Below are 272,629 nucleotides of genomic sequence, written 5' to 3'. Positions count from 1 at the left end.
CAGCAGACAAATGATTATTTATCTTTTTCCTATTAAAATATGAACCAACACAGCCTGACATAATAACACTAAACTACAGAATTCACACTGACTGTTCAGCTGCAAATATACATTGTGTTTGTGTAGATGTTATATAGCACACATATTATAAGGATTTCTGTGTACATGTGAATAAAAAGATGGCGCTCTGATGCAGCTGAGGCCAAACAAGGACGAGCTGTGAGATCAGACGAGGGCCACGTGGTTTCTAACAGGTCCTCAAAGCTCCCATCAGCCCCTGCAGCCCACAGATAAGACTGCTGTCTGACTAAAGGCCTTTTCTTCACAGCACAGTGTTTGAAATGAAGAAGCAAAGAGAAAGAGCGCCATCCTGTGGTGAGTCACAGGAAGTCCAAAGAGATCCAGATGGCTGGTTGGAGATGGATTTGACTTCACCTGGAAAGTGGAGGAGAGCAGGAGGCTGCATGTGGAAGTGACAAAAAGCTGCAGTCGACTGTTTACAGCTGAATCTCTGCTGGCTTGGTTTTTACAAAGTCATCATTCAAAGCAGAACTTTATTTAAAATGTGAGAACAGATCCCAAAGTTTCAAAGATACAAACATGTCCGTGTGAATTTGGGGGAAGTGTGTATAAACTGATGCAGCAGAACATTTGATGAAGTCTGTGCTTTGAATATTTAACTCAGTGGAAACATGATGAAGAACAACATGACAAACAAAATCCATGATGTTATAAGACAGAGTGGGAAAAGAATGAAAGTCAATAGAAATTCAGTTCCATTATTGAATGAAGTGAAACACATTGAAGAGTTGAATCAGAGCTGAGGAGCTGTGTGGTTTTGTAGTTTAGTGTTTTCATCACAGCTGTTAAACAACAGATAACAGTGTGTGTTACTAAATTCACAGCAACCTGAATGTGTTTGAGTGTTTCTGCATCATGTGACCCAGATTTTTGGATCTGCTGTCAGATTGAAATGAAGACGATGAAACCACACAGCAGCTTCAGCTGAGCTGTCAATCAGCAGCAGCAGTCTTATCTGTGGGCCGCAGGGGCTGATGGGAGCTTTGAGGACCTGTTAGAAACCACGTGGCCCTCGTCTGATCTCACAGCTCATCCTTGTTTGGCCTCAGCTGCATCAGAGCGCCACTTCTCCCCAGGTTCACCAGAGGAAACACCACTGCACAAAATGCTTTTCCTCCCAGCTGCTGCTCTGTGCTGTCTGTGTTCAGGTGAGTGTTTCCAGCCAATCAGGAGCCAACAAAGTCAACCTGTAACAAACACTGTCACACTAACCTTCATCTATCTGTCTGTGTCTCTACAGCACTGGTTACCATGGCAGCACAGCTGTTTCAGGAGGATTCGGAACTGATCAAGAGAGTTGGAGACGATGTCTCCATCAGCTGTGATGGGACTCACCAGTGTTATGGATCAGTAAGCTGGTACCAGAAGAAAGAAACAGGAACATTCAAACATTTTCAGACTGCGTCTGTGCTCAATATAAAGAACTTCGGACTTCATCATTCAGCCATCTACTACTGCTACTGTTGGGTTTCTGCCCCCACAGTGAGAAATGATCCCTGCAGCCTGAACAAAAACCAACAGATGAACAGATGTCAAACAGTGTTTGTGACAGGAAGAGAGCAGTAAACCACAGCCCAGGTTCACAGATTTCACCTCCATCTCAGAGTCACAAACATACTGAGCTCAGGGAGATTTTTACGTACCAGTGAATAATAACTTAACACAATAATTTTTAATCAATATTTCTACAGGAGCTCTTGGCTTTTCTTAAGCTGGATTCTATTTCTTTATGGTTTTCTTTCAATAGTTTACAATTTTACATGAAACAAATGAAAATTTCAAAAGCCAAAGAGTTTTATCTTTAGTAACATGAAAAAAAACATGGATTTATTACAATGATCATTAAGTTTGTTCATTGTAATAAGACTAAGAATGAATTTATTTAGTCATTAATATGATTTGTCATATCTGCAGGTGCAGGTTTGTAGCAAGGAATGTTGTGGATCAGAGAACACAGGACTCAGCAACACACAACTGAACTAAAAGATTCACAGCTTTAAGGCTTGAAAATGGGTAACAAAAACAAAAGGCAAAAAAGACCCTAATAAACAGTCACAAAACATCACTCAAGGGAAGGAAAACAGACACACAGAACCACTCCCTACAATAAGGAAGAACACGACAGAGGACAGAGAGAAATACAGATAGTGGAGATATCATCTGAATTTCAGGAGCAGGACCACTCCTCCTTCATGCCCCCTCTGGCCTCAGGCTATAAAAGCCCCCCTTCTCCAATACCCGCTGTTCTCATTTTCATGCCCCACCCTGTCCCCCCTTTTTTCTTTCCTCTCTTCTCCTGTCCTCTCCTCTCTTCCTTTCCTCCCTTTATTTCTCGTTAGTACATGGGGATCTGCCCGGCCCGAGAGCCGTCGCCAGTCCCCTTCAAGGCCTTCCCCAAACCGCAGCACTAATCACACTCCCTCATCCCTCATTGCTCATCGTTACCAAGGGAGTGGTCCCTGCTAGTGAAATATATACACAATGAGGATAACGAGGGAACAGGCCACAGGTAGAAATCTGACTGACTGGGAAGGCTGAAAGACACAGATTTGAAACTAAGGAACACTAAGCTCAATACACCAGTATTGAACTAGAACATAAGCTATAAACACAAAAACAGAGTCGAAGACCCAGGACAATGACAATGATTATTGTTTATTAGTAATGCATTTTTTATACAGTTTCTTCTGGAATAAATTCCATCATTCATTCACAGTGTTAATGTTCTCTTAATGAGCTGGGACTCTAGAACAATTGCTCTTAGAACTGAAGAAGCTTCTTGGATGAGAGGTGAAACGTCTTCAAGAAACTCAAAGAAGTCCAGTCGCTTTTCTTTCCGAGCTCGTTAGAGCACCATGACCTGAGAACCTACACAGACATATTCAATTCAATTCAATTTTATTTATATAGCGCCAAATCACAACAACAGTCACCTCAAGGCATTTTATATTGTACAGCAGATCATACAATAATATGTTCTCTTAACATATTACTGGAGAAATGTAGTCAGATGATAACAAAGAGAGGGAAGGTAGTCAGAACTGAGGGGCTCGAACTACCAGAAGGCAACATTGCAGACATGGAGGACAGTCGGGCAATCGTCGCTCAAGAGTTGGCAGTTTGTCTTGTAATCGGAAGGTTGCTGGTTCGAGCCCCGGCTTGGACAGTCTCGGCCGTTGTGTCTTTGGGCAAGACACTTCACCTACTGGTGATGGCCAGAGGGGCTATTGATGCGATATAGCAGCCTCGCTTCTGTCAGTCTGCCCCAGAGCAGCTGTGGCTACAACTGTAGCTGCCTCCTGTGAATGAATAGTGGAATTGTCAAGTGCTTTGAGGGTCCTAAAAAAAAGCTATATAAATGTGATTCATTATTAGTTAGAAGTACCTGGGGATCCCACAGGCAAATGGGAACTATGAAGAGGCTGCTAGGAAGGCCGCAACCACCAAGTACCTGCAGAGGGTCAGGCAAGTCCTGAGGAGTCAGATGAAAGGTAAGAACAAGATCCGGGCTATCAACACCTACGCCCTACCCATGATCTCTGTCCAGAAAAGTGCAGTCCTAGGAACAGCTGAGATACTGTGCAGGACCCTCAGGCTCCCAGGCTTCTGGTAGAGGACCTGAGCTTGAAGGATAGACCGCCCGCAAGAAGAGACAGTAATGTTGATATAAACATTAGAGAAACGCATCATGGAGCTGAAATATGATCCTGCTTCCTCATTTGTACTCATTTACCCAGAGATAACCCACGCAAACACGGGGAGAACATGCAAACGCCACTTTGGCAATTTAGACACTTTTTGGGGATGCTCAGGCACACCTATATTTCCTCTATATTTCATCACAGAACCCCTAAAAATAACTGTATTAACAGCAGTAATAATAGTATTTTAGAATTATTTTCTGGAATTAACTTAAAATGTTATATTTTCCAAATTTGTCTATTGTTGACAGAACAGAATAGAATGAAAACAGGTTTTATGTCCACTGTTGTTGATGTCATTTTGTTATAGTGCTGACACACAGAAGTGTAGCTGCTTCAGCAGCCTGGCATTTCATTAGTAGCCTCAAGAAGTTTGGGACAGAAAGAAGATGCAGAGATTTCATGACACAAATGAGTGATGCAGATTTAAAACAGACTTTATCTGAAATACAGCAAAAGTTAAAACTGTTTTGATAATGCATGAGTGTTACTCTGACTTATAAACTGTCTGGTCATTTTAATGTGTTTGTTTTCTAAATAGTGTCAAAAAAAGTTAGCTAATGAAGCTTAAATCAATAAAGATTATTAGCTAATTTCCATCCATTAGTCTGCTGGTATATCACGAGTTGAAGAAGCTGATGTATTTTATTATTTTACTTTGTTGAAAGTTTATATTCCTTTCATTGAATTGGCTTCAGTATTTGTTTCCAGTACAGCTCCAGATCCAGGTGACAGCAAGTCAAAGTGATATTACCTGTTTATGTCAATCAGGAGTGTGAATAATAATACAAATTGATATGGATCAGTTTATTAACATTTAACTTTTGGGTGATGACACAAAGACTGAGAGAGGAGGATAGAGAGGGAGAGAAAGGGAGAGAGCAGGATGAAGACAGCAGGGAGAGAGAAAGTAAAAAGAAACAGGTGAGAGAGGACATGTGGTCAAAAATCATAAAGCTGTAGCTTCTGTTTTACCCACATTCGCTGATGATGATTTCACATAACTAAGCAGTGTGTTGTACTGTTATCAATTATAGATCCTCAACTTGCTCTGATAATAATAATTCTTATTATAATTTTTGTTATTTTTTCGTTTCTAGTTGACTGATGAGGACAGAGAGGTTGTACAGGAGAGGAAGAATGAGGAAACATGGAGTGATGTTAGCTGAAAAAAACAGTTATTTTTCACAAACTGGTTTTTCATGTATTTCGTGGAATCTTTGCTTGTTTACCGGTATCACACTTAAAAAATGCGAGTGGACAGTGACAACTGATCATAGTAACATGAATAATATCATTTTACTGGATTTGCTCTAAACATGGCTGCCACTACATTGATATGATGGACTTCAAACCTCTTCTGGGGAATGATGACCCTCTGTGCTGAGTCTGTATAATAAAGAGAGGCTTTGTATGAGTTCCAAAACTTACTTTGGTGGACTGCAGCAATGAGACTGAAATCATGTTGTGTTTGTCATCTTATCTCCTTTGCCACAAATAGTTCTTTAACTTCTTTAACGCCTCACCCTTTACCTCGAGTTCGACAACTAAAGACTCTGATTATTCACTCTGAATTATTCTTATACACATCAACATGTCGTCCAACTAATTAGATTGCTTTTAAAGGTAACATCGTAATATTTATCCATTGAGGTTTGCAAATGTGAAAATGGTTGATTACATTTGTAAACAGCATATTCCATTAATATTAATAACATAAGATAAGATAACTTTTATTAGTCCCACAAAACAGTGCAAAGTTGCATAGAAAAATTAGAGAAAAACACTGGAAATATAAAATATCAATAAGATACTGTACACAATAGAATAAAATAAAATATAATACTATATACAATTGAATAAAATAGAATACAAATGCTATATACAATATGAGTATAATACAACGATGCCAGAAAGAGTATTGCACTTAGTGTTATTGCACATGTGTGGATGTGTGTGTTTGATCAGTTGAAGTCTTTGTTGTGGAGTCTGACAGCAGTGGGGAGGAAAGACCTGCAAAATCTCTCCGTCCCACATCGTGGGTGTCGCAGCCACTGAAGGAGCTGCTCAGTGCTGTCAGAGTCTCCTGCATGGGGTGGGAGATGTTGTCCAACAGTGATGACAGCTTAGCCACCATTCTCCTGTCACTCACCACCTCCACTGGGTCCAGAGGGCATCCTAGAACAGAGCTGGCCCTGCGGATCATCCTGTTCAGTCTCTTCCTGTCCCCGGCTGAGATGTTGCCACCCCAGCAGACCACACCGTAAAAGATAGCTGAGGCCACCACAGAGTCATAGAAGGTCTTCACGAGTGGGCCCTCCACTCCAAAAGAGTCTCTGCAGCAGGTACAGCCTGCTCTGACCTTTCCTGTAGAGGGCATCTGAATTATGAGTCCGGTCCAGTTTATTGTTCAGATGAACACCAAGGTACCTGTAGCTGTCCACAGTCTCAATGTCCATACCTTGGATGTTCAGTGGTTGCAGTGGAGGATGTTTGTGCCTGCGGAAGTCTACCACCAGCTCCTTGGTTTTAATAGTGTTGATCTGGAGGTAGTTCTGCTGGCACCAGTCCACAAAGCCTTGTGTCAGTTCTCTGTACTCTGTACTCCTTGTCGTCCCCCATCAGTGAAGTGGATTCAGTGATGAGTTCACCAGGCGCCGAAGCTGAGCCAGGACCAGCCGCTCCAGGGTCTTCATCAGGTGGGATGTCAGAGCCACTGGCCTGTAGCTGTTGAGGTCCTTGGGGCGTGAAGTCTTTGGCATTGGTACAACACAGGAGGTTTTCCAGAGCTGTGGGACTCTCCCCAGCCTCAGGCCCAGGTTGAAGAGGTGCTCCATCACCCCACACAGTTGGTCTGCGCAGGAACTGACGACTCTTGAGCTGATGCCATCTGGACCCGCAGCTTTCCTGACTTTAATCCTCCTCAGTTCCCTTCTAACCTGGGTGGTTGAGAGAGACAGGTTGGAGCCTTGTGTTCAGTGAGTATTGGATGCTGTTGTTGGGGGTGGGGAGGAGTGAGCAGGGTGAGTAGAGGAGGTGTGAAACGTCTGAGGTGTCAGAAGTGGAACAGCAGCAGTGGGGGTGGGTGAGTCTGCAGCCGATGTTGGAGACTGCCTCATGGATGAATCAAATCTGTTGAAGAAATGATTCAGTTCATTTGCCCACCTCACATCCCCCCCAGGCAGAGAGTTCTGACGTTTGTGGCCCGAGATGGTTCTCAGGCCTCTCCAGACTTCACCAACGTTGTTTCATTGAAGCTGGTTCTCCATCTTCTGCCTGTAGCTGTCCTTCCCTTTCCTTATCAGTCCCCTCAGCTCTCTCTGCACCCTTTTCAGCTCCTCCGTGTCTCTAGATTTGGAGGCCCTCCTCTTCTGCTTGAGGACAACTTTAATTTCTGTGGTAATCCAAGGTTTATTGTTGGAGATACACCACACAGTCCTGGTGGGTGCGGTGTTATCTACACAGAAGTTTATACAGTCCGTAATGCGTGTCACCAGCCTGTCGATGTCCTATCCGTGGTCATCACAGATCACTTCCCACACAGTATGTCTGTGAAGGTTCTCAGTCATCCAGGTCATCGTAGTCAAAGGAGTTTGCAAAGAAAAGCGTCTGGACTTCTTTAAGTTGCTTGAAGGCGTTTCACCTCTCATCCGAGAAGCTTCTTCAGTTCTAAGGTCAAATGGCCAAGAGTCCCAGATTTAAACCCAGTGGGAGTGTCCCCACAAAGAGGGACAAAGGACCCCCTGGTGATCCTCTAATCACATGAGCCAAGGTGTGAAAGCGTGTGTGGGACCTAATCAGCCAGGGTTTCAGGTGAGCTCATTGTGAAACCTGGCCCCACCCTATCATGTGAATTCCTGAGGTCAGATGGCCCAGGATGTGAGTGGGCGTTAAGGCGTCTGGGGAGGGAACTCAAAACTGGATTATAGATGGCAGACAGTTGGTGTCATACACCACTGCCTCTGTTCAAAGATGGTCGCTCACAGTGGACATAGATGGCCTCTTTCACTCCTCTTTCAAACCATCTGTCCTCTCTGTCCAAAATGTGAACATTGGCATCCTCGAAAGAGTGACCTTTGACCTTAAGATGCAGATGGACTGCTGAGTCTTGTCCCGTGGAGGTGGCTCTTCTATGTTGTGCCATGCGCTTGTGAAGTGGCTGTTTGGTCTCTCCGATGTAGAGGTCTGGGCATTCCTCGCTGCACTGTACAGCATACACCACATTGTTCAGTTTGTGTTTTGGAGTTTTGTCTTTCGGGTGAACCAGTTTCTGTCTGAGTGTGTTGCTGGGTCTGAAGTACACTGGGATGTCATGCTTGGAGAAAACTCTCCTGAGTTTCTCTGATACACCGGCTACATAGGGGATGACAATGTTGTTGCGTCTGTCTTTCTTATCATCCCTCGCTGGTGTCTGATCTTCTTTTCTGTGCATCATTGCTGACTTTATAAACGCCCAATTAGGATAATTGCATGTTTTAAGTGCTTCCTTTACATGTGTGTGTGTTCCTTCTTTTTCCCTTCAGGCTTAGAGGGAACATGTTCTGTCTGGTGGTGTAGGGTCCTGATTACTCCAAGTTTGTGTTCCAGAGGGTGACGGGAGTCAAAGAGGAGGTACTGGTCTGTGTGTGTGGGCTTCCGGTACACTTCATTGTTGAGGTTGCCATTCTCTTCAATGTGCACAGCGCAGTCCGGGAAAGGCAACACACTCAGACAGAAACTGGTTCATCCCAAAGACAAAACTCCAAAACACAAACTTAACAATGTGGTGTATGCTGTACAGTGCAGCGAGGAATGCCCAGACCTCTACATAGGAGAGACCAAACAGCCACTTCACAAGCGCATGACACAACATAGAAGAGCCACCTCCACGGGACAAGACTCAGCAGTTCATCTGCATCTAAAGGTCAAAGGTCACTCTTTCGAGGATGCCAATGTTCACATTTTGGACAGAGAGGACAGATGGTTTGAAAGAGGAGTGAAAGAAGCCATTTACGTCCACTGTGAGCGACCATCTTTGAACCGAGGCGGTGGTTTACGACACCAACTGTCTGCCATCTATAATCCAGTTTTGAGTTCAGAAAATAAAAAAAACTTTTTAAATTTAAATCTGATGTTGCCAACTAAAGTGTTTCTATCCTTATTGATAGTTTAAGTTTATTTACATTATATTCAAAATAATAAAATACATTTAGGAAAAATATTATGAGTTAACTGTCAGTTCTCAATAACAATGTTAGGAACGGCGAACATTTCAATATAATTTAATGAATATTATCAAGTCTGTTATGTCAAGTTATATTTGCTTCACACTTTACAAATTTGAAAAAAATATAATTATAAACATGTTTCATTTCATATCTAAAAAAGTAAGAAAATATTTATGAAAATAAAATATTGAGATACTATTTCTGTGGTAATTTTATAAAGTTAAAGTCTTGCCAAAGAACACAACGATCGAGACTGTCCAAGCAGGGGCTCGAACCAGCAACCTTCCGATTACAAGATGAACTGCCAACTCTTGAGCCACAATGGCCCTTACTGAGCCATCAGCAGGAAAACAGCACATATAAATGTAACTGCTACCTGAAGCACGAGGGGGACACAGTGAAGGCCCAAACACAACAAGGTAATGAAGGCTTGTGGAGTTCTTCTGCCCCCAAGTGGACACAAAAAAGTACATCAATTTATCAACTTACAGAAGAAGCTGTGACTGTTTCTATTTGGACTTTTTCTCCTTTAATTGTGTGATAAACAACAACCCGTGTGAGTGAAGCACAAACTGACTGTATCCAAACTTGCTCTCCTGCAGCAGACGGGCTGTGTGGGTTTCTGCTCTGCAGCCTCCACACCGTTAGCTGTGGCTTTTCACTTTAATAACACAATGACAGTTACAAGCATGAACTCTGCTTAAAGAATGATTCCAGGAAGGATCTGTGTTCTTCACCTGTGAGAGAAACAGCTCAAATCCTCAACTCAGAGCTGACAAATGAACTTTAATGGAATCAAAGGAGAGACCATGAACCCCTGCAGTCTGCTCAGCTCCCATTTTATTACAGACTTTGAAACTAAACGCAACTATCCTTTGAAGCACTGTCCTCTCTAAAACAGCAATAAGGATAAATATTAGGCCATATGTAAATAACAAAATAAGTTTATAACTTAAAGCAAAATTGAGAAACGTAAAGCCCAAAACAAGTCTTTATATTAATGGCCATCATTGTGTGACGTCTTCTTTTGCGCATGCGGGCCGCTTTAAGGGTTCACACTAGAGTGCATTTGCTGTCACATTTTATTTGTAGTGTCAACAAGCAGACCAAAAAATCGGATTTGATCAAAAAACCGGAATTGAGCATTAAGATCTGCAGTGTGAACGTAGAGACAGAAAAAGCTGTTGTTTTTACACCAACACATCATTATTTTAGTAGTTCAGACAAAAACTTCTCAGACATGTCAGAGGAGTCTGTGCATACTGGTCAGTTTGATTCAAACTGTGGCCAATAAGTTCAAACACAAGTATACTATGAACAAGATGGCCCCAGTGTGTACGACAGGCCATCCTGGTCCCTCTTGTCGATCTCTTTTCCTTGATATTTGTTTATTATTTGCTATCTTTCTGGCACTGTGCCCCCCCAGATGGTTATGCATTAATCACCTAAACCCGGGATCTGTTAAACCTTCATTTCCCCCCCTATGCTGGGTTGGATCAAGGCTGGAATTTGGGAGACGCTACCTTTCCACGTATTATCTTTTCCACTGGCTCATACGGTTTCCCTCTCTCCTCCCCACCTAAGAAGCGTTATAGGAAGCGGGGCAAACAGAGTGGGTTTCGGGTTCGCTTCAAGGCTTACCTTAAAACATTTGCTGCAGCTAATTCCCTCACCACCGCGGGCATTATACAACTTCCATCCCCTCGGGATCCATTATCCTTCAGGTTGCTTAGCTATCGCTGGATCTGTCCAGTCCGGTAAACAAGCCTGTTCGGCTTCTCCGGTAATCTCTCTGCCTGTTCGTTTTTGGATTGGGTCCCCCAGAGATGGTGTACAGCACAGGTATTTAAGCCAACTAAGACGTGCTTCCAGCAGAGATAAGATGCCTATCTCTCGGATGCCTTTATTAAATGCAAGATCGCCTTCATCTTAAATGACCTCTTTCTCACCTTTCGGCTTGATGCTCTGTTCCTGACTTAAACTTGGATTCGTCCTGGTGAGTCCTCTTCCTTTTCAGAGCTACTTCCCCTGGATTGAGTGTTCTTCAGTTCACCGAGACCCTCAGGAAGAGGTGGAGACATAGCCTCGGTTTTTAAAAACAAACTTAAAATTCGGCAGCTGCCCTCTCCTACCTATTCTAGTTTTGAGGTTCAATTATTGGTGCTTGCTGGACCCCCAATGATTCTACGTGCTGTGATTTATCAACCACCTAAATATAATAGGTCTTGTATTTGTAAATTTGCTGACTTCTTAGGTTCATTTTTATTAAGTTATCACCAAGATCTTATTACTGGAGATTTTAACATACATATTTGTTGTGCTGATGACCCACTAGCCAAGGATTTCGTTCCCCTAATTGACTCTTTTAACCTTACACAGTGGGTCAGGGAACCAACTCATCTTAAAGGCCATACCTTGGATTTGGTCCTCTCATATGCGCTGGATATTTCTACTATGGACATCGATAATGCTGGTATTTCTGACCATTTTTTGGTCATGTTTGATGTTGAGCTATGTGCAGTTGATTTAAATTCTAAAGGCTGTCATCGCCCTGTTCGTATCATTAACTCTGAGACTGTGGCTAACTTCATTACAGCCTTTTTAAACTAGGCCTTTTTAAACTAGGCCTTTTTTGATCCAGATTGTACGGATACGAACTGTTATACACCCTCCTTGGTTGACGATTTTGCCAACGCTATGCTATCCACCTGTTGTTCCATCTTAGATACTGTGGCCCCTATAAAGATGAAACGTCCCAGAACTTCTCATCAATCATGGGTAAATGACATTATACGAGCCTTACGTCGTGTCTGCCGTTAATCTGAAAGGAGGTGGAAAAAATACAGGCTTCATATATCCTATGACATTCTTTGTAGAAGATGCTTTCTATACCAGAACTCTGTTAAGGCAGCTAAAGCAGCTTTCCTATCAGATATTATTGAGACTAATAGCCACAACCCCAGAATGTTATTCAATATTTTTAATTCAGTGATAAATCCCTGCCCTGGATCTTCAAGCTCGGCCTCCCAGGCTCTCTGTGAGCAATTTCTTAATCATTTTATTGGAAAAGTTTTATTACTGAAGGCTTCACACTCTCACTCTCTTGTGTATCCTGTTCCGGTTTTAGGATGCATGTCGACCTTTTCTAACTTTGAGCTGTTATCTCTCCCCACCCTTAAGGGTTTAATTAAACGATTGAGAAGCTCAAATTCTATGCATGATATCCTTCCATCCCGTATTAACAAGGAAGGTTAGTGGGTTGTTAGTGTTAGTGGACTGTGTCCCGACTGCTTTTAAACATGCGGTAGTTCACCCTGTTCTTAAAAAAAGTAATCTCGAGCAGAAAGACCCTGCAAATTATAGGCCAATCTCGAAACTTCAGTTTTTATCAAAGATTTTAGAGAAAGCTGTCTTTCTCCAAATACAGGCCTACTTAGTTGCAAATAATATTACTGACAAATACCAGTCGGGCTTTAAGCCACACCATAGTACTGAAATGGCCCTGCTAAGAGTCTATAATGATCTTCTTGTATTTGCTGACTCCGGTCGCCCTGCCGTTTTAGTTTTATTGGATCTGTCTTCAGCCTTTGACATGTTTGATCATAATATTCTCTTTAGGAGGCTAGAGCATGTTGTAGGCATCAAGGGTTCTGCCCTTAACTGGTTTAATTCTTACCTCACAGATAGATCCTTCCTGTTGCCCCTCTATGTTGTGGTGTGCCCCAGGGGTCTGTATTGGGCCCTTTATTAATCCCTTTGTATATGCTACTCTTGGGTTTCATATTTGAAAAATACAATATTTCTTATCACTTTTACGATGACATTTTGATGATGACATGATGACATTCAAATCTATTGTCAACTGACTGATGATCTGTCAGCATCACTGCACTCCCTGTTCGATTGCCTCAGAGAGGTTAAAGATTGGCTGTCAGATAATTCCCTCATTCTAAATGAGAAAAAAACTGAAGTTATAGTGTTCGATAGCCATATTCCTTGAGACCAGCTTGTTGCCCTGCTGGGGCCCCTAGCTAACTCTCTCTCTGATTCTATACGTAACCTGGTTGTTTATTTGGACAGCTCCTTTAAGCTCGATAAGCAAGTGTCATCTGTAGTTAAATCTGTTTGTTTTTTTTTTAATTGCGCCAGATCTCTAAAGCTAAGCATTATATACCACACAGGGACCTGGAAAAACTTATCCACGCTTTTGTGACCTCCAGGTTAGACTATTGCAATTCTCTCTACTGTGGTCTCCAAGCCTTCTCTCTTCGAAGGCTCCAGCTCGTTCAGAATGCTGCGGCTCGCCTTCTTAGTGGAGCTAGAAAATTTGATTCTATTACTCCGGCTCTTGTTGATCTACACTGGTTACCTAGCAAATATCGCATTGAGCTTAACATCTTGCTACTCACTTTTAAAATCCTGAATAATATTGTGCCCAGTTACATCACAGACCTCCTCAATCTGTACACTCCTTGTCGTGCATTAAGATCATCAGGTCAATTACTCCTGGCCCAACTTAAGTTTAGACTGAAGACCAGAGGCGATCGTGCCTTTGCTTCAGCTGCACACAACCTTTGGAATAACCTCCCTGCTTCTATTCGTGCCTTGGACTCTATCCAATCCTTTAAATCAAGATCGAAAGCATACCTATTTGACTTGGCTTTCCTGACCAGTTATTACCCTTTTAAACTTTTTATTAAATTTGTTATTTTATTATTAATTTTACTACTGTTTTTGTCTTCTTAGTGGATATTTTGTATTCGAGATCTGACCTTCCCTCTTTGAGGTTTGATAACTATTTTATTTAACTCTTCTGGTCTATTAGTGCCTATTAGTGCCTCCATTCTGTCTGTGCTAGTGCCCGACCTGTACCCTTTTATTGACTTATGTTGTTTCTCCGTATTGCTGTGAAGGACTTTGGTGTGCCTTCGGGTTTTTAAATGTGCTATATAAATAAAACTGTATTGTATTGTAACAATCAAATATCTATGAGACTGAATGATGCAGCTACATTTATTGAATATTTCCAAGCTTCAAAATAATACTCAAAAACAGAAAACTAAAAAGGATATATGTGCATTTATATGTTTAGAACAACTGCTTCTAATGTGCAGAAAGAGAACATTTACAAGCAAACACAACATGTTATAACTAACATTTCTACAAACTGATCATTGTAGGCGTCACCATGCATGAGTATTTTCTACAAAGCCAAATGGAAATCAGTGAAAAAGCTTTTTTGCTTTATTGAGGGTTTTACACTTAAAGAATTTTCAAAGCTGCCACACGACACATAAAGTATGAAAAATAACACAAGAGCAAAAAATGTGTTAACAATGAAATATATTGTACGCTGGATGAGCGAATGATTCAGCAGTAACAGTGTGTGTTAGTAAATTCACAGCAACCTGAATGTGTTTGTGGGAACATGAATGTTTTTGAGTGTTTGTGCATCATGTGACCCAGATTTTTGTAACTGCTGTCAGATTGAAATGAAGACGATGAAACCACACAGCAGCTTCAGCTGAGCTGTCAATTAGCACGTTTGAAAGGGTTAAAAAAAAGAAAAAGAGAAGTGACTCTCTTACTGAGTATAACAAATATGTCCATATGAGGGCAGACTGTACGAAGTTCAACTGTAGAAGCAGGCAAACTCACAAAGACGCAATAGCTTCCTTTAAATGTGTCTATTGTGCCCACAGCAGGGGCTGATGGGAGCTTTGAGGACCTGTTAGAAACCACGTGGCCCTCGTCTGATCTCACAGCTCGTCCTTGTTTGGCCTCAGCTGCATCAGAGCGCCACTTCTCCCCAGGTTCACCAGAGGAAACACCACTGCACAAAATGCTTTTCCTCCCAGCTGCTGCTCTGTGCTGTCTGTGTTCAGGTGAGTGTTTCCAGCCAATCAGGAGCCAACAAACTCAACCTGTAACAAACACTGTCACACTAACCTTCATCTATCTGTCTATATCTCTACAGCGCTGGTTACCATGGCAGCACAGCTGTTTCAGGATGATCCAGAACTGACCAAGAGAGTTGGAGAAAGTGTCTCCATCGACTGTGATGGGACTAACCAGTGTACCAGTCTGAGTCGGGTAAATTGGTACCAGAAGAAAGAAACAGGAACATTCAAAGATTTTCAAACTGCATCTACACTCAACATAAAGAACGTCGGACTTGAGCATTCAGCCACCTACTACTGCTACTGTTGGGTTTCTCATGCCCACAGTGAGAAATGATCCCTGCAGCCTGAACAAAAACCAACAGATGAACAGATGTCAAACAGTGTTTGTGACAGGAAGAGAGCAGTAAACCACAGCCCAGGTTCACAGATTTCATCTCCATCTCAGAGTCACAAACATACTGAGCTCAGGGAGATTTTTATTTACCAGTGAATAATTACTCTTGACTGGTCTTTTTTTGGATTCTATGTGTTTATTTATTTATTTTTTTAATTAGTTTGCAATTTTTACCTGAAACAAATGAAAATTGTACAAATCCAACGACAGATTTATGCTTGGTAACACAAGGGTGACCATACTTTGATTTCCAAAAAAGAGGACACTTGGCAGTAAGTATCCAAAACATACAAGTTTCTATGAGGGGCCTTACAAGCCAAAATTCATTCTTTCACTCTCACATACATATATTATTCTGTCAGACACACGTATTGTCACTCTCACATACATATATTTTTCTTTCACATACATATACTTTCACTCTCATATAGTTTTATTTTATTTTTTATATTTAGATATTTTTATTCTCATGTTTACACATATTTAACACACACATTGCAATATTGTGCTCTCTTATACATGTATTTTAATGTACATATTTACAAATTTTCACTCGAGGACAAGGACGAGGACAACGATGTGACCGTTTCAGGAGATGATAAAATATTTCTTAACACCCCGATTATTTGCTGAAGAACTCGAGTTTCTTGTCCCCCCTCCATGCTGTCAGACACTTGAAAGTGACCCGCGCGTGCTTCTCAGCCAATCACAGCGGTACAGACACCCAGCCTTCCGTTTCCATTAATCTCCTTCCGTTTCCACTATACTCTTTCATTCACATACATTATTCTCTTGCATACATACAGTATATTTTCTTCTGACATGTATGCATTCTCTTCTTACATACATATATTATTTGTGAGATTAAATGCATATTGAATGCATGTAAATGAGAGCAAAATGTAGGAATGCATAAATGAAAATGCATGTATGTAAGAGTGAAAATTTGTAAATATGTACATTAAAATACATGTATAAGAGAGCACAATATTGCAATGTGTGTGTTAAATATGTGTAAACATGAGGATAAAAATATATAAATATAAAAATTAAAATAAAACTATATGATAGTGAAAGTATATGTATGTGAAAGAAAAATATATGTATGTGAGAGTGACAATACGTGTGTCTGACAGAATAATATATGTATGTGAGAGTGAAAGTATATGTGTGTGAAAGAAGAATGTATGTGTGTGAGAGTGAAAGAATGAATTTTGGCTTGTACAGCCCCTCATAAGTTTCATTTAGATAATTTTTCAAGGGATCTTATATCTGTTTTCACTTTAGTATGCTTTTCATACAAGTTTCACACAAGACAGATACAAACTTTATAAGATTTATATATATCTTTTCCATATGGGTGACATCACACACAATGGTCCTCTGTCAGAATATAAGAAAACCTGGACATTTTTATCAATCTTGAAAATCCCCCCGGACGTCCCAGACAGAACGTGAAAAGTTTACGGCTGGTCACCCTAGGTAACACCTAAATGTGATTTTAGTACAATGAACATAACATTTCTTCTGCGTATAATAAATAATTCAATTAAGTAACTAATTAATATGATTTGTCCTATCTGCTGGTACAGGTGTGTGGCAGGCATAGTTGTGTATTCAAAAACACAGGACCCAGCAACGCAGAATTGAACTAAACAAAAAAAAAATCACAACTTTAAGGCTATAGAAATGGGCAGCAAAATACCCAACTAAACAGTCACAAAACACTCAAGGGAAGAAGAACAGACACACAGATCCATCCCCTACTCCCTAAGGCTTCATCCACACACACACGGATATTTTTGAAAACTGAGATTTTCCGCTTTCTTGTTTTTTGTTTTTAAATCCTGTCCACATGTAAAAGCCAAAAATGAAGGAAAACGCTGCTAGGAACATGCCAAAGCAACAGGTGGCAAAATATTCCTAACCGTGTAGAAATGCTGGCCAATCAGAAGTCTAGAAGCCTGGGTGGTGTTACGGGTCCGAAATTGAGGATGAGAGTAAAACAATGATGGTCCAGAAAAGGTCGTTCAAACAATTGATTTTAATGAATGCACGCCGCGTGGAGAGGTGCAAACTGCAAAACAGTTGTACATCTCTGCCCAAAATACACTCTAGATTGCTTTTATAACATCAGGGTATTGTAACGCCCCTTCTTGCGTTTACAAGCACATAATTTGCATGTACAGAACATTCATGTATTTTAAGAATTAAATGCAAACACAGAGGTTCCTCTTTCTGGCATCCTCTTAAGAATATGGTGATGATCTAAGGCCTTTGAGGTCACCATGGACTGGACATCCTTACGTCACCTGTAACTAAGCAAACTCAAATGCAACAAGAAGCTGAATACATTCAGGCCTTCACTCAGCCACTATTTTTTACTGTAACAATATACTCAGCATATGAGTTATGATATATATATATATATGTTTAACTCAATCATTTTAAAGTAGTTATAACTGCACCTGTAATAAACATGTTAATATTTGATTATGATAACCCCTATAATATAAATTATAACATAATGCCAGCAACTTCAATAAACACTTTGATGAAATGATAATTAATGCAATGATAAGATGATGGTTATGTAAAATAATCCCTGTAATTCCACAATTCCCTCTCTTGACGTCTTCCAAAGACGTCACTACACCATTCCCAGGTCCACTACCTTCGCTCTGACCCTTTCTAGCCGCCCCCTGACTCAGCAAATCAGACAACCTCATGTCCTCTAGATGGTCCAGCAATAAAACACCAGCTCCCACTTGAAAACACTTCATGCTTAAGTGGTCTCTGCTCCTTTTCTGGGTCCCTCTCTAGTGGAAATCTTCTCCTGTAAGGGATAAAAACAAACAACCTCTCTCTGCAACACCTTACTAACCTACTGTGTTCATCTCAGGTTCCTGTCATTATTCAAAGTTGGTTCCCAATATCATATCAGGCAAAATCACAAACCCTACTGCCACGTCTGCTTTGTTAAGCTCTTCAGTTAGACTCTGTACCGGTTTGCCAATCTGTGTGTACATGCCTCTACCCTTTTAATGTCTAAATGCACATCTGGATGTATGTGCACTTGTATGTCTATCTGCATCTATGAGTCAGTGGTTTTTCAGAATGTTTCCTGACTATTAACTCCTGATATTGGCGGGACTTTCAGGGTTGGCCAACCTCTTAGGTTTGGCCTTTTACACTTTTACTAAAGAAATTTTAACAGAGCCCAAAGAGATTTTTATTTTGCTCCTGTGCTTGACAGGTTAAGCGAAGTTGTTTTTTGTTTTGTTTTGAAATTTTCCCTTCTGTGTGTGTGTGTGTGTACATAAGTAAGAATATAATAATCAACATAAGATCCCTGGTTTGCAAATGATTTTCTGCCCCCGCTGCAGGGCAACATCATGTGGTGGTGAGTCTATGCTAGCTAGTTTAATGCAAATATGTAACAGTTGCTTCATTGCATGGGCCACTCAGAGTTGCACCGTTTCAAAGTATGTGGAGATTTCAATATACATTTCTTGGCTAATTATTTATTTATTTATTTATTTTTTTAAATTCTTTATTTTTCTATATTTTGAAGCTATTGAGGTGCCATTTAGAATAACTATGAAAACCCCCATATGTACATATATATATCAATATCAAGGGCATATCTACACTTAAACACACACTCAACCATTTCTCCTTCACTTGTTTAAAATACTCGTCCAGTCTCAGCACACACCAACAGCAGATCTCTTCATGAGACGATCTTCAGGTGCATTTTCTAACTTGGTCCTCCTGACTTCAGTTCTTGTTTTTCTACATTTTTTCTATGGAAATCAACCCACTTTTTCACAGTTTAAACATAGTTTACTCACATTTCTAGCCTGATTGTTTCCCAATAAAAGTGAAATCAAACATTGCATTTGATTTTACTTATGTATTATCATATTCTGGGCTCTATCCAGTATATTAATTTTCTTCAATCTCAATACTCTCTATGTGTGTGAGCAACGCTTTTAGTCTTATTAAACACAACCCAAGTAAAATGCACACCATCCCCATGTCAGCCTAAATCTCCGCTAAAAAGCACACTTCAAAGTTTTCTATCTGGATTTATGCCTCCTTTGGCTTCAAGCATATACATAACATGCAAAGGTTACTGTTAATGCCAGTTAAACAAGTTTCCATTATCTACGACATTTTATTTCACCCGGCTCACCTTCACACATTTCCTATTCACTTATTGCATATTTATCTTTAACACCTTTTACCTCAGGAGTTGCTAAGCAGAAACAAAGCAACCTGTGGTCCACCTTTACCCTGTAAAATAAACCCCTGTCATGTTTGTGTCTGTAAGCATGTTTTGCATTCATTCATTACACTCCACGCCATTCCTGCCAGTTAGGAGCTGTAAAGTTGAAAGCTACATCAAGTCCAGGCCTTTGGCCTGGCCTATATTTAAATCATGTGTGTTTGTAAGCGTGCATGCAATTCACCTGCTATGTTCTCATCTTCCCTCAACATGTATCACCTGGACACTCTCACCAGTGAAGCTTAAAACCTGTTTGGACGGAACATCAACTCTAAACAAGCACAGTTATGCATTGTGTATAAAATGAACTCAACCTGTAAATAGAGACATCACTGTTATGACAAACATAAAATAATACTGTACAACACGTTATTAATACAGTCATCCTAAGGCAGATTATATGATAGCAATAAAAAATCTCTAAATCCCCAATCCCTACAAGTCCTGCTTTTAAATCTTTCCTGACTTTCGCCTCAAGTTCTGCTGTCTTAATACAATAATTAGGTCCTCCTCATCCCATTAAATCTGCCATATTGATTCCTTCATGTGTAAATGTCAGGTTTCGAGCATTTAAAACTTTACTCAGTCTCTGTTGTGCTAATGATGTCATAGTGAACGCCTGCAAGTTCACATAAGCCACCACACTATGTTAGTTAAAACTTTTAGTGAGTGTTCTCTCCCTACATGTGCTGTTTCCTATATTATTTTGGCAGCCCCTACTGCATGCTGTGCGCATTTAGGGTGCCTTGCTTCTGTTGGACTCAACCTTATGCTAACCTACGTAAGTACCTGTCTTAAGAGAGACCTCTGCACAGCTCCGACGCCAGTTGCAAGAGCTCTCTAACATTAGAATCATCAGCTGTGTCTTATATAGTGTTATTTCGGTACTTTATACTTCACACATTTTTTGAACGTTGTTTATATGGGGAGTTCCTCTTTTTGTGTCTATATTTATTAATATGCCTTGTGCACTAAAGCTTCCTGTTTTTCAGTCTGGCTAAGCACTCGTTTGTGAGTATAAACCGGCCTCTACAAGCCTTCATTAGCAGATACACATTACAAATACTTCATATATACAGAGAAAAACCCAATAATCCACATTTCACTATTTTGTTCTTTGGTTCAGATTTGGATTCTGTATTGTTCTTTATTTATTATTATTTATCTTCAGATTGTTTTTTGCTAGTCTTGGTTTGTTGTTGTCTGTTTGGGAGCTGACCTAGTCTCTATAAATAAACTTCTTTTGGTGGAGTAGCATCAGGAGAGAAGCTCCAGAGAGGCATCTTCCATGTTAAACACTAAAATATAACAAAAGAGATCTTCTCAACGTGTTGTATATTTTAATATTTCCTTATTATTTTGTCATAAAATAAATCAACCAAATAACTTAAGCTGTGACAGCACCTTGCGTTTACGCCAGGCTGTGAGCTGCCCTGAATCACTTACTACACCCCCTTTCACCCAATTTAATTTCTCAATCTTAGTTTAAACTATTCCTGACCTTCTCCTTCTCTCGTCTGATCGTCTCAAGCACATCCTGTACCAAATTTACTTCCTCTTTTCAAGTCCCACATTTAATTACAAGCTCAAACATATTTGCCCTATATTGCTGTCTCGACGTATTTCCTGTCAACTTAACAGAGTTATTCTCAAACTCAGAGCTGAGGTTCCCCTTTTCTAAGTCTGTCTGTTCTACAAGAGAGCAAGTCGGTAAACAAGTTTATCATCACAAAGGTTATTAGGCAAAGGTCACGTAGACATTTGCTTAGTAACCCTAAAACAGCACATTTCATGTAGCTAATCGCATATGTTAACACCCCCCTTTTTGTGACACATCTCATGTGTTACAAACTCAAAATCCTTCACTCAGGTTAGGGAATTAAAAGAAAAGTTTAGTCCTATCATATTATGTATAAATGCTCCGGAGCTTCAAACCTGTATTTAAGGAATGAAATCAAATTAATCATCATGTCAAATCTTTTCTTGGCTCCATCCACAGCCTGCATCCTTGAAACGTCCTAGAAACAAAAACCTGTGTGTTAACCAGAACATCACCTTTTATACTCAGTTTCTCCACTTCATCCAACCTGTAATATAAAAAAGTTAAAACAGAACAATTATCAGTCATATGTCCAACCTTAGTCCAGTCTTTTGTCAGTGTTCAGTCGGTCCAACCTATGGTCTGCCTCGTCCGTCCATTCACCTGTCCATTCCCACACATTCACTCACACGCATTACCATCAGGTATTGCTGACAGTGGAGACTATCTCGCAAATATTCAGTCTTCACGCTCAGCAACATCAACTCATTTATTTGTTTTACTTTGTTTTTAAGAAAATAGTTCTTTCTGCTTTTAGACTGGATTGGCTCGCGGCAATCCTTTTACTTTGTCAGCGCTGTTATCCACTCTTTTGCAGGCCTGCTTACAACAAAATGAGAAAAAGAGAGCTGAGTATTAGCTCATCAAAGTACAAAACAAAATCACCTGACAGGTTTTTCTTTATAAGTGCACTGTTACAAAACCCCTTAAACATGTCCATGTTTATTAACACTCCCTCTTTAAAAATAAAACAACAACCTCAAAAATCTTCAACAATCTTAAATTTCACCCATTCAACGCACTGAAAACCTTGTCCAAACTGCACCGTTTTACACACAACCATGTCCCCTTAGACACTTCACCATACTCAGATTCAGCCTAACACCTTTCAACAATGTGTCAACACTAATTTATACACCTCCTAATCAAATTTGCACCTCTGAACAATCTACCCCTCCTTTAAGGCCTCAATCACACACACACAGCAAGCTCCTCTGTCCACATTCACACAAGCTCTCAAACCTTTTCCATACTCAGCCATATCTCAACAATTTAACTTGGCAAAAGAAATACATGTTTAAACTTTATCACATTATTAAATTATTTTCATTTTCTTTCTATACTAATCACTTACTTTGATCAATCAGTGCAAGAGCACTCCTGAGTCACTCTTATAAACACTTTTCTTTTTTTCCATCTATTTTAAATCTTTCCATCAATTGTATTAACCATTCACACCATTCTCTCACTCATACAAGTAGCAAGCAGATCTTCATTGCATGTGCTTATGTTCTTAGCCAGGTTTTTAATCAATATCTGTTCATTAAGCTTCAGGAGCTTGTCTTTATAAGGTTAATGCATTTTCTGTTTGTGTGTGTATGGGTATATGTTATTTTGCATATATGGCTTCACAGTCTGTCAGACACCTTTCCAATTCTCCAGTTAAGCAGTCAGTTTTCTTTTTCCCCGAATTACTAACCCTCTGTTTTGATTTCCCACCTTAAATAAAGCACTCCTAGTCTTCAGCCAGGAGCTAGGGCCTGTTTTCCAGGTTCATGGACACATGATTCTGTGAACAATTCAACCAGAAACTTGCCTTAACTTATCCAGTGATGTTAACTTCTACCTTTCTTCCGACTGCTGCTGTGGAGAGTTGGTACGGTTCTGCTTTACCCCTGAAAATAACAAAACTAAGACATTTTCATTATTACCACAAGTACTTAAATGACCCATTTCTCTGTCTCTAGTCAGAAATACCAATTATGCCATGCATGTAAGCGTGTTCTTCCTTGCATTTTACATTAATTGAGTGTAAGCTGCTTCTTCATTAAATTAATTCATTGAGTTTCTCATTGCATTTCTATGTATTCATGTTAATGTACACTACGTGTAAGCTGTTTCTTCATTGCATCCTATATATTCATATTTAATTTATGCATTTCACCACTGAGCTTTAGATTCAAACTATCTCACTACTGATTCATTTCAAAAATAATCTCACATGTAACAATTTGTATGTGTTTTCTATTCATTAAGGTAATGACAATTATTTTCTTTCATTATTCTTACCTTTTCTAATGTTTACCTCTTTGTTATGCTGTAGTGGACATCCCTAAACAATTCATGAGTTCAGGTTTCAATTTTCAATCCAATTATATCCTATATTCTCACAGTCAAACTCGTCCAGCTTCATCTCTCACTGGTCCCTCTCTGCACAATGTCCTGTTCGGGCTCCAAAGCTCCAGCAAACACAGTCTCAACTCAGCTGCTGTCTTCTTCTCTGTTCCTTTACAGTCTTTCTTTCAGATTAAGTCCCAGCATGGCAAAATATCACTCAATGTCCAGTGCTCTTCCACAATTCTTTATCCCACTGTTCAACTGCCCAGCCTGTATTTTCACAGTACATCTTGCATTACTCTTACATGCTGCTGCTGGTCGTCAGTCGTCATCAGTGTTAATGGATCAGTGGCACTGTCGTTTGCCTGCTGTATTCAAGTCCACGATGTTCTATCGGTCTTCATCAGGCGATTAACTGTCCTTTGAACTTCTTCTCCGCTTCAGGGACAAAGTGAGAGATCCAGCCGCACAATTTCGAGCCAAAAACTGGCTTATTCTCCCAATTCTTTTAATCTACTTTTCTGCTGCTGAACTCAAGGTTGCAAAGTTGAAAGACGCCCACCTGTATTGACACACTAAACCATACAATTAGTATTATATTCATTTTTTTATCTTAAAACCTCGATTTGCTTCATCTTTTTAGAATTTAACTCTGTCCATTTCTCTGGGTGCTCCCCTGACATCATCAGTCACACACACACCTTCCTCTCACACACACAGCAACACAGTATTTCCTATTTCTCTTTCCTGTTTCTACAAATTAATCAAACACTTGTTTTTTCATATTTACAGTCTACAAACCCTCTTTTAGTTTTACTAAGTCTTGGTCTAAAAACAATACACCCTCTTCTCACACACACACTTTTAAATATACTAAGTTTTTTCATTTGTCAGTTTTTTGTGACATCATTCACACAATACTTTCATAATCATCTCACACACACTGCCTTTTCTCTCAAACTTTTACTTTTTCACTCATTCTACTATGAACCTCCCTAGTGTTATTATGACTTATTTACTATTTAGTACAAATCACACAGAGTCACTCAAATCAAATACTGACAGCATTCACACAGTTAAAATCACTCAAAATACGCTTTCCTACGAGTATTTTGGACATGCCTTCCATGATCAGAAAGAGCAAGTCAAAAGAAAAAAGAAAAGGAAAACTGAAACCTCTCATAACATCACTGAAGGTCAAATATCTTCATAGACCCAAAAGTAAGCATATTATTTCCCTAGTCAAAAGTCAAACCGTTACTCACAGTAATTTTTAATGTCACAGCCTTTGTGTTTTGAGTCATGGTCAGTGGCCCCTATTTCACAGCAAACACGCACCTCTGTTTCAGCCAGCCCTGTCTGACCATCCGTTATTGGAGTCAACACAAGACTAAACGTAAAGCCAGTCATATCTCTACTATCTTCTTCCGAAACTCCATGGTCTGTTTCCTCCATGGAGTGTACAGGTTACATTACAAAACTACATTTGAAAGCCAATCACACACATGCAAAATGAGACAGCAATTTATCCCGTCCACTGGAACTGAATTTCAAAATCCCTGAATGCACTTGCACAGAAGTCCGGAAAGTCCCGTTCAGCGTCAGTGGGATTTCTATCCTGCCTACAGTATAATTCCAGGGCCCGAAATATAACAATACTACTACATGCAAAATCTAATAATGATAAAATGTTAGTCAAAAAACACGGTGTCAGTACAAAGAGTCAATAAAACACAAGTCCTATTACTTTCAGCAAGTATTACATCGTTCAAGGACGTGTAAGCAAAACCCATACTCCAATTCTACATGTATCATAAAGTAGTCATCGTATTTAACAACCGTAATATCAACAAAGTAGAAATAAAAGCAATTCTTCCCTTAAAACACCAATACAAGTCGTCCTTAACCCAGGCTCTGCAGTCAGTCATTAGCCACTCATTAGTAAACAGGAAATGTCACTCTAAATAAGTCACAGGCATCTCATTTACATAGACACAGACACACAATCTCAAAATAACCAGCCTGCTGCAGTGCCCGTGGCAGACAGAGCCTATATACAAACATAGAAATTATAACACAGAGACGTCTGATAAATTAATTAATATTTACAAGGCCTTAAATTGCATAACCTACCGAATTTAGACGAAATTTTAACTTAACCCTCCAAGGGACAAACTCCCTGAGTTTTTTGTGATCAATTTAACCAGTCTCGGCCCCGGGCCGTGGTCACATATCTAATGCCCTAACACAATTTAAAAGCGTCAACCAACTCAACCCCTGCCAAGAAGCCCTGTTTTGGGGACACTTCACATCCCAGGCTTCCCCGAAGTTTTAAGTTAAAAGGTAGACGCCCGAAACCCGGTTTCTACTAACCAAAAAAGTGCACACCACCGCCCCGGACGGTAAACTGACCCAGTCAGTGGCTATTTTGGAGTGTCGTAGTTCTCCACACTTGCCAAGTGAACTATCTCTCCCCGAGGAAGATGTCGATCGTCACCGACAACTTGGAAGCGTCACCTTCCGACAAAAATGCACTTGTTAGACTCCCAGAGTCCCGCTCTATAGAATTTAATTATTTTGAAGACACCCCAAAACTCACAAACCCACCATATCGGTGTCCAAGCCCGGCTTTATATTCAATTATAACTGTATGACCATATACAGATTTCAAATGACCTATATCCTAAATTCAGTAGTCCAACTACTTTAACTTGTCCTTTTCCTATTTCCGTTACTTTTACCTATTCCTATTCAGTAGTCCAACTACTTTAAATTCTCTTTCCTTAGCAGTCCAACTGCATTTCCTTTAATCAGTACTGTCACTTAACCTTACGTTATCATTACTTCAACTTCAATTCTCATGAGATTTTCACCAAAATCAAAACAGACGTTTACCAGTAATTTTCAGCGAGTAGACTTTTAATTTTGTCAGAACCAATTCAGCACTGTTTGGAAATAATTCAACAGGTAGTGCCTTACCTTTGAATAAGCCGGCTTATGTCCACTCACTTCGACCACTGACTCGTGTCTGCTTGTTCGAGCGCCTCGGACCCTCTCAGTCTCATTCTCCAACTGTTCTCCCTCAACCCTCGGCCAAATGCACCAAATGTTACGGGTCCGAAATTGAGGATGAGAGTAAAACAATGATGGTCCAGAAAAGGTCGTTCAAACAATTGATTTTAATGAATGCACGCCGCGTGGAGAGGTGCAAACTGCAAAACAGTTGTACATCTCTGCCCAAAATACACTCTAGATTGCTTTTATAACATCAGGGTATTGTAACGCCCCTTCTTGCGTTTACAAGCACATAATTTGCATGTACAGAACATTCATGTATTTTAAGAATTAAATGCAAACACAGAGGTTCCTCTTTCTGGCATCCTCTTAAGAATATGGTGATGATCTAAGGCCTTTGAGGTCACCATGGACTGGACATCCTTACGTCACCTGTAACTAAGCAAACTCAAATGCAACAAGAAGCTGAATACATTCAGGCCTTCACTCAGCCACTATTTTTTACTGTAACAATATACTCAGCATATGAGTTATGATATATATATATATATGTTTAACTCAATCATTTTAAAGTAGTTATAACTGCACCTGTAATAAACATGTTAATATTTGATTATGATAACCCCTATAATATAAATTATAACATAATGCCAGCAACTTCAATAAACACTTTGATGAAATGATAATTAATGCAATGATAAGATGATGGTTATGTAAAATAATCCCTGTAATTCCACAGTGGGAAAGAGTAAACAAAAATGACACATAGAAGCAGAACTGAGTCCTATGTGTGGAGGGACAGCAACTGTGTGTGTATATGTAAGTATTTAACCTCCTAAGACCCGAACTCTTCCATGGCATGCATTTTTAATTTCTTTTTGATATTTGGGCATATTGGGACCTGATGAATGTAAAAACAAAGAATTACAAGATTTTTTTTTTACCTGATTTTTGTTTCTAAGAAAAATGAGAGCCACATATGAGGATATTCGTTTAAAATTTTGATAGAAGAGTAGCAGTATAATGTCCTCGTAAGTGGATATCAGGCCCTTGTAGAGCAAAATTGAGTATTTTAGTCTAAATAACCCAAAATGTGATGTCCACATATGTGGACGCCAGGTCCTAGGAGGTTAAACACTGCAGAGAGTAAAATTACACAGTAACAGTATTTTGTCTAAGTTCGCCATTGTAGAAATTTATTTCACCGAAACAATAACGTGGCACACACCTTTGACGCTGTGTTTTCTCCGTTTTCCTCGTCCACACATAAATGTAAAAAACTGAGTTTTCAAAAATCTCCACCCTGGCAGGTGTTTTTAAAAATCTCAGTTTTCAAAAAATACCTGTGTACATGTGGACGTAGCCTAAGAGACTGAGAGGAAATACACATAATATATCTAATTAGGATAAAGAGGGAACAGGCCACAGGTGGGAACACAGCTGACACCAACTTGGCTGACAAACTACAATATGTATGGTGCTGCGGCTGCAGTGATGCAGACGCTGTACCGGCCTGTTGTGATGCACAGAGAGCTGAGTGTAAAAGCGAAGCTCCCAATTTACCAATCAGTCTACGTCCCTACCCTCACCTATGGTCACAAGCTGTGGATAGTGACCCAAAGAACAAGATCGCGGATACAAGGGGAGGAAATGAGCTTCCTCCAAAGGGTGGCTGGCCTCTCCCTTAGAGATAGAGTGAGAAGTGCAGCCATCCAGGAGGGGCTCAGAGTAGAGCTGCTGCTTCTCCATATCAAAGGGAGCCAGCTGAAGTGGTTCGGGCATCTGACAAGGATGCCTCCTGGGTGAGGTGTTCTGGGCATGTCCCACCGGGAGGAGGCCCCAGGGTAGACCCAGGACACGCTGGAGGAGGTGGCTGGGGAGAGGGAGGTCTGGGCTTTTCTGCTTCGGCTGTTGCCCCCACGACCTGGCCCCGGATAAGCGAACGATGGCTGGATACTAAAATACAAAATAAAACCGTAAGTGTCAGGGCCTTGGGGCACAATGACCTAGGGTTTAGGTTTTGGACGGTGTTTTGAGGTTTAAATGATATTCTAAATTTGATTAAATTCTCTGGATTGTCTTTTGTTGGTTGTTCTCTGCTCCCAGTCCCTCGTTTCCCCCTGTACACAAAGGTGTGTGTTTGTGTGTGGTGTTCATATTTTTGCTGCTACACCAGGCCTGGAGAGTTGTCCTGCCTTGCAGCCAGCCACACCTGGAGTTATCACACTCACCTGTTGCTGATCAGCATCATTAAGTGAGCAATAATTAGCCGAGTAGCTGGGGGCAGTCAGTGTGGTAAGATGAATAAGCAACCTTTTGTTGACAATAGGTAATGTTAAAATGTGGTAACTATAGGTGGGAAAGGTAAATACTCAAATCTGAATTGCAGAGTTCAATTAAGGATAAAAGAAACATTGCAAAGGAATACAGGTGATGTATATAGTCATATATAGTCAATATAGGTGTAAAGGTGGTTCTGATCCAAACTACAGTACAGAAGGTGGTGGTCATACACCTGAAGTTGTTTGCCAACTGCCAAAAACAGATGGACATAGTCAGTTCTCCAAGTATCTCCAAAAGTTGAATCTGTTCATCTGGACGTAGCGTTTTGTGGGAGAAACGTTTCGTCACTCATCCAAGTGACTTCTTCAGTCTCAGCTGACTGCAGGTTTCCCCAACCCTTATCAGTGTTCTTTGATCAGTGGGTTTTGGTCGGTGATTGTTGATCAATGGTCATGGGAATTTGCATAATTATGATTAAGGAACTGACCTCACAGCCCATTGTTCCTTCAGTGGGCTGGTTTCAGTCATTATGCAAATGTACTGTTTATAAGGGTTGGGGAAACCTGCAGTCAGCTGAGACTGAAGAAGTCACTTGGATGAGTGACGAAACGTTTCTCCCACAAAACACTACGTCCAGATGAACAGAATCAACTTTTGGAGATTTACTTTCCTGGATGATTGAGAATGCATCAAGAAGTTCTCCAAGTAATTATGCGACAGTTTTTCTGTCGGTCAGTGGTGTTCTAATGTACTTACTGCAGCATCTCTTGATTCCAGGAGAATTACAGACACAGGTGGAGGGCATTGTGCACTAGTGTACATTTCCACCGAAGAGGGTGGAACATTCACCACAACCACAGACAGAAGTGACTGCACAGGAGCTGGGAACTGACACACGAACAAAACACGCACTGGGGATTATTGGCACCTTTTTTATTTTGCTCAAAATAAACGTAATGTCTTCCATACAGAAAGGCTTGTATTTGGATCCTACTTGTGCCAAACCTGACAGTAAATACAAACACTGAGACCAAGACTAAAACACGGGCTTGACACAGGGACTGGGGAGAAAACACTCAAACATGGGTAGATGACTGGGAACGCTGAAAGACAGAGATGGGACTAGGGAAGACTGAGCTCAAGAGATACTAATATAGATCTAGAGCGTTGGCCATAGCAAACACAAAAGGGGGCAAAGACAGTGAGATAGATAGATATAGATAGATAGATATAATGATGATAATCTAATATAAGAGTATTAAAAAAACTTTTTTTTATGGTCTCCTATTTAAGGTTTACGTTTAGCCTTATTCCTATTTGTTACGTCCCCACGTAGAGGTCTAGGGGTGTGAGTGTGGGGACCAATAATAAATGGGTCCGGAAATGGAATGGACCGGACCCAGCCTTCAAATTTGGGGAAATGAACTGTGCATTTGTTGACTGCATTTGGAGTACACTTCGAATATTGGCTATTGACTTAGCCTGATATATTTTTGTACTTTGTCTGTGGAGTCAGCACATACACGGCAAACTAGTTTCGCAATTATGAATCTGTGGAGGCGCACATCCAATTCACCAAGGACTGGGTACAAGATTTGGCTATTTTTAAGCCTCCACATTGTGAATATGCCGTCATTCAAACAAAAGTAAGTCAGCTCGAGTACTGCGAGGAAAATGCGTTTGATTTCCCTCCGAACATTCAGATTGCATAAATTCATTCATGAGGGGGAAATTACAGTGAGAACATATGGAGGCTCTGTAAGAGGGATAACATAGTGAGTTCAGTGCATTGATGTGACATTGCCCTGAAGGATTTAGTCATTCTCTATGGTTAAAGAAATTGCACTAATTTATTCATATTTATTATAAATAATCCTAATTATACACCTTGCTTCCGTGTTTATGTCCTGTGTCACTAAAAATACATTTGTTGGGATAAAATTTTGGTTTTATACATTGATTAATGACCTGCAGAATCTTATCATATTACTAGGGGTGCAACAATACATGTATCGGTACTGAACTGTTCGATACAGTGCTTTCGGTTCGGTACGCATATGTATCAAACAATACAAAATGTTTCTAAGGAGCTTGGAAAGAAAAGCGTCTGGACTTGTTTAAGTTGCTTGAAGACGTTTCACCTCTCATCCGAGAAGCTTCTTCAGTTCTAAAAGGTCAAATGGTGGAGAGTCCCAGATTTAAACCCAGTGGGAGTTACCCCCCAAAGAGGGACAAAGGACCCCCTGATGATCCTCTATCTAATCACATGAGCCGAGGTGTGAAAATGGGTGTGGGTCACAATCAGCCAGGGTTTCGGGTGAGCTCATTGTGAAACCTGGCCCCACCCTATCATGTGATTTCCTGAGGTCAGATGGCCCAGGATGTGAGTGGGCGTTAAGGCGTCTGGGAAGGGATCTCAAAACTGGATTATAGATGGCAGACAGTTGGTGTCGTAAACCACCGCCTCTGTTCAAAGATGGTCGCTCACAGTGGACGTAAATGGCTTCTTTCACTCCTCTTTCAAACCATCTGTCCTCTCTGTCCAAAATGTGAACATTGGCATCCTCGAAAGATTGACCTTTGTCCTTTAGATGCAGGTGGACTGCAGAGTCTTGTCCCGTGGAGGTGGCTCTTCTATGTTGTGCCATGCGCTTGTGAAGTGGCTGTTTGGTTTCTCCGATGTAGAGGTCTGGGCATTCCTCGCTGCACTGTACAGCATACACCACATTGTTAAGTTTGTGTTTAGGAGTTTTGTCTTTCGGGTGAACCAGTTTCTGTCTGAGTGTGTTGCTGGGTCTGAAGTACACTGGGATGTCATGCTTGGAGAAAACTCTCGTGAGTTTCTCTGATACACCGGCTACATAGGGGATGACAATGTTGTTGCGTCTGTCTTTCTTATCATCCCTCGCTGGTGTCTGATCTTCTTTTCTGTGCCTCTTTGCTGACTTTATAAACGCCCAATTAGGATAACCGCATGTTTTAAGTGCTTCCTTTACATGTGTGTGTTCCTTCTTTTTCCCTTCAGGCTTAGAGGGAACATGTTCTGTCCGGTGGTGTAGGGTCCTAATTACTCCAAGTTTGTGTTCCAGAGGGTGACGGGAGTCAAAGAGGAGGTACTGGTCTGTGTGTGTGGGCTTCCGGTAAACTTCAATGTTGAGGTTGCCATTCTCTTCAATGTGCACAGCGCAGTCCAGGAAAGGCAACACACTCAGACAGAAACTGGTTCATCCCGAAAGACAAAACTCCAAAACACAAACTTAACAACGTGGTGTATGCTGTACAGTGCAGCGAGGAATGCCCAGACCTCTATATTGGAAAGACCAAACAGCCACTTCACAAGCGCATGACACAACATAGAAGAGCCACCTCCACGGGACAAGACTCAGCAGTTCATCTGCATCTAAAGGACAAAGGTCAATCTTTCGAGGATGCCAGTGTTCACATTTTGGACAGAGAGGACAGATGGTTTGAAAGAGGAGTGAAAGAAGCCATTTACGTCCACTGTGAGTGACCATCTTTGAACAGAGGCGGTGGTTTACGACACCAACTGTCTGCCATCTATAATCCAGTTTTGAGAACCCTTCCCAGACGCCTTAACGCCCACTCACATCCTGGGCCATCTGACCTCAGGAAATCACATGATAGGGTGGGGCCAGGTTTCACAATGAGCTCACACGAAACCCTGGCTGATTGTGACCCACACCCGGCTCATGTGATTAGATAGAGGATCATCAGAGGGTCCTTTGTCGCTCTTTGGGGGGTAACTCCCACTGGGTTTCAATCTGGGACTCTCCACCATTTGACCCTTTAGAACTGAAGAAGCTTCTCGGATGAGAGGTGAAACGTCTTCAAGCAACTTAAACAAGTCCAGACGCTTTTCTTTCCAAGCTCCTTAGACTACGATGACCTGCATGACTGAGAACCTTCACAGACACAATACAAAATGTTTAATTTATTTTATCAACTTTTCTTCTGATGATGTTGTCATGGATCTGCGTTCGACTACTCCGCCTAGGCTGTACTGTTTAGCGCAGATCCAGTGAGCGCAGCGCAAGCTAGCGAGACAGAAGCTAAGCTCGTTGCAACATGGCAACTGCCTCAATTCTACCCGAAATTGAACCTCCCCCACCCTCATTCAGATCTGGCGTTTGGAACTATTTTGGTTTCCGTGTGAAGTATGACCCTGATGGACAAAAGTAAAACAGTATGTCGGATGTGCCACGCAAAGCTCAATTACATTGGTGGGAACTAATTCGTTAGCGCAGTTAGCTCGTTAACTTGTTGATGCCATCCAGCCCCACGCACGGGGCGATCCGCAGTAACTCGTCAACGGAGATTTGCCGCGTTATGGTGTTAAAGTCATTTTAACGAGATTAACGCTGACAGCACTAGTGGGAACAAAACAAATACGACTGCACATTGTGTGTGAATGTGTGTGTGAATGGGTGGATGACTGAATGTGTGAAGCGCTTTCGGGTCCTTAGGGACTAGTAAAGTGCTATACAAATACAGGTCATTTACCATTTACCATTTACGTCGACATCAGTGCAAAGACAAGTGGAAGCAGACAAAACAACAAGCACGCATGCTACAAACTTTACCATAGACAGCCAGGTGCTAACGCACATGACTCTCCTTATGGGGACCTGATATGTTTAATATGCTGCTGAGAACATAACCCAGAAGAAGGGTATTGTATAGCTTTTATTTTGGAAAGAGCTATTTCTCTGTAATGTAATGTAACTCTCTTTTCCAAAGATGAGTGATTTCTCGATCAGATAGATTTATTTTTTTCATTATTTTGTTGTTTCAGCAACATTAAATTTAAAAACTGTACTTTTGAGTTAAAATATATTTTATGTCGAAAAAATAGCGAACCGTTTTGTGTATCGTTGCATTACGTGATTCATAATTGTCACTCGAACTTTATGCTTTCTCCATCTTGAAAGTGATTACATCCTTGCATTACAAACTTTAGGTTCATTTTTTGCTGGCAGATTTTAAGAAAATAGTCAGATTTAGAATATAACATGCAGCGTTCTATAGATGAATTCATAACAAGATAAAAAAAAATTACATGTGGGGCGTAACACTTGGTTTCAACATAACTTTATTCTTTCCTGAGTTATTTACAAGTTTCTGACCACTCATAACATGTGTTCAATGTGCTGCCCATTGTGGTGGATTGTCAATGCAACCCTATTCTCCCACTCTTCACACACTGATAGCAACACCGCAGAAGAAATGCCAGCACAGGCATCCAGTATCCGTAGTTTCAGGTGCTGCACATCTCGTATCTTCACACCATAGACGATTGCCTTCAGATGACCCCAAAGATAAAAGTCTAAGGGGGTCAGATCGGGAGACCTTGGGGGCCATTCAACTGGCCCACGACGACCAATCCGCTTTCCAGGAAACTGTTCATCTAGGAATGCTCGGACCTGGCACCCATAATGTGGTGGTGCACCATCTTGCTGGAAAAACTCAGGGAACGTGCCAGCTTCAGTGCATAAAGAGGGAAACACATCATCATGTAGCAATTTCAAATATCCAGTGGCCTTGAGGTTCCCATTGATGATGAATGGACCCACTATCGTTGTACCCCATATAAAACACCAGACCATCACTTTTGCTGTTCCAACAGTCTTGGAGGGATCCATCCAGTGTGGGTTAGTGTCAGACCAATAGTGGTGGTTTTGTTTGTTAACTTCACCATTCACATAAAAGTTTGCCTCATCACTGAACAAAATCTTCTGCGTGAACTGAGGGTCCTGTTCCAATTTTTGTTTTGCCAATTCTCCAAATTCTGTGCGCCGATCTGGGTCATCCTCGTTGAGATGCTGCAGTAGCTGAAGTTTGTAAGGGTGCCATTTGTGAGTAGCTAATATCCACCAAAGGGATGTTCATTAGTGACAGTTTTCTTGCGTCCACATTTTGGCAAATCCAACACTGAACCAGTTTCATGAAACTTAGCAAGCAGTTTGCTGACTGTAGCATGGGAGATCCGCTCCTCACATGTTAACCTCTTCGACAATGTCAATGGCTGTGAACAAAGAGAAACTTGTAAATAACTCATGAAAGAATAAAGTTACGTTGAAACCAAGCACACCATTGTTTTTCTTGTGACATTACCAATAAGTTTGATGTGTCACATGGCCCTCTTCTCATTGAGAAAACAAAAGTTGTATCCAAGATGGCCGACTTCTAAATGGCCACCATGGTCACCACCCATCTTGAGGAGTTTGCCCCCTCACATATACTAATGTGCCACAAACAGGACTTTAATATCACCAACCATTCCCATGTTATTACGGTGTATCCATATAAATGGCCCACCCTGTAGAAGCAACAGTGTTGATCCGTAACAAGGACTGTTACAGATGAACCTGCACACCGGGTTTTGCTGATAGTCAGTGGTTGGCCATAAGATAGACAGATGCCCAAAAAGAGGCTTTCAATCAAAACAAACAGACCATCCGTAGTGACAGGTAAAAAAAAAGCCGTCCTCAAAAACGAAAAATTGCACCTGCTACTGTGGAGGAGTTGTCTCAACTGATGGCAAAATATTTCTCCAAGCATAGTTCTGTTCTGAATAACCCATAATGTTTTATTTAGCGGGCCATGCAAATAATTTGCATTCACTGAATATGTACTTACTAAATACCACTGTTCAAAAAGTTGAATAAAGAAACAAACTAATTTTTGCCTTTTAATTAAAACCACTTTGTAGAACATCACATAAGTTACAATGTAGACTCAATGTCATGTATAGTTTACAAATGACAAAATGTTCACATAAAATCATGACAGCATTTAAATAATATCACCTACTGCTAGCATTCTGTAATTTACTGTCTCTTTTGAAAACTTCTCACTACATATACAGCACAAGACTTTTAAGAGTATTTAACAAGGCAAACTCCTCAAGTCTTAGTTCAAACTGTGTGATCAAAGACATTCCTTTGTTTCTGACCCCCTCCCCAGCCTGTTGAATGGTGGGGGAGGCTGTAGTGTTTTATTAAAGGCACATCCTATGTGAAGGTTCTGTTTTCTTGTTTAGTAACTTTCTTGCCATTTATGACCTCACCTGTGTTTGTGTATAGTAGACCGTTACAGGAATTAAGCCATATACAGGGTGGGGGATTCAATTCAATTCAATTTTATTTATATAGCGCCAAATCACAACAAAAGTTGCCCTCAATGCGCTTTATATTGTACTTTATATTGACTCACACTTAAACATGGATGGTTTTCATCTGATCCGGGCCGACAGAACAACGGAGAGTGGTAAGAAGAGAGGAGGGGGTCTGGCTGTGTTTGTGAACGATAGATGGTGTAACTCTGGGCATTTATCTATCAAAGAGACGCTATGCTGTAAGGACATTGAGCTGCTAGCGGTTAGCATGAGACCGTACTATCTACCACGAGAGTTTACACACGTGATTATGATAGCTGTGTATGTCCCGCCCTCTGCTAACGCTGCAGCAGCCTGTGAGATCCTGCACACTGTAACCAGCAGACTCCAAACACAGCACCCTCAGACCCTTTTCCTGATCTCTGGGGACTTTAATCACATCTCCCTGTCGTCCACTCTCCCCACCTTCACCCAGTATGTCACCTGCTACATCAGAGACAATAAAACATTGGACTTATTGTATGCCAACACCAAGGAGGCATACAGCTCATCACCTGTCCCTCCCCTGGGGGGCTCAGATCACAACCTGGTTCATCTCCAGCCTGTGTATAAACCTCTAGTACACAGATAACCAGTTGTGAAACGCACAGTAAGGAAATGGTCGGCAGAGACTGAAGAGGCCCTGAGGGACTGTTTCCGTTCTACTGTGTGGGACAACCTCTGCAGCCCCCTGGAGGATGACCTCAACAGCATCACAGACTGCATTACGGATTACATGAACTTCTGTGTGGACAACACCATACCCATCATAAAAGTACAGTGTTTTTCTAACAACAAGCCATGGATAAATCCTGAAATTAAGGCTCTCCTCAAGGAGAAGAAGAGAGTCTTTAGATGTGGAGACAAACAGTAGCTGAGAGTTGTCCAGAATATATTTTAAAAGTAACCTTCCCAACACTGTGTACAGTAGATACAGAGAAAAAAACAACAATCATATGACCCCCTATGAGCAAGCACTTTGGCGACAGTGGGAAGGAAAAACTCCCTTTTAACAGAACCAGGCTCAGGGAGGGACGGGGACATTTGCTGCGACAGGTTGGGGTGAGAGAAGGAAAACAGGATAAAGACATGCTCTGGAAGAGAGACAGAGATTAATAACAGATATGATTCAATGCAGAGAGGTCTATTAACACATACTGAGTGAGAAAGGTGACTGGAAAGGAAAAACTCAGTGGATCATGGGAATCCCCCAGCAGCCTACGTCTATTGCAGCATAACTAAGGGAGGATTCAGGGTCACCTGGTCCAGCCCTAACTATAGCAAAAAGGAAAGTTTTAAGCCTAATCTTGAAAGTAGAGATAGTGTCTGTCTCCTGAATCCAAACTGGAAGCTGGTTCCACAGAAGAGGGGCCTGAAAACTGAAGGCTCTGCCTCCCATTCTACTTTTAAATACTCTAGGAACAACAAGTAGGCCTGCAGTGTGAGAGCGAAGTGCTCTAATAGGGTGATATGGTACTACAAGGTCATTAAGATAATATGGGGCCTGATTATTTAAGACCTTGTATGTGAGGAGCAGGATTTTGAATTCAATTCTGGATTTAACAGGAAGCCAATGAAGGGAAGCCAAAACAGGAGAAATCTGCTCTCTCTTTCTAGTCCCTGTCAGGACTCTTGCTGCAGCATTTTGGATTAACTGAAGGCTTTTCAGCGAGTTTTTTGGACATCCTGATAATAATGAATTACAGTAGTCCAGCCTGGAAGTAATAAATGCATGAACTAGTTTTTCAGCATCACTCTGAGACAGGATATTTCTAATTTTAGAGATGTTGCACAAATGGAAGAAAGCAGTCCTACATATTTGTTTAATATGTGCGTTGAAGGACATGTCCTGGTCAAAAATGACTCCAAGGTTCCTCACAGCATTACTGGAGGCCAAGGTAATGCCATCCAGAGTAAGAATCTGCTTAGATACCATATTTCTAAGATTTTCAGGGCCGAGTACAATAACCTCAGTTTGATCTGAATTAAGAAGCAGAACGTTAGCGGCCATCCAGGTCTTTATGCTCTAAGACAGTGCTTCCCAAACTTTTTCCAGCCACGTACCCCTTGAGACATGTCAGCCTCAGCCGCATACCCCCTGCTACGAATGAACTCCTAATTAGTGTCTAAAAATACATCGCAATACCACATGCATACAAATAAGTACTGCACGATTATTTTTCACCACCAAATGAATTTATTAATATATTTTAGTAATGACAGAATTTTAATAACGAACTTTACTACTTAAAATCAGCAGTGTATCAAAAGATTTATTAGAATTCACCGTTTTATCGAGAGCATAAAGGCCAGATATGAACTTTCATTAAACAGAACTTTATTTAATGTGATGGATGTGCTTGAGCAGAGGCACACAGCTCTTCAATGTTTGGCTCAATTTGGGAAAGGCTGAGTCTTAAATCGTTTTCCACACAAAGTCTTACTCTGTATTTTGTTTTCATGTTTGTTAAAGCAGAAAATCCCCTTTCGCATAAGTATGTGGTGGCGAAAGGCATCAGAGTCTTGACAGCGCGCTTAGCCAGCGCGGGCTGTTCAGTGCGCAGTCCTATCCAGAAATCCGCCAGGGTCTTTTGAGCATGTTCAACTTTTAGAGCTCCATCTGTGGCGATTTCAATTAGGCTCTCCTGGTCAGACGGTGATAACAAAGTAGGCACGGCGGTGAACGGGTGACGTATCCAATCATTTGAGCCGTCAGTCTCTGGGAAGTATCGGTGTAACTGCGCCGCCAGCTCCTCAAGGTGCACGTTACATTCGCGCTTTACACTTTTTGATAGTGTGAGATCATTTGAGCACAGAAAATCATGCAGCACGGGAAAGACTTCAGTGTTGTTTGCATTCATGCAGTTCTTCCAAAGGTTTAACTTCTTTATCATGGCCTCAACTTTATCTTGAACATTGAATATAGTTGCAGAAACGCCTTGTAATCCGAGATTGAGCTCGTTCAGACGAGAAAATATATCACACAGATAAGCCAGGCACGTGAGGTACTCTTCATCATGCAAATGTTTAGACAGCTCAAAGGGATGGTTACTGAAGAAAACTTTAAGTTCATCCCTCAGCTCAAAGAAACGGGTCAGCACTTTCCCTCTAGATAGCCAGCGAACCTCTGTGTGGAGTAATAAAGTCTCATGCTCGCTGCCCATCTCATTGCACAACGCAGCAAATAAGTGGGAGTTCAGCGGCCTGGCTTTCACAAAGTTAACCATTTTTACACTTGTGTCCAAAACATGTTTCAAACGGACAGGTATTCCCTTTGCTGCAAGAGCCTCTCGGTGGATGCTGCAGTGTACCCAAGAGGAATCTGGCGCGACTGCTTGCACACGCGAAACCACACCTCCGTGTCTCCCAGTCATGGCCCGTGCGCCATCGGTACAGATGCCAACACATCTGTCCCACATGAGTCCATGTGTGTTCATGAATGTGTCCAGCTTTTGAAAAATATCTGCGGCAGTTGTCCTTTGTTCCAGCGGTTTACAGAACAGCATGTCCTCCTTGATGGTTCCTTCATGAATGTAGCGCACATATACGAGGAGATGCGCCAGGCCAGCCACATCCGTGGACTCATCTAGCTGTATTGCATAAAATTCACTGTGGCGTATGCGCAGAAGTAGCTGCTGTAAAACATTTTCAGACATTGCACTGATGCGCCGTGAGACAGTATTGTTTGATGATGGAATGGACTGTATCGTCTTTTTTGCCTTTTCACCCAACATTGTCCCCACCATATCTAAAGCAGCAGGGAGAAGGAGGTCCTCCACAATAGTGTGGGGTTTGTTGGTTTTAGCCACTCTGTAACTGACCATGTAAGATGCTTGTAGTCTGTTTTTATTCATAAGATCTGGCACTTGAATGCAGGTTTTACTTGTTGAAAGTGATTTTAGCTGTCGCTCAAAATATTCTCTTGGTTTATTTTTCAAATGGGGATGATTTGTCTCTAAATGTCTGCGCAAAAGTGAAGGTTTCATTGAGTTCTGAGACAATACTTTTGCACAAATAACACATTGTGGCCAGGAAAATCCACCAATATTTATACACGTGAACCCCAGCGAAACATAATTGTCATCATATTTGCGCTTCTTTGAGGAGGTTGTGTTACAGTCCAAGCTGTCATGTTTTCTCCCACTTTGACGCTCCGCATCAGACACTTCATCACTGGCTCCAGCTATGCTAGCCGCTTGGCTAGCAACAACAGATAGATCCGTGCTAGCATCCAAATCTGAGGAACACATTGTTGTTGAACAATCACCTGTGCGGTCACTGGAAAATGCATCTTCAGATATGAGCTGATCGGTTGTTGTGGCCGGTGTCTCTGTGGTAGGGCCTTTTTTTCTTGTTAACCACTTGTCCATTTTCGTGCAGCACTGAATGCTTGGAGGCAACTTTAACTGTTCGGTGTCAGTCATTTGGGCAAGTCACGCCCATGTATTTTGTTAGAGCTATTTTTTGCTGAATACCAGAGGGTGGTATATAGTCATGTATTTGAGAGCCACATAAAACTGCATTAGCGCAAATTTGGGCTTTTAAAATTTGTGATCCCCATTCAAACCCCGACCCTCGCGTACCCCCTACAGCCAGTTGCGTACCCCCGGGGGTACGCGTACGCTAGTTTGGGAACTACTGCTCTAAGACATTCCTGCAGTTTAACTAATTGGTGTGTGTTATCTGGCTTCATGGATAGATAGAGCTGGGTGTCATCTGCATAGCAGTGAAAATGTATGCTATGTTTTCTAATGATGCTGCCTAGGGGAAGCATGTATAATGTAAACAGAATTGGTCCTAGCACTGAACCCTGTGGAACACCATAATTGACCTTAGTGTGTGAAGAGATGACCCTTTTGTGTGTCACAAAGACACACACACATTCTAGCACATGCATACACACACATGGTTCCGGCCAGCCTTCCCTTGCTTGCAAGTTTATGTTGTTGTCTTGCTTTCTTCATGGGTGATGAGTCTCTGAACCAATGACTGTAGAAAACATGGATGACGCGACATCTCCCCAAAAATGACGCCAAAACGTCTCTATCGCCCCCTGCTGTCTGGCTGCAGTATAGGTCATAAACCCCGCCTCCTCCCTGTTAGCGGATGGGACTGGGGTCAGACTAAAATAAATTAATTCTCCTTGGATAAATTTTTTCCAAAGTGTCTTTCTTTTGTTATCAATAGTTCTCAATATGCTGATTTATTTCCCATAAGTTTGATTCTAATTCCTACCGCGGTGATGTTAAATTGGGATGAAACGTCATCATAACAGCTCTGACTGGCAGCCGCAGTTACGGAGAAACTTGCGTATCTCTGTTCAGGAATAGCAGATAGAGCGGAGGCTCTGAGAGTTACGAAAACACGACCGACTGTTTTAACCTGACAGACTGAGGTGTTCTTCAGTAAACTGGACTACCCGACAGAAGGACCCGAGGCCCCGCTGCACTTTTTCGGTAAGTTAAACGTGTTTGTAAGCTAATCCGTAACTACCGTCCTTAGCTCGGTCCTGAGACCTAGCTAGCTAAGATGAGCACTCGGCTGCCAGGGTTCGTTTAGCTAATCTGTGCAGGTGAATACCCTGACTAAAGAAATCATGAGAAACGCCCCGGGCTACTCAGACACTAATTATCATTACTGTACTTTTATTACAAGTATTATACTGTAAAAGTAACAGGCTGCACTCTGCTTCAGCTACTTTGCAGCCTTTATTTCAATTTTTAGGGATAAACTTTATATTTGAGTTTGGGATGGTTCTGTTCTCTTTGTGAATACAGGAGCTGCCCTCATATTCAGACCTCAGCACGATCCAGTGACAGCAGACAGATCATCCAACATGTTCACATGTTAACTGCAAAATGAACTGATGAAAACAGTACAAAGGTTAAAGTACCACATGTGCTGTCAGTGAAAGCTGCAGTTGTTTTATTGATAAAGTTAAAGACAAAAAGTCAAAAGGATTAATCACCCCTGTAACTGTGTCACTATATATCAGCATTAACAGGAGCTTTTTGGTGTTTCACAAAGCTGCTGATCTCAGAAATGCACAGCTTCTGTTTTAAACACTTGATGGACTCAGCTCCATGAAGAGCACATGAGATTTTCTCTAACACAATCAAATAAAACCTAATGAAGATCAAAGGTCATCACTTGTATGTTGAACTTCAAACTTGTGATCTGGAATTCTTTCACAGTTTTTTGCAGATAATGTGTTATTTACCATAAATTAATTCCATTACATTACATACAAGATCCATTACACTCACAGTCTTAAATGTTAAAATCTCCAAGGACAGCATTACATTAACAGTAACTCTGGGCCTCTGTGGAGTGAGCAGCTGATCTCATCGCTGTCTAAAAAAGGAAACAGATCCTAAGGAGTGCTGAATCATTCAATAATACAGACTATTAGAGTAACAGGTGTGTAGCATCGCTAACTAGCTAGCAACAAGCCCCCAACACATTGCATATGCTAGCGGCTAATCTAGCAAGCGAATTGACAACAGAGTGATTTTAGATGTTGTAGAACTATAAGCTAATAAGCTGTGTGTCTTTTTCATAACAGTCACATTGTTGTATTTACCTTGATTGAACGAGTCGTCAGTCGCGCTAAACCAGCACAAAAACTGGAGCAGCCGGGCTACATAAAAAGTGTAGGGGGGCGTGTTTGCGGTCACGTCTAGCGGGTTGTGGGCGGGAGCGTTACACAGTCACTCCACCTCAAATCACTACTGCGCAGACTCTGGCTCCAAAAATGCAAGATGGCAGCCTCCACAAGGGGTGTATTTTGGCTTCATTTTTGCACAATGGGAGGAGGCGTAGTCGCGTCATCCATGTTTTCTACAGTCATTGATCTGAACTAGCGAACCTAACATTTTTTTTTTTTTTACATTTTGTTATTTTGTCTTTTTGTTTTGTTTTGGGTTTTCTTTGTTTTATTTTTTTACTGGGAACTTAAGAACATCATAAATAGTGTGCTGACTGTAATATCTGTCTCTGGCTGCGATACGTGCTCCCAACACATGGGAAACAGATTATTTAAAGGGAAGTGAATGATCTTGTCAGGCCCACAGTGCCGATTGCTCTTACCGTGATTACTGTGGCCCTCTGTTTTTAATCTGTGTTAATGTTAGTTTGCCAGAGTGTCTTTCTGTAATAGCTAGAATCTACACATTTATTTTTTTAAAAGGAAATTATTGTTATTTGGCTGTGGTTCTAAAGATCTATGTTCACTGATTCCTGATTTGTGCATGCACAGTTATTTTAATTAGATTAATTTTGTCTTGGATTTGTCTGAATTTTGTGCCTGCTCCTTTCTCAGCTGGGTGTGGGATTAAGTCTCAGATCTTGTGCTGGACTATATCCACACCTCTCTAGGGGTAATTGCAAGCTTATTGATCTTTGGTTTAAAGGTCCCTGAAAATGCAGACAGTCTATGAAAATTCCACTGTGATTACATCATTCATGGTTTGTGTCAGGCAATATTTGCCCAAAAGTTTTGCAAGGAACCAAGGTCTTCCCTTGAAATTAGCATGTGGAAAGCAACTGAATTGAGACCATTTTTGCTTAACACAGGCCCAGTTGTTCTATTTAATAAAATACCAAGCTACATGTATGGACACTTTATACTTTTATCTCTATCTATAAGAATTCTTCGAAGTCTGTTCAGGTTACATCATTTTTGGGAAAGGTTTTGGTGTTACTTATTGTCTTGAATTTGTTGGCTCTAATTTACATTTTTTAATACGTCTTGCTCAAGATGCACGACAGTTTGGCCCTTTGGATGGTATTTCCTGCTTCCCATTTGAAACCTTCCTGTGAAAACTGAAAAACATTGTCCAGTGGCCTCTGAAACCTGGGGAAAAAATTCTCAAGTGCGTCTATGAGAGGCAAAGAATTTGGGAGGAAAAAAGAAAAGAGAATATGCCTGTAGTGAGAAAACGTCTTATTGTGAAAAAACATTTTACAGGATTGCAAAATTGTCAAAGCACTGTGTCAGGTCTTTAAAAACTGTAATGCCTTTTTCAGCTATCCATTGGATCAACTTACTTTATTTCAAATCTGTCTAAACATATGTTGTATTAGTTGAATAATTAAAGTAGAAAATGGTGCTTTTGCCACTGAAGTTAGCCCTGTTCTGTCTTTAATGATAGAATATGACAGTATAACCAGAATTTCCGCTGTAATTATCCCTGACAACAATTTGTCCATGTGTGTATATCAAGTATTTACAGGAAACTATGAAAATACCAGGAACAAACTGCAGAGGTCCGAAGCAACCTCTAATCTGCAGACTGAGTCGGATTCTGGAAGCAGATTCGGAAAATAGAAGCAGAAAATGAGGTAAAAACAATTTATTGTGGATATTATTAGAAACAAAAATTAATTGACAGTATCTTTAGCAGACCATTTTTGGTCACCTGTCAGGTTTCCTGGGTCGTTGAGTCAGTGTTTTCTGTTTTGTCAGGTTCAGTTTATTTCCCACATTCATGTTTCTCACTTCCTGTTTTCTGTTCCAGCATATTGCCTGTGTTTTGTGTTACAGTTATTTCCATGTATCATTAGTCAGATTAAGTTCAGCTGTGTACTTTCTAATCACTCATCATCCAGCGTGTATTTAAGTCCTCAGTTTCCATCAGTTCATCATCGTGTCATTGATGTTGATGTTATGTTGTTGTTCCGCCTTTTTTCAGTTCAGCCAGCTTTTCAGTTCTGTCAGTCCTCCATTTCATGTCCTGTTCATCCGCTCATCACAATAAATCACCAGTCTTCACCTACCTGCGAGTCCTGCGTTTGGGTTCTTTTCCTCCTCGCCTCCACATGACACAAATCCTGACATCACCAGGTTCTGATATGATCTTAAAATAGCAATATTTAACTTTCTGACTTTTAAAAATCTGTTTTTTGACTCTTTTTGATGCAGGGCTGTACATTTAATGTTTTAGCTTGCAGCACTAAGCTGTAGCTAAATAATGTGTTTGGGTTTTCTTTTGTTTTTTTAAAGGCATTTTTTCATTCGTTTTAAGTCGCGCTCCAAAGAGGATTGGCACAATGCTGCAGAACAGCCAGAGACCTCACCCCCATCAGCAATGTACAACAAACATTCAAGTGAAACTCCCGACTTGAGCATCACTCATCCATTTGTTCAGCCGCCACCACACTAAACTCCTTCACCTGTGGTTTCACAACCAATTCCAAGATAACTTGTACAAGTCACCATACCAGCATCTAATCCTCCTGGAAGACATTAAGGAGGCTCAGAGGCTCACCGTCAATGCTACAGTCTCTCCTCAAACAACTTGATGGACCACTTGCTGGAGTATTACCTGAGGATGCTTTTTTCCCCTCCTGACAGTCACAGACGTGGAAGCGCTGGAGCAAAAATTGGCGGACCCTGTCTAACTAAATGAAGGAATAAATAATAATGATGTAATAACACTATTCATTCATTTAGGCATCAATCAATCTGTGTTTATACTATTGGTTATGATCAAGGAAAGTTGCTTGCTGTTTGTTCAAACATGGTCAGTGAAATGAAGGAGTGAAATGAGAGCTGCATAAAAGTTGCTATTTTTGAAAATAAAATAAGTTCTGCAAACATTACCTAGTTATAAGTTGTGCCATGCCAAACCCAAACTGTAAAAACTTGCCTTTGGTGAAGTAATCATTTAACTCTTTGCATTTGCATGAGGTAACCTACTATCCATTGGTGGTTCGATCCCAGTCTGCTCCAGTCTGCATGCCAAATATCCTTGGGCAGGATACTAACCCCGTGTTGCTCTCCAATGCATCCTTCAGAGTATGAATGTGTGAATTTTAAACAGAAAGCACAGAAAAAAGTGTTGGTGTGAATGCGTGAATGAAGCAAGTTGTGTAATGCGCTTTGAGTGCTCAGAGTAGAAAAGCGCTATATAAGAATCATTTACCATTATGTTCAGAGACTGTAATCTGAGGATTATGTGAAGTGCTGCTTTGCACACAAAGTGAAGGTCATTATCACTGTTCATAAAATGCTGGTTTGTTCACCTTCTTGAACAGGTGGAGGTCCCTCCCGCTGAGGGAGCTGCTGGTGAGTCCTGCTTGATCCATGTGATGAACTTTGGTCCTCCAGATGTTTCTGACTATGGGTCAGAACATCTGCAGAACATCTCACCTCGGACAACTGTGATGAAAGTAAGGACGTTTCTACAAACTACTGGACACAGGAATCAAGATCCAGCCTGGCCCTGATGGTCACCGTCACTCATTTTTCCCCACAGTGACTGTATCTGTTGACAATAACACAGATTTTGGGTTGAAAAGAACAAATTACATTCTTGAAATATTTTGTATATTTTTTGATATATATATATATATATATATATATATAACATTTTATTAGTTTCATCAAAGTTTAATTTATATAGAAATATAAAAGTATATAAAGCTGTTTAATTTTCATTTTGTTAATTAAAATGTAAAAAGGAAAAAAAGTAAGTATTTGTACTACTGTAACCCTGGAGCTGTGGTGTACAGTTGATGTCTTGGATGACAAAACCTAATCAGTGACTGTCCATTAGAAAAATATTGGCTTAGAGCAACACAGGTTTGTAAAATTGCTATCTACCATAATATGTGTGCTAACTGTTAATCTAGCTAACACATGAACAATAGGAGCCACAGAAAAATGTTTGATGTTGAGAGAATTATGGGATGTTAGGATCTATGCATTTGTAAATATAGTGATATGGGTGCATTTACCTAAATTTAACAAGCCATCAGTCACAGTGAAAGCACCAACATGTTAAAACTGGAGCAGCTGGGCTGTATAGTGGGCGTGTAGAGGGACGTGTCCATGGTGTCATCCATGGGTGCCTAGGCAAAAGTTTAGAATCTGATTCCAAAAATGGGAGCGCATATGGAGGGAAAATTTTGGCTTCACTTTTGTACAATGGGAGGAAGTGGAGCCACGCTATCCATCTTTTATACATTTATTGTTCAATACCTTAAATGCTTTCTAAATGCTTTCTATAATGCATGAGTCTTTGGAACTTCGTATTTCCCCTAAGGACATTTTGGCTTATGGACTGAAAAAGCTGGGACTCAAACCATCAAGTTTTAGAGTAGTAAATGACCCAATCTACCTCTTCTTTAATCACAGCCACCTAACTTTTAGCCAATATTTCCTCGGTCTTACTGAGATAGTAAGACATCCAAATAAAATCAATTACCCTTTCACTCAGCACTTATTAGTTAGCATTGGCCTTAACAACATGACCGTAACCCATCCTTGGCTAATTTCAACAGTTTCAAAAAAGGATCAGGTAAATCCAGAGGTGTTGTTAGACTCTTGAAACATCGGGGGTTTACCCTATTGAATACTAGCTGCAGGTCAATATTAATGCAGCTGTATCAGTCATCATTCTGTTGTTGTTTATTCCAACTGGATTCTGTGAACTCTCCACAAATATTTGTCTTCAGAGTTATATGACTTTATAGTCAGGGCTGCACATAAGTGGTCCACAGGTGCGGATTAGCTGTCAAAATAAAAGACGTGCACCAGATAAGAAATTGCAACGAGCTTTTGTATACATACGATGTTCTGGAGAGGACAGACATTTGTTCAGAATTCTTAAAGATGTCGAAGAAGCAACCTCCGTAAGCAATTACTACGCTTCTTTTGCTTACTGTGACTTTATGTCCTGTTCCATTATCACGAGTTGTGAGCCAAAGAGCTCGTGTATTTTTTTCATGTAGTTGTTTTTTGTTTTAGACGATTATGGCTAACGAGGATAGCTGCCACTGTATTGATGTGACAGACTACAAATGTATTCTGGTGTACATGATGCTCTGTGCTGAGTCTGCATAATAAAGGGAGACTTTGGGTGAATTCAAAACCTTTGATATAAAACAACTCTATTACCAGTTTGCTTTTTGTACAGGTTTATGAAGTGACACAGGGATTTTCCAGTGTCTGCACTGAATAGTTCTACTTTAAGTGCTGGATGATCAGACTGCATCTATGTGGCTAAGAGACTAAAACAATGTTGTGAATGTTTCACATTTTATGCCACAAATACTTCCTTAAATACTTTAATGACTGAGCCTTTGCTTTGGGTTAGATAACTAAAGTATTTGATTATTCACTCTGAATTATTCTTATAAATTCTTATACTTGCTTATGGTTGCTTTTGAAGGTAATGTTGTGATGCCCACCTAATTGAATTGAGTATTGCAAATGTGAAAACGGTTGTTTACATTTGTAAACAATATTATTCCCTTTATTAATTACCAGGTTTCAGATGCATGACATTATGAATGGGAGCTGAGCCCCCCTAAAAGTTTGAGCCTAGAATCACCCCTGACACATTCAGCAGCAGACAGGTTTTTGTATTAGTCTTTCTCACTGTGGGAGGAAACACATGGAGCCACCTGATCTTTGGCTCTGGAACTAAACTGTCTGTAACAGGTAAGAACAAACATTTATTTTTCTTCAGTTGTTTTATTGTAGAAGCTGAAAATGAGTTTAAAGTCAGTTTCTGCTGCTTCAGGCTTTACATGTTAGTTTTTTCATCATTAGTAGAGAATTCATCTGCAGCCATTGTTACATAAGAAAAGCTCAATAATCTCTGAAAACATGTTGAAATCTCACTGAACAACTAAAGTTATTCTTTATTTCTGCAAATATTAGTGATGTTACAAATATTTAGGATTTGATCATCTCAGTAATTCTGCATCATCTGCTGGTTTTTGAACAAAAAGATCCTATTTGACATTAAAAATAATCATTTTTGTATAAAATGTACAAGGAAATCAGAGCGTTGTGTATGTTTAAATAATAACATTGAGAAATATGTTAATTCAGAAAGTATTAAGAATACATGAATATGTCCGTTAAAAGTCATACTTTTAAATAATTATTGTAAAAATAATTCATGTACATAATGTTAAGTTAGCAAGTAATGAATTAATACCGATATATGTGTGGTTTATGAAAATAATAAATATTTAATGGTTAAGTTAATATATTATTTAAGAATATTTTTAATAAAATTAAAAAAAAATGTCAATTTAACAGGTAATGAAAAATATTTTAACTTTACATATAGAATAGAAAAGAATAGAATAGAATCTTTATTGTCACTGTTACAAGATTAACAAAACACACTTTGGCATCTCTCCATTGGCAGCATGTAGATTTACATTTAGATTCTTTACAATAACTTAAATATCTACTAAGTAAAACAGGCATCTACACACCAAAGAGATATGCACAAGTTATATACATACACACATATATATGCATATGGAGAGCACCGGGCCGCTGCGACTGCTCGCATCAAAATCTTATGAACATGAATTAATTAATATAATGGTGCCAACTAAAGTGTTTCTATTCTGATGGACAGTTTACATTTACTTTAATCATATTTGACCAAATTAAATATATTTGGAAAAATATTATTGGGTAAATGTTGGATCTCAATAATGGTGTCAGACACTGCAAGCATTTCAATCTAATTTAAAGAATGTTATCAAGTCTGTTACATCAAGTTATATTTGCTTTAAACTTTACATATTTGAAAAAAATATCATAAACATGTTTCAGTACATACGTAAAAAAGTAAGAAACTAATAAGACTGTATTTCTGTGTTAATCTTATGTATGTATGTAATATTGAATGTTTAAGATGTCATCTCCACGCTCTCAGTATTTAAACTGAAGTTTTAAATATTTTATAAAGTTATATGATATTAAATGTCGTTGTTATAATTATTACATTAACTAAAAGAGTTTGTTCAAGCTGGTAGTGCACAAAAGAGGGAACATCACTAACACACTATGAGTCCATCACAGGACAGAACAGAGAACCAGTGATACTCACAGTCACACCTACAGAATATTCACAATCACCAGTTAACTGAACAAACTTGTCTTTGGATTGTAGATGGAAACCAGAAAAGAACGACACAGGCACCGAGAGTTCATGCAAACACACAGCAGAGCCCCACCCGACCAGCAGGTCTGAACACACAACCTTCTTGCGTTGAGGCTACAGCGCTAACCACAACACCACCATTTATGTTTTCAGTTATTTCTTTTAAAACTAATAAAAGGAAACAACAGAACATAATCTTTGTGTTGTTCAACCAGCAGGACCCAGAGTCCACGTGGATGTGAACAGCTCCCTGCTGTGTGTGCCCCCAGCCATGTTTCCTCCTCTGGTCCAGCTGTCATGTAAAAGACAGAAGAAGAACGGCCGGCTGGAGGAGCTGGAGCTCAGAGAGTCAGGACGCAACGCCTCCATCGTACTGATCCATCAGAACAGCACATATAAATGTAACTGCTACGTGAAGCACGAGGGGGGCACAGTGGAGGCCCAAACACAACAAGGTAATGAAGGCTTGGTGACTGTGTTCAGCAGTGATTCAGCTTCATGTGGAGATGCTGTCAAAGAGAGCAGAGGAGCAGAGGACTGACATTTCTCACTGCAGCTCCAAACATTTGACTCCTTTTCTGTTTCAGAGGTTCCAGCTCCAGCAGCCTCCTGTCCTCCAGAGAGAGAGCCAGCAGACCTGCCAGCTCTGCAGCCAGCTGACTGTAAGATCACCTGCTGCCTCTCTGCATGGACAGCTCCAATGTCCAATGAGGGAGCTGGAACAAGTTTAGGGACTCAGTCTTAAAGTGTCACTAATTGATCAAATCTTCATCCAACAAGCTCTGATAAAGCCACTGTACACTAGCTGCTCAGCACCAAACAGCAGACAGACCATAATATGTCAGAGATCAGTTTGTTAGCTGCTTGTGGAGTTCTTCTGCCCCCAAGTGGACACAAACACTACATCAATTCATCCACTTGAAGAAGAAGCTGTGACTGTTTCTATTTGGACTTTTTCTCCTTGATCTGAGAGGAATAACCCGACTGTCTGTCTGTCTCTTTGTGTCTGTCTGTCCTTCAGTGTCCTTCCAGTCTCAGTGCAGGGTGAAGCTGCTCTGCCTGCTGTACACAGTGCTGATAGTGAAGAGTCTGGTGTACTGCTGTGGACTCTCTCTGCTGATGATCCTCACAAACAAGGGAGCGTCCACCAACTGCACACATGCTGACTGACTGTTTTCTGCTCGCCTTTTCTCACCATCAAATCTCATCAATTCATCTCATTCATCACTTTGATCAGTATCACAAATGTTAGTTATGATGTGTTGTGCTTATTTTGGCTTTTTATTCAATAGTTAGAAGATCATCTGAAATAAATACATCTTTACATGTATTGTTACTCTGAGTTAGAATTCTTTTTGTACTTATTGTGACTTTTATTGTAGTAACAAAAATCATCAGGTATATTTTTATCACAAGTTTTCTGTTTCATTTCTTTTACTTTGGTTGATTTTCAAATGTCAAACAGTGTAGTTGTGTTTGTAAGTGTGAATAATAAAGATTTCAAGATGAAGACTTTGATTCTACTTTCATTGTGTGATAAACAACAACCCGTGTGAGTGAAGCACAAACTGACTGTATCCAAACTTGCTGTCCTGCAGCAGACGGGCTGTGTGGGTTTCTGCTCTGCAGCCTCCACACCGTTAGCTGTGACTTTTCACTTTAATAACACAATGACAGTTACAAGCATGAACTCTGCTTAAAGAATGATTCCAGGAAGGATCTGTGTTCTTCACCTGTGAGAGAAACAGCTCAAATCCTCAACTCAGAGCTGACAAATGAACTTTAATGGAATCAAAGCAGAGACCATGAAGCCCCTGCAGTCTGCTCAGCTCCCATTTTATTAGCTGAGCTGAGTTTTTCATTCTGGATATCACACACGTAAGAACAGATCAAGTCTGAACAGCAAATGTTGGAGAATCATTTTGAAGTGTTGCTAAATGTCATTATTATTACAAAACTACTGAATGATTCAGAAAATCGTTTCCAAAAAGCAGAAATATGCAAACAAAGTAGAAACAAGGCAACATGAGTCATTCAGATGCAGATAACATATTCTCCTTATTTTGAAGAACACAGTCATGAAATCTTTCTGTGTGTCATTCATTGAGTTGAAGTGCCTAATAGAAGAGGAAAAGCAGAAATAATCAATGATAGCTGAGACATTGAGAACATGGCTGTATGCCTGCTATCATAACAGGAAACAAAGCACACAAACAGCAAACACACACAATAATGTGGTCGCAGCTTGTTGTGTGTTGTTAGGTGTCTTTTTGACTTTGACATTTAATGAAGTCCCAAAAATGTGTGCGACTCATTAAAGGAGTCTGTACGTGTCAGTCAGTGCTCTGTATTCATGTGTTCACCTCATTAAACTCACTGAGACACTTTTCTCCTCCAAACTTCCAGCACAGCTTCATATTTCACTGACTGATTCTTTGATTACATCCATTAAGGCTCACACAGTGAAATTAGTGCAAACTTACAAATGTGTTGGAACAATTTTGGCCTCCAAACTGAACTTTGAGACAAACAGTGAAGCTGTGAGCAAAAAGAGGCTCCAGTGTGTGTCATGGTGGAGGAAACTGTTGTATTCCCACATTCAAAACATGCTGATCTTATTGGATTTTTCCCTCAAAGTCTTTTTCCTCCTTTTTCTCTTCATCCAAATGTTCTAGCAGGCTGACTGTGAGTCCCTGTTTAACCTGTACAGCAGAAAGTAACAGCAGTCAGCGGCCTCCACTTGACTTCATGACTTCAACCCCTCGCACAGTCACTTTCACTTTCTTCCTTCTGTCTTTTAGTCCTAAAATGTAGAACAACACCAGATCCAAATATTTGTGTCCTTCACTCACATCTTCAAATGATACCTTCTATATCAGAGATGATACAAAGGCAACATTTGTCTTATTTCTCTTTCATGAATCAAAAAGTACTTTTGTACTGTTGTGTAAATGTGTATGTAAAGGTGGATGACTGCCTACTGCCAATGAAATCTAACCATGGGTACAAATAAATGAAGCTGAAGCTGACGTAAAACACAGCCCTGTTTTTATTACTGTTTATAGATATTATCATTGATGATCATCATTTTGAATGATTCTTAAAAAGGGTTTAATGAATCCTTCAGTCTGAAACCAACTTGGAACAAAACACATTAGAAGATGTGGGAAAGAACCACAGTGTGCACATATTTTAAACACACAACCGAACCACATGTGTTTGTTTTAAAATACATTTATATGTAAATGTTGTTACACATGATTTCATTTACAATATATATAAACTGTTGAATTTCATTTTTACAGCATTATTTTTATTTCTGTCACATAAATATGAATAAATATCAGTTTTGTTAAACTTGTCACTAAGAGTTCAAATGTATTTAGGTTAAATAAAAACATTCATCATTGTGAAAAATCAAATCTGTGTCTGATCATTTTTCTATCAGCTGTAGCTTCAAAGTAGCTTCTTCTGCTCTTTGTTTGTATAAAGATGATGAACACACAAATGAAATGATCAGAGGACACAGATGTGAACCTGCAGCAGACCTACACCTGCCTGTTTCTACATATTCATGTTTCCTTATGTTGCTTTCATTGTGTTTCCTTTTTACCTGTATGAAAATGTTTGAAGTATATTATGATCTTACAACTAAATCAAAAATTTGTAAGTGATGAACATCTGTGGCCGATATTGTGTTTGTGTATTTCCTGTGAATCCAAACTGTTGTCAATAAAACAGAACAATTAAAAATGAGATGCTGTGAATATTATTTATTGATTTTGTTTCACAAAAACAAAGAAAAGCTGAACATATTCAACAGTTTATATAAAGAAAAAAAAAAGGTCAGAAAAGTCCTATTAGCATTAAAATACTGAGTCCAGCAGACAAATGATTATTTATCATTTTCCTATTAAAATATGAACCAACACAGCCTGACATAATAACACTAAACTACAGAATTCACACTGACTGTTCAGCTGCAAATATACATTGTGTCTGTGTAGGTGTTACACAGTACACATATTATAAGGATTACTGTGTACATGTGAATAAAAGATCGCGCTCTGATGATTTGTAGTTTAGTGTTTTCATCACAGCTGTTAAACAACAGATAACAGTGTGTGTTACTAAATTCACAGCAACCTGAATGTGTTTGAGTGTTTCTGCATCATGTGACCCAGATTTTTGGATCTGCTGTCAGATTGAAATGAAGACGATGAAACCACACAGCAGCTTCAGCTGAGCTGTCAATCAGCAGCAGCAGTCTTATCTGTGGGCCGCAGGGGCTGATGGGAGCTTTGAGGACCTGTTAGAAACCACGTGGCCCTCGTCTGATCTCACAGCTCGTCCTTGTTTGGCCTCAGCTGCATCAGAGCGCCACTTCTCCCCAGGTTCACCAGAGGAAACACCACTGCACAAAATGCTTTTCCTCCCAGCTGCTGCTCTGTGCTGTCTGTGTTCAGGTGAGTGTTTCCAGCCAATCAGGAGCCAACAAAGTCAACCTGTAACAAACACTGTCACACTAACCTTCATCTATCTGTCTGTGTCTCTACAGCACTGGTTACCATGGCAGCAGAACAGGTGATTCAGGACGATTTAACATTGACCAGGAGAGTTGGAGGAAAAGTCTTCTTCAGGAAGATGCACATATTAAACAAATATGTAAGACTGCTTTCTTCCATTTGCGCAACATCTCTAAAATTAGAAATATCCTGTCTCAGAGTGACACTGAAAAACTAGTTCATGCATTTATTACTTCCAGGCTGGACTACTGTAATTCATTATTATCAGGAAGTCCTAAAAACTCGCTGAAAAGCCTTCAGTTAATCCAAAATGCTGCAGCAAGAGTCCTGACAGGGACTAGAAAGAGAGAGCAGATTTCTCCTGTTTTGGCTTCCCTTCATTGGCTTCCTGTTAAATCCAGAATTGAATTCAAAATCCTGCTCCTCACATACAAGGACTTAAATAATCAGGCCCCATCTTATCTTAATGACCTTGTAGTACCATATCACCCTATTAGAGCACTTCGCTCTCGCTCTGCAGGCCTACTTGTTGTTCCTAGAGTATTTAAAAGTAGAATGGGAGGCAGAGCCTTCAGTTTTCAGGCCCCTCTTCTGTGGAACCAGCTTCCAGTTTGGATTCAGGAGACAGACACTATCTCTATTTTCAAGATTAGGCTTAAAACTTTCCTTTTTGCTAAAGCATATAGTTAGGGCTGGACCAGGTGACCCTGAATCCTCCCTTAGTTATGCTGCAATAGACGTAGGCTGCCAGAGATTCCCATGATGCATTGAGTTTTTCCTTTCCAGTCACCTTTCTCACTCACTATGTGTTAACAGACCTCTCTGCATCGAATCATATCTGTTATTAACCTCTGTCTCTCTTCCACAGCATGTCTTTATCCTGTCTTCCTTCTCTCACCCCAACCAATCACAGCAGATGGTCCCGCCCCTCCCTGAGCCTGGTTTTGCCGGAGGTTTCTTCCTGTTAAAAGGGAGTTTTTCCTTCCCACTGTCGCCAAAGTGCTTGCTCATAGGGGGTCATATGATTGTTGGGTTTTTCTCTGTATCTACTGTACAATATAAAGCGCCTTGAGGTGACTTTTGTTGTGATTTGGCGCTATATAAATAAAATTGAATTGAATTGAATAGAACATTGTGAATGGTGTTGTTACTGTGACAGATTATCCACTACCTGCTCACCTTTTGTTTTTTCATTTACTGAAAAAAAGGAAGAAAAGTATTATGACGATGTAGGGAAATTGAAAGTGATAAGACAATAAGGGGCTGGAGGGAAAAAAAAATTAAGAAAACAAATCAGATACTTCAAAATTAAAGTTGTAAATTTCAGAGAAAAAAGTTGCAAATTTTAAAGTAAAAAATTTTGAAGTAGTGTGATGCCATTAGGATGAGCTGTGGACTGTGGAATCAGCTGTGTCTAATCACACAGTGGATGACTGGAATTGATTAACAGGCATTTGGAAAGAGAAGGAGCTGTAGTGGTGGGCTTGCATCCATTCCAAATGATCTGTCCATCATAAGTCAGAGGACATTTGTCTTTGACTGCAGTGAGGATCCTCATCCTCACCTCTCCCTTTCCCACCTGGATAAGAAAGACGCCTCTGTTAGAATGCTGTTCATAGACTTTAGCTCAGCATTCAACATCATTATCCCCCAAAAACTGTTTGACAGACTCAGCAAGTTGGGACTGAGGACCTCTCTCTGCAACTGGACACTAGATTTCCTGTCAGAGAGGCCTCAGTCCGTCAGAAAGAGAGAAACATCTCCAGCACCATCAGGCTGCTTGGTGATCATCATCAACAGAGAAAATAAGTGCAGGCCTTCTTCAGGCCTGGTTGTGCTCATCCTTTCACCGACCTTTCTTCGCCAAAGATAAGAACAGTAGCTCAGAGTGGGTTAGTTATATAAATATAGTTATTTTTGATCATTGTGTTTTTGATTTTCACTATTTGATCTTGCTTGAATACATTTTCCTGCAATTATGGCTAAATTGTGGACATTCACTTTTTGACATTTTGTAAAAAAGCAGAAATGTAACCGGTGTGTTTCTGCGTTGTGTCTGATCCTGACAAAGAAAGGTAAAAGGAAGAAACGCCTCCAAGTAAATAATTTGCCCGCTCCAGCTCCTCTCCCACAGGGGAATTGTAGAAAAGGGCTGGCATTTATTTTTACATTAAACATAAAGTACGAACTTACATGGAACATATTTGACATAAGATAAAAAAAAAACACCAACACAAAATCCAACATACCAACTGTTAATGAATATAACTACAGGCTTGTAGGTCCTAACAGTCAGGTATAAAGAACACATTTTGTGTAATTATAACAATATGTAATCTATGACCAGGTTACAGAAATCCAAGTATTATTCTTTATTTGTGCAAAATGCTCTAACAGGTTACCCTAGTCATAATAAAATAATCTTTCCTTGGAGCCTGGCCTGCTGCCCGGGCTACTAAAACATACCAAAAACAACAAGTGCAACAATCAATCAATAGAGGAGCTACTGTTAACAGGTGCAACTAATAGGATTTGACCTTCAAGCCTACTCAGGTTTCTTCTTATCAGGGTTAATAGAGAAGACAGCATTAGCTGGATAATTTTGAGGTAGTTAGTACTAGGCAAATCCTATCACACACATCAGCTCCAGAACTGCATTATATACTGCATGAGACTCATATGACATTAGGACCTTTTTTTTTTTTTTTTATCACAGAACCAAAATAAACTTTCTGTATACGGGTTTGTGGGCCTACTGATTGACAATGTATTTAACTGTTCATTAATGTAAATGTCTAATCAGCCAATCCCATGGCAGCAATCCAATGTATTAAGACATATAAGCATGGTCAAGGCAACTTACTGAAGTTTAAACAAAGCATCAGAATATTGAAAAAGGTAATACAGTCAATACAGACCAGAATCTTTAAGGTTTCTAGGACTTTGTTAATTCTATGCCACAAAAAGTACAGGCAAAAGGGTGCCCAACCTAGTACTAACAAAATGTAACTAATGAAACAATTGCTGAGTATATATTTAAATTGCCTAAATATACTCCAATATAGACAGCTACATAGGTGCCTTTCTAGGTCCCAGAAAGGCAGATTTGTCTCAAAATATTAGATGACTTATATATTAGATCATGGTTATTGACTATTGTTATGTGCATCACTTTAATGTTGCAGCTGTGGGGTGATTTTGTTTTTGGATGGCTTGATATTTTGCAAAATTAGAAGTATATAAATCTTTGAAACAACTTGCATCCAAATTATAGAAGTGCAGAAGCAACAAATAGCATAACACAAGCATAATTAAATAAATTGCATTAAAACTGTACTTCAGCCAATGCACTACATTCCTACTGGTCTAATTCATGCTCTCATCCAATGGTGCGTAATTCAGTCCAGGCCAGCCTTTTGGGTAAGTGCCACCACATGCCTCACTTCTTGACACGCCCCAGTATGCTGCCGTTTACTTGAGGAACGCCCATTTCAAATAAAAAAAAGAACCTGAAAAAAATCACCTGACAGCCACATAAAGAGCAGGTAAAGGCGATTTTTTTTATTCCTGCTTGACAATGTGAACAGAAAAGCTGAATAAACTGGTTAATGTCGCTGCGATTGGTTAGTTGTGAAGATCAAGTGCTTTTCCAAACGCATGCAGGGACAAAGTTTCCATTTCAACTTCTTTTCGAGCGTTTGTATTCAATTCAGTTCGGCCCCACGTACTAGCAGTTTCACAGTCGATTTGCTCGTTTCAGCTGAGCTGCTGTTGTTTGAAAATTTCGTTTGAAGTAGTTTCAGTTTCGGTCCTATTAATTTGATATGGAGAGTGTTTTAATTTGATAGTATTTTATTTAAAAGAAGTTTTGCATTGTAAACACAACATCAGGTGCTTATTATTCACAACTAACAATTAGGTCATATATGATGTCATTATTGTTACCGATGAATTCGTTTGTAAGCAGCATTTTGTTGCTGTAACTGTTTGTGACTTCGGGGAATAGGTTTCGGCAAGAGTTACAGGAAATCAACCGCACCCACTCTCTCTCTCACACACACATACGCACAAAGTGAGAGCGTCCTGTCAGGGCTGGTGTTAATGTAGTGCTTAAAATAGCCTCTTATTTATGTCAAAGCACATTCACTTTGCTTCTTGTTTAGTTGAACTTTTCAGCTAATTTAGACAAAGGTAATTTTACATAAATGTCGAAAAATGTAGAAGTCTGGGCATTTCAGTAGTTTCCTTTCATTCTTCTTCCACCCTACCGCAAGCGTGACGCATATTCCTTTGCTGCCCCTTGCATGATTTTTGCTGTTCAGCCAGATGCTTGCTAAACTCCTGTGATTTAATTTTTCACATTTAAAAAGACGAGCTGATTGAAGGCATTTTTTTAGTGCAAGCTGATAGTATTTGTGTGTGTGTGTGTGTGTGTGTGTGTGTGTGTGTGTGTGTGTGTGTGTGTGTGTGTGTGTGTGTGTGTGTGTGTGATATTTGGACTCAGATATGTGTGACAATTTTAAATGTTTAGACTTCTCTGTATTATATTCATATGTGGTAATTATTACTTTATGGAGAAAGTAAAATGTATTGTATTCTAAATGTTGACAGCTTTGCAAAGGATCATTTTATCTCTGTAAATTTATAGGTATGGAAGCTATTAAAGAGACTGAAGATTCTCCCAGTGGGACAGAGCTGGATGACTCATCCTGCATATCCATGTGTAGCGACAGATCCATGAAGAATCGTACAGATTTTACAAAAGAAAAAACGGACAGGTGTATGTCATTCTTTAAATCGTGCTTGCATTTATTGCATAAGTTATATTTATTTGTATACTATGTGATGTGTTGGTACAGCATTGGTGCAACCAATCTGTTGCTGTGAAGAGAGAGCAGAACATAAATGCTAAGTTTTACTGGTTAATCTGTATTCTGGCCCTTAGATTTGGTCAAGAGTAGGGCTGCAACTAACGATTATTTTGGTAATCGACTAATCTTCAAATTTTTCCTCAATTAGTCGTTTAGTCAATGATTATTTCAATACCTCTCACCTCCGCTTCTTGTGGTCAAACCGCATGTTCCAGGCTCCAGCACCTCACCTGTTCAATTCTGCCCACCTGTGAATATCACCCTCTTGTTTCGTCCCGCAGCAAATTAGAATAATTACCCAGGAAACATATGAATTTGAAAATAATCAAATGTATTTTTAACATTGCTCAATAGGACCATAAAAATAAAAATGAAATAAATACGATTATTAAATAATGTAAATTAATGTGCTAGTAGTATTTAAACAAAACAATGTGCGAAAAGAGCTTGTTCATTAGGTTAAAAAAAAAAAAGCTTCAAATGAAATCCAAAAAGTTTTATTTTTCATTCCAAAATAAAAGTTTACAGATAATTCAGTTTATGAATTCACAGTTGGAGTGGACATGCTCTGAGTGAGGCTTGCTCTTATCTTTGAGATGAAGTTCCCAGCTGCTGATAATTATGCTGAAGGTGCTCTCTGTCATGACTTCACCCATTTGAGAGGTTCATAAGCATCTTTTCAGGACAAACTCATCTATACACCTGTGCTTAATACAAGTAAAACAGAAAAGACCATTACTAATCACAAATGTGGTTGAATGCAGGACACAGATGGAGCACAGGGAACGTTTAAGTCACAAAGTTTATTTACAAAACAAGTGTATGCAACAAAGCTATTGAACTGTGAACTGAGCAGTGAGTTTAAACTTGTGCCGTGAACAAAGCCAAAACTATGGAGCACTTATGCAACCTGAGCTTTGTGAACAACAAGTGACATCTCAACTGTGGAAACTGCAGTTCTGTGAGTTTGGGGGCTAAAGGGAGAGACAGACTAGATGGCAAGGTCCCAGAGAAGGGTCAGTCATTGCTGCAGATGGATCAGCAGTGTGTAGGGGAGAGTGGTCCGGGTGAGGGGTAAGAAATCTAAAACTCCTGACGTTGAGGCAGGCAGGTGAGTGGAGTGAGCAAAAACTGTGACTATGAAGACTGTCGAGAAGTCCAGTGACCAGATAACACTGGTGCGGAGGTGTCTGGTAAATTGATAGTGTGATTAGCTGAGAATCTGGCAAAGAGAAGTTGAGAGCTCTGGCCTTATAAGTCAACAGCTTAATTACCCACAGGTGAGAGCAATGAGCAGGAACACAGTGGCTCCTCCCAGAATTGCCGGCTCTGTGGAAAAACACTGGCATTCACCCAGACCATGACAGAACGACAGAATTTGTTTCCCCTGCATCAGAAGCATGCACTGGGCTGTCCAAATGACAGACAAACAGTATCCCACATTTTTAGTTCACAAACACTTCTTACAATCACTTATTACTCCTGAAATTTTGGAGGTTTTATCCTTTTTATACAGTAAAGTTACAGGACGATACAAATGATTATCAGGCAAAATGTTTTGAAGTAAACTCGTCCAGTAACACATGAAGACAACAAGTGTATTTTCTGTTAATGTCACTACACTGATCTTAAAAACCGTATGTTTTTTGATCGTAAAACATCACTTCTTCCAAATACAGTTGATTGGAATGGAGGCAGCATCAACTGGATCCACTCTCCTCCCAGCGCGTGCTCCCAATACAGGAGAAACAAATTCTTTAGGATTTAACTACCTTGGCACAACACCAGCGTTTTAAATGCTGCTGCAGTAGTGCTGTCATGGAAGCTCCACTTTGAACAGTCTGCATTCAACTTTGTTTTCTGTGAAATGCTTTCACATTTTTTGAAATCTCCATTTCCATTCTCTTTTGTCCTTGTGTTTATGGTGCGTTCTTCTTTGTTAGCATTGAGTGCAGTCTTGGCACACGATATAGGCGATACTCCCCCCATTGCTTCCTGTAGTGTATTGCAGTACCAAAAACACATTTATGTAGTATTAGTATATGACTGATTGAAAATAAAATTCTTCGTTGACAAATTTTAATAGATGACATCATTGATTATGTTGACAAATCGTTGCAGCCCTAGTCACAAGCTCCATGTAGTGACTGAAACAGTGAGGTTGTGAATACAAGCAGCAGAAATTAGTTTCCTTCCAAGGGTGCAGGGCTCTTCCTTAGAGATGGTGTTTGTAGCTTGGCCTTTTGAAAGGGACTCAGAGTATAGATGCTGCTTCTCCACATCGAAAGGAGCCAGTTGAGGTCATTCAGGCATTTGACTAGTATTCCTCCTGGACACCTCCCAGGTGCTCTCAGCTGGTTTGGGAACAATTCAGTGTCTCCCAAGATGAGCTGGAGGAGAAGGCTGGAGTGAGGGAAGTCTGGAATCTATGATTTGAATCTGTGACAGTCTTGTAACTGTAAAAGATATTCAATAGAACTTTAATGGAGATTTTCCCCCCATTCATGTCATGGTAATTATTCAGTTATAGATAATAACCAATGTATTTGTGCAAAATGTTGGTTCCATGTGAAATACACTAGTGGTACAGGAGAGTCTTAAAGTTTTACCACTAGGAAGTCAAACTTTCCACTTAATGATACCTCATAACTGAAAAACTCTCAAGATGACAGAGCAGTTTATAGTTGGTGTCTATTTTCTGTGCTAATAACTGAAAATTCAACATCACAACAACAATTACTTGGTTTTATTGAGCTGAAATTGTTTTATAACTTTATCAATATTTATTTTAAGGGACGGGCATGATTTTCCAGAGACAAAGGAGCTGGATGGAGATGTCATATTTAAGGTCTGCTGAAAAAAAATCTATCTTCCCTTAATAACAGCTTTTGAAAAAAAAAAAAAAAAAGTATTTTTAAGATCACGCCTCTCATAGATATGCTGGGATATGCTTTTGTGTAAAAAACGATGATAATAATAATAATTATAATAATAATATATATAACAAAAAAAGTGGATTAAAAAAAAAGTTTTTCTATTGCAGCTGGTGGAAAAACACAGCATGGAGATTTTTATGAGTGAAATTAGAAGGTATAAAAAGATGCTCTTTCCACACCTGTCACTCTATTCTACTGAGAGGGAAAAGCCAGATGGAGACAATCTGTCTACTGAAAATACAAAGCAAGACATGAGTGCCAGTGAAGGGGTTTTGAGGATTACATTACATGTCTTAAATAAAATCGGCCAAAAGGAGCTTGCTAACAAACTGGAGAAACGTAAGTACTAAATGTGCAAATAGTACAGAATTAGTTTTATAGTTTGTTTTTGTGATCTCTTATTGAAAAAAATATATGTTTTATGTTTTTTAATAAGCTGATTGCGTTCTTCTTTTTTTTCGCTTTACAACCAGATATTTATGGTGAGCTTGATGTCTGCCAGCGCAAACTCAGACAAAAACTGAAAAGGTTTGAATACATTTATGAGGGAACAGTACGGCACGGGGACCAGACTCTTCTCAACAAGGTGTACACTGAGCTCTACATCACAGAAGGACTCAGTGAAAATGTTAACAATGAACATGAGGTCAGGCAGATTGAGGCTGCATCAAGGAGATCAATGACAAAAGATAAGCAAATCAAATGCGAAGACATATTTAATTCTCTTTGTGGATCCGATAGATTCATCAGAACTGTGCTCACTACAGGCATTGCTGGTATTGGAAAAACTATCTCTGTGCAGAAGTTTAATCTTGAATGGGCAGAAGGAAGAGTGAACCAGGATATTCAGCTCCTTATTAATTTACCATTTCGGGAGCTGAATCTGATGAAGGAGAGAAGATACACTCTGACAGAACTTCTTCATATTTTTCTCACAGAGGCAAAAGAGTCAGGAATTTCAGATTTTAGCAAATATAAGCTTGTGCTGATATTTGATGGGCTGGATGAGTGCCGGCTTCCTCTTGATTTCAACAACAATGAGCCCTGTTCTTGTGTCTCAGAGCAAGTTCCAGTAGATGTGCTTCTGACAAATCTGTTCAAGGGGAACCTGCTGCCCTCTGCGCACATCTGGATTACCACCAGACCCGCAGCTGCACGTCGCATTCCAGTTAACTGTGTTGATCGCGTGACAGAGATACGAGGGTTTAATGATCCACAAAAGGAAGAATACTTCAGGAAAAAAATCTCAGATCAAAACATGGCCAGTAGAGTCATTTCACATGTTCAGTCAACCAGGAGCCTTCATATCATGTGCCATATTCCAGTCTTCAGCTGGATATCTGCCACTGTCCTGCAGAAGATTTTAGAAGAAAAAAGCCATGAGAGTAGAGCAGAAATGCCCAACACACTGACAAAAATGTACACACATTTTCTTGTGCACAACTCATTGATCAAATGTCAGAAGTATTCACTCAGGGAAGAGGTTTGTGAAACCCAATCACAGGTCAAAATGAACGAAGAGATGATCTTGAAGCTTGGAAAACTAGCCTTTGAGCAGCTACTGAAGGGAAACATAATCTTCTATGAGAATGAAATCAGCGAGTACGAAATAAATGTCAGCGACACTGCAGTATATTCAGGAGTATTCACAGAGATCTCAAAGAATGATTTTGGAATTCATCTAAAGAGATCATATTGCTTTGTGCACCTCAGCATTCAGGAGTATTTTGCTGCAGTGTATGTTTTCCACACCTTCATTTGCTCTAACCTAAACTTGTTGGAACCAGAAGGATCCCTCACTGTCCAAGAAGCTTCTAGTGAAGTAACTGGCCTTCTCCAAAGTGCAGTGGATAAGGCCTTACAAAGTGAGAATGGTCAGCTTGATCTTTTTCTCCGCTTCCTTCTTGGCCTCTCACAGGAATCAGATCAGTTGAAGAGTATTCTTGCCACCATGAGGAGTACTTTACCAAATAACGAGGAAGTTATTGAGTACATCAAGGAGAAAATCAGTCAAAATCTTTCCCCAGAAAGATGCATCAATCTCTTCCACTGCCTCAGTGAGCTTAATGACCAGTCTCTTGTAGAGGAGATCCAAAAGTGTCTGAGTTCTGGTAGTTTGTCAGAAATCACACTTTCACCTTCACTTTGGTCTGCTCTGGTTTTTGTGTTGCTGACATCCAAGGATGAGTTGAATGAGTTTGATCTGAGAAAATATTCCAGATCTGAGGAGGGTCTCCAGCGGCTGTTACCGGTGATTAAGGAATCCAAAGTAGCCTTGTGAGTAAATTACAGCAATACTCTGTAATGTTCATATGACACACAATATTCTTTTTAAATGCGACAATTATTATGATGCTTAAAACACAGCAGAAACAAACTTACCAGATCAGAGTCACTCTCTTCTTCATAGGTAAATAAATAAAAAATAACACTGTATGTTACTTACTGTAAATTAAACTTCATATGCTTTACTCCGATTGACAATATGTGGAATCACAGACATTGGCCCTGGCTTAATATTTATTTAAGTAATTTTTAATACAGTGCTTTAACTTGATTCATCCACTAATTTATATTGTACAGCAGCCTCTTAACCCTGCAAAATATACTAGTATATAGTTATTTTTTCTGTTTTTTAAGGCTTAAAGAATGCAACCTTACTGAGAAATGCTGTGAGATGCTTTCCACAGTTCTATTTAGCTCATGTCTAAAAGAGCTGGACTTGAGTGATAATGACCTGCAAGACAAAGGAGTAAAACTTCTCCTTGATGGACTGGGAAATACTGCATGCCAGCTGGAAAAACTTAGGTTTGTGAACATATCCTGGTGCAGGATATTTATGCCACACAAATAGCTAAAAGAAACTAACTCTATATGCTTTAAATTTAAATTTCAGTTTGGCATTCTGTGGAATCACTGACTCGGGCTGTGACTCTTTGGCTAAAGCTCTGACTTCTAGCCTCAAACACTTGAAGGAGCTGGACTTGAGGTACAATCATCCTGGGGAGTTGGGAAAGAAGCACCTCTCCTCCATAGAGAAGGACCCTGATCACCTCAGTATCAGGTATAGTTGAGTTACATTACACTTACAGTTAAACAAAAGTTCTTTTTTTCATGTACTCTAGATTAGCAGAAAATAACATCTTTGATTTTACCTAGGATAAGTGACAGTGGGGAGTGTTACTTAAAATCAGCTCTGAAGAAATGTGAGACTTTTTGTTATTATTTTTAAACAAACATACCAGTGACATTTCAAGTTTTAATACTGGATGGGGGCACAAAAAACAAAACTGAAATCTTTTTTTTCAGATGCACAAGAGCTGACTGTGAACATGAACACAGCACATTCAGAACTATCTTTTTCTGAAGACAAGAAAAAAATGAAACGAATGGAAGAAAGTCAGCAATACCCTGACAACCCAGAGAGATTTGAAGACTGGGGACAAGTGCTTTGTAATGAGGGTCTCCGTGATCGGTGCTACTGGGAAATAGAGTGGTCTGGGGAATGGATGGGTATAGGAGTTGCATATAAAGGAATCAGCAGGAAAGGTAAAGGGAATGAACCAGTCCTTGGCTACAATGATCAGTCCTGGAGTCTACGCTACTGCAAAGGCAAATACACCGTCTGGCACAATAAGAATGATGATGCACCCATATCTGTTCCCTATTTCAACTCCAAGAGGGTTGGAGTGTTCTTAGACTGCCCAGCTGGCACGCTGTCTTTCTATGCAGTGTCTTCACAGACCATGATTCACCTGCACACTTTCCACACTGAATTCACTGAGCCATTGTTTCCAGGCTTCAGACTGGGAGAGCCACATGCTACATTAATTTTACACCAGCCAGAATATCTTTAAATGGTGATAGCCCCTGCAGACAACAGTTTTTAGAGTACAGTTTTACAGTATTGACAATTATGTGAACGCTGTAAAACAAATGAAGGGATTTCAGAAGACCTTGTATGTAAGTGATTTCAACAAAAGTTTTTTTTTTGTTGTTTTTTTTAAATCGAGTTCTAGTTTTGTAGCAAGTGGATATCAAAGCTGTGAAAAGCTGTTTGTCTTTAACCCTGAATTGAATCAGCAGAAGAGAAAGGAAGGATGTATATTTTTTTTTTTTTTTTTTTTTTGTATTACATATTTTAAATCTTAATATCTATTTTCTGTAATGACTTTGTTATATATGTTAAAGTGTTTGTATTATGTTTTTTATGCTTTTGGGATGAGGGATGGGATATGGATCATTGGTGACAGTATTGAGAAAATATACTAGAAGCTTGTGAAATCAAGCTGTAATAAATAATTGTCAGAACGATCCCATTGCAAACCAAAAATGTGGGCACTGGATTTATTTTCACATTTTAAAAATACAGATAAACGTAGATGTCGAAAGCAAGAAGGTACTGGGCTCACATCCACCATCTGCCTGGGCTCTTTGAGTTTGCATGCTATGAGAATGTTTCCATGTCCAGTCCAAAGACATGCAGTTAGTGGGCTTGGCTTAATTGGTTATCTGAATGGGCATGATTGCAAGTGGATATCAGCGTGGGGAAAAAAAACCCCACACAGCAACTCACTCACATATTAACAATGATTAACTGGAAAAATATATTTTGTCCTCAGTCATAAAATGTTTTGTGGCACTGGTTCTTCCTATGGGTCAAATGTAATGTTAGTAGTTTTAGCTTCAGTCATGTTATTGATCAGCCACAACAGTAAAACCACTGACAGATTTTAAATGTGTCCCCTGCACTCAAAGAACTGTTCAGGAACAATTAAACGATTACAGCAAAGAACCAAAAGCACTGACTCAGCCTCCTTCCTATTCCAATCTGAGTATCAGTGGGATGAACTTGAACATGCCTGATCCATGGAAGTCCCACTCAGCAACCCACAGGACCAAAGGATCCAGTACCCCAGTGCCTAATGCTACACAGTGATAGGCAGGCGATTTTCATGCTGTGGCTGATCAATGTATATACTGTACATCTCAAACATTTAAACTACAGTTACGGTTCTTATGGGGAACAAACACATATTCCAAGATTTAAGAAACAGCATATCTGATATTTTTTTTTCCTTTTTTATTTCACGAGGACAGAAAAAATGTCCCGTGTGATGTTTATGGATATGTGGAGGAGCCTTCAAAGTTAAAAGCAAACAAAAAGTATGATTGGCTAAAACTGGTTGATACATGTCAAACAGTTCAAATGAAAAAAAAATATATATTTTTGTGCAAAGCTAGGTTATTATTGACATAATGATAAAATAATATTAAAATATGGAAACACAAACTCTATTTTTTTAATCGAATTATACTAAAATCTGAAAAAAAAAGAAGGAAAATAAAAATATATCTATTTCCTGTTGCCTACATTGCAGAGGGTGACTTTGCTTCTAAACAGGAAAATGATCGGGAAAGGCTACAGTGTGTGTAACCCCAAAGGACCAGACAGGACGCGTTTTGCTTTTGTTTATTTGTTCGTAATGTCATTGTTTGCTTTAGCACTTTTCAGTGCTCACTGCTCCAGATCCGCACCGACTCTCTGCTCCAGCAGCTCTCTTCCTCTCCAGCCTGGCTGCTACTGAAAGAGAAGGGATGATTATATGATGCCTTCCATGCTCCAAAAACAAGCCTTCCCTGGCACCACACCCTGAACCCTCTGTTTGACTCCTCCCTTGCAACCGAGCCACCAACCACACCCCGCCACTCACCCCTAGCAGGAAATCAGCCACGGCCATCTGAACCCCCATCCTATGGACCACTATGAACTTAAAAGCCTGGAGATCACATGGTGGTATCTGGCCATTAGCAAACACACAGCAAATTAAACTGAAATGAATTTATTTTTAATTTTAAAATCATGCTGAGTGTTCCACATGTGAGCCATGATGACATGAGGTGATGACTGTGTTTGATATGAAGCTGAATCCAGTGTATGTAGTGAACTTTGTGCTGTATTGATGAGTAGTTTAGTGATCAGAGTCCATGTAGTTTCCAGGATCAGACTGAATGCAGTGCAGTGCTGGAAGCTGCTGCTGACTGTGTGAATGTGTGTCTGTGCTGCTTGTTGCTGCTGTCAAACTTCAGATGAGCAGGTAGGAAAACAAGACATGTTTTAACAGACACAAAAAGCTGTTTGTTTTACACCAACACATCATTATTTTAGTCGTTCAGTCAAAAAGTTCTCAGACATGTCAGAGGAGTCTGTGCAGACTAGTAAGTTTGATTCTTTCAAACTGTGCCCAATAAGTTCAAACACAAGTAAACTATGAACAATCAAATATCTATGAGACAGTGAATGATGCAGCTACATTTATTGAATATTTCCAAGCTTCAAAATAACACTCAAAAACAGAAATGACACTAAGTAAGATATATGTGCATTTATATGTTTAGAACAACTGCTTCTAATGTGCAGAAAGAGAACATTTACAAGCAAACACAACATGTCATAACTCACATTTCTACAGACTGATCATTGTAGGCGTCACCATGCATGAGTATTTTCTACAAAGCTAAATGGAAATCAGTGAAAAAGCTTTTTTGCTTTATTGAGGGTTTTACACTTAAATAATTTCAAAGCTGCCACACGACACAAAGTATGAAAAATAACACAAAAGCAAAAAATGTGTTAACAATGAAATATATTGTACGCTGGATGAGCGAATGATTCAGCAGTAACAGTGTGTGTTAGTCTTATCTGTGGGCCGCAGGGGCTGATGGGAGCTTTGAGGACCTGTTAGAAACCACGTGGCCCTCGTCTGATCTCACAGCTCGTCCTTGTTTGGCCTCAGCTGCATCAGAGCGCCACTTCTCCCCAGGTTCACCAGAGGAAACACCACTGCACAAAATGCTTTTCCTCCCAGCTGCTGCTCTGTGCTGTCTGTGTTCAGGTGAGTGTTTCCAGCCAATCAGGAGCCAACAAAGTCAACCTGTAACAAACACTGTCACACTAACCTTCATCTATCTGTCTGTGTCTCTACAGCACTGGTTACCATGGCAGCAGAACAGCTGATTCAGGAAGATTTAACATTGACCAGGAGAGTTGGAGAAAGTGTCTCCTTCAGCTGTGGAGGGACTGAACAGTGTGATCCAAGTGAAGTATTCTGGTACCAGAAAAAAGAAAATGAAAAATTCAGAATATTTGGGTATACAGTTAAGCGTAGTGGTAGTTGCATATTTTCCAAAGGATATGGTCATCCTCAGGAAAATGATTTCTCAGTTGAGGATGAACAGAACGGCTGTGAGTTGAAGATAGAGAAAGTTAAACTCGATCATTCAGCCACCTACTACTGCTCCTGTTGGAAGTATGATCCCCACAGTGAGAAATGATCCCTGCAGCCTGAACAAAAACCAACAGATGAACAGATGTCAAACAGTGTTTGTGACAGGAAGAGAGCAGTAAACCACAGCCCAGGTTCACAGATTTCACCTCCATCTCAGAGTCACAAACATACTGAGCTCAGGGAGATTTTTATTTACTGCTGTCAGAAATTCAATTCTATTTATTTCTGTTTCGAACAGATTTTTCATGTTTTAAGACAGAAACAAGAGGAACAGATGACATCAAACTTCCAAATGTAAACAAATGTATCCTCAGCAGAGATGGGCAGTAACGCGTTACTTGTAACGCGTTACTGTAATCTGATTACTTTTTTCAAGTAACGAGTAATGTAAGGGATTACTATTGCAAAAACGGTAATTAGATTACCGTTACTTTCACGTGAGGAACGCTGCGTTACTGCGTTACTAAAACCGTGATTTTTTTGCGAGCGTCTCATGACAGTGGCGTGGCGAGTGCGACGTTCGTGACAACAGCTGTCTGCAGATCATAATATATCGAGTGCGGGACAGAGTGTAGCATGCAGCGTTTAAAGCGTGGAAGTACTGACCTTATTTTGAGTTTGATTCCATAAAAGTGACAAAACATTAGTGTCCGTTGTGCGTGGGAAGAAAACTTCTTTTACAGCGAAAAAACCCTAAACTTCCAAGCAAGCACCGAGTGTACTACGACGTAATGTGAAATTCACAGAGAAACTCATGGATTCTTCCACTGACCGCTGCGGCACACCTGCACCAGGGTAAACCTCCTCCGCCTACCCCAGTCCTGCTTTACAGGTGAAAATAGAGCAACAGGACCGCTAGTCTTTGATTTTATTTATTTTCTGCTGTGTTTTACTTGCATCTATTTGAAAGAGTGAGTGTAAACACAAAAAATATTTTATTTTATGTGCTGGAATGTGCAGAAAATAGGTTTAAATGTTAAACAAATTTCTTCCAGTCAGAGAATGTTGCATATAATTTAATTTTTGCTTGATGCATAAAGTTAAAAGATTAAAACTAATAAAACAAGTTTTAAAAAGAGACTTTTCCATTTGATTACATTTTGTATGATGAATTATGCAGAAAAAGTAGAATTGGGCTGAAAGATCTATCGCTTTATCACCTATTCAGGTTGTAAATCGTGTTTTTAAAAAGTAACTAAGTAACTAAGTAACTAAGTAATCGATTACTTTTGAAAATAAGTAATCAGTAAAGTAACGGGATTACTTTTTGGGGGAAGTAATCAGTAATTAGTAACTGATTACTTTTTTCAAGTAACTTGACCAACACTGATCCTCAGTCCCACAAAAACATTTATTCAAAGTGAAAGAAAAACAGATTGTGTCAAACTGAATCAAAGTCCATCCCTCATTCACAGTGTTAATGTTCTCTTCATGAAAACTCTTCCAGCAGCACTTGTTGTTTAACACCTTTCAGTACATTTAACCAGACACTTTCACTTTAGGACATTTTAAAGACAAATCTTGGACTGATGTCAGGTCAGGATTTTGTCCTTCTAGCAGCGGCTCATTAGGACGCTGATTTTGTTTCCTGTGGATGTTTACAGTTCCCAGAGGATGAATCCTTGCATAGTGACCTTCGAGGCTTTCTACTTTCACCACCATCATAACAAAATTTTCTTTACAAGAACACTTCAGAATCTCCTTCAGCTTTTTTAAATTCAGATTTTGGAATGTGGAATCTTTTGTTAGATCGAAGGTGTAAACAATAACTGTGAAAAACCTTTTGTATCGCAACGGTGTTTAAAATAGGACATGGACTGTTCATTGTTAGAGACAACTCTCAGTGCCCCCGACTGACGTCTCTCCTCATGCATGGGATAGGAGAAATAAACGTGCTGTTACAACTCATCGTGTCTGGAGGCTTTGCTAAGTCAATTTCCATGACAGTTCAGTGGTGTCACGAACAGGATGATTCAGTGTTCTCGCTGAAGGACGACCCCGGGACAGCTGATCACCCAGAGGTAGCAAAATGCTTTGGTCCTACCGGCTGTTAAAGCAAGACAAAGTCGCAGAGCCCGTGTTTTAGTGACCACTCCAGTTATCTTGATGAATCAAGCTGTATCTATAAGTCACGTGAGTTTTGTGCCTGGCTGGGGGGCAGTGTCTGCCGACTCCAGAGAAAATTCTGTAGTTTGAGTCCCCAGCCCTGTGTTTGGTTTTAATCTATCACAGTGGATGGTGGTTCAAGTCTACTGTCGATAATCATTTCTGTGTACTACAGTGCTTGGAGTGACCATATTTTTGCACTTTTCTGCAGGGAAGGGAAGAAGGCTGTTGCAGAGGACGCTCTGAATGCAAACATGGGATCTAGATCCAGTAAAGCGGCAGACCAGGTTCCACCGGGCGGCCAGGGACAAAACTCAATATTTGACTGTATGGTTAAGAAATGGGGGATTGGGTGTATGAAATATGTTGTCAAGTGGCAGAAAGAAAATGTGTTTCCTGAAAAAGGATCACTGAGTGTTAACCAGTTAAAGAAAGTAGAGGAACAGTTGCAGGAAGAGGAATGAAAATTGTTAAAGAAAGGGAAAGTTGAGACAGTGGATTTGCGTAAGGTAAGCAATGAGAAGGAATGTTTGAAAATGTGGATGATGGAAGCAGAAATGAGGGAAAAGAAAGTTGCTCTGGAAGAGTTGCCTAGAGAAGTGCCTGTTAATGGAAGAGAGAAAGAAAGGGAGCCTGACGCAGTGTCTGCTCAGCGCCTCTTCCGTCTCTGTATAATACATAGAACAATACGTGAACAGGGAAATTATGCTTTATTTGTCATGCTTCTTGTGCGCCAGTACAGGCTGCTTTGCAGGGCTTGAAAGTCGATCCCGACCTGGACTCCTTTCCTCCCAAATTCCACTCTCCACCACACAACCCACTGCCACCAGACGCCGGCGTCAGTTCACTGGCTGAGGAGCAGCAGTCCCGCCGGGAGGAAGCAGGAGAAGTTACACCCAAACTTGGTAGAAGGTCAGGAGATGCCCTCCAAGCATATAACTCTTCGTGGGCTGAAGAGACGAAAGACAAAAGACGGGAACGGAGAAATGAGAGGGGAAAGTGGAGAAATTAGGACAGACGTCGTGCATATTACGTCCTGCCCGTTGCCACAGATCAGCCTGAATATTGTCCTACTGATGACAAGCGGGACGATAAGGAGGATGAAGATTGCAGCAAGAAAGATGAACAAATTGTGCGGGGAACTCAAAGACAGCGACAGGCGAGAGGAGAAGACCTGCGGCTCCCGATGGTAGAAGTGACGGGGCCTGAGGGGCCCATTTTGGTCCACAGACCATGGACACGGTAAGAGATCGCTGACCCCCTCATGTCGGGTACAAAGTTCATTGAGCAGCTCCTACATTTTTGCCAAGAATATCGTCCCACAGGTCAAGAAATTAGACGCGTAGTGGCAGGCAAGCTGAAACCATGCGACCAAAGGAAAATATTACCGCACTTCCCTGATCCTACGCTGAGGATAAGACACCTGAGCTATAAGCATGGAGAAAGGCATGAATGTTATACTGCAGTGGCCCACCTGATAGATAAGCTAAAGGAGGTTTTCCCTGATAAGGTGGACATGTCAAAGATTCAATCTTGCAAGGAAAGGAAAGATGAATCTGTGGATGATTTTGTGGTTCGTATGATAACTGTATTTGATGCTAATGGCGGAATACAGAAGGACGACATAGCGGGCGTCACTGCCTCCACATACGAGCATCATCTCTGTGGCCATATTTTCCGGGGATTAAGGCCTGATGTGGCAGCCGAGGTGAGGCATTCGTATGTGGGGGGAGAAGATGAGCCTCGGCTGATGGAGCTACAATGACATGCCCACCATGCCCAGAACCACCTGGATGAAAGGAAAGGTAAGAAAGAGGAAAACCAATACGCTCCACAATAAGGTCGTACCAAACCCACAGGGAGGTTTCCATGACAAAGCCAGAGGACAGGGAAGAAGATGTGATCCAGGACAGGATCAACAACGGCAACAGTTGGGACGGGATCCAGACCCCTGTTTTTTCTATGGCGAGCATGGACATGGAATGATGTAGAAAATGTTCCACACACAGACGTGCACACACTTTAATACATTACGCTTTTGAGCATGTAGGGCAGTTTTCTGTGCCACCAGCTGGTACATATGTACATTTAAACAGTGGACCTTACAAATCACTTCCCTTTTAAAATGTTAGTTTGTGGTCAGGAAGTGGAATTTCTTGTAGATTCCAGGGCCACTGTTATGCTCAAATTCTCTCTCACCCTGATGACAGATATGAGGAAGAGTGGTACAGAATCAAGAATGATAAGCTAACTGTGACATATTTGTTTTGGAGCTCCACATTTGCTGAGCTTGCGACTTCCCGCACTGATAAGCAAAGAAAAATGTTTGTTATGGATGTATCCATCCCACACATTTCCCTGGCAAAAGCTTATAACTGTCAGTGGGAAGACACGGGAGTATTTGTGCACCGGTGCTACAGCGCTTGCGATTGGGAGACTACAGAGGATCAGTACAGTATTGTTTTCTCCGGAAGTAAAAGCTTATAAGAAGACCATGACGTGTACAGTCCATTGTGTCAGCTCAGTAGAGCTGGAGGACATAAATGTTCCATTTCACCCAGATAGCCAGTTCTGATTTGCCTTTGAGTTTTAAGGGAAGGCTTACACCTTCGCCTGTGTCAAGGTTACTGTGAGTCTCCCACAATTTATAATGCTGCCCTTAGAGACTTGTTACTGTGTGCACCCACACAAAAGCAGTGCGGTGCAGATTCTCTTGCTTTACTGACACATTTGTATCACAAGGGTCACAAGGCTAACAAGTCAAAGCTACAATTCTGTAAAGACTAAGTCACATTGTTAGGGCATGTGATTTCTTACAACACTCACCAGATTTTCTCCAAAAGGGTGGAAGCTGTGATAAATATTCCAAAGCCTCTCACTAAAAAACAGATGATGTCATTTCTGGGAACCACAGCATATTGTCGCAATTTCATTCCACAGTACTCCTCTGTAGAAGCTCCACTTGCTCTGCTCATACATGGTACAAACCTGATCACATTTCTTGGACACTGGAGGCTGAGACAGCCTTCGTCGCCCTGTTAAAGCTGCTGCAAACAGCAGCTGTTTTAGTGCTTCTAGACCCATCCAAACCGTACACTCAAATGGTGGATGAGAAGAATGGTTTTATGTCTTCTGTTCTTTTACAGCAGCATGGTGATTCACTTGGCCGGTTGTTTATTACTCATCTAATCCCAGCCCGGTGGCTGCAGGCCTGCCTGGATGCCTGCGAGATCGATCAACTGGAGACCAGACAACAAACGACGGAGGCACCAGACGAATGCAATCAAACGATGAGTTTATTAACACAGGAGAGGCAACATCTGCATATGTCGTTCTCTGACAAAAATTCATCAAAAACTGGTTTTATACCATGGAACATTAACGCCCACACATATACGTCAATACAAGTCAAAAATACATAGTTGACAGACATGAGCGCATCTTATACATTTTAATAACTATAAACAGTCATATAACTTCTCTTTTCTATAACACCTGCCTTTTAAGGTAATAAACTTCAAGCTTCGGGATCGTTAAAAGCTAATAATTGACCCTCGTCACCAATCACTAAGTAAACTGAATTGGCGCAGGTCTCAAAAAGAGAGCAGAAGACACTTGGGCCTTCGCTCAGGCCTGCCACTAAATTAATAAGTGTATTGTAAGCATGCATGCAATTAACCTGCTATGTTCTCATCTTCCCCCAACATGTATCACCTGGACACTCTCACCAGTGAAGCTTAAAACCCTCTTGGATGGAACATCAACTCTCAACAAGCACAGTTATGCATTGTGTATAAAATAAACTCAACCTGTGAATAAAAAGGTCACTGTAATGACAAACATATTCAATGCATTATGAACCCCATAAGAAATATTACTGATAAAATAATACTGTAGAACATGTTATTAATGCATTTATCATAAGGCAGATTATATGGTTACAGTAAAAGAATCTCTGAATCCTAACAGTAGCCGCATGTGAGAAGGCTGTGGATGCCTCACACGACATTGTAGGGTACTCCCCTCTGACAGTACAGGTACTCCATGCAGTTTCTGTCATTTTGCTGGAGCAGAAAACTTCACACCTCACAGCTTGCTGGTTCAGGCCTCTAGTGCCCCAGTCCTGGGTTTTGGCACCACTGTATATGATGCATGACAGACCCTACCACATGTTCACACTTTTCAGTACATTTCTTTATTGTTGTCAACTTACACATGCAGCTGCAGCTTTTCGATGCCGTGGATGCGCAAAACGGTGGCTGGGCCCAAGGTTGGAAACCACCCAAGTCACTCTAAGCTGTTTGCAATACAGCTGGCTACGGAAGAAGGACAACCTAATAAGAAACACGGGGCGGAATAATCCACGCACCTCATCCATGTAGTAGGCAGTCTGGCCTCTACCCTGTGACAAACCAGGAAGCAGCTCATCACCGGGGTAGCCCTGGTGCTTTTCAGTAGGCTGATGGTTGCCCTGTGGTGGAGCCTCTGGGGAGATCAATAGCTGAGCACCACCAAGGTCCAAGGATGCCCATGCAGCAGGAAGAGCAGCACATGAGTCAAGAGAAAAATGCCTCACTGAGTATGACGGACACATTGAACTATACTATGTGTATTCGACCACCCAGACTTTCAGTTTTCATCTGTGCAATGTGATAGATTGTAAAGGTCACAAGGGAAAGTGAGTCCCCCAAATGTGTCCCCTAACCCCTGTTACAGGCTGAGGAATATATTGAGGATAGTGAGAGTGAGGATGATTGTGATGAGTGAAATTGTTCTCCTGACACTGTAAGAAAGAGGTTGCAAAACCTCTTTGAGCGTACAATCTACACCTTATTCATGCCGTAAAACAGATGGTGGAAATCAGGGAGTGAATTTTAGGAAAGGGGGAGGCATTCACACAGGAAGAACCCAGAGTGGGGGAGAATCCCACAGATAGTGGGCAACAACTGTGAAAGGGGTCGGCAACCCACAGCTCCGGAGCCGCATGCGGCTCTTTTTCTTTATAGTACAGCTATGCATGGCTTGGGAAAATAAATTATTTGGTATTTAACTGAAGTGCATCTTCTTGTGTTAGTTCTTTTTTTTATGTAGTTCTAAATTGGAAGATTGTTGTGATCTTGAAATATAAAAATAATATTTATTTTATTTTACTTTTTACGTGTCACACTCGCGGAAGCCGGTATACCTGCCAAAATGCCGTGCATTTATCAAAACTTTCAACTCCAGCTAGGCCAAGTATGGAGAAATGTAAGAAAAGAAAAATATCTGAAGAAAATAGAACATTTAATGATGCCTGGGCAGATTAATTTGCATTTACTTCTGACGAGAGTGGCCTACCACTATGCCCAATTTGTGGATTGTCGATCTTCAAATCCACATACGTATGTGAACGTCTATTCTCCATCATGAACTATGTTAAAAACACCGCTCACGCCCCAGCACAGCTTACAGTCCTGCGTAAAGATAAAAGTTACTTCGTACAGCCCGAGAAGTCCCATTGTAAACATACCACGACAGACCCGATGAGGTTTGGCATGAACATGCTTTTCAGCATCGCTATATTGACCAATTTTCATACACTGTTGCTGTACACACACACAGCCAGCTGTAGCTTTCCAGCGACACATACCAACAGCAACAACAACTCAACAGCGGAGAAAGCACAGACTTTAAGCCGGTGAGGTGTCATTGCAGATGCTGCTCAGGTGCTTCTGCCTACCCTGCAGTGGCACCACAAGACCACACCTCTCCACACATATTAACCAGATAAAATAAATATTTATGCAGATATTTTGCAAACATTTATTTTTCATTTCTTAGTAACATAGTGCTTTTTTCCAATTTATTTTTTAAATTCAGGTCAAGGGTGACGTGTCACGACATTTTTTTTTTTTGCTACTTTGATAATTCAAGTAAAGGTTTTTAATTCTTTTAAAAGAGACCAAGGGCGTAGATTTGGTTTTGGCATTGGTGGGGACGGATGATTCAACCACCGAACCCTGCCCTGTTTCTTTTTTTTCCCCCTTTTTGTCTTTGCTTCTTGATAAAAAAAGGAGAAATATACTTGCCTACATATGCTATTCTACATGCTTTTAAACCATTTAAAATTACAATTCTTTATATCTGAATTATATAATGTTAAATTACTATTAAACAAATGACTGACTAAGTATTTTAGACTTTAGTTTACTTCAGCCATATTCCATATAAATCAGGTATCATACAAAAATAAAAATAGAGTTGTGACAATAAAAGAATATGACTTTAAGGACTTCACAACATTACTTCAGTTACACCAACATCTCTGACACATTAGTACTAAGGGAACATTGAATGACCTGCTGGTTTTTGTCCATAAAACTACTCATCTAAGATTACCACAAAGTAAAAGATCTCTCAGCAAAATTATGCAACATTTTAGGCACTATTGCTCCGATCAAATCAGTGAGCTGGGACTTTTTATTCTAAACATGAACCACTGTTACAGCAACACACATGGACTACTGGTGCCCCACACAACAACTCAATGTCCACTATGTGAGGAGCCAAACACATGCCTTCTCCTCTCATTAACTGAGATAAACTGCTGGCATATTGGTTTTACACCTATACTGTCCAGTCTCTCCTGGTGGACATACAGCAGCATTGTTTAATCTCATTTGAGTCATTGTTGACCTTAGCCATCTTTTTAGTCTTCTGAGAGCACTGAAGCCTCTTTCAGCCTCAGTACATGCGTTTTATTCTCAGATTAAAATTATTATTATGTGCTTGATGTGCCTCACCTTTGGCCCTGGCTCTTCCCCTCTGACTGCACTAGGACATATTGCCACCTGATAAAATAACACATTGATTCGTGCCACATAAAAAGTGAGACATGTCAATTCAGATTCTTTGTCAAATATACACTAATGAATCAATTTACATCAGCAGCCTAACAATTGTCATGATAATAAATACTAGTTAATCTACAGCACCAAATCACCAGTCAGTCACCTGTGACCTCGCCTCTTCACCTCTGAGCTACAACATGGCAGAGCTGCCTCTGTCACCTGATAAATAACAGTGAGACACTCCAAATACATGCAGTCACACATGTGCTTCAAATACAGTCATGAACCACCAAGTCATCATCCAGTTTCACCTGTGTCACCATTACTCTCTGAGCTTTGCGTTGGTTCTTCTGTCACCTGACAAATAGGACATACATCACAATAAGAATAAAATGTGTAGCTGCTTCAGCGTTTCTGTCAGTTTGTGCAGATCTTGACTCATCAGTAAGGTTTGTAGGGTGAGTGCAATTTTAAAACAATTTGTGCAAACTGCACTACAAGGTGGAATATTTGCAAAATCATGACTACCTCATGATATTTTGTCTCAAAAATTAACCCTACGAATATGTCAGTACCATTAGGATAAAATGATTGTGTCACCAACATTTTAACGTTAGACATATAATTTTAACAGCCTCTGTAAACTAATATCCTGGCTTGCTCGAGGCTGCCATTTTCTCTGACAGTTTCAATCAAAATTAGAAATGCTACTCTGGGAGACTGAGATAGCTAATAGTGTTGCATGTTGTGCTGATGTGGGCCAAAGCCTAGCATAACCTGTAACGTTATTATGACGGATCTCCAAAAGTTGATTCTGTTCATCTGGACGTAGCGTTTTGTGGGAGAAACGTTTCGTCACTCATCCAAGTGACTTCTTCAGTCTCAGCTGACTGCAGGTTTCCCCAATCTTATAAACAGTACATTTGCATAATGACTGAAACCACTGAAGGAACAATGGGCTGTGAGGTTAGTTCCTTAATCATAATTATGCAAATTCTCATGACCACTGATCAACAACCACTGATCAATGGCCTTGAGTACCATTCACAGAGAGTTGGGGAATGGCTGCAATCACAGCATTGTAAGATGGCGAAAGATGTACCCTTAGGCCCCCTCCTCGATTCAGAGATGGTCTTTCCCTTTTCACGTAAATGGCCTCCTTGACGCCGCCCTCAAACCAGCGTTCCTCCCTGTCCAGGATGTGTACATCCTCATCATTGAAAGAGTATCCACTGGCCTGTAGGTGTAAATAAACTGCAGAGTCCTGGCCTGACGAGGTAGCTCTTCTGTGTTGTGCCATCCACTTCACCAGAGGTTGTTTGGTTTCCCCGATGTATAAATCCTGGCAATCCTCCTGCACTTAACAGCGTACACTATGTTACTCTGTTTGTGTCGGGGGACCCGATCCTTGGGGTGGACCAGTTTTTGGCGCAGCGTGTTTTGGGGTTTAAAAGCCACAGAGACCCGGTGTTTAGAAAAAATGCATCTCAGCTGTTCCGATACCCCTGACACATACGGGATCACTACAGGTTTTCGCTTGGGCAGCGGTTGTCCTTCTCTCCTGGATCGGCTGGAGCTTCCTTTAGGAGCCTTTCCAGCTTTCACAAAAGTCCAGCTGGGATAACCACATTTACTCAGGGCCTTCTTGATGTTCTTCTACTTCCCTGGCCACTGTGTCAGTAGAGATGGTGTTGGCTCTGTGTTGTAGCGTCCTGATGACACCCAGTTTGTGCTCCAGTGGATGATGAGAGTCAAACCTTAGATACTGATCTGTATACGTAGGTTTACGGTACACGTCAGCTTTTAGCTGTCCCCCATTACTGATGGAAATCTCACAGTCTAAGAAGGCTAACCTGCCACTTTTCATATCCTCCCTGGTGAATTTGATGTGTCGGTCCACTGAGTTAATGTGATCCATGAAATGTAGTACGTCCTGAGATTTGATTTTCACCCAGGTGTCATCCACATATCTGAACCAATGGCTTGGTGGTGTTCCAGGGTAGGATAGCAACGCCCTCTTTTCCACTTCTTCCGTGTACAAATTGGCCTCGATGGGTGAAACCGGGGAGCCCATGGCACACCCATGTTTCTGCCTGTAGAACTGACTCTTGTATGTGAAATTAGTGGAATGAAGACACAGTTCCAAAAGCAAACACACTTGGTCGATGCTGAGAGTGGTCCTGTTGTTGAGGTTGGTGTCATCCTGTAATCTCTTACGGACTACCTCCAACGCTTCCGTGACTGGGATGCAAGTGAAGAGAGATGTAACGTCATACGAGACCATGGTTTCATCTGCCTCTGTAATGACATCTCTCACCTTCTCAACAGAATCCAGGGTGTTCTGGATGTGGTGTTCAGAGCTGCCCACCAGCGGGTTGAGGATCGAAGCCAGAAACTTGGAGATGTTATAGGTGACAGAGTTGATCATGCAGACAATCGGTCTTAAAGGTGCACCCTGTTTATGTATCTTCGGTAAACCATATAGACGTGATGTAGACTCCCCTGGGTGCAGCCTGTGGTATGAGGTCCGGTCAATAGCCTTGTCTTGTTCTAACTGCTTCAGACAGTCTATCACCCTCTTCCTGTAACCACTTCCTGGGTCTCGCTTCAGGGGCTCATAAGTATTTTCATCACTGAGTAGTGACAAAATCTTCTCATGATAGTCTTTCTGGTTATGACGGACACATTTTATGAGTGAACTTGACTTTAAGTGACTTACAGATTTCTTTGAGCTGCCATCCTCCTCTCCTCCTTGCAGGTCTTCGCAGTGCAGGCTTGCCGCTGCTAAAACTAAACAGAGCTCCCTGAAAGGCACAGCCAATCACATTGGCCATATTTGTCACATGAGGTAGGACTCCAGCAGAGAACATAATTTAACTCTTTCTGCACCGCTAGGTGAATGAGACGTTGACAGATAGTTTTTTTCTTTCTATCGGGTTTGTTTTTCTTTACTTGAAGAGATCAAATTATTGGTGGGGACAATTCAATAATCGCTGGATATTGGTGGGGACATGTCCCTTCAGTCCATGTGAAATCTGCGCCCTTGAAAGAGACCTTCAACTCGGCATGTTTCTTTTTTTTATAATTTTTTTAAGAGTTCAACAAGTGTTCAATATTTAAATAAAATTTAATTTTATCTGTAGCACATTGTGGATTTCATAATCAACACACTATAGTTGTTTATACAAAGCATAAAGAATTTCCCGGAGGAATACAGAATTTCCCAGAGGAACCCACTCGAGGGATTAATAAAGTTTTATCTTATCTAATCTAATCTAATCGAAAGGTTAAAAAAAATAAGACATAGAGTCTTATCTTCATTTTAGATGTCAAAAAGTATTTGCGGCCCCCAGGGTTTTCTTTTCCATGGAAACCAGGTCCAAATGGCTCCTCTTTGGGTGTTCAAGGTTGCTGACCCGTCGGATAGGACAAATAAAGGTGCTGTTACAACTCATCGTGTCTGCAGGCTTTGCCAAGTAAATTTCCATGACAGCCCCAAGAGAGGAACTGAGGAAGTCAGGAGTAGCAGAGAAGTACGTGAGGGTGGTGCAGGACATGTATGAGTAGAGAGACAGTGGTGGGGTAGGAATGACAGATGGGTTCAGGTGACAGCACAGGTGGAGGTGGGATTACATCATGGATCTGCTCTGATACAAAAAAAAAAAAAGGCAGTTCCCCTTGTTCAGGACATCATTTGGTTTTGAACTTTTCTTCCTAAAAAACCATGTAGAAATTAATCTGTATTAGAAGAAGTTCCTGACCTAAATTCTGTTCTAGATCCAGAAGCAACAAAAAGAAAAGCTTCAATATGTGTGTGACCAAGATGGACAGAAAGACACGGCACACATTCATCAAGTACAAGAAATAAATAATCAACACTTAAAAAAACTGTCCCTCATGTGTTTCATAGATCACGATAAATAAGCTGTTGTTCAATGAGGCTGAGTTACAGAGACGTGAATCTGTTCAATTTCTAGTTCAGTTCAAATAGGCAAACATTGATGGTGATAAGAGACTGTGCTTCATTTATATATATATTTATATATATATCCTCTGTTCAAAAGGCGTGTAGTCTAACCACTCGCTATCCAGCTGCTATATATATAGCAGCTGGATAGCGAGTGGTTAGACTACACGCCTTTGGAACAGTCCCCACTGCTGTTCTGCATAGGCCTGAACCCCCTCAGTGAGATCATTAACAAGACTGGCTACGGATACCGACTACGAAACGGAGCGGTTGTCAGCCACCTCCTGTACATGGATGACATCAAGCTGTATGCCAAGAGTGAACGAGACATCGATTCACTGATCCACACTACCAGGCTATACAGCAATGACATCGGGATGTCATTCGGGCTGGAGAAGTGTAGTCGGATGGTAACAAAGAGAGGGAAGGTAGTCAGAACTGAGGGGATCGGACTACCAGAAGGCAACATTGCAGACATAGAGGACAGTTACAAGTACCTGGGGATCCCGCAGGTGAATGGGAACCATGAAGAGGCCGCTAGAAAAGCTGCAACCACCAAGTACCTGCAGAGGGTCAGGCAAGTCCTGAGGAGTCAGCTGAACGGTAAGAACAAGATCCGGGCTATCAACACCTCGCCCTGCCCGTGATCAGGTACCCTGCTGGGGTAATAGGCTGGCCAAAGGAGGAGATAGAAGCCACTGACATAAAGACAAGAAAGCTCCTTACCATGCATGGAGGGTTTCACCCCAAGTCCAGCACCCTGAGGCTGTACGCTAAGCGGAAGGAAGGGGGCCGGGGACTGGTGAGTGTCAGCACCACAGTCCAGGATGAGACAACGAACATCCAAGAATACATTGGGAAGATGGCCCCAACTGACCGAGTGCTCAGTGAATACCTCAGGCAGCAGAAACCCAAGAAAGAGGAGGGAGACGAGGAACCATCATGGAAGGACAGGCCCCTGCACGGTATGTACCACCGGGGAGATAGAGGAGGTGGCTGATATCCAGAAATCCTACCAGTGGCTGGACAAAGCTGGACTGAAAGACAGCACAGAGGCACTAATCATGGCAGCACAAGAACAAGCTCTGAGTACAAGATCCATAGAGGCTGGGGTCTATCACACCAGGCAAGACCCCAGGTGCAGGCTGTGTAAAGATGCCCGGAGACAATCCAGCACATAACAGCAGGGTGCAAGATGCTAGCAGGCAAGGCATACATGGAACGCCATAACCAAGTGGCCGGCATAGTGTACAGGAACATCTGTGCCGAGTATAACCTGGAAGTCCCGAGGTCAAAATGGGAGATGCCCCAAGGGTGATGGAGAATGACCGAGCTAAGATCCTGTGGGACTTCCAGATACAGACGGACAAAATGGTGGTGGCTAACCAACCGGACATAGTGGTGGTAGACAAACAGAAGAAGACGGCTGTAGTGATCGATGTAGCGGTTCCGAATGACAGCAATATCAGGAAGAAGGAACACGAGAAGCTGGAGAAATACCAAGGGCTCAGAGAAGAGCTCGAGAGGATGTGGAGGGTGAAGGTAACGGTGGTCCCCGTGGTAATCGGAGCACTAGGTGCGGTGACTCCCAAGCTAGGCGAGTGGCTCCAGCAGATCCCGGGAACAACATCGGAGATCTCTGTCCAGAAGAGCGCAGTCCTGGGAACAGCTAAGATACTGCGCAGGACCCTCAAGCTCCCAGGCCTGTGGTAGAGGACCCGAGCTTGAAGGATAAAACCGCCCGTAGGGGCGTGCTGGGTGTTTTTTTTTTTTTATATATATATATATATATATATATATAGTGACCTTATATATATATATAACATATTAGCAGTGTAAAAACAAAAGCGAATAACCGTTTGTCAATATACAAAAATTTAATATAGACATTACAATCATTTACTCTTTTTGATTTAATGGCAATTTACCGTTGCCATTTTACAGTTATTTAGGGTAATTTTTACGTACATTTCTTACAGTGTGGAAGCTGAGAATGGCTGATTCCTGATATGGACACACACCTCAGGAATGGTCACTCACTTGTACGTCCTTAACACAGACATTAGTTATGTCTAAGCCAAGAGAAAACACAAGGTCCAATGTGTGGCCTTTAACATGGGTGGGTCCCGAGACATGCTGAATAAAATTAAAAGAGTCTGTAATGGATAGAAAGTCAGAGGCCATGCTACAGCTAAGATCATCCACGTGCAGGTTGAAATCCCCAATCATTAAGACCTTCTCCAGTTTAATAATGGAAGATGAAAAGTCTGTAAAATCTTGAATAAAAACACCAGGAGGCCGGGAGGGTGGTAAATTAAAACACAATAAAACATATCTGATGAACCAACCTTAAGAAGTTGTGACTCAAAGGAAGGGAAAGCCCTGCAAGCGAAATTGTCTCGGTGAACAGTGACCAGACCACCACCATGACGGTCCAAACACAGACTCTCGATGAAGCGACAGTCGACCGGGCAGAGCTCATTAAGGTGGATAAATTCATTCTCCCGCTGCCAAGATTCCATGAGAAGCATGAAGTCCAGACTATTACTACTAAAAAAGTCATTTAGTACAAACGATTTGTTGGCTACGGAGCGAGCGTTTAGGAGAGCGAAAAGCCTTCAGTTAATCCAAAATGCTGCAGCAAGAGTCCTGACAGGGACTAGAAAGAGAGAGCATATTTCTCCTGTTTTGGCTTCCCTTCATTGGCTTCCTGTTAAATCCAGAATTCAAAATCCTGCTCCTCACATACAAGGTCTTAAATAATCACGCCCCATCTTATCTTAATGACCTTGTAGTACCATATCACCCTATTAGAGCACTTCGCTCTCACACTGCAGGCTTACTTGTTGTTCCTAGAGTATTTAAAAGTAGAATGGGAGGCAGAGCCTTCAGTTTTCAGGCCCCTCTTCTGTGGAACCAGCTTCCAGTTTGGATTCGGGAGACAGACACTATCTCTACTTTCAAGATTAGGCTTAAAACTTTCCTTTTTGCTAAAGCATATAGTTAGGGCTGGACCAGGTGACCCTGAATCCTCCCTTAGTTATGCTGCAATAGACGTAGGCTGATGGCCCCGCCCCTCCCTGAGCCTGGGTCTGCCGGAGGTTTCTTCCTGTTAAAAGGGAGTTTTTCCTTCCCACTGTCGCCAAAGTGCTTGCTAATAGGGGGTCATATGATTTTTGGGCTTTTCTCTGTATCTACTGTACAATATAAAGCGCCTTGAGGTGACTTTTGTCGAGATTTGGCGCTATATAAATACAATTGAATTGAATTGAATTGAATTGAATCGATCTGAAGCAGAGGTGACAGGCTGATGTCATCAACAGTTGATTGACAGAGAATTGACAGCAGACACCTGGAATGAAGACGTAGTCTCCCAGTACCCCTAGCTGTGGAACTGTGGTCTTGTAGAATGACAGGCCAAGAAACCCGCATCTCCAGACATGACGCCGATCCAGGTAATCGTTCTGTTCGCCCATGATGAAAAGCCTGGTAGGCGGTAACCAATCAGCCTTACACGCATCCTGGAGGGGAACCAGTACCAAATACCGGACACGTTCTCTACCATGGAGCGGAAGAAATCCCCTCTGTTGGGCACGTTTCCTTTTAGCCTGGACACCAGACCTACAGCCCCTTCTAGACGATCTCCTTAACCTTGTTTTTGCTCCTGGGTTTTTGTTTAGAGCTAAGAACAGGTACCGGTAGTCGGGAGAGAGAGGAGGGCAGACAAACGGCAGAGGGAAAGCCTGGTGGTAGCTCTGCCAGCTGTTTTCCATACATATACAAAGTTTTTTTCCATACATATTTTGATACCCAACAAATGTATGTGAACTGTAGATCTGAGTAGCAAATAGACCTTCATGATATATCACAGATGAGATGACAAGATAAAAAACAATATACTGAAGCAGTCGACAAACACACGGAGCAGCAACAGCGGCCAAGCCGAACACAGGTGCCATGTTGCACCTATTGTATTGTACTATGTACTATTGCTGTGTGACTTTTATTACTTTTAATGAAGAGCTAACATTGTTCACTGGCGTTAGCTGAGGGTAGTTCATTGACTGCAGACTGTTAGGCTGTTTCTCAATACTCAAGAATGCCCCTCCATCCGTACTCGCGTTTTCGCTAGTCCGGACTTCATAAGTTCACACGGGAGTCCAGTGTCGAGAACACAGTGTGTGATGACATCACAGCTCAGCAGTTTTTACTGCTATCCCCTCTTAATTTAACTGTGAATAATATTTGCTATGGAAATTACACATGACATAAAAAATTATACATGATGTAGTAGATTTCTTTAAGAAAAAAACATAACTGATTACTGATCATTTTTGGAGCAGCCTTCAGGATCTCCATGTATTAACATGCTGTTTTTAGACTTGATGGATTGCATTAACAACTTGCTAGCTGCAAATAATCATGTGCAGTTTCACGTGATTATTAACAAAAAAAAGAAAACATATTACTGATACAGAAATAGTTTTCTACATGAGATAGCTGCAAAAAGTGCAGCCTTACCTAATGTCCACCCTGTTACTCATTTTATATTAAGATTTAAAAATCTAGTTGGTATTGGTATGGCGAGTGACCTTCAGTAATAGTAATAAATCACACAGCAATAGTACATTCATGTAGTTGTAAAAAGCATGAAAATATATTAAGTAATCCAAAGTATTCAGAATACGTTACTCTCATTGAGTAACTTATCAGAATACGTTACAAAATACATTTTGGGGCATGTATTCTGTAATCTGTAGTGGAATACATTTTAAAAGTAACCTTCCCAACCCTGGTCATCACATGAGGATATTACATTTTGACTTAATTTTGATCAATTAAGTGTTTTGATAATTGATCAAATATGGCAGCTTTGTGTTGTTCTGCAAGTTAAAACCCATTGTCGTCATGAGCACAGCATCTAACAGCTTTCCTTAAAAAGTTGATTGAATTTAACTGGACACTGTTAAGATGAGATTACCTGAAGTGCCTCAATGCTATGCTTTATTTTAATAAGTGTCATATAATTATCTAGTGTAGTATTGAATGGACGAGGCCCTGATAATAAAGGCATTAGAATATGTGTCTTTTACTGGTAGAATGTAGGAGACTCTCACCCATGTTTCATCTGCCAGTGGAAATCTACTAGAAGGGAGTAGGGCAAAGTCACAGCCTCGCCGGAGCTGAGAAAAGATGTTTTGCAGCTAATAGACAATAACCACTGAGTACGCTAAGCAACGTGACTACTGAATGCTTGTGTAACACTGTTGTTTAGACTAGAGTGGGACAGCCTGTAATAAAATTGTTTGGCATACACCGCCATTTCGAGATCCGTGGCAGAGTGTCATGCAGGACGCATCCCCCTTCTAGAAGTGATTTGGTAAGAGAATAAAAGTGTTAAATGGTCTACTGAGCAGTGTGTTGTCTTCCATCAGATGCCTATGAGGAATTAAAAGAACTCGGTGAAGTGTTGACATTTAATTCAATTAAATTCAATTCAATTTTATTTATATAGCGCCAAATCACAACAAAAGTCGCCTCAGAAAAACACACTGGTTTTCTGTGCGAGATACAGTCATCACTCATCCATGACACTGGAGAAGTCACTTGGATGAGTGATGAAACAATTTTCCATGGAAACATCAAGAGGAATTAAACTTTGTTGTTTCTCTTGGCTCAATTTCTGCCTTAGCAGCATCTCTCAGAAGAAAACCACTGTAAACTTTTTGCCAAGACAAAAAGATTGAGACAGGTGGTATTCTCGTGAGTTTAAGATCAAAACTGAACTCAAACAGTGAATTCACATTAGACTGGAATTCATAAGATGAATAGAAATACTGCTGAAGCTGAATGATTGTGTTCTGTGGAAGAGATAGATAAATGTGTACAAGTTACAGACTTCTTCAGTAGGTTTAGACTCTTTTGGAGTGATTTTAAATGTGTGTTAAATATTACTAACACATTTCCCCAAGGGATATCTGCCTCTAAAAAATGGTTTACATGCATTTGTTGACCAAGTGATTGATCAGGGACTTCGTTTACTTATTGAATACATAAATAGCCCCTTGATAATGAAACTCTATCTATGAAACCAACAGGCCAAACTTTTAACTTAGAATGAATCCATCTTGAAACGCTTGCATTCCAATCCTTTTGAAATTACTGACAACATTAAATACCACAACTCTATTGGTTCTTGGTGATGACATGACCTTTTCCCTAGTGCTATGATCAGGTCAAACCTTCAATTTTATGTTTAGTGTATCTTCAAAATCTTTCATCCAATTTTTGTCATGATCCTGGGTCTCTGACCCAGTGTTTTCAATTTACGTTTGGTCTAGTTGTGTTTCAGTTAGGTTTTCTGTGTTAGTCTGTCATGTTTCTTGTCTTCTTGTTCATGCTGTCAAGCTTGTGTTATCATGTCTACGTCATTCCATGCTTTTTGAAAGTCTGTGTCCTATGTCAGTGTAGTAAGCGTTGTTTCCTTTGTCTTGTTATGTCAGATTATCCTCAGCTGTTTCCCCATGTTTCCATTTCCCCTGATCCCTCCTGTGTGTATTTAGTCTGTATCTTTTCTTTCATTCTTCCTCAGGTCATGTGTTATTTCTCACCATGTTTCCAAGTTACGTGTCCAGGTTTGTTCAGGTTCATGTCAAGGCTCTTCGTGTTGTTCTTTAGTTCTCACAGTTTAGGTTAAAGTTTAGTTTTGCATCAGTTTGTCTTGCCTTTTGTTTGCACTTTTGTTTTCAAAATCAGCCTTATTAAACAGCTCGCCTTTTGTTAATATCAAATTTTGTTCCACATTCACAATTCATACAGTCTGATTTGGCACACTGTGACAGAACGACCTGACCATGTTGGACCCAGCAGACATTCATTTCACTGACTTTTTTGATTTAATGTTTGTGTTATGCAACTTTGTGGACTCTGGATTATTTCCTGCGCAGGGAAGCAGGAGGATGAGGAGTCTATTCGGGCTCAGCTTGCTCAGATAGCCAAGCCAACCCAAGGTTTTTGGACTGTTTATCTGAGGATTCAAAGAACTTTGTCTCCTCCACCTCACCATCATCGGCACAGCAGCAGCTCCCCAGGGTGTGGGTTAAATCATCCCAGCCCTGCTGTGACCCAGCTCTCCCTTTGGAGTAAGAGTCGGCTTGCTGAGGTTCGCGGTGGCACCATACCCAGATTTTGTGAACACCTATGCTGTGGCATTTTTTGCCATGGACAATTCATTTCTGGATTCAAAGCCAAGTTATGAACTAACAGATAATGTTTATAGGAACAATCGGGTGGAAAATGTTTTAGGTTTTGAAACTTCAGAACAAACTGTGTTAAAAGAATTGGCGCCTCTGTCACTCACTTCTGGGGCCCTAAAGACTGTTTGCACTGGAAGTGCTTGCCGTGAAGCTCACCTTAGACCCTGTGGGACTGAGACCCAGGCCAGGTTGGATCCAGAGGCTGAGTTGGAGGACTCGGCTTGCTCTGGTCCCCCCCCAAAGAGCCTGTTGCAGTTCCCATGGGAGTCGCTGGGCAGTCTGTGCAGTCTTTTCTCGTGTCCACTGGGGGTTCAGGTGAACCCAGCCAGTAATTTCATGTTTCAGCTGGTGGACTGCTCCAGCAGAATGCCACTTCTACACCGCCATCAGACTCTGCTGAGCGCTCTGGAGAGCCCACCCAGCCATCTGCTTTGCCTGTGCCAGAGGTCTCTGCACCTACTGGCCCTGCTCCTGTTTCTGCCTGTGACTCAGGACAGTCTGTCCAGCATCCTGCCACATTGCCAGAGGTTCCACCGCCAACTGCACCTGTCACATCTGACCCCACACCTGCTGGTCCTGCTACGCCTGGCCTCGTCTTGACCCAGCCAGAGGTCAATGCCACACGTCCAGCGAGCCAGGCACCTGCCATGCCACGTCCACGGACTGCACCTCCCGCTAGACCAGTATGTCCAGCACAGCTGCTCCCAGCGCCTGCCAAGACAGCCCATCCACAGAAACCCACCAAGCTACCCAAGGGTCCTCGTTCACGCCACCATCGACCGCCAGCCAAGCTGCCTGAGGGTTATCAACCATGCCCGCTTTGCCACCGCCACTTTCCACATGGTCGGCCTCCTGATCTGCTCCGTCGCCACTGTTGGACCACATCACATGTTTTCATTTACATGAAACGCAACCAAGCACTCGTCAACAGTCAGACGGGGGCCTGGAATGTACAGCAGGGGTAAAGGCTGTACCCACTTGTGCCACACATCCCTTTTTGCCACAAGTTTGTCATGTTCTCATCAGTCCTGCCTTGTTTCCCTGTCATAGAAGCATATGATACAGGACAAAACCTGGAAGGTCTTGAGAGACATGGTGGCTGTGTGTTCTCCTGTGCTCGTCGTTGGTCCATCTGTGCTCATCGTGCCCTGTGTTCCTCTGCTTATCATCCCGTGTTTCTATGGTTTCAGGTTTTTTACTAGTTTTCCCAGTTTAGGTTATTTCTTGGTTATGTCCTCCCCACCTCACTTTTGCTTGTTATCACGCACTGTAAATAAAGCTCACTCGCATCACAGCCTGTGCCTGCATTTTAAGTCCACACATCTGCTGCTGCTGCAGCCGTGACATTTTGACTTATAAACTCCTGCCAAAATGAGCAAGCCAATGTACGCTTTCAGGTCAGTTACATCCAAGTCTTTCCAACTCTCCCCATACATGCAAGCCCCTCTAAATTTGTCATCCAAAGTGCAAAATTGTCAATCAATGGTGTCATGAAGAGCTCAAGTGATGACTTGATATCCTCACCATGTCACGGCTGCGCAGCAGTCGTGTGGTGAATTGAGAAAAGGATCCAAAATGCAGGCACTGGCTGGGGTGCGAGTGAATGTTTACTTACAGAGGTGATAAGGTGACAAAAACAGGAGGAGCAGAGCGGGGAGTAAACAAGCCTAAACTGGGGAAAACTAAAGAACTCAACTTAAACCAAACACGCACGGAAGGAGGAACAAAAGGCACAAAGAAAGATGGCGGAGAGACGCAGACTGAACACCGGGTTACACAGGATTCTGCAGACGGACATGGAGTAAAACAGACGACGCGACAGTGAACACAGGAAAACACAGGGCTTAAATACACAGAGGGAGTAATTAGGGATGAGCAACAGGAGGAAACACAGCTGGGGAAATTAGGCTAACGAGACAGGGGAGAGGTGAAACTGAACACACTGACATGAGACAAGAACTTTCAGAATAAAACAGGAACTAACAGACACAGAGAACCAGACAGGACACTGAACCTGACAAGCAGACTCATGAGCAGACACAGTAACACCATGGACAGACAGACACAGACGCAGACTCAAAGGCAGGCCAAATATAACACATAGAACTCAAACAATAATAATCATCATCATCATCATTATCATCAACGGATAGCTAAAGAAACAGAATATAATTATAATCAAAACAGTATCACCAGAGAAGAACTAAAGCAAGAATAAACCAAGACATAAGAAACTCAAAATGCTGGGCCGAACCGACCCAGGACCGTGACACACCATGGCTGAATGCATATCTGGTGGGGCCTGGATACATTTTCATAATATTAGCAGCACTAACTCTGGGGCAGTATTATCTTTCAATTTTTGGAAGGGTCTATGTCTGCTGGTGGGTGAGAGACAACTGGAGGCTCAACGCTCTCATTTTCATCATATTACAATTCCTCAAAATTAGGGTCCTCCTGAACACAATCCTCTGGCTCTGACACATTCTCCTCTATTTCACTTTCACTGTCAAAGAGTTGTGCCAAAACCTCATTGACAGTGAAGCTTTACCCAGAGGATTTTTTTTGAGAGCATACAGATTCCATAGTACACAATTCACCAAGAGTAATGTTTTAGATAGAAGGCTGTCATGGAAGCTTTTATATGTTTACTCCTCCTTTATTTTGCATGAGCTGTCAATGACAATTCCTGCCCACGATTGCAGGAGAAATATCAGTTCTAATTTGGCAGGTGTGAGTATAGTAAGTCTCTCTCACACCCACACACACACCCCTTCAATACTTGGATGTGAACAACTCGCAAGCCACACCGTGAGAATAATAAAAAGAATAATAGTTATCATCCTTGGTCAAATTCACCCCAAGGATGATGGGAGGATTAAGTCCAAAGTCTTCCTCTGTTCCCTGTCACATTGCCGTCATTTCTTCGCTGGGTGTGTGTGTGCTCTCTGTATCTAGTGTTCCCTAGTGTATCCAGGTTTCACGTTTCTTACTTCATGCCAAAGTTTTCTTTTTCCCTGAGTTTGGAAGTCTCTCCAATAAAGCTGTGGTTTAAGTTTATTTTTTTTTCTCCGAGTCCTGTTTTTGGGTCCAGCGCTTCCCTGTCGCTCAGAGAACCCTGACATAAATATTGTGCCTGTAGCCAATCTCCTGATTTCAAAGTACATATACGGGAAATTTACTAACATCCATAAATCTTTCAGTAAAACTGTAATGCTGATGCTGGAAAATTGTTACCACTAGCTAGCTAGCACGGACATTTAGGAATTTAAGGATTTGTAATCTAATTAAATTTACAGACTGAATGGAGAAGAAGGATGCTGTTTCTGGTTTATGTATATGTGCTTGAATCCCTCCAAAACTCTTTTGCTCCCTGAGTGGAGGATGAAGAGTTTTGAGTTGTGGATTTTTTTTCCCCGCATTTCCTGTTTTTTTTCCTTATATTTATATTCCCAGGTTTTAATTTAATATCTTGTTCTGTTCATGGTTTAGCTTATAATGTATTTTCTGAGTTTCTGTGTATTCTTGCCCCCGTTATGTTCATGTGTCAGCTTTAGTCTCCATCTCTGTGTTTGGTCTTTTATCCTTGTGTGTTACTGTAAGTTAGTTGTAATGTCTCATTGTTTAGTCTCTGGTTCTCGATAACTTGTTTGTTTTTGTTTACTATTATTTATGTTATTTATGTTTACTAATTATGCTGTCAGGCCTTCATGGTTTTACTTATCTGGGTTGTGTTCTTGGTTACAGTCATTATTCTATCACTTGTCATGCTGCCTCTGTGTTCCTTGGGCCTTTTTCAAGTTTTGTCTGTTAGTGATTCTTTGTTTAGTTACTTCCCAGAGGAAGGTAGGAACAGAGAGAGGATGGTTCAGGTTGCTAAGTATCTAAGACCCCCCGCTGCGGAGGGGGCTTGATGATGAAGATGAATGAGGGACAGTGTGGCAGAGCAGATGAGCTCAAGGTGCCAGTGATCTCTCCTACAGCACGAATCTGAAAAATCCAAAACCTAATTTCAGTGTAACTTGCATAATGCTGAACCAGAAATGTTGTCTTTCCTCTTGTGGACATTTGCATTAAGCATTAGGGAGCGCTTTAAGTTGATGGAGTCATGGGACTGTTTGGATTTATTTGTGGAAGACAGGAAATGAAAGCTCCATTGAAATTCCCACAGTGAAAGACAGCTGTGGAAACATGAAGAGAACACTTGGTGATCTGGATACTGAGGACAGTTTACCCTCGTTGGCTGTGTTCAGTTCTGTGTCTGTGCAAGAAATCACTGGCCTGCAGATTCTGACCTGCATTTGCAGCAACAATTTAGCTTCGCATCTAAAACTAGCTCAGCATTGCTGTACGACTCATGGTGTCAGTACCAATGATTGTAGCAAGTGGAGAGAGAAGTTTATCATGCCAACAGCTGATCACAATGATCTCTGAGCACTCAAGCATGATAGCATGAAGCTCTACACAGGGCAACCTCATGTGACTGAATAAATGGTTAGTCGTTTAGCATAAATATCATGATAGTTGATAATATTAATAATAATAAAAAAATGACTGATTTTACTCAGTGTGTATTTTTAAGTACCAGTGTCTGACTTGGCTTCCTCCCTGTCTGTCTCTGTGCTTTCTGTCTCTTTAGGCTTTCAGTGAGCTGTCCATGGTGCTGAATGTTGCAACACTGAAGAAGCACAATTTACTGTTTATAGGAAACTACTTGTGATTTTCCTTTAGATTTCAGCTGTGCTCATTCAGTCACTTCTAATTCCCAACCACAAGTGCTAATATTGATAGCTTGAGGGAGTCATTTATGATGCTTTAATTTCCTTTGGTGCACTGTGGTAGTTGTTGAGAACGCTGATGTTTCTCCTCATTCTGTTGATACAATGGCATTATTTCACATTAGAATTGTGCAAGATCCTCAAATTATTTCTGTCTTCTCTGTTGTGCAAAAATCTGAAAAAACACATTTAAATTAAAATCCAAAAAGATAACATTATTAACTTGATTCTATTTCGGTCCCTTCCTTTTTCTTTAATGTGATAAGCAGGAACCCTTACAAGATCGTAAGCAGATGTTTAAGGGCCTCCACTGCAACAGCATTAATGTTAAAATATTTGATCCCGGGTCAAAAGTTGGTTTTTAGCCTTCCACACACTTCCCTCTCACTGGGATCTGGATCAGGTTTTTAGGACTCCTCCCTAACACATGCTTTTTAAAGTTATAAACACATTTTTATTGAACTGAGATCAGATTTGTGATGGCCACTCTACTAACTTGGAGTTGTTGTCCTTAAACCATTTTGCTACAGTTTCTGAAGTACAACTGTGTGTTTAAAATGTCAAGTTCATCTCTTGAAGGTCTTCAGCTGCTCATGTTGCAGATCCACTGTGAGCTGAAATTCTAATGAAGCTGTTAGAAAAATCAAAGTGATGTTTCAGATTAGTCAATGAGCTCATTAGTTAATAACTGTGTAAGATGGTGTTATGGTCCCCTGATCCTCTGCTGCCTACCCACCATCTATCTTTCCTCCCTCTATTTTCTATCTTTGTCACTCTGTGAGTGTGGCAGCTGCAGTAACTGATCATCAGTCCAGCACATCAGTTTGGAAGAATTTCTGACACAGAGCAAATGTGCAGGACAGAAGAAACAGCAAAGGAAATCCTGTCAGTGTTGAAAATAGAAGAGTCTGTGCAGACCAACATGTTTCACTTCTAAAATACACCAGGTGTGGTTTGAAGGACGCAACAAAACCACATCAGAAAGACATCAGAGACTCATCACATCACTCGCTGGATTCACTGCATTATTTTTCTTTCACCATTATTTGGAACAAAGAAAAAAAAACTTGACTGGTTTGTGTCATTGTGGTGCTGCATGGCCCACTTTCTCCTGAGATTCAGTTCACAGACAGATGTTCTGATAGTTTTCTTTAGAATTTGCTGCCATAATTCAAAATTGATTGTGTGATTAATGATGGTGAGCCAGATGGGCCAAACCATGATACTATCAGCAGCATGTTTCATTGTAGTGGTGGTATCATTGATGGGATAAATGGACTGGTGCTTATATAGTGATTTTCTATTTTCATGTGGACTAAAGTAGTGGACTGACCAACAGACTGACATTAACATCAGAGCCGTGCTGCTAGTGTGGCTAAAAGAAAAGAGAAGAAGAGACAGTCATGTTGATATGAACATTAGAGAAACACATCATGGAGCTGAAATATGATCCTGCTTCCTCATTTGGACTCATTCACCTCAGCTGACACATTCAACAGCAGACAGGTTTTTGTAGCAGTCTGTCTCACTGTGAGAGGAGGATGGTACATCATCTTTGGCTCTGGAACTAAACTGTCTGTAACAGGTAAGAACAAACATTTATTTTCCTTCAGTTGTTTTATTGTAGAAGCTGAAAATGTGTTTAAAGTCAGTTTCTGCTGCTTCAGGCTTTACATGTTAGTTTTTTCATCATTAGTAGAGAATTCATCTGCAGCCATTGTTACATAAGAAAAGCTCAATAATCTCTGAAAACATGTTTAAATCTCACTGAACAACTAAAGTTTTTCTTTATTTCTGCAAATATTAGTGATGTTACAAATATTTAGGATTTGATCATCTCAGTAATTCTGCACCATCTGCTGGTTTTTGAATACAAGATTATCTTTAATGTTAAAATTAAAGGAATATGGATTAACAAACGTGGTGTCACAAAATTGTTTTCTTAAAGTTGACAAAAAGATTTAATTTTTAATGGTTAAATATTTGTTTAATGGGTAAATATGGTTAAATAAAGCTACTTCAAAAAGTGTATTTTAGTAAATAAAATGATTAAAACAGATACTGATTTTAAAAAAAAAAATCAGAGTTCAGAAGTTATATGATGTTAGAAAAAATAACTATAAAGTATGACATTGTTAAAGTCAGATATGTAATTATCACATGTTTGTCACCAGACTCTAAAATTGTATATATCACAATCAAACGTTAATATTGCTTACATTTACCAAATAATTTTAAATATATGAAAATATGAGATTTCATGGCCCATACCCTGAGACAGGTGTCGAGCAGTATTAGTAGTTTCTTTGTCATATACTTGGTTGTACAATTGAAATTATCATAAATTAATTAAAATTTTATCAAACTTTTAGTCACAATTCCAGGTGATACACTTTTTATGTTTAAAAAAAGAAACATAAAACAAAATAATCAATATAGTGCTTTTTTTTATTTTACACTAAAACATTTCAGATTAAAAAACGTTTTAGACACAAGTATGGTTTTGTGATAGAATATTTAAACCTCACCAGAATATAAGTGTTATCGGTTGAATTGAATATATAATTATAATATTATAATTAGAATTATAGGTTATTTCATTATAAGAGCAGTATATTATGAAAAAACACAATTACAATGTTGGAAAGAAGAGTCTCTCTGTTAGAAATCATGTCTAAAAAGTAATATGGAAAATACATTTTCACTTATAAAAAGACAAATTTATATTTTTTAAAATTGGAATGAATTAATTTTTTAATCCAGTGTATGTAGTGAACTTTGTGCTGTATTGATGAGTAGTTTAGTGATCAGAGTCCATGTAGTTTCCAGGATCAGACTGAATGCAGTGCAGTGCTGGAAGCTGCTGCTGACTGTGTGAATGTGTGTCTGTGCTGCTTGTTGCTGCTGTCAAACTTCAGATGAGCAGGTAGTGAAGCCCGTGGTGAGCGTGTACCCAGCAGCATCCAGAGCCCACCTGGAGGGGAACAGCTCCCTGCTGTGTGTGGCCTCAGCCATGTTTCCTCCTCTGGTCCAGTTCTCCTGGAAAAGACAGAAGAAGAACGGCGGAGAAGCGGAGGAGCTGCCCCTGCTGAGGGAGAGCAGCTGGAGCTCAGAGAGTCGGGACGCACCATTGCCATCAGGATGGTTGATGGGAGTGATTCTGACACATATAAATACAGCTGCTGGGTGAAGCACGAGGGGGGGCACAGTGGAGGCCCAAACACAACAAGGTAATGAAGGCTTGGTGACTGTGTTCAGCAGTGATTCAGCTTCATGTGGAGATGCTGTCAAAGAGAGCAGAGGAGCAGAGGACTGACATTTCTCACTGCAGCTCCAAACATTTGACTCCTTTTCTGTTTCAGAGGTTCCAGCTCCAGCAGCCTCCTGTCCTCCAGAGAGAGAGCCAGCAGACCTGCCAGCTCTGCAGCCAGCTGACTGTAAGATCACCTGCTGCCTCTCTGCATGGACAGCTCCAATGTCCAATGAGGGAACAAGTTTAGGGACTTAAAGTGTCACTAATTGATCAAATCTTCATCCAACAAGCTCTGATAAAGCCACTGTACACTAGCTGCTCAGCACCAAACAGCAGACAGACCATAATATGTCAGAGATCAGTTTGTTAGCTGCTTGTGGAGTTCTTCTGCCCCCAAGTGGACACAAACACTACATCAATTCATCCACTTGAAGAAGAAGCTGTGACTGTTTCTATTTGGACTTTTTCTCCTTGATCTGAGAGGAATAACCCGACTGTCTGTCTGTCTCTTTGTGTCTGTCTGTCCTTCAGTGTCCTTCCAGTCTCAGTGCAGGGTGAAGCTGCTCTGCCTGCTGTACACAGTGCTGATAGTGAAGAGTCTGGTGTACTGCTGTGGACTCTCTCTGCTGATGATCCTCACAAACAAGGGAGCGTCCACCAACTGCACACATGCTGACTGACTGTTTTCTGCTCGCCTTTTCTCAACATCAAATCTCATCAATTCATCTCATTCATCACTTTGATCAGTATCACAAATGTTAGTTATGATGTGTTGTGCTTATTTTGCCTTTTTATTCAATAGTTAGAAGATCATCTGAAATAAATGCATCTTTACATGTATTGTTACTCTGAGTTAGAATTCTTTTTGTACTTATTGTGACTTTTATTGTAGTAACAAAAATCATCAGGTATATTTTTATCACAAGTTTTCTGTTTTATTTGTTTTTATTTTGGTTGATTTTCAAATGTCAAACAGTGTAGTTGTGTTTGTAAGTGTGAATAATAAAGATTTCAAGATGAAGAATTTGATTCTACTTTCATTGTGTGATAAACAACAACCCGTGTGAGTGAAGCACAAACTGACTGTATCCAAACTTGCTGTCCTGCAGCAGACGGGCTGTGTGGGTTTCTGCTCTGCAGCCTCCACACCGTTAGCTGTGACTTTTCACTTTAATAACACAATGACAGTTACAAGCATGAACTCTGCTTAAAGAATGATTCCAGGAAGGATCTGTGTTCTTCACCTGTGAGAGAAACAGCTCAAATCCTCAACTCAGAGCTGACAAATGAACTTTAATGGAATCAAAGGAGAGACCATGAAGCCCCTGCAGTCTGCTCAGCTCCCATTTTATTACACAGTTTGAAACTAAACAGAAGATGAAGAGGAAATATGACATTATGGAGAATAAAAACAAATATTATTTAATATTTAATCTTTTTCATTTTAATTAGTGTTTAAAGTGACACAAAGAGAGCAACACTAAGTCACTGAATGTCTGTTAATAAGGCCAAAAGAGCACAAACCACACAGCGACAGAAACACAAACAGACAAACAAGACATATTTTTAACAGACACAAAATAGCTGTTTTTTGGGGGGGTTTTTTTACACCAAAACATCATTATTTTCGTAGATCAGTCAAAAAGTTCTCAGACATGTCAGAGGAGTCTGTGCATATTAGTAAGTTTGATTCTTTCAAACTGTGGCCAATAAGTTCAAACACAAGTATACTTTTTAATTCAATTCAATTTTATTTATATAGCGCCAAATCACAACAACAGTCACCTCAAGGTGCTTTATATTGTAAGGTAGACCCTACATTAATACATATAGAGAAAAACCCAACAATCATATGACCCCCTATGAGCAAGCACTTTGGCGACAGTGGGAAGGAAAAACTCCCTTTTAACAGGAAGAAACCTCCGGCAGAACCAGGCTCAGGGAGGGGCGGGGCCATCTGCTGCGACCGGTTGGGGTGAGAGAAGGAAGACAGGATAAAGACATGCTGTGCAAGAGAGACAGAGGTTAATAACAGATATGATTCGATGCAGAGAGGTCTATTAACACATAGTGAGTGAAAAAGGTGAAGGAAAAACTCAATGCATCATGGGAATCCCCGGCAGCCTACGTCTATTGCAGCATAACTAAGGGAGGATTCAGGGTCACCTGGTCCAGCCCTAACTATATGCTTTACCAAAGAGGAAAGTTTTAAGCCTAATCTTGAAAGTAGAGATAGTGTCTGTCTCCTGAATCCAAACTGGAAGCTGGTTCCACAGAAGAGGGGCCTGAAAACTGAAGGCTCTGCCTCCCATTCTACTTTTAAATACTCTAGGAACAACAAGTAGGCCTGCAGTGTGAGAGCGAAGTGCTCTAATAGGGTGATATGGTACTACAAGGTCATTAAGATAAGATGGGGCCTGATTATTTAAGACCTTGTATGTGAGGAGCAGGATTTTGAATTCAATTCTGGATTTAACAGGAAGCCAATGAAGGGAAGCCAAAACAGGAGAAATCTGCTCTCTTTTCTAGTCCCTGTCAGGACTCTTGCTGCAGCATTTTGGATTAGCTGAAGGCTTTTCAGGAGTTTTAGGACATCCTGATAATAATGAATTACAGTAGTCCAGCCTGGAAGTAATGAAGGCATGAACTAGTTTTTCAGCGTCACTCTGAGACAGGATATTTCTGACTTTAGAGATGTTGCGCAAATGGAAGAAAGCAGTCTTACATATTTGTTTAATATGTGCGTTGAAGGACATGTCCTGGTCAAAAATGACTCCAAGGTTCCTCACAGTGTTACTGGAGGCCAAGGTAATGCCATCCAGAGTAAGAATCTGGTTAGATACCATATTTCTAAGATTTTCAGGGCTGAGTACAATAACCTCAGTTTGATCTGAATTAAGAAGCAGAAAGTTAGCGGCCATCCAGGTCTTTATGTCTTTAAGACATTCCTGCAGTTTAACTAATCGGTGTGTGTTACCTGGCTTCATGGATAGATAGAGCTGCGTGTCATCAGCATAGCAGTGAAAATTTATGCTATGTCTTCTAATGATACTGCCTAAGGGAAGCATGTACAATGTAAACAGAATTGGTCCTAGCACTGAACCCTGTGGAACACCATAATTGACCTTAGTGTGTGAAGAGGACTCTCCATTTACATGTACAAATTGGAGTCTATTAGATAGATATGATACAAACCACCATAAGCCATTCCTCTGCAGATGATCTGTTAGCTGTTTGACAACTACTCTTTCAAGGATTTTTGATATGAAAGGAAGGTTGGAGATTGGCCTATAATTAGCTAAGACTGCTGGGTCTAGAGATGCTTTTTAAGTAAAGGTTTAACTACAGCCACCTTGAAGGCCTGTGGTACATAGCTGATTATTAGAGATAGGTTGATCATATTTAAGATTGATGAATTAATTAATGGCAGGACTTCTTTGAGCAGTTTTGTAGGAATGGGGTCTAAAAGACACGTTGATGGTTTGGAGGAATTAATTATTGAAGTTAACTCAGAAAGATCAATTGGAGAAAAAAAGTCTAACTTAACATCAATGGTACTAAAAGTAGCTGTAGATGATGTCACATCTGTGGGATGATTATTGGTAATTTTTTCTCTAATGATTAAAATTTTATTTGTGAAGAAGTTCATGAAGTCATTACTAGTTAACGTTAAAGGGATGGTTGGCTCAGTAGAGCTCTGACTGTTTGTCAGCCTGGCTACAGTGCTGAAGAGAAACCTGGGCTTGTTCTTATTTTCTTCAATCAGTGACGAATAGTAAGATGTGCTGGCTTTGTGGAGGACTTTCTTATAAAGCAACAAACTATTTCTCCAGGCTAAATGATGATCCTCTAAATTTGTGACACGCCATTTCCTCTCCAGCTTACGAGTTATCTGCTTTAGGCTACGTGTTTGAGAATTATAGCACGGAGTCAGGTACTTCTGATTTGAGGCCTTAGTTTTCACAGGAGCTACAGTATCCAGAGTCGCATGCGTAGTGAGGAGGTAAAATTATTAACAAGATAATCGACCTCTGTTGGAGTAGCGTTCAGATAGCTGCTCTGCTCTGTGTTGGTACAGGGCATTGAAGATGATAACAGTGGGTGGATTATATTCTTAAACTTAGTTACAGCACTTTCAGAAAGACATCAACCATCAACAAGAACAAATTAAGTTGCTGAATTTCATGCAGATGTTACATGATTTAATTATGTTCACCATAGAAACATGAAATTATTTAGTTCAAATTACAAGTTCGAATCTTGTACATGTAACAACCACCCAATTTCATTTTTTTGAGTGTGTGTTGAGGCTGTCATTTTTAGCATCTACATGGATGTTAAAATCACCCACAATAATTATTTTATCTGAGCTGAGCACTAAATCAGATAAAAAGTCTGAGAAATCAGAGAGAAACTCTGTGTAAGGCCCAGGTGGACGATAGATGATAACAAGTAAGACTGGTTTCTGAGTTTTACAGCTGGGTTGGACAAGGCTAAGCATCAGGCTTTCAAATGAATTAAAAGTCTGTCTTGGTCTTTGGTTGATTAATAGGCTGGTGTGAAAAATTGCTGCCACACCGCCCCCTCGGCCTGTGCTTCGAGGTTTCTGGTAGTTAGAATGACTCGGGGGTGTTGATTCATTTAAACTAACATAATCATCCTGCTGCAACCAGGTTTCTGTAAGGCAGAGTACATCGATTTGTTGATCAATTATTAAGTCATGTACTAACAGAGACTTGAAGAAGAGAGAGACCTAATATTTAATAATCCACATTTTAGCTAACATTTGCACTCCAATGGATGCATCGGAGAGCAACTTGGGGTTAGTGTCTTGCCTAAGGATGTGAGAGATGTGCAAAATGAGGACATTTCAAAATAATAATACAATTAACAGGTCAAAAGACAAAAGGAAATACAATAATAAAAACGAACAAATCTATAGCTTTAACACTTTAAAGCCCAGCGTATCGTATTTCATACATGTGTTTTTGTGAGTTTCTGAGACTTCTACATCAGTGTGGGGGGGGGGTTTACCCTCAAAACATTATATAAATTGCATGACACATTTTTAAGGACTAAACTGCAAAAATATGGCTTATGTAGCAAATTTGATACAAATTAAAACTCATATATATGCAGATCAGAATTGTATATATTCTTATATATTTTGTCTAAAGGTTCAACAAACACTCCATTAAAGATTTCAGGCAGTTATTTCATGGTTCAGGTTTCAAAGGGTTGAAAAAAAAAGAAAAGTGAGTCTCTTACTGAGACAAAACATGTCCATATTAGGGCAGACTGCATGTAGTTCAACTGTAGAGGCAGGCAAAGACACAAAGGCGCAATAGCTTCCTTTCAACGTGTCTAATGTGCCCACTGCAGGGGCTGATGGGAGCTTTGAGGACCTGTTAGAAACCACGTGGCCCTCGTCTGATCTCACAGCTCGTCCTTGTTTGGCCTCAGCTGCATCAGAGCGCCACTTCTCCCCAGGTTCACCAGAGGAAACACCACTGCACAAAATGCTTTTCCTCCCAGCTGCTGCTCTGTGCTGTCTGTGTTCAGGTGAGTGTTTCCAGCCAATCAGGAGCCAACAAACTCAACCTGCAACAAACACTGTCACACTAACCTTCATCTATCTGTCTGTGTCTCTACAGCACTGGTTACCATGGCAGCAGAACAGCTGATTCAGGAGGGTTTAACACTGACCAGGAGAGCTGAAGAAAATGTTTTCTTCAGCTGTGGAGGGACAGAACAGTGTAGTAGCTATGTGTTCTGGTACCAGAAGAAAGAAAATGAAACATTCAAAGCAATTCTGCGTATTAATAGGAGAGATGGTGCAGTTTCTTCAGATTTCGGTCATCCTCAGAAAGATGATTTCTCAGCAGTGAATAAACAGAATGGCTATGTACGCTTAAAGATAGACAATGTTAAACTCGATCATTCAGGCACCTACTACTGTTCCTGTTACAAAGCAGGTTCCCACAGTGAGAAATGATCCCTGCAGCCTGAACAAAAACCAACAGATGAACAGATGTCAAACAGTGTTTGTGACAGGAAGAGAGCAGTAAACCACAGCCCAGGTTCACATATTTTATCTCCATCTCAGAGTCACTTTTTTCTTTTTTATATTTAAAAGTTTAAAAGAAATCAGAGAGAAAATTCTAGATATCACCAAAGTTTAGAAATTAATGCATTTATGTCTGTAAGTTTTTGGACACTGCAGGATTGATTCTGTTTGGCTTATATCCCATTGAAATCCATGGCATGTTTTCATTTAAAGGGAAACAAGTGGGAATGTTAATATGCAAGGAGTCGAGATAGTGACTCTAGATAAGTTTAAATGTCTGAGTTCAACAATCCAAAGCAATGGACAATGCGCAAGAGAGGGCACAGGGAGGTTGGAGTGGGTGGAGATGGGTGTCAGGGGTGATCTGTGACAGCAGGATAGCAGCAAGAATGAAAGAGAAGGTTTACAAGAAGGTAGTGAGACCTGTTATGTTGCATGCTATGGTTTGGAAATGGTGGCACTGACAGAGAAAAAGAAATTGGCAGAGTAGAAGATGTTAAGGTTTCCATTGGGAGCTGTTTAGAAAGAAAGTTAAAGAAGCAATGTGGAGATCACTCGGGCATGTGCAGAGGAGGGATAGTGGATATGTTGGACAAGCGATGTTGTGAGAAGCTGGAAGCATCGTGGGAGTCGTGTGCAGTGTTTGTCTGTCAAGGCTCAAGATTGTGGCTAATGGGAGATGGAACATCACCTGTCTGTTGGGGAAGGAGGTTGTGAGATTGAGAGATACCAGATAAATATATACTCTGTCAAGCTGGCAGGCAGCGGCAGTCGTGGCTGGGGGGGGGGGGGGCAGTTTATACTCCACAAAGTAATTAAGCAGTAAACAATTAACCAATGCCCCTGGTACCAGAGGTAAAAGGGAGAACATCTGGGTTAACAGGATGTAATGCAAGATCTCTTATTTAAATATAGACCCATGTTGTTCCACTTTCTCCTTCTCCCCTCTCCCTTATCTTTCCTGCTTGGCTTCTCATGTCTTTTGTATAGTCTCGCTTATTCTCTAACCCTAAGAGAGTCTCCCAGACTTGTTCTCTAAAAGCCTATAGAATCATGGATTTGATTAACTGGTCCCTGAATGCAATTGACACCCTCGACGAGAAGCCTGGGTTCAGGAGAGCCCGTGACAAGACATTGAAGACACCTTTTCGGAACCATGATAACAGGGTTCTCGCCGATCGGCGCTGGCTTGGCCCTGGCTTATTGAAGGATAAAGAAAGCGGAACGGCTGTACAAATCCTCACAAAGTGGACCGCTATGTTGATTGGAACGATGGAGCGAGCTGTGGCTTCTCAGAATGGGCTCATCGGGTGCTCATCGGGTTCGACATCTGACAACATCTGACAACATCTCGAAGAGGCTCACGGCTGTCGTGAACACTCATGCCCTATGAGCAGACTGGATAACATCTCAGCATAGATGGATAACATCGTGGAGAGGCTCACAGCTCTCCAACGAGAGACTTGTGTCCAGTGACGGACATTAGACAACTCAAAATTGGAAGCAGTTTGTTCGCACTAACCAAAACAGCTACCATCTTCATTTCATGTGGCCCCCCTGGCGCCAGCTGGATGCTCAAGGCAAAAGCTGACGGGAATAACAAAATTCTCCCTTAGATAACAAGACTGTGTTGTGACTTTCTCCCTCCTCATTCAAGGCCACCCGCGTCGACCGAAGACTGTTGACTTTCGCCTAATCGGGTGAAGGGACTCTTTCTCTCGGTTGAACACGGAACACACACACACTCACACGCACACATACGCATGTACACTGACACAGACCTACACACAGTGTTAATGGGTGATCCAGGAGGGAATCACAAAGACAGTTGACCACCCACATAAGGGCTAGGCACTCTTTTTCTACAGATCTCACACTCTGATAGCTTTCGGCTGCTGTACATGACTGGATGGTCAATCCCTCTTACCAGCTGAGACAAAATGCTCCCCAGCCCTTCAAAGTTCAGAATGAACCTACAGTAATAACCAGCCAGCCCCAAGAACTACCTCATCTCTTTTTTGCTCTTGGGACAATGGACAGGATGCAACTGCTGCTGTCTTCTCCATTTGAGGGCCCACCTGCCCACCTCCCAAGCGGTGCCCCAGATGTTGTACCTTCCTCCGTCCGACCACAAACTTCTTTGGCTGGGCCATGAGCACCGCCTGCTTCAGAGATTCCAGCACTTAAGCCTCTGCACATGGTCTGTCTAGGTGTCACTGTGAATGATGACATCAACCAGGTAGGTAGCAGCATATGCATTGTGTGGATGCAGCACCAGGTGCATGAGGTGCTGGGTAGTGGCAGGGATACATCCTCTGTTGTACACCTGCTGGTGATGTCACTGGACCTGGAGAAAATTCTCCCATTCGTAGTGTGTGTAGTTTCGCTGTCAGGTCCAGAACGTATGGAATCAAATTTTTACTCAGGCTTAGACATTTTTTTCAGTTTTTCTTTAAGTAGGCCCAACACGTACCGCAGTTTCCCGCTAAACAGCAGCTAAAAGGGAGAGACTTTGGGCACCTCTCACATTGCAAACCAGCAATCTGGGTCTAACCAAAGATCCCAATTAGGTTTATCCTCGTGAAAGAACTTAAAAATTGAACAACAACCTGCTGCTGTCCTTCTACTGCTCTTCCATTGAGAGCCTGCTGACATACTGCATCACAGTATGGTACGGCAGCTGCACAAGGAGCAGCAGTGAGAGGCTTCAGAGTGAAGTCAAGACAGCACAGAAGATCATCGGCTGCCCTCTCCCCTCTCTGATGGACATTTATTCTTCCCACTGCCTCAACAGAGCAACAAAGATCATGAAAAACAGTTTCCACCCTGCTTGTAACTTATTCAACCTGCTTCCCTCAGGGAAGTGCTACAGGTACATCAGCACAAAGACCGACAGACTAAAGAACAGTTTCTTCCCAAAAGCCACAACCACTCTTACACATGCACTGATAAACACAGTTAGACCCCCACCCCCATTTCCCTCTATATATCACCACTGTGCAATACTACTAAATTCTTTGTGCACTGAGTAGAAGGTGTTCTGTATCTCATTGTACATCTGTATAGTGACAATGAAAGCATTCTATTCTGTTCTATTCTATTCTGTTCTGTTCAAAAGATGTTTTATTCATTGTTTTATTGACAGATGATTATTTTTTGTCTTCTTGTTGTAACACCTCCACTCTACCACCAACTCGAACTCCTCTTTTCACACACTGTCCCACTATCCCTACTGAATAAAATATAGGACCTAATTTGATCATCACTGCAAGCCACCCTCCCCTGACACTGCCCCACTGTACCACCACTTCCCTGTAGCTGAGCCACAAACCACAACCTGCCATCCCAATTACATTTTAAATACTTATACAATTGTGCTATGCTAATTTCACTCTTTAGGAATGGTAGCACAAGCATATTTTATTTAGAAAGAAGAAGAAGAAGACTGAGATCATTTTGCCCCGAAAAATGTTGATGATGGATATTCATAACCAACAAATCATATATTTCTAGCAATATAAAATACTGACATGTCAACATCAATAACACCTTAACCTGGTATTCCAAAAGTTTAATTTTGTTCATCTGGACGTAATGTATTCAGTGGTACAAACATTTCATCACTCATCCAAGTGATTTCTTCAGTCCGCGCTGAAACCAGCGTTCCTCCCTGTCCAGGATGTGTACATCCTCATCATTGAAAGAGTGTCCACTGGCCTGTAGGTTTAAATAGACTGCAGAGTCCTGGCCTGACGAGGTTTAGCGTCCTGATGACACCCATTTTATGCTCCAGTGGATGATGAGAGTCAAACCTTAAATACTGATCCGTATCCGTAGGTTTACAGTGCACATCAGCTTTTAGATGTGCCCCATTATTGATGGAAATCTCACATTCTCTTTTCATATCCACCCTGGGGAATTTGATGTGTTCGTCCACCGAGTTAATGTTATCAGTGAATAATAGTACGCCCTGAGATTTGATATTCACCCAGGTGTCATCCACATACCTGAACCAATGACTTGGTGGTGTTCCAGTATAGCATAACAAAGTACATCGTATGAGACCATTGTTTCATCTGCCTCACTTCATCTCTCACCTTCTCAACAAAATCCAGGGTGTTCTGGATGTGGTGTTCAGAGCTGTCTACCAACAGCTTGAGGATCGAAGCCAGAAACTTAGAGATGTTATAGATGACCGAGTTGATCATACAGACAATCGGACTTAAAAGTACACCCTGTTTATGTATCTTCGGTAAACCATACAGACTTGGTGTAGATTCCTCTCGGTATAGCCTGTGGTATGAGGTCCGGTCAGTAGCATTGTCTTGTTCTAACTACTTCAGACAATCTATCACCCTCTTCCTGTAGCCACTTCCTGGGTCTCGTTTCAGGGGCTCATAAGTATATTTGTCACTGAGCAGTGACAAAATTTTCTCATGATAGTCTTTCTGGTTTAACAAAACCGTGCACCTACCCTTGTCTGCCGGAAGGATGATAATGTTGTTGTCAAGTGATGTGAGCTGTCAGCTGAGAGAGACTTTACTTGGATGAGTGACGAAATGTTTCTCCCACTGAAAACGGTACGTCCAGCTCAAAAGAATCAACCTTTTGGGATCTACTGACCTGGATGATTGAGCATGCATCAAAACTTAACCTGGTATAGTCATGTTGTCTGATGTTCTTGACTAAATCTCTGGCAATGACTGCATCTGTTTGGAACTGAGGACAACCTGTGCTTTTGTTTCACCAGGCTGAGTTTGAGAGAGCAGTCTAATATAGGATAACTGCATAGTTCCAGAAACATCCTGTGCCATTAAAGTCAAAGTCACCATGCTCAGTTCAGATGGCAATGAAAAGTCAATGATTTGCAAAACTAATAAATGCATATTTTATTCATAATAGAACATCAAAAAAATATTTAAGATGTTTTTTTCAGTTGTGTTATTGACCTTTTTCCAGTTAATTTCATTAATTGCAAAATATTCCTTTACATTTTTTCAACCACTTTCTTTTCCTTCTTTTGTGCCTTTTCCCAGTTTTGTTAACACATGTTGCTGCCATCAAATTCAAAGTAGGTCAGTATTTTTCATGAAATGGTACATTTTCTCAATTTAAACTCTATGTTCTGTGGTGAATAAAATATCTTCATTTTATCAGATTTGGAAATCATTGCACCCTGTTTTCATTTATGTTTTACACAGCTTCACAACTTTGTTGGAATCGGGGTTATACATTAAATAACTCCTGTTGGGTTTTGGCTAATTGCTATTAAAAAAACATTCAATTTAGCAGGAGCAAAGCAAAATCCACACCAAGTAATAATAAGTAATAAAAAATGTAATAATCACATAATCACTTTTTGTAATCTAACAAAACAAAGATGAGAGAAAAACTGAAAAAAATTATCTAAATCCAGTTTCTGGGTCCATGATGTTCGGGTGGTGGTTATTCCTCTGGCAGTTCTTGCTATAGTTTTCAACTGCAAATTCCCAGGACCAAATCCTCGGATGATGTTTTTTTACTCATCACAAGGAACTAAAGGAAGAACCCTGACTGTTCCTTGGAGTCCTCTTTTATACACATTTTTATTTTCTAACATGATTTCTTTTTCACTCAATTACATAGGAATGCTTTTTCTCTTCATGACGCTGTGTTTCAGTCAAAGTATACTAAATATTTTCTTTCTTTCTTTTCAATCATACATGTTAAAATCAGGGATTCTCACATCTCTCTGTCTTTTTCAGTCTCTGGTACACACATAGCAAACTTTGTTTCAGAGCTTTTGATTAGCATTAATAATAATAATAATAATAATAATAATAATAATACATTTTATTTTTAAAAAAGTGCTTTTCAAAACACTCAAGGACAAAAATTAGAAAGATAAAACGTAGAGCAAATTTAAAATAGCAGAATGAAAAGCTTATGTGGAATAGGCTACTGTGAACATGTGAGTTTTGAGTCTAGACTTAAAGAGAGAGAGGGAAGTGATATTTCTTATATCAGGAGGAAGGGAATTCCAGAGTCAAGAAGCAGAGCAACAGAAAGCCCTGTGCCTCATGGTGGCTAGCTGAGGGGAAGGGATGGAAAGAGAAAGAGAGTAAGAGGATCTGAGACACCGAGAAGGAATGGTGATCTGGACCAGATCAGAGAGGTATGAAGGGGAGAGATGATGAATAGCCTTAAATGTGTACAAAAGTATCTTGAAATTGATGCGGTATGTGACCGTGAGCCAATGAAGCTGCTGCAGGACGGGGATGATGTGGTGAATAGAAGGGGTCCTGGTGATAATACGGGCAGCAGAGTTCTGGATACGTTGAAGCTTATGCATAGATTTTTGACTAAGGCCAAAAAGAAGAGAGTTGCAGTAATTGATCCGGGAAGTGACCAGGCTATGAACAAGAATGGCAGAATCAGGTTTAGTATACAGACAATGCTGGGTGTCATCAGCATAGCAGTTAAACTGAATATTGTACTTGCAAAAAATGTGTCCAAGCGGAAGAAGGTAGATAATGAAAAGAAGGGGCCCCAGGACAGATCCCTGGGGCACACCAGCGACCAGAGCAAAGGGCTGAAAGGTAAAGGATTTAAGTTGAATAAACTGAGTGCGATCAGACAAGTATGATTTAAACCAGGCTAGTGGAATGTGGGAGAGACCGATGGAGGCTAGTCTACTGAGGAGAATTGAGTGTGAAATAGTATCAAAAGCAGCAGTCAGATCAAGAAGAATAAGAATGGAGAGTAAACCAGAGTCAGCAGCCATGAGAAGATCATTGGTTATTTTTATAAGCGCTGTTTCAGTGCTATGGAAGGGGTGAAAACCAGACTGGAAGTGTTCATACATATTATTATTGGTTAAGTATGAGTGGAGTTGTGTGGCGACTATCTTTTCGAGAATTTTTGATAGAAATGGTAAATTGGAGATACGGTGAAAATTATCAAAATTATTGGGATCTAAACCTGTTTTGGGTTTTTTTAGTATTGGGGTGATGACAGCAACTTTGAAGGAAACAGGAACAGTTCCAGTGGTAAGTGAAAAATATATGATAGCAGATATGAGGGGAAGCAGAGAGGGTAGACAGGCCTTGACTAAAACTGTAGAAATGGGGTCTAGCTGACAAGTTGAAGATTTTGATTTACCGATGAAGATCTGAAATATCAGTGACAGAGGGAAAGCAGAAAAACAGTGTGCTGGGAGAGGAAGTACAAAGGGAGAACTACAAGCAACATTAGAGGCCAGGATTTGGTGTATTTTGTGGATTTTCTCTGGAAAAAATAACATTAGAGAGTCGCAAAAGGAAGATGAGTAAAGGTAAGCAGGGAGAGGATCTGGTGCTGTAAAAGAAGAGTTAAACAGTGAAAACAGTATCTTAGGGGAATCTTCGTTTGGACAAATAATGGTAGAGTAATATGCAGATTTGGTTGATTAAGCATGGATGACTAACAGTAAAAGTGCATATAAATTATGCCTTTGTGTTTATCAATCATAACCTACTTATTATCATTTCTCTCTTTTTAAAATTGTGCACGGTGATGGGCCGGAGACTTCCACACTCTTATTTTCCACATTCCTGCAGCCAGTCTCACACACAGAGACTAATCTCCCAAGGTCAAAGATGAATCATACCAACACACACAAATCCAGACGTTACAATCATTTTCGTTACTCAAACTACCTATATCATTGATATTACCTATTCGAATTTTCATTAGAATTATACTATATTTTTTCATTTTTACATATTTTGATATTTGGACAAAACCAAACACAGCACATCAGCACAAACACATCATACCAATTTGAAAGTATGGTGGTGGATGGGTGATGATTTGAGGTTGTTTTGCAGCCATAGGACCTGAGCACCTTGCTGTCCCTGAGTTGACAATGAACTCCTCAGTATAAAAGTATCCCAGAGACAGATGTGAAACCATCTGTCCAACGGCTAAAGCTTGGCCCAAACTGGGTCATGCAACGTTACAATCTTCCCAAGCACTGCAGCAAATCTCCAACACAATGGCTGAAACTAAAAAGAACCAGCATGCTGCAATGTCCCAGTCAAAGTCCAGACTTTAGCCCAGTTTAGATGCTGTAATGGGATCTTAAGAGTTATCTATAAATTGATACCCACAAATCTAATTGCACTGAAGCAGTTTTGTAAAGAAGAGTGGCCCAAGATTTCGCCACAGTGATGACAGGACTAATAAAGTCATACAGAAAATGATTATATCAAGTTAATCTGCTGAGGGTGGTGCAACAAGCTATTGAATAATGGGGTATATTTAGTGTTTTTTGTTTTATTGTTGTTTGTTTGTTTTGGTTTTTTGACATGACTGCATAGGGTCCTGTGAAGACTTCCTTTTTCTCATGATTGTATCTTTGGGGAATCCCTGGACGTGTAGTTCAGTCAGGGGTGTCGAACTCCGGGCCTCGAGGGCCAGTGTCCTGCAGGTTTTAGATCTCACCCTGGGTCAACACACCTGAATCAAATGATTAATTCATTAACAGGCTTCCTCAGAACTTCAAGACATTTTGAGGAAGCAACTTAGCCATTTAAATCAGCTGTGTTTGATCAAGGACACATCTAAAACCTGCAGGACACCGGCCCTCGAGGCCTGGAGTTCGACACCTGTGAGTTACATTATGTTAGCTCAGTACATCATCCTTTGTTGAGTATTTGTGCATCCTGTCTCTTCCTGTGGGTCAGTCCTCCTGCTCCTGTACTAGCTGAGTTTGATATAAGGTTTTTATTTAATAGAGCAGTAAATTTCAATTTAAGATTTTAAAGCATAAAGGCTCCAACAGCAATGCAGATATGTTAGTATAACTGAAATTTTTATGTAGTTATTTGCTTTTATTATTATTTTGCTGCTAGTGGTGCTTAAAAGATAGGAGGAGATAGTCATGTTTTGTTTTTTTATATTTCAGTCATGTAGATATGAATGTTAAACAGCTGAAATCATGGAGCTGAGATATGATCCTGTTTAATCTTTTGGACTCATTCACCTCAGCTGACACATTCAGCAGCAGACAGGTTTTTGTATTAGTCTGTCTCACTGTGAGAAACAGCTACTACATCTTTGGCTCTGGAACTAAACTGTCTGTAACAGGTAAGAACAAACATTTATTTTCCTTCAGTTGTTTTATTGTAGAAGCTGAAAATGTATTTAAAGTCAGTTTCTGCTGCTTCAGGCTTTACATGTTAGTTTTTTCATCATTAGTAGAGAATTCATCTGCAGCCATTGTTACATAAGAAAAGCTCAATAATCTCTGAAAACATGTTTAAATCTCACTGAACAACTAAAGTTATTCTTTATTTCTGCAAATATTAGTGATGTTACAAATATTTAGGATTTGATCATCTCAGTAATTCTGCACCATCTGCTGGTTTTTGAACACAAGATCATACTTGATGTTAAAAGTAATTTAATATTGATTTGTAATTGAAGAAATCTTAACAGTGACCATTTGAAAATAATTTGGAAATGATCAAATTTGATCATATTTTAATAATTTAATGCATGACTTAAAACAGATAGTGATTATGAAATTGCAATGAAAGAAAAGTGATATGTACAATGTTGAATTTTGAAGAATATTTAAGAATTTATTGAAGCAATTTTAATGAATATGAAAACTAAATCTAAAATTATATTAAACACAACTGTTATATACATTTTTTAACTTAAGACATAACATAACAAATTCTAAGACACAGATCTTAATGCCCATTTTGCATTCATTGTAATCATATATGGCATAGGTGTTTCTTAGAATAACTGTTACTTACAAGTTTTAAAAAATGTAAAACAAAATCCAAACACAAAATGTAAGATGTTTATTTTCACTGCTAAGTTTTTTATTTTTTGTTTGTTTGTGTTTTTACAATCATCTGTTCTCTTAACAACACGACTTAATAAAGTATTAAAGTATATTGTATATATTAAAAGGATGAAGCTCCAGGCTGGTAATGGACAAGGAGAAGTGTGGTGTATGTTATGAGAAGGCTGTAAGTCCACACCTACAGCCAGTTTAGAAGTCAGTCTAACATACTTGTGTTTTGAATGTAGAAGGAAACCTGAGTGGACAGAAAAGGACGACACAAGCACCAAGTATACATGTGACCACACAGCGACCACCATCAGGTTTGAACCCAGAACTTTCTTACTTCGTGTGCTAACCACCACACCAAAATATCACCATTCATCTTTTCAGTTATTTTATTAAAAATTAATAACAGGAAAAAATGGTCCAAACTGACATGTAATTTTATTTAACATTTCAAAAGAATTTTGTTTTCCACATGTGAGCCATGATGACATGAGGTGATGACTGTGTTTGATATGAAGCTGAATCCAGTGTATGTAGTGAACTTTGTGCTGTATTGATGAGTAGTTTAGTGATCAGAGTCCATGTAGTTTCCAGGATCAGACTGAATGCAGTGCAGTGCTGGAAGCTGCTGCTGACTGTGTGAATGTGTGTCTGTGCTGCTTGTTGCTGCTGTCAAACTTCTATTTTTACCCAACAGGACCCAGAGTCCACGTGGACGGAAACAGCTCCCTGCTGTGTGTGCCCCCAGACATGTTTCCTTTTCTGGTCCAGCTGTCATGTAGAAACCAGACAAGGAACGGCCGACTGAAGGAGCTGCCCCCTGCTGACGGAGAGCAGCCAGAGCTCAGAGAGTCGGGGTCCTACTCTCCCATCTTAATGACCCAGGAGGGCAGCACCTATGAATGTGACTGCTACATAAAGCACAGGGGGAAGCTCCAAACACAACAAGGTAATGAAGGCTTGGTGACTGTGTTCAGCAGTGATTCAGCTTCATGTGGAGATGCTGTCAAAGAGAGCAGAGGAGCAGAGGACTGACATTTCTCACTGCAGCTCCAAACATTTATTTTTTTGTTCTTTTCATTGCAGATTATGTGCCATCTACGTTTGAGGTGAGGTCAATCTACATGCTGTACACAGTGCTGATAGTGAAGAGTCTGGTGTACTGCTGTGGACTCTCTCTGCTGATGATCCTCACAAACAAGGGAGCGTCCACCAACTGCACACATGCTGACTGACTGTTTTCTGCTCGCCTTTTCTCACCATCAAATCTCATCACTTCATCTCATTCATCACTTTCATCAGTAATGTGTTTATGATGTAGTTCATTCCTCTTGTATTCTGTTTCTATATTGCATTTTTTATGCACACTCTATTCTAAAGTACTATACATATGGACAGTTATGGATCAAATGGAAATTCATATAATTAACTGATCACTGTTCAAAATAAATGTGATTTTTATTGTCTAGTTTAGTTTGATTTTTAATTTGGTCATGTATTATAATGCAAAAAATAAAGCTTCATATTTTATAATTTTTATAGTTACTTTATTGTTCAGAGTGAGTTTTTTCATGCATTCCCAAAATTTAATTAGCAGACTAATAAAACAGCATTTTTTGTGTAATTTTGACTTCATAACAAAAAATAAGTAATTTATGAAACTATGCTAACACTTGTTTGTACTAAAACATTTAAAATTGTTAAACACATGACCTAACTTTTAACCTAAATCATCTGAACTGTGACTGAATAGTTTTTTACTTTCTGTGGATGAAAAGTTAGTCAACAGCGACATCTGGAGTTGTTTTGTATGTCAGAGAACACCAGACCTATACTTCACTAATACTTGGTAATACTTCATTTATCTTTTATTTGCAATTTTCAAAACATTTTAAAACAGTGATGAAATAATTATAATCACAACAGCTCACTCTCTGGGCAACATTTACCTCTGATGGAATACTATTGTATTCAGCAGATATTTATTTTGTTTTATTTGCTGTTTTTAAGTGTACTTTAAGATATTTGTAGTGCTGTAAAAACATCTACACTTGGTATATATTAATATGCTTGACATAACTGGCAATTGTGAAATGTAAAAGTGAGGTCAGAGGTTAAATGTGACATGACATTTGGATGCAGGCAACAATGTGAGGTCCAGAATCCTCCTATTACTTCCTAAATGTTGTCAATACACACAAAGGCAGCAGCATTTTAAGCATTAATTCTAGAGCTGAAAGACATTTTATGAAAGTCTGACATTATTTGACCTTGAAGAAGAGCTCAGAGGAACAAAGTAATGTGAAATTCAGGATCTCCATATATCATTCTCTATATGTTGTCAGTGCAAACAATGGCATTAAGAAACATAGTTTTAAATAACTTTATATAATTTTATTATAACTTTGACCTTCAGATCAATCTATTGAGTTTGAAGGTCAGAAGTCAAATATGACATGATATTTTAAACCTTTATACTTCACTGTCTCTAAGTTGACATGGCACTTGTATTCCTTGTAGGTTATGAGGCTTTATGTAAATGTTTTTATTTATTTATTTATTTTATAAATCATTAAGCTGACCTTGAACATGACTTCACTCTACAAAGCTGAAAAATGAGTTTCATCAGAGTTTATTCAAAAAATTTTAATTTTTTTGTTTAGGGACAGAATGACACACACACACACACACACACACACACACACACACACACACACACACACACACACACACACAAATACAAGCACAACCAAAGACATAATGTCTTTAGCGAAGGTAACACTAATAATAATAATAATAATAATAATAATATAAAAGATGTCCTGTATCTGTCTGCATGTGTCATATTAATGACACTTCATGTTAGAAGAAGTAAATATGTTTCAGTAAATAAAGTACAAAAGATGTTTTTAAATATTGATGAACTGAAACAGACTGTAGGTGAATAAGCACAAAGGTTTTCTTCAGCTTTAAGTCTTTGTTTTTCTAAGAATGAGGCAACAACGGGACTTTTGTGCTTCTGTATCGGTGGTTTCATGTTCTGTTGATCTGATAACAGGAACAGATGTACAGGAGGCATTTTTATAAACCCTCTCATATGAATATAATAATACAAAAATGTATAAAAGAAATAAATTAAATAAATAAATAAACAAGAACACAAACAATTGGACAAATGTGATATCTTGCATACCTTGTGACGTGTTGATTGTTATACGTAGCTGTATATGTGCACAATGGTTATTATTGTACAAGATTTTTTTTTTAATGTGTCACATTTTATCTATTTTTTTTTTATTGTAAATGGTCACCAACGAACTCTTGAGTGGGTTTTTCACCTCTTCTTTTATTTCATCACAGTTGTTTTGAACTCATCTGTGAGTTGTTTCTCTCACAGATTAAAAACACTGATCGTTGCAGACGCAGCTGAAATCAGACTGAGTTCCTGGAATCGTTCTTTAACCAGCGCGTGTAACTGTCAACATATCATTAAAGTGAAAAACCGCAGCTAACGGTGTGGCGGCTGCAGCGCCGAAACCCACACAGCCCATCTGCTGCACGAGGAAGGAAGTGCTGATGCACTGAGAACAGATTCACATGTAAGAGCTCTTTTTTCCACTGAGCCCCCTCCACCCACTCAGAGTTACACTCAAACAAACAATATTAATGACCCACTTTCAGCTGTTTTTGACCAAGTGATACGAAACCAACAAACCCACCGTACATATGATCTGAATATAGTCTAATACTGAGAATATGAATCAGCTGGAAGTTAAATTATAATTAATTTATGATGAAATAAATGTAGATATCTGTCATATTTATGGTTTGTTGACTCAGGATGTGTTGTGCTCTGTCATGACTTCTCCCTCCAGCAGCCTTTTGTCTCGAGATCACTGCTGTGAAACGGCGTTGCATAAATAAACTTGAATTATTTGAACAGTTCAGATTAAGTCTGTAAAATCTGTTTATAAATTCATGCTTGTATCGACCCGAATAACGATTTATTATTTAAACCAGATTACAGATTTGGACTGTATATTTTCTGTATAATATTTTCACTACTTGAAAGTTTGTTTATTTCTGAACTTAAAATTGTAAATTTAAATTTTAAAGAAGAAATGAAAAATGTTTTTCTGGTTAGTCCAAATAAGTCCAATTCTGGCCCCCGGGCCTCATGTTTGACCCCCTTGATCTAAAGGTTAATCTAATTGAAAAGACTCAAAAAGTTTCTTTAAAAAACTTAGGTGAGTTCTCAATTTCTTTTCATTTTACAGTAAATAAAATTGTACTTAAAGAACTGTTTTTGTCAGAAGTGGTTTTGTAATTTTCTGTACAGTGTTACTGATATTTTAAATGTTTTGTAATGTTTCTGCCATATTAGAGCAAACTCAGAGAAACTGTATATGAAAAACTTTAACAAGTATTTCAGACTCAAATTTTTTTAGCTTTCGGCCATTTTATTTCTCTATGAATCAGTTATTATATTCGGTCAAGTCAGAAGTATAAAAATCATATTTTTCATAGGGAATTACTCCACAACAATTATTTTTGTAAGTTTAATTTGCTACAGAAGACGTAAAAAAAATGAAATACAGTATTTCAAATAATTTCTTCTTGAAGAAAGTCTGATGCAAAACTGTATTTATTAAAATTTGACACTCTATAAAAGAATAAGTCGAACGGACACTCACAGAAGTAAATCTGTAACAGCTAAAAACTGAAAAGAATGAAGAAGAATACAGTAACAAAAAAGTATTATTAATAAAAACAATATTTAAAATATGAATTACATAAAATTACTAAAAGCTGCTTTTGTGAGAACTGTTCTCCTGCGTGTTTTTGATAAATTATATACATTTAAAGCTTTAAAAATGTTTCTTAAAAGATGGTGACTCATGGGGTTCTCTTTTGACATTATGATTTTGTGTTGTTTTCCAAACACTTCATGTGTATAATCATTACGTATTAATGTGTTTTCCTTGGCACAGTTTGTTGCTGTCTATAAAACACAACAAAGTGTTGAACTGCGAACATACGCAAAGTTTTTTTATTTTTACAAATGAACAACAGCTTCTGTTTTATGTGTTTGATAGATGACAGTGAGTTTTCTAATGAGGACAACTGTATACAAAACTCTAATTATGTACAATAAATCACATTCATTTTGAAGGAATATGTCACTCGAATGCAAGTGTAGACAGTGAACATTTCAAGTTTGTCAGTAGCATAAATTCATCATGTATATATAGCGGAAGTTTAATTTTAACAGATGTGATTGAGACATAAAAGCTGTTTAAAGACAGTCAGTTAGCAGGTGTGCTGTTGGTTGAACGTCCCGTCTTTCTCATGATCCCGAGCAGAGAGAGTCCACAGAAGTACGCCAGACTCTTCGCTATCAGCACTGTGTACATCAGACACAGCAGCCTCTCTTTAAACCAGCGTGGGGGAGGCAGTGGGGGAGGAGAAGGTCCTCTAATCTCTGTAAAAGAAAAGGAAAAAATTCACAAAGTCACGTCAATGACCTTCTCCTCTGCTCTCTGAATATTCTCTGAATGTTGAATCACTTCTGAAAACAGTCATGAAGTATTAATTACCTATTTTGTTTTGGCCTGTCACTTTGCCTTTCTCATGGTTGACTTCGCAGTGGTATTTATATGAGTAGATATTACCCTGATCGAGCACCGTGATGGCAGTGACGCGTCCTGGCTCTTTGATTTCCAGCTGCTCTGCCTCAGCAGGGGGCAGATCCTCCAGCCGGCCGTTCTTCTCTCTTTTCCAGGAGAATCGGACCAGAGGAGGAAACATTCCTGAGGCCTGACACACCAGAGCGCTCTTTCCCCCGAGGCTGGTGCTGTTTGCTGCTGTGTAAGCGGTCACCTCCGGCTTCACTGTTGGCTTATCTAAAGTTTAACAGCAACAGGCAGCACAGACACACATTCATACCGTCAGCAGCAGCTTCCAGCACGGCTTTCAGTCCAATCCTGGGAACTACATGGACCTTAACCATTAACTACTCATATACACATACACAGTATGTTCATCCATTGTATTTTCACTGCACATATGTACCATGATTTATCACAAACTTTCTGCAGTTTTATATGTGCATCTTAATAACAGAAATTATTTTTTTTATCTATGTATACAGAAAATACAAATTATGTCATTGATAATCATTATTATCCAAAATTCCCTGTAAATAAATGGAAATATTCTGTTTGTATAATATGTACAGTGAAATATTACAATGAATTATGGCTAAAGAATCTACAATACTAATCGTTAGTATATGATACAAATGCATTACTAATCCACAATGTCATAAAGACACATATTAGTTTATATGTGTATCTTGGGAAATCACTGGCTTGTTTTTTCCAGATTAGACTAGTTGGGGGGTTTTACCTGAATCCCCTACAGGTGAGGTTATGAAGTCTTGTCGTTATTGAGATAAAGGAAACATCTCTCTTAAATCCACAAGACAATGTTTGACTTGCTCTGCAGCACCTTTTACAGTGCAAAGTATTTTCTGCTCATGCGCATGTTTCTCTGCTCACCAGCTCACTATTTATTATTTTTACTTCTTTATCTACTTTTTTTTAAAACAACTGGGTTTTTCAGCAAACCAGCTGTCTCTGCTATCTTTGAAAGAGATTTGCTTCATGTTTGTCATAGTTGCACAATCACTTATCAAATATATTCAAAGATAACTTCCTCTAATTCTAAATAGCAAATTTCACATTTGTACTCTGTTTTGAGGAAAAATCATTTACACAATACACAAAAACTACCAAGCACTTAACTCACTTTAACTGTTAAGTCTAATATTTAGTAATAAATCATTTAAACCTTCTCTAATGAAGGCTGAGGTATGGTACCGGCAGCAGGTCTCTTCCTAATTGTCGCATACTTCATACAGTTATTTTATTTGGTCATGTTAAACATATAAAATTAAAGAAATACCATGAACCAAAATTTTGCAATATGTACGTGTGGAATATTTTTGTGCCACATCATTTTACAAATTTTCCTACACCACCTAATCACAGGATTCTTCAAAGTTTGATTTTTTTAAAACAAGCTGCTTAAATTTCTCAACATTAAATCATCAAAACCTTTAAATGCAAAATAACACAAAAAAAATCGAAACATTTTTAAAGCCCATTTATATTTTGCAGTGCACTGCATAACTTTCAAGTTTAGATGTAACAATTAAACTACTCAATAATGTATAGATATATAGATACACAGCACAGAGCCAAATAACAATTAAGAAACACCCAGTGACACAGATTTGTGATCAGATATGCTTCTAATCTGTCCTAATTTCCAAAATTTATATCATATCTTAAATTTGACTTAATTAACATTAGATATTGTGCAAAACTAAGCTAAAGAAAAAAGAAAGAATATCTCCCACAGTCCTTATGAATGCAATTTTGTCAGGAGAAAGACAGAGAAAAAGCCGAGTCTTAAGTCTCATTAGAGCCGAGCTGTTTGAGACCAGAGAACAAGTTACTAAATTATTTCTTACACTTCTTTAAATGTCTGTAGGATTTTAAGATGGAAAGCACACCACATTAAAAAAAAGCTTAAATACATTTCTGACACCTTTTAGATTGTAGTTTTAAAGTCGGACTAAGTGCACCGCTTTTTTAAAACAATTTTACAAACATTTAAAACATTTAAAGACACAGAATAGAAACTTTTAAGTAAAAAAAAACAAAAACAATAAAATCAGGTAGGCGAAATACATTTTAAGCCTTACCTGTTACATAGAGCTTTGTTCCAGAGCCAAAGATGAGATAGCTGTTGGACTCGGTACCGGATCCTCCCACACTGAAACACACTGATACAAAAACCTTTCTGCCGTTGAGTATGTCAGCTGAGGTGAATGAGCGTAAAGTATCATATTTCACTTCCAGGATTTGCATCTCAAAAGGTCACATGGAGTTTATAATTTTGGCTGCTGACTGCCTTGAAACTGTGCTTCTCTTGGATAAACTACAAGTAACTTTTTATATTTTGTTTCTTTACCTTTTTATCTGAGTCTTAAAATTTAGAAAAAATTACAGATTAGTGGGTTATTATTATTTATCATCACCAATTTCTTCAAACCCTAAAAAATATTAATATGGATGATCTCTGGAATTTCATTTATTGGAGAAACACTAAATATGTGTGTGTGTGTGTGTGTGTGTGTGTGTGTGTGTGTGTGTGTGTGTGTGTGTTGTTCCTGTCTAGCTATCTTTGTGAGGACCGAAATCTGCATTCTACTATACTTGTGAGGACCAGTAGTCACTTGTGAGGATCCACACACCGGTTGTTGGACTGGCTTGGACTGGGAGGATTGTAAGGTGCTAGTTCAGATTTGCAGCTACCACTCCCCGGAGTGTCGGCCAGAACACTGCCCAAGGCCTGGATGGATGTACAGAAGGGAGACAATGAAGACACCCAGGATAGTGCAGACTCTTGTATTGACTTCACACAGTTGAAGGCAACAGGGATATTGTCAGAGAAGCAGGTATTGCATACAGGTTTAGGTGTGTGGGTGTGTGTGTGGGTGTGGTCTCTGAAAGGAACAGGAAGAAAATACTAAATTACTAAAGAGTTCACATCAATATCTCAAGAGTACATCAACATAAACACAAGTGGGAAATAAACAAACATCCCCTTTAATACTATAGGCCATATATTACCCGCGACTAACGGATAGACTCACTGAGAGAGCTAACACGGTACACAATTATACCCAACCACATGACAGGAGAGTTAACTTAGCCTAGCTTAGCACCCATTAGCGGCACAGACAGAAACATAGTCATTTCCCCGCTAACCTCAGGTACAGTCCTAAACACATCTTATCATCACATACACATCACAAACTTACTTCGATCATTAACGCACACTTTTCAAGGAATGACCAATTCTCTGCCGGAATTCTTGAGCAGAAAAGCTCAGGTGCCTTGCCCACGTTTCTCCCCTCCCATAGTCTCTTTCATACAGTGGTGGGGTGACCTCTAGTGGCCACTGTACAACACTACCAGTGAAACTAACCGCTGAACAGAATAAAACCGTAACTACGGGGCCTTTTATACACCGGTCGTCACAAATTTGAAAGCATTTTAAGGAATTTTTGAGGCTCACAATGGTTTTACTGTCAGCGTTACAATTAGGTTATGGTTAGGTTTAGGGTTAGGGTTAGGTGTCTTGATGCATTCTCAATCATCCAGGAAACTAAATCTCCAAAAGTTGATTCTGTTCATCCGGACGTAGCGTTTTGTTCATCTGGACGCTATGTCCAGATGAACAGAATCAACTTTTGGAGAGTTAGGGTTAGGCGTTCATTTTTAATGGGTAAGGGGCTAGAGAAAGCATTATGTCAATGAAGGCCCTCACTAGATAGCTGAACGAGCATGTGTGTGTGTGTGTGAGCGTGTTTATCTCCCATGTTAGATGTCTTCATAAATGACTTTGTTGATCTCCTGACTCACATAGCTACTGTTTCCCCTAATATAATACTCCTGGGAGACTTTAATATTCATATGGATAACAGTGATCATCCTCTCACCAAAGACTTCTCATCCTGCCTCGATAGTTTTGGCTTTAAACAACACATAAACTTTCCTACTCATACTAAGGGCCATACTTTGGACCTAGTTTGTTGCTCTGGACTCACTCCTTTTAACTGCAAAGCTGATGAACTGCTAATTTCTGACCACTTGCTTCTTTCTTTCAATGTCAAAATGACCTTTTCTATAACCAAGAACCTTTGTACCATTTCTTTTCGAAATATTAAGAAAATCAATCCTGATACTCTTTCTTTTGCTTTCTCTAGTCATTTGCATTTTCATAACCCGTTCACCCAAGAGGACTTAGTTTCCTATTATAACTCTAGTCTCAATAGTATCCTAAACTCTGTTGCCCCACTCAAAACCAAATCTGTATCATTCTCTCAGTCAGCACCCTGGTTCACAGCTGAATTCAGGCTCCTGAAAGCAAAAGGACGACGACTTGAACGCCTTTATAAGAAAACTGGTCTGAATATCCACAAGGAAATGTTTAATAATCATATTATGTATTATAAGGAGTGTATTAATCAAACAAAATCTGCTTACTACTCCACCATTATCTGTTCAAAAGATGACTCAACCAAGATATTGTTTTCACTGTTCAACTCTTCTTTCAGGTCACCAGATTTTTTACCTACTCACCTTTACTCGTCTTCTTTCTGTGATTCTTTAATGTTATTTTTCATCGAGAAAATTCACAAAATACACCAAGACCTGGTTTCCGATGTTCCATCTAGCTCCTCCTGTGTAATTCCTCTCCCATCACACTGTTTTTCTGCTTTCCATCTCCCCTCGGTTACTGATATTTCAGATCTCATCTGTAAGTCAAAACCTTCTACTTGTCAGTTAGACCCCATTCCCACAGTTTTGGTTAAGGCATGTCTACCTTCTTTGCTTCCCCTCATATCTTCTATCATCTGCTCTTCACTTACCACTGGAACTGTTCCTGCTTCCCTCAAAATTGCCGCCATCACCCCAATATTAAAAAAAACTGGTCTAGATCCCAATAATTTTGAGAACTTTCGGCCTATCTCCAATCTACCATTCCTTTCAAAAATTCTTGAGAAAATAGTTGCCACACAACTCCACTCACATTTAACTAATAATAATCTGTATGAACAGTTCCAGTCTGGTTTTCGCCCCTCCCATAGCACTGAAACAGCACTTATAAAAATAACCAATGATCTTCTTATGGCAGCTGACTCCGGTTTACTTTCCATTCTTATCCTCCTCGATCTGAGCGCTGCCTTCGACACTATTTCTCACTCCATTCTTCTCAGTAGGCTAGCCTCCATCGGTCTCTCCCATACTCCACTAGCCTGGTTTAAATCATACCTGTCTGATCGCACTCAGTTCATTCAACTCAAATCCTTTACTTCTCAGCCCTTTCCTCTGACCACTGGCGTGCCCCAGGGATCTGGGGCCCCTTCTTTTTATTATCTACCTTTTACCGCTTGGACATATTTTCCGTAAATACAATATCCATTTTCACTGTTATGCTGATGACACCCAGCTTTATCTGTCCACTAAACCTGATTCTGCTCTTCCCCATCCTCCTCACCCTCTGCTTAGCTGAACTAAATTCATGGTTCTCTTCTAATCTTCTTAAACTCAATAGTAATAAATCCGAACTCCTCTTAGTAGGCACTAAATCAACATTATCCAGAACCAACAGTTTCTCTATTACTATCAATAACTCGCCGGTCTCCATTTCCTCCTCTGTGAAAAGTTTGGGTGTCATCCTCGACAGTACTCTATCTTTCAATTCACACATTAATAATGTCACTCGGTCTGCATATTTTCAATTGCGCAACATTAATCGTCTCCGTCCTTTTCTCACCTCACATGCCACTGCCATTCTTGTCCACAGCCTTGTTACTTCCCGGATTGATTATTGTAATTCACTTCTTTTTGGTCTTACTCAAAAATCCATCCATAAGCTTCAACGCATCCAGAATTCTGCTGCCCGTATCATCACCAGGACCCCTTCTGTCCACCACATCACTCCTGTTCTGCAGCAGCTTCATTGGCTCCCGGTCAAGCATCGTATCAATTTCAAAATACTCTTGCACGCATTTAAAGCTATTCATCATCTCTCTCCTCCTTATCTCTTTGATCTGGTTAACATCACCGCCCCATCTCGTTGTCTCAGATCTTCTTCTTCCCTTTCACTCTCCGTCCCCTCCCCCAGTCTTGTCACCATGGGGAGCAGGGCTTTCAGCTGCTCTGCTCCTCGACTCTGGAATTCCCTACCTCCTGATTTAAGAAATATCTCTACCTTCTCTCTCTTTAAGTCCCAACTCAAAACCCACTTGTTCAAAATAGCTTATCCCACGTAACCTCTCCACTCTGGTATTTTAAATTTGTTTATGTTTTATGATTGTGTAAACTCTTTGCTTTTATGTTGCTTTTTACTCTACTGTGTACAGCGACCTTGAGTGTTTTGAAAGGCGCTTTCAAATAAAATGTATTATTATTATGTTATTACATATAACTGGTCAGCTGCTTGTTAACAAAGATATGTAATCGGTCAGTCAGTCACTTGGCAACAGCTCAGAGTATGGTCAAGACAAGATGAACTCTGTTCTGGGAGGCCCTCTGGACCCAGTGGAGGTGGTGAGTGACAGGAGAATGGTGGCTAAGCTGTCATTCCTGATGGACAACATCTCCCACCCCATGCATGAGACTGTGAAGGCACTGAGCAGCTCCTTCAGTGGGAGACTGCGGCACCCACGGTGTGGGACGGAGAGATTTCGCAGGTCTTTCCTCCCCACTGCTGTCAGACTCTACAATAAAGACTTTTGCAGCTGATCAAACACACAAACCCACACATGTGCAATAAGACTGCTATATGTGCAATTCTTCTTCTGACGAAGTTGTGTTTTTGTATTTTCCTACTCAGTTGTATATAGTATTTGTATTTCTATTTTATTCTATTGTATATATTATTCTATTCTATTTTATTCTATTGTACATAGTATTTTATTTTATTTTATTTTATTTTATTGCATTCCAGTGTTTTCTAATTTCTGCTACATAACTTTGCACTTTTGCTGTAACAAAACAAATTTCCCACCTGTGGGACTAATAAAGGTCATCTTATCTTATCTTATCTTAACTTGAGCATCGGAACAGGAAAGATTCAGAGTGTCAGCAACATGTGCACTGGAACCTGAACATCTGGAGGAATGTTATGTTATGTTTGGGGCGACCATGGTTCTGGGGGTTGGGAAGCTCATCTGTAACCGGAAGGTTGCCAGTTCAATCCTCCAGCTCTCCCTGTCCTGGTTGTTGTGTCCTTGGGCAAGACACTTTACCCTACCGCCTACTGGTGTTGGCCAGAGGGGCTGATGGCGCGATATGGCAGCCTTGCTTCTGTCAGTCTGCCCCAGGGCAGCTGTGGCTACAACTGTGGTTTGCCTGCACCAGTGTGTGAATGTGAGAGTGAATGAATAGTGGAACTGTAAAGCACTTTGGGTGCCTAGAAAAGCGCTATATAAATGCAATCCATTATTATGTTCAGTGCTGAGTCCAGATCTTACCTATGGCAGTTGGATTGAAAGGTCAAAGTGTAGAGAAGATGTGGGGAGCACTATTCTGATTGCACTGATAGGGTAGCACCTTTAGGTGGAGGTACTGTGATGGTTTAGGATGGCATGTCCCTCACAGAAAAAGATAGCATAACTCATCATTGGAGCCAGTCTCAATACAGACATGAAGTTCTGCAACAAGTGGCAGTCCCATATCTCCACAATGTGGGACCGAACTCTATTCTCCAAGATGATGACACTTGCCTCCACAGAGTGAGGTTTATCACAGACTACCTCCAGAATTTAGGAGTGGAGAAGTGGCCTGTCTGATTTTAAACACTTGTGGCATCAGCATGCTGTTTGTGCCAGAGTGACCAACACAACCACATTTTCGGCAGATGGGGGTATGTGGCGAGGCATGGCAGGGGAGGCGGACACACCTGAGCAGCATCCGCAATCACGCCTCACCGCATAAAATGGGAACTGGGTCCTGTCATTATGTTGCTGTTGTTAGAGTGTGAAATAAAGAGATGCTGAAAAGCATAAAAATGTTGTCAGGTCTGCCGTGGTTCTTACATCCTTCTGATGATACTGCCTAGCATGTTTAGTGTAAACAGAACTGGTCCTAGTACTGAACCCTGTGGAACTCCATAATTAACCTTAGTGTGTGAAGGACTTTCCATTTATATGAACAAAGTGGGGTCTACTATTACATATAAATGAGTGAAAACACTGCAGCACAGTACCTGTAATACCTACAGCATGCTCTAATCGCTCTAATAGTGTCATGGTCCTGAGTCTGACGACTCAGTGTTTTGTTTCCTTATATTATTCTATGTTCTTGTTTATTCTGTTATGTCTTTTGTTAAGGTTTGCTATATGTTAGCTTTCTATTCTGTGCTTGCCTGCTCCCACTTCTCTGTGTTTCCTCTGTCTGTCCATGGTGTCACAGTGTCTGCTTGTGAAGTTCAATGTCTCATCTGGTTCTCTGTGTCTGTGAGTTTCCTGTTTTATTCTGAAGGTCTCTGTCTCATGTGAGTGTGTTCAGTTTACGTTTCCCCTGTCTCGTCAGCTCTGATTTCTCCCAGGTGTGTTCCCCTCCTGTCTCCTGCTGTTGCTGGTTCGTCTGCATCATTTCCCGCTGTCATCCTGTGTGGTTCCCCTGCATCTGTCTACATCTCCGTTTGTGTCTCTAGGTTTCAGGTTTGTTTTATTCTTAGTTTTCCCAGTTAGGTTTTGCCAGTTCTGTTCTCGCCATCCTTTGCCTTTTGTTGTACGTCATCCTCCTCAATAAAAGCCCACTCACATCAGTAGTACCTACATCTTGGGTCCTTTAATAATTTACACACGGCTCGCCCCGCCGGCCGTGACAAATAGAACATGATGGTCAACAGTATCGAACACAGCACTGAGGTCTAGCAGGACAAGCACAGAGATGAGTCCACTGTCAGAGGCCATAAGAAGATCATTTGTAACCTTCACTAAAGCTGTTTCTGTGCTGTGATGAGCTCTGAAACCTGACTGAAACTCTTCAAATAAGCCATTCCTCTGCAGATGATCTGTTAGCTGTTTGACAACTACTCTTTCAAGGATTTTTGATATGAAAGGAAGGTTGGAGATTGGCCTATAATTAGGTAAGACAGCTGGGTCTAGGGATGGCTTTTTAAGTAAAGGCTTAACTACAGCCAACTTGAAGATCTGTGGTACATTATTAGAGATAGACTGACCATATTTAAGATTGAAGCAGTAAGTAATGGTGGGACCTTGAGCAGCCTTTTAGGAATGGGATCCAAAAGAAACACTGATAGATTGGAGGAGTAGAAAAGAAGATCAGACACCAGCTAGAGAGGATCAGAAAGACAAACGCAACAAAATTGCCATCCCCTATGTAACCATTGTATCGGAAAAACTCAGGAGAGTCTTCTCCAATCACGATATCCCAGTTTACTTAAGACCCAGCAACACACTCAGACAAAAACTGGTTTATCCCAAAGACAAAACTCCTAAACACAAACTTAACAATGTGGTGTATGCTGTACAGTGTAGCGAGGAATGCTCAGACCTCTACATTGGAGAGACACTTCACAAGCGCATGGCACAACATAGAAGACCATCTCCACGTGACAAGACTCGGCTGTCCATCTGCATCTAAAGGGCAAAGGTCACTCTTTCAAGGATGCCAATGTTCACATTTTGTACAGAGAAGACAGATGGTTTGAAAGAAGAGTGAAAGAGGCCATCTATGTCCACTGAGAGCGACCATCTTTGAACAGAGGTGGGGGTTTACGACACCAACTATCTATAATCCAGTTTTGAGATCCCTTCCCAGACGCCCTAACGACCACTCACATCCTGGGCCATCTGACCTCAGGAAATCACATTCAAGGTTCTTAACGGTACTGCACCTCCTTACCTGGCAGAGCTTCTTAGCATTTACTGCCCCAGGGGATCTTTGAGGTCAGCAGACTTGATGCTTTTAGATGTTCCCAGGTACAGATTAAAGACTAGGGGAGAGAGGCCTTTTGCTGTGGCTGCACCCAGACTGTGGAACAGCTTACCCCCTCACATCAGATTCTCCACAAGCCTAGGAACTTTTAAAACTGCTCTTAAAACTCACCTCTTTTCACTGGCTTTTAGCAAGGTTTAACCTATTGTTTTAATTTATTGTTTTATCAGTGAGGTATTTTATGTACCTGTGTTTTATAGTATTTTATATTTGTATTTTATTGTACAGCACTTTGGTCAGCCTTGGTTGTTTTTAAATGTGCTTTATAAATAAACTTGACTTGACTTGACTTGACTTGACATGATAGGGTTGTCATGATCCAGGGTCTTTGGCCTCACCCTCAGCCATCCTCAGGTGAGGGTGGCTGAGGCCCAGCTGGTCCTCGCTTTGGTTCCCAGGCTAGTTGAGGCTCCATTTCTCCCTGCACCGTACCTGCTCCTCGGGTGGGGATGGCAGACGCCCAGTCATTTCCTGTACCTGCTCCTGTTCCCCGGAGGAGAGCAGCCAAGGTTCAGTCACCAGCTCAGTTCCCAGTTCAGTCACCTGCTCAACAGTCTGCTCATCTGCGGCTCCCATGCCCCTCCAGCAACCTTCCTCGTCAGCTGGGGGTTCTGGAGCGCCCATCCAGCATCTCTCCGTGTCGGCTGAAGGTTCTGGTGAGTTCGTTCAGTCACCACCTGCTCCAGCACCTGCAACTTCCATGCCGTCGCCTGCAGAGCCACCTTCTGCTTCACCACCTGTGGCTTCCACGCCATTACCTGCAGCGCCACCTTTTGCTTCACCACCTGCGGCTTCCACGCTGTCGCCTGCAGCACCACCACCTGGTCCTGCCTCTCCTGGTCCTGCCTCTCCTGGTCCTGCCTCGCCTGGTCCTGTGGTTGCCACGCCACCGCCTCGTCCACGTCCGGCTCAGCCAGCTCTACCTCGTCCACGTCTGGTTTGGCGTCGGCAGCCACCTTCTAGGCCGCTGACTGGACTTCTTTGCTGGCGCAGATGGCCTCCAGACCTGCTTCGTCCCCATCGCTGGCTCCGCGGCTGGCCTCCTGAGCCATTCAGCCATGAACTACTGAGACATCGGCCTCCTGAACTGTTTAGACTCTTGTGCTGCTGTCCTCCAGGTCGGCCCCCCTGAACTAATGAACTATAGAGCCATTGGCCCCATGCCAGCCCCTTACCTGAGTTTTGGACTGTTCCCTGTGCCCTCGTGCCTTTGCTGGACGTTTTGTTTTAGACTTAGTTTTGAAGAAAGAAAATTGCTGCTACACCAGACCCTCGACCTTCGGGGATTGTGACAGTTACTATAACTTAGGGGTATGGATTCATTTAAACTAACATAATCATCCTGCTGTAACCAGGTTTCTGTGAGGCTGAGTAAATAAATTTTTGATTTTTGTTTTTTTTTGTTTTTTTGGTGGTCTGGAAGAATAGAGTCTCTAAGGGCATGGGGTTTGGGGGAGCCGAAGGAAACAAGCTGCAGAGAGCCGTGTAAGACTGCAAGTCTGCTTCCTGGTCCTGACTCTGGATAGTCACGTTTGGGGTGCTTTAATAAATTTGGTCAGATTTCTAGAAATGAGAGCTGCTCCATCTAAAGTTGATGATAACAAGTCCTAACAAGACCAGGTTTTCGCTAAAAGGTTTCTACATATGAAGCCCACAGACTTACACTACTCTAGTAGTGTCCAGACAATAGTAATTATGATGATCTCTCTCTCTGATGACTCTGCAATAGTCAGCCTCATCACTGATGGGGACAACAGAGAGTACAGAGAACTGACCCATGACTTTGTGGACTGGAACATTCTAACTAATCACACGAGCCAAGGTGTGAAAACGGGTGTAGGTCACAATCAGCCAAGGTTTCTGGTACCTCCAGATCAACACTAACAAAACCAAGGAGCTTCCATTGCAACCACTAAACATTTAAGGCATGGACACTGAGGCTGTGCACAGCTACAGGTACCTTGGTGTTCATCTGAACAACAAACTGGACTGGACTCATAACTCAGACGCCCTCTACAGGAAAGGGCAGAGCAGGCTGTACCTGCTGCGGAGACTCAGGTTGTTTGGAGTGGAGGGCCCACTCCTGAAGACCTTCTATGACTCTGTGGTGGCCTCAGCCATCTTTTATGGTGTGGTCTGCTGGGGCAGCAGCATCTCTGCTGGGGACAGGAAGAGACTGAACAGGCTGATCCGAAGGGCCAGCTCTGTTCTAGGATGCCCTCTGGACCCAGTGGAGGTGGTGAGTGACAGGAGAATGGTGGCTAAGCTGTCATCCCTGATGGACAACATCTCCCACCCCATGCAGGAGACTCTGACAGCACTGAGCAGCTCCTTCAGTGGCTGCGGCACCTACGATGTGGGACAGAGAGATTTTGCAGGTCTTTCCTCCCCACTGCTGTCAGACTTCAGCTGATTAAACATACACATCCACGCATGTGCAATAGCAATAACACTAAGTGCAATACTCTTTCCTGACACCATTGTATTTTACTCAGTTGTATATAGCATTTGTATTCTATTTTATTCTATTGTGTACAGTTGTGTACAGAATCTTATTCTTATCCTATTCCAGTGTTTTTCTAATTTTTGCTATATAACTGCACTGTCCACTTTCTGCTGTAACAAAACAAATTTCCCACATGTGGGACTAATAAAGATTATCTTATCTTATCTTATCTTATTATGATTCTTATATCATTCTTGAATTGCTAAATAATTTATCCCACACAGTCTTTCATGGTGGGACACTCTTTTTTGAAAGGCAGCTTCATGTTGGTAACATGAGATAGATCGTGTTTGTTTGTTTGTTTTTGTTTCCTGTCTGTTTGTTTGTTTGTTGGATTTCAACCCAGGACCTTACCGATGTGAGGTGAGAGTGCTCACTACTGTGAACTAAGAACTATTTGCTCTGACATACTGTATTGTATAAAATAATAATTTTAAAATTAATTTCAAATCCCATTTTTATGGCACTTGAACACTGTCTAACTTATCTGCCTTCATGTGCCATAAAAAGTGTGTTTTTTATTCATAAATAGAGTAATTACATGCAGAATGTGATTACATTTAAATAAAGTTTTTAATAATAAGATAGGAATACTAATAAATGATTTTTGTTGGAAAATGTTAATTATATAAAGTTTGGTTTGGGTTGCAATATCAGCCAAAATGCAAAAATATTTATATTATTCAGTTAAATTATGTCTCTACACTTCTGAATCACTACAACATTCACCTCAAGTCACTTTATGCGGTAAGGGAAAGACCACATGGTAATAGAGAGCAAAATGTATATACAGCAAATATACACGTATACAATATTAATTAATGACATAATAAAAAAAGATATGTTTAAATAAAAAATTATAATACTGTGAAAGAGAAAAAAATGGGCATAAGGATTAAGCTGGCACAAACTTATACTTGTTTACAGTGAAAAGATGAAAGTATTTCTAAAACCTTAAAGGAAAAAGAAATGAGGAAAGTGCTCAGGTGTCTGATTTCTGCTAGTCTGTTGGTTTTTGTTCAGACTGCAGAGATCATTATTCACTGTGGGTACCCGACTTCAAACAGGAGCAATAATAGGTGGCTGAATGAGCAGAGCTGATTCTTGCAACTACCAACTCACAGCCATTCTGTTTTCTTACAGCTGAGAAATCATTTTTCTGTGGATGGTTGAAATCTGAATAAACATAACCATTATTCCTGTTAACAGTCAGAATCACTGTGAGTACTTCTCTCTCTTTCTTCTGGTACCAGTACACAGTATTTTTGCTACACAACTCAGTTCCTGCACAGCTGATGGAGACTGATTCACCAGGTCTCCCAGTCTGTGATAACTGCTCCTGAATCAGCATTTCTGCTGCCATGGTAACCAGTGCTGTAGAGACACAGACAGATAGATGAAGGTTAGTGTGACAGTGTTTGTTACAGGTTGACTTTGTTGGCTCCTGATTGGCTGGAAACACTCACCTGAACACAGACAGCACAGAGCAGCAGCTGGGAGGAAAAGCATTTTGTGCAGTGGTGTTTCCTCTGGTGAACCTGGGGAGAAGTGGCGCTCTGATGCAGCTGAGGCCAAACAAGGACGAGCTGTGAGATCAGACGAGGGCCACGTGGTTTCTAACAGGTCCTCAAAGCTCCCATCAGCCCCTGCGGTGCATAGATTAGTAATATTTTTACATTTTACAGTTTTAAATAGGGTGTGTGGACATTGTTGAACATCTTAAAAAAAACAAAGTATGATCATAAAAGAAATATTTCTTCACAGTGGGACAGCTTTAAAATTAAATTTTAGCAACAGTTTTTTATGTAGTAACACAAATGAATTTCTGTTAAATATGAAAACGTGTCAGCACCACAGGAAAAAGTTTCTACATCGTTCAGCTAAAGCAGCTCTACTTCTGTTAAATCACAGAGAGTGGAGAATCATCCAGGTCACCAGTCAGGGTATAAAGATTGACAGCATAGCCAGAAGGTAAGAGACTTACAACACACTGCTGCTTTGACAAAATAAAACTCTGATATTATATTTTAATTTACTAACATAAGCTACAACAACTGCTATAGCATCAATAAACACGCTCTGAAAACATGCATTTTGTAAGCAAACATCTAAAGAGCTATAGTTGCAGAAGTTCCTATCTCAAGTGAATACAGCATAAAAACAGCAACTGTACAAGAAGCAGCGATATACACAAAGCATCAGTTGGAGTTTGTTTTCAATGAGACGTAAAATTTGAACCTGTGTTGTTACTGCAGATCTAGAAATATTCATTCCACTGAGGTCATTTTAATATTTTAATTATTTTTTTTTTTTACTTTTTCGTGTGTGATAAATATTACATCTCTGTGCTTGAAGACATGTCTTGTGCTGATATCCTTCATGAGTTGTTTGTTGCCTACAGAAAATAATTGCATGACAGAGCGTTTCTCTTAATAAAGCCCAAACAGCCTCCAGACCCATTTAAAAGTACAGAAAAATTGTTTTTGAATGTATAAGAAAAACATTTTAAATCTGATTTTACAAAAACTTGTCATGTCTGGTTATAAATTGCTTAAAACAATTACAAAGATTCTGTGTTTTAAATCCTCCATAAAATATTGAGAATCTTCTCTTTTCTTTCTTTTAGACTCATATTTCAGACGAGCTCAGAGAAACTTGACATGATTAGGAGAAGATTTTTAGTGTTGTATAAATTAATATATAAATAAGCATATTTTCACATACAGTGTAAGAGATGTCAAAAAAGTAGTAAAAATCCAATCAGATCTTTTGAGATGACAGGCAGAAATTTCTGCTCTTACATATTTCATGTCTGATTCATAATTTATTTGTAAATTTGCACTGATATCAGGCTCATCAGGGAATGACTATGTTGTGATGCAAAAGATGACGAAAATCAATACCGTAAATGTCTTTGATTAGAAAAACAACTGTCTGTTAAAGAAGGAAGTGTATTTTGCAATAATTTAGAACACAATGAAGAAATAAGCGTATAACAGAGATAAAATATGCAGCACGTATGAATGGTTTGGGACGTTTCTGTGGTTTGCTGCTTTCTTCCTGTCACAGACTCTTTGACATCTGTTCATCTGTTGGTTTTTGTTCAGGCTGCAGGGATCATTTCTCACTGTGGGGAACTTCTTTGTGACAGACACAGTAGTAGGTGGCTGAATGTTCAAGACTGCATTTGTTGATCAAGAGTACAATATCATCTTTGTCACTCATAGCTGAAAATGACTCTTTTAGAGGATGAGTGAACTTTGAAATTTTTTTTTCAATGCGGTCAAAACGCACAATCACTGTAAATGTTCCTGGATCTTTTTTCATGTACCAGTACATGTAATTATTGTCACACAGGTCGAACCCTGTGCACTTTAGGGATGCTGCTTCACCAGCTTTCTTTGTAGATGTTAAATCGTCCTGAATCAGCTGTGCTGCCATGGTAACCAGTGCTGTAGAGACACAGACAGATAGATGAAGGTTAGTGTGACAGTGTTTGTTACAGGTTGACTTTGTTGGCTCCTGATTGGCTGGAAACACTCACCTGAACACAGACAGCACAGAGCAGCAGCTGGGAGGAAAAGCATTTTGTGCAGTGGTGTTTCCTCTGGTGAACCTGGGGAGAAGTGGCGCTCTGATGCAGCTGAGGCCAAACAAGGACGAGCTGTGAGATCAGACGAGGGCCACGTGGTTTCTAACAGGTCCTCAAAGCTCCCATCAGCCCCTGCAGTGGGCACATTAGACACATTTAAAGAAAGCTATAGCGCCTTTGTGTCTTTGCCTGCCTCTACAGTTGAACTTCATACAGTCTCCACTAATATGGACACTTTTTGTTAAAACGTGGTTTTAAACTCAGTAAGAGAGTCACTTTTTTAAAAGCTATAGATTTGTTGTTTTTATTATTGTATTTCCTTTTGGTCCTTTGAGCTTTTTTTAAAAAAAAATTTATTCTTAAATGACCTTATTTTTCCCATCAGTGGATGTACAAAAACTTAGTCCGTGGCTGATAACTGGAAAATGTGAAATTGCGAAAAGATACCAAAGTTACTATCAGCCCTGAACCAGTTTTGTTCCAAACCTTCACCTGCCAACGCAGGAGATACTTTTAAAAGTATAATATACAACATGTCCAGTTAACAAATCTAAACACAGCTTATTTATTGTCATATATCTATTGGCTTGTGTACTTACATGGTTCCCAATGTTTTAATGCTCAGTGTAACAGTCACGTTTAATTTATTGAACTTGTAATGGCATCATTTGATGTTTGCTCCAGCCAAAAAAAAACTTACACATATCATTCAAACTTTAGAACAATCTTCAGTCATTCATGATCATTTCTGGTTAGATTCCAAATAACAGAGCTGAGCTTCCATGTGATTAAATTTGCCACATAACATTTGCTACAGTAGCTGTAGCTAAGTGAACAAAATGTAAGTTTGCAGCCAATAATCTGTTTTTCACAACAATAAAATGAAATAATGTGAAAACAAACATGTAAAAAATAAAATTAATGAAACCTTATTACAGAATCTTGTCTTTAAACAGGATTTCAAACAGCTTTTTTATGTAATTTGCTTTAGGTTTGACATGACCTGCTGATTTTTATATGTATATTAAAAATTGTAACCAGCGTAGAATATCACATTTATGCAGCAGCAATCTTACAAATTATTAATATTATAAGTTATGTGATAATATTAGTCTGACTTGCTCTGTGAATAACCAGGACTTTCACTTTATGAAGAGGGAAATTTTTGTCTTTGACTGGATCAGATTTCTAGTTAAATTTAAAATGTAACAACTCAGTGGGCTTTTTAGTCCAACTGTAGATTTATTTTATAAGCCAAGAACATGGATACTGAGAGAAACAAAGAACTAAACTGAGGATTGTGAATATGTTTTTGTCCTTTTTTTAATATTATTTGTGTAAAAGACTGAAAAAAGAAAACATTGCAGTAAGTGACAAAATGTGTATCTAACCTTACCTTAGCAAAACTGTGAGTCCTTGCTTTATAACTGAGATGTGGATCAGAGTGTCTGAAGAGTTTATGGAGTTCCTTTGAATACTTTTATTTTAACTGATGAAGTCAAAAATGATAAATGTTTAGTTTGAAACTCAGCTGATTGCAGCTTCAATTATAAGGAAGAAAAATGTTCCGTGGATAACTTTTAGTGTCAGAGGTTGTTGATGTTTGACTGCTTTTAGGTGCAGGATCCAATCTTGCCTTGCTGCATGAAAACCATGCAAACCAGGTTACTACTCAGGGACAGGAAGTTTCTGGAAAGCTTTTCCAGAAACTTCTAGGTCAAAGCAGGATTTATTTATTTTTTTGCACTTATTTCTTGATCTTTATTACTCCGTCTGAGATGGAGGTGAAGCCTGGGCTGTGGTTTACTGCTGTCTTCCCGCTATGAACACTGTTTGACATCTGTTCTTCTGATGGTTTTTGTTCAGGCTGCAGGGATCATTTCTCACTGTGGGCACCTCCTTTATAACAGGCACAGTAGTAGGTGGCTGAATGATCAAACGTACATCTGCTAATCACCAGCTCACCACTATTTTCTTTCCTCATAGCTGAAAATGTGTCTTTTAGAGGATGACTGAAAGCTGTGGGCTTTTTTTCACCACTACGATCAAAACGTAGAATCGCTATTAATGTTCCCTCATCTTTTCTCATGTACCAGTACACAAAATTGGTGTCACACTGGTTAATGCCTGTACACGCTAAGGACACTGTTTCATCAGCTCTCCTAGTCTTTGATTTCTGGTCCTGAATCAGCATTTCTGCTGCCATGGTAACCAGTGCTGTAGAGACACAGACAGATAGATGAAGGTTAGTGTGACAGTGTTTGTTACAGGTTGACTTTGTTGGCTCCTGATTGGCTGGAAACACTCACCTGAACACAGACAGCACAGAGCAGCAGCTGGGAGGAAAAGCATTTTGTGCAGTGGTGTTTCCTCTGGTGAACCTGGGGAGAAGTGGCGCTCTGATGCAGCTGAGGCCAAACAAGGACGAGCTGTGAGATCAGACGAGGGCCACGTGGTTTCTAACAGGTCCTCAAAGCTCCCATCAGCCCCTGCAGTGGACAGATTTCACACATTTAAAGGAAGCTATTGCACTTTTGTTTCTTTGCCTGCCTCTACAGTTGAACTTCATACAGTCTGCACTAATACTGGCACTTTTTATACAGTACGAGAGTTTCTTTTAATTTTTTTAATGCAATGCTTTTCATTTATTTATTTTTTATGTTTCTTTCTTTTTAGTCTTTTGAGCTGTTCTTTGTGTTTTTATTGATTTATGGCTTTTGACACCCATATGCTCTATGCTTTGTATGTCATTGCATGTGTCTAGAAAACAACGTCATCAACTAAGACTTGTACAGTGCTAAGCTGTAAATCTGCTATAAAACAGAAACTAAAGCTTTGCCACAGCTACATTAGTTATTTGAGTGGTTGAGTCAACTAATGGTCATTTTGCACCCAACACTGTGATATCCATCATTTTCTCTGTAATTTAAATAAAATAAAATGAAATAATAAAGGTAATGTTTGTAAATGTAACATGTAGAAAATTAATTTGCATTTCTTTGTCTGTTAATATGACCTCCTCCCGACTCACTTCAAACAAGTTTTCATCAGCACTTAGTTTTAGGTTTTCAAGTACGCTGTCCTGCTGTCTGTCCATGTATATATAAAACAGTCATCAGCACAGATCAGCACATGGATTCAGGAGCAATGCTGCAGAATATTTTTAGTATTATAAACCTAAGATCACTTTAACCTCCTCCATCAATAAAATTTTTTTTAAAAAAGTTTATATTACATTTTCAACAAAACAGGACGTTCTCACATGAACATATAAACTATTTAGTTTAGTTTAAAATGTAGCAACAACTCAACGTCCTTTCTACTCCATCTTTAGATTTATTTACAAGCTAGTGATACAGATACTAAGACCAAACTATCTTATGGTCTTTGTATATATATGTTGGTATGTGTTTTACTCTTCATTTAACTTGATTTTGGTGGGAAAAAAACTAAACAAAAAAATACCACATAGAAAATCTATTTAACCACAACTTTGTACTGTTTGTAAGAGAAGGAGAACAGAGTACCTGAAAAGAATTTTCTTTGAAACTTTTAATTTCTTCTTTTTTATTGATCAAATAGAGGCATTGAAGTCAGATTCTGGCTGTGGTTTACTGCTCTCTGCCTGTCACAAACACTGTTTGACATCTGTTCATCTGTTGGTTTTTGTTCAGACTGCAGGGATCATTTCTCACTGTGGGAACCTTTCCAACAAACACAGTAGTAAGTGGCTGTATGGTGGGGTTTAATATCTTTGATGACCAGTTCACAGCCGCCTGGTTTTCTTAAAGCATTGAAATCTTGTTTCTGGGGATGATTGTAGCGTGAATTAACTGCCCCATCAGCCAGATCAATGCGCAGAATCACTTTAAGAGGATCTTTTTCTGTGTTCTGGTACCAGTAAATCTGTTTTTTGTCACACTGGTCGGTGCTTTTACAGCTTATGGCAACTGTTTCACCAGCTCTCCCAGTCTGTGATAACTGCTCCTGAATCAGCTGTTCTGCTGCCATGGTAACCAGTGCTGTAGAGACACAGACAGATAGATGAAGGTTAGCGTGACAGTGTTTGTTACAGGTTGAGTTTGTTGGCTCCTGATTGGCTGGAAACACTCACCTGAACACAGACAGCACAGAGCAGCAGCTGGGAGGAAAAGCATTTTGTGCAGTGGTGTTTCCTCTGGTGAACCTGGGGAGAAGTGGCGCTCTGATGCAGCTGAGGCCAAACAAGGACGAGCTGTGAGATCAGACGAGGGCCACGTGGTTTCTAACAGGTCCTCAAAGCTCCCATCAGCCCCTGCAGTGGGCACATTAGACACATTTAAAAAGCCTTTCGTACAATTTCATTTATTATGTTGTTTTATTATTTTTGCTGCAATATTTTGATCAGTTGTTTGTTTTTTGTTTTTTCAAACCCAGCTAGCGGATAAAGTACTTTGAAACACTTCAGTCTTTCTGTTAAATGTTTGACCTGAAAGTTCTTCTGTTAACACGTTTAAAGGTACCATGTGCAACCCATGAAAATCCTAAAAATGACTGGACAGTGTTGTATATTTTGAGGGCCACGTGATTTCTAACATATCCTTAAAGTTCCCATCAGCCCTTACAGTCCAAATACAATTTGATTTATTACTTTTAATTTGAAGCCAAAGCAGCCGATCTTTTGGAAATCCACACTGTGGTTCCAAAATAAAATAAAAGTTATAAAGAGGCCCATCAGTGATGTTGTTGCAAAGCCGGAGAGGTAATTGTGCACTTGAGCACACTTTAGTGTATTTGCTAATTATAAGCACCATTTCAAATGGGCTTTCACAGAAGAGGCCTCTGTGTGACTACAGGTGAGGAGACGGAGTGTTTTTAAACTCGCAACACTCACACAGTGTGTACTTATGAGAAAAAATAGTCAGTCTGCGTACAAATATTTACCTGTGAGTGGAAATACTGTGTATGCATCTTTTATTAATCCTGACTGCTGGTACAAATAAAATTACCAAAGGCTCTGTTCTGTGTGTTCAAGTAAACAGTGAAAACAGTGAATAATGTTTTTATAAAGGCCTTTAATAATCGTGTATTGCCCGTTTTTCATTATAATTCAGTGTATCTTATGTTTATATGTAAATTTACTCTTAAACAGATCTAACTATTTTATTTTTAATAAAAAAACTTAAAATCTTGTTGTGCAGTCTGAATGTTTGGGCTGAAGTTTATATTCATTTCTTTTGGTAAAAGCTTTTATCATCTAAAAGAATATTTTTATTGGTCCCTTTTAGTTTTGTTAATTCAAAACATAAACAAATACAGCAGGTTATGGGCTCATTTAAAGCTTACTGATAACTTTGTTCATATTTTAATGTTTTAATTAATAGTTTGGTCAATTTCAGAATTATGTTACATTTGCAAACAGTGTCTTCATGACTTTGTACCCTGTGAAAATATTAACAACTAAAGATTTTAAAACCTCAGTGTCTCCTTTTTTGCTTTAAACTTAAGTAACGTCTCTGAAGGTGTTGCTGTATTTCCACATTTGTCTGGCAGTTTGTTTCCCTTCTTTCTTACCACAGTAAATAAAAGTTTGAATAAGGTCTCTGTGGTTTGTTTGAAACAAACATATGATCACAAGTTTTGTGGATTTGAGTTTGCTGCTCGTGCTGAGATTAAAAACGAAAAGGATAAGACCGCCATCATGTGGTTATTCAAAAGAACTAAGTAAAAAATCAAAGGGCTTTCCTATGAACAACAAAGATGAATTATATAATTATATAATGGTGCTCTGTGTTGGTCTTTTTTTCTTTCTTTTCTTTTTTTTTTTTTTTGAGTAGTTACAGTAATTAGTAAGGTGACATTTCTTTGCCAAAGCTGGATTTATAGCATTTTAAAAAGATTCAGTCATCTGTGATCAGAACTGTTGAAACCAAAGAAAAAAGATTTGGTCTTGTTCTGGTTTTTGTACGTAGAGGACTTATTTGTCTTTACTCATATATAAAATTTATTGTCATGTACAAATGTTTTACATAAATAGGAACACTTCTCATTTGACAAAGTTATTTGGCATGTAGAGGATCTCACAGAATTTCAAACATATCTTTGTGTTTTTGTTTGTTTTTTACTGAATGAGATTAATAAATACATACTGACACTTGTCAGTGTCCTGTTTCTCAGAAAAATACATTTAGCAGTCTTAAATCCACATCCAATGCCAGGCTGGACAGCAGCAACACAGAAAATGGTGTCAGGTTTCTGTTACGTCTGACAGTAAAAGCAAAACAACAAAACCGTATTCAATCATGCCGCGCAATAAAAAAAAAAGGAGCTACTCTCAGCCCTTGCCACAAGGGGTCACCACAGAGTTGGGCGCTCATCCTCATACAGTCCCAGGGGGAGTGCCTCTGCTAATTCACAAAAATAAAACTGTTTCTGCAGCATTTTTAAAGCAAAGAATAATTTACTGCCAAAAGATGGTGTGAAAATTTTATTTCAGAGGTTTTTTGGTGTGCAGATGATCACAAAGAGACGCCTTCGCTTTAGTACCAAAATCACACTTTATACAATTAGCATAAGTCAAAATGACCTTTCTCTCACTTTTTGTTGCAGAAGCTACTCAAGCTCTTACATGGCCCACAATCTACTGTGACCTGAAAACAGATGAACCCGTTCAAGGCAAGTTTCACACTGGATATTTTCTCCTGATGTCACACAAAAGCATTCAAACTGGCCCACTTCTTTGAATGTGTGCATGGTACCCCACTCAAGAGATCTTTCAACATACTCTGTGCTAAAGAAGAAGGAAAAAATAAGACTGTACAAGATTGTGGGAGAGAGTAGTAATACGAATATAGTACAATGTAATACTACAAATAGTATTGCAGGCACTACAACAACTTGCAAAGCTTCTGTTTTATTTGCTTTACAAAGGGTGGACGAGTGTTTACACTGGTTCGGGTTGTTTATTTAACAAGAATGGTACCTACTGGACCTCAATATAAAAAATATTAAGTAAACTGCTATTTACATTAGAAGCCCCTGGGCAGGTCACATTGATAGATGCAGCACAATTCAATTCAATTCAGCTTTATTGATATAGCACCAACTGACACCAACAGTCACCTCAAGGTGCTTTGTGTTGTGAGGAAAAGACCAGAAGGCAGCACAACAAAATGCACACAGGAAAGACAAATAAAAATATGTCACACTGGCTTAAACAGGATCACAGATCTGGTTTTTCATAAGCCACCTTAAGATGTGCCTTCAAATTGGACATATAGAATTTTTTTTATTATTAGCACGCTATATTAGTATTTGCTTCCCCTCAGTAACAGCAATTTGTCCAACTGTGGTTCACCTGCAAAGCTCTCCCAGTCCCTTCTAGCCGCGTCCCTGGGTCCAATCTCACAGTCACTCTGGTTTAATAGATTCATTTACAGGAGTGCAGCAAGTTCATGCAACCTTATTTAGAAATCAGGCATCTCAGAGCTCCAAAGCTCAACATTATGTTTTTTGTTTGGGGGGTTGAGCTAGACTCTGATATACTTGAGTTAAACATACTTTACAACTCATTTACAATGCAAAGCTCCTTACCTTCCAGAGCTACACTGTAATGCATCATCTCTACTGGTGATTTTGTGAACATCTACGGGCATTTTAATCATTTGTGCTTAACGTGACACTGAGACATCTTATTTAAGTCTTATTAAACATTACAGTTAGCATTCAGAAGATGGACTGTGTTTCTGTCCTTTCAGTGTTCAGAGGGTCCTGTTTTGCTTGGTCACTGCTCCAAAACCATTATGTCATTGTTCCCTGAGTCACCTGCCAGAGAGTCACAGCAGGCGGCAGCATCAAGCCTGTGTTCGTTCCCCCTAAAATAGTCCCAAAATAAAGTGCATTTTGATGCATCGCATTTAAGACGCATTGATCACAACTAGCTTAAAATGTGTACAAAGCATTTAATATAGCTCTGTGAATTCAGTGTATTGACCGGCGCACAAGGAAACTTAAATCCACATATTTCTAAATGGAGTTCGGCGACGGCCGGTTTCTCTAAACGTCCCAGATCCAGTTACCGCTGGTTACAGCAACGACATTTAAATGGAATGATAAATATTCAATGCGAGCCCTGCTCGGCACCCTGCTAATTATCCCAGATGGCTAACGGCTAAGCTAACCGGTAAACTCGTGTTGTCAGTGTCTTTAATCCAAACTCTGTTGGCTTTGTACCCCAGATCGTGCAAACCACTGGGCACAATAAAAGTCTATAAACAACGTAAGTGAAAACTGTATTTCACTGGATTTGGGGGGACCAAAACTATACGTTACAAGAAGAAAAGCAAAGCCAGTCAGTCCAAATTGACATGATTCTTCCGAATTGACTTCCTTACACAACACACGTCACTGTGACGCGTTGCATTCTGGTAAATGCAGTTAACCCAGGTTTAAGGTTGTAAATGTACATGACTTAACCAGACATACGCGTTTTACTGTTTGAGTTTCTCGCGTTTCCAGCTAATGTTCGAACAGGGAAAAGATAAAAATGCAGTCATTTTGATACTGGTGCGTAATTGTTTAAACATAGTTAAAGAGAAAAAAACTACAAATCCCAGTATCTGACGTCATTACGTATGTACGTCTAGCAACGGCGAACAGCTAAAGGAAAAAACAGCCGCTTCCGTGTTGTTCTTGTGTTATTTTGTCAAATAACTGTCGTTAGCGGAGTCAAAGCTCGCCTGACAGCCTCGCCGGAGTGTGAATATCATGGTTTTGTGAAGCTGACACACAGCGTCAGCCTTTTTTCAGCCAAAATGTCGCTGCTGCAGAGCTCAAAGAAAAAAGACAAGCGTATTTTGTCTGGTACCTGCCCAGACCCGAAATGTCAGGCGAGGCTTTTCTTTCCTGCTTACGGCTCCGTTAGCATCGAGTGTACCGAGTGTGGTCAGCGCCACGAGCAGAAGAACCTGCTGAACGTTGAGGAAGTCACCGACCCCGATGTCGTGCTTCACAATCTGCTCAGAAACGCCCTGCTCGGCGTCACCGGGGCCCCGAAGAAGGGGACCGAGTTGGTGAAAGTGATGGGGCTTTCCAATTACCACTGCAAGCTGTTGTCGCCCGTGCTCACCAGGTATGGCATGGACAAACAAACCGGCAAAGCCAAGCTTCTGAGGGAGATGAACCAAGGGGAGATGTTTGACTGTTCCATCCTGGGAGACAGAGCTTTTCTCATTGAGCCGGACCATGTTTCCACCATAGGCTATGGCAAAGATAGGTCAGGGAGCCTTATATACCTCCACGACACTCTGGAGGAGGTGAAGAAAGCCAACGGCAACAGAGAGTGTCTCATCCCGGTGCATGTGGACGGAGACGGGCACTGCCTGGTCCACGCCGTGTCCAGAGCTCTGGTGGGGAGAGAACTGTTCTGGCATGCCCTCAGAGAAAACCTCAAACAGAACTTCAAGCAGAATCTGGAACGCTACAAGGCGCTTTTTCAGGACTTTATAGATGCTGCAGAGTGGGAGGACATCATCAACGAGTGTGACCCCCTTTTCATCCCACCAGAAGGCGTACCCCTTGGACTACGCAACATCCACATATTTGGCTTAGCCAACGTCCTCCACCGACCCATAATTCTCCTGGACTCCCTGAGTGGGATGAGGAGCTCCGGGGACTATTCTGCCACCTTCCTGCCTGGACTGGTGCCGGAGGAGCAGTGCAAGGGGAAAGATGGGAAGCTGAACAAACCCATCTGTATTGCCTGGAGCAGCTCCAGCAGGAACCACTACATCCCTCTGGTGGGAATCAAGAACACGGTACTGCCAAAGCTGCCACCCCGTCTGCTGCCAAAGGCCTGGGGCGTCCCTCAGGAGCTCATCAAGAAGTACATCAAGTTAGAACCGGATGGGAGCTGCGTGATTGGCGGAGATCGTAGCCTGCAAGATAAATATCTGATGAGGCTGGTTAACGCCATGGAGGAGGTATTCATGGAGAAGCACAGCATCCACCCGTCGCTGGTGGCTGACGTGCACCAGTATGTCTACAGGAGGACTGGCGTGATTGGCATCCAGCCAGAGGAGGTCACAGAGGCAGCAAAGAAGTCAGTGATGGAAAATCGGTTGCATCGCTGCCTGATCTGTGGCGCCCTTTCTGAGCTCCACATCCCACCGGAGTGGCTGATTCCCGGCGGTAAGCTCTACAACTTAGCCAAATCCACACACGGCCAGCTGCGGCCGGATAAGAACTACAGTTTCCCCCTCAACAACGTGGTCTGCTCTTACGACCCCCAGAGGGACGTCCTCCTCCCAGACTACAAACTGAGCTCCCTCAATACCTGCAACTGGTGTCACGGCACGTCAGTCCGCCACATCCATGGAAACGGCTCGGTGGTTTATTTGGATGGGGACAGAACCAACACCCGCTCCCAAGGAGGGAAGTGTGGGTGTGGCTTCAAACACTACTGGGAGGGGAAGGAGTATGACAACCTCCCCGAGGCCTTCCCCATCACGCTGGAGTGGGGGGGTCGGGTGGTGCGAGAGACAGTGTACTGGTTCCAGTATGAGACTGACCCGTCGTTGAACAGCAACGTGTACGATGTGGCCATGAAGCTCGTCACAAAGCACTTCCCGGGTGAGTTCGGCAGCGAGATCCTGGTGCAGAAAGTGGTCAACACTATCCTCCATCACACGGCCAAGAAGAACCCAGACGAATACAACCCCGTGTCCATCGACGGGGCTCATGTCCAGCGCCTCACTGATGCCACCGAGGCTCAGCAGCCGGCGGACCCCCAGCCGCCCACGAAGATCATCCTGACGGGACAGAAAGCAAAGACGCTGCACAAGGAGGAGCTAACAATGAGCCGAGCAGAGCGCAGCATCCAACAGAGCATCAGTGAGCAGGCCTTCGTCACCCAGAAGCGTCGGACTGACAAACTGAAGCAGGAGCAGAAAGGCCAGGGCCGGACTTCTTCACCTGGAGGCTCTCCGGAAACCTCCTCCTCTTCAGCTCCAGCCACACCCACCAAGTCCTCCTCCCCATCTTCATCCAATAAGGAGAAAAAGATTCGTGTGACTACGAGTGACGGCAGACAGGCCATGCTGACTCTGCAGGCCCACACGACTTTCTCTGAGCTGCAGAGGAGCATCAGCAACCAGTTCAGTGTGTCGCCGGCGCAGCAATGCATCCGCTACGGTTTCCCACCTAAAGAGTTGGTCCCACCAAAAGATGGTGAGGAAAACGAGCCAGTGGCGCTGCAGCATGGTGACAGGGTGACTGTGGAGATCCTGAAAGGCCCAGAGGACAAGAGCCCTGCAGCCTCCATCCCCCGAGCCTCCAGCTCGCACTCCGCCCTGCATTCAGTGAAGAGCGAGGACGCCGTGACGCCCGGAAGAATGAGCAACCGGGAACTCCAGGACAGCATCGACCTTGAGATGTCCTCCCTCTGTCTCCTAGCAACGTTAATGGGTAAGGTCACATGTAAGGTACCAAGTAAATTAGTGAGTGAAGCAAAGTAATGTATTATCACAACAACCTGTGCCACAAGACTGAGTAGTGTAAGTTTAGGATATTTCAGAGAATCAGATCCATCCTGATATAAAGCAGAGTACAAGATCTTTGATCGCACAGCTTACCTGTACCGTACGGCCTTCTGAAGTGAAACTGGCTGCACTTGAAAACAAGCTGTGTCACTTTGAGATGTCACTAGAGGAAAGTTATCGTTCTGTAGCTGCAGCTTCTTTTCAGGTTAAAGATGCTCTGTATCCTCCATTCTTTGCTGGTGTGTGGATTCAAATATCACAGCCGAGACACCAATTATGTTCTTTGAAATCAGTGATTGTCTCCGTTTTCTGCAGATAGTGGGCCTGTCTTGAAATCGTCTGCTTTATCAAGTGAAATCCGTGCTGGATTAAATTTTGCAAAGGGCCAGATTTGGTCCTCAGGCTTTGATTTTGTCACATGTGATCTAAGATATAAAAGCTTGTTGATCTGATTGAAGGCTGCCAAGAGAAAACTATTTTTCTCCTGTGTTGTTCTGCACTTGAGGAGCTAAAACCCTTTGTCCTGAAGAAACTGAAACTCACTGTGCAAACGCTGCACCGCTCGTCAGGTTTAGCCGAGCCAAGTGACTGCTGCTGCTTTCTTATGTTAATAATTAACTTCTTAGTTTGATTTTAGAAACATTATTATCTACAATAAAGCTGAAGGAAAACACCCTCTTGTATTTCGGGTATAATAACCTGAATCAGTCATTTGGCTTTCTCTTGGGTCTGCTGTTACTTTTTACTGTACAGGGTTAATCTGTGACTCACCAGTGAGTTTCTGTTATTTACAGGTAAATATACAAAGCAGCACAAAGTTTCAACTAGACTTAATAAAAGCAGGATAAAATATAACCATTATGGTTTTATTTATGGACAGGATATGTCCTGGCTTCTGGGGGTGAAAATATCCATGACTGTAGTTGAGGCAAAGAATGTGTCGATTGACTTTAAGTCTTTATTTTTGGCCATTTTATTAGAAAAAATGTCTTCAACCTTGAGTAAAATTAAACCTGACGTATGTTTTAATATCTTCTTTCTTGGTGATTTTCCTTGGGTTAGAAGGCCATCTTCGATTGGTGCCATATTTTATTTTTTTTTAGTATATGCAGAAAAAGCCTGGTATGGAAAAAATAACATTTCCTCAAATGTGACAGATGTGCTGGTGCTTCAGTTTGCTTGAAAGCTCAACTTTTGATCATTAATCATTCAAAGATAATGATTGAACTCATTCTACTGTCTGCCCTTTCATTAATTTCACCTCTCGTTTATATTTTCATTAAAATCAGCATCTATATATTCGATGTTTGTTCACAGGTTGAGCTCCTGACGATACAAAACAAAATCATTAACGACCTGATCTCACTGTGCTGGAGCTGACGGTGTGTTTATAGAGAGTACTGTCATGTTAATATCACACAGCAGTTTATTTTATTGATTAATAATCGATCAGGATGATCATGATTTCTACAGTAAACATCTAAAGTCTCCTGTTCCAGTTTCTCCAGCATGGGGACGTCTTTGTTTTCTGTGTTTACTCATGTTATTGAATGTGATGTGATGATGGTGGATCATCATGGGTTCTTACACTGATGCTGCTGCTTGCTTAAGACTGCACAGTAAGCTGAAGTGTGTTTGTGTCTGTGTGTGTGAATATAGAGAACAACTCCAGGTGTGCAGCGCACATGCCTGCTGGTTTCTGATTGGCTGGAGCAGGCAGGTGATCAAAAAACTGCCATTTACTCTCAGCAGCTGATTGAGCTCCCAGGTTTCTGATCAGCTGCCATGAGCAAACAAAAGACTTGTTTTTGTGTGTGAGTTTGAGAATCTGCTGACTCGGGCATCTCGAGCTCTCCCCGTCTCACCTGCCAATCAGGTCAAAGGTCACAACTGCATTAGGATAAACAGATCGGGCCGTGTGACACACACACAGCATCTGTCGATATTCAGGAAGGTTTCGGCTGCGCTCCGAGTGCTCCGCAGGCCTGACGCTGCACTTCCTGTCAGCTCTGAGCTCGTGTTCAATAATCCCCCCGCCCGGCCCCGGCCAGGATAAAACAAAGCATCCGCTCACCAGACAGTGTCTCCAACCCAGAGCTCAGAGTTCACACAGCCGAATGTGTGTGCTCATCACTGAGTGTAGCAGACCTGTAGCTGAATATGTGCGACGTGTTGTACATGTAAACACACAAACAAAAGGAAATGCACCGTCACGCACTTTAAAATGGACTCAGTGCATCAGGGAGCGCCGTGTGGAAGTCCCTGTTTTACTGACAGGATATTTGAGGCTAAATAAACACCTGAATATGTTTTTATCACCTTTATTTATTGACAGTGGTGTGTTTTATAGACCAACTAAAAATTGACCTTAAACCAGATTTTATTTCATTTTACGCTTAAGTTTTCTTTTTAGTTTAGTCCCCAGAAATGAGTTTGCTCGTTTCACTTTCAGTTTTTATTGGTTGGAAATGATGACTTTCAGTTTAGTTTTCTTGAGTTTTGGTGGTAGTTTTAGTTGTGTTCTTATATATTTGGAGGCTTTGTCAGGTGCAAAATTTTAAAAGTTAACACACTTCATACACATTCATGTCCCAGACTCATTAAACAGATGTAGCAAATGTTCCTCAGGCTGGTTGTGTTGAAAAATAAAGTAAAAAAATATTGTTTGCAGTAGCTTTAATGCAAAGTCTAGTTTTTATTTTTACTTTAGCCAATTTATTCTTGGTTCACTTTAAAAAATTTGCCTGAAACTAATCAAGTCATTAATTAACCATTTTAGGTTTTCTCAGCAGAAAAACCCACATAGACACATTCCACTAGACTGGATTTAGGAATTAATGGAGACAATGATCGGTGACAGACTAGACATTTAATAATTGGCTTATCTGACTTTTATTGTAATTTAAAAAAGGGCTTATGTCTCAGATGAGATAGATACTTTTAATCAAAACAGGAGAGTAAAAGTAGTTTGATATTTTCTGTCCAAGCTGTTCAGACTGAATATGAAGCAGCTAAAGGACAATGAAATTTATTAGTAAATGTAGATAAAATGTAGAATATAAAAATGTGAACGTTCCTACAAAGTAGCAGCAGCATGAGTAGCAGTGCAAGGTTAAAACGAGGGGGAATCGCTAGCCTGGCTTTATTCAGGTGCCATCAGCATTAAAGCTGTAGTTGTTGTAAAGTTGTATCTGGTGTGAGCTTCACCAAGTGTAAAACCAAACATACTGGAACCACAGAGGTTTCGTATCTATAAATGACTGACGATAGCTGCTGCATGTAGCTTCATATTTATCATGTAGAAATAAATGTGATGTCACACCTTTATCAAGAAACTTTTCGTAGGTTTGTCCACCACTGCTTTCGGTTTTAAATATATTTTTTACATATCAGCGGCTTCACTGTAAGCCAAACAATGGAGAGGTCAAAGAAGAACAAACTGTATTTCCACTCTTGTGTCTTACATTCAAATTTGTGGTTTCGGTCTCTGTGTTTATTTTTGTGCTGCTCTGACCGCTCACGTTCCTGCCAAAGCTGGGACCTCTGCACTTAACACTGACACTGAGGACTTCTGTGGTCCTACATTGTGCTGCTACGGCCTGTAGGACCTGCCCTGTGTAGCGTCCTGGTCACGCAGACACATATCAACCTTGTGTTGTGTTTAGAACCTCGTCTCATTCGTTGGATCCTTTTTAAAATGTTTGTCTTTGTTCAGGTGAGGATGTTTGGTCGTACGCAAAGAAGCTGCCACACTTATTCCAGCAGGGCGGCGTCTTCTACAACATCGTTAAGAAAGACATGGGTAAGTTTGCTTCACTCGTGCAGCGTGCACTTACGCTGAGACTGATCTGAGTCCTGCCTTTAATCCCTGTAGGCTCTGTGTCACAGAGCAGATGCTGCTGTTTGCATTTATACCTGTGCATTTGTGTGTCTGCATCACTGTGAACCGGAGCTTATCATATGTGAGCTACTTTTTTAAAGGCTTTTTTGCTAACTGTTAGACAGATTTTAAACATGTGCAGAAGTGTAGCACGTGACTGATCAGGTGACACCTGAGAGCATCATTGCTCCATAAACCGAAGCAGAAAAGTTCAGTGAATAAAATTCACCAGGCTGCAGGAAATGAAATGCACAATGCTCAAAGTTTCTTCCCAGACCTGATGATTAATGCGCTCTCCCAGTGGTCCACATTTTCGGCCATATTCCGGGTTCCCAGCACACGCCTTACAGGAACTCCCTCCCAGAGAAGAAAACGGGGTCTGTTGTAAACATGTGGAGAGGATTTTGATTAGATGATAGTGCCCAGAGTTTTGGTAAATAAAGGAACGTGGAGTGGCTCGCTGATGTGTGCTGAGCTCTGGTGCTCTGCAGCACAGAGGAATACATGTCAGATTTTACAGTCAGATTAAGTTTGATTACATTTAAATTTAGATTCAGTTAGTTTTGTCTTTTCATGGGATTGAAGTATATCGATTTTTGTCGCATGCACATGACTCTTCAGACATCTCTGAAAGCAGATTGGTGTGATTAAAGGATCAGTTTGTTTATATCTATCATATTCTTTATTGTAAGTTATTGCAAACCCAAAAACTAATAACACAGGATCCTTTATGGTGACTTCTTATTTCCTGTTATCAGATTGTCAGACTGTTGCTGTGTTTCTATCTGATGCTCTGGAGCAAACTGGAGCATAAATGAAAGCAAACCCAAGAGCCTTTGTCGCTATATTTGGTACATCCCACCTGAGGGAGGGAGAACAGCTGTGTTATTAAAGTTGACCTATCGTGCTTCTGTTTGTTTACCTGTCATAGGTATATTGTTACAATGGTGGATGGTCGAGTCAGCCACAAACTCACTGTGAGCCAAACGCTCCGACTGCAGAGTTCTCCAAACACTGTTTTTCTGCTCTTGGATCTGCGTGATGGCGCTAATATGGTCATTTGAATCTTTGCAAGTGTTTCAGAGCCCGTAACCAAAAACATGAGCTAAGTTTGATAATAGGACAGCTTAAAGAAAAACAAAATTACAAATTAAATCTAAAACAATACTTCCAATGTTTGACAACCCTCACATGCTCTACTCCGACTGCACTTACACACAGTTTCACAACATTACAGCTGCTGAAATGTTTGTGAACTTTGGCTATACACATGCATCAATGCAACAACACTATTCACAGATATGTTTCCTGTTTCCACTTGATTGGCTCTTTGGGGGAAGGGAGGAGGACACTGGTCATCTGTAGTATTTGAGAAGTCTCCCATAAATTGCTGGTCAGGTTTTTTTTCTATATAAATTGTGTCTGACTGTGAGAACAGAAGTTTCTTACCTATTGATTAAAACCTTTTCTTGTGAGGGGCAGCCAATCAGAGTTGGCAGAGCTGAAGGCTTGTTTCAGACCAAGGCCCAGGATGAGATTAATAAGGATTATTTTAGACTGGGAATCATGTCAAGCTACTCCAGTAAAGCTGGGAATGATGTCTCTCTCTCTCTCTTTCAGGCCTGATGGACGGGAAGCACTGCACGCTGCCTCACCTCACAGGGAAAACCTTTGTTTATAACGCAGCAGAGGAGCGTTTAGAGCTCTGCGTGGACGCTGCCGGTCACTTCCCTGTTGGGCCTGATGTGGAAGAACTGGTGAAGGAGGCGCTGGTGCAGCTACGCTCTGAGGCGTCCAGTAGGGGCAGCAGAGAGGGCAGTCCCTCCCATGGCGTGCTGCGGCTGGGCAGCGGCGGTGTTGTTCGTAAAAAGGAGCAGCTGCAGAGTGTCACAGCCTTTCAGGGTAAAGGCCACTCTCTGGGCAGTGCCGGAGGCTCCTCACCACCAGAACACCGCCCTATCACACGACAGCACAGCAGCGGCGTGGACCTGAGTGCCAGCGTGTCCCGTGGACCCCCAGACCTGTCGGACATCCCTGAAGACACCACCAGGGAGCTGGTCCGCATGGCTCCGGGCTTCGTCACCATGAAGGACGGCCGTGGACTCGACCCCAGCCTGATGGAGCAGCAGCGAAGGAAGCTGCAGGAAATGGTGTCCTCCATCCAGGCCTCCATGGAGCGGCACCTGAAAGAGCAGCAGAGCACCGCCTCCGCCTCCGGAGGTAGGGCTGCCCAGGAGCCAACGACCGGGAGCCAGGCAGGAGAGGACCGGTCGGTGTCTACAGCTGACCACAAACCGCCAGCTGCAGCAGGGACGACGGCAGCCAGCAAACCTGACCAGAAGGTGGAGGAACCGGAGGAGATGGACAGCCAGGACGCCGGGCAGAGTAACGCCACCGAACCCATGGATCACTCCTGATCATGCCTGAGCCCCAGCACCGCCCCACCCCCGCACCCGCCTGACCGGCATCTGTGGGTCATAACACCTCAGGTCGGATCCTCAAGCTTTGGTCTTCATCGTGTTGCGTTGTCTTTACTGCATGACTAAGAGCGGGCCGACCGTCCTCGCCGCTGCGAACTGCAGGTGGGACAGCCGTCGATGAAGCGATATATTGTGACACGCTGTCGGCGATATATCATCGATTCACCCATTTCACAGATCTGTTGCAGAAGCCGTTGCCGTGTGTGTGTACACTGTATCCACTTTAGCTCATCTGTCAGCACCACTCTATGAAAATTTAACATATTAATTAATTAATAAATACAACAATGTGATCCCCACATTAATCCAGAATAAGTTTTTCTCTTCAGTTGATGATGTATCGTGAACAACTGTCTCACAGTATATCGCAGAGTCGTCCATAAGGTGACGGGATTCTGTCGTTAGGCCTGTGGTTCCCACCTGCAGACGTCTAATCCTCTCGATGTGAACATGGAGGAAAATCCGGTGAGACGCATTCCTGTAGATAGAAGAAGAAGAAGTCTTAATCTGCCGCCAGGAAGGAGAGTTGCTGGCCGCCACCAGTGTCGTGTCCTGCAAACATGCTTCGGTCAAAGTGCACGCTCTGAAAAGTGCACCGGCCTCCGTACGCATCAACACAGAATCTGCTTTCCACCATCCGTTTGTCTGTCTGAGATCCGCAGGGAGAACTCTGATCTGTGATTGTTTGATTCCTCCTTGATGACATTTTATTTTTATTTTACCTTTTTGCCCCTCTAACCATCACCAGTTTAATGGTTTATATTCTAGAAAAATCAGAATGAAGGTCCTCACAACCTCCAGGCAGAAAACTAACTGCAGTTTCTATTTGTTGTATCTGAAAATTTACAGCGCGCTCTCATCTCCACGTGTGACATATTGCAGTTTTGTGTGATGCCACCTGCGCCTCAACATCAGTAATAAGGCGTCTGTTGATATCTGTGCCTTGATGGCTGTAGCAGTATTGAACATGTACTGTGAGAGACCTACAAAGTCCACATAAGCAGGTTTGTTGGTAGAATTTGTTCAGTGGTCCAAATCCCGTTTGGACCGTTGTGTTTTGCACTTTCAGTTTTTTGTTCTGTTTTGCTTGTTTTTTACTTGACATTTCATTTGCTTTTTAGGTTAATTATATGGAAAAGATGGCCTTGTTGTATTTGTGCTCTTGTTATGGCTTTTTTTAGCATGAAATGACTGTAACCATATTTAAATGAGAAGCTGAATTGCTCAGTTACCACCTAACAGTAGTTAGGTTGAGCAGAAAGCTGCATCCATAAGCTGCACACGGGCACAGATGTCTGGTAATTACTGCCAATCAACAGACGAATAAAATACTGGAACGGTCTCTTAGATGGTTTGGGCAGCTCGGCACAATTTTAAACATCATTAAAAAATTCCCCAAAATGCTCCAACAGCACAAACACAGTCCAGAGGTCCAGTTCAGTGACTGTGATTAGCTGAGGTAAAGCCTAACAGCTAACAGCTACACCTGCCTGTGTCACCACCCACCTGTCAGGGGCCACGCCCCCAATAATGCAAACTTTAAGCTTTATCAGGATCCAAATGAATAAGTTACATACAATTAACATTGTTTACAGTTCATCAAATTTTTAATATTTTAACTTGGGAGTCTGTAAAGGCTAAGCTCGAGTGGCCATTAGCTTCATTATCTTTAGGCCTGGATGTTTCTGGTTGGTTGAGCTTCTTAAAAGATCTTAGTTTGGGTTCCTGTGTATCCCACTTCACCGTCAGTGGACACCTCGTGTGTAAATGTGGGTTTGACAAAAAGTGTTACGTGTTAAAAACAAGAACTACTTTATTTATCACATATTTGTTCCAGCTGTATTTTTTTTCACCTTATGTATCCCGGGTTAAATATTTTACATTTTTAACCCCTAAATAGAAGTTTCATCTAATCTCCAAACACTGGTGCAGATTCATGAGGATCTGTGTAAATGTAGCAATAAAATGCCAAAGATGTGTTGGAGATGCACATTTAGTCAACAACAAGCACTTATGATTTTTAACTATAAAATTCCCAAGACCGCCTCGACGTGATGTGTTTGAACATAAATGTTACAATCCACTCTGCTCTGGATGTCGACTATTTTGTGTTTGTTATTAAAACTCTTAAAATCAGTACCTGAAAAAACTTTTGTGTGAGGTTTAGAGGGACGTAAATATCATGAAGCAAAAGATGAAATGCCTTGAGATGTGAGCATGAATATGAACTTGAGCGCACTGCAACAAAGAGAAATTGTATTTTTTGCCTGCAGGTGGTGCCATGTTGAATGTGCAGCAGTTATTAACTTCCTGGAGGTCGATGCTTCTCCTCGGTTCACCTGAAAACACTGTAAAATAACTCTGCACTGGACTGTTATCTTATGCTCAACAACTACCTTTCCCATGAGTCTTAGCCACAGGAGCACGGTTAAAGTATTATGGGAGTCGATGTCAGCGAAATCAAAAAACCTTTAGCCTCTAGAATTTTTAGAAAATCCAAAATGAGCTTAGTGAGCTGCGAAGCTTTGTGCAGGTTAAAGCAAACGGCTCCTCCTTGTGGAGATATTCTCAAAATAAATTTGTGAACAAGTTGATCTTCACATCCCAATAGTAAAACGTGTGCTCATCAGCTGATCAGGTTACTTCATAAAAGGCCCAAATATCAAAGTAAAAAACCTAAAGCTCCATTCAGGTGGGATTCATGTCTCAGTGGTGCTTTGGTGTGGCCTCAGGAGGCTTCTCCTCCTCCTTCGCTCTGAAGATGAACCTTCTGCTCCTTCCTAACTTTCTGTTACTTCAAGGTTAGGTTCTCGCTTCATTTTTTTCTCTTTTCAAAAGCGGAACGCAGCCAAAGAGTTTAAATTCTTGTGATTGATCTAATTTTTGGTAGGAGGAAGTCCTCAGTGGGCCTCTGTGCTTCTGTCCCTATGCAAACATCTTAACTGAACTTCCAGGTCTAAACACTACCAACACATTTCAGCTGAACCTTCCAGAGTCACCACCAGGTGGCCCTGCTGTCAGTGAAGGCGTCTCATAGAGATGCACTGATTGTGGAAATCATTTAAAAAGTAAAATGTCATTGTTTTTAAAAAATTATTCCAGCTTTTGGGAATCATATATTACAGTTTTTCACTCTCTGAATGAGAAAGAATTCACTTGTACAAATTAAGGAGGATCGATAGGAAACAAAGTGACCGTCAGCGAGCCGATCATCAGCTAGTTTTTATGTTCACAGTAAATCAGTGCATCTCTCATCTGTAAGACCGAATCACAAACTGGAACTGAGAGATTTAATTAAATCTTCCCTCAGTTTGGCGACAGCAGATTAGAGAACAAGAGTTTATTATTTTCACTTCCCCGAGGCTTTAACTGCTCCTTTATTCCTGTAACGCTGCAGGGAGAAAAGGCATCTTTAGAAGCGTCAAATCAGTTTTTATGCATTTTATTTGCTACGTCTGGAACATCAGGCAGGTTAGAGTCGCAGCATGTTCCCTCAGCATGTGACTATTCTCATTTTAAATGTTACTTTCACACTGTTGCCCACATGTTTGCTCGTTCTATATGAATCATCAAGAAGCTGCTGTTTTTGTCAGAATTACCTGAAAGACAAATCCTCAGAGACGTTCAGCCCGACACTAAATGTCCAAAAGTATCATCATCGCTGACCTGTTCCTTGTTTTCTGGCCACGCCCACTTCAGAAGCCAATTTTTATCAGTTAGTGTCAAAAAGAATAAAGCTGGATTTCTATTAAAGCATAATCTCATTGAGCTTATTTTCTTTCTGTTCTTCCCCTGGACCTCCACGCTCCGCCTGCAGTGACTCCATTAATGAGGCCCAGCGCTCCTCACAGTTTGAAAACCACTAAATGAAATCATTATTACATAAAGCTCTTTATGCAGCTGCTGCTTGGATTTAATGTTGAATAAGCTCAGAGAAGCAGGATCACAGGTTCCTGATGAAGATCATTTTGGACATTTTTAAATGTTTTCATTGTTCACACAGAGCGCTTGGTTTTACTGAAAATGGACGTCTTAGTTGTGAATCACTAGCTGCTATTGTCAACTATACATGCAGATCTTAGTTTTAGTTAATGAGGAACGCGTTCAGAGCTGTTCACACACTGCAGAAAGAGTTTTACAACTCTAAGTTGGCCTCCAGACTTCTGGTTTTTACTTTCAGTTAGTGTCTGCTCTTCCTGCTGCAAAGGAAACTTTTCCCTCTTTCAGCATGAAACAGTGAAACAGATCCAGATGTTAGAGCTCACTCTTCAGCATCTGGCAGGCAGGCTGAAGCCAGAGGAGCACGTTAATGCAAATGCTGCCACTGTCACACATGGACAGGCTTTATAAGGGAGGCATCACATGTATGTTTCTTCAGTGTTTGATGTTCAGAGGTGGGTTTTGCCTTTTTGTTGTTGTTTTTTGCTGGCGTCGTTATAGTAACAAACCTAGTCACTCAGCTAACTGACAGAGCTAACTAACAAGGTTAGCTGTGGCAAGGTTTGTGCAGCTCAGCACCAAAACAAGAAGTTCAAGATCATCTGTGGGCTCTTAGGTATGAACAAACATCTGCCACACACTCAAGGTGTTTTCATAACCTGTGTACAGCTTTGATCTTCATCAGAGGTTCAGTCTTTTCTTGGTTCGTAGTAGTACTGAATTATTTGTAAAATCACGATGTGATTGGCTGGAGATTTGTTTAAAAATTAGGACTTTTATTCAGAGGCGCTGCTGCCTGAAATCCTGATGTCAGTTTTCAGGTTCATCTTCACTGTTTGACGGGAAGACCACGTTCAGTATGAACTCTAAACTGTTGCATCTGCAGCACAGAGCTAGTGTTTGGCTCTTTTCTTTTAAATATTGTGTTTTCTAACAGGAACATTGGTGTGTATAGTGTACAGTATTTTGGTGTTTGTGTACTTTTAATTTGCATGTTGATTTTTGGGGGACTTTTTGAGAAAAACAGCAGCTTCTTTTCATGATTCATCAAATCAGAGTTTCAAACATCGATCTGACTTTTACAGAAACAAACTGGGTCATTTATGCTCACAGTCTGATTCGATGCTTTTGTAGAAATATGCAGATGTTTTTCGTTGTGTTCTGGAGGCAAACTTTGTGTTTTTGCTGAACTGTTCAGATTGATATCCCTGTCACGCCTGAGCGGCTGGTTAGCTTAGCATTAGCAAACTAGATGGCTCTGAACTCTAAATCTCACTGACGCGTTTGTTAAATCCGTGTGAAGTGTAAAACACGACACCTGCGAGTGGCACCGATCTCTGCTCCATCACAAACATGGGAGGCAGTTTCCGCTCATGCGTTTTTGCCAACACAGATGTTTCTCCACCTCTCCATGTTGCTTTTGTAATGAATCATCAGGCCTTAAACTGTGCATAAAATGTTTTACACTTAGGTTCTTTTGCTTTAACCTGCGTCTCTTTTATCTCGACTGTTTCTAATTTGAACTCGAGTCTTTATATTTTCACTTTTTTGGCCTTTTTGTTTTCTGGTTTGGCAAAAAAAAAAAAGAAAAAAAGTATGTTTCAGAATTACGGTCCTTCTGTTTTTGCCGTTAAGATGAACAAATGTAAGGCTTAGCACTTCGAGGAAAACAGGAATGTTAGCATAGCATGCCCGTATTAGCCGAATCATCATCATCATCATCAGTCAGAGAGGAAGCAGGTCGGCAGCACGAATCAGGAGCAGGAGAGTTTGCTCAGATCAGACGACACTGCTGTAACAGACTTGAAGTTTTTCTTTGTGACTGCTGTACTAATGACATGAATTGTAACCCACCTGTATAATAGTATATATTGTAGTATATTTGGATCTGTACAGAAACACAGATTGTTCAGTTCCTGCAGTAATGATTTCTTTTGTTAACTTCTCTCTGGTTTGCTAATAAAATATTGATGATACACGGCTTCGACATCGCTGTTTGCATGCGTGATAAATTTCCAACCCCGACAATAAAATCACTTCCTTCACATGTTTCCGTATTTTGTCGTCACTCACAGATTTTTCTGTTTGTCTGTTTAATAAAAGGTGTTTGTTTATGGTACAGATATCATTTTTATCTGTTGTCCAGTCAACATAAAACAGTTTGTAGAAAAAAGTAAGAGGAGAGCAGGCAAAACTGTTTTAGAGCCTCAAAGATGTCAAACAGCATCTCTTTTATCTTATGTCTTTTTGTTAATTAAACTTTTATGATTATGATGAAAACACCTTTAACATTTCTTTCAGTCACTCAAAGACGGTTCACTGTCAGGGGTGTCAAACACATGGCCAGAAACAACAAATGAAACGATCCAGTCACACCTCTGGAAAAATTTGGAAAGTGTTAACAGTGACATCATCTCCAGTCCACTGCTGAGGAGACACTAACAGGAAGGAAAATGTACAAAGAGTGAAAGTATTTCTAGATCTGAATAAATTAAAGTTGTTTAGTTCCAAAAGCTCCACATGTGAAGGCTTTTATAGAACATCTGTAATCTATAATGTGCATGTAATAATGCAACTGTCATTAAATCGTGGAAATTAAAGAGGGATAAGAAGGCGTCCTCCTCAGTGCATCACTGTACATGCAGTGAAAGCTGTTGGTTTAATTATAGAGAGGAAAAATACATTTTTAGTTCAGAAACATAAATTCCCCTCATGTAGTTCTCAGTGGTTTGGTCCACAGGACAAACACAACTTCATAAACCACCCACAGGATGTGTGACTGCTGCTTTCTTCTACCTCTCAGTAAAATAAAACTCTAACCAGACAGTTAAGCTTCAGTGCCTGCACCACATACTGTAGGCCTGTGGTCATTAAAGTCACTATAGAGAAATTATTTTCAAGCACTTTTTTGTTTTCTTTTTTAAGTTTCCTGATTTCACAAGACAGAAGTGATCTGTTCACTTGATAGAAAAGAATTGTGTCCCCCCCCCAAATTAATAACATATCTTAAAATTCCAAAGAGCCTCTGGGGATTTTAATAAGCAATAATGAGCCCTCACTAAGGTGAATACAACTTTATTTTGATTTAGGACCGAAATATTGGCAGATAATGGTGTCCTTGTCTCTTGAGTGATTGGTTTATATCCTGATCCTTGAGAAACATTGTGTTATTTTAAAGATCCGAGGAGCAGAGGCAGTGAAGGAGTTTAAATACCTGGTGTCAGGAATTAATATATCAGAGGGGTGGAGCTCAGGTGGAGCAATTTGGAGATGAAGTTAGGAGGTGGAGCTGACAGGCAGGAGGAAAGGAGGACCTCACAGGAGGATGCCAAGGATAGGGTGAGAAGGAGCGAGGATCCACTGCTGTGAAAAAGAAGATGAAGACAAAAGCACTTTCATAAAAAGATTGTTATAAATGTTTATAATTTTAATTTGTATTTCTTCACCATTGAATGCATTAAGCCTTCGTAGAAAGCGTTTTATTTTTTTAGAGGAAAAGCAGCTTCCGGCGGAAGTGGACTGAGAGTAGCTTAACTTCACCGCTGTGTGGACGTCTAAAGCTGGGAGCTGGAGGGTGACGGTGTTTCGTATCGCTGAGGCTCGGTCGAGCTGCTGGGGGAACCATGTCCGCTCTTCAGCATCTGAGGCTGTTCGTGAAGGAGCGTCTGAGCGCCGCAGCGGAGGAAATCTTCAGGGAGTTTGAGAAAACCGTCCTGCAGTACGAAGAGCAGCTCCACCAACAGCACGGGGCCCTGAGCTGGACTGCAGACTCTGCAGGTACGTGGGGCAGCAGGCCTGGGAGGAGAGGGACCAGTGGTGCGCTCTCAGGCCGGGCGGACGCTGTTAGCTTAGCCGCCGCAGAGTGAGTCCAGCCCGGGGCGGAGAGCGCGGAGGAGCCGCTGACAAAGGAACCGCTGAAGCGGGAATGTGGTGACTTTGACTAGTTTCTTCAAATTAAAATGAAAATATATTTTAAATCTGACATTTCTGGTTCCGTGCACACGTAAAAACCAGCCAGCAGCCGCAGGAAAATACCAGAGACCGTGCTGAATCATTCCAGTATGAGTTCACTCTGGTTTTATTGGAAATACCAAAAACCAGTAACTGCTCATGTGTAACTAACCAGACAGTTTCAAAGATCTGCTGCTCGGTTCTGGACAAACAGATTTGACTGAAAGTGGAGAGATTACTGTCACCTAATCTGACACTCAGTCAGTACTACAGAGTACTCACCAGAACACGATTATTACTGATATCATTGGATATGTAAAAATTTGATTACAATGTTTTTCTTTCAGACACATGAAACCAAAATATTCCCTTAACATGTTTAAGAGCAGTTATTGACAAGTCCTTCATTTTATGATACAAGTAACACAAATTTCAATTTATTATTTTAGAGGAAGTAAAGTACAGAAAAAATAAAAGTACTGCTGGGTAACAGTTTCTGTTCTAACATAAAAAGGCCCTTTATGGCTGATGCTGTCACTGCACTCCCACACACACAGTTTTCAAACATTTAAAACACTACAAGAGGTAATCCTTGGTAATTAATTAACACTGGACAAAACTTACAGGCTTTCCAACAGATTCAACAATGAACAGCCTGCTTTAAACCACCTCACAAAGTGTCACGACCCTGCTCTCTCTGAGATGCATCTATTACACGAGTGTAAGGCTTTAAAACCCTGCGTGGATGAAGGAAGATCAGCACAGAGACTTGTGACTCCCAGTCACTAAACTACAATAACACAAACCTCTCATTTGTTCTCGAAACAAAAGAAAACTTTAGTTTGTGGAGACATCTGGGATAAAATGAGTGAATGAAGAAAATGCTCGGTTGTTTTTTTTATGCCTGTTTTTCATCACCGTGCAAACTCATCTGTGGAGAATTAACCTTACGGCGCATCAGCTGCATACTTGCTGCAGGCAGGGACATCCACAGGAAGTTCTTCTTCAAAGACGTGTAACAGGAATGAGCACTTGGCCATTGACTCTGCAGCTGTCTGTCTGTGTTTCTGCAACTGTAGAACTCAGTGACATCAGGGACCAGAACCTCGATGTGAGTGGCCACAATCAGACGGGTAGATTTTCAGATTTTAGGTTTTTCAGAGTTAAAGAGGTAAGTAAATGTGGTCACATGATGCTCAGAAAGAAAACAACAACAAAAAAAGGTCCAGCTGTCAAAAATATCTTCCTGTTATCTCTCATTTGATGATGATGGATCGTCACCTGCCACTCCACACACAACTTAACTTGAGCAGAGGTCTGGGTGTGAACTTGTCCCCAAACATGCTCAGACATGGTTACATGTGGAGGAGCGACATGAAGCCAAGGCAGATTTAATTTATTATGAATATCAGAATAAACATGATATTTTCGTAATGAGCAGTTGCATAAAAATCTTGCTAGTTGTTGAGGTATCATCAATCACTTTGACCCTCATCAGTCCCAGACGTCATCGTCCATCAGCACAAACCTAGTCGTATCACTGTATGAACTAATTCTTTCTCCCTCTTTGTCTCTGCAGACCTTTCACAGCAAGATGACTGCAAAGAGGAGGAGAAGGTTTCCATCGCCCAGGAGCTCTGTAAGCAGAAAGAGGCCACCAGTGTGGACCAGGAGAAACCAGAACCAGTACAGATTAAAGAGGAACAGGAGGAGTTCTACACCGGTCAGGAGGGAGAGCAGCTTATCCTGAAGGAGGAGAGCGAGACAATTATGGTGACTCTTACTTATGATGAAAGTGACCTCGGTGAACCTCAGCACAAGTACGTGGACTCTGGATCTACGACAAATGCAGAGCCACAGCCAGCGGAGCTACATCAGCGAACCAGAAGCACCACGAAAGCTGTCACATCACAGAGTCAGCATAAACCTGATGCGGGGAAAAAGTCTGTAAAATGTGATGTTTGTGGAAAAACCTTCAAGTATAATTTCCAAATGAAGAAACATTACAGAATCCACACAGGCGAGAAGCCGTACGCCTGCAGCACTTGTGGAAAAAGATTCTATCAGATTTATTTCATGAAATATCACGAAAGAAATCATACAGGTGAGAAATCACACCTGTGCATCACCTGTGGGAAAAGATTCACTGACCTATCGGCACTTAAAAGGCATACATCCATCCACACAGGCGAGAAGCCGTATTCCTGCGAAACGTGCGGGAAATGTTTCAGGCACAGTGCGACTCTGTTGGTTCACATGAGAACCCACACAGGTGAGAAGCCGTACGCTTGCAACACCTGTGGGAAAAGATTCACCAACTTATCTGCATTTAAAAAACATGCCGCAATCCACACAGGTGAGAAACCCTATTCCTGTAAAATCTGCGGGAAAAGTTTCACTCAGAGCGGGAATCTGACGGTTCACATGAGAACGCACACAGGTGAAAAATGGTACTCCTGTGAAACGTGTGGCAAAAGTTTCAGTCGAAGTAGCAATTTAACTGTTCACATGAGAACGCACACAGGTGAGAAGCCTTACCACTGCAACACCTGTGGGGAACGATTTAAATACGCCGCAACGCTAAAGAACCACATGGGAACGCACGCAGCGGAGACGTCGCACGCTTGCAAAAAATGTGGGAAAGGCACCAAGGGGGAGTGATAACAATCTGGTCGCTACGGGAACCCATACAGGTGAGACGTCAGGGTCCTGAAACAACTTTGTGGAAAAAAATCTTATGAATATGCTCATGGTAATTTAAAGTGCATAAAAACTGCTGTGACTTTGTGTTCACAACATCTGTGTGTTGTGTTGAAGAGATATCAACTAGAGCACAATAAGGCTGGGATGTACTTTCATGCAATACCACTTTCTACCACAAGATGGTGCAACAAGTCTGTGTAACCTTTATTTAAGCAGGCAGTAGTGACTCCTTATAAACACTTTATTATTTCAGTCATGGCATCAGTTCCATCTGTTTTACTGCAGAATGTCAAAGACTAGCTTAGTTTCTATATTTTTGACTTTCAGGAAGTCGAATGAACAACTTTAACATGCCAGACTTTTGTTGGCTCATGTTTTTAATATTTTAATACCAGATAATTAATCTGATTATGTCAGAAGGATGAAAAATATAAAGTATTTCAATATCCTCATAGAAGAGAAAATGCAAAAACAAAACACTTGGAATAACTTGTCCTTATGCTCCGCTATCATGTGTTCGGCACAGGGATGCAGAATCAGTCCTAAACGAGCTGCTTGTTATGTTTTGGTTAGCTGTGATGTCATGTCTCCATGCTGCTTTTTTTAATCACTCAACATCTGGCTCATTTGTGTTAATGAAGTGCAGCTGTGAGACAAACTCCTCTCAGACTTTTACTTTTGTGGTACAATGTTTTGTGTCTCCAGGTAAAAACACACGTTAGCCTTGAATAATCAATGCTCTCGTGTGTGGGCGGAGCTTCAGACAGCCCTCAGTGAGGGTCCAACAGCTGCTCTCTGGGAGCACATCTGCACTTTATTCATTATCCTCCTCCTTCTTCTGCATTTCCTGCTTCTGGAAGCAGCACATTATGCAGCATGTGATGTGACTTTATGTCACATTTGCCGTGTTGAAGTCAGCCAGTTGTGGCTTGATTAATTGTATTCTTGCATCATGTCGACTGAACGGTTACTATCAGCCCCTCCTCAGCACACTGTTCAGTGTTTTATAGTGGATAGTAATATCAGAGATTAAAGCTGCTCGACAGTATTTGAAACATTAACATCCAGTATTGAAATTAGACCTTGTGTATGTCCCGGTAATAATATAAACAGTTAATAACATTTATAATTTTGCTGTTTTTACCCCCATGAAGGCCTTTTGTTACACTCAGCTCTTCTGTGTTGTGCTGTGCTTCTTGTCTTTGAGACAAGAAGAAATGAGACTGTTTATGATGGTTTGAACCCAAAACCTTCTCTCTGTGAGGTGACCAGGCTAACCACTGTACCACTGTGCTGCCCAGCTATCTAATCTGTTTATCTGACTAATGCAGCTACACTTTGTACTCAGTCGGTCAGTATTTGGATTTCAAGCAGAAGCCTTTCCCACACAGACTTCTCTCCAGTAACTGAGCAGTTAATGACAGACTTGCGATGTCCTGGCTGTTCCTGAGCGGTTTGCACTGCACCTCATTTTTATTTATTTTAATCAGCTTCACACAGAGGTGTCTGAGTTAGTCGTCTGTGGCTTTGTCTGTCTCTCCTGGTTTTACAGCAGCATCTCATCTCACAGCTCCACACATACTTTACCGGTCTGACACCTGGGACCTGGTGGCAGCTGGGTCTGCTGTTGATCAGCAAACAGCAGTCTGCCAGTAACAGTGTATTACATCCTATCAGGTGCGTAGTTTAAGACTAAAAATAGCCACATAAACACTTCAGTTCTTTAAAATTTAATGACTTTGGATCTTAAAAAAATCACGACCATCCTGTTAGTACGGTTAGCCAACACTAAACCGCGGGCCGAGTTTCTCAGCGGGGTCGATAATCTTCTGGAATAACTTGTGAGTCATTCCGTCGGGTCAGAGCAGTTACGTCTCTTTAGTTACGTTTTCAAAAAAATCCCTTTCATCAAATATTTCTGAGTGTGCAGGATTCACAGCAGAGCTTCCAGACTCCAAGTGCCTTCAGACTTTAACAGTGATGATGATTGTTGTCACACTGTGTGAGACACAACAAACACAGTGTAAATCTGTGTCAGGCCGAACAAAGTGAGTGAATTCAAATAGTGAACTTCCTTGATGACTGACAGAATGGCAAACGAATGAAGACGTCTGCTAACTATGAGGTTTAACTTCTGTGCTTGAGTTTTGCTTGGGTTAATCTGACAAATATAACCTTGAATATCAATGTAATCCTTTTTTTTTCTCAGAACTATTTTGAAAAATGTCATTAATTTGAAGTTCTATGTAATCCTGTCCATCTTGTAAAAATCCATTATGCATTGTGGTGATTTATTTTTATCTAAGTTTAAAATAAAGGTTTATTGTACAGTAACATCAGAGAGATCCGAGCCGAGGAACAGGCTGTGTTTTAGGTGTTTGTTTGTTTTTCCAAAGCATCATAAAAAATAAATTCATGTGTTGCATCATATTTGATATAACAGCAAACTTTTATATTTAAAAAATAAACATGCAGAAACTTTATTTGGCTGCTGGTGGACTGTTTCTTGCCAGATGGGAAAGTGTACCCAGGTGATCAATCTGGATGTTTCAATAAAGTCTGAGAGTGGAAAACTTTTAAGATGACAGAGTGAAGAGTTCCAGGAGATGACTCACCATCATTAGTGTTGACATGAGGCTGAAATCACTACAACAGAATGGCATTGTTGTAATTCTATTACTGTTATCATTTATCCTTTTCAGGGTTGCGGAGAGACAGACAACCATTAGCACTCAAATTCACACCTATGGGCAATTTAAAATCAGTTAACCTAAATTAACCTAACCCCACGTCTTTGGAGTGTGGGAGGAAGCTGGGGAGAAACCACACAAACACAGGAAGAACCTGGCCAGGTGCAGGAGTGTGGTGGTTAGTTTGTGAGGCACCAGTGCTAACCACCACAACAATATGCTCGCATATTATGTTATTCTATACAAACAAAATATAGTGCAACTCTGTCACTGGTACAAAAGGTAACATTATAAACTTAAAAAGGTAGAAGATTAAAGATGAGATTAAGTAGCACATTTAGGTTATCTAGGAACAGTGTAGAAATAAATGAATATTGCACAGTCAGTGCATCTTCAATACTGAAACAAACTTTGCATAGTATCACACAGGAGTCTTGTTAGACCTGCAGGCTCTTAAATCTAATTTTCTATAAACTAGGAACATCAGCACAATAATGTGCAGTGTATTATGGGACGAGTAGTTCACTGTTGAACGATCACAGATGTTTCTCCTTTCCTTTATGTATTTATTATTTTTAATTAAATGTTTTCTTATGGTCGCAGCTGGTTGGCTCTTTCTAAATCTTAAACTTCTCTGATTTTCTGCAATATGAAATGTACTTCCACGGCCGAATCCTTTTAAAAAGTGGGCGGTCAGCGTGGCGCTCCAATAGAACACGCGCACGGGCGGAACTACAGTTCACTCCCTTGTCTTCTGCCGGAACTCGACAGTGTGACACTCGGGTCGTAAACAGCAGCGGCGCAGGCGCTAGCAGCGTTAGCTGATGGAGGCAGGATGTCCTCAGCTCAGCGTTTCCCTCCGGCTCACGAACTCTGTCAGACGGATGTGGAGCGCACCTTCGTCCGCTGTCAGGAGGAGCTGCTGGACATCAGCTGGAAGCCTGAGATAAAGTTACACAGAATCGGTAAGAAACGATGACATGTTGCAGGGTTTTAGAGCTAGCAGAGAGCTGCAGGTATTTCACAAAGAGAGAAAAACGCCAAATTACATACAACCCAAATCCCAAACAGCTGGCCGCTGTGAAAAATGTAAATAAAACCAGAATGCAATAGTCTACAAATCCCATAAACCCATAATTTATTCACAGAGAACACATCAAATCTTTAAACTGAGAAATGGACAATTTTAAGACAAAATAATTTTTTAATTTGTTGGCAGCTCAAAGAAAAGTTGGGAAGGGAGAAACATAAGGCTGGAAAATGGAGGTGGTACTAAGAAGAAACAGATGGAGGAACATTTTGTATCTAATTATCTTAATTGGCAGCAGGTCAGAAATGATGCTGTCATGGAAATCACAGCATGGTCTCAGGAACACGTCCAAAAATCACGTCTGTGAACAGTTTGCTGTACCGTGATCCAGAAATGCTGCCAAAGCTCATTTAAAATGGGCTGCAGGAGCATGAAAAATGTATTGGACGAATCGTAATTTGATTTGGACACAATCGTCCTCTAGACTAAAGATGAGAATGACCATCAGTGTCCAGTTCAAAAGCCTGCCTCTCTGATGGTATGGAGGTGCATCAGTGCCTGTTAAACTGTCAGAATCCACATCTGGAAAGAGTCCATCAGTGCTGAAAGGTATATACAGATGAGCAGCAGAGAATGGATGAGTGAATTTGCTCTCATCCAGATGGCGTCTGTTTTTGGGAAGGTCATGTGAATTTCAGTAAGCTGATTCTAAACCTTGCTGCAGTTATTCCAACAGCATGACGGGGTAAAGGATGGAACAGGACAACTCATGAAACATCTGCTTACAGATTGTTAAATTCAGTTGTGTAAATCCACAAAACCTAGTAAACCTCAGATCAGCTGATCACAGCCTGTATACAAAGAAATTCTACTGGAGCTCTCAACAGCGGTGGTGACTTTTTCCCTGCGCTGAGCCACTACAACCGATTTTAGGGTTTCACCACCTGCTGAATCCACTTTAACCTCCAACTGGACTCATTTTCCTGGCAAAGTCATCCTCTACTATGTAGGCAATAGAAAGTTATCCTTCTTTTTCTCTGCTCATTTTCTACTTGAGTGATTTAAGCAGAGCACATTTATTACAGTTAACTTTAGTTCAAATTTGATTATATTCTCATTTATTGATATTATTTTATTATTACATTAATATAGCACAAGGTTTAGTTAGTGTTGCAAAAAAAGAGCCCCTCCAAAGAGCTACTTTATACTTACGTACTTTACTATTATCATTAGATGCTGCATTAATTTATTTTTTATTACACTCTGATTTAATGCAGTGCAGACTCTTTGCTTTAGTCGTGTGTTGTGCAAACTCTGTTTCTGCCTTATTTACTTTATTTCCACATATGTTTGCACATCTTTCTACTAATCACAGTACCCAGCTTCTATTTCCTACCTAAACATAAAGAAATGGGTTTGAAGCTCTGCAGTTACTGAGTCAATAGTATCGGTGACTTATGTGTTTTGTAATCTGATTGTTGATTGTTGAATAACCAGGAAGTTTGAAACTTCACAAACTGACGTGTTGCAATGATGGCATCCTCTTACAACACCACGCTCAAATTCAGTGAGCTCTTTCAAACCAAACATTCTGTAATAAATGTTTGGTTTGAGGGCTGCTTGGCTAGGTGCTTGATATTTCCACACCTGTGGTAGCGGGACTGTAAACTCCTGAGTTTAAAGATTAGCAGGTGTGGTCCCACTTGGTGCATGTTTGGCCTGAAGTCTGTCGACACAAATCATTTGTTTAAACTAAAAGCACATCATGATTTCTTGTAAATTTCTGTGTTTAAAACTTGTTTAAAACCAAAACAAGACAGGATGTGAATAAAATAACCGCTATGACTTCACATCCTAAACATCTGTTTTGTATAGAAGAGAGACCAACTGAACTTAAAATGGGGACATGAAGTACTTTCATGTAATGCCAATTTATACTAAAAGTTGTTGCAGTGAGTCAGGGTAACCCTTATTCAACCAGGTAAGTTATTAACAACAATCTTACTCGTACTGCAGGCTGTGCAAAGGGCAAATCCTTGTGAGGAAGCAAGTAGGACCAAAAAGAAATATTCAAATTAAGTAGGGCTGCCACAAACGATTATTTTGATAGTCGACTAGTCACCGATTATTTTTGCGATTAGTCGACTAATCAGATCATGCATCGATTGGACGTAAAACTTACAGCTTGAAAATATGTTAAACGTTTATTTTGTGACCCAGAAAGAATAATAAGAGTAATATTAAAACTAACTAGCTGCCGCCATTGTTGACAACTGCGCTGGGCCGCACTATGAATTCTGGGACACAGCTTCTTCTTCTTCGGGGTTTAACGGCAGCTGGCATCCTTTACATGCACTGCTGCCATCTTCTGTTTCAGTCCGTTATTACACTTTTAAATCCTACTACTTATTCCTGCGTCTTTTGTGATCTTACAAAGCTTCAAACGACGCGTCGACTATTAAATCAGTCGTCGACGATTTTGATAGTCGACGTAATCGTGACTAGTCGACTAATCGTGGCAGCTCTAAAATTAAGAGCAGCAACACATTTCAAAGCTCTCAAAGGTAAAAACACTGTCCCTGCTGGTTTAAAAAAAAAAAAAAAAAAAAAAAGTGGTTACATTCCCCAGAACGTAATCGTCACACTAGTAACTTTTCATGTCCCCCTTTGTCCCCTCAGATCTTCCGCATGTCAGTCAGAATGAGGAAGAGGAGTTCTGTGACCAGGAGAGTAACTCCAGTCTGGACCAGGAGGATCCAGAACCTCCACAAATCAAAGAGGAAGAGGAAGAACTCTTCATCAGTCAGGAGGGAGAGCAGCTCCTACTAAAGGAGGAGATCGATACTTTTATGGTGACTCCTGCTTATGAGGGCAGTGACCTCAGCGAGTCAGAATCAAACTGTGACCAGCTCCTCTCACCCAGCTCTCCTGAAACTGAGAGCTTGAACAAAGAAAGCTTTGATGTAGCCTCAGGATCAACTAGAAATGCAGAGCTGAAACCAAAGCAGAGCCATCACAGAAACAGTGACAGCAGTTTAGACTCTGTCAGTAAATGTGACGTTTGTGGGAAAGACTTTCAGGATGACGGGAACCACCACAGAACCTCAGAGAAGCCGTACGCTTGCAGCACCTGCGAGAAAGAGTTCTATCAGCTTTATTTAATGAAGTATCACCAAAATGGCGTTGCAGAGGAGAAGCCGTTTTCTTGTGAAACATGCGGGAGAGGTTTCCGAGCTCGAGATAAAATGTTGATTCACACGAGAATCCACACAGGCGAGAAGCCCTACCTTTGTAACGCCTGTGGGAAAAGCTTTTCTCAGTCATCGGCTCTCAAACGGCATGCGTTAATTCACTCGGGGGAGAAGCCGTATTCCTGCAAAGTATGTGGGAAAACCTTCTGTCAGAGTAGTGATTTGACCGTCCACAGCAGAATCCACACGGGTGACAAACCGCACATCTGTAAGAGCTGTGGGAGAAGGTTCTCTGACGCTTCAGCGTTCAAACGGCACACGGCGATCCACACGGGAGAGAAACCGTATTCCTGTAAACTGTGTGGAAACAGCTTCAGGCAGAGTGGCCATTTGCTGCGACACATGAAGATCCACACAGGCCAGAAGGACTACTCTTGTACAATATGTGGCAAATGTTTCACTCAAAGCGGCGGTTTGAACGTCCACATGAGGATTCACAATAGATAGAGACCGTACTCTTACAAAGTGTGGGAAAAGCTTCATCGATCGTCGTAACGTGTCTGCACACATGAGAATATAAACATGCAAGAGAAGGAGAAGTCCTGCCAGACGTGTGGGAAGAGTTTCACTCAGAGTGGTAGTTTAACAGCCCACAGACTCTCAGGAGGAAAGTCAGGCCTGTAATGTCTGAGTGGAAAATGCGTCTGGGAAGCAGAAGTCGTTAAGTAGAGCTTTGAGCCTTTAAGTGGTTTTTCAGAAATGCATAGCAGGCTGTGTTCGATGAAGCTGCCTGGGCCTGGATCAGTGTGTCGGAGTGCACAATCAATCTTTGTCAGATTGTCCAGTAGACGTGGTGAATCTGTAATAAGTGCATTTCAGTTTTTATTGAATGGGTCTTATTGAAACATGTGGATGTTTGTAAGGGAGTATGATGATGTCATGGATTCAGTGAGTTGTACTCTGAGGCCTGAACAACATTTGAAATGTTGTCAGTTTGTTTTCTGCAGGCAAATACGAAGTTTGAATGATTTTCACTCCACAGTATTCTGTGTTACATCGCTCCTGTTTGAAGTTGTTTTGTGTCTGTACAGAGCACGTTGTCTCAGCTTGTTCCTGTGTGCAGTCTTTGTGATTGGGACATGCTGCCGAGGCAATATTAGATGTAGACGTTGGATAACAATCATTCTTTTAGCACCAGTTACTCAGGTTCATTCACCTAACAGTAATTTATACTTAAGTATCACCTGGTATCATAATAGTTGTAATTGTATAACTTTGTTGCAAAGGTAACTGAAGCTACACAACAGTCGTGAAGGAAATCAAAACGAAGAAGAGCTTGTTAAATGTGTGAGGTGTTAATGTTTCATCTGAAATTAAGGACTTTCGCTTAAAGTCTTGAAGTTTTCAGGAAAAACCTCTGTTAATGTTTCTCTCTCCTGAACCTGCTGGAAGAACACGGTGAACTGATAAGGACCACGTTTCACCCCACCTCTGTGTACTTAGAGGGCCTGTAACTCTGAAAATATTCAAAGTACGAGTGTGGCATGATTTATTTAAATGTACTAAAGCTATTGTACAGAAAAAGCATCTGATTATGAGTCAAGTGTGAAATTTTCCAGATTTTTATATGAAATATAAATGATGTTGGTTGGTTTTACATTGTTTCCATCTGAAGCACCTGATTAAAGTTTGCACATTCTAGTCAGCCTGTTTCCGTTTTATCAGGGTCTAGTCTAGTTCCCCCTGCTGGTCAAAGCCCAAAATTACATTTGAAAGTAATAAAAAGAATGAAAGATACTGTGTATTATTAGCATCAGCCTGCATTTTAAACCAGCATTAAACAAATATGAAAACATCCTTACAGCTCTTTTATTACCCTGACATGACTGTAAATGTTTTTAATGACAGAAACATGAAGTCTGACTGGTGCGAAGGTTTTCTGCTGCCAGAAGAAGTGGATCAAAAAGAGTCAATGTAAGTGAAAATCATGAGTCATAAAACTAAAACCAATTCCTAAAAGTTGGGATGGGCTGTAAAATATAAAAAACAAGTCAAATGTCCATCCATCCAAATATGAAAGGTCTCTGTGACCAAAAAGACATTTAATAGTGAGCATAAATATAATTATAACAGCCAACTGTTGTGGGTTGAGTCACACACACACACACACACACACACACACACACACACCTTATTTCATGAATCTTATGTATTGTAAGGCAGCAAAGATGTCACCAGTTCCTTATCTTTATCAAACAGGTTGCATGAATCTACAAAAAGGTGCCGATTTCTTTTTCAATAAGCGACCGTCTCAGTTCCTGGTTCATTTTGTTGTCACGTCTCATTTTTATACCAAGAATTTGAGCTGCTGACATTTTAAATAGTAGAAAAGTTAACAGGATGATGTTTAAATGTATTTTAGATATTTTGTAAAACATGAAGACTAAACTTTTTTTCCAGTATTGACATCAGCACCTATGAAATGATTTATTCGTCACTGTGAGGAAGAAAGTGAATCATTCTTTTATGTTTAAGGTAAGTAAAACAATAAATGAAAACAGGACTTTATTTCTTTGCACTCGCCATGTGAAACACTGAACAGCTCAGAGCTGAAAAAACTAGATCAGCCCACAAACTGAGCTGTTGTCAGGACACTTGACCCAGTTTCTGTCATCAGACTAATATCCAGTCCAAACACTGGGATGGTGCATTCATAACTCCTCTAACAGCGCTCTGACTCTGGGTGATGGACACTTCAATCACAGATGATTTCTCCATCATCTGTGATTTGATGTTTCAGCTCTGTGGCGTCCTGCCTGTGTTGCTGCTCATGTGGTCCAAACTTCCACGGCTTCACACCGGGAAGCTTCCCCGTTCCCCCGTGGATAGACATGTGAACTGTTAAATCACTATTCTGACTGAAACCCTTCCCACAGCATTCACAGGAGCACAGTTTCACACCTGTGTGGGTTCTTTGGTGATGTTTCATTAAGTAAATTCGATAGAATCGTGCCCCACAGGTGGCGCAGGCATACGTCTAATGGTGTCTATTTATCTGTTCACTCACAGTAATGACTTTACATATGAACAGTTATTTTATTGAGGGTAATACAGAATAACTTATAGACTCAACACATCACAATCCAAGAAGTTCAACCATGACGTAATTAAGAAGGTTGAAAAGTGACTCTTAAAAATGTGATGCAAAATTTCCAAAGGAAGAAACTCCAGCACCTCCAGGAGGACTCACCACAGATTTGTTAGATTTCACTGTGATATTGTTACGTCCTTTTTATGAGCAGAGCAGGAGAGAGGAGACCTACAGGACACCTGAGGCAGGCGAGTAGAGGAGCGGAGCAGACAGGCAGATAACAGCTAACCCAGTGTGTCACCATGTAAGATGAGCTCCACACAGTCAGAACTGTAAATGAAAGATTTACAGGAATCCCCTGACAGCTCAAATGGACCTCATCCACAGCTTTATGAAACAAACCCACTGTGAACACCTGTGTGTGTGTAAGCTGAAACTACTAAGTGACAAACTCATCAGGAAATTATTTACTGAGGTCAGAGGTCGAGAGAAGAGCAGGTTCATTTTCTTGCTTCCTTTTGCATGTGAGGAGGCGCCCCCTGCTGTCTATTAGTAGAAACAACACATCCACCTGAGCTTCACAAGAATAAAGCTGCTGAGCGCCCAACGAACGATGAGCTGTTTCTCACATGGAGGGCACAGCAAAACCTCTAAACGTGTAGGTTTAGTGCTGAAACAGCAGGAGACGTCATGATGTAAGAACTCACGAGTGCGATGAAGGATCCCAGAGAGCCGACTGTTAGTTTGTGAATCATTTATTAAAGAAAACGTCCAGAACTCGAGCGTCACTTTAAAAAACCTGAACAGTGAAAAGATGATGAAGCGTCTTCAAAACATCAGCAGCATCAATCTATATACAACGAATGCATTTTTACATGATTAATAAAATAAACAAAAACAGCTCAAAGGACATGCACGGTTACTCAATAACAAACTCATTATTTAGAATTTAGAACTTCTGTCTTTAATTCACCTCATTTATTAAAACAAAACAAAAAGAATGGAATATTTACAATCTGTTTCTAATTTTGACATCAGGAACTCCACACGTGGTGCAAACGTGTAAGCTTTTCCTCCAGGACCTCAAAGAAACTCAAAGACGACCTCACAGCACGCTCTGTTAATCTGCATTTACAGACCTTTCAAAAGTTTTTTGTACTGGCACAAATTTGCTGTTTTATGCGATTTTATGATGCAGTTGAGAACCACAAGTTTAAAAGAGTTTTATTGCCAAATAAATCAAATGTATGCAAAGACTGTTTACAGTGCTGATGCTAAAATCCTGTGAGTTTCCTGACCACAGATCCAAAATGTTCATTTGATTCTCCTTCGAGCGACTTGGTTATCAGTTACATCTTGTATAACGATATGCTGAAAAACGTTCAGATTGTCATCGTACTGACAGTTAGTTTGGTCAAACCTTAAAAAGCAGGTGGGAGAGCAGAAGCTGACAAACTGATCCTGGAGCTGTGATCAAGCCGGAGTGGATCAGCAACAATCAGGATTGACCCAGAAGCTGAGATCCAGCCCGCGTCGACACCGTAAACATCAACTTGTTCAGCAGTTTATTTGCAAATAAAAATCTTTGAAACTTATGAAATGCTTGTGACTGACCTCAAAACATATTTTGCCCCAGAGATATTTTGTGCCTTTTTTATTCCATGTAATGATAAATCCTTCCCCACAGGTGTGACGGGGTAAAGGCAGCTCACGTTCATGTGTTTAAATCGTTTCTCGCAGGCCTGAGAAAGCACAGCCTCTGTGGCTTCTAATGTGGACGCTCTGAGGCTTTCCCAGCATGCAGCTAAGCCCACTCTGTGGGTTTCCAAACGCTTGTTTCACGCTGTCAGGTCGCCATGTTTTCCAGCAGGTTTTGTATTTGTGCACAACTTCTCGTGTGGAGTGACAATTTACAACCTACAACTATGTGTCACAGGTCTGCAGCTTCACGTGTGCGGATCCTGTGGAGCTTCAGCATTTGGGACTTTTTCATAAAGTTTTTTTTTTTTTTCCCACTTCACATTTTACAGACTTTTTTATGCTGACTCTTGGATGTGTGAGAGTTTTCTACACAGTTTCTGTCACTTTTCTTTCTTCTGCGCTTCTTTCTTTGTTTCACGTCCATGTTTGCGGCCGATCCTGACCTCACATGCTTCCTTCCTACCGGACTCCAGTTTGGGGAGTTGTGAAAGAGGATCTGGCTGTCGTTTGGTTCCTGTTCCCTACATTCCTCATAAACAGGAGTCACCATAAAGCTCTCGGTGTGATGCTTCAGTGCCGACTGCACTCCCTCTCTCCTGAGTTTGTGCTGTTCTTTAATCTGTGGACGCTTTGGTTCTTCCTGACTGGACAACAGTTTCTTATGTTTCTGTTTAACATGAGGAGGCCCTGGTTCCTCCGGGTTCAGGCTGCAGTTCCTCTCCTGGTTACAGAGACGCTTTTTAGGAGGAACCTTCTCTGCTGCAGTGATGTGGAGCTGTGGGTGGTCTGCAGGGACAAGATTAATGTAAGTAACAGTGCATAAATAACCACAGAGTACAATCCTGACCTAACAGGTGATTTAAACTTCTGTGTTGATGTTTGAGACCTTGTGGTCGCGTCTCAGGTGTTTCATATAAGCTGTGCCAGCCAACAGAAGCAAATAAAATGCCAGGTCATTTTTCCACCCCCCTTCAGAGAGATGTGGTTATAACGTACCTACAGAGTAGATTTAATACAGTACACAGAGTACAAGTACAGATCAGCTGTAAGCTGCTTCGCAGCTGAGCGCAGGTACTAGTTTCCTTCTGATCCAATTTCACAAGCCAAACACACAAAAAAATACAAAAGTGCTAATGGCACTTTTCTACTCTACAACATGTCTCATTCACCCATTCTCTCTCTCTCTCTCTCACACACACACACACACACACGGACTGTGCCTATCCAACAGTCACACTCGGGAGCAGCTCGGGTTCGGTATCCGTCACTCGGAGGGAACCCCCAACCTTCTGATTAGCAGGTGAGCTGCTGAGCGACATCACTCAGCTGTGCTGTATCATAACTACAAGTCTGGCATTAGAAGCTGTGGCAGGCTCTGAGTTACGGGGATTTCTAACCGTGTACAGAACACGAGGAGCCCGCTACCTCTAACCAGCCGCAGCCACGTTACCTCCCTGTGGGCATGCTGAGCCGTCGGTGTCTCTGCTGCTCCGACCTCAGTCTGATCTTTCTAAAAGCTTGAGGTTTCTGCTTTTAACTCCACACTTCTCATATTATTATTATTATTGTTGTTGTTACTTTGGTCTGCGAGGCTTACATAAAGAGCTCAGAGCTCCCGCAGGCTCACTCTCATTCATCCCGGTTAGCCTACCGATCCTGTGGAGCTTGATCTCCGGCTTCCAGAAGCTCTCCAGCAACCTGCGCTGCCGCTCGATGTCCTGCTCGTATTTGACGATCGTGTTTTCAAACACCGTGAAAATTTCATCCACGGCGGCAGACAGCCGCTCGTTGACAAAGTTTATCAGAAACTCCACTGTGGACATTTTTACTTTCGATTAAACGATCAGCATCAGTCCTTCTACTGTTCCGGATTCTTCTGGAATCTGCTTCCGCTGGTGCTGCACCATTAAAGTTCCTGAATGAAGCTGAGACGTTTTTTCAAGTTCCGCTCTCGGTGAATTACCGCCAAACTATCTTTGTTACATAATAATAATAATAATAATAATAATAATAATAATAATAATAATTGTTTTGTATTTTTTTATATTAGTACAGTTATTTAAAGTAAGTAATCGTAGGCTGCCATCATTTCAATTTTCACTGTACAATATTGGAATGGTCTTATACCATAATCTGACAGCGTGTTCACAGTGTTTGATGTCGCTGTCACAGTGTCATGATATCACTTGTCTTTTAAAGAATTACTAAAAATCATCCCTGTAACATTTATAAGATTTACAGCTTATCATGTATGTGTCACGTGTCTTGTCACCTGAGCAGCCATCACAGCAGCTCTCACTACCATCGTGTAAACCTTCTCCTTCAGTCTTGATGCATTCCTTCAGTCACAAATCATCCACCCACTCCACTCTGCCGGCTCTCTTCTTAGAATAGAATAGAATAGAATAGAATAATCCTTTAATTGTCCCACAAGGGGAAATTTGGTTGTAACAGCAGCCAAAAAGACACATATACAAACAAACAGTACACAGGACACAGAACAGAAACATACACAATTTTTCTTAAATATTTACATTAAGGACAATGGTTACTATATACAGAGTACTGTACAGTTATTAAACTAAATAAAAATAACTACAAGTAAGAGGCAAACCAGGTTGTAGTGCGAATCGGTTGATTAACTTATTGCAGTTACAGCGCTGATGTAAACATCTATGATTGTTGGGAGCAGTTCTGATTGTACAGTCTGACAGCTGCAGGAGGAAGGACCTCATGGAAACGCCTCCTTCATGCATCTAGGATGCAGCAGTCTCTCACTGAAGGAGCTCTGCAGTTCAGCAACATTTCTATGCATGGGGTGGGAGACTCTGTCCATCAGAGATGTTATTTTGGCCAGAGTCCTTCTGTCTCCCACCACCTGCACTGGGTCCAGGGTGCATCCCAGAACAGAGCTGGCCTTCCTGATGAGTTTATCCAACCTCTTCCTCTCAGCTGCTGATAAACTGCTGCTCCAACATACAACACTGTAAAAAATGACAGATGCCACCACAGAGTCATAGAAGGTCTTTAAAAGCGCTCCCTGTACTCTAAATGACCTCAGCCGCCTCAGCAGGTAGAGTCTGCTCTGACCCTTCCTGTAAAGAGTATCAGTGTTGTGGCTCCAGTCCAGTTTATTATTCAGGTGAACACCCAGGTACCTATAAGAGTCCTATAAGTCCTTAAAGTGTATATACAACAATAACAGTTTAATCATTAATTTCTTTAATTACATAGTTAATTTTCAAACACAAAAACAACAAACAAACAAAAAAATAAGAACAATGACGATGACTTTACCTGCTCGCATCACGTAATGTATTTATTTTGGTTACAGACTCTTTTCATGCACATAATATGTTTGTGGGATCATTTTCTGAAAAGGGCATCAAAAACAAACAATAAAGAAAAAATAACTAAAATAAACAGATGAAATTGACTGAATATTATTTATTTTTATTTTTTTGTTGGCATTGTAGTATATTAAGATGCTAAAAAATAATTAAAACTATGATGAGATGAAGTCATTGTTTCATTCATTTTAAGTTTTTTTTTTTTAATTAATTAAACTCAAAGTACTAGTGCATGAAGGCTGATAGAAATTTATATAAATTTAAAAGTACAAATTCAAACAAAAAATAATTACAGAAGAAGAATTTCATTACACATTTATTTATGGCATTAACGCGTGTAATATTTATACAATACAGATGTTTATCTTTTATATGTAATTTATCTGTAATTATAATTGAATTGAAGTTATCGTTTCAATTTTTATACACACAAACCCAGTCCCAAAAACAATTAAAAACAATAATAATAATAAAATGAAATGAAAATCAAATATTTATGTATTTTTTCTCAGAGTACAGTCATGGATATGAGCAGCTTTAAGACCCAGAGCAGAGCAGCTGTCAGAAGCGGTAAATATAGCAGTGTTGTGGTGTGCGCGCTGTTCTGTGTGTTGTGTCGGTGTGCGGGTCAGAACAGCTCCGGGTCATCATGAGGAGGCCTGAACACACCGGATCCGTCTGAGCTCTCCTGTCAGTACGAAGCGAACATGGCGCGTCTTTAAAGCGCAAACTGAGCGTGAAGATCAGCCGCACGTGAGTCACGGTGTCCTTGTGTTCAGCGAGTGTGAGGCATTCACTGACTGCTGTTTCTGTAGGTTAACTGAAGATCTTAAATCTCTGTCACTCAGCGCCACAGAGAATATTTAATGTCTGTACCTTTATTATTATATCATTACTTATTAATTATTACAGAACAGGAGCCGAAAACAAAACATGAAAAAACCGCTTATTTGTGTTTCTTATTTTAATAATTTTAATGATCCTGTATGATTGAGATGACATATGCCAAGTAAAATGCTTTAACTAAGAATTATTTTCTTTGTGAATCATCATTAGGTTAAATGATTACATTTATTTTATTTGAACAAAGTGATTAAAATTTATTGTGTGTTAGGTAAAACAGCCATACTGACATCCTGTAGTGCGAGCTGATATCCTGACGTGTACTTTATCCAGCTTTTATTTACAGAAATGTCAGACAAGGAAAAGCAAAAAAAATCTCATATCTGAGCCAGTGAATAAGGTCATGATTTATCTTGCAAATATATTTTTGATCAATAGATTAAATTTGTTATTATTTATGCCACTACTTGACAACAGCAGTCATCTCAAAGCGCTTTATATGGTAACACCAGACGGTGTACAATATAAGATTAGAGGTAATCAAACAATCCTCTGTGAGAAACACATGGAGAAGAATAAGAAAAAAGAAACTGTAGGAGAGGGAAGACAAACGTTAACTGATGGAATAACATGATAGAGTTTTAAGATATGACAGGACCAGATTATTCAAGACTTGTAAAGAGAACTTGTTGTTTTTTTCTTTTTAAAAAAAATCTGTAAAACGTTCAGCTCAGTATGTAGCAAGTGAAACACTGTACAGTTAAAAAAAAAAAAAGAAGAAGCTGACAAATGCTCATCAGAAGTTACCCGAGGCTCCTTCACACTTCTACTTCAGCAAGCAGAAAAGATATTCATTTAAATAACAACTAAAAGTAAAGAATGAAAATGTCACTCCTTTCAGTTTTACTTTTAGGAGGAAGTCAGGGTGGATGTGGGTGTAGCCTTGAACTCTGTGACAGAGTCAGAGACTAACTAATCATTTTCTCAGGGTTAAACAGACTGTCAGACACAATACCGCTCTCTCTCCAGGCACCAGTTACCTGTGAGCCTCAGTGACAGTGTAAGGAAGCCCACGAGGGTCAGTTCTTCCACAGCCTAACCAGGATGTTGCAGCTGTGTAAAGTCACCAACGCCCTGTTCATCAGTAACGCCCGCTCAGCCTGCAGCGACGAGCTCATCCAGCAGGAGGCGGTGACGCTCTGCATCAACGTGTCCAAGCAGCAGCCGTTTCCCTCCAGCAGCATCAACAAGCTGCAGATACCCGTCTATGATGACCCCAACGAGGACCTGTACAGCCACTTTGACCGCTGTGCCGACGCCATCCAGAAGGAGGCGAACCGCGGCGGACGCAGCGTCGTCTACTGTAAGAACGGACGCAGCCGCTCGGCCACGATCTGCATCGCCTACCTGATGAAGCACCGCAAACTGTCCCTGACAGACGCCTTACAGGTGAGGATCTATCCCACCCTGCTCTACTTTACTTTTTGTACAGGTTACAGCTTTGGCATCTGGTGTTAGTGTCGCACTTTATCCACCCTCCACAGACCCCGAACTCCTCCTGCTGACTGTGAGGCAGATTATAAATGTGACACTTTGTTCATTGAAAAATAAACTGGACTTTCATTAAACAAACTGCTGAGTTTGTTCACTCTTAGAGGAGCTATTAGGTTCCATAAATAATGATCAAGTCTTCTAATGAAGGTCTGAGGAATGAAAGAGTAATAAAGTGAACACATTGCACAGAAAAAGTGCTGGATTTTTGGTCCCTTCAGAGTTATCCACAATACAATTTTTGTTTATCACTTAATAAGCATCATATTGCAGAGGCCTCTGCTTTTAAAAATACCAATCATCCTATTTTTGAGTCTCACTGTTGACTCAGCCCAATCCAAGCCCAAGGTCAAAAATGTGGAGGACTGAGCTCAACTTGACACTGAAGCTTTTATTATCCAAAGTGTCCTTGAACACAACACTGAAAGATGAGCTGCACACTGAGCGTGGCTATATTCATGCTCAGAAGGGACAAATACAACAAATCATCCCATTCTCTGAAGGCTGACACTCCTGATGCTGTTTTGTGCTGCAGATTTGGCTCAAATTAAAAAGAAAAAATGTTTATTTATTTATTTACTTTTATTTAATTATTCCAAATAAATATATTTACCTACCTATATTCATAACATTAACTATCTGTTTAACTCCAACGAACAGAAACACATCTTTGTGTAATGTCTTTTTTGTTTTTTTTTTTACAGAAAAATAAAAAACAAATTTGGAAAAAAAAATAGAAAAACTGTAGAAAAACAGCATAAAATCTTTAGTTGTGTTGAGAAGAAACTGAATTTATGCATTATCTATTTATTAATCATAATGTCTTTTTTATTATTAATTTGGATTTAGAGTTTAAGTCAGATGTTATAGACAAAACAAGTATTGTTCACTAAAATATTTTTCCAGTTTCTCAAACATTAAATCAGTTTTATGATTTGACAGAAGTGAAGGACTGAAGTTTTGCAAACGTTATGACAGGTAATGTAAAAACAATATGTGCGTAAAACAAAGAGCAGAAAACAACGAAAAAATTTATGAAGTGCAAAAATATTTAGAAAATATTAAAATAAATCGTAAAGTACAGAAATACAAATCATGCAGAGCAACCATACAGCCTTAGAAACACCCAGAGCTCGCCACTGTTCATTTTCCTTTTCCCAGAAAGTGAAGACGGCTCGTCACGTGATCGACCCGAACCCCGGCTTCATGTCTCAGCTGCAGAGATACGAAGAGGAGCTGAAGCGGAGACGAGGAAAGTCCTGATCCTTCTTACAAACCTCAGAGTCCTGATGTGAAAACTGAAGCAGCGGAAAAGCTTCTTCACCTCCGTCCTCCTCGTCTGCAGGATTTTACTCTGCCGTCTCTTCATTTAAGGCTTAGATGAATGAATTAACCTCTAGATTATGACCTGTTTTTAAAAAGAAGCACCAACAAATATGTATTGAACTTATTTTAATGTTAGGATACTGAAGATATCTGAGTGTCTAAAATGTGACCTGATAAAAAAAATCTTTAAGGAAAGTTTTTATTACAAAACTGAACAAGTGGAGCTGATGAGAAAAAGTATAGAAATAAAAAAGAAAGAAATTTGAAATTAGGTCAAATAACACAAGAATGCAGATTAACTATAAAACTTGAACTAAGCTGAAGTGAAGGTGGAACTGTATTACCTCTAAGATAAACTGAATATACACTCTACATGATGTTCATCTATAGAATAAGAGGCTCATTTATTGTACGTAATCACAATAACTTTATTTTTATAGACTTTTACTTTGTTACAAAGAACAAGGAGACCGGACAATATTTTGTGGAAAATAGAAGAAGAAGAGATCAAAAAGAGCGGAGGGTCCAAGTTATCCAGTTATCAGTTATGAGGGCTGATCTATCAGGTTGCAACTGACCACTGGTTTCACTATCGATTACTTTGTGGCCAATCCTTCTTTTTTAAATGAAAATAAAATACTTTAAACCACAATTGACAACAAAATAGTATGAAAAAGGATTATTTCTATGCTCGTCCTCCCATTGGTTCACTAATCATGAGAAAATTATAAAAGAATGGTCTGTATTTCTGTCTAAACACTGAGCTTTCTTTTCTTGTCCAGCTCAGGTCTGAGCACACGTGGCTGCAGTTCCACATTTTACCTCCAGGGGGAAGCATTTACAACGAAAATAATGCAGACCTGTGAACGCATGATGAGTCAGGCTCCTCTTTAATTTGATCCGAAACATTTAAAAAAATCCACAAAGAAGCTGAGGGATGATAATAAATTGTGACGTGAGATTTCGATCTTCATCAGCGTCTCTCTTGTGAACCTGATTAAATGAGAACTCACCTGGATTTTACTCTGACAGGATGTAACCTTAGGAGGCTATCTCACTGATCCCAGGTCAGTTTCACTGTAGAGCATGGATGATGTTACCCTATGAGTTTCAGTTAAGCTGCGGTAATATGGTGACATTTCCAGTTACTTAAGCCTCTCCTGTTAAAACCTGTGAAAGAAATTCTCACCAAACCTTTACATTTATTATTTGTCAAAGAATTATTTCCCAGGAGGCTCCAATCTAACTTTACCCGAGATTAATTGTCTTAAAATCTCCAACTATTTGGATTCAAACTAACGGATCTTTCCTTGAAAGTTTTGAAAATTTAAAAAATGGTTTATAAAAGGTTTGCAGTATTGTTTAAACATTCAGTTTATTTTAAGATCAAAAATCATTACAGTGTGAAAATGTTAAAATATTGATCTGATTGTGGAATTGTTCATTTAAATATGTGAAAAGTTTTAATTTTCCAGAACAGAAATCTTCAAATGTTTTGTGTTGTCATACTAAAGTCAAAGGTTGTTATAAGCGAGAAGTTTGAAAGATTTTTTGGGTAAATCACTATATAAAACTGACAATACTGTTAAGATCAAGTAACAGTTCATAGAACTAAAATATTCTATGAATCAGCCTCTGAATGATACTCGAGAAAACTTTCTTCCTGGACACAAACAGAAAAGCAACATGTTCCTGATATTTTATCTTTCAATAAACAAACAAAAACAAAAAAACAGTTGTGCACAGATTTGGATACATATCCAAAGATCAAATTGGAGACAGACCTCGCTGTGTGTGGTGGACTTTTGTCCCTAATAGAAGAAACAAAGAAAGAAGATTAATTATTACTGTAAAATAGCACAAAATCTTAAAACTGTGCATAAAAACAAAAGAACACAAACAAACAAAAATGTTTTGCCTTAAAGAGCCACTGAATTATTAATAGTCTGTTTTTTAATGCTCCATCAAATGTCTTAAAGTTTTGTAAATATACAACATATAAAATACTCAGGTTAAAGTAGTAGAAAAGAAACAAACAAACTCAAGTACATATGTGGGAAACGGTCTGAATTTTTAACATTTTGGCAGCTTATTAAGCCTGAAAGATAAAATGTCTCGTGATGTAAAAGATGTGAGGAAATATCCTGTTAGGATCATTTTTCAGCCCAATTTCACAAAGTCTGTGAAATTCAGCAGTTTTAGATGTTAAATGTGTTCTGTGAGTTTTAATGCTGGTTAATAATTATCTTTTAATAAACAAAACAAAAAAACCTTGTGAAAATCTTTGGTGTCTGCAGAGTCTTACTGTTGATCTCAGGTGTGTCCTCCTTGTTGTGGTGCTGCCATTTGGATCTAAAAGCAATGATTTTAATTGCACAGATATTATTTAAACCACCTGTGACCTCAGTTTTTATTGCTTTTATAATCTATGATTATAAAATTTCTGTGTTAATTAAAAGGTTTTACTGTAAGAGGAGCTTGAAGAAATAACCCTGTTCTGTCTCTTTAAGACCAGTTTGCTGTAAACAATTAAAAATAAAGTTAAATGTTGATCATTCAAAAATCAGCTGTGTGGTCATTGTTTACAATATGAAATGTTGGCTTAAGAGGTTTCACTGTGTTTTATTCCTGTCCTGAGGTGTGTTTGTTTCAACACTGCAAACCTCATTATTTGATTAAAAATACTCCAAAGACACTAATGCTCACAAGTGTTAGTCTAGATAAATTATTGTGTTAAAAATTAAATAAATATAAAAATAAATGAATATGAAAAGTCAGGACAACAACATTATCATAATATCTGTAGCTGCTTATGTTCGAAATCATTGTACAAATTAATCTTGTATAACTGAGTTTATTATGCTTTATGTTTTCTGTAAATTTGAAACAAAACAAAATCAAAATAATTACATGAATGTGGTGAGAGAGTTTACAAGAAGTGTAGAAAAGCATGTAAAAGGCACAAATGAAGCAGACTCCAAAACTCATCCCTGTCCATCTCCTTGTTAAAATGTCGAGCTTTACGAGAAATAAACATACAGAGATGAAAAAACAGATTGGTTTTCTCACTCTGCGCTCTCGTTACCACAACAGATCAGCACAGCTTCACTTCGCTACGCCAACCCAGCTGTCAGTCTTGTGTTCCACTCGGCCCTCATCGTGAGCATGATGCTAAAATACTTGAACTCCTCCATCTGGGGTAGTAACTCGTCCCTGACCCAGAACGAGCCCTCAACCCTGTTCTGGTTGAGAACAGTCGTTCAAGGATAATATGATATCTTACCAAACTATGGCTGTGAACTGTGTGGTGAGACGCTTTAAACACTGAGAGCGGCTGAGCTGTAATGTTTGCTAGCTGGTTGTTTTTCTCTGTTTGATGGATGTAATTTAATACAAAGAAAATAAGTCCTACATTTTTCTTCAAAGATTCTTTTTTTGAGTAATTCATCAGTATTTTCTGGAATGAGTCACTGCCCATCCAAATGTATTTTTTGCCACTTAGAGCATCTAAAGGCAAACACCATTTGGTTTCATTATAGGCAGACATTTTTCCAGTGGATAAACTGAGTATCTCACATTATTCTAAACAGATACGCAGCACTACAGGTCAGAGGGAAGATAAATACATTTAAATTGTCTGAAACTAGTGGAAATTTTTAAAAAAGCAAACAGCTGCGTCTTGATGGTAAATCATTTTATTTAACAAAGTGTGTTACATTTTTATGTGGGTTGAACAGAACAGAGCCTGAAACAGCTGTTGTGGGTAAATTCGTTCAGAAACCTGGACGTCTTTCTGGGCGATGGCCTCTGTCCCATTCTTCACGTACACTATTGATCCAATCATTGTAGTTGGACACTTTTGTGTAGATTCCCAGTTTGTCCAGCTGTCCGCAGCCCTCACCCCAGGAAACCAGGCCAACCAGGAACCAGGTGTCCCGGTACAGAGTGACCATCGGGCCCCCACTGTCACCCTCACAGGCATCCTTCCTCTTTCCAAGAATACCGGCACAGAGGACGTTGTTGGAGATCGCGTGGGGGAACATCTGCTGAGTACAGATGCTGTGGCTGACCAATGGGATTTCAATAACGTTGAGTGCTGAGCTGTACTTAGTGCTGTTGATGTCCTCTTTGCCCCAGCCAGACACAACAGTCATGGTGCCGTTCAGGTGGAGCACCCGCTCGGCCATCTCGCGTCCTGGCAGACAAACGGGTATGATGTACTCACTGACGGGAGCAGGTGTCTGTAGGCGCAGCAGGGCAATATCATTGTCCACGGTCTTGCTGTTGTAGTTCGGGTGTTTGAAACCTTGGACGACATCCAGGGTGACCTCAGTGCCTTCGCGTCTAAGACGCTCATAGTCACCTAAAGACACAGGTTGTGGACTCATGGTTAATGAAAGCTGATGTGTGTTTTCACTCTGACTACAACCGGGGTCTCGAACTCCAGGCCTCGAGGGCCGGTGTCCTGGAGGTTTTAGATGTGTCCGTGATTCATCACAGCTGATTTAAATGGCTAAATGACCTCCTCAACATGTCTTGCAGTTCTCCAGAGGCCTGGTAATGAACTAATCATTTCATTCAGCTGTGTTGACCCAGGGTGAGATCTAAAACCTGCAGGACACCGGCCCTCGAGGCCTGGAGTTCAAGACCCCTGGACTACAATGTGACCTATCAACAACCTTGGTTTTGTAAAGTTTTAGTGTTTTAGAATGGCAAAATAGCAAATTACTACATATAATTTTATATATAGTTAAATAAAAAATAAAAACTGGAAAATCTAGTTCAAGTACATTGAGTTTGTGTATTCCAGCTTTATTTGTCACTGTTGAGTTGTTCATGTATGGAGTCTTTAGGATTGTCTCCACAATGGGCTCTGGCAAACTTCTGACCTACCAGCTGCCTCTGCAATGGAGTCTCACTCTCACTACTTGTTTAGGTTTACAGATCAGTACCATGGCGTCTTCCTGCCATCTAATACAAATTAATACTGGTGATCACTTCACAGCTATGCTGTTCTCTTCACCCAAATATCAAACATAGACTTACATAGACTCCACCACTTATGCATGCCTAGCAGTTTGTAAACCTTTTAGCCTGTGTTTCTCTTTTAATAACTACACTTATGAGCATGAACATGATGTTTGTCTAGGCCAGGAGTCGGCAACCCTGGGCAGGGTTAACTGGTGGCACGACCATAGCTGGACTGGCCATTGGGCATATCGGGCATTTGCTTATGCCCGATGGTGATTTTTCGTTTTTATGGGCCGATGAATTTTGGGGGTTTTTTTTGTAACGGTATAAACAATGAAAGGTGGTGGATTGGCCATAACTCAGTCGTTTGGTGGTGGCTGTGGCGGAGCTTCCACAGAGGCCAGCAGGTGGATGAGGGAAAGGGGGAGGCAGGAGGAGGAGAGACCCGAGGCGGCCGCTGGTCCGAGTGTCAGGTGAGCTGAACATCAGCTAAAAAGTTATGACCTGCAGTCTATCTGGGTCAGATATAAACCAAGTTTAGGTGGAGTTTATTTTCGGTATGCTGACTTTTTACAGTCAGTTACAATAACTCGTACTGCGTACTAGCTAGCATGACAGAGTTTCTATACAGCTGGGTGGGTGCTATGATGTTACTGATAGTGAACTTTATTTTATTCATAAGGTTAGTTAGTAGAGTTGCCAACCGTCCCGTAAAAAACAGAATCGTCGATTCTGAAAAAATATTACGCGTTTCGTGTTGAGCTGGAAAGGAACACAGTTTGTCCCGGACTTCAGCTACAATGAAAAAAAGACACAAAGCTGGAGTTATTCTGCGTCTTTACGCTGTCAGCTGCCTCTTCTTCTCTCCCCTTCCCTCTCCTGTTGCTACTTCAATCTTGAAACTGATCAATGATCAGCTGATCGGCTTTTCTCTCTTGTTTGTTTATCGCCCACTTTGGGCCAGTAAAAGGAAACCAGCGGATGTCGCGCTAAACAACAGCAGCACGTTTAATCTTGATCAGCAGTTGATAGAATTTATTTAATATTAATTTCTAGTATCAGCTGATGTTTGCTGGAGCCACAGCTGTAAAGCTGCTGGTCATGATATCGGTTTGGTTATCTGGTGAGAGGGAAACATGCAGATGAAACCAGGAGATGTTGTGCTGCCCCTTTAAGGCAGGCATGATAATTTGGGTGTGTGTTTTTTGTACCAGCAGACTTGCCGTAGTACCTCACCAGTGAAAAACAGTCCTATAGCCAAACTGTTGTCTGTTCCACTTTTTGTTCACTTTTTCTTGCTGAGCCTGAGCGAGCACATGCCTGTAAGTAGTTGCGATCTGTTGTGTAAGCTTTCCTGCGATAGTTTTGTGTAGCAGTTTAGAGTTTTGTGTGAGAAACTTTCTTTTGTGAGGAAAAACGGCTGCGATGCTAACACGTTAGCCCGTCTATGGGATTTCCAGTGTAACGTTAGCATTAAGCTAATCGCTAAATCCGTGGGCCTAATAACCAGTGAAAGGGTTTGGATAAGCTTGTGTTTATGTGTTATATACATTGTAGTGCATGGCTTAATGTTTGATGTTGTAAAGAAAATGCAATTACAGCAGAAATGTAATATTTTATTTTTGTTTCTGTACCAGTTTTACAGTGCTTCAACAGTAAACATCTAAAACGTATCCGCTGACTCCTGGATGTTTATTGTGGACCTGTTAGCTATCTGCCAAGCTAGAAACCAGCTTCACACCCTAGTGAGGGCAGAATAGTAAAAAGGCATCGTCCCAACACGGCTACCTACAGAAAAGTGGATCTGCGTGGAAACACAGTTTCTTCTGTTTCTTCTAAGCTACAATGGATAGTAACGACGACACGCTTGAGACGCGGTCAATATGCTCCAACACCTCACGTGCCAGTCAGCGCTCTTCAGCCAGTGCCATTGCAGCCAGGGCACGGGCAAAAGCAGAGGCTGCACGTGCTCAAGCACTATTTGCACAAAAAGAGGCAGATATGTTAAAAGCACAAGCATATATTGAGGAGGAACAACAAAAGCAGCAGCTGAGGCTGCCAGGAAGAAAGCAGAGCTGCAAGCCAGTTTGCATACCTTGAGACTTGAGAGCGCAGCTGCAGCTGCCATTGCTGAAGCGAATGTTCTTGAAGCAGCTGTTGAGAACGAATTTGGGGAGTTAGATCGAGTTAGCCTGAAAAATGAATACGTTGAGCATAATCCAAGTCCTGAACCTCACCAAGACTCAGAGCTACCAGAACTCATGCCAACTCTGATGCACCAACTACCAGTCGACAGTGATGAGATCAGCAAATATGACTTGCCTGTTCAGAGAACATCCAAATTGAGTCAAGATGCCACTCCCTATTACCCTCGTACTCAAAGCCCCTGCAGGACAGGCCCATTCAAGCAAGAACATTCACACAGCTTAAATCCATCCAAGGATACGTACAGACACCAGACACAGTCACATGATATGAGACAATACAGCAGTAGCTATCAACCGCCTCAGTCTCATACAGGTGCTGCCAGAACTGACGAGCCCACTTCATCATCGACCACAGACCTGGCCAAGTATCTAATACGGCGAGAGATGATAAGCTCTGGGCTGTTAAAGTTCGACGATCAGCCAGAAAACTATTGGGCCTGGAAGCAATCCTTCCACAGTTCTACAGAGGACTTAAAACTGACGTCAAGAGAGGAGCTTGATCTGCTATGTAAATGGCTGGGACCAAAGTCATCAGAGCATGCTAAGAGGATACGAGCGTCCACATACACCATGCAGCTGCAGGTGTAAGAATGGTATGGCAAAGGTTGGAAGACTGCTATGGATCGCCAGAAGCAATTGAAGAAGCTCTCCTAAAGAAACTGGATGATTTTCCAAGAATCTCAAATCGAGAAAATCAAAAGCTGAGAGAGCTGGGAGACATTCTCTTGGAGCTTGAAGCCGCCAGAGCCGATGGGTTCCTACCAGGCCTCAGTTACCTGGACACATCTCGGGGCATCACTCCAATCGTCCAAAAGTTGCCATACTCCCTGCATGACAAGTGGGTCTCTTTAGCATCTCGTTGCAAAGAAAATCATCAAGCGTCTTACCCACCGTTCTCCTTCTTCGCAAAGTTTGTTTGTGATCAAGCCAAAACACTCAATGATCCAAGCTTTGCCCCTCTTACAGGTGGTTGGAGGACAGGGAAGCCAGAACACCCCTTCAAATCAAACATGAAAATACCCATTTCTGTCAAAAAGACAGAAGTCTCCTCAAACTTTAAAAGCATGCAAGCCAGCCCCTCAGGGAAGAGGAGGGCCGAACCAGATGAACAATGCCCACTCCATATCAAACCACACCCCCTCAGAAACTGTCGTGGGTTTAGGAGTAAATCTTTAGAAGAAAGGAAAGCTTATCTTAAAGAGAATAATATTTGCTTTAAGTGCTGCGCTCGTCACTCATCTAGCGAAAAGACTGCCACAAAAACGTTCAGTGCAGAGAGTGTAAGAGTGAGAACCACCCTACTGCGCTACACCCAGGGCCGGCCCCCTGGATATCAGAGACTCCTGTAACCACAAGAGAGCAAGGCGGGGAGCAAGGAGAAGAAGCTCCTCAAGCTGTCACAGCAAAATGCACAGACATTTGTGGGACTACCGTCAGAGCAAAGTCGTGCTCCAAAATCTGTCTTGTCAGAGTTTATCCAGCTGGCCAGAGGGAGAAAGCTGTTAAGGCGTACGTTGTTCTCGACGAGCAAAGCAACAAGTCTTTGGCAAGAACAGAGTTTTTTGAGCTCTTTGGAGTTACAGAGGGCACGGCAGCATACACCTTGAAGACCTGCTCAGGAGTTATGGAAACAACAGGGCGCCGAGCTAACAATTTCATCATGGAGTCATTAGATGGTAAGACTCACATTCCACTCCCCACCTTAATCGAATGTGACATGCTCCCTGATGATAAGTCTGAAATCCCACACGAAATCGCCAGACATTATCCACATTTCAAGCGGGTTGTGGATAAAATTCCGGCTATAGATCCATCAGCAAGCATCCTGATCTTGCTCGGTCGAGATGTACCACAGGCACACAAGGTTCGAGAGCGATGCAATGGCCCCCACGATGCCCCCTACGCCCAGCGTCTCGACTTGGGATGGGTGATTGTGGGAGAGGTTTGTCTCGGAAGAGCTCACAAACCAGAGTTTGTAAACGTCTATCGGTGCAACGTGCTGAGTAACGGTCGTACATCTCTGTTTGACCCTTGCACTAACAGTCTCCACATCAAAGAGAAGCTTGACACTCCAGAGCAGCATCGTCAGTTTCTAGGAGCTAACGCATCCGAAATCCTGTTTGATGGGAAAGATGGCCTTGGGGAAGGGGTCTTCCAGCAAACGCCACATGACAACAAGCCTGCTATGTCTGTGGAAGACAAACTTTTTCTGGAAATAATGGACAATGAGGTCTTCATAGACGACTCGAATAGTTGGGTGGCACCACTACCGTTCAGGCAACCAAGGCGCAAACTCCCTAACAACCGAGCCCAAGCAGTCAAGCGTCTTTTGACACTACGGCACATGCTGGAGAAGAAGCTAGACATGAAAGAACACATGATTGCCTTCATGCAGAAGATCTTTGAGGCAGGTCATGCTGAACCAGTACCACCAACCACTGGGGAACAGGAGTGCTGGTATTTACCAATCTTCGGAGTGTATCATCCGCGAAAGCCAGGTCAGGTACGGGCAGTGTTCGACTCCAGCGCTAAGCATGATGGTGTCTCACTGAATGACATCCTGCTGAGTGGCCCTGACTTGAATAATTCACTTTTAGGAGTCCTCATCCGCTTCCGCAAGGAACCTGTAGCGGTGGCAGCAGACATAGAACAGATGTTCTATTGCTTCAAAGTCCGCCATGATCACCGGGACTTTCTACGTTTCCTCTGGTTCGAGGACAATGACCCCACCAAGCGCATCACAGAGTATAGGATGACTGTGCACGTATTCGGCAACAGCCCCTCTCCCGCTGTTGCCATATACGGCTTGAGAAGAGCAGCTCTGCAAGGACAGGAAGACCACAGTGCAGAGGCAAAACAGTTTGTTCTAAAGAACTTCTACGTGGATTTATGGTCTTGCTTCCTTCCCCACCGATGACAACGCCATCCGAGTCCTGAAGGAAACCAAGGAGATGTTGGCTGATTCCAACATACGGCTACATAAGATAGCCTCCAACCACGACGTAGTAGTGGAGGCGTTTCCACCTGAGGAACGGGCTAAAGAGCTGAAAGACCTAGAGCTTGGTGTGGATCCGTTGCCTATGCAGAGAAGCTTAGGTCTCAACTGGCACCTTCAAACCGACAGCTTTACCTTTCTTGTCTCCCAGGAGGAGAAGCCCTTTACCCGTAGAGGTATTCTCTCCACAGTTAACAGCATATTCGACCCGTTGGGGTTTGCAGCTCCTATTGTAGTCCAGGGCAAGGCGATAGTCAGAGAGCTATGCGCTGAGCATTGCGATTGGGACACCCCAATACCTGCTGAAAAAGTGGCACAGTGGAAGTCTTGGAGAGACTCGCTGAAGGCACTCGAGCAACTTCACATACCAAGGCCATACCTACCTGTTTCCTTGCTTTCCACACAGCACAGGGAGTTATGTGTCTTTTGTGACGCGTCCACCATGGCCATCTCTGCAGTTGCCTACCTCAGGGCAGTTGATGATGAAGGACACTGTCTTGTAGGATTCTGCATTGGGAAATCTAAATTAGCACCCCGGCATTCCCATACTGTGCCCCGTCTAGAGCTTTGTGCGGCCGTACTACTCAGAGGGACATAGTGGTATAGTCCTCTATACCAGGCGGGGAGTGTGCTGCCCCTTTAAGGCAGGCATGATAATTTGGGTGTGTGTTTTTTGTACCAGCAGACTTGCCGTAGTACCTCACCAGTGAAAAACAGTCCTATAGCCAAACTGTTGTCTGTTCCACTTTTTGTTCACTTTTTCTTGCTGAGCCTGAGCGAGCACATGCCTGTAAGTAGTTGCTATCTGTTGTGTAAGCTTTCCTGCGATAGTTTTGTGTAGCAGTTTAGAGTTTTGTGTGAGAAACTTTCTTTGTGAGGAAAACGGCATGATGCTAACACGTTAGCCCGTCTATGGGATTTCCAGTGTAACGTTAGCATTAAGCTAATCGCTAAATCCGTGGGCCTAATAACCAGTGAAAGGGTTTGGATAAGCTTGTGTTTATGTGTTATATACATTGTAGTGCATGGCTTAATGTTTGATGTTGTAAAGAAAATGCAATTACAGCAGAAATGTAATATTTTATTTTTGTTTCTGTACCAGTTTTACAGTGCTTCAACAGTAAACATCTAAAACGTATCCGCTGACTCCTGGATGTTTATTGTGGACCTGTTAGCTATCTGCCAAGCTAGAAACCAGCTTCACACCCTAGTGAGGGCAGAATAGATGTCCTTACTGAATCATCAGAGCTGAACAGGTGATGTAGAAACAGGTTTACCCTTTAGGTGACATGAATGAGTTGAAGGGAAGTTATGAACTGTTTCTGAGAGACAAATAACACCAGGATCCTTTTTTAGGTAGCTGACAGCTGGTAACTGTTAGGTTAAGGCTGTGTGCAGGCAGGAAAAGGACCCAAAGTGCAGACTCCGGAGACAAACGTGAACTCAAACAGCTTTAATGCTGAACTCAAAGTAACCAACTCCCAAAATACAAACAATAAACACAGGTATGCAGCCAGAACACACAGCAAAATAAGGGTAGATCGCGACAGAGAGCACAGGAAAACACAGGGCTTAAATACACAGAGGGAGCAATCAGGGAATGGGCAACAGGAGGGAAACACAGCTGGGGCAAATCAGGACTAACGAGACAAGGAGAGCAAAACCAGATACACTAACATGAGACATGGACTTTCAAAGTAAAACAGGAAACATAACACAGACTCACAGGCAGGCATTATAACAAAGGGAACAAAGACGTGGGACCAGGGCAGACACAGACACTGACTGGACGTGGGGATACAGCAAACAGGGGAGACAGCAACTCAGAATCACAGACAGAAAACCAGAACACTAAAACTCTAACAGAACCCACCCAGAGAACCTAAACTAAGAATAATCCAAAAACCCAAAAAGCAAAACTAGAATATAATGAAATAACAAACTTAAAGAACCAAAACACAAACCACTGGGTCGATGACCCAGGGATCCTAACAGTAACTGTGCAGGGGTGGGTCTAGCAAAGTTATGCCAGGGGGCCAGGTAGGGCATTAACAGGGAAAGGGGGGCACAAGGAAATACTTTTCTTTCTTATTCTCATTTAAAATGTCTCGCTTTTAAAAAAAATAATTATCTGAATCTTACAACCAAAGTTTTCATCTGATGTAAAATGTATAGAAATCATACATATACCAACACGACTGTACATCACTGTCACAACAGCGTTTGTTTTCATTCAAAGGCTTTATGATTTTTCCTATAATACCTGGTGGGCCGGTCTCTAGTCAAAATGCCCAGGTCCATTTTTTGTCCCAGTCCAGCCCTGGGCACGACACACAGTGAATTAATCTGAGAAGGTGCATTAAAAAATAAATGGCCTGGCCAGCGGTGCACATCACAAATTACCTCGGATAGACACATTAGTTGTGCCGCTTCTTAATGACGGTATCTTAGCTAACAACCCCAACTACCAGATTCAACTTGTAATTGGCTAAAAATAACTTTGCCTACCGGTGAGAGGGACATTGCTAGCTGGCAAGCGATGTTGAAATTTCCACATTTCAACACTTCAAATGCTTCAGGAGCATCAGCACCACAGAAATACACAGATACATACTCGAGACAGAATTCACAATGGGTTTTCAGGACTTTCAGGTGTATGGACCAATGTTTTCTTTTCTGATCAAACCAGAAGCTTTAAAGAGCAGCTGGATTTGTCTCGCATTAACTGGCTGGACACAGAGGACATCGAATTGAAGCTTATTGAACTGAAAAGCTCGACTCTGTGGGGGTCAAAGTTTGCAGAACTACGAATGCAGCTGGAATCCACAGCTGTGCATGTTCATGGAGCTTGCATATTCACCTGCTGGACATCACTACCTGACAAGTTTAACTGTCTTCAGAACATTGCTGAGGCCTTATTGACAGTATTTGGCTCTACATATCTGTGTGAGCAGATTTTCTCTCACATGAGTGTCCTCAGGTAGCTGTCTGAATGTTGGACACTCGGAGACCTGTGTCTCTGAGTGGGAGACCAGAGATCACATTAACATGTGTGTCTCTGTATTAACAAACATGCCATATTGGCCCAGTTTATTTTTCTTATCACTGTTGTGAGGAAACCATAAATAGCATTTGTATTTTCTGTTGTACAGTTCTGTTATGGAGTTCTTGTTATGGATAAAAAGTGTCTTTTTATTTTTGTTTCAAAATAGCTGATAACTATTAGCTGATAGCTGCCGACATCGGCGAACAAATATAATTGTATAAAGTTGTTCTATATAGTGTGTAACTGTTAATATAGAGCGTTATTACATTTATTGCTAATGCAATCATATGGCACACTGACTTCTGAGGGAATTTTAGATGCACTCATCATCAGAAAGGTTGCCGACCCCTGGTCTAGGCTAATCTATGTCTATTCATCAAAAACAAAACTCTGGGCAGTTTATCACCTGGTCCAGGGTTCTTTACAACTGCCCACATGAGTAAAGACTCCTGAGAGTTCACAAGTGGAACCCCTTCAATAATTTTATGTAGAGACCCAAGAAGGCCAGGTATTCTAAAGTACTGAGCATAAAAGCACACTCAGCAGTCAGAACCATATCCTCCATGACCTGTAGTTGCATAAAGTTTCCCCCTTATACTCTGGAAAAACTCCAAAGGCCAGGGACACGAGTATCCTTTCAGCCACCTGGCATATCTCTCCCTTGGGCAAGTCCAGAAAAGACAGAGTCCAGTCCCAAACCAGGTTTTGGGTTTTAGAGCCCATGGCTATGGGCGGAGGTGAGACCCACTATATCTAGTTTATTTGTTAAGAACCAGAGACCTGATGGTATGAGATCCAGTCTGCTATGCTGCTCCAACTCAGGTCCCCATCTATGTCTGTTAAAGAGTATCTAAGCCCAGTGCCCGTCTCTGTGGGTGATGGGTTTACAGAATGGCCGATAGTTTCTTTACGCTGTGCCCAGTCAAGCCCCACAGATCAATGCCCAGCAAGGTTTTCCAGCTCCTCTTTATTCATTCAATTCATTGAGTTTGTTTAAATCACTTTTAGTCTGGTCCTTATTGCTCTCCCAATATCACATGCAAATAAAAAAACTCCTTCCCGGTGGAGATTTTTATAACTTTATATATTGCTTCTAGTTTATTTTTGTGTCATACAAACTCTAAATTTAAGGTAAACTGAAGTGTTTTCTCTCTGTGGATGAACAAACAAGACCCTATCAGCCTTTCAGGCAAAAACTACAGGCAGTCTCTCCGATCATTTTTACTTCAGTTTAATCAGTTTGTTAATCAGTTAGTTACCGTGTTAATCTTTCTAATCATCTCAATGTCATTCATTTATAATTATTTTTCATTTAATTATAATTAGTGTCTGTCATCTGCAATGGAAACTCACCGAGTCGTACACTGAACGTTAGGCTGTTTTCAAGACAGTGAGCAGCTGTCAGAACCCAGCTCTCATCGATGAGGACACCCCCACAGTGAAATCGACTCCTGTAATCCATTACCAGGACCTACACATAAATACACTATCAGGTATTAATGCTCCAACTTGGATTCTACTGACAAGATAACATCTTGTCATTGGGAAACAGCTTTAATTCACATAGTAGATCAATCTTTAAAAAATAAACTGAAAAAATGTTTTAATGAAAAAGATTTAAACACAAATTAGCAGATTTCTTACCAAATTAAAATGTACATAAAATAAAAAGAGGGGGTTGCCAACATCTGATGTTGGAATCTTAAGATCTTAATGACCTTATAGTACCATATCACCATCAATGTTTTCAGACTGCAGGCTGCTGTAAGGATCTAACAAGGTGAAGTTGAAAGCATGACACACCCAGTGTGTCTTGTAGGTGAGTTTTTTTTTTCCAGTACCTGCCATGGACTCTCCCCTTTCTTGCCCACCTGCCCCCCCACCATCCAGGGACGGAGGCCTTCTATTGGTTTGCTGTATGATGTGCTGGCTAACAGCTGTCCACAGGACGATCGACCTGTAAGAACAATATATTAAAGCTACAATGGAAAAAATCTTTTCATCTCGTTCAAGCTGAGAGACCAGCAGCTTGTTTCTGTGGTTTGTGCCTGTTGTCAGTCAGCAGTGTGTGACGCAAACTGCCGCTAGTCTGCTTTCATTGTTCTGCGATCAGTTACTAACCGTGGTTCATATGGAAACACAGCTAGCATTAGCAAGTAAACCAGCATTACTGATTTAGCATCATAACAGAGGAGTTTCACTTGATGACTTGACTTGTGCAATTGGCTTGAAGTGTCTAGTGTTGTCACCACATCCCCATTAAGTTGATGAAGGCTCTTAGGGTCCTGTTGATGTTGTACAGTTCTAGCATCCATGTGTGGGGCATTGAGTCATAGGCTTTCATGTAGTCAATCCAGGCAACAGGTTAGTCCGTCTGATCTTACAGTCTCGAGCGACTCCTCTGTCTACTAGTAGGTCTGTATCCTGCATCTGTAGTGTTTCTGCCAATTTCTTTCTGGGCTCCATTCATGTACCGAGTCATGTGCCTGTTCATCCTGTTCATGATGCCTGACAAGAGCTTCCATGTGGTGATGAGACATATTATTGGCTGGTAGTTGGATGGGATTGATCCTTGAGTATCATTTGGTGGTTCATTTGTGGTTCCAGGTACTCAAGGAGTGCAGTTAGCTTCTTTAGCCAGTAGGTGTGCATCATGTCAGGGCCTGGTGTGGTCCAACTCTTTGGCTCCTCATAATTGAAAGAATTATCCAAAAAAACTTAATACATAAAGATTTATTGAATAACATGTCTATATAAAGTGAAAATTTAATTTGAACTCGCAAAAAAATATTGTGCATTTTAACAAACATATATTTTTTAGAAATCTCTACAGCCAGCAAGTGAAGTCAGACCAGAACTGCTCTTACTTTTGGGAACACATTTCCTGGAGTCATTAGCCAGTTTGTATCCAGTGACACAGCTGCAAATCCTCGACAGGCCATCATTGTTCTTCGTACAATCATGGTCACACCCGCCATTATCCACGGAGCAGTTAGTGGCTGTTATAGCTAGATGGAGATGGGAAACAGGAACACGGGAACTTTTCAGCTTTCACAGTAAGTTTTAGTAAATGTTACACTGATGTAACTCAGCCTGTAAAAGTAGCAGCTACATCCAGCTGCCAGTCAAAGTCTTAATAACAAGTTTTAGCAAAAAAATAACCCCCATGAATACTTTGTGACTTGGGTTCATTTCTCAGCATCGGTTTGTTGCTGCTTGTGTGTGCAGTGGGTAATTTGTACTATTTTTGTTGACTCTCAAGTTTTAATTAAAGATGTAGTTTGTTACTTGATGTGGTTTCATTATACTGAACACATTGTGTTTAACTTTTGTACATTTTTTTATTATAACTTTAGAAATGATAACTCTCTGACTCACGATATTCGCAGTATTTGCCCTCATATCCAGAGTGACAGCGGCAAGCGTACTCTTGGAACATATCCACACAGTCTCCATGACGGCACATGTTGGACTCACATTGGTTCCCATCTGAAATGCAGTCAGATAACATGAGTATATTTCCCGTGATCCTCTACAAGCACTGCAAATAAAACAAGATGTCCACACAGTGAGCAGACCCTGAAGCTGGATGAAGCTCATTAAATGCTGTATTGTTGTACATGTATTGTAAGTTCCGCTTTTGAGAAATCAGCCAAGCTTATTACTCCTCATCCCAAACAATAAAAGATGCAGCCTGTGGAGAACCTTGTCCTGACTTCTTCTCAGTCTACACGTCATTCACATTCCAATCATCAGAAATTTTAAATAATATTTAATAATTTATACATGGTATTATTTTTAAAGCCTATCCTCATATTTAGTATGTTTTCAGGGTCTTATTCCTCAAACGTGGTCAAACTGAACAAACTTGTCTTACCTGAGTAAACTGTCCAAAACTCCAGCTGTAAAGACACAGAAACAAACATCACCAATCGCACTCATCTGATCATTGCTGCAGAACAACACAACCTCAGAGAGTTTGTGTTTCCTGTGGGAATTTGTGAGGTGTCCACTGTGTAATGTTCTTGTCAGCCATAAAGCAACTAGCCAGATATTTTAGCTTATTTTTAACTACAGCGTGTTAAAGAGACATCTTACCGTAGCTTCTCTGGCCTGGAAAATCTCTCTGGCCTCCTCAAAGTTACATTTCTCCTCAACACATTCTCGCTCCAGGTTTGCTGGTTTCAGCTCCTCCAGGAAGGAGTTTGCCCGACGAGAGCGAAGCAGCATGTGAGCCCGTCGCGGGTCTGAGAACACTGAATACACAGAAAGGGTGAAACAGTGATGCAGATCAATAGCAAGACAATGTCTTCTTTAACTGTTTTTTCCCCAAACATCACATTTTTGGAAAGCACTTTGTATTCGTTTGGAATTAAATCTTTGGGATTCTGTGTATTCACTCTCATTCATTCCACTTACATACTGCTCAGAATTTTAAAGGAACACTTTAAAAACCATCTGATCTTAATGGGAAAAAGTTATTCTGATATGTACTGGCTAATGTGCTAGGAATGAAAGGATGCTACATTTAAGGAAATCATCAATCTAGAGAGGGCTGAATTTAAAGACATATGGAGAGATCTGGACCAGGACATCACTGAGCTTCTGGACAGTCTGAGGTGTTCGATGGACTGAAGCATCATCTCCCACAGGTGTTTTATTGGGTTTTGTTCAGACGAGCGTGGGAGCCAGTCAAACCTGCTCTCATCTCATTTATTGTAGGGTCTCCATCGTGCAACACAAAGTGCCTTGATGTAACTGCTGTTATGATTTGTTGCGAAAGAAATACATTGAACTGAACTGAAATCTGTGTAAGCGCAGGGCGCCAGCAGTGGACCTGCCAATTCTGCTATTCTATGGCAAATGCCAATCGAGGGCCACGACTATGAGCAGAGTACAGGACCCACAGGATCAAGAAGTCTGTTTCTCATTGTTTGGTCAAACCATACTCTTTTTAAATTATATGTGTATTATATATTACAATTTATATATGTCTGCAAACTGTAAGATCTAAGCAGGCATTTATTCTGAAACTGAAAACAAATCAAAATGAGTGATTTTGCTCATTTCCTGTTAGATTTTCTTAATTCTTGGACTTTTCCACACCAGTTTGTGTGATTTATATTTCAAAACTACATTTTTGTCTTATACTGTCTGTGGGTCCCCTCTTCCTGTTTTGTCTGAAGCTGTTTTGACTCATCCCCCTTTAAGGTCACCCTCCACTGGAGCCAGCTTTCTTCTGATTGGCTGCCCCTTGTTAACAGGAGAGGATCAGGTAGGTATGTTTATGACCTCATTACTTGAAACTTTGTCCATGTTTAATATGAGCGCCCAGCAGAGGAACAGGTAAAAGCAAAATAGGTTCATTTTCTTGACAGACGAATGGTTTGTTTTTAAAACGTATTCCACGGCTGACCTGCTCATATTATTTTTTAAGTTTGGCAGGTGTATGTAATTCAGTGAGACTCTAAGACAACCATGTAACCTAAAATCTGTGGCTACCTAACCTTCATGTCTCTTCTTTCTTTTACAGACGTATTGATGTTTACTTGTCCCGTTCCTCTTTGATCACACCCACCTGACAGACTGATGACTGACGCCGACCACAGAGCAACGATGACACACAGACAGAGGGCGAGGCGGGACATGACCTCGATCAATCCTGCAGGAAATCAGACAGCGTAGTTATGTCTTTACTGCTTGTGTTTATCCTATTAGCATTAATATCCAGAGATAATGAGACTCACAGATGTAAGGGGATGAAAAGTTGAGCTCTGGAGGAGCTGCAGACGAGACAAAATCACGTCCTCACTGTCAGTTAAAACAAAAATCCCTCAGTGGAATATTTCTACAATATTGATCAGCAGGTAACACAGAGGCTTCCAGTCAGAGACGCACAGCAGGACACGATCACTGTGTGAACCTCTATGACCTTTGACCTCGTGAGCTAACAACAGGGCCACAGAGACAACATCCTAAAACATTTACAGGACATGAAACAGAGTCACGGAGAAACGAGAGGCTTTCAGGAGAGTTTTGGTACTTACATGTGAAGAATGGCAGCCGCGGACAGAGACGATGCTTCGCTGTTTCTGCTGCGTTAATAACTAACTACCAGTGTTTACTGAGAGTCCACAGTCTGCAGCTGATTGCTGTCCACCAACACTGTCAACACAAACCTCCCCTTTAACCTCCACCCACTCTGCTCTGCTACACATCAGAGCCCATTTTCACAAAATGTTACAAAGCTTCAGACACTAATAGGACCACAATAGTGAGATAAGTGCGGGACTTTTAACTGTGTTCCCACCACACAATAGATCTGTGTTTATTCACCACAAACATGGACATGGATGAAATCTTCACGTCTCTATCATTTAAACCACTGTCTTTGGAAGCATGAACATCTATGAACCTACAAGATATGGACTGTAGAGATACTGAACAAAGCCCAAAGCCTGTGAACCAGCCTAGACTTTGGTATGACTAAAAGCAAAAGATAATGTTGGCTGTTTGGAGTGCTAAGTTATCATGTAACGCTAGCAAGCTCAGTTAGTGAGATGCATTGAGAGACAGACACGCAGTCATGTTGGTTATTTTCTTCATTATACTCGGTTGTGGGCACAAACAGCTGAACACACCACAGTCAGGTATGTCTAGATGCATGCTCAATCATCCAGGTAAGGAAATCCCAAAAAGTTGATTCTGATGGGCGTAAAGTTTTCAGTCTGGTATCCTTTCCTTTAAAGTTCACCATCTGGTTTTCAATTCAATTCAGTTTTATATATACAAGGCCAAATCACAACAACAGTCCCCTCAAGGTGCTTTATAAGGTACAGGTAAGGTAGAGACCAGAAAAACAAACAAACAAGAAAAAAGATCAGAATCCCCCCTATGAGATAGCCCTAGGTGAAAGTGGCAAGAAAAAACTCCCCCTTTAACAGGAAGAAACCATGTATATGGCTAATGTAAAGTCCCTGCAGAGGAACCAGGCTGGAGCCTTTCCCGGCTGCCACAGCGTGAGTGGTAGGACACACCCCAGACAGGTCACCATTCACACCTGGAGCCGATTTACAATCACTGATTAACCAACATTCGTGTCTTTGGACTCTGGAGATGAGAGAACACAGAAAGGTCCCGACAGGCAGCACTAACCAGCACATCACTGAGTCACACACAAACAAAGCTGGAGCACAGACCTGCTGGAAGCTCCAACAGTCACCAACAGCACAAACATGGCGGAGAGGTTCCTCTCACTGACTCACAAGCAGAACTGGAGCTGCAGTTTTGCACTTCAGTAACAGCTTCAGAGGCTGACGCTGTAAACATGTTTCTGCTGCACAGCTGGACATTTAAACATAGTCTGTGAGGTTTGCCTCACATTTACAGCCAACCTCAACACATACACATACAGCTATTTTGTTTCAGGATAATATTCATTTATTTTTAATGTTATTAAAAAATTGTTGATCTATATTTTTAAGAAAGATCCAGACCAGGAAGGAAGCATGTGAGTCCTGTTTTACACAAATGTGAAGCATTGGCTTGGTTAGCAGGAAAAAAAAAACAGCTTTCAGGACTTTAGCAGACCTTTTTCAATTAAAATTATGTAACAAGCACACAAAGAGTATAAAGAAAATGGCATCATGTAACTAATAAACCTCTGATCAGAAAGATATTAAAATCCAAACGGAAGGAGAACAGTTTCTGAGAAGAAAGAATAAAAAAGAAAAGCTTTTTTTTGTCCCTTAAAGAGGACAGAGCACTGCTGACATTCATTTCCTGGTGATCCAGTGTCCAGGACGAACTGTATTCTGGTCATAGAACAGTCTTATTCCTAAATGTTGGTTTCCAAGCAGACCCGGCACTCAACAGGAATCAGCTGAGGGTAATGAGCTGAACCCAAGGCAAGAAGTTTTAGTGGCTCATGTTTCCCTCAGGAAACAGTTCATGACAGAATTTATAGATAAATTCATTCACTGAAGTATTTTACACTGTTTTAATTAAACCACAAGAATGAACATATATCAGGAGAGAGTACCTGAAAGAAAAGCTTTAAGATTTTGGTATTAGATGATACCACTTTTCTGAACCCTCAGCTTTGACATTAAGATTTTTTTAAAAATCATTTTTGTTTTCATGAAAGAAAAGAATTTTTGTATCCATGAAAAGAAGCTGTTACGTGACCCTGTAAAAACATCACATGTCTGAGTTAAAATAGTTTTCGTGTTTGCCTTTTGGAGGAGGAATCCATAAAACCTTCCAAAGTAAAGAGCCGGTCTCGTTGTCAGCTGCCGGGAACACCCAGAGAGCGAGCGGTTACAGGCGTGAACCCAGGCCAGCCTCCACGGTGTCTCTGAGCACCACCTGCTGTGGAAACCAGGACACTTATTAAGGTTAACCATTCATCTCCATGTCCTCCTTTGTGCCTCAGCCTCATTCCCTCAGCTTGGTTTACTCGTGTGTCCTCAGCTGTTTTTATTTTTTCTGAATAAAAGCTGCCCTCAGGACATAAAGGAGCCATCTCTGGTTCCACAGGCGATTTTAGTGATGAAGTGATTAAGTGATTTTGAAAGTGATGTGGGTGGGTGTGGCCTTCCTGAGCTGGTGAGAGAACTGGCTTGCTCCCTGCTGCATTGTGCTCTCTTCACTTTCCACAGGTCACTTTATGACCAGACTGCACGTAGTTTATGACTGAAGGTAAATCTGCTAATTACTTTAAGTATATATTGTCAGAAGCAAAGAATTATTAGCAAAAGACTATAGACTCTGATTTTACCAAGAGTGGTTTAACCCTGGAGATTTAGCCACCCCCAGTAAAACCAGTACAAAAGTGACAAACAAAAGCTGCAGTTCCTATAGTGGCCACTTGAGGCTGGCTCCAAAGTGACTCAGTCCCAGTAGACTCACATGTTAAAAAGCTCCAGTTCAGAGCAGAAATAAACATGTTTACAGGCTACTGAAGGCAGTTTTTGCCTCTATGGATAATTTTTCCCAAGTAGGCGAGTTTTTAGTTCAACTAATCCAGTTCTGGTGAACTGTAAAGTTTGGCTGCTTTGAGGTGGATGCCCACCAGGCCTGGAGGTAATACTTTGATGAATATACTAAATTCTAGTATTATTTATACATTACTTCAAAATAAGTAGTTCCAGGGCACAGCACTCTGTTTGACAGTCATATTTGCCTTTTGAAGCCACCATCAAAATGACTGGGGATAAAGACATAAGGTTAATTTCACTAGAGAGCTTGGCCCAATGTCTGCCTGTGGAAAAATCAAATCAAATGAAAGTTTGGTTTTACTAAAAATAAATAAAAGGCCCCAAGTTGTAAGGGTTGCCCACCAACCACCCACCCACCACCCACCACGCTGTGTTCCACGTTCTACAAACGTTCTACAAATTGCCCCGATGGACTCGTCTGAGTGTTAATAGCATAGAATAAAAAGCATTTTACTGAGAAAATCATGGCGGTCTGAACGTCACACATCGATGCCAAAACAGGAAAGAAAAAATGAGAGCGGGGTAAAAAGGAAAGAGAGTAGTCAAATACTTCAGAGTAGCGAATAAAACTGAGCATTTGGGGTTCGATTCAAGTAAAAGTACAGACTCAATACTTAAATAAATACCTGCAGCTTAAACTTTCTGTTCATTGTGTCATTGCTCTTAAAATTAGGCCAGTTTTAAATTTCAGCTACAAGTTGTTTTTCTTCCCATACGTATAATTAGTTTTTTATAATATTGTGTATCGAGACAGTCTCATGAGATGTTTTCATAGAATAAAATCATTGTTGTGCAGTAATAAAAAGTAGGCTGCCCTTTGTGAAGCCTGGCTGCCTCCTCAGTGTTAGATTACTGCATTGTTGAACATCTGGCTCAATAAATTACGATAACTTCATCATTATGTGGCAACAGTGGTGCTTTTTTGTACCTAATCATTTGACTTGTTCGGTCACAGGAAATAAATGATAAATGATAAAATACACAGTAGTCAGAAATAATAGGTACATAATTCATTTGTGCCGCCCAGCTTTTGGTTTACAGTCAATCACAAATAAAGTGGGAGGTTTTCATCATTCCTTTCTAAAGAGGTGGCAACAACAATGGGCTTTCTGAGAAATCAGAAAAATTATAAAACCTTATTGAGTATAATAGAAAATTCAATCAAATCTAATGAAATAACAGTGGCCAGACCTGCTGCCTCCATAAACCCGAACCTGGAGACGTGCCTGCTCAGTAACAATTCAGTGGCTGCATTGAAGCATGAGCGACTAATCTAAGTTTAAATAATCTGATAATGGTAAAGAGTGGATCAAACCACTGCCAGGTGGTCACAGTTTTGGTCTGACAGCCAGATTATTGCTGCTGATTTGTTCCTCACTTATTTGTGCGTATTCAAAAATGAGTTGCACAGATACACATTGATGGTTTGGTCTGAAGAAAAACTAAACACAATCAGTGATATACTCATTTTCTTTAGTCTTTCATGTTGTTTAGTTTTTCTATGTCATTAGTGGTGTGATTGCTTTTTCTAAGGTTTTTTCTCTCCTGCCAAATCTGCAGAGAAACACTGCTGGACACGAGCGGCTGGTGAGAAAAATTAATCCACAATACTCAAACTGAATTTAAAGAAAATGCTAAAGTGTAGCAGGGAGAATATTCCAGGCTTCAACTAGAGATGTGGAAAGGAAATATTAAATGTATTTTTTAAAGGATGAGGGAAAAAGGAGGGTGGAGAAAGATGGCACGATAAACAGAGAATCATCTCTTCTTTCTGTATCATGTCGCAGGCAGAACGCCCAGTTCTTCTTCACAATAGACAAACCTGCTGTAGCTCCCCTCCTCCCCGTGTTCTCAGCCTTTGTCTGCAGGTGAGACAGAACCTGAAAGATGTTTTGTTTTGGCCGAGGCTTATAAATCAAAGCCTCGTCCAGCTCGCTCATCTTCCCAAATCTGCTTCTCCAGAAGATGCTGCACAACTCGGACGCAGTGGTGAGTTTTTCCAAAGCATCTCAGAGGATTTTATTTTCAAGTCTTTGAGCAGTTTAGGTTTTTTTTTTTTTTTAATGCATCAAAAAAGACTAAAATGTTTCAAAATTCAACTGCATTTTTCAGCCAGACTGAAACCTTTTTATACAAATGAGAGTAAAAATTGTGTTTTTAATTCACAAATCTTGGAATTTGTACTTGAATGATTATTTAAAACTGATTTTATGAAACAGACCAGGATGTGTCCGTGAGGGCATCGTGTTGAGGAAACAGTACAGTGTCCACAGTTTTTAGTTAGTGTTTGTCACATAGGACGCTTATTTAGTAAACGATTTTCTACCTGTGTGGTGTGCCACAGGGGCCAGCTCTGGGATCGATTTCATGCTCTTCTCAACTCATCTCAACCCTTCATATCAAGTCTTTTGCAAAGAGTCTTCGATTTCTTGAATTTTTATTTCTTCCATTTTGAGCAGCACACTACAAATCTAATGCAGCCCTGTTTAAATAGTTTCAGAAACAAATCTTATTTAATATTATTTTAAAAACAAGACTATTTTGTGCACTTTAATCTCGTTGGGTCTGAATTACTTTAACGACCGTTTTACTACTGAACATGAAAACCACTGGACAACGATGCAGAACTCGAGAGATGTGATCACATTAGTCCTGTTTTAGTATCTTTACACTCCCAAGATGTTTGACAGCAGATTTTAGGCTTCGACATTTCTGACCTGGATTTCTTTGGGCAGAGGTCTTTTCTATGTTCCAGGGCAGAGTTGCCCCATGCATAACCTTTGCTGAGTCAGAACTTTTCTAAGTGTCTTTGAGTATGGTATCATTTGTCTATTATCATGTAACTATCATCAGTAATCATTTCAACAAGTATTGTATGCAGGTTGGGAAGTCAAAAGAGAGAACACATTTGACCAAAGTTGCAGACATTCAGATGGAGCTGCGTTAACTTCTGTCACCTTCTTCCTTCTCCAGATGCTGACGAGGTTGCTCGGACTGCTTGTCCTGTCCTCCCTCTGCTCAGCCATGTGGGTGCAAAACTTCACCAGACAATACATTAGTGAAGAGGAAGTCTCCACATATGATCCCAACACCCACCATTGGCCTGCATCAGGTGACGGGCAGTTTAATGAGACTTCTGAGAAGACTGATCAGCCAAAGGGAATCCCCTCCTGGCCACCCGAGGCACGCAGTGGGTCTCTAATGATGCCTCCAACAGGACCCCCATTTCCACACTACGGCAACAACTCTGAAGGTCCCAACATGCCCAGGATGTTTGGGGTCAGTAGCCCATCTATTCCACCCATGCCTGACACAACAATCTGCGACATGCTGCTAAATGCACCGGTACCCCCGCCCATCGACCAGATTCCATTTTTTTGCATCTGTAAATACTGCAAAGGAACCATAGGACCCAAAGGAGACCGCGGAGACCGAGGTCTTCCAGGTAACTTGATCTTTTAAAGCACCTCAAACTAAAAATGACGATAAAATGTAAATTTTGAAAATCATTTATGTTTGAACAAATGTCAAGGATTTAAAGTTTGAAGCAAGGTAGACAGCATGGTTTGGAGGATGATTCCTCTTTAGTGATTTAATTCAAATTCAAATATCTGATTATATTAAAAGTAACCTGTCTTTAATTTTTGATCAGGTCCTCCCGGGAGCGCTGGAAGAAGAGGATTGATGGGATTTCCAGGTCCCAGAGGGTTTACAGGCTCTCAGGGGATAAAAGGTGAGTTACACACAGAGGAGTGTGCAAAGAAGCACATTTACCATAGTCAGGGTCTTTCCATTCAGAGACAATAACTATTGCTACAACTGATTGTTAACAACTTTATTTTGGGTCTTTAACATAAAAGTTGTTATTTTACTTTCCAAACTGAACTAATCAAATGTGATCTGGCTGCAACACAAAGCAACGCTGAAGTTAAGGAAGAACATCGTGTGTACTATAAAGAAAAAGAGACACTGGCTTCCTGTGAATTGAACTGATGCTTCTTCTTCTCACATACTTTTCCATCAATGCTGAATGAAATCCACCTTCAAACACCACAAAGCGAATGTCATTTTTTTCCTTTTGATTTCTCAATCTGTTGTCATCTTAAATAATAAACCTAAACTTGTTGATTTTTCACTCAATAAAATATCGCCTCTCCACCATTTTTGTTTCTGCTGTCTTCTCTTTTTACAGGCCAGAAGGGAGAAATGGGGGAAAAGGGAATGCAAGGTGTAGCAGGTTTCACTGGCACAAAGGGAGAGCGAGGATTTAAAGGTGTGTCTAGATGCCATTATGGAGAAGGTCGCCCTATTTAAAGGGTGATTGGTGATACATCGATGTTAAAACAGGCAATAATATCTGTGTCAGTGCTTTGAGAGAATGTAATTTTATGATGATATCATGATTTGATCTTAGTACAGGGTGGTTAAAGTTTGTTTGGTTTAGGCTCGAAATGAGATGGTTTGAGTGGAAGATTGTATTTCCAAAGTGCATCCTGGAAAGATCCAGATGGAGTCTGGGAAAATTGTCCAGCTTCCTCAGTCTCCATACAGAAAATGAAGAGAAATGTGGAGATTCTTGCTAAGGATTTTACCCATCTGAGTAAATACTGTTGGAAATTAGTCAGCAAAATGAAGTTTTCAAACTTGACCTTACTCTTGATGTATGCTGTGGTTGTTTCCAGGGGACAAAGGGGACCAAGGATCAATGGGACCCCCTGGTGCACCGGGCCCTCAGGGAGAATCTGGTACATGCCCTGCCACCTGCGAGAGTGTCCCAGGTGCACCTGGTACCCAAGGGCCACCTGGACCAGCTGGAGCCCGTGGCCTGCCTGGGGTGCAGGGTCCCGATGGACCCAAAGGCATGAAAGGTGATAGGGGTGACATGGGCTTGCCTGGAAACCCTGGCCGCGATGGTGAGAAGGGTGATCGAGGTGAGCAGGGGATGTGTAAGTGCACAAATGGAACAAATGGTGCTGACGGCAAACCGGGGCAAAAGGGAGATAAAGGGGACAAGGGTGACATTGGTTCCCAGGGTATACAGGGCCCCATGGGGTTAAAAGGCAACCAGGGTGATTTGGGTCTCATGGGGCCACCTGGCCCCTGCTCTCCAGCCATCCAGTCGGCGTTCTCCGCCTGTATCAACGAGTCATTTCCAGCTCACAATTTTCCCATTCCTTTCCCACACATCCTTACCAACCAGCAGATGCACTTTAATCCAAATGGCATCTACACAGCCCCCGTCAACGGCACGTATGTCTTCTCCTTTCACCTGGCAGTTGCTGTGAAACCGCTTAAAGTTGGCCTGTTCCGCAATTTCTACCCTGTAGCTAAAACAACAGAAGGAACCGTCCCATCCACCACAAGCCAGGCGGTGGTCCTCCACCTCTACATGGGAGACCAGGTTTGGCTGCAGGTGAAGGACCCCAGCACCAATGGCATGTACACTGATAATGAAAGCAAGAGCACATTCTCTGGGTATCTGCTGCACCCCGACTCCTGCGAATTTCCTTCAGGCCGGAATTACTATTTCCCACAGCCACATCATGGACACTACACCTGGGATGGTCCCGAACCTACAACCCCTCCACCAAACTAGTGTCTTTTCAGTTGCACAGTTATAGATGAGGCACAAAAAGCATCCAATCAAATTCTCAGTGATTTTATAACTGCAAGTTTTAAAAGAGGGGTATTCTAGCAATGAAGCAATGACAATTGCTAAAATGGGTTTTTCTACCAGGGAAGTTATACAGTAGTACGATTGTACCACATTGTAGTTACTACTCAGTTTTTTTAAAATCAGGTTTTATTTCTTGGGTTAAATCTAAGTCTGTTTGGTTGTTGAAGTTGGTGACACATAAAAAGAAAGACCAGAAAAAAACAAAACAATAAACACACCATCACCAAAATCCTGCTTGAAGTATTTCCCAACACTTAGCATGTTAGCATATTCAGGCAATTATTGTCAAACGTTATAAATTCCAACTGTTCCCGGGACAATAAAAACTGACAAGTCAAATGAAATAAAAATGCATTACAATGTTCGAGAATACTAATTTAAAACCTTTTTCACCCTGGAAGTGACATCTCTAACAAACACTCTTGATTGCAAAAATCTCTCATGTCTCTTATGTCGCACTTAGATGAATCAAGTCCTGTTTTACTGGTAATGTGGCTTCAAGTACTGTTTTAGACTGAAATATGTTCAGTCACTATTTGAATGATTTGTGCTTAATGACTTTGATGAACCCCTCAGTTATCTGTCTTCTTGCAACAGTTTAAAGATGGGATATCAATTCCCTGTGACAGATTGGAGGCCTGTGCAGGATGTACACTGCCTCACACCCAGTGACAGCTCGGATAAGCTCGACACGGAATTGGAAAAGACGAAGAAAATTGATATAGAATAGCCATAATATCCTGCTTTTAAACGTGGCTATGGATGATTGACGAAGCAGCTATGGATGAAGCGTGGCACTGTTATGATTCGACGCTCATATGAAAATGCGTCTTGGATTGTATATGCCAGCATTTGATCATGCACTAATCAACTGTTAGAGCGCCCTTTTATCAGAGAGCTCATTTAGCAGCAGAGGTTTTAATATTTTTGATAGAAGATGTAAATACGTGAATCAGCTGCAGGTGATGGAATAACATCACCACAGGTCTGTTGAGAAGGAGGTTTAAAAAGTTTAGAGTGACAGAGCGGGAACAGAGCTGTGACGCAAACAAGAAGTTGAGAAATAAGGATGAAAACATGGCAATGAGACATGTTCGGGCAAATTCTCCACAAAATGAGTTAAATTCTCTTCAGGTTCTTCAAGTAAGTAAGTAAGTAAGTAAAATTTTATTTATATAGCACCTTTCAAGATAAAAATCACAAAGTGCTTTACAGAGGCAGAAAACAGACATTAAAATCCAAAACAAAACAAAATTAACCAAAAGCGAGTTTAAACAGAAAGGTTTTTAACTGCTTTTTAAAAGACATGACTGAGTCCACAGATCTCAGAGTTCCAGAGTCTGGGGCCACTGATACAAACGCTCTGTCACCTTTTGTTTTTAACCTTGTATGAGGGACAACCAGCAACCCCTGGTCACAAGACCTCAGGGACCTGCTGGGGTGATAAGAAAGAAGAAGATCACTTAAGTAAGTAGGAGCTACACTGTGCAGGGCCCTATAAGTCATGATTATGATCTTAAATTGGACCCTGAACTTGACAGGGAGCCAATGCAGCTGAATCAGGAGGGGAGTGTTTGTGATGCTTTGTCAGAAGCCTAGCAGCAGCATTCTGAACGCCCTGCAGTCGTTGCAGGGAGGCATTACTTAAGCAAGTAAACAAGGAATTACAATAGTCTAAGCGGGATGAAACAAATGCATGAATAATCATTTCCAATTCGGAGCGTGACACAATGGGACTCAGCTTAGCGATATTTCTTAAATGGTAAAAACAAGAGTGAACCAAAGATTTAACGTGTGTGTCCAGCGTCAGAGCTGGATCAAGTGTAACACCAAGGTTCCTAATGGATGATTTAATATAAGAAGCAAGAGGGCCTAGATTTTTAACCACGAGGGGAGCAAGTAAAAGAATTATAATCTCCATCTTAATTAAAAGTTCACACGACACTGGGTACATAAATATTTTAAAAGATCTAAAGAGTGAGAACAAGTGCCATTATTTTCTTAATGTTTTCTTAATTTTGAGGAAAATCTAATTTTGAATGTAGAATAACTGATTAAAGGCTTTTCACGATATTTTTAAGTTTTATTTTTTTATTATATGATTTAAAGCAAAGCGAATATATGTTTGCACAATGAAGCTACCTTAGAAACTGTCACTGCCTGATGTCTCGCAACGTTAAACTTCCACTTTATAAAATGTATAATCTGTAAACCCTGAGACACCATCAGGTGATGTTGGACGTGTGTTTGGATTCAGACAGTAAACAGAGCGTGTTGCATGTGTAACAGGGATCAAACATCATTCACCTTCTCTGAGGTGTTTTCAGCGACCACGCTGTGTCGCCTGTTTCAGGTTGTTGCGATCTGTGCATCGTGGGTTTTGTTTGAAATTAAAAACTTTCACCTAAACTTTGTGTTTGAGTTGTTTTAAGCAGCACATTTTCTGCGTCCCCTGGTTCATTTGAAAGTCCAACAAAAGTTAACCAGTGACTTTAAGAATATCATTTTTAACCTGTCAGTAAACCCATGTGCAGAGTAAAAGCGGACGCTGTTGTCCACACACTATAAGCTTTAACACCGTTTATTCTGATTCAGCACACTGAAAATTCATCTGCCAATAAAAAATCTCCAAAGATGATATTTTTTTCAGTTAAAGTGATCATTAAATATGGATTGTTAAAAAAAAGAGTACAACATTTTGATTAAGTTAAACTCACCTCACACAATAATAAAAGTTTTGTTTTGTGCATGATGTGAGAGGAAGCAAAGACCTGATGTAGACCTGCTGATGAAGACCACAGAGAGTCTGAGCTGGAGGAAATCACTGAAGACAAGAATTATGAAGAGTTTTAATTTCTAATATTTTAATGTTGATTTGCTGCAGTACAGGGGGCCGGTGTAACTGGATCAGTAAGGGTGTGAAATGCTCATTTGGAATTTGAATGTGCAATAATTCATGCTGCAGAATTCTGCACTGGTTTAATTTGATGAACAGGATTTGTTGTTAAAACATGCGACTGCAAAGACACGTCGTCAAGAAGAATCGAGGAGCTTGGAGATCAAAAAGTACCACAATAAACAAAAAGTGTGTCCAAAACAGGATTTCTCCCAGAGTTTAATAAACAATTTATATTAAACTGCAGAATAAAAAATAAACACAAGTTTTTTAAAAATGCCTCATAAGTCCTCTGCAGCTCACCTGACCGTCACACATAAGAATCAGGAAATAAAAGTCCAAAAGCCAAAGAGCTAAATTAAGAGTGAAGGTAAACACATGTAGATTAAATACACTGAAACATAAATAGGACTGATATTTGTTATTTATTGTACAGTTGTGAGAAGGACCAAGACTGGATCCATGTTTTTGTCCCACATCCTGCATCTATTTAACATTTCATTTAATAAAGTTTTATTCATATAGTCCCAAATCACAAACACAGTCACCTCGAGACGCTTTATATTGTAAGATAAAGACCCAACAGTAATATAACAGGTGTAACATCCAGCTGGATCCAGTCGTTGGCTACTGCCCGGCCCATATTTCAGTCGTTCACAAAGGAATTTCTTTAAACCAAAAAATAAGCAACAAAACCAATAAATTAATTATTCAGCTTTATTGTCAGAGTTAAAAGTGCACTGTGGCACAAACACGTTTGATGTGAGGGCCAAATTAAATTTTTCCTTCTACATCATTGTCTCAACAGTAAATCTGAACTCATCAGCAAACAAAGTCAGAAACACCTTTATCATCAGTTTCTGCCTCATTAAAACAGAAACTGTCCGCAGCAGTTTTCAAAAGACACATTTAAATTAATTTAAATCTGAACATGAAGAGTGGAGCCAAAAAACAAAAGCACTACACAACAAACCTTTAAGTAAAGTTAAAGAGATTTTTAAAAAACTTTTAATTTAAGGATCATTTCTGTGGTTTTGCACTTTAACAGGATGATAGCTTCAAATTATTTGTCACTAAGTCTTTATTCTGTCTTCATTCTCAGTTCTGGTGTTAACATCAGAAGTACATCGGTGTCTAAAAAGTCTGACTTGTTTTTTCAGCTGCACCCAAAAAAAAAATCTGGAACCTAGGCAGGTATTTTTTCCCTCGGGAGCTGAAGGTGACCAAACAGAAGATTAAATAAGCTGAAGAGAAATGATGGATGGATGAAAACATCCTGCAGTGATGTAAAATACACCTGAAGGTTAAACATGCACAGCCACAGGTATGCTCCTTTAATTAAATCTTTTTCTAGCACAAACTCAAACTCCCAGCATTCTTTGTTTCACCCTCTTTCACTCTTTCTCCTCTATTTCTCTTTGGGCGCCATGTCGTCACCACCCGAAACGTTGCCTTCCTCGTCGTCATCATCACCAATGATCCCCTTCAGGTAGGAGCGCTTGAACTCCTCGAACACAATCTCCTCCTCCTGCTCACTACAGACAGCAGCAGCAGCATTTCAGAGCAAGCGTTAGTGTTTGAATTGGCCCTACAGTTATCACATTCAGGGACACAGAGCAGGATGGGGAAAGCTGGGAAAGTCCAGACACCACAAACTCGACTACTACAGACAAAGACTTCAGCTGAGCATCCACAGAGCAACTCTTTGGTGTATTTCACATTTCTTCTTTGTAACATTTGGCCTTGTGTTAACTGATGGAGCCCAGGTCCACTTTACACTGGCCAGATGTCAGGTATGAGGTGACATCTGAGCCACAAACAGCCAACACAACATCTGCTAGTGCTGCAACTGAACTGACGCAGCCCAGATGTGTCTGACTTCAGACCACATCAGCACGATTCTTAGTAAACTTTTACTGTCTTTACCATCAAGTCACAAATACAGGACAGTTTGAAGGAGATTTTTCTCCCACTTTACGATGTGACCCATTCACCCATAAACATGAAACATGTTGAGATTCATCCTAAAGACCTAAAAAAGAGAAACAGATGTTTTTTAGCAGTATGTTATTTTTTCCTGATTCTTCAGCTCTTCAGCACTGAGTGAATCAGAAGGATTAGAAATTATTTCAGGAAAAAAGTTTAAAAGCTTGGGGAACTTGAACGTGAAGAGTGTGATCGTTAAAGCTCTTTAATGGCAACTTTCTGACTTTCGTCACGTTTTCAGTTTTAAACTTGGTCACATTGTATCACTGGATTGTTGTGACAATGGAGGAAATTTAAAAACCATAAATATTTTTACATTAAAAGTAAAACAAATTACTTTTTGGTGTTTGTTTCGGGGTTTTTTTGTCTGTTTCCAACCACATACTGTAAAAAGTATTAGATTACTGCCATCCTGACAGAGCTTTAAGGTGGTATTTTCAGTTGGTTCACATTTTCTGTTATAAATTAACCAGAAAACCTGTCACAGGGAGGCCACATGAACTCTACACACAGAGCTTCCAGCCAGCTGTGTTAGCCTTTTGTTTCCAAGCATGATGTTACGTCAGACACTGAAGCCCTGAGGCTGTTGTCAAGCAAAGGTGCGTGTCCAGATATAGCCTGTGTCGAGGCCTGTATCATTCTTCAGAATATCATGTGACCGAAGATAAACGAGTTTCTCTGAAGTGATGTGACTGCCTCATTATGTGATTCAAGCTGTTGAAAAGATGCAGGAATTCATTTTTAGCATGAACCAGATCTGAGGCAGTTCTGAGGATCATCACGAGTTTGCAAGGAGGTTGTACGAACACGATGGAGCCACCAAAAAGGCAAAAAAATATCAGCAGTTAATAACATGCAGCTTCTTAAATCAATCTCAGAGAGGATGTTTAGTTAGCCATCTTCAACTAGGAGTCCTCGTTATTTTCCATGTTATATACTGCATTTCGTTGCCCTGTACCTGTGCATGTGCAATGACAATAAAGTTGAATTCTATTCTATTCTATTCTATTTTTCTAATCTAATGAACTTTTTCTTAACTGGACTGTTCTTCAGTTTTAATCTGCTCTGGTACTGTGATCCACTGCTGTGAAGGAAACATGGAAATAAAAAGACTGGATTGACCTCTCAGCCATTCCTCACACTGTGGAGGAAGGAGGACATAAAGACACCGAACACTGAAAAACAAACAAAGGGAAGCTGATACTGCTGATGACAGGAGCTAGCAGAGAGGAATGAAGCCCTTAAAAATGCTGATGAAGAGATAAAAGATCCTGAAACTCGATCCTGTCCCTGGATAAAAGGAACAAAAGTGACATCGGGCACAATAAACACAACAATGTTCATCCTCAGCTAATCTGCTGCCTCTCACTCGATCATGTTCACTGCTTCAGTCTCTTCCAGCCAACACAGAGCTGTTCTTTTGTGCATTATCACTAGAAGAATTCAGGGTCTCTTCCATGGGGATAAAATCATTGTTTATATTCTTGCAGTAGCTACTCATACCAGTGTTTCCAGCAGAGCTGGACATGTTCTGGATTGTGCACCAGTGCTGTGTCGATTAGTTTCAGAGTCACACAAGACCAAATAAACAGAAATTATGTTGCATATTTACCTCTCCTTCACTGATGGCAGCAATAAAGAAAAAACAAACAAAAAACTTTGAACAAATTTCTACAAAATTACAACAGTTTCATTTTCTCACTGCTGTCTTTCCTTTGTCACCTGATCGCCACCTTAGTCAGGTCTTAACATTTAAGACTTGACTAATTTATTTGATCTGTATATATATATATATATATATATATATATATATATATATATATATATATATATATATATATATATAAAACTGTATATTAGCACATGTATCATATTGATGTAATGTTGTCTATGTAATATTCTGGTTTAACTTTTTAAGTGAAGAACCTGCAGTGGTACAGATGTGCACAGCTGCTGTAAACATAAAGACATTTGCAGTTTTACCTGCATCTGGTTTGGGATGCATCAGCTTGAAGGGAACTTCCAGACCGACCTCGCTGCAGAGTAAAACCAGAACAAACTTTTCTGTCTCAGTTCCATCATTTAATGTCTGATTCATCCTGCAGCAGTTTGCTGAGTTTCTTCAGCTCATGTTGAGCAATACTGCTGATCTTAGAAACTGAACATCGTAGTAATTATGAGTGAAAACAAGGACACATGAACTCACCTCGACCCCATCATCCTGTGAGCATGTCGGAGACAAAGACAGGAATCAGAACAAGTGGAAACACGTTTACACACAGTGACAACAATCACTGTTGAAGGACGTGTTCACAAGTACATTCAGTTTCATTCCTCTCCATGCATTGTTAGGCTACTCAGGTCACATGGTGGCTCAGGTTTATGAGAATAACATGAAGAACATTGGAGCTCTTAAGCAGCAGTGAGCATCACAACAAATCAAAGAAAATCAAAGCAAAGACACGATGAGAGCAACGCTGGCTCTGCCCGCTCATCATCTACCTGCTTTTTATCTCATCCTCAGAAAGAAATGCAAAAACGTTTTCAGGATAATGAAAGAAATGAAGCCACATTTCAAACAATGTGATGAACTTGAACACACACAAAGAGGAGAGACTGACCCTCCAACGATGAGCTTCACCATGACTCTGTACGAGACCATGATGCCCAGAACCTCCTTCAGCACGCCTTCTTTAACACTGAAACGGAAAAAATGATTTAAAGCTTCTTCTTTAAAAAAAATTCTAAGTGAGCAGCAACGTTTGGAGCTGACTGACTGCTCACATGCTCGATGAGGCCAGGTTGGTGTCTTCATGCTTCAGTTTGCCATCCAGAGCGATGCCCCTCCTCTCCCTGTTGTTGGCCAGCAGAGGCAGCAATGTGTAGACTTTCTGCAGCGTCGCTCCAGGAGACACCGAGTCCCTGACAAGAAAGAACAGATAAGCTTCAAATGAAACACATAAAATGGTCAAAAAGATAAAATATCAGCAAAATTTGATATTACATTTTTTACAAAATTCTGAGAAGTCCTGTAAAACTTTCAATTTACTTTAAAACATCCAAACTATAAGGTACAATGAACCTGACAGTAACTAACAATATGATGAAAAGTATAAAAAATAATTTTATTCGTCTTAATTCTGATCTTTAAAAGTGGATTTGAACGGTTCAGATTAAACACTTGAAGGAAGCATCTGTATTTTCTGTCCACTTTGTTCAAATTTATAGATCCTAAAAAGACAAAAAGGAAGAAAAAATGATATTTTAATATGTCATGATTAACCTGCTCGTGTGGAAGTCAGTTTTTCTTTTTGGGAGAAACAAAAAAGACAAACTGCATCATACAGATAAGATGACCAGTTCAGTGTGTCCTGACTTTTACCCAGAATCCTCGATATCCACGCATTTGGCATAGCTGTCATTGGAGTACAAAACCACGTTGGCAATCTGGTCAACTGAGGGAGACGAGACATGAAAAAACATGATATTTAAGACATCAGCTCTTATGTGTTTCTACATGAACCTCTCCGAAATAAAATGAGCTCTTAAGTGTCGCGTTTACCGGAGAGGATGATGTTCTTGATGTTCTTGCTGGAGTTGTTTGTGACGCTAACGTGAACTTTGATGGGCTCACCGTGATAGTAAACCTGAAAACAGGACACAGGGTCAGAGCAAGTGAGCGTGTGTCAGGATTATTTCCTGAAACTGATTAAAAGCTTATTGAAAAGGGAAAAAAGTCACAGAAACCAACAATGAAACCCCCCCAAACCCTTCATGCTCAAGTAGCAGATAAAATAGTCATAAAGCATAAAGTAACATGCCAGAGCTATGAAGTATCTGATCAACTGAAGCTTCAGACTTTGGATGCTGTCCTTTTGTTATCCACATCTGAGAAAGTAAACATTAACACGACTGCTCCCACCTCTTTGTCCAAACTGGCCTTGACATGCAGCGGTTTGTCCGACATGACAAAGTCCCTGGTGGTCTCAACAGAGGGCGCTATCCCCTCGCCCTCCGGAGCGTACTGCACCTTCCTGAGCATCAGCTTCACTGTGCTCCTGTTGGACCAAAGAGGGTAAAAGCATCCACATTAGACTAATTTCGTTCACTTCCAGCTGTGTTTCCGGCTCCTACCGTCCAATCAGACCCGCTGACACTCACCGTTTGCGTACTTTGGCGTCCTGGCTCTCAGCGCTGAACGCCTTAATCTCAAACTCCACAGCACATTGCTGCAGAAGAGGAGAGACAAGAATGCTTCATCAGCCTGTAAGGCGTTCGCGTCATCACTGCTGACTCATGAGTTTGAATCTTACCTTTCCAACATCACTGGGTGCTGGCTGGAGAGCCACTGAGCAAGGCAGGTTATCGGGGAACTGCAAAGAAAAACAAACGTCATCCACTGAATGCAGCGAGTTCTCACATCAAATAAACTGAAATAAAACTCCTTGTTCTCCAAATGCTACAACTGTATGGAGACTGAGACAGCCGCACCCATTTCCTCTTATGTGCCAGCATGTTAACGTGCGTCTGTGACCTATGAACGAGTCACTTAACGATTACAGTGATGATGTCACCACACTGGGCCTTAACATTCAGACCAGCTCAGGTAGCAGAACGTCGAGCTGTCTCACAAAAAGTTATTCTTATTCCTTCTGCCACAAAATCTCACCAAACATCTGAGATTTGGCTAAAATATGAATTTAACCCAACACGCACACCTGAATGTCTGTATGATTTTCTCATGAGGCTGCATTTCCTGTCTTAAAATGTTTTTTTTCTCTTCATCTCATCCATCTCTGAGTACTTTTCCCTGCTTACTTCAGCAGATTTAAACTCATGACTTTGCCTGTTTTCAGTTTATTTCTATGTGAAGTTTCTGGCTGTCTGCAGTGCCGCTGAAGTGTCACCTCGAAGAAGAACGGGTATGAGTTGTTTCCCAGCTTGCGCAGGAGCTTGGCCTGGACTCTGGTGTGGATACCCTTCTCGCGGTCCTGCAGGGGCGGGTACACCTGCCGGGTGGACAGGTACAGCTCCCTGCGGAAGGCGATTCCCATCACATCCATGTCATCTCTGCCGTAACGGAAGGTGCACGACAGCGTGACGAACACTAGAGGGCAGAAGAGAGAAACTCAGTTCGAAAATCTTCTTTACATTTATATAAACTGGAATCTCTTTAAGTCCGAGTCCAAACAGTCAGTTAAGCAGCGATTTAGTTATTTTTATATTTAATCAAAAAACAATAAGAAGCAACTTTTCAAAGACTCGTCAGGCTGAATATTAGGAAACTGAACCTAAAATAATGAATTTAAATGTAACTCTTTTAATCCAGTGTGGCTGTGGCCATGGACATATTTGCAGAAGCAAATGTGTAAATAAATTAAATGATCCAATAAAATGAGCTCTGGTATTCTGTGCTGACCTTTCCTCCCCTGCAGGGCCTCCGGGTCAACGAGGATGACGCCATCTAGTGGTAATGAAAACAGTCAAAAGTGGTAAAAATTAGATTTTCAGTGAAAAACTTTACACTTTCACATAATGATCAAAATATTTGAAACAGCAACGTAAAGACATAAACAGATGCAATAAAGTTTCAATCCATACGGTAATATAGCTGGACATTATAAATGCCATTCAATATACTCTCTGCTGGTTATTTAGTTTTATTATTAGTCTGATTTACCAGAAGTCCAGCTTTTATGTTTTTATTCTCAACTTGGAGTTCAATAAATTACACAGAAAAATCAACTGAAGCAAAAAAACCCACAAACAAGCCAAAGACTCGATTAAGGTTTTTTCCCCTTTAAACAACAGACTCACCCACTGGGTCCACAGAATCAACACGGTCCACAAAGTCTCTTTTCCCCATGTAGACTCCAACCTGAAGGAGGAAAGAAAGACTTGAAACACATCATCCAGGATACATCCTGCGCTGATGCTCAAAGCACCTCAGCTGTTTCCTTCGGCTGTGGAGGTCCAGTTTGTCTGTTCTAATTTCCTGAATGACCGAGATCGATAAACCGAGTCCAGACACCTGCAGCTCAGGTGAAGGTAGGACAGAGATCGACTGATAAATCAGCTGCAGAGTCGGCGTCACAACAGGTCTGATATCTGATCCTCCTGAAGCACAAACTAATGCAGAAAGTATACGTGGGCTGGTTGGAGGAACTCCCACACACTCTAAAGAAGTTATACGTCCAGTCAGAGGAAAAATATCAGTCGAGAAATTTTTACCTGATAATTCTAAAGTGAACTCAGCCTTTCAGCAGAAACCGTGTGATGAGACTGACCAGCTGATGAGATATTCATTATTTTTGTTGTTTTGTTGTTGTTTATTTAGAATAACTGAACAAGAATATTGTTTTAAAAAAATGAAAATAACGAAAAAAATTTAGAAAAAAATGTTTACATTAAAATACTCGATAATATTCAGACTCTGATGTGAAACACACAAACTGCAAAAGCTAAAGTGATGGAAGCGTTTTGGTAAACATGAAGTTAACATATAATGAATAATTCATTCTTTGTTATTATTAATTCTCTCATATCTTTTTTATAGTTCAGAAAAGACAAAGCATTCTCCAGCAGTGTCACACCTGAGCGTTAGCATTTCCTACAGGTGTGATTTTTTGTTTGCTTCAAATTATCCAGGTGTTCCCAACCTGTGGGAGGAGGCCTCGTGTTATACTGACAGAAGTGAGACGTGCTCGGTAAACAGAGCGCTCAGCAGCAGAGCGAAGCTGTGGGCTGTAATAAAGCCATCATAAATCAGCTCACGTTGTCGTGTCGACCTTCAGAGGATCAGTGAGCTGAGCTGCTTCACAGCATTAAAGTTACTTTCATTGAAGCGCTGGAGAGAGAGAGAAGGGCGTCGGACATGATGGCTTCTATATACAGAAGCAGCAGCATTAAGAGTTCTAATTACACTACAGCCACAGCTCGGTCAGTGTAGTGTGATTACACAGGATATTACTGCTGGTGGTAGAACGTCGGTGTGGCAGCCGTGACTACATGCAAATGACATCACTTGTCATTCGTCGCTGATGATTGGTTCCAGACTTCAGCCAATAAAAAGAATTCTTTGCTCGCCACTTCCATCACTCACCTCAAAGCTGAGACTTGTTATTATTTATAAATTTGAAGTTTCGTTTTCAATGTTTGCTTTGTTAGGAATCGAAGGTGTTAGGGTTGGGCTTATTGCAACATCGTGGTTTGGGTTAATGCCCTGAGGTCGTCACCGGTGATGAGCCTAACACTGACAACACGACACATGACAAAGGTTTAAGGCTCAGAGAACCTTTTAATGATAGACCTCACAGAATTAGCAAGGCAACATTTAAAGCATTCAGGTTCATCTCCACCTGTTTGGAATTCCCTGATCAAAAATCTCTTAACAGAAATTCTATAATGGCAAAAACAAGGGTATGAGACTATTCTGGCCTCTGTAAATGTGTCTCTTTGTCATGTGGCTACATCAAAAACAAAAGTGTGGATGTAAAAAGATGAAAAGAAAAGGACGAGGAAGAAGCAAAAGAAAGAAGAAGAGAAGAAGCCTGGAAAACGAAGCTTGTCATTGATAAATATCAGAGAATGCAGCTTAGTTGTAAACATTTTAAACATTTCAGCACACAGGACTGAATAAACATGACTGTCAGCTCCTTTCAGTCTGGAGAAACCTTTCAGGAAGACATTCACGATTCTAATTTTACTGAGAAAATTCAACCAGGATTTGTCAACTCACCGACTTGTCTTTGCAAACCTTCTTGAAAATCACATTTTTGGGGCTCATCTTGGTTCAGACTGATGGAGGCTGGTCCGCCTGGCAGGAAGAAAGGAATAACTTGACTGACAAAGTGTGCAACATCACAGCAACTTATAAAAAATACAAATGTTTGAAAATAACTTCCATTTTTTCACCTCCATTCTGTCTTATTCTTGATTTACTCTAACAAAATTTCAAGTTGATGGTGCACTAAATATTTGGACTGAGGATTAAAACCTTTTCTTGCCGATCAAATATTGTCTTTGTCCTCCGCTTGTGGGCTACAAACACACCTCAGTTATATCTTTCACTAAAAAAAAGCCAGTTTCCATAAAAATCACCAGTGATAAACATTTTCACCAATTTTACTACAGAAAATAGTTCCTGTGAAACGGCTAGAAACTTGTTTTGAGTATGATTCAAAGTAACCTGGAGAGAATTTTGGACACTAAAGATGAAGAAAACAGGAAGTTAATCTGGGAGACACATGAGTCAGTTTGCCATGATGCACATGTGGCTCTCGAGTGAGGAAAAGTTTGGACTGTAAGTTAATTCAGGTACTTATTTATTCTTATACAAGCCCTGCGATAGATTGTGCGTGTATCACCTATCACTCAGCTGGGATAGTCTCCAACCCCCCGTGACACGGAATTGGAAAACGGAAGAGAATGTATGTATGTATTTATGTATGATTGGATGGATGGATTCTATATACAAAAAGATACATTTTCACTAACGATGTGTTATTTATCTATTTCTTTGTTGGTTTGTCCATCCACATGGATAAACTATTTCTCCTTGCTGATTTAATTACCCTGAGATGACCGAGAGGTTTGATCAGACTTAACTCAGTTAATCCTGTTAAAACCTTCTCAGAAGTCTGTCACCTCGTCTCAGTGAAAGCAACACCTGCTAACATCTTCAAAATCTCTCCAGGACAACGTGAGAAAGTCTGCGTCCACAAAGAAACTACGTACTTCCAATAACAACCACTGAATAAAGACCACGTGTCAGTGCTACTCATTTGTATTCCAAAACCTGATTGAAATAAGATGTTTTTCTTTAAATATTTTAATGCAAAATAACTTCTCATGACATCAAAACTAATCAGCCAAAATAAAAAAAACACTCACAATGTGAGAAATCTGTAATTTCTTAAGTCCCAGAAATCATCCTTTGCTTAGAAATGAAACATGTCACGTGTGTAGCCCAGTTAGTTTTATTCATGTAGGCCAGAATTCTATATTTATCCTACAATATGAACAATAAACATTTACTTTTTAAACCCAGGGACGAATCTTTTTTCATTTGAGTCCTGAAAATCAAATTTGTCTTAAATTAAGTGACAAAAAAACAAGTGACAAACTTCACCCAAATAATCAGATAAAGTGAGTGAGTTTTATATATGTATTAAATATTTTCTCATTTATTTCTAAGCTTGAACATGAAACCTTTGATCCTGAACTTTGAAGATAATTGTATCTATTTTAGTTTGAAAATGATAATAAAACATATTTTACAGAGGCAGAAGAAAGATTTTTGCTTTTTTAAGGATATTAAATAAAGTGTCACTTTTTGTGGTTTAGGTTTAGTTTTTCAAAGTTTCAGAGCTCTCTCTGTCTCTCTCACTCTGTCTTTGTTGGAATCACAGGCTTTGCTCCCTTTCAGGGTTCCTGGAGGAAACTTTAGCAGCTCAGTTTAATAACAGTTCCTTTTGTACTGAAAGGTACCTTGACAGGTTTAATCTGAAAGACCCTCCAGGATCTGCAAGTGTAAATATAAAAACAGGAACACCTTGGATGTGTCAGAGGGACTCACCTGTGGTGCGCAGGTGTGCAGAGGGTGTGCCGAGGCTGGATCAGAGGAGGAGACAGGAGTCTGTCCCCGAGGCTCTATATGTAAATACCTGCTGTCCTTCACAGCTTCTCTCAGCCAATCAGGTGACCCAGCGGTGAACTTTGACCAGCCCTCAGGACCTCCCTCCCACCTTCTTCACCTACAAACCTCCACGCGCAGACAGATGGACAGACAGAGACAGACTTCAGTGAATGAGCTGACTGAGAGGATTGAAGCTGGTTATCCTCAGTCAGCACAACGAGGCTGGATTAGACCGACAGACGTGACAGAGAGCGAGGATGTGCAGGGAACAAAACATGCTTCAGCCTGTGTTTCATCTCACGTTATCTCTTTTAACCCATTCAGCTTTCATCAGGTTTACACATTTATGGTTCTGAAACGTTTCTGTCAGGGCAAATGTATTTATGCAGCTCAGTTCATGCAGAGGAAGCTATTGAAAGTGATGTAAAAAAGGAATGAGCATTAACAAATGCTTTATTATAAGGATGTGTTTAAGTTTTACTTGATTAATTTGTACATATTTTTTTCACTTAAACATTTTTGCTTGATTTTTTTCCGAGTTAAAAAAGATGCCATGCATAAAAAGCATAGACTGTATCCAAAAGATGGACTTTGCCAAGGTGGATATATTCTGGAGCCTGATTATCAGCATCTTATTTTATTTACTTTTTTTATAGCTATATTTTCATTTTATTGGAACTATTTTAACTCCCAGTGTTTGGACCCAGAAATTACTAATGACATCAGACCTATAATAAGCAGATAGTGGTTAATGTTTACATTTCAATAAAGCCAATGTTCCTTTAACCATGTGGTTAAAGGAACATCTCTGTTTAACACACGGTATAAATCATGCACACAACAGAACAAGCTTTTTAAAATAGGCCATTCATTTATTTACTTTATCACTAAACTAATGTCTATAAAGTGGATTTCAGTTAAAATTAATCAAAGTTCTTTCACTTTTGTAACACTTTTTGTAACACAATCAAAATAAATGTTTTAATCTGTCTCGCTGTGTTTTAGGTTGGGTTTACTTTTTTATCAGAGACAAATGATTATATTTTACAGTCTTTGGTTTTGAGTGTGAAACTAAAAGAAAAAGGAAAACACATTCAGACTTTTGATAGAGACTGTGTGTGTGTGTGTGTGTGTGTGTGTGTGTGTGTGTATTCACAGGGCTAAATATATACGCAGAGTGATGCTGTTGAGCTTTAATCCACTGTTCTGCCTGTCAGCAGGTAAACAGACAGGTGGATTACTGCAGCACTTTCATCATCATTATTACACCGGAGATTACAGCACACACACACACACACACACACACACACACACACACACACACACACACACACACACAGAGAGACACTTATTTTGCTTTTAAATGCAGATTTCAAATACTTTAGAAGTTATTGCAGACAAAATATTCTGTATGCAGTGAGTTATAGATAATAATTGTAGGTATGTTGACGATGTAAGCCTCTGGCACAAAGGGTCAGGTCTCAAACTGCTACAAGGAGCTGCACCACAGAGAGACTCAAAATGATCAAGAGACACAATAAAACCAGAAATAGATAAAATAAAAACGCACACACACGTGATCTGAGTCCTCAGGATTTACCTGGATGATTGAACATGCATCAAGACGTAACATCGTCTAGTTCTGGAAACTATGCATGTGTAACATGGGCTGGATACAACAAGCTTCACCGCACCGCTGTCTGTCAGCATAAAGACGTTTAACTAGACACTTGTTTTTCTACACTCTTAGAAAGGATGTGTTAAAAAATGACACAAAAAATGTGTTGTTACACTATTAACACATTTTGTGTGAATTTTAACATAACATGTGTAAGAAAATGTGTAAACATTGAAAAAATGTGTAAAAAGCTTAACACACTTGATGTGTTGCACAGTTTAACACATTTTGTGTGTTATTTTCGGAATCTAACAACAGGACCTAAAATTAGCAGCGCAGTAATTTGATGCTAGCCCTGTGTTTAGTGAAATAAATTGTAGATGAACAATGTATTATAAGTATATTAACTGAATAAATAAAATGTTTAGTTATTGTTTGTTTTCCATAATCCTTTTCTTATTACTTTCAACAAATAAAACATTTTATAATGTAATGTGGACCAAGGTGTGTATGGTGTACTAAAATTCTGAAAGAGGATTAATTTTTTTATTTCTCAGTGTGTATGGCATATCAATTAATGGCCATGGCTATACTATAAGCATAACTATCCACACAGAACAGGTTTAATTTTGACCGTAACATGTGAACGAGGGCAATACAATTGAAGCAAAAGTAGAAAATGAAATGAGTAAGAACACACATGCTGAAAATTGAAACAAATTCTGCCCAGCAACATGACATACCAGCGGCGGGAAGGGGGCGCTATCTTTTCGCGCCACTGAGACAAAGGAGACAAAGATGGAGGTTACATCGCCTAGTATGTTGTCAGACCTTACAGTAAGTATAATTTACCAGTTTATCTTAATGTACTGAAAATATGTCGGGTTTCTGGAAGAATGTTAAACTTTGAATTTATATAAAATATAGGAGTTATATAGGAGTTTTGAGTTTAAGTTAATTACTGCTTAACTATACCTAGCTAACCTTAATGTAACAGTCTTGCTAACATATCCTACTCTTAATTTTAGTATTAGTTCTTGGCTTTAGTGCCATACTTCATTAGAGTAAATGTGTTTTGGTAGTATTTTTATGTATTACTTTATTCATGTATTTATCTATTTACTTTATTTATGTATTAGAGTATTCAGAAATTGCTCTTAGAACCAGTGTTGTAGTTGAGCTAGCGGCTCCGACAGGCATTCTGGTGTCTATGAGCAATGCCAGAGTCAGGACCTAACCGTAGCAGTGTTGTGTAAAATGACAATATTGTTGTTAGCTCTGAATATAGCAAATGTAGTTATCACCGAGACCATTCGTTTGCTAGCACAGAATAGGAATAAAGACTGAGTAACTTTAACATGAAATATACCTCATATTGACAGAGATAATTATTTTTTAAGCAGTTAAAGCAGTTTTTGCATCTAGTATGATTAACTAAAGTATGTGCGCATTCCTTTTTAAGGGTTATTGCTGGAAACATGCTCTGATATAGTTTCTTTTTTATGCAGAACTTCTGAGGAAGTAATAGTCAGTGTTATTTAAAAAAAACAACAGCAACTTGACCATGCAAATTATCTTACTTATTCAGCCATGTGTTTCTTTTTTTTCAGCATGCATATGACAACTTAGAATCTGTCAAAGTCCTTGTAACCACTTTTATAGATGAGAAGTAAATTTTTGTAAAGTAAATTTAGCATTTTAATAATGTAAATTCCACTACATACTGTAAATTGCACTTGTTCCCACTTACTATGTATCTTTTAACCTTTATCTCATTATTTATTAGAGCTTTTTTTTCTCAGTTAAAATTGCTCAGCTGTTACCCATATACCTGTGTCCTTTCTTCCTCAGGAGCATTATTATGATCCAGTCTCCCATTATGGATTCCTAAACTGCGCAACCTTAAACGGAATCTCGACCAGGGGCAGAGACGTTATAAGTAGCGAAAAGTGACAGATGACTGTGGTGAAGACAAGAAGCTCAGGCAAGAGGATGGGAATACCAGCAGCATAGATGAGTGGGTCACCCTGATCAAAAGATTGCGGCCCTCAGCTGAGAACCTTCCAACTATCATGTCAGGCATGGAGGAAACATACACCAGTCGCAGAGCCTGGATTAGCAAGGACTCCCCCACTGCCGCTGAAATATTCAGAGAGTACCCACGGTTTTTGGACATACCAAGTCTGGTAAGTTGCTTGGTTTCCTGGTAATTGTTTATGTACTCCTTCTTCACTCAGTTGTGTTTTGCATACAAAGTATGTAACAGGAGTGGATACATTTGGAGGTATGTTTATGAGCTCCTAGTGAATATTTTGAAAGTTTTATAATTTCAGAGTAGGGCTGTGCGATATGACCAAAATCTCATATCCCGGTATTAAGACATCTATCGTCCGATAACGATATAAATCACAAAAATGTAACATTTTCTGTAAATTCTGTGAATCTCGGGCAGCTCGACTTCCGTGAAGTGTTTCCAGCTGGGCGCCGCTTACCTGGACTCGAGTGTTTTAACTGATGCATGAAATGATACATTTTTAGACATAGGTTGTAATGGCCGCCGTTTTCTTTGTGAGTATTTATTACACAGCGTGCTGCGGGGAAAAGCCTGTTCTAACGTTTGAGTTTAAGGTTTATTTTTTAGCACCTTTTTTGCTTCTCATCCGTAAATACTCTGCATCTTTCACGTGATTCAGTTTATTTTGAAAAGTCTCAACAGGATCTTGAGCTTTATTGTGAAAGGTTTATGTGGAAAATAAACAAGCGGACACGAGGTGGTTTTACCGTCGTTGTTGCTAACGACAACGCATAAAAACAAGCACTTGTCCTTCTGTAGTGTGGTTAAATATAAGAGAAAGAGAGAACTTTAGGAAATTAATATAGCCACTACAGTGACCATCAAAATAATGAAAAAATATTGCCGTAAACAGTTTATTTTGCGACACCACGAAACAAACGATAGCGTAAAATGAAACGATAGACGTTTTTATATCGTCATCCGATATATATCGTTATATCGAACAGCCCTATTTCAGAGTTGGATCATTATTCATGGGCTTTTATTACAATGAGCATTACTTTTCACATGATCCAAAATCTTACTCGTTCCACCAAATGACTATAATAGTAGGGACATCAAATGACAATGTAGAAGTACTGCTCATGGAAGTGAAAAACCTACAAAAACATCACCTAAATCTGTATGAAACTCTGCTTTCAGCAGCACTATTTTCAGCACAAAAAGCTCTACAGGACAAACCGCAGACAGACAAAATAAGAAATTGGCTGCTAGAACATCAGCTAAAAAGTCCTAATTTTTTTCTAAGGGTCTGATGGGACCCAAATCATAGCTAAAATTAATAATGGACTTGTATTCAAATACCACTCCAATTGTTATGTTTCAATGTGTAGGTAAGCTTGATGTGGAAGTGGGTAACAGAAATGTGATACTGTAAAGTTTGATTTTAGCCATACAGCTACCAAATGGGCAGAATGTACTTTTGATTTCATGTATTTAATGCTTTATTTTAAACTTAAACACTGTTTTTTCTCTCCATAAGGTGGACTTGGAGTTTGGCAAGCTTACAGGAGGAAAGACGGATCTCTTTTTACGAAAATGGGAAGCCAGTATCATTCCGAAGCCCCCCCCCCCGCGTGTTAACACACCTGCTTCCACCAGTTGGCGCCAGTCGTTGCAGCCTTAAATCAGCTATAACGCACTTGGTTGATTTTGCACTGGTATGTATTCAGTAAAGTTCACATGGTATTTACCTGAGGAAGGCATTTGTCGACACCTCACTGAATACTTCTCTAAAAATCTATCTTTATCTTCCCCATCTCCAAGCCTGGAACAAGTATTGCATCGTTTTGCAGTGATCCTGAAGCATCATCCACAACACACCAACCCCAGCTGATATGCATCGGTGATCTAAAGAGTGCAACCAGGCAGTACATCATTGTTGCTAAGAATGACAAAGTAATCATTCCTCTGAATGAAGCCCAGAGGTGTGTTGTGGATAAGCTTTTCAAACTGTACTGGGTATGTAACTTGTCCTATCCAGCACTGCTTGTCTTCACCTTCTTTGAGTTTGTCTATGACCTGCCGCTGTCCACCCAAAGGAAAACCAAAGTACTGGAGCTGATTGCACAGATTAAAGCATGCAAGTAAAATGTTCACCTGTCCAAAATGTAGAGAGTCTCTGTTCACAAAGGTGAGAAACCTCATTTGGCATCTTTGTCAAATACACTGCTTATCGGGACTCTGACCATTTTTATGCCTATGCAGTGGAAAGGTCAGACAATATGAACTGATTGGCTGAAATTTTTGATTTTCTGCCTTTAAATATAGTGACAAGCTTTGATGCTAATAAGCTGTATTTAAACCCAAGGTACATAATTGTATAACCTGGATGCTATATTCGCCAAAATGTATGTTTTTCTGCTTGCATGCAACCTCACATTTGTTGAATGTTGACAATTTGTTGAAGATGACAATTGTTACCTTTAAAAAATTTTAATTCATGTATTGTCTGGACATGATTATATCAGAACATATATATAGATAGATAGATAGATATATGATATTTTGCCCTTTTTTCATTTTTTTTTTTTACATTTTAATGATCTAGAGAGATAGAAAGTTAGTCAGATATGAATTTTGTTTGATTTTGTCAAGTAAAAATTGTGATATAGCTTTGGCTAAAATTGAATTTAAAACATTTTAATTGAAAAGATTCTGACAGCTGTTGTTTATTCAGTTTGTAATGATTTATAATATGCTAAATAAAAAATGGAATTCAATAAATGTATAATATATACCCATCTTTTTCTCCTTTTTTTTCAAAAATTGAAATGTACACATTTTAACACATCTTTGTGTCAAAATAACACATCCTTGTGTTTACGTTTTTTAACACAGAAGATGTGTTAAAGGAGCAGACACATTAATTGTGTTAAAACTGACACATCATGTGTTGTCCCTGAGCTGATGCAGCACATGTGTCAATTTTAACACATCCCTTCTAAGAGTGTACATGATAAAGAAATGCTGCTGTAGTAAATGAAAGACGTGTGAGCATGATTTAAACTGTGAAAAATGTGTCAAATTACAGGAAAGGAGAAAGTTTCACAAAAGTTAATTCACAAAAAATTCTTGTTGTTTTTTAGTGTAGACCAACGGTAAAAACAAAAACACTTATACACGCGATCATAAAAAATAGCAACTGTTCTGCCATTTAACTGTTTATTTGTGACTTAATTACTTTGGGCAGTATCAGTGGCCCGGGTGGAGGTCTTCAACAGAAGGAGAAGCTGCAAAACTTTAACAATACAATCCGAAGTCCACATTTTATGCACTCGAGGATATTATTGGGTTAAAACTGAGCCGCCATCTTATCAGTGTCCATTAGTTTCTTCATTACAGGCAACCTAACTAACAATGTCTGCTGTAATAAACACAAAGTTCAGCTTCAACATTCTTCATTAACCAGCTGGTGGAGAAGCTACATGTAACACTGCTGTAAGCATCATTTAACTCAATATTAAAGCACAAACAAGTGAAAATCAGAGCAGAGCACTTTACATGACAGTAGTTTTAGTATCTCTGGACTGTTGAGCTTGAAAACAGTAATATACAATTTTAAACAAATTTAACTGCATGTCATTTTGTTTTCTGTAGGATCATTTACACATCTTTCAAAATTATTCAAAATCACATTTTAAAAAAGCACAAAAGTGACGAGAAAGCAATGAAAACAAAGAACACAAACAGAAGCAAAACTAGTACAAAAAACATCCCATGAAAATTACAACTACTTTAAATGAATTCCATTTTTACAGTTTTCTCTGTGTTTATATTTACTGGTTTAATTTAATGCTAAATCAGTGGATTTTACGGAAGTTTAAAGAGGTGAGATGTACCTGTCAGGATTCATATCTGAACATTTTAAAATACCAAATAAATATACAGTACATGAATGTTTGTATAGAAATGTAATATCCATGAAGAAGATTTGGATTCAGTGTAAGTATCGTGGTTAAAAAATAACCCAGGCATCTCAATTTCTTATGTAATACAAACTTTATTCCGATAAAAACGAACTGCACACAGGGTTTCCAGATTCACAAACAGTTATATCTATCAATATCATCTATAAACTTTTTGATTTTCTAAGATTTAAGATTGTTTTTCAAAAACAAGTAAGAAAAAAATGACAGTAAAACAAAGAACACTGGTCTGAGTATAAAGTGTATACAGACACTCAGTACTGTATACACTGTATGATCTCGTTGTTATGACATTGTGGGGACCATCCAAAGCACAAAGTTTGCGTTTAGACATAAGCTTTGGCGTCTGGTTCTGATTTGGCTGTGGGCGTGTAGACCTTCTGTGGTGCATTTCCATAATAACCGCTGCAAAACAAGAAATACAAAGTCAGACAGATTCCCAAAGCAGCAACATCCCCTGAATGAAACAACTGAAAATGTCATTTAAGAGTTCAACAATAAAAAGTAATGAGTGCGTGCGTGTTTACCCTTTCTTTGGTGACGCTCTCTTACACGCAGAGCAGAGAAAAGCTCCGCCCAGCATGGCCAGAGAGGCTCCAGCCCATCCCATGTAGAGGCCGGTGCCGAGCTCGAACCTGGAAATGACATGACGATTATTAACCACACAAACAGACAGAAATCAGGTTAAACTTAAGTTTCAGGCAGAAAACGGTCAGATTTACTTGTTTTGCTTACATTTAAAATGCACAAAGATCAAATATAATAAAATAAAATCAGATTAAATTAACATTTAAAGCTGTGTCATTTTAGTTCATAACACCAAAAACAAATGTATTTAATGGAAGAATTCAAAATAATTATCATTAAAAAGGATTCAACTGTCCCTCAACAGCCTCTGAGTGGTAAACTTACTTCATTCCACCGTAGAACGGGTCATTGAAGTCATTAACCACTCTGGCTGCGTACCAGGAAGCAGCTACCATGCAGCTGAGACCTGCAGACACAAGCACAAAGTATTATTTGTCTTCTGCCCCGACCTGTGAGTGCAGTCACAGCATTGCATCACTAGTTCGTACTAGAAAATATTTCTGTTTCACTGTACTTTTGTTTCGTTTCGATAAATTACTCCACCACACAGCATGCATTAGTTTGTACCTTCAGTGTCTTTTTATTATTTTTATACCTCTGACTCAACACTTCCTACAAATATAACATTCAATAAACACTCAGTTTACCGCTTTTAAATTTGAGTTTGATGAGCGTTTTATTGTAGGCTCTTCACTTTGCTATATGGACGACTGTAAGGTGACAGTTCCTACGTTTGATTGGTGTTATATAAAAAAACACAAACGTGAATCCATAAACTTTAACTAGGAAAAAAAAGGGGAAGGAGCTTGGCTTTAATCCTGGGAGAGAACCAAGCATGAATCATCTCATGCTGCAGAAAACATTTGTGGTTTAGCCGACATAGGGATGGTAGGGCCTGTACAATCCACGTGTCTGTGTTACTCAAGTGGATCGTTTTTATTCTGGTGCCTTTTTGGTGCGCTTAATTATACTAACAGGTCATCCAAAAAGTCTGTGCTTCAGTTTTAGTGAGTAAAACTCTAGGATCTAATTTGTGTATTATTCAGCACTAATCTGCAAATATCTGCTTATGTGTGAGAACAACATGGAGAGAAATGCTCCAGGTCTGAAGACTGTACACACACTTCATGTCAGTTTTGCTCATGCAGAAGTGTGTAATCATTTCTTTGATATATCTATAAATTCATTCAGTACACAGATGGAAAAACTTCACTGAAACAAAAGAAAGAAAGAAGAACAAAAATTTCCAACATCTATAATACATCTATATATTATAATCTACAATAACAATGAATGCAAAAATATCCAAATATCTCAAACTTATACTTATGATAGTATTTTGCATTTGAAGTAAATTTTTACAGAGTGTCCTAATAATAGAAAATTGATTGCCTTTTCTTGTCTTTTCTGTTTCAGTGTTTGTGGAGAGAAGCCTGAATGGAAACCATCACACTCACCGGCGAGGATGCTCAGGATTCCTCCAGTGGTGGCGATCTTGGCCTTGGATTGTTCGGTGGTTGAGCCGATCTTGATGCACTTGAGTCCAAGCAGAGCGACAATCATGGAGCCGAGGCCGAGCAGCAGACAGATGATCATCAGGGCACGACAGGCCTGTACATGAACTGCAGAGATAGAAAGAAGTCATTAATTATTATTTATACACTTATTTGGGGGATTTACCTGTAACATCACATACAAATTGCATATTCACACAGAAATAGAGTCTCTGTAGCTCTTCATGGAAAACACACCCAACAATTTACCAAACAGATTATCAGTGTAGCTTTAAACGAGACACAAAGACACTGAGCGCTTGATGGGAAATGTCTTTGATTTTCAGTGACAGGTTTGTACTGTGAGTTCTTTCTGAGAGTCTAACATTCAGTTCTTCCCCCTTTTATTACCTATATCACCAATCAGTGTGACAAAGCCTGATCTAGACTTGTTGGAATCAATAAAGAATTTCTTCTGAAACCTGTTTTTTATTTTATATGTAGATGTAATTAAGCTGACCTAAGAGCAGACAAAGAAGTTGATGTGGCAGCCTTTGAGTAAAAACCTCAGGCCTAGCAACCAGAAGCATGAGGCGTTGCCCCATGTTGCCCATGTTGCCCATGTCAGAAAGAACAAAACACACTCCAGCCCGTGGCATAAATTCCAGTAAAGCCAAACAGTCCTAACTACCCTTGACTCTTTATCTTAAGTGCTGTATAAAACAGAAGGGAAAATAACTACCTGTACAAAGGTGAAAAAAATATAACCACCTGTAACTGTAAAACCCAGTCGTTTGTATGTTTACGTCTTCATTAAACTTTTATTAAAAATACACAAAAGCTAAACTGTTTAAGGAAAAGGAGGAACTGGCTGTAACGTTAGGTGTGTATTTGTGTGTTTTACAGCTGGTGCAGTAATTTATTAACCAAATGACCTCTGCTAATCATTAGAAACAACTACCACACCTCTTTATGAGCTTCAGGGGATTTCAGGAGCAATGGCAGGTAAGCTGGTAGGAGTCATACTGAGTAATAATGATGATGAGTTTGGTTTCAATATCCACTTACATTTGGCCAGGTATATAAATATATGACACTAAACACTTTTATAACACCAGTTATAGGGACAAACTTTCTAGAGAAGTTCAAAAATCTAAAAAAAATCTTAACTTTGAATCTTTTAAAATGGAATTTTTCATTAGAGTTTCAATTGCAGGAGAAACCTGGTATCTCTTTATGTATTTATCACTGTATAGGAAGAAGTATCGAGAGATTTGATCAGTTTCAAAAACACATAAAACCATCAAAAAAAAGCCTCCTGTCTGCTTTTATGGATAAACCTGCTGAACTGACATTAAAGTCCAAGTTAAGAATGAAGAAACATAATGAGCTGTTTGTTTGGGTTTTTTTATCTTTCTTCTCAGAGAAGTTTCTTTGTTTCCACCCATTTTGCTTCCAACAGAGGAAACTCAAAATGGCGCCCAAAAAATATCCAAATATAACAATTACAGGGGAAATAGTCAACCTGTTACAATCTAATAATAACCATTATTGATTAAGTCAAGATTTTTCTGAATATTTGGCAACTTTATAACAAACATTTTAATAAGTATCTATTTTCATTTTTACTTTAGGCGGGAAACATCCGGTTGTAAAACTCAGCAACCTTTGGACAACAAATCCTGAAATGGTGCCACGCGACATGCTGGCCTATTTTCTAAACAACCATTGTGACAAGGCTTCAAAGAGCTTTACAGGGATACATTAGCTTTATAGCTTTATGAGAGATGGAAACTTAACGGTTTGTCTGGTGGGGCCTAAAAGTTGTGAGCACATCCTGTTTCCTGGGACACGACTGCCAAATGGTCAACAATTCAAAGTTTAACAAGTTTTCTTGTTCTGCTTGCTCAGTTATCTCCTGTTCCGCTTTTCACAGACACTAATGCTGCTTTTTAAAAGCAAAATATGATGATGTCATAAAATATCTAAAAAAATGATAACATTAAATTTGTTATCAGGTTTGATCAGAGTATCTGACATCAACTCTCAACTTGAGATAAGTAACAGGAGGACTTGAGACTCTGGTCTTACCGGGGAGGGCCAGCATCGATTCAAAGTCCCGGCATTCGGCGATTCCAGCGCTGTTCTCAGCACAGGCGTGCCACAAGTTTTCAAACTGCCTCTGAGAGATGATCACGCTGCCGGACACGGTGGAAACCTTCCAGTAGTCGTTAACCAGCGCTGCACCGTTAACCAGCCAGCTGATTATGCACATGATGAACCCGACCGCTTCCACTGCTGTCGACATGATTACAGGAGGTTTCCACAAAAATTACTTGAAAAAAAAACTATAGCAACTCTCCCAAAAAATCCAGCTACCGCAAATAGCCTAACAACAGCAACGTTTCACCAAGTATTAACAGGGAGTAACTCTGTGTCCTCTAAGCTGAAGCCTTCAGGTAGTCAGAAACAGGCTGGAGGTGATGGAGGCTCTGGTCTCGCTCTTTCAGTTATGTCCTGTTATGTCCTCCAGCACAAGGACTTTATTCTAACAGGGGCCATAAACTGCAGGGCCACACCTTCTGTTTCCCCCTGACCACACACCAACTGATGATGATGACTGATAATGTAGTTGAGTCTTCAGCCACACCTGAGTCACAATGATCCACAGGTTGTTATTATTTTGAGAGGGTTTGTGAGGTATTCTGCAGAGGACACTGGGTATTCTTTCTACTTGTGTCCTGGAGCCTTCGAAAAGTTGTGTATGAGTTACTGGGACATTGCACAGCTTACAGTATTGGAGTTTAGTTTATTAGCAGATCACATGTAGGTTATTCTAGTTCTTTACAAGCTAGCTGATAGCACATTAGCATATTTTAAAATGATTTTATAAACTGCTGCTGTGAGCATGCCACAGGAAATAGAAATATAGAAATGATCGAGCTTTTTGAACTTTCAGTTTGCTCATCTGGATGTCAGTTTGTTTGTTTGTTGTGATGCATGTAATGCGCTTTATTGGTAACACAAGTTCTACAAGATAAAATATATCAGTAAATATCCTATTTGTGAATTTTGAGGTATCTCAGAGGAGACGTTTGCTAATGCTAAATGACAGGAAACTTTTAGCATCATCATGCTAGGAAAGCTCAGCTGCAGATCAGTAATGGAGCCACAGGCTAAATGTTGCCAACCTCACATTAGCACCTTCTTTTTGACAATTTGTGAAGATTTCTGGCACAGACAGTTTTCTTACTAAATCTTCAAAAATCCAAATACCCACAGAAAAACAAACACAAAGTGCTAACCTCTGGATTGGCCAACAAAAATATTCCAGTGCTGGTGTTGTAGTGGTTTGTTCAGAGGGTGTGCTTAGACATTGAACAGGTTTCTGGAACATAACTGTGGTGAAAAAGAGAAATGATTAGAAATCTATGCATCCAATCATGTCATCATTTAAATCCTAAAATTGTTTATTTAAAAATGTCTGCTCAGGGTTAATGACTTTTATTACAAAGCAGCATAATTTTCATTATGCAAGCAACTGATACTGATACTGACATTTTTATGGGAGAGGGTGTTTACTGCATACAATATATAATTGTTATAATTACATTTATAATTATATCCAACAAAATAAATGGTTGCTAGTTATGGCTGCAACACACAAACCTTACATACATGCCAGGAATGTAAAAATTTAAATTTATTTTTATTTATTTAAATAATCACTGAATTATTTTTTCACCCTTTTTTCAGCCTCGACTAACAGATTCAGTGTTCATGTAATCAGTAATCTCAGATCTGTGTCCAATTCAAAAAAGCAGTAAAAGAATTTTAATTAAGAACTGAAATAAGTCAGAAAGTGAGACTGAGTGAAGTCAGCTATCGAGCAGCTGTTATTGCTTTGAAACCGAGACTTCCCCACATGCCTGCTCAACATCACCTCCACCAGGTTTTTATTGTGTTGCTCTGAACTAATCTGTGCTGGAGGGAAGTGAACCTACGGCACTTCATCTGTTCTTAAAACACTTTACCACACTGAACCTTAAACTGAAGTTCATACTTCACATACTTCATCAAATAAAGCTGATGTTTTCTGGTTTATGGACGATGAGAAAAGGAGAGGAACAGAAATGTCCAAATAAAGAAGTCGTGGATGCACTGCTGAGTCAGCTAAACAAAAGAAGTGTACCTGTGTCGCCTGCCATGCCTACTAATGACACAATCTTCACTGAAACAGTCACACAGTGTAACCACCAGAAATATTATTCTGTATATTTCTTTAACATTTAATTAGCTAATTTTCCTGATTGAACATATTTTGAAACACTAACTACATGAGAAAGGAATAAAAAGGAGGTTTGTGTGTGAGTCATACATGCTGATTTCAGCCTGCAGACGGTAGGTTAGCAGGTTGTATGAGATGTTCTAGGTTTTATAGTTTTATGGTTGACAACAGTTAATATTTGATCATCATGAGAGTCCAAAGTCTGACCTTTATGGTCTTTGTATCACCAGAGAGAGAACAAACAGGTAAATCGTGAACATGGTCCATGACATTTAACATAAGGGAAAAAATAATGTTACGCATCCAGATAAAAGCATTTAATGTTCTGATTTTTAAATGAACAACAAATATACAGAAGTTGCATTTACAGTTAAATGGACATCTATGCAAAACCATGTAATCTTTTCAGAAAAGCACCCCTGCTGTCACGAAGCTGGTCAGCTTATCAAATCTTTGCATTTCTTCAGTTTATAAAGTTCTTATTGATCTCCTTTTTCTGCCCTTCCTTGGCCATGATGGTCTAGATCTCAACTTGTCACACAATGTACAAGTAATTAATCACATTTTAATGCATTTCATACACGAGAACCATTTTTCAACATGCACTGAAGCCCCTCAGCATGTCAGAGACACGTCACGAGACAACAGCCATCACTGTGATACAGTTTCAGGCAACTAATTACGTCACATCAGGTCTAACATCACAGGGATGTAGTCCAATCCAAACTATAACCACAGGACAGTTATTAAAATTAATGTATGAGAGAATGGCCTGACTTGGTGTGATTTAGAAATATGATCACTTGACAAAAAACAAAGCTCATGAGTCATACCCGCACGCAGGGGTGGTCTGACTCAAGTCCTACTGTTGCAGTGCGTTTGCTCCTTCCTGCCTGAGGGCGGTGCTGTTCATTCAGTTCTGTGTTTTAACTTATCCAAGCTCTAAGCTGCAGCGACCAAATCCAACCAGACTGTGAGTAAATGTTTTGGCTCTGAAGGAACAAGATTAGCAACTACGTAAATATTGCAAATATCTTCTTTAACACGCCGTAGGGTTGGGAAGCCTGCATTTTCATTTGTGGTTTTGTGATTCTAGGGGAGCTGGTTGTGGTTTTTGCTTTTTGTCTTGGCTTCAGCACTTATTGTTTCTTCTTCATCCACCTTTTCTCACTCATTATGTGTTTATACACCTCTCTGCATTCAATCATTAGTTGTTATTCATCTCTGGCTCTCTACTACAGCATGTTTTATATTAGACTACAGATTTTAATATTAGACAATGATACCTCAAGTAAATGTTGCCACTATCCCTCATTATCTCCTGTGTGTATTTAAAAGCTTCCGTTTGGCTGTGTTCTTACATTGTGTTGTGTTGTGTTCTGCTTCTGCTCCCTGCATGTGCTTTTTGTATTTTTGTCTCTTTGCATTTTTGGTATCTGCTTTGGATTATGCTTAGGCCTGCTGTGTGTTGGCTGGACTTCAGCCTTGTCATGTTGCATTTTGGCCATAACTCCTGAAATTTTATGACAGAAATTAACTCACATTTTTTAGTGTTTCCCCCTCTGCACAGCACCAGACCCTGAGGTGAAACAGCATTTGGGTGAAGTGAACGTGTGGATTCCCGGAGAGATTAGGATTCCCTCTGCTAAAGCTGAAAACGAGTGCTTGTTATCTTTGGTAATTTCCTACGTGCTGGTGTCGGTGCCGCTCATCTGCTTACTCACTATGTGGACTGAACAGAAAATAAGATCATGATGTACATTTAAAATTTGTTTCTGACCTCAGAAACCGGTTGGTGTGTCAAACAGACACTTGTTTGCATTGGAACAGCAGCACTATGTACTGACCGTGTTAATGCTGATAATAATCAGCGTTGATGATCTTTGTTTGTGTTACAGAAGCTCAACAGGCGTGTTATGAGTTAAACCTGTGATTTACTGTTGACAGCTGTGCGCCTTGAGGGAAATGATAACAGGTCAGACCGGATCTGCTGCCCCAAATACACCCTCAGCATCCAGACACACCAGCTCCTCGCTGTAGGTCAGAGAAAAGCCGAGTTACGGAGAGACGAAAGACGCTTCTTACGAGTTTGAAACAAAAGTTTGACAGAAAGACGATAGACCTCAAGACCTGAGTGACCACAGAAGGATCTGGGTTATTTCGACAGAGCTCTGGATTTTCAAATCTCATATTAACGATCCGCCTGCGTGCAGGTAACTGCTGAGATTTGGCTATGAAGGAACCGACGGGCTCCTTTCTCCTTCTGGTCTGGAGATAAGTGCTGCAGTCATGACTGTCAGTCTCCTGCAGCTCATAATGACCCTGCTGACTTTCACAAATGGTAAGTTTACATTCAGCTGACACAGAGACTTGATTTCTGTCTGAGCCCAACACACAATCACATGAAGGGTCTGCAGCATTAGGTGCTGTTCAAACTAGATCAACTAACGGGCTGGACAATCCTCCAGGAGTGAGTCTGGCTGCTGCTTTACCAGGATTTCTTTCTAAATGGGAGAGTTTATGGAGACCACACACACACAAAATTACAGTTTATAAAACTTGTGTAGAAAACATTAAAATACTACATAAGAGTTAAAAACCATATACCACTTAAGTTCTAAAGTTATAGTAGTCTGTGTGCAAACATGCATGCACTGTTGTGAGTACGGCATCAAAATTACAAAGTTATTAATGGATATGCCAGGTTCATGTTTCAGCTGTAAATGATTTCATTTACGTATAAATGTGGCTAGTCTTATCTCTATCTCTGTCTCTTATCTCTATATTAGTAGATTTATATTTTTAAATCTGCATAATAAGAAGTAATTACCCCATATGGAAAAGATATATATAAATCTTATAAAGTTTGTATCTGTCTTGTGTGAAACTTGTATGAAAAGCATACAAGAGTGAAAACAGATATAAGATCCCTTGAAAAATCCTATAAATGAAACTTATATGTTTTGGATACTTCCTAAAACAATATATGAAAGTAATGAGAAAGTGGCCACTTTCATGAGTAAATCATATAAGCCTTATATGATTCACTGTATGAAGTAGGCCACATCTTATGCAAGTCTTTTATAAGTTTTTACTATTTCTTTTCCATATGGGACCAGCGGAGGTCAATCGTATCTCTGCGACCTGCCCGTGAACCCCATGATGGTGCAGAAGCAGTTATGATGTGCACTCCACATATACAGATAAAATATGTGTTTTGTGTGATTGTTATAGTGCCAGCTCAAATAATAAACAGTAACTTATTTAGTGTGCACAAACTTTAAACTGCAACTACTTAAGTCTTTGTTTTTTCTTTCTTTTTTTAAATGTATTTTATATACGTGGCAAAATAAAACTGAACGGAAAACTCTCCCGAGTTCTGACATTATCTGAGTGGTAATGATGAAACTACTGTGGGCGTAACAGTACATTATGTTTCAATAGCCCTTAAATGTTTTCTAAAGAAGCTTTTATTAAGTTTAATGGAATGTCATACCTTGATACCTTTTATTCTTACATTTTAATTAGTTGAGCTGTTGCTGATGAACAAGCTTGGCTGCACCGGTGATGTCTCAGCACAACATGACTGAAGGAATCTGTGTTATCTCATGTGTCTGGTTCATTTCTGATCATAAAAGAAACCTCCATCCTAACATGTTTAAGTCAATAATGATGAACCTCTGTTTCATCTCCTTTAAATTATTTTTAAAAGGGACATTTTGGAGCAGCAAGGATCAAATTCAGCGTCTCATGTCTCACCTACTGGTCCTTACAGTCTGAACCCGGATCTGTCTGCTGTGCAACTGTAAAAACATGTTGGTGAAAGTCTCAAATTATGTTTTGTTTTTGGTTTTTTTTTGACAGCCACTAGTTTGGGACATTAGCTTTAGTATTTCAAAGCACCAACCGCAGTGTTACTGCAGCCAGTTGTTAAAAGGACCTTATTTAGGTGAGTGAAAGCCAAGTGAGCGGTTAAAGCTATAGAGAGCATCATCAACAGTAACTTTAAAACGACCGCATGCATAAATGAGTATGAGTACCGATGAGTATGATTAGTCCTATAAATAAATACTAGACGTTGATGCTCTAAAACTGGAAAAAAAAATTATTGGAAGGTCTTCTAGTAAAATGTATCACAGATGAAGAATCTAATAATTGCATTAAAAATGCACCTAAAGGCGGCAACAGAGCAAACACAGCAGACAGATCTGGGTTCGGGGACTCGACTTATTTGAGGTGAAGTCATGTAGACCGCGAGCAGCAGTGTCAGCCCACACGTCAGCCTAAGCTACTCAGATTTATGAGTTATTAAATAATTAAAGCACATAGTTGTTTCCTCCCACCCAGATTTTTAAATAGTAAAAAATATGTCAGTAACACAAATGTGACACCTACACAAAAATGTCCACTGCAAATCTTACATAAGTTTAAGTGGACTCTTGTATTGCTCAATCAGACACTACACACTGATATCCGGTTCCTATTTAGAGCTTAAAACATATTAATTCAAGCCTTGTGAATAACAGTAACTTCTAACAACGTAGTTTTTTAAAATATAAAAATTGGTATTCAGATATGTATTTATGTCTTTTATGTAGTTCAGTTGTTATTTTCTTCACATCTACCAACTGATACTACAGTTAATTTTGCCATAAATGAAAAGGATTGAGTTTCCTTTTCTCCATTGCTTCTTCACTGTAACTGAACCCCGCTTTGAAAAGACCAACCTGCCTTATCTTCCCTCATCCTGACTGTTGTGGAGGCACAGCCAATGCAGGCAGTCACCAAGTCAGGTACATGCAAGCAAAGCCTATTCAGACGAGTAGACTTGATCAGAACTCATACACACTCCTCAAAGTACTGATCATTATTGTTATACCAGTGCAGAGCTGTACGCTACTCTCACCTAAGCCAAGTGAAGCAAAGACTGACATATATTAATTTTCTGTTTTGTTTTTTCCAAAATGAACGACAGATGCAGAACAAATATTATGTCTTAATGTCAAAAACCTCTATTTGTTTTGCTAATGTTCAGCTGCAGTTGAACTGGGGTCAAGTTTTACTTTCATATGATACCATTTTGTCCCAAAAGATGGTTTAGCGAGTAAAGGTAACCTTAACCAGGATACTCATTAAGAACATATTTTTGTTTACAAATGGAAAATGTAAAACCTCCCAGGGAAATGAAAGCATGGCTAAAAAGGTATGGTTCAAAGGTTAATCAAATGAAAGGTTAATAGTGAAATACATAAAAACGACCAAACAAACTCACTATTAGCACGGCCCTCTGCAGACTAAAGGATTTTGGAGACATTACTAAAACAATCTATACCTACACTTGATTTTCGTCCCTTTTAGTTTTACTGTAGTGTAGCTTGTTGCAGTAGGAGTTCAGTGAAGCAATGCAGCGGATATGGACGTTCACCAAGTCCATATCCAAGTGCTGGGTTTTAGCATCGAGTTGTGGTATTTTTCAGTGCATTATGTTTTGAAGGCGCATGGTTAAGGCCAGATATCGATCTTTTTCCCAAACTAAATGAAACCAATCAGAAAACTGGAAAAAACAGTGCAAAACACAAAGGGAGCCGCCGTCTTCTGACTAATAAATCAGCAATCAAGTAACCAATAAAACGACACCTTGTGTGTAATGATGAGATGCAGGCAAACAGTATTGGATTAGATTGGGTTTATACGTGTCTGCAGTTGGAGCTTCAATTTCCTTTTTTAATATCCATCTGATGTTTTGATTAGTCATATGGCAACACAGGATCTCAGGATGTGTTCTGATCATATTAAATTTGACTTAATAATAAATTTTTTATGATACCTGGCATATAACACCTGATCTGACATTTTACTGTGCCTGCAGATGTTTGGACGCTACCGGCCCCTAGCAGTGTTATCATGGAGTCTGTCGACATGAGACACATGCTGAGGTGGCCCCCCCTGCAGGCTACATGCAACACTACACTTCTGTACTCTGTCCAGTATCAGGGGTAAGTAATGTAAAAAAAATGCTGATCAAATATTTGCTTACACTAGTCCCCAACAGAACATCCGTATTGAACGATGTATATTAAAAAGTCATACACAAAATAAACTGATGATGATTTTTAAAAATATGAATTTTAGTAAGAACAGTTTGGAGCTCAAAGTCAGCGATGCCAACCTCATCCTGTCGCTCAACACAGAGAGATCACTTTGAAGAATTTAAACGTGCTTTATTGAGGCAGAGTTTGGTGATTAGACTCCGATGAGCCATCACGGCACAGCAGAATTCCACGGTGAGAGGATTTAGGACAGGACCCCCGAGAGTGTAGATGCTGGTGGTGGTGAAGATGAAGACTGAGGCTTGGATGGAGCTCTGACTGAGGTGTCTGTGAGGGGGAGATGGGGAGGAGGTGGGTTGAATGAATGAAAGCCTAAAAGCGGGACTGAGAGCACAGATTTAAACTAGCAGAGTAGAGGCTGATTGAACAAAAAGGTTGGCAAGAAGATGACTGGACTAGAACGATGACGTCAGTATTGAGACTGAGAGCAGACAAACAAACAGCACCGACTCTCGTGTCTTTGCTGCAGACTGACAAACACATAAATGACCAACACAGTGTTTATTTATTGCATGTTTGTATTTGTATACGACGACAGTTAAAACCAAATTATCCCGACAGGGAGATATAAATAGTTTACTGTTACGCAATTTGGCAAGTTGAAATATGTGGAATATGCCGTTGCTGCTTGCAGCATAATAATCGAAGGTGTTTGCTCTTGAGCAATTCTAACCATGTGACCTAAAACAATAGGAGCAAAGAATAATCAGCAGGTGTTCAGAGCTGGATGAAAATGTTTGCTTAGTCCTTTATTCTAGTTATTACAGCCTCAGTTCGTTCTAACCACAGTCTTAAAAACAATTCTGTGTTCATAAGTCAGCTGAGTGTAAGCCACAAAGATTACAGCTGTTCAGTCAGTAACAGTTTCATAACTGAGAGAATTTATGTGTCTGTTCTTATTACAACACAAGAGAGACGTCTAAAAAAACCTCAAACTCTAGAAAACTTTTAAATTAAGGAGTAAATAACTTCCAACAAATCAATAACAGTGAGATGATAAGACCTATTCTAAAAATTCTCACCTGTGGTTCCACCCTCTTTTTAGCTTTGGAGGTGTAGCAGCAGTGTAAGACCCGGGTATGGGTGTAAAAACCAGGTATGAGTGTATGCACCCCCACAAAGGCAAAGAGATGCAATGATGTTTATAAAGTTTTACAACCATAAACTTAATTATTCCTCTGCTTTTTATTATAAATATACAAAGACAAAAATCATCCTGATGTAAAAGCTTTAAGAAACTCACAACAAAACCTTCCATAGACAGGTTTCAGCCACACCTCTGATCCTCTGATAAATGTGATAAATGCCACCTAACAGGCTGACTGACTGAATCGTGAGTCATTACTGGGCTAAATCTTCAGTGACGTGCAATAAACAACAAATGCAATGAGGAAATGCATGGCTGCTGTGTGTGCGGTGGAGGAGGTGGAGTCATGCAGAGGTGTATTTTAAAAGGATTAAATGTGAATAGTTTTGAGCTCCTTTAAATGAAGCTAATAAAAACAACTTTCTCAATATTACCCAGCGAGTAGCAGGAGGGGAATCACTGAGGCATGAAAGACAGATTTATAAACAGTGACACTCAAAGAAGCTGTTACACTACAGACAGTTTATTGGTTGTATTTTTTCAGACCTGTGTTTCTTTGTCTGTGGTTTTCAGCTCCAGGATCATAGTTTTCTTGAGAAGAATCTATTATTACCTCACTGTAGCTTCTCAGAAAGGAAGAAGAAAGTTAATTTACAACCACAGGAGACAATGAGTTCACACAGCCGGCATCATACGTACTTCACTGCTCATGTGTAGAGAGCCAGATTTAGAGCATTTATCAATTGCATCACCTATTCAGAAGGACAGTCCTCCCTGAGCATGGTCCTGGCTTAGGTCTCTTCCTGTTAAAAGGGAATTCTTCCTGCCAGCTGTCACCAAGTGCTTGCTCTGATTGTGCTGATTTTGGGTGTTTGTTGTTGTGGTTTGGTGCTTTAAATAAAAAAAACTGAATTGAATTGAACTAAAAATCATTCAGTGTTTTTTGACTGTTCGTTCTCAGAGTTCCCACAGCATCTTTGAATATTCATTTTTATAGACAGTCCTTTAGCTTTATTGGCTGTGAGGTCATTTTCATGATCATTAATTTGTATGTATGACCACTGATCAACAATCACTGATCAAAGACCATTGTTCGTCAGTGGTGCTGGTTTCAGTCATTATGCAAATATACTGTTTATAAGGTTGGGAAAACCTGCAGCCAGCTGCGACTGAAGAAGTCTTGGATAATTAAAGAAACGTCTCTCCCACTGAAAGCGCTACGTCCAGATGAACAGAATCAGCTTTTGGGGATTTCCTTCCCTGGATGTTTGAGCATGCATCACGACCTTTCATCAAAACTGCTCCAAAAGGCACAAACACCACAAACACAGTCGACACCTCAAGACCAGCAACTTCCCACATTGGCTTTATTTTTCAGTCCTGCTGGTTGTTTCTTGTTTCCAGTTTAGTTTTTTCTTTGAGTTATTTTTAGCTGATTTCCAAGACAAAACTCTGAAATGTTCCCTTTGTTCACAAACTGGGCCACTTTTGTAAACAGCCTGTGACCGATGAGATAATAAATGCAGGGAAGCATTTAGCATCTAAAGAGGCAGATTAACAAAAATCTGGAGATTAAAAAGGGGGATAATTGGACTGAAATGCAACAGCTGGTCACAAATATGACTTTAAATGAACCATCAAGTGCTGGATGAAGAAATAAGTTTGTTATATTAACTTTTAGAGCCTCTGTTCTGTTCCCAAGAAATATCTAAAAGAAAACTAAAACTCTTTCTGTGCTCGACGTCCTTCAGAGAGTTTGAGCTGGAGCATCAGAACGGCAGGTGGATGGAGGCTCCAGAGTGCCAGCGGATCACACTCAGTCACTGTGACCTGACCTCTGACCTGGGATCAGACTCTGACTACAACATCCGGGTCAGAGCGCATTGCGGTTCGCAGCGCTCCGCCTGGACCAAACTCAGCCCGTCCTTCAATAGGAGACAAAGTAAGACAAGAGCTGACAGCTACGTCTGCTTTACTGCTGATGTTCAGTGCATTTATGGATGTCTGTATTCAGCTGAGACGTATCTGTCAAGCAGGAAGAGAAAAGTCAGGCATAAAAGGAAAGAAGGAAGCCATTGGTTTTAAAATATCTGATAGATAATAAATGTGCAGAAAAGTCCATTTGAATTTTTGAATTTTTTAAATATGTGAGACTTACTTTGAAGAGCCCATCTGATCCTGCGTACCTGGTCAAGAAAAAACATTTTCTAATAGAAATAATAACGAGTGATTCCTGTGTGCAGCCAAACTGTCGGTACCAAAGATGACAGTGATGTCAGCAGGCGACGCCATCCAGGTGTCGTTTGAGACACTTCCTCAGACGTCAACCGTCGATGTGACCATTTGGAAAAAAGGCGAAAAGCTGCAGGTCGTTATTTGATCTCCTTTTCTACTTTTCTCTTTATTTCTTGTTCATGTTTTCATTCTCGCATTTGCTCCTTTATTTTCTTTTCCTTGATTATTTATTTTTGTTGAGATTGTGATTCATTTCCTTGTTTCTGTTTTCTCTTTCTTCTTTTCTTTCCGCCTGTCCTTCCATTTCTTTTAATCCACCTTTATTCTCACATTTTCATGTTTTCTCCTCCACACTGTTGCTTTTTGTCCCTTTTCTTACACTATTTCTTTTTTCGTGTCTCCTCCTTTCTGACTTAATTTAATGAAACAGCTTAAGATTTGATCTTTTTATGCATAATTTGTATTCTTTGTTTCATTGTTTAAAGTAAAAAAAAAAAAAAACCTCACATTTTCTTTATTTCGATCTCTTTTAGGCTGTCATGCACTCGATGCCCGCTGAGGAAGAGGTGCTGCACATCGCCGCCCTGCAGGAGGGAGCAGAGTACTGCATCAAAGCTCAGACTGTGCTGCACTCAGGGTTTCGCAGCAACAGCACTGACACCCAGTGTGTGTCCATCATAGGTACAGGAGTAAACAACACACACACACACACACACACACACACACACACACACACACACACACACACACACACACACACACACACACACACACTCTCTTCTTACTTTCCTAAAATGTTTTAACTTTGAACAAGCTTCTAAATTACAATAAAATCTGTAGGTCATGCTCAAATATCCTCCTTAATTTTACATTTTTTTCATAAAATATTTTCTTAGTTTCAGAGATGTTTCTCTTTTCATTATACCTGGTAGTGCATTGAAGTTAAAACCTTCATCACTTTGCAAAAAAGCATTCATATTTAATAAAAGTCTTTCCTTTCCCAACACTTTTTAAAAGAAATCCAAATTTTAAAAACACATTCACAATTTTAGAAAAAGATCTTCACCATCAAACCCATTCTCTTATTCCACATGATCTACCTATAAAGTCTTTATTTCACAGAAACATCAAGATTTGTGCTTATAATTAAATTATATTATGGAAGCTTTCTCGTTGTCCAGATCAGGCTTTTCTTAGTTTTGGAAACAGTGGTCCTTGTTTCCTCATCAATTATTCAAAATAATTAAATGTTCAATTAAAAAATATCTGAACATTAAGAAAATATGAAAATTAGAAACAGAGAAAAAACAATAAAGTCCAGAAAGAACCAACAGGCAGTACTAACAGGTCTGACTGTAATTCTGATCTAATATCACTGAACAGAATGTTTTTTTTAAGCCAGCATTTATCCAGTGAACTAAAAGAGCTCTCACTCTCACTGAGGTTTTGACTCCCGTCTCATCTGCAGATCCAGACGCTCCTGCCTGGAAGACGCCCACCACCCTGACGGTGACGGTCATCATCACGGCGGGACTCCTGTTTGTTTTATTCTGGTCCATCGTTCACTGTCGTCCAGAAACCTGTAAAACACATTTCCATAAAGAGCCTCTGCCACAGTCTTTGGTCAGTGCTACCTCTCATCTACACAGACAGAATACCTGTGGTGTAAAAGGTCTGAACCAGGAAGTCACAGTTTACATCAGCAAACCTAACAGCAGCAGTACTTTAGCGCACCCTGCTGGTGATACACTCATAATTATTGTTTCTATCGAGTTTAATTTGACTAAATAGCTGACACCTATATCATAAATACACATGCATATTACTCCATGTACTGACGAAGTTTGAGGTTCAGTGTGAATTAAAATGATCTACTGTTTAGTGAAGTTTTCCATATCTTGGTCTGTTCTTCTACAGAGAGGTAATTGGGACATTCAAATCCCAATGAGCCCTCAGGAGAAGGAGCTTTGTGACCAGATGGTGATGGACCCAAATCAAACCTCATCACAGACTGATGCTGCACTGATAACCCATCAGGAAGACTAAACCAAGCTGAAACTCACTGAGAAAAACTACAGCAGGACAACGAGGAAGTAACGTCATGCTACAGTCCTGCAATTTAGCTGTTGGAGGGTCACACTGAGCAGCACGCAACATTTGAATGGTCCATTTATGACTTTCTGATCAGAGTTGGAGGAGGAACAAGACGCCCCTGTGACCCTGATTTAGCGACAAAGCTGACAAGTGTTTACATTCCCTGTTGACTTCTCTTCAGAAAAAAAAAATGGGTGTTTGGGTGACTTTTAAAGCGCTACGAAGCCCACAGAAGGAGGACAGGATTTATTCAAGATTCAAGTAGATCTACAGTGGTAGTAAACAAAGATGTAGGGAAGAATCTAAGTTCTGTCTATGTTCTTAGTTCTGCCTTTCAGCAACAATGCTGTTAAAAGGTTTGTAAAAAAAAAAACAACTTTGGAAATGAAGAGACATTTTAAGTATTACTGTGTAACTGCTGATTGTGAAACTGTCAGGCAAATGAACCATCATGCTTTGATCGTAAAATGAAGCAGTAATGAATGAAGAGGGGATACAAGCATATTTTCACCGAGTACATTTAAGTATATTACTCAAGAAAATATATTTACCAAGATCAAAGATTACATTCTGTTTAAATCGAATACAAATATCCAAATTTATCAAGAAAAAAATGATTTTCTCATTGAAGCAATTACCAGTATGAGCTTCTTACAAAGTCATCAGTCCAGCAGACTAACCAGAGAGGATTCACTACGTGTGTCAGTCTGTAAAATTCAGTTCAAAAGTTGTGAGCAACATGCTGCCTACAAATTAAACAAACCATCAGACGTGCAGCAGGAGCTCGGACTGACTTCATCAGCTTTTTAATATTTTGGTACTGAGAGTTGTTAATGCTCATTTTAGAGCCACCTTTAAAAATCTGTATTTAAAACACTCTGATGCCACACTCTGTTCTTGTTGTCTTACAGTGCTACCTCTTTAGTTCTTTTAGTGTGAAACTACATGTGTTGATTTCTAGCTAGTGCTTTACGTTAGCGTCGCCTTTGTTAACATGTAATTAAACTGCAGTGATGTGTACGAGATGCTAAAGTCATCACTGTTGAAAATGTGCTGTTAGGATGAAATTATAATTAAAGCACATGCAGTGTGTCATATTGTTTTTGAAATAAGCCTGCTGTGATGGAGCAGTTATTGTTGGGTTACAGCTAAACACGTACAGATGAGCATTATTTGTTTTCTGTAACCTTGGACCTGAGGGGCGGGCCATGAAGTCAGTTCAACATTGTCAGGCTTTCATGGTATTTGCTGGCTCAACAAAACCTGAAACCTCAGTCAGAGACAACCTGTATCAGAGAGGTCACACTCAGTTTCTGTGCTCCAGACTTTCTGCCTTTAGGAGAAACTCTATACCACACTTAGAGCGTGCTGTCGAGTAAACAACCAATGTGACACTTCCAGATGATTTTAAACAAACGTTGAACGTTGATCTACTCTGGACCAAGTAATGTGCTCAGTGTCCTCATTGTGGTTCATGCTAATGTGTGTGTAATGTGAGGCATATAGTTATGACTCCTTTAGGATTAAATCCTGCTGTAGAGCTATGTGTATATGTGTATACATATATGTGTGTTGTCATTGCAATGTTGGCAATAGCCCAGGTCAGGTATTATCATTGAAAATGCTCTAAAAGATGTGTATTTATAGTTTAGCTTCGTCATAAATCTGTGGAAATAGAATTATTTGGGGGCAACTGTGTAACTGTGTTTTGCCCTTAGTCTGCATGTTCACAGACTCTATCTCAACATTATTTATTAAGATTGAGAAATTAATGAATCTATTTGGCAGTTAGACACCAATGACCCATCATGGCAAAACAGAATCCCAGTGGGGTTAGCTTTTAGGACAGGAAGTCTAAACCCTGGTGGTGGATGTGGAGAGGAAGACGGGGCTGAGCTGAAGCGCTGCCTGAGTCAGATGAGGCAGAGATGGGGATGAATGAGAGCAGAAGAGTATCAGGAGTTTAACGCATTCAGAATGGAGGCTGCCTGGCTCAAAGAAGGAAGGCAAGAAGATGATTGACAAATTTCAATCAATCAATCAATCAATCTTTATTTATAAAGCACTTTTCATACAAAAAATGTAGCACGAAGTGCTTTACATGGTTAAAAGCAGCCCACCCAACCCCGCCCTCCAACTCACTCCCCACACTCTCATTAACATAAATGATCATGAATACCACCCCCCCCCCACACACACACACACACACACACACTTAAAGAGTAAAATTGGGCTGGGTACGCATTAGCCAAGTGAGGAAACACTATCACAGAGAGCCGTCTGCACCGGGAGCCGGTCACAGACCGCAGCCTCCAGGCTGGGCACACAGCAGGAGGGAGGCAAAGAAGCCCCCCAGCCAGGCTGAGAGGACCCACAGAGCCCCAGCAGCCACGGTCGATCACAGCCCCGGTGCAGAGAGCCCCTCCGAGGAAACACTGGAGATATGACCCAATAAGGATATATACAGGGTAAAAAGATAAAATAAATAAGAACGGGATACAATATAAATATAAATATAAATAGAGTAAGAAGATAAAAAATGAATAAGAATAAAATCAATAAATATTAGGTAAAACCTAAATTAATAATATAAATAGAATAACAGGATAGAATAAATAAGCATAAAATAAATAAACGTTAGGTGAAAGCTAAATTAAAAAGGTGGGTCTTGAGCCTGTTCTTAAAAGCATGTATGTTCTCTGCGGCCCTGAGCTCCTCCGGCAGGCTGTAGAAATTACATTTCTACCCTTAAATTTAAATGCCATATTGTTGGAACCTAAATATTGAGGTTCCAACAATATGGCATTTAAATAATAGTAATAGTAATAATAGTAATTTATATTGGCTCATGTGAAAGATCCTGATCTGTGAACAATAAATAACGAAATAAATAATCTGCAACTTAATTGACTTTTTCCTGTAAATTTTCTGGTCTGCAGCTTGGTGGTAACTCAAGCTGCAGAAATTTTACACACTTACAGAAATGAGGAATCTGGTAATTTTACCTCTTAAAATTAAAGGGAGTTTTTCTCACAGCATTGTATGAAGCAATTTACGTCATATTTTGGTCATTTTCATGTCACTTGTTACCCTTTGAAAGGATATCATTAAAAAAAAACTAAAAAACTAATTTGTCCAGTTTCACAGCCGTGTGAAGTGGAGAGAGAGAGACCCAAGTGCAGGCACTGACTCAAGGTGCAATGAGTGAGCTTTTCTTACACATGGTGACAATACAGACTGAGCAGAGATGGGAAGGATGGAAGTTAAGGAAAACCTCAACTCACAGGAAACCATAACTCACAGGATGACTTCACAGAGACAGACAGACCAGTAACAAGCAGAAGAACACACAGGGCTTAAATACACACAGGAGTAATCAGGGAATGGGAGACAGGAGGGAAACACAGCTGGGAGAAATCAGAGCTGACGAGACAAGGGGAAGCAGGACAGGGACTGTCAAAGTAAAACAGGAAATACAACAGGTATGCACAGACACGAGCTTAACACTAAGACATCAGACATGGCAGCAGGGAGGGAACACAGAGACACAGAACAGAAAGAGCTCAAAATACAAACCCTGAGAACTACAAATACTAGGACAGAAACCAAAATATTAACAGTGACAACCCTGAATAACAAATAATCAAGAAACACAAAGAAAACATCTACAAAACACTGGGTCACCGACCCAGGACCATAACAGTTTCTGTTTGTCATCTGTTTATAGCTCGAGTTACCATCATTTCTATGCTGTCTGCAGTACAGAGTGAGTGAGATGCCAATCTGCACAATGAAGGATAATGACAGACAACAGAACACGTGTTCTCAAGTTTATGAAAGTTAATTATTTAATGATGTCACCATCATTCAGCAGGCTATTACAAGAATAGACATAACATGTAACTCAGAAAAAAAATCTCTTATATCAATAATATTTGCATTTTATGACATAAAAAACATAAAGCAGATTTAAAACATGAGAACAGTGTGTGTCAGGTATTATAAACAGTTAAGAGGGAATAAAATAATTGAATGAAGAAATAAAACAGTTATGTTGTGATCAGTGTTGTATGTTGTTTAGGTTTTATGTTGTCTAAAGTGATGTAAAAAAATGATAAAGCATTAAACTGTAAAAAAAAAAACATTTAGAATTATATGAATTATATGAAACCTTAAAATTACTTAATATTGCTGTTGCTGGCTGAGATTTAATGCCTCTAAATATTTGATGCTACTTCTGTCTTTATTTATCTTATTTTATTTGTGAATTGTCAAAGATGTAGCATCAAGAAATTTTTAATTAAATTTCTCCACGTGAGCCATGAGCTCTGCTTTTTCTTTCAGGGACGTCAGAGACTGAACTCGTTGCTTCCAGCCTGGTTTAGCCTCAGTTTTCTCTCCTTCAATAAGCATGTCGATGTGTTCTAGAGTGGACAGAGGGTTTGGCTTCAGTGCTATCTCTTTGAGTCTGTTCAGACACTCTGCAGATTTCTCCACCAGTTTCACCACCTCAGCCTGCAAACAGTCATACTCAGCATTCAGTTTGTCAACCAGTGCTTGAACAGTCATCTTCTTTCCTTTCGCCTTCAAGTACTTTTTTCTCAGCTCCTTTATTGTTCGTTTTTCTTTAACTTCTTTATACACCCATTTATACTTCTGATTATAATGTACATTCCAGATGCATTTCCCTGGGCACTCTGTACAGTATCCATCTGGCCCCATTGCTGCACAGCCACGTTTATCTGCATCATTTGCTGTCTGGCAAGGGTAGTGACAGGTGTAATGACACTGCTTGCAGTTGGTGATGTAGTTTCCAGGATTCGAAATATCCTCCGGAACAGGGATTTTAACAGAAACTTCAAACTCAAAGCTTTCATTTCTGCTGATCTCTGCCCTGCAGTTTTTAATTTTTTCCCTTGTTTCTTTTATCTCCTCAAGCTTGGCTAACCCAAGTTTAACTTGTACCTGCAGATTCTCAACTGAAATCTCGAGCTGCTTTCTTTCTCTGAGGACCTCTTTTGTCAGTGTCAAGCTTTTGGTTTCTATTTTATTCAGAGCGGCAAAAAACTTCTTCATATTTTTTGTCCCCATCTTCCAAAACATCTGATTGAAGTCCTCTTCATCATCATCATTATCATTGTCATCATCATCATTCATGCTGTCTGCCACAGCTGGTTTGTTGTTTATAAACAGCGCTGAATTATTGAATTTGAAGTGAGCCGGCAGTCCGTCTTTTGTTTTAGGACATGGGACTCCTGCAGCATTGATCGCCTCTAGAACTGATGGTCGTTGACTGTCTGCAAATGTCACCAGAACCCTGATGTTTTCTGCCACATCTTTGCCAAAGATTGAGAGCACTGAATCAAACACATATCTTTGTGCTGCTGTGAGTCGTGCTAAACCAGCCTGAGCTACAAAACACACAGCATCGATTTCACTGACACCATGTAGGAAGAGAAGAGATTACGTAGCTGCTCTACAGTTTCTCTGTCTCTTTCTATGCCTCTTGTATCTCCAAAGCCTGGAGTGTCCACAATGGTCAGAGAGAACGGGATTTTAAAATCATCCTGGTGGTTGATTTTGTACACAGTGACTTCAGAAGTCTGACTGTGAGCTTGTGATGTTGACTGAGTGTCATTCACTAAGTTAAATCGATATGGATCCTCCCATTTAACACCTAAAATGTAATTGATCATTCCGTTGATGAGAGTTGACTTCCCAGCACCGGTTGCGCCCATAAGCATTATGGTGCGATTAGGTTTACTGGACTCTTCTCCAATACTGAAACTCTTGCATCCATCTACATTGAATGTCATGTTCTTTTCCAGGTGAATCATATAAACAGGGAGAAATCCTGGTGGCGTTTCAAGTGGTTTGCTGACATTTATTTTAACAGCATCTGAAGGCTTTATGGAGCCAACTTCTTCTTTAAAAAACCCAGACATTTCCTGTTTTGTTGTATATTATTTTGTGAACTTACAATGGAATAGTTATTTTTCTAGTTCTAAAAAAGCAAATATTTGAAATTATGTGCAGTCAACTTAATGTCTTCTGCTCTTGAAGTGACTGAAGATCTGCGGGACCCAAATCTGCAAAAAGACAAATACTCAGAATTCAATCATAATACAAACTGGCACAGACTGAGATCAATATGACATATAGAAAGATGAAGTGGTGCTCAAATACAGTATCATTAATCATAATTAATCTCTATTTAACCTGAAAAGACTGCATTACAACACAGAGAGATACTTTTGTAAGACAATGAAACAATATGCATGGAGACCAACAACAGTCTAATATTGGGCATTTTTGTGATGCCATCAAAAATTGTGGACTACATGCTTTGTAACTGAGTCATGTACTGCACAGAAGTTGACAAAAGTTGTTCCACTTTGGAATTTTCAAATTCCAGATTCGTTCTTCATCAAAATGCAAGAAACATGCAGCTATACGTCATAAAGTGATAAAGAATGATGTTTATCCAGATGAAACAGAAGGAGTCTTATGTGGTTAGGTAAGATACTGAGGAGAACATCAAACCATTGGCACCATATACTAATTTTATCTTTAATCCTCATGCTTTAAATATGCTTTATTGTATTATTTGTGACAGCACCTTTACTTTTAATGCCATATAATGCCATATATTAATATTACTAGTACATACTGTACTTCATTTAAGTGCATTCCTCAGTAAGGATGTGTAGAGAAAGATAACTGAAGCCATACCCACCCAGATTAAAAAGGTATGTGTCATGTGTTGAGGAACCAGGACACACTAATGAGAAGTGGGCTACTGGAACACGAAGGCATAAGTGGGCAAGGGATGAGAACAGGGAGCTGTTGGAATGCTACTATGCAAGCAACCCCAGCGGAAGGGGTTACATGAAGAGGATGTCAGACCTCTTGGATCTTCTATACCCAAATTCCAGTTTGACGGCGAAACAACTAGTAGCTCAGTGTTCCAACATTCGGAAGAAGGAACTGTAATCCCAACTGGAGATTGATGAGGTACAACACAAATGCTATAGCAAGGGGGAGCCAGGACATCAGGTCGGGGGGGAGATATCATTATCCCCACCCAAGATTGGGTACCAAGCCCCAGGTGTGACTGAAGGTGCGTCGAGTGTAAGACAAGCTGACCTGAGATACTACTTCATTATGGTCAATTACCAAGACTACTTGAAGAACCCTCTGAAAGTCAAAGATGTGAATGCATCATTATGGACAGTCCCTACTGCGATCACCATGGAAACTAAACAGCTGCACATAACATAACACAACACAACACATAACAGCAATGCTCAGTGGCTAGTGGATGTATGAGCAGGTCACAGCAACCTCCCTGAGCAGGATCAACTAACCATCACTGTGGTAGACATCCAAGAAAGAGTCTCAAGCATGAAGAGTTGGAGAGCACCTTGCCTTGACATGATCCATGCCTACAGGCTAAAGATGCTGACTTCACTCCATGAGCCTCTGGCAGCAGAAATGAACCAGCTGCTCATAGATGAGAAACAACAGGAATGGCCAACGTCAAGCCAATGGCACAAGTTACCATCAAGTGCAGGATTTACCAAGGAAATCCCCATTGGTGTTCTGCATAGGCCTGAACCCTCTGAGTGAGATCATTGACAAGACTAGCTATGGATACCGATGATGGAATGGAGCAATCATCAGCCACCTCCTGTTCATGAATGACATCAAGCTGTATGCCAGGAGAAAACAAGCATCGAGTCACTGATACCCACCACTAGGATTTACAGCAATGACATCAGAATGTCATTTGGACTGGAGAAGTGTACTTGGATGGTAACTAAGAGAGGGAATGGAGAAAGAACTAAGGGGATCAAACTACCCAAAGGTAACATCGAGGGCAGCAACAAGTACCTGGGAATCCACAAGCAAATGAAAACCACAATGAGGCCTCTAGGAAAGCTGCAACCACCAAATACCTGCAGAGAGTAAGGCAAGTCTTGAGGAGTCAGCTGAACGGTAAGAACAAGATTTGGGCAATCAACACCTAAACCCTGCCGGTGATCAGATACCCTGCTGGGATAATAATGTGGCCAAAGCAGGAGATAGAAGCCACACAAGGATGCTCCTCACCATGCATGGAGCGTTTTGCCTCAAATCCAGTACCCAGAGATTGTACACTAAATGAACGGAAGGAGGCCAAGGACTAGTGATTGTCAGAAGCACTGTCCAGGGTGAGACAACAAACATCCATGAGTACATCACGACATGGCCACTATTAACCATGTGCTCAGTGAATACCTCAGGCACCAAAAACCTGAGAAAGAAGAGGCACAAAAGGAGGAATCATCATGAAATTATGAGCCCCTGCACAATATGTACCTTTGGCAGATTGGATTTCAGGATGTCAGCCACTACTTGGCTGACATCCAGTGGCTGGACAAAGCTGGACTGAAAGACAGCAAAGAGACACTAATCATGGCAACACAGGAACAAGCTCTAAGCACAAGATCCATAGAGGTTAGGGTCTATCACACCAGGCAAGACCCCAGGTGCAGGCTGTGTAAAGATGCCCCTGAGACAATCCAGCGCATAACAGCAGGGTGCAAGATGCTAGCAGGCAGGGCATACATGAAATGCCATAACCAAGTGGCTGGCATATTATACAGGAACATCTCCGCCGTGTGTGACCTGGAAGTCCCAAGGTCAAAATGAGATATACCCTTAGGGTGGTGGAGAATGACCGAGCTAAGATCCTGTAGGACTTCCAGATACAGACGGACACACACGGTGATGGTTAACCAACCAGACATAGTAGTAGTGGACAAGCAGAGGAAGAAAACCATAGTGATAGATGTAGCTATACGGAATGACAGCAACATCCGGAAAAAGAAACACAAGAAGCTCGAGAAATACCAAGGGCTGACAGAAGAACTCATGAAGCTGTGGAGGGAAAAGGAAACAGTGGTCCCAGTGGTAACTGGGCACTTGGTTCAGTAATCCCCAAGCTGGGTGAGTGGCTCCAGCAGATCCCAGGTACAAGATCCGAGATATCTTCTCAGAAGAGCGCAGTCCTAGGAAAAGCAAATATACTGCGCAGGACCTTCCACTGCTCCCAGGCCTCTGGTAAAGGACCCAAGCCAGAAGGATAAAGATGCCCCGGGGCAAGTGGGGATAATATATGGACATATTGACACATCTTCTCATTTAGTGTTTTTTCTTTATTTTCATGATTATATCATTGTACATGTAGATTCTCCCTGAAGGCATCGAAACTATCAATGGAATAATGTAGTAAACAAAAAAGTGTGAAATAACTCAAAAAATGTTTTACATTTTAGTTTCTTCAAACTAGCCACCCTTTGCTTTGATCACTGCTTTGTAGACTTTGGCATTCTCTCATTGAGCTTCATGAGGTGGTCATCTGAAATGGTTTTGGTAAATGGCCTGTATTTGTATAACGCTTTACTTAGTCCCTAAGGACCCTAAGGCTTTACACTACATTCAGTCACACACACACACACACACACACACACACACACACACACACACACACACACACACACACACACACACACACACACACACACACACACACACACACACACACACACAGATTTGCAGTATTCAAATTATTCAAATTTGAGGAAAATGCAAATTGTCTGTGCAGAAACTGCAAAATGGGTGGGCAGCAGGAAACAGGTTTCAAGTACAAACTCAACCCTGAGGTTTAGCTGGATATCAAAACATAGTAAGTAACTTCACATTTTCACACCTTTAATTTTCCATCTTAAAATATACATACCTGAAACAGACTAATAATTCGTTTCCATGATACTGGCAGGTTAAAGTAAAAACAAAAAAGCTAGAGAGATGGAGATGAATTAAAACAAACCTCTGCTGGCTATTTGTAATCTTCCAGTTGAACTCAAAAGCTGTTGTGTCTTGCTGATGTTGACTTCTGTTTGAAAGTGTTTGAAAAACAGAAAAAACAAAGTAAAATTAGAAAAGCAAATAAACCTTAACATTTACTTAATATTTAACTTGCCGGTGGTTTTGTTGTGAAGCTGCTAAAATCTTGAAGAATCTGTAAATACACCAACTTCATTCATTGTCTGTCAAATTTGATATAAATAACTTTACCTTTTAGTTCTACACAAAACACTGCCAACACCATCTAGAATACAATTATTAGAGTAAAAATGACAAAGGGACACCAATATTTTATACTTAGTACAAATAATAATATAAATATGAAATATTTTCATAAGTTAAAATGAACATGTGTAAATGAAACAAACATAACACAAAACACACACACACACACACACACACACATATATATATATACACATATACAAATAAAGAGCTCAGTGAACATAAACTTACTGTGAAGTGTACCTTTTATCAGAAAGAAAGATTTTTCTTTTCACTTCACTTTCAGGTTTCTTTTATGTGGCAAACAGGCACATGGCCCTCCCCCACCCACATGCAGGCTTAGCTATGTTGCAGCAAAATATAAAGGAAGTTAGCTGTAGATGACATAAAGTAGTTTTCAAACTAAACTAAAGATAATGAAAAATGTTTTAAGTTAAAAATGAATTATTTTAATTTACACGTTGTTATGCATTCGTCTTCCATTTTAGTACATTTTGAAAAATAAAATTTGACTGATTTTTTTTTCTTTCTTTTCTCTCTCTCTCTCCCACTCTCTCTCTCTTTGTGTGTGTGTGTGTGTGTGTGTGTGTGTGTGTGTGTGTGTGTGTGTGTGTGTGTGTGTGTGTGTGTGTGTTTTTTTTGCCCTGGGTACAGAAAGAAGAACATATGGTGGAAGTGAACAGGACAGCGACCGTGTAAACAAGTATGAATTCTCAGAAGTCCTCCACACCCTCATTTACAGCAAAGCTGAAAGTGAAAGAAAAGCTGCTGCAGGAGAATTGCGTCTGATGCCTACATGAGCTTCAGATGCACACAAAGGGTCTCCATGACCAACACTCACATGTGAAATTTAGACAAATATAACGCCAAATAAAACTGGAGTAAACTCATTTATTCCAGAATGTAGACACTAAATGATGTTTTCTATAGGCCCAAGAACAGCACAGAGCACAAGATCTGTACAATTACTGTCTGTTTCTAAATTGTATCATAAGTACTACTCACATCAATGTACTTACAGTAGCTGCAGTAAAACCAAGAGGAAAGTAATTCAAGCTTATATTCACTGGACCAAAATGTAATGACTTGGATATGGAGTTGGTTTCATGTTGATCTATGATCTATGACTTCATGTAGTACTTACCAGGTGAGGTAAATGAGGTAAATACAATCTCATATGAGCAACATGACCTTTTAAAGAACTAAGCCGAAATGCAGAAGTAGTGTTTCAGGAAAAAGGTATATCTGACTCAGTAGTTTGCAGAACTTCCTTAGACAGAATTATGACTTTTCTGTATGACTTTGAACAAAAAGAATTTGGTGCACAAGTTTGATTCATTTTGACTTTTTCTAATTTCTTAACATTTGATTTGTTGTAAAATGACAATCATAACTTTCAGCAGTGATTAGGTGACGACCCAGTAGGTGATGATTACTTGTAACATTGATTAAATTCAATACAGTAGGTGAAGGAGTGAATTTTTAATTGTGGGTGGACGGATGACAGATGTCAAAAACCTATTGATCCTTCAGATGGATTAGCTAACAACACTAACATCACAACAATACAAACGTAATTATAGTTTGACATTTATTGATGTCTCCATCATTCACCACAACAGATGTGAATGCTACCATGGACAAAAACATAATGAAGCTCAAAACAGACAAATGGTTTTATATATCAGTAACATTTGCATTTGCACAAATGTGACTTTGCACTATATTTATCTTTTTTTTATCCCAAATTTACTTTGAAGAGTTACGGTTAGAAAATAAATTATTACATTTTAGTTCAATGTAAACAAAACAGTTTAAGAAATGATATTGAAATAAACACAAAGCTGAGAATAGTGTGTGTCAAGCAGACTGAGAGGAAGAACAAAACAAATTCAACCAGAAAATAAAAAATCATTTTTGTCATTGTGCTGTGTTTACATCTTAAATTACTTGCAGTAGTACAGCCAAGTGGTGAAGCACACACTTACATTGCAAAACAAGTTAAAGCTGAACTGTGCTGAAGTCGTTCTCTGACTTTGGACAAGTTGCCTCGTTGACTTGGCTAAGCATTAACATCAAGCGATTCTTGATGACGTAGGAGTTTCTTGCCTTGCTCTATTTTAGCCATTGTCTCTGCTTTTTCCTTCATGGACCTCAGAGACTGAACTCGTTGCTTCCAGCCCGATTTGCCCTCAGATTTCTCTCCTTCAATAAGCATGTCGATGTACTCTGGAGTGGACAGAGGGTTTGGCTTCAGTGCTATCTCTTTAAGTCTATTCAGACACTTTGTAGATTTCTCCATCAGTTTCACTACATCAGCCTGCAAACAGTCGTACTCAGCATTCAGTTTGTCAACCAGTGCTTGAACATTCACCTTCTCTCCCGTGGCTTTCAGGTACTTTTCTTCCAGCTCTTTTATTGTTCTTTTTTCTTTAACATCTTTATACTCCCATTTATACTTCTGATTAAAGTGTACGTTCCAAACACATTTTCCTGGGCACTCTCTACAATTTCCATCTGGCCCCATTGCTGCACAGCCACATTTACCTGCATCATCTGGTATGCCACAAGGGTAGTGACAGGTGACATGACATTGCTGGCAGTTGGTGATGTAGTTTCCAGAGCCAGAAATGTCCTCCTGAACAGGCTTTTTGACAGTAACTTCAAATTCAAAGTTCTCATTTCTGCCGATCTCTGCTTCATATTCTTTAATTTTTTCCCTCGTTTCTTTTATCTCCTCAAGCTTGGCTAACCCAAGTTTAACTTGTACCTGCAGATTCTCAACTGAAATCTCGAGCTGCTTTCTTTCTCTGAGGACCTCCTTTGTCAGTGTCAAGCTTTTGGTTTCTATTTTATTCAGAGCAGCAAAAAGTCTCTTCATACTTTTTGTCCCCATTTCCCAAAACATCTGATCAAAGTCTCCTTCATCATCATCATCATCATCATCACTCATTCTGTCTTCTTCAGCTGATTTGTTATTTGCAAACAGCGCTGAGTTATTGAATTTGAAATGAACCGGCAGCCCGTCTTTTGTTTTAGGACATGGGACTCCTGCAGCATTGATCGCCTCTAGAACTGGAGGTCGCTGACCGTCTGCAAATGTCACCAGAACCCTGATGTTTTCAGCCACATCTTTGCCAAAGATTGAGAGCACTGAATCAAACACATATTTTTGTGTTGGTGTGAGTCGTGCTAAAGCAGCCTGAGCTACAAAACACACAGCATCGATTTCACTGACACCACCCTGAGCAGAGAAGAGATTGCGTAGCTGCTCTACGATCTCTCTGTCTTTTTCTATGCCTCTTGTATCTCCAAAGCCTGGAGTGTCCACAATGGTCAGAGAGAACGGGATTTGAAATCCATCCTGGTGGTTGATTTTGTACACAGTGACTTCAGAGGTCTGACTGTGAGCTTGTGATGTTGACTGAGTTTCATTCACTAAGTTCAATCGATATGGATCCTCCCAATTAACACCTAAAATGTAACTGATCATCCCGTTGATGAGAGTTGACTTCCCAGCACCGGTTGCTCCAAGAACCATTATGGTGCGATTAGGTTTACTGGACTCTTCTCCAAAACTAAAACTCTTGCATCCATCTACATTGAATTTATCATTTTTTAGGGGAATGATATAAACCGGGAGGTGTCCTGAATGTGATTCCATTGGTTTGCTGATGTTTTTAACAGCATCTGAAAGCTTTATGGGGCTTTTTTCTCTCTTTAAGCGGCTGAACATTTCCTGTTTTGCTTTATGTTAATTACTAAAGTTACTATGAAGTCGTTGCTCTTTCTCGCTCTATTTCTGTGCAGTCAGGGTCAATATCTTCTGCTCTGGATCTGGTGTTCAGGCCCAAATCTGAAAAATTATCAAATATACAAAGAGATAAATACACAGAATTCAAGTCATCAAGTTTAAATGGGAATAAACTCTGCTTAACGATGACTGTGTATCTTAAGTTAGGGAAGATATTATATCTATATTGAGGGAATGGCATTCTATGCTATTGCTATACTCATGGAGATGTCAAAGAAAAACAAAATTTTTAAAAAAATTTAGAATGGTTGTCTCAGCTCCTTAAATTAGCTTAAAATGGCTAAACTACACAAAAAATAACCACCACATCTTATCTCTGTGAAGGTTCTCAGTCATCCAGGTCACTGTAGTCTGAGTAGCTTGGAAAGAAAAGAGATTGGAGAGATCAAACAGCCACTTCATAAACGCACAACATAGAAGAGCCACCTCCATGGGACAAGACTCGGCTATCCACCTGTATCTAAAGGTCAAAGGTCACTCTTTCGAGGATGCCAATGTTCACATTTTGGACAGAGAGGACAGATGGTTTGAAAGAGGAGTGAAAGAAGCCATCTATGTCCACTGTGAGCGACCATCTTTGAACAGAGGCGGTGGTTTTATTGATGACTCTGTCATTTTAAAGTTTTCTTCTCTTTTTAATTTTAAACCTTCTTCTGACGAGGTTGACATCCTTATTAATTCTTTTAATGAACACTGTCTTGCCATTCTTAATCAGGTTGCTGCTTTCAAAACTAGTCATTGCACTGTTAGTTCCTGCACACCATGGTTAAATAATCAAACCCGTGGTCTTCGACGCTCCTGTCGAAAAGCAGAGCGTCTCTGGAAGTCCACTGGGCTGGTTGTCCATCGGGAACACTTCAAAGAACTTCTTCACTTATTTAATGAGTCAGTTAAAGAGGCCAGATCCTCTTACTTCAATAATCTCATAAATCGTCATAAAAATAACCCAAGAATTCTATTTGATACTATCAATAGTATTGTTTCTCCTCCATCTCAGCATGCTGTGTTACTTTCTGACGAAGACTGTAGCACTTTCCTCAATTATTTTGTAAATAAGGTGATGGACTTGAGATCCAAAATCTCCTCAAGTGCTTCCCCTTATGAAGATGCCCCTTGTTGTCCTGGGTCATTTACTTCTTTTTTTCCAATCACACTCAATGACTTAATTGCAGTAATAGGTAAAATGAAATCCTCATCATGCTCCTTAGATATATTACCTCCCTCTGTCCTGTCTGGGACTCTCACCAGCATTGGTCCCACACTACTATCCATCATCAACAATTCACTGAGGCAAGGCTGCGTTCCGTCCTATTTTAAACATGCTGAGGGTAACCCCTCTGTTAAAAAAACAGAATCTAGATCCTACCTCCCCTAGTAGTTATCGTCCTATTTCAAGATTGCCATTTATAAGTATATTACTAGAAAAAATTGTAGAAAATCAGTTCGGGTCCTTACTATGCCGATTGCAGATTTTTGACCCTTTTCAGTCTGGCTTTCAAAAGCAGCACTCTACGGAGACCGCTCTCTTAAGGGTCTATAATGATCTACTAATGGCATCTGATGCAGGAAATTGTTCCATGATCATTTTGCTAGATCTTAGCGCAGCCTTCGATACCATCGACCACAAAATCCTACTCAACAGGCTGAAGGTTCTGGCTGGTATATCTGGCACCGCCTTAGACTGGTTTTCTTCCTACTTATCAGACAGGACCTTTTCTGTTAGGACTGATAGGTTCTCCTCTAACACTGCTGCCCTAACCTGCGGGGTTCCACAGGGTTCAGTTTTGGGTCCATTATTATTTTCTTTTTATATGCTTCCTTTAGCTGGTATTATTCAGTCTTTTAGTGACCTGTCTTATCATTTCTATGCCGATGACATTCAGCTGTATATGTCCTTTAAGCCTCATCAGCTGGATAGGCTGTCCACCCTAGTCCAGGCTTTAACTCAAATCTCTGATTGGCTTTCTAACAATTACCTTGTTTTAAACATGAACAAGACAGAGACCATGATCATAGCTCCTCCTGATCTATATTCTAAAATCAGTCAGGTTCTTGCCCTTTCTGTTCTTCTGCTAAGCCAAATATTCGAAATCTTGGAGTAATATTTGACTCTTCTTTGGGCCTTGACTCACACGTAAAATCTCTGTCTCGTTCCTGTTTCTTTCATTTAAGGAATATTTCTAAACTGCGACATATGGTCTCCTTAGCTGAACTGGAAAAAATTGTCCATGCCTTTGTGTCATCGCGTTTAGATTATTGTAATTCCTTGTTTACCAGCTTGGATAAATCATCTCTTTCTCGCCTCCAAGCTATACAAAACGCAGCAGCCAGACTACTAACTCGCTCTAGCAAGCGAGCTCACATCACTCCTATTTTATGTTCTTTACATTGGCTCCCAATAGATTTTAGAATTCGTTTTAAAATTATTGTTTTAACGTACAGAGCACTAAATGGCCAAGCCCCAGATTATTTATCCAAGCTTCTCACAAAATACACTACTGCTCGCCGTCTCTGCTCACAGACTCAGAGTTTGTTGGTTGCTCCCCGAACACGTCTGAAGACGAAAGGGGACAGAGCCTTTCAGTCTGTGGCACCAAGGCTGTGGAACAGTCTACCTCTACAACTACGTTTGGTTGACTCTGTGGAATCCTTTAAAAAGCAGTTAAAAACTTTACTGTTTAAACAAGCTTTCTGTTGACCAATGCTTTTTACATTTTTATATTTTTAATTTACATTTAAACTCTATATTGTGTATATTGTGCATTTTGCTATTTATCGTACTGTTTATTTTAATCTCTGTGTGCAGCTCTTTGTGACTACCTGTCTATGAAAAGCGCTTAATAAATAAACTTTACTTTACTTACTTTACTTTACGACACCAACTGTCTGCCATCTATAATCCAGTTTTGAGTTCCCTCCCCAGACGCCTTAATGCCCACTCACATCCTGGGCCATCTGACCTCAGGAAATCACATGATAGGGTGGGGCCAGGTTTGACAATAAGCTCACCCGAAACCCTGGCTGATTGTGACCCACACCCATTTTCACACCTTGGGTCATGTGATTAGGTAGAGGATCAATAGGGTGTCCATTGTCTCTCTTGGGGGGGTCTCTCCCGCAGGGCTTAAATCTGGGACTCTCCCCCATTTGACCCTAGAACTGACGAAGCTTCTCGGATGAGAGGTGAAACGTCTTCAAGCAACTTAAAGAAGTCCAGACGCTTTTCTTTCCAAGCTCCTCAGACCACATTTTATCCTAAACCCAAAAATTATCCCCATTGAAAATAATTAAAAATAAAATTTTTGATCCCACGTTTGTAGTGACATCAACTCATGCATTTCTTTATGTTAAGATTTTATTTTGGACTACTCACTTTCAGTTTTTAATTTATATATTATTCTTCCATGTGGTGTCACTTTTTAGCATTCAAAGCATGCAGTAAAGTTTCACTTTTTTCTGTTTTCTGCAAGGGTGCTTTGCTAATGAGATGAAAAGTGTTGGCCATTATTGATGTTATATAATGGAGTGCGTGTGTGCGCATGTGTGTGTGTGTGAGTGTGTCTGTGTGTGTGTCCTCAAGTCCTTTATACTAGAAGGCCACACACTGGGGGTGTCCAAATTCTGAGGCCGCTTTTGTAGGCCAATTACGTCACAGTGACGCAACGAAGGCTGTCCAAATTCGTCGACTCCTCCAAATGCAGCCGACAAATGCGTCCTCTTTTTCCCCAGATTTGAAGGATGGGTCGGGTGTGTCCTTCGTGGCCCACCATATCCCAGAATTCATATCGCGGCCCAGCCAATTCCAGTTCCCAACAATGGCGGCACCTACTTAGTTTAAATATTACACTTATTACTTTTTGTGTCACAAAATAAACTTTTAAGATATTTTCAGGGGAGAATGTAGCTGCGTAAACTTCAAATATCTGCTCAGTTTATCAAGACATCACATATTTGCAAAAGTGCTCCAACGTTTTCGGAGACGTCTGTTACCCACCAGCTCGATAGCTAGCCGGCTCACTAGAGCCGGCAAGAACAGCAAACTCTCGGCATATCATTTTCAAACCCCCGCGGTCTTTCGCTAGTCAGGTTAAACATGATATATAAGTCACTTAGATAACTTAAAATGTTATTGTTTGGCTTTTTTCAGTGTTTTATTTGTTTGTGAGGTAATCGGTTGGGCTGAGATCACAGCTGAATAAACGTCAAACAGAAAACTGATTAAACAGAAGTGTGACATGATCGAAAATTTGCGCCAGTGCCTTGTTATATTTTAGATAGCAAGGAGCAGACAGCTGATTTTATTAAACTCCACCGAGACAGCTGGTGACGCAAAACTGAAGGCCGTCCAATTTCACAGCAGCTCACTTCCGGCCTACCCGGCCTTCGGAGGGCCTGGCCCACGTAGACCACGAAGGCCGGGTCCTCAAGAGGATGCAGCCTCTGAATTTCGACACCCCCACTGTGTTAAATGCAGGCCATTTATAAACTAATTCAGTAACTAATTTAATAATAATAAAAAAGATGAGTAACCTTTCAGAGCTTCTAACATATCTCTGTAGCGAGAACCAGAACAAAATTTTGGTTCTTGCTTAGGTAGTCTATCCAGCTGTACTGCAGCCATGGTTAGAAATATGCGCAGTAGTGGAGGAGCAGTCACTATGGAGATGGCAAGACTTTATAGCACACAGTAGGCTCTAGAAATGATGTCGTACTCTGAGTATGAAGATGGTGCCTTCATGCTGGATGAAAACCTACAGCAATTGCGGCCATAACAAACTTGTGTGGGGGACACTCAGTGGCTTATTTGGAACTGCAGCTTTATGTAGCAATGCTCATTTTGGATGATGTTTACAGGTCAAAAAGTTAGTTTAAATCTGCAGAGTGCTGCTGCAAGCCAGGGGCAGTGTGTCCATTTGCAGCCTCTGCTCCACCTGAGTCTGACACTTATTTATATTTCAGGCTGAAGTAGTTTGAAAGACTGAGCTGGTTAAAGTGAAAAAAAAGTTACTATATATTATTTTTACAGTGTTTTTGGGAAGCTACCATTTTTGTATTTAGGATCATGTCCATCATTTTTTTTATCTGACATTATAGAAAAAATAACACTATTGTTACCTGGCTGTGACGATAAAACCAGATCAGTTGTGATATTGCTTCCTGGGGTCCTTGAATGGCATATGTACTTGACTGTGATGACAAGTTGAAGGTGAGGCTGGAGCAGCTGTGGCCTATCAGAAAAATACAATATCAGGTATTACCAGAGCTATTGATTGGTAAAGGTTGTGTCATCTCTATTTACTCCAACAGCCTTTTTTTAAAACAGTTTTTAAAGCAATGATAATTAGCACCATGTGCTGGACCCAACATAGAGATCTAGCAGGACAGAAGTTTGAGCCCAGCCCAGTCTCTGGTGAGGCCCAGGGCACCATTACAGTCTCTGAATGGGATGCACGAACCAGGAATCAAAGACACATTCTTGGAAAAGAGTGGCTCATTAACAAAAAATACAGTGGCCAGCTTAGAAACACAAAATTCTGGAGCAGACTCTTGCAGGTTTCAAAACAGAAACCAGTGTCTTAGGATAAGCTGGCCCAACACGACTTCTATGTTTAGCTCTTCTCCTGCTCTGGGAGAGCACACATAGAGAGAGCATTTACCCCAGAAGGAAATTCTGGAGGAGGAGGCAAAGGAGAGAGCCAGTTCCCTGGCTTATTGTTACTCTCTAACATCAGTGCTGATCAAAACAGAGGTCTCAGGAAACTGGAGTAATAAAAGGGTTCCTCTATTAAAGTAGATATGGTGTTAAGTCCAATGTACAATGAGCTCTCCAAGCCTGGAGACTGACAGACCTTAGGCATCCTACTCAAATCCTCTCAAACAAACTAGAGTCCGCTGGGTCCATGGTGGTCATGTCTTTCCGTCAAGGCAGCCTGTGTAGCAGGCAGGAGTTGCACCGAAACGCAGGAGTCAGATTAGACTGATTGCATCAGCTGATTGTGCAGCTCCCCGGCCAGAGGAAGAAAAATCATTTTCTGTCCAGTGAACCAACTGTCACCCGACTCAAACAGGCTCTCCTCCACAAGTCCTCATTTATAAAGTGCTCTCCAAACCCGAACATTACAGCTAACAGCTGGATATTCCTGTTTGAGTGCAGCTAGACAAACAGCGTATACCTACTTACTGCTAAAGAGACATGAAAGTGAAGGTGGACAGTCTATCCTTAGTTTCTTAACATAAAACTTATTGTTTCAGCCAGGAGCAGCACAGAAGTGATCCCCTTAGACTGACTTTAAGTGTTAATGTCCTTATTTTCCTCTTAGTTATCGATTCTGTCACTAGCCTTTATATGTGTAGCATTTCATGTCCCCATTAATGTTATTGTTATTGGTGACACTATGATGATGATGATGATGATGATGATGACGATTATTATTATTATTATTATCATCATTATTGTTATTATTATTGAGTGTATCATTATTATCAATTAGATCTTTATTTTGACCTGTGTGTGTGTGTGTGTGTGTGTGTGTGTGTGTGTAAGTAAGTAAGTAAAAGTAAGTAAAATGTTATGTATATAGCACCTTTCTAGACTTTCTAGACATAGTAATTTGTATTGTAATTTAACCTGAAACCTCTGAATGTAATAATTTTATAAGCAGATTTTCCACATGGAGATCAAGTTCCTGCCTCTGTGACATTAAAAGTGTACAGAAACAAGCAGCACTGGCATTGATTTCAATGAATATTTAATGCTTAAACTTTTACATGAGTAGTACATTTCTAAACAATCTTAACTTCATACTAGTGCATTATGCCATAAGCTAACATCATCACCTGTCAGTGTCCCTCTGTCCTGTCTGAAAAATTCATTGGAACACAAAATGGAGTGAAAATAAAATGTTTATTACATTAAATTGTAACAACAAATCTTAAGTTGTAAAGCTTGTAATTACTGTAGCATGCAATGTTTAAAAAAATCTATCCAAACAATGCAAACTTTACATAAACCTCGTGTTGATCTTAACCTCCACTGACACGTGGTGCTCAGGCACCCCTTACTTAATAAATAGCCCCTTTTTTCAGTTTATACAAGTCAACAACAGATAAACAGTGAAATAACCACTCAGTTTATTTGTCAACTTACCAATTAGTACGCCTCTGACCAGTGAGGGAGAGCAAGTCTGCTTTTCTTTACTCTGTGGCTCCTTTTGGGCTTTTATGCAGTGTGCACACAGTGTGCAGTGTGCTCATTTCATGCAGTGTGAAAAACATGTGTTGTTTGGGTACACTCCAGCAGCACTACATCGAAACCTGAAAGAGGTCCACTGTCACATGTTTAACTATTGTCAATCCATATTATCAGTTATTGGCAAGATAGTGATAACAGCAGCTATAGAGAGTACAGAGTAGACATTGGACCAATTGTTGGAGGAGAACTTTGGAACTTTTTTCAAGTCATGATGGACAAAATGTGTAATTTGACACATTTTGTCAAATTACAAAATGTTACAGGTCATACTTAAAAGCAGCTGTCGAGACAACCTGAAGTTTTCAGAATACATGTCTATCTTTGTTTCTGCTGTAAAAACAAAAAAAGAAAAAAGAAAAAAGTGAAACGTATGAGTTAGACTCACTTTGTGCAGACTCTTCAGTGATGACTGAATTTCAACTGAATTAGGCTGAAAGCTATTTATTAGATTTTTATACTTGGCGAAAAAAGAAAGAGAGAAAGAGAAAAGTAATCGCATTTAGAAGTACCTAAAGTTTAGAGTAGAGTTTTTATACTTCTTAATTTAAAATAGTCATTTTCTCAATAAGATAATTTTTAAAATGTATATTTAACATTTATACATGTACATGTATAATTCAAAATCTTCAAATCGGGTACAAGTTCACCCATTTTGAAACGCACTAGAATGGCAGTGACTTTTGTGACACGCGTCAAGTCAGCTTTTGAGCTCGTCATGCCCAACTCAGTACAGAAAATCACGAAATTCTCTAGTTCATTCAAATTGGTCTGGAAGGATAACTTATTTGTTATCATCTAACGTCCACCTGGGCCTTACACAGAGTTTGTCAGACCTTTTATCTGATTTAGTGCTCAGCTCAGATAAAATTACCCACAATTTTTTAACATCCATGTAGATGCTAAAAATGACAGCCTCAACATGGCATTTAATC

The 272,629-nt window shown here is 40.3% G+C and overlaps 14 protein-coding genes and 1 pseudogene across 18 annotated transcripts; 8 read left to right on the top strand and 7 right to left on the bottom strand.

Annotated features, from left to right (window-relative positions):
* The first annotated feature begins 57,858 nt into the window (after positions 1-57,858).
* Positions 57,859-67,039, top strand: LOC116333270 (NLR family CARD domain-containing protein 3-like). Of its 2 annotated transcripts, XM_031756461.2 has the most exons (9): positions 57,859-57,976; positions 59,080-59,209; positions 62,096-62,150; positions 62,346-62,577; positions 62,712-64,515; positions 64,879-65,046; positions 65,135-65,302; positions 65,398-65,444; positions 65,548-67,039. In XM_031756461.2, exons 2-9 carry the CDS (start codon positions 59,082-59,084, stop codon positions 66,093-66,095), a joined length of 3,150 nt encoding a protein of 1,049 aa, XP_031612321.1. In that variant the 5' UTR covers positions 57,859-57,976; positions 59,080-59,081; the 3' UTR covers positions 66,096-67,039. The 2 variants fall into 2 exon arrangements, with proteins under 2 accessions (XP_031612321.1, XP_039458605.1); XM_039602671.1 differs by lacking the exon at positions 57,859-57,976 and having other exon boundaries at positions 59,078-59,211.
* Positions 67,040-95,740: 28,701 nt separating this feature from the next.
* On the top strand, positions 95,741-98,541 carry LOC116333267 (annotated as a pseudogene).
* A 20,092-nt stretch (positions 98,542-118,633) lies between these two features.
* On the bottom strand, positions 118,634-121,835 carry LOC116327969 (immunoglobulin lambda-1 light chain-like). The gene is made up of 3 exons (XM_031749673.2): positions 121,385-121,835; positions 119,211-119,516; positions 118,634-119,095 (listed from the first exon to the last, which is right to left on the bottom strand). The coding sequence occupies exons 1-3, from the start codon at positions 121,548-121,550 to the stop codon at positions 118,920-118,922; spliced, it is 648 nt and encodes a 215-aa protein (XP_031605533.2). The 5' UTR covers positions 121,551-121,835; the 3' UTR covers positions 118,634-118,919.
* A 21,567-nt stretch (positions 121,836-143,402) lies between these two features.
* Positions 143,403-159,187, top strand: vcpip1 (valosin containing protein (p97)/p47 complex interacting protein 1). The gene is made up of 3 exons (XM_031749667.2): positions 143,403-146,764; positions 150,554-150,640; positions 152,339-159,187. The coding sequence occupies exons 1-3, from the start codon at positions 144,115-144,117 to the stop codon at positions 153,133-153,135; spliced, it is 3,534 nt and encodes a 1,177-aa protein (XP_031605527.1). The 5' UTR covers positions 143,403-144,114; the 3' UTR covers positions 153,136-159,187.
* A 1,244-nt stretch (positions 159,188-160,431) lies between these two features.
* On the top strand, positions 160,432-166,274 carry LOC120434272 (zinc finger protein OZF-like). The gene is made up of 2 exons (XM_039602069.1): positions 160,432-160,914; positions 162,668-166,274. The coding sequence occupies exons 1-2, from the start codon at positions 160,761-160,763 to the stop codon at positions 163,747-163,749; spliced, it is 1,236 nt and encodes a 411-aa protein (XP_039458003.1). The 5' UTR covers positions 160,432-160,760; the 3' UTR covers positions 163,750-166,274.
* A 740-nt stretch (positions 166,275-167,014) lies between these two features.
* LOC116327957 (zinc finger protein 239-like) lies at positions 167,015-172,407 on the top strand. The gene is made up of 2 exons (XM_031749662.2): positions 167,015-167,446; positions 170,191-172,407. The coding sequence occupies exons 1-2, from the start codon at positions 167,317-167,319 to the stop codon at positions 171,207-171,209; spliced, it is 1,149 nt and encodes a 382-aa protein (XP_031605522.2). The 5' UTR covers positions 167,015-167,316; the 3' UTR covers positions 171,210-172,407.
* Positions 172,408-175,790: 3,383 nt separating this feature from the next.
* LOC116327955 lies at positions 175,791-177,380 on the bottom strand. The gene is made up of 2 exons (XM_031749659.2): positions 177,146-177,380; positions 175,791-176,280 (listed from the first exon to the last, which is right to left on the bottom strand). The coding sequence occupies exons 1-2, from the start codon at positions 177,315-177,317 to the stop codon at positions 175,811-175,813; spliced, it is 642 nt and encodes a 213-aa protein (XP_031605519.1). The 5' UTR covers positions 177,318-177,380; the 3' UTR covers positions 175,791-175,810.
* Positions 177,381-179,436: 2,056 nt separating this feature from the next.
* On the top strand, positions 179,437-185,105 carry dusp28 (dual specificity phosphatase 28). Of its 2 annotated transcripts, none has more exons than XM_039602078.1 (3): positions 179,437-179,597; positions 180,717-181,136; positions 182,400-185,105. In XM_039602078.1, exons 2-3 carry the CDS (start codon positions 180,792-180,794, stop codon positions 182,499-182,501), a joined length of 447 nt encoding a protein of 148 aa, XP_039458012.1. In that variant the 5' UTR covers positions 179,437-179,597; positions 180,717-180,791; the 3' UTR covers positions 182,502-185,105. The 2 variants fall into 2 exon arrangements, with proteins under 2 accessions (XP_039458012.1, XP_031605523.1); XM_031749663.2 differs by lacking the exon at positions 182,400-185,105 and adding an exon at positions 181,232-181,389.
* Positions 185,106-186,241: 1,136 nt separating this feature from the next.
* On the bottom strand, positions 186,242-201,951 carry proca (protein C (inactivator of coagulation factors Va and VIIIa), a). 2 transcript variants are annotated; one of them, XM_031749670.2, is made up of 10 exons: positions 201,831-201,951; positions 201,531-201,594; positions 201,362-201,445; positions 199,882-200,039; positions 199,661-199,685; positions 199,162-199,272; positions 198,651-198,791; positions 197,625-197,740; positions 197,137-197,254; positions 186,242-186,927 (listed from the first exon to the last, which is right to left on the bottom strand). In XM_031749670.2, exons 3-10 carry the CDS (start codon positions 201,429-201,431, stop codon positions 186,338-186,340), a joined length of 1,329 nt encoding a protein of 442 aa, XP_031605530.1. In that variant the 5' UTR covers positions 201,432-201,445; positions 201,531-201,594; positions 201,831-201,951; the 3' UTR covers positions 186,242-186,337. The 2 variants fall into 2 exon arrangements, with proteins under 2 accessions (XP_031605530.1, XP_031605531.1); XM_031749671.2 differs by having other exon boundaries at positions 201,531-201,566; positions 201,831-201,916.
* Positions 201,952-206,650: 4,699 nt separating this feature from the next.
* Positions 206,651-212,855, top strand: LOC116327960 (collagen alpha-1(X) chain-like). Its single transcript, XM_031749664.2, has 5 exons — positions 206,651-206,771; positions 207,756-208,227; positions 208,435-208,515; positions 208,975-209,055; positions 209,465-212,855. The coding sequence occupies exons 1-5, from the start codon at positions 206,748-206,750 to the stop codon at positions 210,376-210,378; spliced, it is 1,572 nt and encodes a 523-aa protein (XP_031605524.2). The 5' UTR covers positions 206,651-206,747; the 3' UTR covers positions 210,379-212,855.
* Positions 212,856-213,545: 690 nt separating this feature from the next.
* On the bottom strand, positions 213,546-224,953 carry saga (S-antigen; retina and pineal gland (arrestin) a). Of its 2 annotated transcripts, XM_031749669.2 has the most exons (16): positions 224,919-224,953; positions 223,080-223,157; positions 221,159-221,219; positions 220,761-220,805; positions 220,249-220,448; positions 219,655-219,714; positions 219,503-219,570; positions 219,264-219,399; positions 218,904-218,988; positions 218,724-218,796; positions 218,126-218,263; positions 217,963-218,040; positions 217,548-217,562; positions 217,325-217,377; positions 216,954-216,963; positions 213,546-214,890 (listed from the first exon to the last, which is right to left on the bottom strand). In XM_031749669.2, exons 2-16 carry the CDS (start codon positions 223,125-223,127, stop codon positions 214,764-214,766), a joined length of 1,197 nt encoding a protein of 398 aa, XP_031605529.1. In that variant the 5' UTR covers positions 223,128-223,157; positions 224,919-224,953; the 3' UTR covers positions 213,546-214,763. The 2 variants fall into 2 exon arrangements, with proteins under 2 accessions (XP_031605529.1, XP_039458004.1); XM_039602070.1 differs by lacking the exon at positions 216,954-216,963.
* A 7,700-nt stretch (positions 224,954-232,653) lies between these two features.
* cldn15la (claudin 15-like a) lies at positions 232,654-237,182 on the bottom strand. Its single transcript, XM_031749660.2, has 5 exons — positions 236,772-237,182; positions 234,645-234,809; positions 233,512-233,593; positions 233,127-233,234; positions 232,654-233,004 (listed from the first exon to the last, which is right to left on the bottom strand). Exons 1-5 carry the CDS (start codon positions 236,986-236,988, stop codon positions 232,926-232,928), a joined length of 651 nt encoding a protein of 216 aa, XP_031605520.1. The 5' UTR covers positions 236,989-237,182; the 3' UTR covers positions 232,654-232,925.
* A 3,806-nt stretch (positions 237,183-240,988) lies between these two features.
* On the top strand, positions 240,989-251,603 carry crfb16 (cytokine receptor family member B16). The gene is made up of 7 exons (XM_031749668.2): positions 240,989-241,309; positions 244,838-244,964; positions 247,917-248,107; positions 248,409-248,533; positions 248,934-249,081; positions 249,869-250,023; positions 250,318-251,603. The coding sequence occupies exons 1-7, from the start codon at positions 241,258-241,260 to the stop codon at positions 250,444-250,446; spliced, it is 927 nt and encodes a 308-aa protein (XP_031605528.1). The 5' UTR covers positions 240,989-241,257; the 3' UTR covers positions 250,447-251,603.
* Positions 251,604-254,347: 2,744 nt separating this feature from the next.
* LOC116327961 lies at positions 254,348-255,953 on the bottom strand. Its single transcript, XM_039602077.1, has one exon. The coding sequence runs from the start codon at positions 255,649-255,651 to the stop codon at positions 254,791-254,793; it is 861 nt and encodes a 286-aa protein (XP_039458011.1). The 5' UTR covers positions 255,652-255,953; the 3' UTR covers positions 254,348-254,790.
* Positions 255,954-262,208: 6,255 nt separating this feature from the next.
* On the bottom strand, positions 262,209-271,689 carry LOC116327962. The gene is made up of 3 exons (XM_031749666.2): positions 271,593-271,689; positions 269,561-269,673; positions 262,209-264,487 (listed from the first exon to the last, which is right to left on the bottom strand). Exon 3 carries the CDS (start codon positions 264,365-264,367, stop codon positions 262,694-262,696), a length of 1,674 nt encoding a protein of 557 aa, XP_031605526.2. The 5' UTR covers positions 264,368-264,487; positions 269,561-269,673; positions 271,593-271,689; the 3' UTR covers positions 262,209-262,693.
* Positions 271,690-272,629: the final 940 nt, after the last annotated feature.

This window comes from Oreochromis aureus, linkage group 18 (assembly GCF_013358895.1).
Source record: "Oreochromis aureus strain Israel breed Guangdong linkage group 18, ZZ_aureus, whole genome shotgun sequence".
NCBI classification, from domain to species: domain Eukaryota; kingdom Metazoa; phylum Chordata; class Actinopteri; order Cichliformes; family Cichlidae; genus Oreochromis; species Oreochromis aureus.
This window is presented reverse-complemented; position numbering and strand designations above follow the sequence as displayed.

Coding starts and splice junctions, on each gene's coding strand:
- LOC116333270 (XM_031756461.2), top strand. CDS start 59,082: ATGGAAGCTATTAAAGAGACTGAAGATTCTCCCAGTGGGACAGAGCTG. Junction 62,151..62,345: donor ATGGAGATGTCATATTTAAG/GTCTGCTGAAAA, acceptor TTTCTATTGCAG/CTGGTGGAAAAACACAGCAT. Junction 62,578..62,711: donor TGCTAACAAACTGGAGAAAC/GTAAGTACTAAA, acceptor CTTTACAACCAG/ATATTTATGGTGAGCTTGAT.
- cldn15la (XM_031749660.2), bottom strand. CDS start 236,988: ATGTCGACAGCAGTGGAAGCGGTCGGGTTCATCATGTGCATAATCAGC. Junction 234,810..236,771: donor ATCGATGCTGGCCCTCCCCG/GTAAGACCAGAG, acceptor CTATCTCTGCAG/TTCATGTACAGGCCTGTCGT. Junction 233,594..234,644: donor AATCCTGAGCATCCTCGCCG/GTGAGTGTGATG, acceptor TTGTGTCTGCAG/GTCTCAGCTGCATGGTAGCT.
- dusp28 (XM_039602078.1), top strand. CDS start 180,792: ATGTTGCAGCTGTGTAAAGTCACCAACGCCCTGTTCATCAGTAACGCC. Junction 181,137..182,399: donor CCCTGACAGACGCCTTACAG/GTGAGGATCTAT, acceptor TCCTTTTCCCAG/AAAGTGAAGACGGCTCGTCA.
- LOC116327969 (XM_031749673.2), bottom strand. CDS start 121,550: ATGCAAATCCTGGAAGTGAAATATGATACTTTACGCTCATTCACCTCA. Junction 119,517..121,384: donor AACAAAGCTCTATGTAACAG/GTAAGGCTTAAA, acceptor GTTAAACTTTAG/ATAAGCCAACAGTGAAGCCG. Junction 119,096..119,210: donor GACAGGCCAAAACAAAATAG/GTAATTAATACT, acceptor TTTCTTTTACAG/AGATTAGAGGACCTTCTCCT.
- vcpip1 (XM_031749667.2), top strand. CDS start 144,115: ATGTCGCTGCTGCAGAGCTCAAAGAAAAAAGACAAGCGTATTTTGTCT. Junction 146,765..150,553: donor TCTCCTAGCAACGTTAATGG/GTAAGGTCACAT, acceptor GTCTTTGTTCAG/GTGAGGATGTTTGGTCGTAC. Junction 150,641..152,338: donor CATCGTTAAGAAAGACATGG/GTAAGTTTGCTT, acceptor TCTCTCTTTCAG/GCCTGATGGACGGGAAGCAC.
- LOC116327957 (XM_031749662.2), top strand. CDS start 167,317: ATGTCCTCAGCTCAGCGTTTCCCTCCGGCTCACGAACTCTGTCAGACG. Junction 167,447..170,190: donor GATAAAGTTACACAGAATCG/GTAAGAAACGAT, acceptor TTGTCCCCTCAG/ATCTTCCGCATGTCAGTCAG.
- crfb16 (XM_031749668.2), top strand. CDS start 241,258: ATGACTGTCAGTCTCCTGCAGCTCATAATGACCCTGCTGACTTTCACA. Junction 248,108..248,408: donor GTCCTTCAATAGGAGACAAA/GTAAGACAAGAG, acceptor TCCTGTGTGCAG/CCAAACTGTCGGTACCAAAG. Junction 250,024..250,317: donor AGCCTCTGCCACAGTCTTTG/GTCAGTGCTACC, acceptor GTTCTTCTACAG/AGAGGTAATTGGGACATTCA.
- LOC116327961 (XM_039602077.1), bottom strand. CDS start 255,651: ATGAATGATGATGATGACAATGATAATGATGATGATGAAGAGGACTTC.
- LOC116327955 (XM_031749659.2), bottom strand. CDS start 177,317: ATGTCCACAGTGGAGTTTCTGATAAACTTTGTCAACGAGCGGCTGTCT. Junction 176,281..177,145: donor GATCAAGCTCCACAGGATCG/GTAGGCTAACCG, acceptor TTGTCCCTGCAG/ACCACCCACAGCTCCACATC.
- proca (XM_031749670.2), bottom strand. CDS start 201,431: ATGTCCCGCCTCGCCCTCTGTCTGTGTGTCATCGTTGCTCTGTGGTCG. Junction 199,686..199,881: donor TCCAGGCCAGAGAAGCTACG/GTAAGATGTCTC, acceptor GTGTCTTTACAG/CTGGAGTTTTGGACAGTTTA. Junction 198,792..199,161: donor GGGCAAATACTGCGAATATC/GTGAGTCAGAGA, acceptor ATCTCCATCTAG/CTATAACAGCCACTAACTGC.
- LOC116327960 (XM_031749664.2), top strand. CDS start 206,748: ATGCTGCACAACTCGGACGCAGTG. Junction 206,772..207,755: donor TGCACAACTCGGACGCAGTG/GTGAGTTTTTCC, acceptor TTCCTTCTCCAG/ATGCTGACGAGGTTGCTCGG. Junction 208,516..208,974: donor AGGCTCTCAGGGGATAAAAG/GTGAGTTACACA, acceptor CTCTTTTTACAG/GCCAGAAGGGAGAAATGGGG.
- LOC116327962 (XM_031749666.2), bottom strand. CDS start 264,367: ATGTTCAGCCGCTTAAAGAGAGAAAAAAGCCCCATAAAGCTTTCAGAT.
- saga (XM_031749669.2), bottom strand. CDS start 223,127: ATGAGCCCCAAAAATGTGATTTTCAAGAAGGTTTGCAAAGACAAGTCG. Junction 219,715..220,248: donor CATACCCGTTCTTCTTCGAG/GTGACACTTCAG, acceptor TTTTCTTTGCAG/TTCCCCGATAACCTGCCTTG. Junction 219,400..219,502: donor GACGCCAAAGTACGCAAACG/GTGAGTGTCAGC, acceptor TTGGTCCAACAG/GAGCACAGTGAAGCTGATGC.
- LOC120434272 (XM_039602069.1), top strand. CDS start 160,761: ATGTCCGCTCTTCAGCATCTGAGGCTGTTCGTGAAGGAGCGTCTGAGC. Junction 160,915..162,667: donor CTGGACTGCAGACTCTGCAG/GTACGTGGGGCA, acceptor TTGTCTCTGCAG/ACCTTTCACAGCAAGATGAC.